The sequence below is a fragment of the Megascapheus bottae genome, chromosome 5, assembly GCF_031878675.1.
Source record: "Megascapheus bottae isolate mThoBot1 chromosome 5, mThoBot2.hap1, whole genome shotgun sequence".
Taxonomy (NCBI): Eukaryota; Metazoa; Chordata; class Mammalia; order Rodentia; family Geomyidae; genus Megascapheus; species Megascapheus bottae.
Window position 1 is genome coordinate 80,855,635 of NC_143513.1, and position 270,248 is coordinate 81,125,882.

A 270,248-nucleotide genomic window follows, 5' to 3' on the forward strand; every position below is an offset into this window, starting at 1 on the left:
CATATTGAATGAGACAAGTCAAGACCAAAGGAACAAAAGGCACATGGTATCCTTAATATGTGGCTATTAGATCTAAACAGTGCAAGAGCGAGGACTCAATATTTGCATACCCAATGGTATGGACATGGTATTGGAAATATCAACATAAGTACATAGACATAAAAACTTATGACTCTATAGACATAATATTTTATTACATAGATTAATATGTATCTATGACATGTAAACCCTCAGCCTAATTTTGATTATGTTCTGGAATCTAAGTGTCAGTGATTGTATATAGAGATTCCCTTCTTGAATACTTATTTATTGAACAAATATTCATTTGAAATATGATGTAAAAATCAATGTTAATAAATTATTTAATTTTAAAAAATGAGCTGAGAAACATTATGTATAATCAACAGATAACTTCTGAGTTACACTGGCCCCTTTCTAGTTACTAGTTATGTAAAAACAAATAAGACATAGAAATATTTTTCTACTGGGAAAGTAGTTGCCTGAATGTATTATTGGAAAATAGAAGATATGTAAGTGTCCTATAAGTATTAGTCATTTAAAAGACTGAAATCAGAAGCCTGATCCAAAGAACCTCCAATATCTATGTATCACTTTCAATTTAGGAATATTTAATTATCGAGGCCTCAATGCAATTTAACTTTCAACTTTTTGGTAGGAGGCTATTACCTATTGTCTCAAGTAGAAGAAGTGTTTTCTATAAAAAGGGCAAAAAGAAACTAACAAGACAGTGGTTAATCAAGCCATCCATCAAAAGATACCCATATTTGAGAAACGTATGCCCAAGGTCTACAGGGATTTCTAGATCCAAGAGCATCTCTTCAATTTGCAGTCTAGTAGTCAACATTTTCTACCAGTTAATACATAGCCAACAGGCTATGTTCTATTTTGCTTTTCATTTCGAAAGAATATTCTCTAGGCCTCTGGGGCGCTTCTTGATTTTAAATAGTTAGTCATATAATCTATTTTGTACTGAAAAAAGGGGACACAAAATAAAAGCAGTGGTTGACATTCAAAAATACTTTTTTTAATTTAGTTTTTTATTGTCGGGGTAATGTATAGAGGGGTTACAGTTTCATTTGCCAGATGGTAGGTGCATTACTTCTCACAAATTGATACCTCTTCTCTTGTTTTTGTTCCCCTTTCCTCTCCCCACCCCAGCCTGTTTATTAAATTGGAAAGAACCACAGGATTTTGTTGTTGTTGTTTGTTTTTTGTTTGGTCCATCATGGGGCTTAAACTCTAGGCCTGGGCACTGTCCCTGAGCTCTTCAGCTCCAGACTAGAGCTCTGCCACTTGAGTCATCTACATCACTTCCAGTTTTCTGGTGATTAATTAGAAATAAGAGTCTCACAGACTTTCATGCCCATTCTGGCTTTGAACAGTGATCCTCAGGTCTCAGCCTCCTGAGTAGCTACGATTACAGGCGTGAGCCACCACGCCCAACTACCACCACAGGATTCTTCTTCTCCTCTTACAAAGAAAAAAAAAGTCAAGTCAGTCAAAGTAGCTCATACCTGTAATCTCAGTTCCTTAGGAGAGAACTGAAATCTAAGGCCCTATGCAAACGTGTGAGGCCTTATCTCAAAAAATACAGCAAAAGCGGGGGATGGCTCAAGTGATGGAATAGGCCTTACGCTTACAAGGCCCTAATTTCAAGTCCTAGTAATACTACCCCCACCCCCCCCCAAAAAAAAAGGAAAAAAGGGAGGAATAAAAAGCATGTGAACTAGGATGTATGTGGTAGTGAGGATTGAACCAAGGGCCTCATGCTTGCTGGACAAGCATTCTACCACTGGAGCCATCCCCTCCAGCCTTCTCTTCTTTTTTCAAATAGATGATCCAATATTGCATCATTAAACATCACTAAATCTTGGACAATTAAAAACTGAGATAGGGTTGATCATGTATGCAATGGAACATGTGAGAATATGCTTGATAAAATTATAGAAACACAAGGAAATGGTACAAACATCATCAAATGACAGAAGAGAAGAAGACAGGAAGTAAGGAGTTTACTGTGCAGGTTCCTCTCAGGCTGTCTAGGGGATAAAATACTGGAGAGGGAAGATCATGGTTCAAAGCCTGACACCAGGGAAAAACAGTTTCTCAACCATAGCTGAGTATGGTAGCCTGTCATCAACGGAGCTACAAGGAAGGCTGATAGCTAAAAGATTGCACACTCAACATTACTGTTCAAAAGTGCATCTTTGGGTAAGGAAGTTTTGCTTTATTTAACCCACTCTAGTAGATACTTTTGCTTGTTTTCAAATAAAGAGAAACATTCAAAAATTTACTCTATCAGCCTGAAATTACGAGAGTAAAGCAATTTCAGCACAAAGCCACTAGATGGCAGATTCCCACAAGCTGAGGGACAAATGGTGACCACAAATTTTACTATCCACAAGAACACTTGGAAAACCTAAGTTGGTTGGATATGTCATCAAGAAAGGGTCCGTTATGCTATATCCTTTAAAAATACAATAGAATGGGATAGAACAAATCCACACTGTCTTCTAGCAATCGATAAACACAGCAGAACCTAAGAGGATTCAGAAGGCAAAGGAAAGGAGCCCGTGCTTCTTGCTCAGCCCTAAGTGCCAGCCCGTTAGACAGGAGACAATGAGCTGCACGACATGGGGGCAGCTCCCGTGGCTTTTCTCTCACAGACGCTGGCAGCCTGGGCATCTTTGGCATCCAGAAGCTGGTCCTTGGATCAAACTTTCACCACATGGTGGTGGTCAGCAGAGGTTCACTGGGGTTCAGTAGGGTTTGGATGGGGGTTCTTCAGTCGTCAACTGTAGGCTCAGGATCCTCATCTATATTGATAATCCATGATCACACAGCCTTCTGACTCTCCTGTGACTCTCCTTCTATGACACGTCACCAGACTGCAGGACTCACCCACAATCAGCACATACCCCCCCACTGAGCTCTAACCCCAGCTTAAATCTACATTTTACATATATATATATACATTATAAATGTGTAAATATATTGTATATACACACATATAAATTGTATTTTATAAATATATGCTTTTGGCCGGGAATTTGGCCTAGTGGTTAAAGTGCTTGCCTAGCATGCACGAAGACCCGGGTTCAATTCCTTGGTACCACATATATAGAAAAAGCCAGAAGTGGTGCTGAGGCTCAGGTGGTAGAGCTCTAGCCTTGAGAAAGTCCAAGGACAGTGCTCAGGCCCTGAGCTCAAGTCCAGGACTGGCAAAAAAAAAATGCTTTATACATATATAATTATGTATTTTATGTATACAATATAAACTTCTATATTTATAAGTGTATGTTTATTTTTATACGCTAGGGCCTTTCATTTTGATAGAATCAAATCTACTAGTCTTTTTTGTTGGAAAAGTTACATGTGCTTAGTAAGGCAAATATTTACACACAATCTTCATTCTCTACAAGTTTCACCACTTTTATCTCTTTAATCAAATATACTTTGTAGAGGTACAACTGAGTTGCTTCAGATACTAACATTTTTGCTAACATTATTATTTTCATCATATACATCTTGAAAAAAATTTTTACCATTGCAAGCAGCATTTTTGATTATTTGTACCATCTGGCCTTTTTCTAGAATATATATATATATATATATGTCATTAAGTTGGTAATAAGCAGCTCTACTAGCAAACTACTAATGTGCATAATTTGGGGGTGGGGAGTTTGGCCTAGTGGTAGAGTGCTTGCCTATCATGCACAAAGACCAGGGTTTGATTCCTGGGTACCACATACATAGAAAAAAGTCAGAAATGGTGCTGTGGCTCAAGTGGTAGAGCTCTAGCCTTGAGAAAGCCCAAGCACAATGCCCAGGCCCTGAGTTCAAGACCCAAGACTGGCCAAAAAAATAAATAAATAAAATAAAGTGCCTAGTTTTGAACTGTATTTGAGTAAGTTGCCTTTTTTTAGCTGTAAAATTGTTACAGAAAATGATTATTTTACTTTGTCTTTTCTGACAATTATGCAATCCCTTTTGCTTGTTTTATGCGCTCATTCAAACATTATTTAAGTGTTGTAATAGTTTCAGGGTCAAAGTGCACCCGCAGTCATCCCTTTAACAAATGTTTATTGAATGCCTATTGTCTGCCAAGTGTTGTTCTAGGGTCTGGAGACACAGCTGTGGATAAAACCCCCAAATGAATCCAAAAAGGTCCACTTTTCAAGTGTTGGCAATCCTAATAATATTGATTCTTAAGTTAGATCATTCTTTATAGGAAGAACTCTTAGGGCAATCTAGATGGTTCTCAAGTTGTAGGGCTTTCTGATAACTAGCTATATTCAGCCATAGACTGGACATCTGCACAGAAATGTCCTAGAGCCTCTTCTAGCCTTAGATGGACACTTGATGGGATTGGTCCATTTAACTAGCTCTTAATAAACACCTATTATGTGCTACCCACAACAGATAAACAGAATCTTCTCTGCCCTTCACAGCCTTAGAGAGATTATGTCATGTCATGGATATTTCATCACAATAAACCGTTCTGTGAAAGATAGTTCCAAAGAGAGCTAATAGGCTTCCATGAAAATAAAAATGAGTGTAGCCTCAAACAAGAAGGAAACTGAGTTAAAATAGAGAGCCCTTACTGCAGGCTCTAGGTACCCTTAGCATACTCAATCTCCTTTAGCCTCCTCACTTTCAAGAGGGGTCTGGCATCTAACACTTCTCATTGCTGCTTAGGCAGAGCACTTGCTGTGTTAGAATCAGTACCACTAAGCCTGCGTGCCACTCCACCGAATGAAGAATGCAGGCAGGGGACTCCCATGTAGAAAATGAACTATGCAACATGTGGGCCAAGACAGGAAGGGGAAAACGGGAAAGCAAAGAAAGGGATGACACAAAACGCAGGTGAGGTTTAGTGAAGCTTCCCATTAAAAGCAGAGACTCTTCACTTCAGGTCCTCGACTTTGCAAAAGAACAATTTCTGGAAAGGTCACAATAGTAAGAAAACTTGATAGAGCTTTATTAAGTAAGTAAGCAAGCAGGCAAGCAGACAAAAAGCAGAGACACTCACACAGAGTGTGGGTACTCTAGAGGGGAGAGACACACATAGCTCTTTAGCATTAAGGGTATTTATAAGTTAAGGCAGTGAGTCTGTCCTCAAAGTTATGCTAAGATACGTGCTGTGTCTTTGCTCTAATCACGCCTGGTGTTACATTTTCTGAGTTTCTGGATGTTTGGAGCTTTTCAGCCAGGTAAGAATGCATCCTGCCGTAAGACAGAAGATATCATCCTTGAGATGGAGAAAGCTTCCTGTTATCTGTCTTAGAAGCAAAGCTAGTATGTGTGCTTTTAACTACATTGTTTCTGAGTTGCCTTCACCAGACCTTATTTTCCTCAATTTATCCTATCTTATATTGACTTAAGAAACAGTAATCTGGCCGGGAGTTTGGCCTAGTGGTAGAGTGCTTGCCTAGCATGCACGAAGACCCGGGTTCGATTCCTCAGTACCCCACATACATAGCAAAAAGCCGGAAGTGGTGCTAAGGCTCAAGTGGTAGAGTGCTAGCCTTGAGAAATTCCAAGGACAGTGCTCAGGCTCTGAGCTCAAGCCCAGGACTGGCAAAAAAAAAAAGAAAGAAACAGTAATCTCTCTGTGCAGCACCTTAATAATATCATAACAGCAATATCATTATCATTGATCCATAAATATGTAGTTGCTTTTTCTGGACAGCTGAAACAAATGTACATATTTATGTACATATATATACATATGGTTATAACTCAGAATTAAATACTTTGTCCTAATGCTAAATTAAAAGCAGTCCTGGGTTGAAAATCCAGCACCATAAAAACAGGAAGAAAAAGAGCAGGGAGGGAAAGAGGGAAGAATATAGTTATATAAGTTTTATAGAAAAGCAAAATGAAATAGAGTATTTTCTAGAGTTTTGTGGCCAGAACCATGGTAAAATATTTCGTTAACGGGCTATGGTTTCATTTGGACATCACAGCAGTACTTCACAGGATCACAGTTCTATGTGCTTATAAAAATAAATCTTAAGACATGGGGTCCTAAAGGGTATCAATGTATGTGAATTAATGCACCTTCTATCTGGCAAATATCATGTAACCCTTTTATTAATTACAATAAAAAATATTTTTAAAAAAAGACATGGGGTCTTTTTTTATATCACAGTTTTTTTTAAATTAATGATGTCACCTAGATGACATAGGCAGTCTCATCTCTAAAACCTTTGCTTAAAAGTTATGATCATAATCCAGCTAAGTGCCGCCTACATCCACTGGTTTCTTCCTTGGAGAGCCCTGTTTTCAGGGTCTATTAAGTACAACAGGAACAGAATCTAACATTCATAAAGATTTCTACATTAGGACGAACCACTTTCAGTCACTGGCTTTGCACATTCACTAAGAGAGGGTTGTTGTGCCAAAAACTTTCTCCTCTCACAGGCAAAGTCACACCAATTTCAATCTCTACTATTTGTTTCAGCCCCGCGTAAACATGGCCCTCAGGTTCTGATTCAGTTCCCAGAATTAAAACATTTGAGCACATGAGGTCTTAATAATAATAAATTGACCTCTCTTTTGCATTACCAGACAAGTAGAATGCTCACATGTTAGTATTTTATGTCCTGTTAACTATCCTTCATAATTTTCAGTTATTAGTTCCTTGCAATGAGAAACATAAGGACAATATTACGATTTTTTTTTTTGCCAGTCCTGGGCTTGAGCTCTGAGTCTGAGCACTGTCCTTGGACTTTCTCAAGGCTAGAGCTCTACCACTTGAGCCTCAGCACCACTTCCGGCTTTTTTCTATGTATGTGGTACTGAGGAATCGAATCCGGGTCTTTGCGAATGCTAGGCAAGCACTTTAACCACTAGGCCAAACTCCCAGCTCCAAACATAGCAAACTAAACCAGGTGTTCACACCTGTAATCCTAGCTACTCAGGAGGCTGAGATCTGAGGACAAAGCCTGGACAGGAAAAGTTGGGACCACCAAAAAGCTAGAAAATGGAGCTGTGATAAAACACTAGCCTTGAGCAAAAAAGCTCAGGGACAGTGTCCCTGAATTCAAGCCCCAGGATGATGCGCATTCTCTCTCTCTCTCTCTCTCCCTCTCTCTCTCTCTCTCCCTGTCTCTCACATACACACACACACACACACACACACACACACACACACACACACACACACACACACTATAAACTATATACAGGGTATTATATAAAGGGTATATATACAGGGTATTATATAAACACATACAGGGTATATAGAGAGAGTATTAAACACATATAGTATTTAAGCAGAATGCTTGAGTCATACATAGTCCAATATATAGCTAAAATAATAATAAGGAAAACACCTATATGGCCCCTCCCCATCTTAGACAACACCCATCATCAGTGGCTACTTTATGGTACCCTGCCACCCACACACCCCCTAGCATTCACCATGTGTAGGAACTATCCTGATTGATTTTCATGTTGGTACTTTGTGACCAATGCAACATCTCTAAACAAGACCTGATTGTCCTCTCCCTGCTGTCCACCTTTGTATGAAGAGTCACAGTGAATCTACCCTTCCCTATCATGCTCCGTTGCTTCTAAGGGTTACTGATTCATCTGTTCACAAAACTAAGAGCATTTTCACTATGTGTATTCTGTTTTATAAGCATGCCAACATTTATGCAAGTTTGTTAGTGAACATTCTGAATTATTTGGAATTTGCGTGTGCGTACGTGCGTGCGTGCGTGTGTGTGTGTGTGTGTGTGTGTGTGTGTGTGTGTGTGTGTGTGTGTGTCCTCAGGCTGGAACTTAGAGCCTGAGCACTGTCTCTGAGCATTTTTGTTCTAAGCTAGCACTCTACCACTTGAGCCACAGCTCTACTTCCTGCTTTTTGGTTGGTTAATTGGAGATAGAATGTCCCAGACTTTCCTGCCTGGGTTGCTTAGGGCTGTGATTCTTATATCTCAGCCTCCTGGGTAGTTGGTATTAATGGCATGAGCCACCAGCAGCCAGGCAATTTCTTTTTCTATTTTATTTTTATTTTTTCCCCAGGCAATTTCTTTTAGTTAGAGGCATGCAAAGCTGACCTGGAGCTTGGAAATAGGGCTGAGCACTGTCTCTGAGCTTTTTTGTTCAAAGCTAGCCCTCTATCACTTGATAGAGCACAGCACCACTTCTGGTGGGGTTTTTTTTGTGTGATTTAATTGGACATAAGAATGTCACCGACCTTCCTGCCCAGACTGGCTTCACTGTGATCCTCAAATCTCAGCCAGGATTGCAAAGTGAGCCACCAGCACCGGGCCTGTCTATGTCTCTTTTTCATCAGAGATCAGAAGTAGACAAAATGGGTTCAAGCGGCTGAAAGGACTAGTTATTCTGTGTGTTTTTATGTGCCCCGTTTCAGGGGCACCTAAACAATGGATGAGAGGATAATGGAAGGAAGGGGGGGAAGAGAGAAAGGGGAGAAGAGAGGGAGGAAGGGGAACAGGGAGGGAGGGAGAGAAGGAAGGAGAGAGGAAGGGAATGCAACCCGTTTAGAAATGGAGGCAGAAGTGTGTAGTAACAACACTAGCTAGACTCCAATGCAGTGTGAAAATAGCCTGTCTGAACTCAGTCTCACCCACATTTCCTCTTCCCTGAGGCACCCACACCCAGGCCCGCAGGCCGGGCACTTAGACTTGCTGCTCCATGGCTCCACTCCAGTGGCTCTCACACCCCTCCTAAGTGCTTTCCACACAATGCAGGCGAAAGCGGAGCAGGCACTGGGGCTTCTAGCATGGAGGTGAAAGTGCTTAGCGTGCACACACAGCAATTTGCCCTCAGATCTGGCCTTGCTGTCCCCACAGTGAGTTCTGCAGAATAATAATACTAAAGGATGTTGACAGACAAAAGGGTTTTTTGATTCCCTAAACTGAGTGAACTATAGGGTTTCTCAGAGTTTTTTTGTTTGTTTTGTTTTTTGTTTTTTTTGCCAGTTCTGGGGCTTGAACTCAGGGCTTGAGCGCTGTCCGTGGGCTTTCTCAAGGCTAGAGCTCTACAGCTTGAGCCACAACACCATTTTTGGCTTTTTCTAAGTATGTGGTACCAGGTCTTCGTGTATGCTAGGTAAGCACTCTACCACTAGGCCAAACTCCCGGCTCCTCTCAGAGCTTTGAAGGTTGATAAATATGTGAATGTCCAAGCCAGGCAACAGTGACTCATGCCTGTAATCTACATATTTATAAGGCTGAAATCTGAAGATTGCAGTTCAAAGTGAACCCTGGCAAGAACGTCCATGAGATTCTTATCTCCAATGAATCAGCAAAAAGCTGGAAGGAGAGCTGTGACTCAAGTGATACAGCACCAGCTTTCAGCAAAAAAGCTAAGGGACAATGCTCAGGCCCTGAGTTTAGGCCCTAATACTAGTATACACACACACACACACACACACACACACACACACTCTCATACACACAAAATGCTGCGGCCAATCCATTCTATTTGTGCTCATTTTTACCACTATTAAAATGCTTAGAACCAAAAACTAAATAAGGAAATGGAGACACAGGTTTACAGGCTCTCAGAAACCTACATGACTGGACCCACCACGAATGAGAGAAAGTTGGAGTGCCAGCTCCTAGCTCCTTGGCAGAATCCTTCCAGCCTCACACAGGCTCACCACTCACTGCCACTGACTGACACGCATGCGTGATGGCGGATAGCACTTCCATGTGCTCTGGGGTTTGTGCCTGACAAAAATTACTTACATTTCCAACACAATGGTGACTGTTTCTACTCCACTGTCTTTTCTCAAAATAATCCAAACCAGCTAAAAGTACAGCTGGAAAATATTTCCGGGTGCCTCGCCATTTTGATGGAAGCTGACAGATTCAAATTCTTAACAAATACACCCACTGTAGAATGCTAAAGTACACTTGGAGGCAATTTTTTAGAGCAATGGATTCAATTTATTCTTGTCACCATGGCAACAAAAGGAAATCACTCTATTACTTCTGGCATAATGTTTCCAGTTGTTTTCTCTCGTAGTTAAGGCTAAAGACAAAACTGGAATGCACGGTGTTAACCACAACACAAACCAGAAACTGGTCATTTCCTCTTGGGGTCACAAATTTCCTTGGGCTGTGATAAATCTCTTGGGAAAGTCTCTGGATCTTTGTGGGATTTTTTTTTAACTTAAATATGTGTGACTCTATAGCCAAGCATTTGTGCCTTACACCCATAATCTTAGCTAATCAGGAGGCTGAGATCTGAGGATGTCAGCTCGAAGCCAAGCTGGGCAGAAAAGTCCAGTTAACCACCAAAAATCTGGCAATGGAGGCTGGGAGCATGGCTTAGTGGTAGAGTGCTTGTCTAGCATGCACAAAGCCTTGGATTCAAGTCCTTAATACCACATACACAGTAAAAGCTGGAAGAGGCTCTGTGGCTCAAGTGGTAGAGTGCTAGCCTTGAGAAAGCCCAAGGACAGTGCCCAGGTCCTGAGTTCAAGCCCCAGGACTGATTTAAAAAAAAAAAGTCTGGCAGTGGAACTGTGGTTCAAATGGTAGTGTACTAGCTTTGAGTAAAAAATAAAATAAAAGTCAATGCTGGGTGCAGTGGCTCAGGGACAGTATCCTTGAGCTGAAGAGCTCAGGGACAGTGCCTAGGCTGAGTTCAAGCCCCATTACCCACAAAGGAAGGAAAGAAAGAAAGAAAGAAAGAAAGAAAGAAAGAAAGAAAGAAAGAAAGCAAATAAGCAGCCAAGAGCTCAAAACCCCGTGTTTAGCCACAGCATGACAATATCACAAGGAAAAAAGAATTGAACTTAAGTAATAATGGTGTATCAGGTTTCATTAAGTGTGGCAAATGACCCATCCTGATATAAATAATACAGGGAAGTAGGCATGAGTCATGTGGAAACTCTAAACTATGTTCACAACCTTTACTCTGTAAATATAAAACAAAAATAATTGTTTTTAAAATGACTAAAGTAGGTTATAATTAGAGATGTAGATTACACAAAATGAGTTACTATCCAGCAAAGCAATAATAACTTTCCAGAATTATCATTTTACCCCTCTAGTTCATTCAATAAAAGAAAAAAAGAATCTCAAATTACTATTTATTTCCCCAGACTGTAATCCTTAACAGGTTGCAAGACGAACAAGTTCATTGTCCTAAATACTTAAATAATATTTCAGGCTGGGTGCAGGTGGTTTACACCTATAAGACCAACTACATTGGAGGCTGATAGCTGAGGATCACAGTTCAAAGCCAGCCCAGGCAGGGAAGTTGGTTAGACTTTTATCTCCAATTAACCTCTAAAATGTCAGAAATGGCACTGTGATTCACATGGTAGAATGTTAGCCATGAGCACAAGAGCTCAGTGACAGTGACCAGATCTGAGTTCAAGTCCTAAGACTGGCACCAAAATAGAAAAAAAACATATTTCAATTGACTCTTTATGCAATGCTCTAAAATGACAATGGAAGGTCTCACACTTCTCCTTGGCCTCATTTCTAAGTTTTTGAATACAAAGTTATCTTTTGTTCAATGATCCCTCATCTAAATACATTTTAAGATAGAACAACAGATAATAGACTTTTTAGCAGTGACCTGAGATTTTTCTGCAAAGTGAAATTTTACTGATGTCTGAGAAGATTTTAGAGTTGGGTTGTAAAGTTTAGGAAATACAGAGGCTAAATGAAATTTGAATTTCAGATAATCAACAAATAAATCCTAGGGGCTGGGAATGTGGCTTAGTGGTTAGAGTGCTTGATTAGCATGCATGAAGTCCTGGGTTCCTTTCCTCAATACCACATACACACACACACAAAAAAAAAGCCAGAAGTGATGCTGTGGCTCAAGTGGTAGAGTGCCAGCCTTGAGCAAAAGAAGCTTAGGGACAGTACCCAGGCCCTGAATTCAAGCCCCAGGACTGGGGGAAAAATTGTAATGAAATGAACACATAAACAATGAATCTTTAGGGTAAGTGAGTCTCAACCATTGCATGGCTAGGCAATACTGCTTTGGGATCTTTTCATTCTAATATTCTGTGAAAACATCCCCTTAGCAAGAACTCCTGACTAGAGCAGACACAAACTCTATAAATACAACCTGAATCCATTCATATTATCATTTCCTTGTCTCCTGCAACTAAGTACTCTCTGCTTTTGAATATTTGACTCCAGGTGGTTGGCACTAAAACTAGCCATTTAAAATGTCTCTGGTAAGCTGGGCACAGTGCTCAGGCCTGTAATCCTAGCTACTCAGGAGGCTGAGATCTGAGGATCTAGGTTCAAAGCCAGCCTGGGCACTAAAGACCGTGAGACTTTTTTCCATATATTTTTATTGTAAATAATAGAAGGGTAACATTATATTCACCAGATAGAAGGTGCATTACTTCACAAACATTGATACCCTTTCTCGTGTCTTGGTCCTCATTTCCCTCCTCCCACCCCCGCCCCTCATCTTGTTTTCCCCCATCCCTATCCTATTTCAAATAACCAAATATGCAAATATACAATATATCAGATAACAAGGTGAAATACTGTAACAATATGAGATAACAAGGGACAGCAAAAGAGACGAGAGATAACATATACATTAACGACAATAATCACTCATTATATGGCTTTTGGTTCTGTATCCTGGAGGTCCTTTCATTTAGCGTCATACTATATGGCCTTATGTATCTAGGTTTTGCTCTATTGTAAATCTCTTCTAGGAAAGCCCAAGGTTTCTACTGATTATTACAAATGAGGGAAACCATTGAGCCTAAGTTCTTTGAGTCTGGCTTACTTCACTTAATATGATTTTTTCTAAGTCTTTCCATTTCCTTACAAATGGGGCAACATCGTTCTTTCTGACAGCAGCATAGAATTCCATTGTGTACAAATACCACATCTTGTTGATCCACTCATCAACTGAGGGACATCTGGGTTGGTTCCATATCTTTGCTATGATAAATAGTGCTGCAATGAACATTGTTGTGCTAGTGGATTTAGTATGTCCTTGTTTCTGGACAACTGGGTAAATGCCAAGTAGTGGAATTTCTAGGACATAGGGGAGTTCTATATTCAGTCTTTTGAGGAACTGCCATACTGCTTTCCATAGTGATTGAATGAGTTTGCACTCCCACCAACAGTGTAGTAGTGATCCCTCCTGGCCACATCCCCTCCAGCATCTGTTGTTATTAGATTTCTTGATCATGGCCATTCTAATTGGAGTGAGGTGGAATCTTAGAGTTGTTTTGATTTGCATTTCTTTTATGACCAGAGATGTTGAGCATTTCTTCATGTGTCTACAGGCCATTCTTATTTCTTCTTTAGAGAAGACTCTCTTTAAGTCTTTGGCCCATCTTTTAATGGGATGGTTGTTTCTTTGGAGATTAGTTTTGGAGTGATTCAATTTTTTGAGCTGTTGATATATTTTAGATATGAGGCCTCTGTCTGTTGTATGGTTAGTGAAGATCTTCTCCCACTCTGTAGGCTTTCTAGTTAGTTGCTAGCTTTGCCTTTTGCCATACAGAAGCTCTGCAGTTTAAAGCAGTCCCACTTATCCAGACTTTCTCTGATTTGTTGTGTTTCTGGGTCCTTACTAAGAAAGTTTCAACCTGTGCCAAGGAGGCCTAGTGTATCTCCTATTTCTTCTTGTAAAGTTTTCAGTGTATCTGCTTTTACCTCCAGGTCTTTGATCCATTTGGAGTTAATTCTCATGCAGGGTGACAAACAAGAATCCAACTTTAGTTTTCTGCAAGTGCTTAACCATTCTGCCAGCACCACTGGTTGAAGAGGCTGTCTTTCTTCCATTCTATTTTTGGCTCCATTATCAAAGATTAGGTGGCTATAGGTCTGTGGGTTAATATCTGGGTCCTCAGTTCTATTCTGTTGGTCTTCAGGCCTGTTCTAGTGCCAATACCAAGTTGTTTTGGTCACTATAGCTCTGTAATAGAGTCTAAAGTTTGATATTGAAATTTCTCCTGCGCTGTTCTTTCTGCCAAGAATTGTTTTTGCTATACGGGGTCTTTTATTATTCCATATGAAATTTTGGATTGCCTCTTCTATTTCTTTAAAGAATAACATTGGGATATTGATGCGCATTGCATTGAATTTGTAGATAGCCCTTGGCAAGATTGCCATTTTCACAATGTTAATTCTTCCAATCCAGGAGCATGGGAGGTTTTTCCATTTCCTCAGTTCTGCTTTAATTTCCTTTTTCAGGGTTTTAATGTTTTCGTTAAAAAGGTCCTTTACATTCTTAGTTCATTCCTAGGTTCTTTATTTTCTTTGAGGCTATTGCAAAAAGAAGTTGCTTTCCTGACTGTTGCCTCGTTCCTCTCATTGTTGGCATAGAGGAAGGCAGTTGATTTTTGAGGGTTAATTTTATACCCTGCTACCTTGCCAAAGTTTTGAATCAGCTCAAGCAGCTTGGGCGTGGAGTCTATAGGGTTCTTTAAATACAGAATCATGTCATCTGCAAAAAGGGAGAGTTTTACTTCCTCTTTCCCTATTTGGATCCCCTTTATGCTTGCTTCTTGCCTTATTGCTCTGACTCAGAATTCTAATACTATGTTAAAGAGGAGTGGAGAGAGTGGGCAACCTTTTCTCATTCCTGATTTTAGAGGGAATGGCTTTAGCTTTTCGCCATTAAGTATAATGCTAGCCATGGGTTTGTCATACACAGCCTTTATTATATTGAGGAATGTTCCATGGATTCCTAATTTCCACAGAGCTTTTAGCATAAAGGGGTGTTGGATCTTGTCGAATGCCTTTTCTGCATCTATTGAGACAATCATGTGATTCTTGTCCTTGCTCCTGTTGATGTGTTGAATTATATTAATTGACTTGTGTATGTTGAACCAGCTTTGCATCGCTGTGATGAATCCTGTTTGATCACAGTGTATAATTTTTTTGATGAGTTGCTGAAGACGGTTGGCCAGGTTTTGTTGAGAAGTTTTGCATCAATATTCATCAAAGAAATGGGTCTATAATTCTCTTTCTTTGATGAGGGTTATAGTGGCTTTGTAGAATGAGTTTGGCAAAGAGCCTTCGTTTTCAATTTCGTTGAAGAGCTTGAGGAGTTTTGGTGTGAGCTCTGCTTTGAAGACTTTATAGAATTCAGCTGTGAATCCATCTGACCCTGGGCTTTTCTTGGATGGGAGGTCTTATTGCCATTTCTATTTCAGTGCTTGAAATAGGTCTGTTTAGTTGGATTAGGTCTTCTTGGTACGGTGTGGCTGTTATCTCCAATTAGCCACCAGAAAAACACGAAGTGGAACTGGGGCTCAAGGGGTACAGCAGTAGCCTTGAGCCAAAAGCTCAGGGACAGTGCCTAGGCCCAGAGTTCAAGCCCCACTACTAAATAAATCAATAAAATGTCTCTGACAATCCCAGGGTTAAGTGATGCAAGAAGACAATGGAATTACTTTGAAGCCTTACCTGTCCTGGCTCTGGCTCTGAGTGAGCCAGAGGTAATCATAAATACTGTGTTACAACCTTGCCATAGTAGACTTGATAACCCCCATTGTGTATGCTGACCTAATTCAAAGATGTCTGCCATCCATTTACATTAGGATGCTGGCTGACAAATGGCGATTTTCTAGAGGTTAATTGGAGATAAGAGTCTCACAGACTTTAGTGCCCAGGCTGGCTTTGAACCTTGATCCTCAGATCTCAGCCTTCTGAGTAGCTAGGATGACAGGCGTGAGCCTCCACATCCAGCAACAAGAGGCTTTTTTTTTTTTTTTTGGCTTCACTGAAACGAAACGTTGAATGTCTGTTCTATTCTGCAAAATCCAAGCACATCTCAGAAAGGAAGATTGAGACCATGACTACATTGACTTTCAACTGAACTCTAAAACCTTCTTAAGCAGAGGTGAAAGAAAACATGCTGTTGTTCAAACATGGATCCACCTCAGAGGAGGAGAAATGCACACCTTGCTCTTGAGTGCCTGCATTGCTGCGTTGTTCCCTGGGCACTGCTGGGCAAAGCTGGGCACTGCTCTCTACCATTCTGGGGAAATGCCAACTGTGGGTGCCATCATCTCTGTGGTGGGTGGAGTTGAAACTATTGCATCATGGGAAACTCAAGGCCCTTAGCCACTCTCTCATGTTCTAGTGGGTCACAATTAACTACCAGAATTTCTCTTTCCTCAGCATGGATTGTCTGAAGAGAAAGAAAGACAGACAGACAGACAGACTACACTGTAGCAAAATTGGTAATGACAATGTCTAGTGAAGTTGCTATAGAGACTTGAGGGAGGGCACCAGTGAATCGTGCCTGAAATTCGAGTTACTCTGAAAACTGATATGCAGAGGATCATGGTTTGAAGCCAGTCCAGGGAGAAATGTTCATGTGAGAGTGTCTCCAAAATAACCAGCAAAAAGCTGGCCAGCTGAGCAAGAGTGAGACCTTGAGTACAACCCTCTGCTCAGAAAAACAAAATAAAATAAAATAACATGTACAACATGTAAGAAGAGAAGGAAATCCTATCCATGAACATACAGAAAACATGCTGTACATATGTGTGTATACATGCAATAGAATATTATTCAGCCTTAAGAGAGAAGGAAATCCTGGTATTTGTAACAACGGTGAGCATGAATAATCATGTTAAGCAAAGTTAGCAATAGTTTATAGTTCTTGAACTGAAGAAAAAAATGTTTTGTGAAGTGTTTCACACATATCTTCATCTGTATGATTATATAAATTATAATTTGTAATTATAAGTATTTGTTTACCTGATCTATTTTTCCAATATTTCTCACTGATTATATAAAAATAATTTTATAGATATAATTCAAAAGGTTCAGTGTGGGGAAAAAAGTACTGTAAAGCTTGTTTCAAAAATCAACACTACAGTCAGGAGTTTGGCCTAGTGGTAGAGTACTTGCCTAGCATGCATAAAGACCAGAGTTCGATTCCTCGGTACTATATACATAGAAAAAAGCCAGAAGTGGTGCTGTGGCCCAAGTGGTAGAGCTCTAGCCTTGAGAAAACCCAAGGACAGTGCTCAGGCACTTATGGGCACCAGTGCTTCATACCTGTAATCCTAGCTACTCAGGAGGCTGAGATCTGAGGATCATGATTCAAAGCCAGCCCAAAATTTAGAAACAGCTCCCAGACCCTGAGTTCAAGCCCCATGGCTGACAAAAAATAAATAAATAAAATAAGAAAAAATATATATATATGCACTGGGAAACAAACTTGAATGCTTCCATTGGAGGGGGATTATTCTCTTTTGGGGGTGTCATGAGGCTTTAACTTGGCCTTGGTGCTGTCCCTGAGCTCTACAGCTCAAGGCTACCGCCCTACCCCAGGGCCTGGGTGCCATCCCTGAGCTCTACAGCTCAAGACTGCCACCCTACCCTTAAGCCACAGCCCCACTTCTCATTTTCTAGAGATTAATTGGAGATAAGAGTCTCTCTCACGGCTTTGTAGAGTCTAGGCTGGCTTTGAACCTCGATTCTCAGATCTCAGCCTCAAGAGCAGCTAGAAATACAGGCATGAGCCATTGCACCCAGCTGGAGGGGGATTATTCTTAATTGAAATAACTGTGAAATCATTTTAAATGCTTCTTGCTAAGTGGCTATGTCTCATGTTTGTAATCTTAGCTACTCAGGAGGCTGAGCTCTAGGATCACAGTTCAAAACCAGACTGAGCAGAAAAGTTCATGAGACTCTCATCTCCAATTAGCCACCAAGAAGCTAGAAGTGGAGCTGTGGCTCAAGATATTGTGCTAACCTTTAACAACAACAACAAAATGCTAAGGGACAGCATCCAGGCCTTGAGTTCAAACCCAGTGGTAGTGTGCACGTACACACACACACACACACACACACACACACACACACACACACACACACATTTTCTTCCCTGAATCTCTGTCTCCTTCAGCTCCCCAGGAAAAGGATACATTTTTACCCAGCCCCCACTTGATTAAAGCAGAAGCCTGAGTAAAGTGAACCTGACTGGTTCTGCCTTAAACTGGAGACAGCCGCCATCCTAACCAGATAGTAAAAGTAACTTACCAAAGATAAGCACTTAAACCTAAATTCTTATCAACTATTTGTGTGTCTCTTAAGGCACTAGATGTTCTACTCTATTTCATGTAATTTAGGAAAATGTAGACAAAATTTCTACTATGGGTTATTACAATAAAAATAACTACTAGTTCATTTCATTTTCTGAATTCAGTCTTCATTTACTCTGCACTAAGAAAAACAGACACAGCTGGAAATATATTCAGCTATATTCATACTACCTTTTAGTTTGAAGGTGAACTCTCAGATTTAAAAATCGTAGTTAGCACAAATGATTACCACGACAGAGTGTAATGATGTCGTGAATTTATGATTATTGATGCGTCTTTTTATAGATTCATTTTTATGTTGAGCTACCTATTTTATATGCATTGATAAGCATAATTATGATTAGTTGTCTACTTGGGTAAATGAGTGTCTGGGATAATTTGTGAGTGCTTCTAATTTTTAGTTCAGACTTCACATTTTGACTTGCTGGGTAGATTTGATAAGTCACAATGAAGAGCTATGCATACACACAGGTATGCCCAGAGAGGATTCATTTAATATTTATTTTCTTCAAAATAATGAGTGTCTGATGCCCAGGAAGGGTTCTCCTGACTAGAAAGAATTCCTAAAAATATTTTCACTTTCTTCAAGTCAAATGTATTAAAACTATGTGGAAAATGAAACTTATAGGCAGAGAAGGGAGGGGAAAACTTGGAAAAAGCAAAAGAAGGGGTGACATTGTCCAAAACACTAAAGTACTCAATACCTGATTTATGAAATGGTAACCATTCTACACAACACTTTAATAAGAATAACAATAAAATTATATTTAAGAATTAAATGTTACGAATTAGAAACTTAATAAATCTATTTTATTCATATGCTTAATAATTTTTGCATAAAAAGAGCACTTTTATTTGTCCCCTTATGAATATTCCAATGATTTGTCCCCTATTAATATTCCAATGAACTCTCACCTGCCCAAACCATCTTTCTATGTTTAACATTATTTAGAAAATTAATTAAATTCCCTCAGCCAGTTAACCTTTAATTACAAATTTAATATATCTGGCTCTCTTACTTGAGACTCCTAAGAAAACATCTTAGTTTGAATTCGCCGGCGCACTCTCAGACGTGAATTCAGATAAAAATGATCTATTAGGAGAAAAATGGATGGAATAAAAATGAAATTAGGAGGAAGCCAATTAGAAGTTAAATGGCAAATCAAACTCCACGCGGCATCACACAAAAGGGTTCTGGAAGCAACATAGATCACATTTTAGAACTTACTAATTAGCAAGAAGGAAGGAAGGATGGAAGAAAGGGAAGGAGGGGGAGGGAGGGAAGGAAGGAGGGAGGAAGGGAATATTGATGTCCCAATGTATATACATCAATCCTCGGCCAAAGGCTGCCAGAAAAATGAAACTTCTAAAGCACTTCTAGCAGTGACCACCTGAGGGCAGCACTCCAACCAAGAGATGGACATGGGATTACTGGGAGAGAACCAGCTGCAGCCTAGGGGCCCTACCAAGGCTCCAGGAAGCAAACCAGCCTGGTGTCCTGCCTCTTGCCCCATCCAGGTCCATCTGTGCCTCTCACACACTCACTCCAGTCCTTCAGGATTGGTTGGTCACAATCTCCAAAGACTTTGGGAAGAACTGTTCAGCGTACAAGCTTCATGGGCTGGGCCAGGTGGCTCACGCCTGTAATGCTAGCTACTCAGGAGGCTCAAATCTGAGGATCGGAGTTCAAAGCCAACCCGGCACTAAAGACCCTGAGAATCTTATTTCCAATTAACCATCAGAAAACCGGAAGTGGCACTGTGCCTCAAGGGGTAGGGCTGTAGTCTTGAGCTGAAGAGCTCAGGGACAATGCCCAGGCCCAGAGTTCAAGTTCCATGATGAGAGAGAGAGAGAGAGAGAGAGAGAGAGAGAGAGAGAGAGAGAGAGAGAGAGAGAGAGAGGGAGGGAGGGAGGGAGGGAGGGAGGGAGGGAGGGAGGGAGGGAGGGAGGGAGGGAGGGAGGGAGGGGGAGGGAGGGAGGGAGGGAGGGAGGGAGGGAGGGAGGGAGGGAGGGGGGAGGGAGGGAGGGAGGGAGGGAGAGGGAGGGAGGGAGGGAGGGAGGGAGAGGGAGGGAGGGAGGGAGGGAGGGAGAGAGGGAGAGAGGGAGAGAGGGAGAGAGGGAGAGGGAGAGAGGGAGAGAGGGAGAGAGGGAGAGGGAGAGAGGGAGAGAGGGAGAGAGGGAGAGAGGGAGGGAGGGAGGGAGGGAGGGAAGGAGGGAGAGGGAGGGAGGGAGGGAGGGAGGGAGGGGGGAGGGAGGGAGGGAGGGAGGGAGAGAGAGAGAGAGAGAGAGAGAGAGAGAGAGAGAGAGAGAGAGAGAGAGAGAGAACACAAGCTCCTGTGAAGAGTACAGTTCCTCGGGCTATAATTGCTTTTTCTCTCTATCTTCGCCTCCCTTTTCTAAATTTCCCTCATCTTTGGCCAGTATAGACGGCCACCTCTGAGGAGATAGCCCCTGCTATCTATCATGGCCTGCCCACAGTCTAAAATGCAGAATGCTGAGACACCCCAATGGATCTACACCGGCTCCTCTCTGCTCTCATGGTGTGATGGTCAGGACATCTCCTGATGTCCTGTCTGCCTGCAGATTCCTTTACCTGCTGGTCCACTGGCAGGAAACCAATATGGCCTGGCCAGGTGACATCCATAGCTTCAGGCACAAAGCCGGACAGAAGGGCCCTCCTTGCAGACACTGACCAGCTCAGACATGACTTGGGAAGGCCGAGGAAGAGAACAGAGCCTCTGCTTTACATGAAGAGAAGTATGGCCCAAAGAAAGTGCCTCAGGGATATGTTGGGCAGGCAAGGCCATGACGAGACTAAGGGTGGGTATTTAGGTTTGGGAAAGAGACTGGCAATGGGGTTCTGAGGCCAAATAGCCATTGTTGTACATAATTAGTTGTGAAGTGCACCCCTTTGTGCAAAACCATCTTTCCATCAATCATTTCCATCAGCTTCTTCAATCAATTATGTGCCGCCGGTGGTGGGAAACTTCAACTCCTTTGTGGAAGATACACCGGTCCTGGTCACAAAGAAATTACTGCCCTGTGTTCATACAATATTTGAGTATCTAATTATATAACTAACTTGTCACCCTTGGACTGGCCTGTTGGTTCTGGTCTCCTAGAGTCATCACAAGATCAGAAAGCTCCACATCATCTGTGTAAGCCAACAGGCCGAGCAGCCTAAATAAACCTGTGTGAGAGATCAAATTCTTATAGCCTCACTATCATTAAGCAGTTGTACTAAGATGTTCCAGTTCAACGTGTCAGTTCATGAGTACACTGCATCGTGTCCGGTGTCACCCTTCCATCATTCTCTCTCCCGTTGGTCCCAGCCTCACGCATTCCCTAAGCTCCTGGTTCTGTTTCCCATCTGTACATTGAATGTGACAATTACGTTCACACACCCTTCCTCTCTCCACCAGCCTAGCCCCTCCCTTGCACTCCACTCACCTCTGACAAAATATGTTTCAGCTTCCTGGTATTCATTTTGTTAAACTGTAAGTTGTTGTTATATCATTAGAATCCTCCCCTGCATACAACCACATATCACCCAATTCATTTCCATATGTATATATATATATACATATATATATACATATGGCCTGTCTATGTTTTCGTAGATCTAGAATTTAAATCTAACTTCCACCTGAGAGAAAGCATGTGCCTAAGCCTGACTTACTTCCCTTGACGTAATGTTTTCCACATCTGTCCACTGCCCTGCAAATGATATTTCCCAGATGAACAAATCCAATTCCATCTTACATATATAGTATACCACATCTTCCTGGTTCCTTCAAGAGGGATGCTTTTGAGTGCATGTATACACAGACTTCACCTCCCTCACCAGAGCCATTCCACTCCTCAGCCCATAGAGCAGACTCTGGGATGGCCAAAGAAAGAGGCTGGCTGGTAGCAGCCAGAAGCTTGGCACCCCTTTCACGGCAGGTGCGCTTGGATGAGTCCTAACTCATGGCAGCACAAGTCTCACTGTGGATCATTCTCCTAGGCCCATTTGCTCCTCACTCCCAGATCTCTCTACAAATAACTTCTTTCAGGGTCCTGACAAGCCAGGCAACGTTAGCCCCTGCTTGGTACCTAAGAGTTCTCTACTTGGGGCACTGCATCCTCCACGGAAAGCTGAAGTAACCCCCACACACACTCTCTCACACTCACAGCGGGGCTAATTCACAGATTATGCTGCAGTCAAAACAGCACAAGCCCAGATATGAAAACAATCTTCTATGAGTTGAGTCCACTGTCTTCCTCTACCAGCAGGCATTCTGGGGTGGCCACCGGTATAACCTTGGAGGAGAATGGATGCAAGGGTGACCACTGACATAGGGTCCGGACCACTTTTTTGGTGCAGCTGTACTGGGGTTTGAACTCAGGGTGTTGTGAGTGCTAGGCAGGCACTCTGCTCCCAGCCCTTTGGGGTTAGGTCTCCCACGCATCCTTGTGTAGTCGGGGTGACAGTGTGTATCATCACATCCAGCTTATTGGCTGGGATAGAATCAGCTAACTTTTGCCAGTGCGCTTCAGCATGCTTCTACTGAGTCCTGGACTGTGGCTGTCACTGCCCCAGGGTCCCCGCCATGGACATTGGGATGCCTCAGGACATCCGACCACAGTTCGCATCTGCCATCCAATCTCAGGGTTTTACAATAAGGCTTTTGTTGTTGTTGTTGTTGTTTTGCCAATCCTGGGCCTTGAGCACTGTGCTTGGGCTTTCTCAAGGCTAGAGCTCCACCACTTGTATCCCAGCACCACTTCCGACTTTTTTCTATGTATGTGGTACCATGGAATTGAATCTGGGTCTTGGTGAATGCTAGGCAAGCACTCCCCCACTAGGCCAAACTCCTGGCCCTACAATGAGGTTTTAACCTCAGGATGAACTGAAACCCAGGACCTTTAAAGGTCTGCCTTTATTTTCACAAATAGGTCAGTTGGGAAGAAATTGAGCTCCAAGAAACTGCAACTGACGTGACTGCTCTGTGGATTCCATGCCACTGCCTCTGGATACATTTTGCTAGGTCTGCTTTGCCCAAGATGTCTGGAGTTTCTTTGTCCTGAGTTGTCATTTATTTTGGGGGATAGTACAAGAATTTGAACCCTGTGTTTCCTAGGGTGCTCCACTGCAGAGTATGACCCCCAGCCCTCTTTTTCCCTGGCTTTTTTTTTTAATGATAGACTCAAATTTCCCATCTGGAGAAGTGTCTGAGCCACAGTCTGTTTCTTTTAGGCTTCCTGGAATCACAGGCACCAACCTCCACATCTAGCTGTCCTCTGCTGAGACAGCCACGGCTGGCCTAGAACTGCATGCCTCCTGTTTTCAGCATCTCAAATAACTCAGGTTACAGGCCTGAGCCACAAATGGCCTGCTCATAATTCACTTTTTTTTTTTTTTTAAATTTGGTCGTGGGGCTTCAACTCTGGACCTACGTGCTATTCCTGAGCTCTTCAGCTCAAGGCTAGCACTCTACCCACTTTGAGCCACAGCACCACTTCCATTTTGCTGGTAGTTAATTGGAGATAAGAGTCTCAGGGACTTTTATGCCCAGGCTGGTTTTGTCCTTTGGGGTTTTTTGTTTGTTTTTGTTTTTGTTTTTATTTTTTTTTTGCAAGTCCTGGGCTTGAACTCAAGGGCCCCAGCACTGTCCTTGGGCTTGCTCAAGGCTGGCACTCTACCATTGAGCCACAGCACCACTTTTAGCTTTTCTGTGTATGTGGTACTGACCAATGGACTCCAGGACTTCCTGCATACTTGGCAAGCACTCTACCACTAGGGCATACTCTGGGCCCCCAGGCTGACTTTGAACTGTCATCCTCAGATCTCAGCCTCCTGACTAGCTAGGATTGCAGCCATGAGCCACTGGCACCAGCTCATAATTCACATTTTTTTTCTGCCAGTCTTGGGGCTTGAACTCCAGGCCTGAGCACTGTCCTTGGGCTCTCTCAAGGCTAGTGGTCTGCCACTTGAGCCACAGCACCAATCTGGCTTTTTCTATGTATGCGGTACCAAGGAATTGAACCCAGGTCTTTGTGCATGCTAGGCAAGCACTCTACCATTAGGCAAAACTCTCAGCCTTGTCATAATGGACATTTTTAAGATGCATAAACACCAGTATGATAAAATCTTTAATTGTGATTTTTTTAAAGCAGTCTCTGATTTTTAGCAATCATCAAAACATTTAAGTCAATTTGTTCTACTAAATTTGGAAGTATGACTTCTCAGATTTACCAGGTTTTCTTAGGAGCTTGGGTGGATTTTGCCTTCTTCGGGTATCCTGACATTGCCGCCAGCATGACAAGGCATGCAGCTCCCACACTTCTTAATCTAGAAGCCAGGAGGCTGGACTGAGGGAGGTCAGACATTTTGAGTGGGTCCTGGCCGAGCCCTGGCTTTAGGGTCACACGACTCAGTGGTCTGTATTGCTAATAACAGCCATGATAAAGACATGGCCCCTGGAAATCTCCATCAAGGGAGCCTCAGGAATGCCGTAAGGTATATTCATGTTGTTATGAAACCAATTGCTAGAACTTTCTCATCTTGAAAAACGGAAACTCTGTACCCGAAACAATGACTTCCCCTTTTATCCCTGCCCTTGCCATTCCCAGGCTTTAGACGTTAGCATTCTAACTACTTTCTGTTTTGATGGATCTGATATATCTCTCATGAATAGGAATCATACAGAATGTTGGCTTCTTATAGCCAGCTTATTCCACTCAGCACAATGTCCTCAGTGTCATCCACGGTATAGAATGTGTTAGAGCAGCTTCCTTTTCTATGGCTGAATAATATTCCACTGAACGCTTACCATTCATGCGGCTGGCTACCTGGGCTGTTTCCACTTTTACTATTGTGACTAAAGTTGACAGGAAATGGTGGTACACATTGTTAATTCTTTTACTGTGTAGAGCCTATTATGAGATGATCTTCCCAGATAACTGTGAGACTCTTCTAAGAACAGAAACATCCTACACCTATCCCTGCACTGCGAAGCTCCATGCCTTCTCCAGCGATCTGGTCCTGGGTTATTGGTATCTTCCTCCTGAAGATCACTTCCTGTTCCTGTGGGGGCTGGAACAGCATCTGAAGCTGCCACTGGCTTCCTTGCTAAATCCTAAGGCTGGCTCTGATTGGTCCAGATGAGGTCATGTGCTCATTGTGGCTAGGGGTTTGCCTACCTCAGTGGCCACATGTCACATATGCACCACAAAACTATGGGATGGAGCAGCTCTGTCTGAAACCCATGGCACAGCTGGAGAAGCCACATATTGTAGAATCTAATGGTCCAGAGGAATGAAAAGTGACATTAGGGGAGTGCTGGTGGATCATGCCTGTAATCCTAGTTGACCAGCTACTTTGAGGTGTATAGCTAGCCCAGGCAGGAAAGTCCAAGAGACTCTTATCTCCAGTATGCCAGGAAGAAGAAGAAGAAGAAGAAGAAGAAGAAGGAGAAGAAGAAGAAGAAGAAGAAGAAGAAGAAGAAGAAGAAGAAGAAGAAGAAGAAGAAGAAGAAGAAGAAAAAGAAGAAGGAGGAGGAGGAGGAGGAGGAGGAAGAGGAAGAGGAGGAGGAAGAGGAGGAGGAGGAGGAGACCAGCAACAACAACAATGGCTCAAGTGGTAGAGTGCAGGCAGCCTTGAATAAAACAAAATCGTAAGGGATAGTTCCCAGGCCTTGTGTTCAAAGCCCAGTACTAGCATACACAGTAAAATACATTAAGGGTGCTATTATTAGAAAGGGCGTATTGGGAATGAGCACAAACAACAGACATCTACTTCCCCTGAGGACAACAGAGAAGAACCATGATACAGCAGTCCTCTAAAACTGAACTCTAGCCATGACAACTCTGAATTTAGAAGGCACACCCCAGTCCACGTGTGTGTGTGTGTGTGTGTGTGTGTGTGTGTGTGTGTGTGTGTGTGTGCATACAAGCCACCTCCACCCCCAACCCCCACCCCCACCCCGGCCTCCTCATCCATTAGGCCTAGAGCATCTCCACAGCCCCTCCAGCCCTCCCTGCCCCAGGATTTATCTACCCCTTCAATTCCTGCCAACAGTACTATGGTCTAGCCAGACATTCCTGGAGGTCATTCACAGCAACACATAGTAGTTACACACACACACACACACACACACAGTTCCAGACATTTGCATATTCAGTAACAACACAGTGGGCACAGTGGAGGGGACCAGCATGTAAGGCCCAAAAAGGTAGTACATGTGGCCAAGCCAAGCTCCGTTCCTTTTTCCAGAAAGGTCATATGATGTCCGTATGTCTGAGATTGCTCCAGGCCCTTCATGAAGAGCTATTTGAAAAAGAAACTACATGTCTAAGATCAAATAATCTATTGATCTGGTGATGTGGTTCGTTCACAGGGAGAGTTTCTTGGAGCTAAAGAAACATCAGATAGCAGTTGGTGTGTTTTCGTTTTGTTTTTAGTCACCAAGGCCAGACACCGTGGCTTGCCCCTACAACCCCAGCCCAACTCAGGAGAATCATGATGCAAAGCCAGCCCCAGACCAAAAAAGAAAAAAAGTGACCAAGATTCCTGTCTCTACAATCAAGCCAGTACAGGAGTGGTGGGGTGTTTCTGTGAGTCCAGCCACAGGGCAGCTCAGGGAGGGAGTCTCTGATCCTGGCTAGCCAAGGGCAAAGCTGGGGATACTTCCTGACAAGTACCTAAGGCAAACAAGGGCTGGGGGTATGGCTTAAGTGGCAAAGGACCTGTCTAGCAAGTATGAGACCTGAGGTCCAAGCTTCAGTATTGCCTAAGAGGAACCAACCATGAATGCATAGGTGCATAAATAAACAAACAAACCCCAGGGAGGGGTTGTCACTGCTTTGGTGGACAATGCCCACAAGGCAGACATAGAAACTCAAGGTCTCAAATAAAGGTATTAATCATCTCTTACATAGGATGAAAGCAAGAGAGGGAGGGGAAGGGGAAAGGGAGGAGGGGGAAGGGGAGGAGGAAGGGGAGAGAGAGAAGGAAGGAGCCTTCCCAGAATGGGCTAGAAAAAGATGGAGGGCAACAGCTGTTCTGATGGCCCTGGAGGGGCCACCCTGACATGCCCACAGCTGTCACCTACCCGAGGCTTGGGAAGGCCAGAGCCCGGAACAGAAGCCGGGCTGTAGGGGACTCTTTCAATCCACAGCCTCATTAGCCCCGGCCCAGGAATGCCTGCATTATCTCCCCATCACCATCCACCCCACAGCAGGTGGACAGGAGAAAGTAAAAAATAGCTCTTGTAGCTTTGCCTGCCCCTGGGGTGCGGGTGAGGGTTCTTCCGGGGTGGGGGTGGGGTGGTTAGGACATGGCTTTGGGCTTTGTTAGAGCAAGACAAAGATCAAAGACACACTGATGATAAAACCTACTGCCAGTGCTAAGGGCTCCCACTAATTCAGAAGTATATCTTGATTTCCATTGATTCATCCTTTTATTTTGGAATACTAGGATTTAAGCACAGCATTCCTGGCTTGCTAGATATATAGTCCACTACTTGAGCCACGCCTCCAGCATTCTATTTATGTGTGTCTGTGTCTGTGTGTATGTGTGTGGGGGGATATGGTAATAGTATGGTGTGTGTGGTGTGGTGTGTATGTGTGTATGTGGTATGGTGTGTGTGCAGTGTGGTGTGATGTGGTGTGTGTATGTGTGTGTATGTGGTGTGATGTGTATGTGGGAAGGTCTGTGTGTGTGGTATGTGTGTGGTGTATGTAATATGGTGTGTAGGTGTGTGTGGTGTGTGTGGCGTGATGTGGTGTGTGTGTATGGTGTAGTGTGATATATTTTGTATGTGTGTGTATGTGTGTGTGTGTACCCTCCTACTAGGGCTTAAACTCAAGGCCTTGCTTTCTCATTTGGCTTTTTCCTGCTCAAGGGTGGTACTGTACCACTTGAGCCATGCCTCCACTTCCAGCTTTTTGCTGGATAATTGAAGATAAGAGTCTCACAGACTTTTCTTCCTCAATCCTTAGATGCAGCCTCTGGAGTAATTACAGATGTGAGCCACCAGCACCAGAAAAGCTTAAACTTCTGAGGCAGAAATCATTTATTCTCTCCATCCCTGAGCTCCTTCTGTCTGCTGGGCTCCGGGAACTCCCTGAAAACTGCTCGAGCAGTCATTTCCTCCCTCGCCCTGGAACACACTTCATTAACAAGGCCCTTGGTGCCGGGTCTCTCCCAGGACTTCTGAGGGCAGGGCCGCTCAGGGTAGACCTCTCCCTGCCATTCGCAGTGCTATTGTTTAGATATTTAAATTTTGCACACAGACTCAATGACTGGCTGAGGGCATTGTCATGCTGGGCCCGGCCATCTGTCTCGATTCAACCCTGTCTTTCTTTAGGGGACGTTTTAGATAACAGGGTTGCAGGATTCATCTTTTCTTTGTTGTGGATTTGGAGCTGAAGTCCTTGAGTAGGGCTGTGTGACTGTCCCCAGATGGAGTGCTGAGAATCCTGCAGCCCTGAGCTCATATTCCACAGTGGGAAAACAAACCCAGAGCCCTGTTCTTGTTGGAGGGGGGCAGTACTGGGGCTTGGACTCAGGGCCTTGCATTCTTGCTTTGCTTTTTCACTCAAAGCTGGCATTCTTTTTTGAAAAAAAAAATTATTTATTTATTTGCCATTCATGGGGCTTGAACTCGGGGCCTGAGCACTGTCCTTGGACTTTTCTCAAGGCTAGAGCTCTACCTCTTGAGCCACAGTACCACTTCCAGCTTTATTCTATGTATGTGGTACCAAAGAATCGAGCCCTCTTCGTGCATGCTAGGCAAGCACTCTACCAGTAGGCCAAACTCGTGGCAAAATTTTATATTTTATTGTCAGGGTAATGTATAGAGGGGTTACAGTTATATTCACCAGATAGTAGGTACATACTTCTCATACATTGATACCCCTTCTCATATTTTTGTCCCCATTTCCTTCCCCCACCCCCTCCCAATCATCTTATTTCCCCCCTTCCCTTTCCTATTTCAAATAAACAAATAAACATATATACAATATACCAGGTAACAAAGTCAGCTACAGTAACGATATGAGATTAAACAAAATTTGCCCTTATTTTTATCTTGGCTTCCACAGTTTTCATGACTGTAAGTACATCAGAAAGTGGTGAAGAATGTGTTCTGAGCAGTGACACAAAGATCTTGTTCTGTTTCCTACGTTACACCAGTCTGAATGTTACTTACCAACTTTAATTGTGATCATAGATTCGTATTCTTTATATCAACTTATATAAGTTTATGGAGGACAAGAATACATATTCAAGACCTACTCTCAACAAAAATTATTAAAAATGAATTAGAAAACTGAAAGATGAAGTCAATGCTGGCATTCTGTAACACCTGAGCCACTTGTCTACTTCTAGCTTTTTGCTGGCTAATTGGAAATAAGAATCCTGGGTGTGGGGGGGGGTTGTTTTTCTGCTCAGGCTGGCTTCAAACCATGATCCTCAGGTCTCAGCTTCCACCAGTGACCATCTCTGAGCTCTGTTCTAGAGGCAGATCTCCATTTTCCTTAAGGGGTCACTTTCTCAGCAGCCTCCCTCTCTTCTATACTACGAGAAAATCCCAGGGTCATCTACTGATCGCAGGAAAGCAGAGTCCTGAGGACAAATAGCATCACTAATGCAGTGATTGGCTATGAGCATTTATATCTGGTGACCCATACAGGGACCAGCTGTCTCACCCACCTCCCCAGATCCAGGGATTTCTTATCAAGAAATAGTTCCCATCATGTGAATTCTCTTTTTTTATTAATTTCTCATCCAGGTCCAAAAGTCTTGGCCAATATGTTAGATGTCCCTGGAACTTCAAAGCTAAGTCCTTTATTGAGAAGCAGATCCGGAAATAATACTATAAATTTGCCTGGTGTTGGTATCATAGCTACTCAGGAAGCTGAGACCTGAGGATTTTTAGTTCAAGGCCAGCCTGGATAGGAAGGTCTGTGAGACTCTTGTCTCCAGTTAGCCACCAAAAAGCCAGATCAGAGCCATGGCTGAAGGGATAGAGTGGTAACATCAAGAATGTACACTTAAGGCATAATGCTCAAGCTCTGTACACAAGCCCCAATACCAACAAACACACACATACACACACACGACTATGGAGTTTGTTCATTTCTCTACAAATCAAAGACAGAGAAGCAAAAAGCTACAGGCTCACACTTCCAAATGTAAGATCAGCTCTCTCAGCTTTGCAGTGGATAATCATTATTCTTGATAGCCTCAGAAGTATTTGCAGAAAGAAAACCCCTAAAAACCACTCATCTTCCTCCTAGGATAATACTGATCCCATTGAACTTGTCCCCAGTACTGCACAGATCAAGGTAAACCTCTGGATTCTGATGCCAGAGCTGCCCCACATTCTGCCTCTTTATGCTTCTCCATCTGCATTCCCCAACCCGCAGAAAATATGCTAATCAAATACCAAAAACAGTCTTGGATACCTGCAACCATCTCTATTTTGTGACTCTGTCTTCCAGAGGAGTCTGCCTGATCTCAGCTTCTTTGTGATATTAACCTGTTCAGCTCAACCCAGTTAAGTCTCAGTCCTTCTGCCGTGTATACTCACCACCTGGGAGAGAAGTCCCACTGCACACTCTTGTAGCCAGCAAACATCATTTCAGCTTAGTCACTTATGAAAATGAGATTTCCCCAACAAAGGATTCAGGGTGATATCTTGATGTACACTTTCATCGATTCCTCACAATTCTAAAAGAGAGAGAGAAAAAAAAATACTGTCCAATCATTGGCAATTCCTATTTGCAAAACTTCCAGCTTTTTCACATTTGTGATAGGATTTTTACACTAAAAGCTTCTGCACCCAGTCTGAGAGTTGGGAAAAGGGAGATATTTAGTCAACTTACAGCTACTCCCTGTCTACCCCAAAAGAAAGGTTTCTCATTATGGTCTGAAGCATTTCATTGTGATCTTAGAGACTTTAGATGGTTTCTTCGAGGTGTTACTCAGTCCCGGCCATCTGGTGCTCACGGCTGAGGTGAAGCTGGGTTTTGACTTTACAATGGATGCCCTAATTACATTTGCAGTAGTAATATCAGGCCTTCTGTTTGAGTTTCTAGAAGCTTCCAGGCAACATGATCTGAATTGCACCAGGGACAAGCTGTAAACTCCTGTTAGAACTCCAAGTCTGAGAAATCAGAGGGACAGAGAGACTGCTCATTGAGCCCCTGACTGGCCCTTCACACCTTCAGGTCAGCTGTGACCTCTCAGGTGGGCAGTCACGAGAGTCTGGTGGTCAACAGCCAGGCATCTGCCTGCTTGGAGTCCTGCTGCTGCCTCTGGGGTGTAGAATTGATTTTATTTGCTGGTGGTGAATTGGTCCTCTCCCTCTCAGCACCAGGAAACGTTATCCCAAGTGGGGTCCACAGGCCTTGGCCTTGAAGGTCAATCTCCTGGAGAATGCACAGACTCTGAATGGAAAAAGCATGGGGGGGGGGAGGATATTGCATGGGAGGAAAAGGGTGGCATCATTTGGGTATACCATGGGCAATAAAGGTGATATCATAAGAAAGCATAAGGTAAGGGGGAAGGGAAATGGGGATATAAACATGAGAAGAGGTATTGGTGTGTGAGAACTAATGCACCTACTACCTAGAGAATGTAACTGTGACCTCTCTATACACTGACAATAAAAAAAATTTTTAATTAAATTATTTTCAAAAGAAAGCAAAAGATAAGTTAAAGATTTTTAGGGGGGCCGGGAGTTTGGCGTAGTGGTAGAGTGCCTGCCTAGCATGCATGAAGACCAGGGTTCTATTCTTTGATGCCACATACATAGAAAGAGCCAGAAATGGTGCTGTGGCTCAAGTGGTAAAGCTCTAGCCTTGAGAAAGCTCAAGGAAAGTGCTCAGGCCCTGAACTCAAGCCCCAGGACTGGCAAAATAATAATAATAATAATAATAATAATAATAATAAAGAGATATTTTTAAATAGATCAACTGACATTTTAGTAAACCAGTAGCTTTTGAGAACCTTTTTATTTATTCAATGAAGAAGTATTGGGATGGGGAAGATGCCAGTGCCAGAATTAGAACTCAAGGCCTCAAACTTGTTGTTCAGTTGGCACTCTACCACTTGAACCATGCCTCTAACATGGCTTTTTTGCTGGTTACTTTGGAGATAAGACTTTTCTTCCCCTGGCAGGCTTTGCACCTCAGTCCTCTGAATTTCAGCCTCCTGTGTAACTCTAGTGGCCCCTGACTTGAACAAATGATTTTTATCTGTCCACTGTGTCTTAACCTCTGTGATTAAGGACATTTAAGAGAAGAAAAAGACAGATGAAAACTGATCTGTGACCTCCACAAAGGACCAGGAATCTCCTCTGGGAGAAGCTGCTACTTGGGTATTCTCATGTTTAATCGCCTAGGAATTTTCCAGAATTAATATTGTATATGTTCATTCACTAAAGGGGAAGGAGTCGTCTTGTTCTGTGCTGTTCTCTAGGCAGGATCCCGGGCTTCGTTCCCAGGCTAACTCTTCCTCTGGAGATAAATCCATACATACGTTATTCCAGGCAGGCCTGGAATTTGTGCCCCCCAGCTTCACCGTCCCTAGATTGTTTTGCTCAAGGCTGACATGACACCCCTTGAGCCATAGCTCCACTTCTTGTTTTTTGCTAATTAACTGGTGAGTCTCACACTTTCCTGCCCTGGCTGGCTGCCTGAGTATCAAGGAGCATAGGTATATGCCACCAGCGCCTACATTATTTCCTGTTCCTAAAGACCCAGATAGTTGGGCCGGGAGTTTGACCTAGTGGTAGAGTGCTTGCCTAGCATGCAAGAAAACCCGGGTTCGATTCCTAGGTACCACCTACATAGAAAAAAGCCAGAAGTGGTGCTGAGGCTCAAGTGGTAGAACACTAGCCTTGAGAAAGTCCAAGGACCGTGCACAGGCCCTGAGTTCAAGCCCAGGCCTGGCCAAAAAAAAAAAAAGACCCAGAGAGTTAATTCATTGTCTGTCTTGGATCTTTGACACTTCCTTGCCTCTAATAGTTGCCTGGCCTGTCTACCCAGAGCCCTCCCTCTTGCTAGGCTCCAATTGCTGGTAAATTCTTGGACTCTGCCTCTGGTCTCCAGAGAGGCATGGGTTTACGCCTGGAGGGCTGTCAGTAATTTGCTCTCTTCCCATTGTGCAGCTCCCGGCTCCTTACAATCTGCCCACACCCAGATTGTGGCACAGATCCCCAAACTGCCACAGGCCACAGGCTCAGGTTCTCTTCCTTCCCACCAGTCATCTGAGGTCAGACCAAGGCTTCACAGCCTCTCTGTAGGAACAGCTGCAGGAACTGTAGGGTCAAGGGGAGGGTAAGGGAGAGGCTAAGGCTGGCTGCTGGCCAGGGCAGGCCCTGATCAGTCTGCCCATGTCAGGGAAAGCTACTCAGCACTCAGAGTATGTTGCCATATGATTAAGAATTATAACTCGTGACACATCTGTGTTTAAAAGATGAGGAAGACGGATCACTGTTTAATCTCAGCTTTTCCAAGTGGATGCATGGAATGCAAGGGCGGATACGATTTAAATCTAATTAAATAAATCCCTATCATCTACTTTAATGTCTGAACAATCAGGATGACACTATGAGCGCCATCTAATTTTTTATTTGTTTTGGTGCTGGGCATTGAACCCAGGGTTTTTTGCATTTTTTTTTTACTGGAGAATCTTATGTTCCTGATAGAAAAATGTCTGAGTTATTTTTATGTAAAGTGTTCATTGAAAACCAAAGTACTTTCCCTGTAGCTCACAGTCTAACCAATTGAGTATGGGCCCTGTTTAAAGGGGAGTGCAAAAAGGAAAGGCCCCTGATGGAGATAACTGGAAAGAGTTGGAGTCCACACAGAATGAAGTAAGAAGAAAAATAGTGCCAACTTATTGAGAAAAATGTTTGAGATGACACCTAAGAGGGCAAAAAAAAATCAAAGCTTGGCAGAAGGAAGGTGAGAGCTGTAGAGAGACATTTATAATCCAACCAAGTGGCTTGGGGAAATGCAATGGAATGTGGTGTGTTGGATATATCTCTAGACTAGTGTCACAGTCCGTTTTGTGTTGCTAGAACCAACTCCCCAGGGCTGCATAACTTAAAAAGTCAAGTTTATTTGGATCATGATTTTGATGGCACTGTCATCTGCTCAGCCCTGGTGAGGTGTCAGGCAAATGGTGACACTGTGATCAATGCACACACAGAAGAGATCATGCCAAATCTCTCAAGGAGAACTTCTGTCACAAGTAGAAGTCTCCTGTCACATAACTCCTCGGTCCAGAGAGATGAACAGGACGATGGAACCTCCTAGAATCTGCTACTTGAAGGAGAGACTCAGTTCATAGTTGAAAGGAAAGAAACCATGATACTAACATGAGCTAGGGTGGGGCCATTGGAAAGAAAAATAGACAAGACCACACATAGTCAACAGAGTGACTAGCTAACCACTGAGTGTGAGATTGGAGCTACAGAATCTAGAATCCCCAAACTTCCTCATTCCAGAGGAGGTGAGGAACCTATCATTTTCCTGGAGAAGAAAATAAAGAAAGACAACCCAATCTCAACGTGGAAAGGATTCAGTTAGCTTTGGATCTGAGGATTCATTGACATTTTGAACATCTGGTTTCTTCCACACAACTCATAGCACATTGTAATGTATGACTATTTTGTGAAGGAAAAACGAATGTCCCAATTCTTAACCAGAATACTTTCTGTCCTTCAGTATTCTACATCTATTTTAGATGTGTGTGTGTGTGTGTGTGTGTGTGTGTGTGTGTGTGTGTCTGTCTGTCTGTCTGTCTGTCTGTTCTGTATGTATGTCTGTTCTGTGTGTGTGTACGCGTGCTAGTACTACGGCTCAAGCCTAAGCACTGGCTCTTAGTTTATTTTTTTTTAACTACCATTTGAGCCACAGCTCCATTTCTAGATTTTTGCTGGTTAACTGAAAATAAGAGTCTCATAGACTTTTCTGCCTAAGCTGGCTTCAAACCACAATCCTCAGGTCTCAGTCAGGGATGACAGGCAAGAGCCACCAGCCCTTGGCCACTGACAGAGTTTTAAATCTTTTACGTGTAAATATGTTCTTAAGAAATATTTTATTTCCAGGACAGGAGTGTGGCCTAGCAGTAGAGTGCTTTCCTAACACACACAAAGCCTTGGATTGGATTCCTTGGTACCACATATACAGAAAAAGCCAGAAGTGGTTCTGTAGCTCAAGTGATAGAGTGCTAGCCTTGAGAAAGTCCAAGGACAGTGCTTAGGCCCCGAATTCAAGCCCCAGGACCAGCAAAAAAAAAAAGAAAAGAAAAGAAAAAAAAAGACTTTGTTTTTGAAGGGAAACAATCATTTTACTTTTTTCATAAACATAAACATAAATCAGTCACCCAAGTTTCAAAGTCCTCTTATGACTCAACACACAACTGGAAGCTAGCTCTGCCATTGAAAGGTTAACAATCAACAGGTATGTTGACAAACACCTGAGAATTCCTGGGAAAGGCAGTTTCTCAACCATAAATGACCTTTTTATTCTGTTTGGTAGCTCTTCAATTCCGAAGAACCCTGTCAAACAAACACAGCGTGTTCAGGGACGCCTCAATGAATATACTGCTCCAGACCCTGGTACATCATTCCAGACCCTGGTACATCATACCTGTCATCATAGCAGGTCAGGAAGCGGAGATCTCAGCATCGTGGTTCAAAGTTGGCCCAGGCAGAGAAGTCCATGAGACTTTTATCACCAATTAACTACCAAAAAAAGTTACAAGTAAAGCTGTGGCTCAAGTGGTAGAGCACTAGCCTTGAGCATAAAAGCTTAGGGACAGGCCCTGAGTTCAAGCCCCAGGATTGACAAAAGAATAAAATAATAATCATCATGATAATGATAGTAGTAGTAAACTAACGGGATACACTGCATTTTAGATTATGGCATTCCATAGCAGAATTACACATTCCTAAACTGCTCCTACACACTCAGGACTGTGCACACACGTAGAGCAAGCCATCATCAGGGACCCCCCCCTCCACCCCAGCCACATGGCACCCCCACTGCTCAATTACACTCCTAACAGAAGCCATCCCACTTTACCCCAAAGGACAGACACAGGCACCAGAGGATGTCCTTCTTTGGCTTAGCCAGGGAGGGTGATACAGTTCCACACGTAGCTAGGACACGTATGGGAAGAATTTGCTGAGCCCAAGGGAAGCAGACAGCATCACCCAGGCATCATTCAGCAATCTCCTCATCATGCAAACATCACAGAGGCCATCACACAAACCTCAGTGGTACACGTCAGTCACCGAACATGGCCTCCGGGCACAAGAGAGCAATGCAATAAACAAGTCGTCAGCATGCAGCACTGCCTCTCAGAAAGCTTTTCTTTATGAGCAGCGGCATGCACCAAGACAACAACAGAAGACCCAGTAAGCGCAGACACTAGTGACACAGTCACTTATTACCATCAAGTATTTATTAGATGCTACGGAATTGTATGTGCTTTACTTTATGAGAGTGGCGGCAAGGTGGTTGTATTTACACCAGCCTTGGCATAGTCACTTGAATGATTCATGGCACCCTGGCATCATGGCACACTGGCCATGATGTCACCAGCTGAGGAACATTTCAGCTCCGTGTTATCATCTTTTTGTTTGTGCCAGTACTGGGGCTTGAAGACAGGGCTTCATGTACTTGTTTAGCTTTTTCTTCTCGAGACTGATGCTCTACCATTTCAGCAACACCACCAGTCCTGACTTGTTGGTGATGAATTGGAGATAAAAGTCTCAGATTTGTCTGCCCAGCCTGGCTTTGATTCTCAGATCTCAGCCTCCTGAGGAGCTAGGGTTACAGGAATGACCCACTAGCACCTGGCTTTCCATTATAATCTTACGGAACCATCATTACCTCTGCTATGCATCACTAACCAAAATAGCCTGCCATGGCACAACACTGAATATGCCCAAAAGAACTACAGTTGGGAACTTAAATAAATTGTGTCACATGCAAGGAGGTAACAACTTCATTTTCTGTAAGCAAAAAGTGGAGAGCACTCATTTCTACCTTTCATTTATTCTTGAACAATAAACTAAGTGTGGTATAGCCTTATAATAGAATGTCATTTAGCCACAAGACAGGGATGAAGGAGAGAGACACACTACAATGCAGATAAACCTCAAAAGCATCATGCTAAACGACGGGTGCCAGTCGTGAAGGGTCCCACAATGTATGGGGTTTTTTCTGTGAAAATATACGGAGTAGGCAAACTGGCAGGCACAGAATTTAGACAGATAGACAGAGGGGTGCTGGGAGCTGAGAGGATGGAAGAGCTGGGGAAAAAGTTTATTTCTGGAGTAAAGGAAATGTGTGGAACCAGACAGAGATGTGGTTACTCCACATTATGATTTGTTCGCTTAATGTGGTTCATCTTACAATATGTAAATATCATCCTGGATAAAAAGATCATTTTTAGAGGGGTGGAAGTATGGTTCAAGTGGTAAAGCAATTACCTAGCAAACACAGAGCCCTGAGTGCTAACCCCAGTACTACCAAAAAAAGATAAAATAAAATGTAAGTAAATGCAGGTTGAAGGAACTCTCTGGTGATAGCAACTGAGTATCGGGGTACATGAATAGAGCCTCCTAAACTGGTGTGCCATATATCAGCCCAGTCTACTTTTTAAAATAGCCGTTGTAAGTGGAGCACGGTGGCTCACACCGTTATTCCCAGTTTCTTGGAAGGCTGAGATCTGAGGATCACTGCTCAAAACTAGCCTGAACAGGGAGTTTGGTCTAGTGGTAGAGTGCTTGCCTAGCATGAATGGAGACCCGGGTTCAATTCCTCGGTACCACATACATAGAAAAAAAAACTAGAAGTGGTGCTGTGGCTCAGGGTAGAGCTCTGGCCTTGAGGCCCTGAGCTCAAGCCCAGGACTGGCAAAAAAAAAAAAAAAAACTAGCCTGAACAGAAAAGCCCTTGAGACTCTTATTGCCCATTAACTACCAAAAAAAGCCAGAAGTGGAGTTGTAGTTCAAGTAGTGGAATGCTAGCCTTGATCACAAAAGCTCAGGGACAACTGTCTAGGCCCTCAGTTAAAGCCCCTGGATACACGGACGGACACACACACACACACACACACACACACACACACACTGTGAGCGTGATCCTAAAGGTTGTTCATCATGCTATCCCATGGAGGGGTATTTTTTTGCCTTTTGTTTTCCCCCTCATGGTTTGGACAACACATTTCTTGGAATGATTTGAATTAATAGATCTTTTCCCCGCTACTCCTACTCTTAGAAACTCATAGACTCAACAGAATAGATTTGTCTTATGCTTCTTCTTGTTGAACTGCTCATGTCCTGCTTGCATAGAGAATAACTCCAACAGAGACCCTGGAGCCAACAGAGACCCTGGGCTGGGAGATCCTGCTATCAGCCAGACCAGGGTTGTGCGATCCGACATCTTTCTGGCCACGGTCACTTCCTTTCTGGACTGCCCACCTCCCTTCTCCTCCCAACATCTCCTAGTCCTCACACAGCTGTGTGGGCTCTAGCAAATGATGCATGGCGGCTCTCCTCTCCCTGGCCTTGGCAAACTTTCTCATAAATAGCCTTAAGTTTTAAACCTACAGAAAAATTCCAAGAATACTACCACACACTCCAGTCAACCCATCAATAGATACAAGACAAAGCTGTGCAAAACTCTTCCGAGGCAGGGATGCCAGGGAAACTGGCAAGAATGGAAAGTCCCAGAATGCTGGGTTCTGAGGCTCAAGGGCTCATTAGCAGCGTATATCCGAGAAATAACAGCTTTCCCTTAGAATCAGGGGAATTAACGAGGATGTGGCTTTCAAGGACACTGGAGGCTAGGGGCGGGGAGCAGAGGGGCTCTGGCACAATGCACATGCCATCTGGGGCTTGAGGTCCTAGGGTCCGGGAGATGAGTTAACATGAATTCTCAAGTTCCTTCAATGTCAAGGGCCCCTTCTGGTTTTGTTGGTGTGTTCTTTTTGAGGTATGATCTCATTATGCAGCCCAGGAGAGGGAGGGGTTCTAGACATTAAATTGGGGCCTGGGAGCTGTCCCTTAGCTCCTTACACTCAAGGCTAGCACTCTACCACTTGAGCTACAACACGGGCTTTATTTCCCAGGCTGGCTTTCAACTGCGATCCTCAGATCTCAGCCTCCTGAGTAGCTAGGATTATAGGTATAAGTCAGCACCCAACAGCATGCTTTTTTTTTTTTTTTTTTTGCTAGTCTTGGGCTTGAGCTCAGGGCCTGAGCACTGTTCTTGTACTTTCTCAAGGCTAGAGCTCTACCACTTGAGCCTCAGCACCACTTCCAGATTTTTTTTTTCTATGTATGTGGTACCGAGGAATCGAACCTGGGTATTCGTGCATGCTAGGCAAGTACTCTACCACTAGGCCAAACTCCTGGCCCAACAGCATGCTTCTTTTTGGGCAAAATGGGTTGCAGTTGAATATCTGACTAGCTGGCCCTCTTCCCAGCAAGGTGGCTTTAGGTAGCACTGGGAATCAATTCTCTAAGCCATAGTCATCCTCTGCAGACTTCACCTGCTGTTGAAGAGACCCTAACTGAGAACGCCTGCAGTTAAGATAAGCAGTGTCGGGCCGTGAGTTTGGCCTAGTGGTAGAGTGCTTGCCTAGCATGCACAAAGACCTAGGTTCGATTCCTCGGTACCACATACATAGAAAAAAGCCAGAAATGGTGCTGTGGCTCAAGTGGTAGAGCTCTACCCTTGAGAAAGCCCAAAGACAGTGCCCAGGCCCTGAGTTCAAGGCCCAGGACCGGTTTAAAAAAAAAAAAAGATAAGCAGTGTCTCTTCTCCCACAACACTCCAGTTTCTTCCCTGGGTACCTCTCCAAGAAACCCTCCCCTTCCCTCCTATCTTCCCTCTCTGCCTCTCTACCTCTTCACATGAGTGATTACATATCTCTTTCTTCCCATCCCCAGATTTCACCTACCAGATTAGCCAGAATCAAAACATTTGGGGGTACAATCTCTCAGTAAGACTATCAGAAAGCAGAACCTCCTGTTCATTGTTCACAATTTAATAAAGCCCCATGGAAGGCAATTTCACAGCATCTATCACACTTGGGATGCATTAACAATTTGTTGCAGGAGCTTCACGTCTATGAATTTACTCTGCTGATGTCCCTTATGAGTGTGAAATGAGTGGGAATAAATTGGTTTATCCCAATCAATAACATTGGTCATAGGAGATTCTGAATATATCCAATATGTAATAAAAAATAACACATAATACAATATTAAAAATTGAAAGGGCTACTTTGTTTTATTTTGGTCAGAACCCTTCACAGGAGACCTTGTTTCTACAGGAAGACTTTAAGTTTCAAATAATAAAAATCCACAGCAAAACCTAAGAGAAGGAATCTGAGTAGAAAACCTCAAAATTATACAATGTTGTAAAGGCTTTGCATCCGAGTCTGCAGAGTCTGGAGTGCATTCCTCCACAGCCTGAGAGCCGAGCAGACCCATTCCTGTGCCCAGAGCTCACTGTCTGGACAAACCAGCTCTTGCCTGGCAAAGCAGGGGATGGCCTTTACTGGGTGTGTGGAGCCATTGCTGAACAGAACCACACAGAGAGAAATAAAAATCTAGGAAAAGGAAGACTCTAACACTCTCTCCAGAAAGGCTGTTTATGTGCTAACAAACATGATGTCAGGATTTTCTAATTTAAAAACCATATAAACAAAGCATCTATAGTCAGTGTGTTTTGTCTAAGGGGCTTTGGGGATTTTTGTTTTGTTTAACCAGAACTGGCTGTAACTGTAATGAAAAATATTTTGTAGGCTGTGTACTTATAAAAGCTGGTCATCTCAATCTTAGAGGAATTAGTAAGAAAAAGCCTCTATGTGTGTGTGTATGTGTGTGTGTGTGTGGGGAGAGAGAGAAAGAGAGAGAGAGAGAGAGAGAGAGAGAGAGAGAGAGAGAGAGAGAGAGAGAGAGAGAGAGAGAGACTGGGGCTGGAACTCACCATCTGGTTTATGTCACTGATCATTTTGCTCAAGACTAGTGCTCTACCATTTGAGCCACAACTCCATTTCTGGCCTTTTTGGGTAGGTTAGTAGAGATAAGTCTCACAAACTTTGCCCAGATCTCAGATCTCAGCCTCCTCAGTAGCTAGGATTACAGGCCTGAGCCACCATACCCAGCAAGTTTTCCGCTTTAAATAGGAAGTTGGAAAAGAAACCAAAAGTAAAGCATAGCTTTAGTTACTGACAGATAGCTTTTTCTGGAATGTTCCAGTCAAGTCAATATGGTAAAATGAATATTTTATAACAGAAGCGGAAGAGAAAGGATCAAACTGTTCCCTTCAAAAACACAATGTGGAGCTGGTAGTATGGCCTCGTGGTAGAGTGCTGGCCTAGCACGCATAAAGCCCTGGGTTTGATTCCTCCATATCACATACATAGAAAAAGCCAGAAGTGGTACTGTGGATCAAGTGGTAGAGCATTAGCCTTGTGAAAGCTCAAGGACAGTGCCCAGGCCCTCAGTTCAAGTCCCAAGACTGGCAAAAAAAAAAGGAAGGTAAAACCACAATGTGTCAGGTACCAGTGACTCAAACCTGTAAAGCCTAGCTTCTCAGGAGTCTGAAATGTGGGGATTGTGGTTCAAAGCAAGCCCATACAGAAAAGTCTATGAGACTTTTATCTCCATCTGGAGATAAAAGATAATTAGTACACACACGCGCGCACACACACACACACACACACACACACACACACACAGAGCCAATTTATTTCCTGCTACAATGCTCTCATTCAGGCAAGCCATACTCTGTCTCTGTAGAGAACTAGATAACTTTATGGTGTCCTATCTGGCTAGAAAAATGGAAGAAAGAGAAGGTTGAGCTGAGGTCAAGTACTTGATGATGATAACACCTCATAAAAAAGAAGAAAAGTAGATTTAAGGATGGGCAGAGGACAGAAATATGAATATCCAGGTACATCAAGTTCAAAACAAGACAAGCCTAAAAGAAAGCAACTGGGTCTCCCCTGGAGGGAAAGGGCAGCCAACGTCTACACAACCAAGTAAGCCAGGCAACCTCCACAAGGGACCATCAGATGTCACTTTGGGGTAAACCCATGGATCCCGCAAACTTCGTCCCTGTGAAAGGATGGGGGGGTGGATGTCTCCCCAGTGTGACAAGCCAACATCACACGAGGCAGTCTTGAACTCCCCACAGACTGCAACAAGGATGTGCCTGCCATCTTGTGCCTCCTGCTGGCGACTGGACTAGGCACCAGATCAAATCACTTAACTGTGTGCACATAATCCATTGCATTCAACTGCACCCAATTGCAACCCAGGTAACTCTGAATCAGCCCCCCACAGCATTCACAGAACAGACTCTCACCAGAGGTAGATGTAGATCAGAAGAGGATTTTTCCTTAGAGACAAACTGAGAGCTCACAGTCGGAGCTTGGGAAGAAAATACACAACCTCCATACCGAAAGCACAAACGAAAGAGCTTCTGGAGTTACCTGATCACTGTTGCTGTCCAGAGGAGGGTATGGGATACATTCATAGAATGAAATATCATAATAAATAGGAATAAAATAAACAGCAAAAGAAATAAACTCTCAAATCACATCCAACTACATCATGCGTCACTCACTCTCCAAAGCTCTTCTCGCGATACTGCCACTGCCAAATATCCAAACCTCCAGCCACAGGTGGCACTGTCCTCTGGGGAGAGCAACCAGTCCAGAGCAGGTTGAGTCATTTCTATCTTGGAAGAGACAGAAACTCATCTGGCTGGGATGCCATGGATGTTGAATATACATTTTCCTTCCCAGATCTCTATTCAAGCTCTAAAGGATTCTAGCTACTAAAATAAAATCTCTTGAAACACATGGGAGCCAAAGGATTCACTGTTTTAGCTACAGCCATTATAGCTATTGTACACCATAGCACCAAAAGGCCAGAGGCCTGATGAGAAATGGAAAGTCATTTTAAAAAAGTGGCAGAAGTGGCTGTGGTGGGTGGGTGGGAGAACCAGTTTACAATAACACCCTCTGGACAGACCATCATCTAACAGCATCATATAACAGCACAGTTATTATGTGCCGCCATGCTATATGTTACTATGTTTCCACCTAGGAGTGGAAATTGGAATGATTCCATCACCACCACCTCCTCCCCTTACTTGGGGGATAAACACTTTCTACCCTACAGCACACTGAGCACTGAGAAGATGCAGGTCTGTCTGCCCAGTGCTGGTGGCCTCTCTATATGTGGATGCAGTAGAAATCTCATTGAGCTTTAAGCCACGGCTATCACCGGTCATGTGAAAAACCCTTTTACCAGCCAGCCAGGCCCGGTGGCTCATGCCTGTAATCCTAGCTACTCAGGAGGCTGAAATCTGAGGATCAGGGTTCAAAGTCAGCCTGGGCACTAAAGAACTCAAAACTCTTATCTCCAAGTAACCCGCCCCCCCCCCCCCAGAAATGGTACTGTGGCTCAAGTGGTAGGGCTCTGGGCCTGAGCTGAAGAGCTCAGGGACAGTGCTCAGGCCCAGAGTTCAAGCCCCATAACCTACAGAAAAGAAAATCCTTTTACCAAGAGTCAAGAAGGCCAGAGGAAGATGCTACACTTAGGCACCAAATATTTGAGACATCTCTTATCACACATATGCCAAGTTTTAAAGGTAAATGTAAACACGTACAGGTGTCTGTCCATCTCCTCCCAGGGACCAACCCAGGCCAAAGTGCTATTGGCTTATGACTTTTTTTTTTTGGTAGGTCCTGTGGCTTGAACTCAGGACTTGGCATTGTTCTTGAGCTGTATTTGCTCATGGCCAGTGCTCTACCACTTTGAGCCACAGCTCTCCCCCCACTTTTTTGATGGTTAATTGGAGATAAAGAATCTCATGGATTTCCCTGCCCTACCTGGCTTCAAACCACAATCCTCAGATTTCGGCCTTCTGAGTAGGTAGGACTAGAGGCGTGAGCCAATAGCACCCTAGCTCTGTCTTTTTCAAAACTGAAAATGTGACTTTTCAGCGAATTGAAAGAGCCCTATGTTCAACTCTATTTCTGGGTAGACAGTCTCAGGTTTACCAAAGTAGACAAATTATGGTGGGGTATGTGGAGGTAAGTGGTTAGCTCCATACTCAAACTTGAATCAGAAAGCCAGATGGGTCAGTATGGCCAGCTTTGTAACATTTTCTTCTCCATTCACCTCTGCAGTCCTCTCCATCTCTGTTGAATCCCTCTTCCTTTCCTCAGACCCAAATCCTGGCTTTGAGAGGCTCAACCTTGACAACTTGTTTGATCTTCTTCCTTATCTATAAACCTCACAATTTCTGAAGTAGGAAACTTGCCATCTCTTATTTGTTGTCCAATCCTCTCAAAGACTTTCTTCCCAAGGGTTAACCGTCAAATGGCTCCTAACTCCACCTGGAGTGTAGAGACTTCCCGCCCTCCCTGGCTGGTTTTAGATGACAAGGATAAGAGGCAGGGCATGGCTTCCAGCTGTCTGGGGCCTCTTTACAAGGCCTGTGTGTGGTCTGGTTCCCACAGGTGCATGCTCGTGGGTCTTAAAGCCACAGTGCTCCTACCCCAGTGTCTGAGAAGAACTGACAGCCCTAGAACTGCCTAAATGCCTTTCCTTTCCCTGAAAGCAGCCCTTAAGATTCAATCTACTGGAACAACACGGGAAACTGAACAACTCCAGTCTCAGAGAGATCATTATTTAAAAGCTAAAACATATCATTCTTTCCTTAGTGTATGTTATGAGTCCCTTATCTGTGAGTAATTTGATTAGCTGGAAGCGAATGAACCTAATTGGGGTATTAGACACAGAAAAACAATCATTAATATGATTGCTTAGACCCTGAATTGAAAGCCTAACTTTCTTCCTTTTGAACTATAATTAATATGTGGTGGTTGTGAAATGAGTGCATTTTGAGTACATCAAAACACATTAAACATCTGAAGACTCTTAAGGTGTTTGCAAGGTGCCATTGACTCCAGGTTTATATCTTATTTTTCAATTCTGGTTTGGACAAAATACTGAATGGAAGTGTGATGACCTGAGTTCAAATTCTATCACTGGCAAAAAAAAAATCTTAGTAGAGTTAGCGTGGATTTTTTTCCTATCATAAAATATATTTTAAGAATTTTCTGGGACTGGGAGTTTAGCCTAGTGGTAGAGTGCTCGCCTAGCATGCACAAAGACCCGGGTTCGATTCTTCAGTACCACATACATAGAAAAAAGCAGGAAGTGGTGCTGTGGCTCAAGTAGTAGAGTTCTAGCCTTGAGAAAAGTCCAAGGACAGTGCTCAGGCCCCACAACTGGCCCAATTTTTTTTTCTATTTTCTTCTCACACTCTCATTTCTTCTCATCTTTTCACCATTGTTCCATCTTCCCCATCCTTCTTTTCATTTTACAATACCGTTTTTACAAAGCTGTTCCCCCCTTTAGTTATCCATTTGTTTCTCTGAATCCACATAGAAACTTTTCCTTTTCAAAACAATATTTAGCTGGGCACTGGTAGCTCACACCTATAATCCTAGCTACTCAAGAGACTGAGCTCTGAAGATTTCGGTTTGAAGCCAACTGGGCGGAAAAGTCCATAAGACTTATCTCCAATTAGCCAGAAAAAAAAAGCCATAAGTAGAGGCATAGCTCAAGTGGTAGAACACTAAATTTGAGCAAAAAGCCAAGTGAAAACTCAAGGCCCTGAGTTCAAATCCCAGTACCCACATGCCTGTGTGCATGCACACATCCACATGCCCACACACACAAAGCTAATTACTAGAAGTTGGGGACTGTTCAAGGTGTTAAGAGAGCACACAATTGGAAATGTCATTAGTTAGCAACTTGTGTGAAGATGGTACTAGGGTTTGAACTCAGTACATCATGCTTTCTAATTAGGTGTTCTTACACTGACTCATGCCTCCAACCCTTTTTGTGCTGGTTATTTTTTGAGGTAGGGTCTGCCTGGGCCACAATTCTCCTATTTTAGGCTTCCTGTCCTCAGCTAGGATGACAGACACACACTACACCATGGTGAGAAGTAATCCTGCAAACATTTCTGTCTAGGCTGTCCTTGAACTACAGTCTTCCCAATCTCAGCCTCCAGAGTGGGTATGATGACATAAGTGAGCCCTCAGTACCTGGTTGAAAATGGCATTTTATAAGTCAAAAATCAATAACACATCGCATCCTATATCTACTTTAGATAGCTTAGAGATAGCTTTCGCCACTTCTCATTCTTTTACCCACACATCCAAGCACTTAGCCAACTTTGTATATGCTATGGCTTATTGCTTAAAGAGATGGGATGGAGTATAAAAAGTTGGAAGTGGCTCTGTGGCACAAGTGGTAGAGTGCTAGCCTTGAGCACAAAAGCTCAGAGACAGTGCCCAGGCCCTGAATTCAAACCCCACTAATGACCCATCTTCCCACACTAGAGGGTTTCTAGGGTTAAGAGCTTAGATGGAAAGGCAGAAACAAATACAGACAGGGAAGTGTCACTTGGTCCCAGAAGGATGAGAGTTGATCCTGGATCCCAGATAGAATGTCCAGATGGTAACAAGACTTCATAAAGAAAATGGATGGGGAGCCAGGAGTATGGCCTAGTGATAGAGTGCTTGCCTAGCATTCACAAAGCCCTGGGTTCAGTTCCTCAGTACCACATACTCAGAAAAAGCCAGAAGTGGCACTATGGTTCAAGTGGTAGAGCACCATCCTCAAGAAAACTCAAAGACAGTGCTCAGGCCCTGAGTTCAAGCCCCATGAATGGCAAAAAAGAAAGAAAGAAAGAGAGAAAGAAATAGAGAGAGAAAGAAAATGGATGGGGGCTGGGATGTGCCTTAGTGATAGAGTGCTCACCAAGCATGCATGAAGCCCTGGGTCTGATTCCTCAGTACCACATACACAGAAAAAGAAAAAGAAAAAAAAATGGCGCTGTGGCTCCCAGAGTGCTATTCTTTTTTTTTTTTTTTTTTTTTTTTTTTTTTTTTTTTTTTTTTTTTGCCAGTCCTGGGCTTGAGCTCAGGGCCTGAGCCTGTCCTTGGACTTTCTCAAGGCCAGCACTCTACCACTTGAGCCTCAGCACCACTTCCAGCTTTTTGCTATGTATGTGGGGTACCGAGGAATCGAACCTGGGTCTTCGTGCATGCTAGGCAAGCACTCTACCACTAGGCCAAACTCCCGGCCCCCAGAGTGCTATTCTTGAACAAAAGAAGCTCAGAGACATTGACCAAGCTCTGAGTTCAAGCCCCAGGACTGGCAAAGCAAAACAAAACAGAAAGCAAGAAGGAGGGAAAGAAGGAAGGAAAGGAAAATGGATGGGTATATGTTTAAGCTTAGTAGAAATAGGCATACTGATAACCATACAAGCCAGAAAGGCTAGAAGTAGCAGACAAAATCAAAAGACAGTTCTGAAGGGCCTCGCAACAAGATGTTCTTCTGGCTGCCTGAACACACAGATAACACAAAATCACAGGAAAGAGGGTTGAGTTGGGGAGCAGTGATGCCTCCAAAGAAAGTGCTGACACACAAAATTCAGAACTAGACAGGCACCCCCTCCTGATGCTTCAGATTATGTAAACCCCTAGAAGTAGTAATGACCTAAAAACCAGTGGGGACCCCAGCTGAGTTTATTCCAACTTGGTAACAAGTAGAACTCCAAACAGACATTAAGCTGTTAAAAGAAATATACAGAAAGAAAAGATATGTACCTAGGTTGAATGCTAATATCTATATCTTAGACATATTTATTTCTGTATGTGCTTTATTCTTCCTGCAAGCAATGCTGATCTCCTGTTTTTATATATCCTACCACGACCAGGACAGTAATTTTGCAAAGCAGCTTATTTCATAATTATGTTGTTTCTTTTTGTGCTGGAGCTGGGACTGGGACTAAACTCATGGCCTGGGCACTGTCCCTAAGCTATTTTACTCAAAGCTGGCACTCCACCACTTAATTCACAGCTCCACTTCTGGCTTTTTGGTGGTTAATTGGAGATAAAAGTCTCGTGGACTTTTCTACCTGGTTGGGCTTGAAACTGAGACCCTTAGATTTCAGCCTCTTGAGTAGCTAGGATTATTAAACTGAGCCACCAACAGCTACATAAAAATCATGTTTTTAAATTGGGTTGAATTGAATTAAATGCAGACTGACATTTTTATGACAGTCTTGGAATACTAACAGCAACAAGATATTTGCTGTTGTTGTTAATGGGAAAAGCTCTGAATATTTTGCATACTTTCATGAGAAAATGAGAATGTTGCATCAATGGGCTGGAAAGGTCAATGGAATTTTCTTCTGCAGCATAGTGAGGGTTGTTTGACCCCAACAATTAAAAGAAGTTGGTAGAGGGTCCAGGAGTTTGGTCTAGTGATAGAGTGTTTGCCTAGCACTCATGAAGACCTGGGTTCGATTCCTCGGACCACATACATAGAAAATGCTGGAAGTGGTGCAGTGGCTCAAGCTCTAGCCTTAAGAAAGCCCAGGAACAGTGCCCAGGCCCTGAGTTCCAGGACTGGCAAAAAAAAAAAAAAAAAGAAGAAGTTGGCAAAGCCATCTGTAGTCAGAGAGCACATACACACTTCCAAATTAAATCACAGAGCCTGGGAAATGGAAGGGATGTTAGCCATCAGATAACCAATAAATAAGTAGTGGAAACCTGAAGTCTAGAGACATTTGAAAATGTGCCCAAAGTAACACTGAGAAATCCACATCATGAAGCTTTGCCCTTTCTGTTCATATCAGCAGAGGATTTATGACCCTTCTGTAAACACTGAATGCCTTTTTTTTTTGGGGGGGGGTCAGTTGTGGGACTTAAACTCTGGGCCTGGGCATTGTCCCTGAGCTCTTCAGCTCAAGGCTACCGCCCTACTCCTTGAGCCACACCACCACTTCTGGTTTTCTGGTGGTTAATTAGAGTTAGGATTCTCACAGACTTTAGTTCCTGGGCTGGCTTTGAACCAAGATCCTCAGATTTCAGCCACCCTGTGTAGCTAGGATTACAGGTGTGAACCACTGCGCCTGGCATAAACCCTTAATTCTTGTTCCAGTGTCTCCATTACCACCCTCCCCAGCCACGAGGTGGGACTCAACATGGATCAAGCCAAGATTTCCATTTCTGTTCTTCCCTTTCCTTTTCTTTTGCAGTACTGGACTTTGAACTGAGGGCTTGCCGGTTGAGCCATACTTCTTCTTGCCCTGTTATTTACTGAGACAGGGTCACACTTCCCTCTGAGGAATATGCCTAAGCTTCCTTTAGACTTCTCCTGGTTGCTGGGATTAAGGGCATGCCGCTGCATCCAGCTTCCCTTCCATGGAGACAGAAACTCACATTTCTGCCTGTTCTGGCCTGGATCCACAATGCTCCTATGAAGCACAGCCGTATGCTGCTGTGCCCAGCTATGTGTTGAGAAAAGCTCTCTTGTGTATGTCTGGGCTGGCCTAGAATCATCATCCCCCTGTTCTCAGCCTTCTAAGTAGCTGCAATTATAAGCGAGAGCAGCTAACGTCTATCTATGCCAAGGTTTCCAATGGAGGGCCAAGAACCTGTCAGACTGCCTCATAGACTGGGGCCACACGAGCCCATGATTGCTGGACTGGACAGCCCCAAGAGGGCCCTGTCCCCCTCACTGGGTCTTCAACCCTCATCACTTGTAAGTCTATCTGCTCTCCAACTAATGCCCTAATGCTTCCCCTTCTCAGCGTCCTACTGAAGTGAAGTCCTCAGATGAGAAAGAGGCAGAATCCCCACTGCAGTGCCTCTAAAGGCCACCTCCACACACAGTGGTCAGGCTCCCCCTCCCTTCCTGGGCCCTGTCCTCCCTCCGTGTTCCCAATTCTATCTCCTCTCCAAGGAACTCCTGCTCTGTTTATACTCTCGGCTCCAGCTTTCACATATCCTAAAGGACTGTGTATTATAAGCACTTGCAGAGCTGTAGCTTATGGCTCATATATTTAAAAATCAAACCTCCCTGTGTTTTCTTCCCCAAGTCACCTCTTAGCTTCTCCTCACACAAGCCACCAAGGACTCACCCCAACCTGTCTGCTCTCCCAGGACTATTGCTAAAGGAGTGTATTAGTCCTCTTGCCAGAAAGTACTGCTCCCTGACCAGCAGAATCTCTTCTTGGAAACACTCTGTTGCTTGATCTCTGGAGTCCACAGTCCTCTGATTTTCTCAAGCTTCTCTAGCTTGAGAATCCTGTCAGATTCACTTTCAAGATTCATTGTCTCAAGCCAGGCGTGGTGGCTCACACCACACCTGTAATCCTAGCATCTCAGGAGGCTGAGATCTGAGGATCAAGGTTCAAAGCCACCCTGGGCACAAAAAGACCTGAGACTCTTATTTCCAATTAACCTCTAGAAAACAGAAAGTGGGGCTTGGCTCAAGGGTAGGGTGGTAGCCTTGAGCTGAAGAGCTCAGGGACAGCATCAAGCCCCATGACCCACAAGAAAAAAAAAAAAAGACAATCATGCAGTTAAATATCTTCTACTTAGAAACTAGAGTTTGTAAAGTAACTTATCTTACTCTGGAAGTAACAAGATGTCTGTAACACCCCCCCTTTTCTGGAACAGACTTTGATTGTTCTGACAGGTATAACAAAAAACCACTGAGAGAAATTAGGAAAGATGAATTATAGAAGACTCAACCCCGTAGCCACTTATTATATTTAGCTTACTGAAGATTTGTACAGAGGGGGAAAGGTTAAGTAAAATTAGTGAAAAGTAGAATTAACCACACGAATATTTTTTTTTAGTTCCTAAAGGGTTTATTTGCTCAGCAAAAAATCTCTGGCATAGTCCTCTTCCCTTCCCACCATCCACCAAAAGAGAGAGCACTTACAGTGAAGTGTTATTTAGCAAAAGTTCACAGCCTATCCCACTGTGCCAAGAGAGAGAAAAGACACAATTATTTCCCCGGGGAATGCTCTCAGCATCAAAAACCTCTTTGGAACATTTGGAAAACAATGTTATCTTACCAAGGTCAGACAAGAGAGGAGTTTTTGCTTAAGCAAAATAAGAACCAGTAGATTGAAAAAACACCACTAAGTAGTCTAATAAAAAAAAATCACTAACAGCCAGGAGTTTGGCCTAATGGTTAGAGTGCTTGCCTAGCATGCACGGAGCCCTGGGTTAGATTCTTTGGTGCCATATACATAGAAAAGCCCGAAGTGGTGGTGTGGCACAAGTGGTAGAGCACTAGCCCTGAGGGAGGAAAAAAAGGCAAAGGATAGTGCTCAGGCCTGGAGTTTAGTCCCCAGGACTGGCAAAAAAAAAAAACAAAACAATCACTAACCAAGCCGGGCACAGTGGCTCACGCCTGTAATTTTAGCTACTCAGGAGGCTGAGATCTGAGGATCAAAGTTCAAAGCCAGCGGGGCACTGTGAGACTCTTATCTCCAACTTTTTAATCACTAGAAAACGGAAGTGGGGCTTGGCTCATAGGTAGGGTGGTAGCTTTGAGCTGAAGAACTCAGAGACAGCACCCAGACCTAAGTTCAAGCCCCATGACTCACCAAAAAAAAAAAAAGTCACTAAGTAGTCTTTCAAAAAAAGCCTTCAACAAAGGTACCTACCCCTATCATTTTACAAATTACAATTTACTAATTATTGGAAATTTTACTTCCAACTAACTGTAATAAGGGTTAGTGTTTTTATTATCTGCTGAAGCAGAAACTACCAGTTACTGGTTTTACCCATTTTCTTCTGTTTTATAATTTGAATGTACAAACATATAGTCTATCATGTGATAATACATGATCATTATTAATTAATACATGATCATTATTAATACATTATCATGTGATAATTCAGTATATAATGATCAAATAAGGTGGCTTTAAATATGGATTGTCGCAGTACAACAGGGATGGAAACTTTCTACATGCCCATCAGTAGGTAAACAGGGAAAATACTATGTTTTACTCATCTTCTATACTAGAAGCCACTCTGTGAACCAACTTCAGCCTGGCACCTATTTTTTTTTTTCATCAGTCCTGGCTTGAACTCAGGGCCTACGTACTGTCTTTGGGCTTTCTCAAAGCTAGTGCTCTACACTTGAGCAACAGCACCACTTCTGGCTTTTTCTATGGTGTAGTAACTGAGGAATCAAACAAACCAGGTCTTTGTACATGCTAGGCAAGCACTCTACCACTAAGCCAAACTCCCAGCCCCCCTATTTTTTTTAATAAATAAAGTTTTATTGTAACAGAGCTACAGAAAGTCTAAAATATTTACTCTTTCTAACTCCATCTCTTCTCTCACTTCCTCTACACCTACTAGCTTCTAATCCCAATTGTGCTCTACAAAAATACTGCCTCAGTTCAGTGCTGGCTTGATTGATTGGGTAGATAAAGCTACCAAAGCTACCGCACTATACATAATTAATGTATTGGGTTTTGAATTGAGAAACTTTTTACTTTTAGGGCTGAGAAATGGTTTGTCAACCCAGATAACTGTCCAATGAGAATATAGAAAATAATCCAATCAGAAAACTTTAGGCAGCCAGGTGCAGTGGGCGTGGTGGCTCACACCTGTAACCCTAGCTACTCAGGAGGCTGAGATCTGAGGATCAAAGTTCAAAGCCAGCCCAGACACAAAAGAACCTGAGACTCTTATCCCCAATTAACCTCTAGAAAAATGGGAAGTGGTAGGGCTCAAGGGTAGGGCAGTAGCCTTGAGCTGAAGAGCTCAGGGACAATGCATAGGCCCAGAGGTAGGGTGGTAGCTTTGAGCTGAAGAGCTCAGGAACAGCACCCAGGCTGAGTTCAAGCCCCATGACCCACAAAAAAAAAAAAAAAAAAAAGAAAAAGAAAAAGAAAACTTTAGGTAACTAAAAGCCCAAACCACACAGGTGTAAAATTCAACATAGAAATAAAATGTATATATATATATATTAAAAAACAAGAAAATAGGGAAATATAACAACTCCAGAAATCAGCAATTATATAAGAATAAGAATGATAATGAAGTACAGAAAACCCCATATACTGAGCTCAAAGGCCTGTTAAGAATGTTCAGTGAAATGGAAGAAAATCTATACAAGCAAATACCTGAACACAAACAAAGGAATTTAATAAGAATATAGACAAAAATCTAAATAAACTTTTGATAAATACAAATACAAATAAACTGAAATGAACTAAAGACACAAAATTCCTGAAAAACAGAAATGGAGGGACTGAGAGTAACTAAGTGCAGTAACGATGCTCACTGATCATTGTTGAAAATGAACTATAAGGGCCGGGAGTTTGGCCTAGTGGTAGAGTGCTTGCCTAGCATGCATGAAGACCTGGGTTCAATTCCTCGGTACCACATACATAGAAAAAAGCTGGAAGTGGTGCTGAGGCTCAAGTGGTAGAGCTCTAACCTTGAGAAAGTCCAAGGACAGTGCTCAGGCCCTGAGCTCAAGGCCAGGACTGGCAAAAAAAAAAAAAACAAAACAAAACTTAGGAGTGGAGGGCCAGGAGTTTGGCCTAGTGGTAGAATGCTTGCCTAGCATTCCTGAAGATCTGGGTTCAATTCCTTTGTTCCACATATACAGAAAAAGCCAGAAGTAGTGCTGGGGCTCAAGTGGCAGAGCTCTAGCCTTGAGCAAAGTCCAAGGATAGTGCCCAGGCCCTGAGTTAAAGCCCCAGAACTGAAAAAGAAAGAAAGAAAGAAAGAAAGAAAGAAAGAAAGAAAGAAAGAAAGAAAGAAAGAAAGAAAGAGAAAGAGAGAAACTCCACCTTACTTACATAGCTATAACCCCTCTGTACATTTACCTTTGTAAGGATAATGTAAAATTTTTAAATAATAAATTAAAAATCCTGAAAAAAATAAAACTGAAGGCCAAGAGATAACAATAAATAAATAAATGAAATGGAAAGCTTCTCCAGTAATGTAAATGATATGGAAGATAGAATTACAGGGCTTACAGATAAAATAGATATAGTTTAAAAAAAAAAGTAGACCAAGGAACTGTGATACTTCAGAGCACAAGTAAAAGACCAAATTTTCATGTATGGTTTCTGACGAAGGGGAAAAATGGATAATGGTGTAGGAAATATATTCAACAGAGCAATAGCAGAAAACTTCCCAAATCTTGAAAAAGAGAAGTCCATCCAGAAACAAGAGGCTTTTAGAACATCCAACAAACCAGACCACAATATATTATAGTTAAAGCAACAACTGCAAGAACAAGGAAAGAATAATAAAAGCTGTTAAGAGTGAGAAAACCCATCATTTACTGGGGAAACCCATCCAAATAATAAGCTGATATCTGAATAGAAACCTTAGAAGCACGAGGGGCTTGGAATGATGCCTTTCAAGTAAGGAAAGTGAACAATTGCCAACAAAGAATATTCTGCCCAAGGAAGCTATGATTCACAGCAGAAGGGCAAATAAAAACATTCCATGTCATACAAAAATATATAACAATTTATTTCCATGAAATCAGCACTGCAGAAAACTCTTAAAGATAACGCACAAAGATCAACATACACATTTAAAAAAAAAAGCGAGGAAAATAGCTGAGCACTGGTGTTTCACACCTGTAATCCTAGCTACTCGGGAGCCTGAGATGTGAAGATAGTGGTTCAAAGTCAACTGGGGCAATCCTTGAGATTCTTATCTCCAATTAACTACCAGAAAACCAGAAGTGGCAATGTGGCTCAAGTGATAGAGTGATAGCCTTGAACTGAAGAACTCAGGGACAGCACCTAGGCCCAAAGTCCAAGCCCCACTAGGTGAAAAAAAAAAAAAAAGGAAAATGAACATATCTTACCAGAAGATTAGATAAACATAGCAGGAACAGAAGAGAATACAAGACTAAAATTTGGAGGAAAAATGTCAGGAGCTACAACATACCTTTCCATTTAAACACTCAATACCATTATCAATGGACTTAATTTTCCAATCAAAAGATATTGAATAGAGAGTTGGATCAAAAGGCAAGAGCCAAATGTTGTCTACAAAGATCACATATATCTGATAGAAAAGTGATCACATATATCTGATAGGAAAGTAAAAAGTTGAAGAAAAGTCTTCCAAGCAAATGAACCCTGAAGGCAGGCAGTAGCCCCACGCACAATCAACAAAGTAAGTTTCAAATCAAAATTACAAAGACAATCACTAGAGGAAATGGTAGGTCTAAAAGGCATAGCAATTCTTAACATCGATGTACCAAACATTAGGGCATCCAACATTTTAAACAAACACTATTGAATTTAAAAACCCCACTCTTGCCTGTGAGACCCAAAAGAATTAAGAGTTTGAAACACCTTCTCCAACATACTCTCAGAACACGGAGAGTTTTCTGGAAAGGTGGATCTGACTTGGCTCAACAGGAATTCAGTTCTATCCTTGGTTTGGGCTAATTGTACCCTAAACTACCCGAGAATCTGGGAGTAGACTAAGGTTTATGCAACTTGTAAACTGTTTACAGTTTAGCTCTCACTCCCCAAATAAGGAAGTCCTCTACCATTTCTATACAAAATATTGCCTCCCTCGTGTTGCTGTTTATTCCTTATTTTCTGCACATATTTCCCTATATGAAATCACCACCACCAACAACAAAACCTCAGTTAATGGAACCTTGGTATCTGAATCTGGGAGAAGGCTACAGGTCCCCTGGTACCCCAAATGTCAGTTTCACGATCCAGTCTCCATCACTGCCTTGCTCCTGGGCATGGCAAGTTAAGGGTACACTGCCTTGCAACACTCACCAATAGAGATGATCCAGGCAAAAACCCAAAAAGGAAACATCAGGATTTATGAGTAAAATTTGGTATACACAGGAGTAAAACCCCTTTGAACAAATAACAGACAGAACAAGACGAATACAAGGAAGCTGAAGCACGTCTTGACTGGCGGGATTGGGACTAAAAGGATAGGAATGGACAAATAGAAAAAAAAAAAGGATGACAGGTAAACACAGTTGTGATAAAGTGTCCACAGATGAAATGGAAGTAGGAAAATTGGTGAGACTGGAGAGGTGGAGAGGGGAGGATAATTGAAAGGATGAAAATGTCTTGGTAGCCAGGAGTTTGGCCTAGTGGTAAAGTGTGCATGCACGAAGACCCAGGTTAGATTCCTCGGTGCCACATATACATAGAAAAACCTAGAAATGGTGCTGTGGCTCAAGTGGTAGAGCTTAGCCTTGAGAAAGCCCAAGGACAGTGCTCAGGCCTTGAGTTCAAGGCTCAGACCTGGCAAAGAAAGAAAGAAAGAAAGAAAGAAAGAAAGAAAGAAAGAAAGAAAGAAAGAAAGAAAGAAAGAAAGAAAGAAAGAAAGAAAGAAAGAGAGAGAGAGAGAGAGAAAGAAAGAAAGAAAGAGAGAGAGAGAGAGAAAGAAAGAAAGAGAGAAAGAAAGAAAGAGAGAAAGAAAGAAAGAGAGAAAGAAAGAAAGAGAGAAAGAAAGAGAGAAAGAAAGAAAGAGAGAAAGAAAGAGAGAGAGAAAGAAAGAAAGAGAGAAAGAAAGAAAAGAGTACTGGTAAAGATGCACTGTAGACAAAATTGATAGGGTAAATTGAAACCTTTTTGTGCAACTATTTGGAGATAATAATTTTATTTTAAGTAAAAAAAAAAAGGGAGTGGGGACAGACTCAGACATTGAAATCAGGAAGTAAAAACTGAAAATCCAAAACTAGCTCCCCTCCCACCATACCTACTTTTAGCTGTTAGGTTTACAAGAATAGGAGTCATAAAGGGGCTATCTATATCTGCCTTCTCTGAAACATAAAAAATAGGCAAAGAGAGAATTGGAAGGCATTCCTGACGAATAGAAGTTCTAACATCACCTATTGTTCCAGTGTAAATGAGCCCAGTTCATATAGCAGCATTCACCTTTCCCACCCAGAACCATTGTCTAAGAATTAAGAGTCACTAAACCACACAACCATATGCAAAGTCAACTCAGAATAAAGGTTATACACTATTTTAAGTCTGTAAGTCCTATCTCCTGTCCTGGGAGTCAAGAAGGTTCTTCCCCCTTCCCCTACCCATTTCTACTTTATCCTGTTACACAAAAATAAATCTTTCTTAAAACTTTACCTTATGACTTTTACAAGTGGATCTCAAGGACCATTTTTGTTTTGCCAGGCCTAGGGCTTGAGCTCAGGGCCTGAGCACTGTCCTTGGGCTTTCTCAAGGCTAGAGCTCTACCACTTGAACTACAGCACCAGTTCTGGCCTTTTCTATGTATGTAGTACTGAGGAATAGAACCTGGGTCTTCGTGCATGTTAGGCAAGCACTTTACCACAAGGCCAAACTCTCTGCCGAACACCTAGTTTTAAAAGATTTTTTTTAATGTTTCTTTTTTAGTCAAGAACGAATTGTAAGGGCCAGGCGTTTGGCCTAGTGATAGAGTGCTTGCCTAGCATGCCGGAAAACCGGGTTTAATTCTTCAGTACCACATGCATAGGAAAAAGATGTAAGTGGTACTGTGGCTCAAATGGTAGAGTGCTAGCCTTGAGGAAAGCCCAAGGACAGTACTTAGGTCCTGAGTTCAAGGCCCAGGACTGGGGGGGGGGGAAGAATACATTGTATTTGTAGTCAAGTTAAAGAAGAGATTCTACCACAGCTACTAAACATATTTCAAAATGTGACCTCCTGGAACACTAAGCACAAGTATTATTATGAAGCCATAAATGTGTTCTTTGTATCTAAAACTTTCTTTTATTCTTTCTTTCTTTCTTTCTTTCTTTCTTTCTTTCTTTCCTTCTTTCTTATTTGCTAGTCCTGGGGCTTGAACTCAGGGCCTGAGCACTGTCCTTGGATTTTCTCAAGGTTAGAGCTCTACCACTTGAGCCACAGCACCATTTCTGGCTTTTTCTATGTATGTGGTACAGAGGAATCGAACCCTCTGTGCACATACTCAGCTATTAGATCATACTCTACGACTAGGTCAAATTCCTGGCTAGGGACTTTTTAAATTTATTTTGTCGGTCATGGGGCTTGAACTCTGGGCCTCAACGCTCTCCCTGAGCTCTTCATCTCAAGGCTAACAGCTCTACCCCTTGAGTCTCAGCCCCACTTCCCATTTTCTAGTGGTTAATTGGAGATAAGAATTTCACAGACTTTAGTGCCTGGGCTGGCTTTGAACTCCATCTTCAGATCTCAGCCTCCTGAGTAGCTAGGATTACAGGCGTGAGCCACCATGCCCAGCTTAAAGCCTTTTTTTTTTTTTGCCAGTCCTGGATCTTGAACTCAGGGCCTGAGCACTGCCCTTGGACTATTTCCTCAAAGCTAGCACTCTGCCACTTGAGCCACAGCACCACTTCTGGCTTTTTCTATGTATGTGGTACTGAGGAATCAAACCCGGGTCTTTGTGCATGCTAGGCAAGCACTCTACCACTAGGCAAACTCCTGGCCCAAAGCTTTATTTTTTATAAGCTAAAACTTCTCAACTCATCATCCTTGTTCTTAATTGGATGTGGACAGGATGCTATTTATTGTAATTATAACAACTCTTAAGCAACTGTTGTCATGTCCTAAGTAATTGAGAATGGAGGATCCCAAACCTGTGTTTTCCTAATGTGTCATCATAAATGAACAAGCATTTGTGGAGGGGAAATTGGGGACATATTGGTTACAATTTGACTTTTCCCTCAAGCTGTTTTTTTTTTCCTTTCTGCCTTCATTGTTTAGTTATAAAACTGTTCCATTACTACAGAAACCTGCACCTAGTAACACAACAGGTGTGGGGTATACGTTTAACAAAATATTTTTTTATTAATTTAATTAGCACCTGTGATCTCAGACTGATGATGTGAGGGCAAAAAGCCAAAGCTAAATTCTGTGCAATTTTCTCTCCCCACAGTACATATCCTGCAGAGCTTATTTTCCTCCATCTTCTGCAGGGTGAAGACATTTGCCATATATTCTGGTTGTCACTCTTGGTTTACTACCTTCTCCAGGACTAAAAATGTGAAAATGAGTCTTTCTAGAAATGTGTCAGCTTTGCCATTCTGGTGGTTCATGCCTAGAATCCTAGCTACTTAGGAGGCTGAGATCAGAGGATCATGGTTCAAAGCCAGCCCAGGCACAAAAGTACATGAGACTCTTATCTTTGATTAACCACCAGAAAACCAGAAGTGGCACTGTGGCCCAAGTGGTAGAGCATTAGCCTTAAGCTGAAGAGCTCAGGGACAGCACCCAAGCCCAGAGTTCAAGCAACTGACCAAAAAAAAAAAAAAGAAGGAAGAAAGGAAGGAAAGGCGGAAAGGAGGGAGGAAGAAAAGGAAGGAAGGAAGGAGAGAGGGAGGGAGGGAGAGAGGAAGGAAGGAAGGAAAGAAGGAAGATGGTTTGAGAAATTGGGAGTATGTAATATATATATAGTCAGTCCTGGGACTTGAACTCAGGGCCTAGGTACTGTCCCTGAGCTTCTTTTTCTTTTGCTCAAGGCTAGCATTCTATCACTTGAGCCACAGCACCACTTCCAGATTTTTCTGTTTACGTGGAATTGAACCCAGGGCTGCATGTATGCTAGCACTCTACCACTAAGCCACATTCCCAGCCCAATATCAATATTTCTAGTAGAAAAATAGAATTTGGAACAGCGAAAAGACATTCTTGACATCAGCTAACGTCATTAGCTCACTCTAAAAAGCTGAGGCCCAGAGAAGTAAGATGTTTTGTCTGAAGCCATGGGAAAATCTGGGTTAGAATACAAGTCTTTACACTCTAAGGATACTTCCACCTATGAGGTATTTTTTCAGCTACACGACATAATTTTTAAGGAAATGTGGCACTAAGCTAGAACTGGTTGTTCACAGCTTGTGCCCCACAAGTAGTATTCCCTAAGTAACCTAGATTTCTTCTTTCCTGCCCCCAGCTGACAGATTTAGGATGAAGACCGACAAATCACAGTTGTCAATGAACAAATCAGAGATTAAGTCATGCAAAGGCAATCAAAAATCATCATGAATTTAGTAAACCTGTTAACACATGAATTTGGTTCTGCCAGGAAATTCTCTTAGAATATCAAATGTGCCTTTGTTATTCTCTTATTATGACCGAGTAGTCAATACAACCCTCCACTGATATTTTTTTCCAGCTTTATTTCCTTCAGTGAAATGCTGCCTTATTTGCACTGTGATTGTAGAAAGTCTTCTTGTAGAAAAATATATCGTCAACCTCTGTTGATAGCCTTGGAGCTCCAGTTCTGCTTTTGGTTCATGGCTACACAGGGAAGAGGTGTCTTTCAGCAACCTGCCATCTTGCCCCTACATCCTTCCAACTGTAAAAGTCAATATTAATATTGAAATAAAATTCAGAAAAGCCAGGTGTTAGTGGCTCCTGTCTGTAATCCTAGCTACTCAGGAGGCTGAAATCTTAAGATCATACTTCATAGCTAACCCAGACAGAAAAGTCCATGAGACTTATCCCCAGCTAACCATCAATAAGGCAGAAGTGGAGCTGTGACTCAAGTGGTGGAACTTTAGCCTTAAGTGAAAAAGCTAAAGAATAGTATCCAGGCCCTGAGTTCAAACTCTAGCGCTGATATGCATGAGTGCACACATGTGCTTATGAATGCGTGCACACGCGTGCGCGTACACACACATATACACACACACACACATATATATACATACAAAAAAGTGAAGAAAAAATCCTTTATAAACTGATGAAAGTCAGGATCACTTCTTTTAGAAAGAAGTGAAGTTGCATTTTGATTTGTTATTTGTTAATACTCTAAATTTTTTCATGGAAACAGCTTAAAGAAGGCAGGATTTTCTTCAGATCATGATTTTGGTCCATAACCACTTGACTCTACTATTTTATTTGGCCTTGTATGTGGTGAGGCTGGATTTCATGGTGGGCTCAGTACAGGTAGAGAGGAGGTAGAGAATGGGGCCAAGGAAAAGACATACTCTAAACTCATGTGTCCAGAAACCTTTCTCTAACCAGGCTCCACCTCTTGTTTCCACACCTTCCAATACTGCCATAAACTTAAGAATTGATTAATATGTTAATCCATTGATTAGGTCAGAATCCTCATGATCTAATTGTTTAATAATGCAAAGCTCTACCACTGAAGGTTGCATTGGGCACAAAACCTTCTTTTTTTTTTGCCAATCCTGGGGACTGAACTCAGGGCCTGAGCACTGTCTTGGGCTTTCCTCAAGCTCTACCACTTGAACCACAGCACCGCTTCCGGCTTTTCTATATATGTGGTACCGAGGAATTGAACCCGGAACTTGGTGCATGCTAGGCAAGCACTCAACTGCTAGGCCAAACTCCTGGCCCCAACAATGAACCTTTTAGGAACATTTCATATCAAACCACAACTCTCATGTGCCCACCCCCCCAAAAAAAGCAAAACAACTCATGTATGAAGTCTATCCTCACTAACTCAGAATGTATGAGGTCTTGCCTCTCTGGATCTCTATAATATTTAATCATGGCATAGATTATGCTACTCTACACTCTCATTATAAAAATATCTGTGGGTGAGATTTTTATTCTGCTAAGTATCCTATTGGCTTCTGAATGTTTATCTTTATCCTCAATAGTACAAAGCACAGTATTAACTACATAGACCAGATTCCATAAAAAGTATATTGGTATGAAACTGAAATAAGGTAACTGGCTTTATGAAAGGACAATGATAATCTGATAACTGGAAAAGTAAATTACACTTAAATGCTACATCTAAATCTTTATGAGCGCCTGGAAAACATTTATTTTCTTTGAAACCTTATCAATAAGGAATGTAAATTTGCTCTTTCAAATGGTTTCACAAAGAGAGTATCATATTGTAACTGTAAGTTAAATTAACATCTATTTAAATTACATTTTTCTCAGGGCCAACTACAGGAGATTTCACTGTAAATAAAAATTCACAGCATCCATTGTCTCTTTGTTGATCCTTTAGGGCCACTGATAAGAAAGCTGGTTGAGGGGTGGGGAGTTTGGCCTAGTGGTTAAAGTGCTTGCCTAGCATGCATGAAGACCCGGGTTTGATTCCTCGGTACCACATACATAGAAAAAAGCTGGAAGTGGTGCTGAGGCTCAAGTGGTAGAGCTCTAGCCTTGAGAAAGTCCAAGGACAGTGCTCAGGCCCTGAGCTCAATCCCAGGACTGGCAAAAAAAAGAAAAAGAAAGCTGGTTGATCATCTTGGACAAAATACCCAGAATTATGAAAAGAGGGCCAGGACACCAAAGTCTTATGCTGGCTATTAGAAAACAGGTCACCTGTTCCTTAGGATGGAATCTAAGGTTAGACTTTAATTCCAAATGGAAATTCCAAGTGAAATGTGGGACTCGGTCCTAGAATAGTACACAATCATTTTACTTCCCTTTGGAGGCAAGATCATTTTTCTCGTAAGAAAATTGAAACAATTACCACTTAATCATCTTAATTGTGCATACCACACATTAGACTCAGCCGCAGAGTCTCCAGTGCTTCATTACTGAGTCTTATTCTGTCTCTGTGGTACAGCTGTTCCCTGGACACGCCCCTTCCCCCAACTCCTCTTGCTAAAATAGTTTCTGGCCAGAATTTCCCAGTTTAAAGGAGATTTATACCATGTCTCTGAAGTCCTGTTCTTTCCCTTTTCTTTTTTTTCTCAGCCTTGTTGGGCCAGCTGCCTTCAGCAGATGGAAATTTTGTCCCACTAATAGGCAACGTCTGTTGTGGTACCTGCTGGCATCCATTCTTCCCATTCATGTTAAATCGCATATGATTCTGTCTATGGGCTTTCCTAACTATGCTTTAAATTTTAGCTAAATTCAATTTTAATTCTAAACACAACATATCAGAACAGCAAATAAAAACAGGTAATTAGAAACTGGTAAATTTCTGATCTAACAACAATATGAAGGGTACAGAAAATTGTATAAATGTGGAATTTATTTGTGCCAAACTCACAAAGATTGCTCAATCTCTCCTTCCCTCTCTCCATGTACGGGGGAAACATACTAGTATACTATTTTTTTTATCTTTTTTTTTTTTTTTTTTGCCAAACCTGAGCCTTGAGCTCAGGGCCTGAGCACTGTCCTTGGGCTTTCTCAAGGCTAGAGCCCTACCACTTGAGCCACAGCACCACTTTCAGCTTTATATGTATGTGTGTGTGTGTGTGTGTATGTATGTATATATATATATATATATATATATGTATATATGGTACCAAGGAATAGAATCCGGGTCTTCGTGAATTCTAGGCAAGCATTCTACCACTAGGCCAAACTCCCGGCCCCCATACTATTTTTCAAACTGTCACCAAATTTTTCTGATATCCTCAGGATTTATAGAATATGATTTTAGCATAGCTGGTTCTCTCAAGCAGTTCAATAACTCCATGTTTGAGAACCAATAGTTGGGCTGGGAATGTGGCTTAGTGATATAGTGCTTACCTAGCATTCATGAAGCCTCAGGTTCGATTATTCAGTACATAGTAAAAGCCAGAAGTGGTGCTATGGTTCAAGTGGTAGAGCACTGGCCCTTAACAAAAAAGAATGAATGAATGAATTCAGGCCCTAAAAGAAAATCAATCCTTTAATCATTCTTTTTTTTTTACCAGTCCTGGGCTTGAGCTCCGGGCCTGAGCACTGTCCTTGGACTTTCTCAAGGCTAGAGCTCTACCACTTGAGCCTCAGCACCACTTCCGGCTTTTTTCTATGTATGTGGTGCCGAGGAATCGAACCGGGGTCTTCATGCGTGCTAGGCAAGCACTTTAACCACTAGGCCAAACTCCCGGCCCTCTTTAATCATTCTTAATCGACTACTTTTCAAAAGTTATCCATATAATCACTTCTTAATGACCTGCGATTATCATTATGAACATTGCTCTTTGTACTGCATTGTGGTAACAGGTAACAGGAAGACAGAAATAATTCCTGCTCATTTCAATACCACAAACATTTGTTTGCCCTCCCAGTACCACACATGATGTTGGACTCTAAGAATAGAGATGAGTGAAGCTTGGGCTCGAGTTGCTTATTCTTGTTGATGGTACATGAGAACACAGGAAATGTACAGTGAGAAGTCCAAGACAACTGGCATTTGACAGGTAGGCGAGAACCATTGGGGCTTTTGGACTTGACTTTGAAGTGTTCCTTCATGAGCAGTAACATGATCATGTTCACAGGATCGTGCAAAGGGCAGTGCAAGTGAACTGGGTAGAAGAAAAACCACAGCCACTTAGAGAAGTGGAGAGAAGCTTTTTCTAGCCCAAACAAGAAACGATGCCAATGTGAGTTAAGGCAGTAGTGAATTTAGGACTCAGTGTTCATCTTAATGAAGAAATAGAGAAGTAATAATCTTGGATGATTTCTAAGGCTCTTATTAGGACCAGTAGATAAATGATGCCTTTAACCAAGATGGGGAATTCAGAAAGAATGGGCTTGACAGGAAAGGTACTGAGGTATGTGCTTGTTTGTTTGTTTTTTGAGAAGAATCTTCTATTTAAGGAAGCTTTCACTGCCTCCCAAGTGCTGGGCTTATGTGCTAGGGTGTCACCAGCAGCCTGCCTGGGTTTGTATGTTTATTTTTTGCCTGTCCTAAAGCATGAACTCAGGGCCTGAGCACTGTCCTTGGACTTTCTCAAGGTTAGAGCTCTACCATTTGAGCCACAGCACCATTTCCAGCTTTTTCTATGTATGTGATAGTGAGGAATTGAACCCAGGTCTTTGTGCATGCTAGGCAAGCACTCTACCACTAGGCCAAACTCCCAGTCCTGGGTTTTGGTTTTCATTCCTTTATCCAGCCAATGTTTATCAGCCATTTATATACCAGACTGCCACTGTGAATAGAATAAACAAAAATAGACAAGATCCTTGACCTGCTGAGGATACAAAAGAGGACAGATTCATCACATGTGTAGATACATCAACTGTCAGGATTGCCAGAAAAGACCACGGTCAATCATTGGGAATTTTTTTTTGTCTCCTCAGTGGGTCAAGTGAACTTCCTGAGGAGTTAATCTTGGAGGTAAAGGATGAGTGAGAGCTGGCCAAGTAATGGAGGCAAGAAAGAGTCTCTAAGGATTCTGTAGAAGAAATGAGGTAGAGCTGAGAGGGGAGGAGATGAAGGTAAAAACATGGACAGATGCCAGCTTACAGACAGCCATGGAAGCAGCTGATGCACTGCCAAGTTATCCCCAATGTGGCCACGCTGCCATTAAGACATTACGTATTTCAAAAGAAAAAAAAAATACACTGGGAGGGCCGAGAGTTTGGCCTAGTGGTAGAGTGTTTGCCTAGCATACAACAAGACCTGGGTTCAATTCCTTGATACCACATACACAGAAAAAGCTGGAAGTGGTGCTGTGGCTCAAATGGTAGAGCTCCAGCATTGAGAAAGCCCAAGGACAGTGTTCAGGCCCTGAGTTCAAGCCCCAGGACTGGCAAAAAACAACAACAAAGAAAACATAAATAAAATACAATGGGACATGATAAATTATATAGGTCTCTAGGCATTCACAAATAATGAGACCAAAGGAAAATATTGTTATAATAGGATCACCTAGGCACAAAAGCTGTGTACATCAGATCATATAAATAATATTTATTCAGTTCCAGGAAGTGGAAACAAGAGGTCTTTTTTTTCTTTGTTGCTGTTTTATTGTTTTCTTTTGGTCTCGTTTGTTCATTTACCTTCCTTCCTTCCTTCCTTCCTTCCTTCCTTCCTTCCTTCCTTCCTTTCTTTCCTTTTTTTCTCTGGGTCATGGGACTTGAACTCAGCCTGGGAGTTGTCCCTGAACTCTTTAGCTCAAGGCTACTGCCCTACCCTTGAGCCAAGCCCTACTTCATGTTTTCTCGAGATTAACTAGAGATAAGAGTCTCAGGTCCTTTTGTGCCCAGGTTGGCTTTGAACCTTGATCCTCAGATCTCAGCCTTCTGTGTAGCTAGGATTACAGGCGTGAGCTACTGCAGCTTTCATTTATCTTTCTTTAGGAAGGTAATGAGGGCACAGAAATGGAGAGACAAAGGGTGAACAAATGCAGCAGTGGGACTCACTAGATACTATGTTGAAAATGAATATACAGCTTATGGGTAGGGGCAGGAAGGAAAACTTGGAGGGTATGAGGAAAGGGTGCCATTATTCAAAAAGAAATGTACTGTTTACCCAGCTTATGTAACTGTAACCCCTCACCTTTACAATAATAAATAAATTAAAATAAATACATGCAAAGGCAAATCAAATTACACAAAAAATGATATAAAAAGAGGAAGAATAGTACAATGAAATTAAAACAACCAGGAAACAAAAACAGGCATTACATATTTCCATACCAAGTGATAAATAGCTGTTGTACTAAGTTACCTTAGTGTTCTTGTTATCCCACAGACATTATTCTGTACTTCTCCAAACCTAGCAAGCAAAAGAGAGATGTCTGGTCTGCTCTGATGAGTCAGTACCTGTGCCATGATGGATGTTAAATATTATGATAGGAATAAGGAAACACTTGAAATATGTGACATAATCCCATATGTATTTTGAAAATGTGCATGGGGGGGAAATCAAACTAAAGGTAGATAGACCATCATTTAGTAAGTTGTTATCTATTGATTTCTATTTGGGTGGAGATGGAGAAAAAGAAACAGACTCAAGTGAAAAAAAGGAAAATTCAATCAAAATCCTTGCAGAACCAGACACAATATGCCTGCAAGCCCAGCTACTATCGCAGAGATGGAGAAATCACATTTTGAGGAGGTAAAGGTAGGAATGGACTAGGCAGGGAAATGAACCCCAATGCTCTGGACAAATGGAATGGGGATCAAACTCAGATCCTTGTACCTTTTGGGCAACTGTGTAACCTCTTAGTTACGTGGTAGCCCTTGGCATCTTGAGATAGAGTCTTCTTACTGTATACTTAAGGCTGGCCTTGAATTTCCTACGTGGCCCAATTGGCCTCAAACATGAGACCAAGGCTTCCATCTCCTGATTAGGAGGATTTCAGGCTTTTGACAGCATGCCCAACTTTTAGTCACGGTTAATAAGATTGACCAGGCATGTAAGCTCTGTAAATATATTGCATAGAACCATATTCAAGCACACTGACAATGTGTCCCTGTCAGAATGCCCTCCTTGACTTCTGCAAGGTCATGTTGACCTTGGTGAATGAGATGGCCTTTATCTGATCTTGAGCAACATATGTGACCTCCTGAGCCTTTGTTTTGCCATCTGAAATGCTGAAAATTTTTATTATGGTAAAACATACATGACATAAAACCATTTTAAATGTGTGGTTCAGTGGCATTTAATGCATTCCTATTGTTGTTCATCCATGGTTACTACCCATGCCTCATACTTTTGCTTCCTCCAAAAATGAAACTCTGTACCCATTAAGTAATAACTTCACATTTCTTCCTCCTCCCCCGTGATAATTTATAACCTGCCTTCTGTTACTATGAACTTGACTACTTTAGCTATCTCATATAAGTAGAACCTTCTGACATTTTGGATATGGATTATTTCACTTAGCATAATCTCTTCAAGGTTCATTTCTGTTATTATATATTATGTGAGAATGCCCTTCCATACTTTTCTGCAGTAATGTCAGTTGAACCTAGAGTCTCATGCAAGGCATGCAAGATGCTCTATCCTTTCAATCACGCCTTAAGAACAGAATGTTCTTCCTTTCTAAGACTGAATAATACCCATAATGGGGAGAGACCACATTGTTATCTACTCACTGGTTGATGGATTCTTGGGTTTCTCCTTGTTAGTTGAACATGAACAAGAATGGACAAGTGTCACGGGGCACTGGTGGCTCACATTTATAACCTAGCTACTCAGGAGGCTGAGATCTGAGGATCACAGTTCAAACCCAGGCTGGGCACAAAAGTGTGTGAGACTCTTACTTCCAAATAACCACCAGAAACCTAGAAGTGGTACTGTGGCTTAACATGCTAGAGAAGTATCTGTGAGCAGAAGAGCTCAAGGACAATGCCCAGGCCTGGAGTTTAAGTCCCATGACTTACACACACACACACACACACACACACACACACACACACACAAAGAGAAATTCTCAGCTTAGGAGAATGAATAAATGTTAAATAACAGCTATGATTGATAAATGCCAGTGACAAGCAAGGAAGGGAGTGTGATTCTGAAGTGGAAAAGACATTGAGTGACAGGCAGGGGAAAATGATTTAGTGATTCATTGTACCCAAAGCTGGTACAACACAAAGATACTTCTCCCATACTGTGGTCAATATAAGACAGGAGATGGAAAGCCTGAGGAAAAGCAATTATCTTGGGGGGAAAAAACCCTCAGGCTTCCATCAAATTCAGGCAGTATAAAGGGGCTTCTCCAAACAGTATGGTCCTGTGGGAAAAGAGGGGATCTGAAGGCCCTCAGATAGAGTGAAGAGAGAAGGATTGCTGCTCAGCAAATGAGTGAGGCCAGAATGCCAGCTGAACCTGCACTTTGAACTAAAGGCAATGGTGGGTGTGGTAGGCAGATGATGGGATACCTTTGGGTCCAGGCCTGGTCCTTGGAACCTGGAAATACATTACCTTACAGGGCAAAAAAAAAAAATCATTTTGCAAGTGATTAAGTCAAGGAACTTTACCCTCGGGAGATGACCCTAGGTTATCTAGGTGGCCCCATGTAATCACAAAGTCCTTATAAGGGGAAGGCAGGGAAGTTAGAGCCAAAGAAGGAGACATCATGATATGAAGCAGAGGTTGGAGTTCCATAGAGCTGTGAGTTAAAGATTGTGAGCTGCTTCCAGAGGCAAGAAAAGACAAAGAAGTCTGGGGTCCTCTCCTATCACGCCCAGAAAGAGGGGAGACATGCCAATCCCATTAGGACTTCTAATCTCCAGAACAATAAGGTATACAAATTGGTGATCTAAAACTCCACTACATTTATGTCACTCTGTTAGAGTAACAATAGGGAACTGGTCGGTGGGAGAGAAATGAGAGCCAATTTTGGGTTGACAGGCCGAGAGAGCTCCCTGTAGACTTGCTAAAGTCCTATCTGGCATTTTAGTCTTGTCAGAGATTGAGTAGTATATTCATAGAAAGTTACCTTATCTCAGGCGATAGTTCCTGGTAGAGAGGAAAGGTGAATTTGTTACTTGTAGGAATGTAGTACTCAGCCATTGCTGTGTAACAAATTATCTTCCAATAAAGATATTTATTTATGTAGCCATTCCTGGGGCTTGAACTCCGAGCCTGAGAGCTGTCCTTGGGCTATCCTCAAGACCAGTGCTCTACCACTTGAGCCACAGCATCCCTTCTGGCTTTTTCTATGTATGTGGTACTGAGGAATTGAACTTGGATCTTTGTGCATCCTAGGCAAATACTCTACCACTAGGCCACACTCCCAACCCCAACAGCAAATATTTTAAATCTCACATTTTCTGTGGTTGTTTTTGCTTTCGTTTTTTGTGGCTGTTATTGTTTTGTTTTTGTTTTGTGTGTCATGGGGCTTGAATTCTGGGCCTGGGCACAGTCCCTAAGCTCTTCAGCTCAAGGCTACCGCCCTACCCCTTGAGCCATAGCCCTACTTCCCATTTTCAAGTGATTAATTAGAGATAAGAGTCTCAAAGCCTTTAGTCGCCAGGCTGGCTTTGAACCTTGATCCTCAGATCTCAGCTTCCTGAGTAGCTAGAGTTAAAGGCATGAGCCACTGTACCCAGCTTGCTTTTGTTTTTGCCAATCCTGGGGCTTGAACTCAGGGCCTGGGCACTGTCCTTGGGCTTTCTCAAGGACACTACCACTTGAGTCACAGCATCACTTCTGGCTTTTTCTATGTGTGTGGTACCTAGGAATTAAACCCAGGTCTTCATGCATGCTAGGCAAGTGTGGGGAGCCGGAGCAGCCGAGACGGCGCCTGTCCCCTGTCTCGCTCATTGTATACAAACTTCTTAGTTCCCCTTATCTGGTGTGTGAGTGGGAGCCTTTGCTCGCTCCGCTGAGTCTGCGCGTATGACGTCAGAGGCCTGACCAATCCCGAGTTTTAAAATGACCTTAGCAATGGAGCAGCCAATGGAAAAAGTCCCGCGTTCTTTGATTGTTTATAAGCAGCTGCATTTCCCTGCCCCGTGCCCCTCCGCTTCAGCTTTCCCTTTAAACGAGTTGCTCTTCATTAAAAGCGTGATCCAAGAAGGATCCTCGGGTGGTGTCCGTTCTTCCCTGCTGGTCAGGGGTGCCGGGCGCCGCAGGCAAGCACTCTACCACTAGGCCAAATTCATGGCTAATTAACATTTTGAATGTACTACTTATTAAATATGTATGTGAATTCTAAGTACTAGAAGTCAGACTAAAATTGTGTCATAAATTCTGAATTTTTTTGAGAAATCATCACTGTAACTTTTCTTTTTGTTATTTTTCTGCTTCTTTTAATTTGACAAGATCTTTTCTTACAATAATTATTCTATACTTAGGTTTTGGCCAACTGCAGAAATCAGCATGAGGCTCCTTAATAGCTAGAATTAGAGCTACCCCTGTGATCCTACTATGCCATTTCTGGTCAGATATCCAAAAGGAGATAGGTCAATACACAGTCAAGAGACCTGCACATTGATGTTTATAACTGCATTGGTCATAATAGACAAATATGAATCAGCCTAGGTGTCCACCAATCACGAATGTATAATAAAAATATGGCATAAATACACAATGGGGTATTATTCAGCCATACAGAATGAAATTATGCTTGCAGAAATAGGAATGGAACTAGAAATCACCATGTTAATAAAAATAAATCAGATTGTCCTCTTTCCTGTGCAGAATGTAACCCTTAAAAATGAGGAACAAGGGGGGGCCGAGATTTTGGCCTAGTGGTAGAGTGCCTGCCTAGCATGCACAAAGACCCGGGTTCAATTCCTCGGCACCACATACATAGGAAAAAGCTGGAAGTGGTGCTGAGGCTCACGTGGTAGAGCTCTAGCCTTGAGAAATCCCAAGGACAGAGCTCAGTCCCTGAGCTCAAGCCCAGGACAGGCAAAAAAAAAAAAAAATGAGGGACAAGGGGCAGGGAGTTTGGCCTAGTGGTAGTGTGCTTACCTAGCATGCACGAAGACCCAGGTTTAATTCCTCAGTACCACATACATAGAAGAAAGCCAGAAATGGTGCTGAGGCTCAAGTGGTAGAGCTATAGCCTTGAGAAAGTCCAAGGACAGTGCTCAGGCCCTGAGCTCAAGCCCAGGACTGGCCAAAAAAAATGAGGGACAAAGCCGGACACAGTGGCTCATGTCTATAATCCTAGTTACTCAGGAGGCTGAGATCCAAGGATCCAGGTTCAAAGCCAGCCCTAGCACTAAAGAACATGAGACTCTTATCTCCAATTAATCACCAGAAAACCAGAAGTGGGGCTATGGCTCAAGGCATAGGGCGGTAGCCTTGAGCTGAAAAGCTTAGGGACAGTGACCAGGCCCAGAGTTCGAGCCCCATGACAGACCAAAAAAAAAAAAAAGAGTGACAGGTTCTTGGGGTATGCCAAGAAGGGGGTTCTGTCCTGTGAGAAGGAGAAGAGCAAAAGGACAGGTGAAGGAGGTGGTTGAAGTATTGTATACATACATATGAAAACAGAACAGTAAAATCTGTTTTAGGAAGAAGGGAAGGGCGATTAGGATGATGGTGAAGGGAGGAATTCAGGCTACATTGTGTGGAAATATCACAATGAAGCCTTTGTACAAAATGTCTATGCTAATGAAAATGTAAAAAAAAAAAGACTTATAAAATCACACACACACACACACACACACACACAAATGCTTTGGCAGTGGCAAGGCACGGCACGATGGCTCAAGCCTGTAATCCTAGCTACTCAAGAGGCTGAGATTTGAGGATCAAGGTTCAAAGCCAGCCCCGGCACTAAAGACCATGAGACTCTTATCTCCAATTAATCTCTAGAAAAGGGGAAGTGGAACTGTGGCTCCAGGGATAGGGTGATAGCCTTGAGCTAAAGAGCTTAGGGACTGTGCCCAGGCCCAGAGTTCAAGCCCTATAACCCACCAAAAAAAAAAAACAAAAAAACTTTGGCTAGCTACACAGTATAATCCTAGCTACTCAAGAGTCTGAGCTCAGAGGATCATAATTTGAAGCCAGGCAGAAAAGTCCATGAGACTCTTACCTCAAATTAATCTCAAAGTGTCACTATGGCTCAAATGATAGAGCAGTACGGACAGCTCTCAGGCCCAGAGTTCAAGACCCAGGATCAGCATCAAAAACAAACAACAACAAAAAAAGTGTTCCCTAAAACACATAATGATTTCACTATAATTCACTTCTGCTCTTTTTCTAAAAAGAAGAAACAAAAGACAAGAATCTTTATTGAATCTGCTATTATTCTACCAGGCAGGTGTTTGTAGGAGGATGAAGCCATACAGCTAGATGTGCCGGGATCTAGTGTTACTCCACATTATGGCTTCCATCATATAATACCAGAGGAAAATCTCCACTGTTTCCGCTGATTCCAGGGTTTGGAAGGTTCTCAGCAGGAGTCGTGGTCTCTCTTACAACATGTTTTAAGATTAAGACTGACTGTTCTTGATTTGGAACAAACCACGGGCCAAGACTTGGTTCAAGCATCTTCCCCCGTGGCCAGCACGTGAAACAGGAGCGTCACACCTACTCCCCTTTTAAGACTCGATAGATGAAAGTAACTTGGTCAACAAGAACTGAGAGTTGTAGAATCTCACTCAACTCATAACTAGTTGGGGCCAAATTTAAACTCTTAGGCTTGTCATTCCCAAGTCCTGAGTCTTTCCACTATACCAAGTAAATTCAATTCATACCAATGTCAGACATGTGCTCTGGGGTGTTGCTACAGAGGTAGAGAGAAAGGATCACAGAGATGCTAACTGGTAAATGAAGTGGGTAACTGAGTGTAGCTGTCTGGATCTATGCAAGAAGTAGAAGCCACAGGGCAGAAATAGACCAGGAAGATAAAATGTAAAGACGTATTCATTAGCAAGTATGGTGGCTCAGGCCTGTCATCCAAGCCACATGGGAGGCAGAGATCGTAAGGAACATGGTTGCAGGCCACCCCAGGAAGAACGTCTGAGACTCCCATCTCAACCAATTAAATCTGGGTGTAGTTATATGTGCCTGGGAAGCATAAATAGAACCACAGTGCTGGTAGGTCTAGGCATAAATGCAAGACCCTATGTGAAAAATTAGCTAAAGCACAAAAGGACTGAGGGTGGCACTAGCTCAAGTGATAGAGTACCTGCCTAGCGAGCATGAGACTGCTGAATTCAGCCCCGCAGCACCACAACAAGAAAGAGGAAAAAGAAGTATTCATTATGATGAACGATTGACAATAAAAGGAAACCCTACTCTGGAATCTAAGGTGAGAGAGGACAAAATCAGGAGGGGTTTAGATCTCATGGGAGAAAGGACAGCTTGGCCTACGAGACATCTGAGGTGGATCAGCCAGGTAGAGCTGGTCTGGTGTGGTTGGACAGGCAATAACCACCCTTGGGGGTATAAGTGGAGCTACAGAATAGGTGCAATCAGCAACCAGCAGTGTGGCAGCCAGTGGGCTAGGCTGAAAACTGTGTGAGAGGAGGCAGACGTGGGAGGGGGCAGACATGGGAGGGCACAGATGGCACAGCTGGTGACTTGCTCTCTTGTATGGGCAAGACATCACTGGAGTTCTCTGTGGAGGCTCTGGTTTCTATGTCCTGAGAAAAGCCAGGGACAGGTGGCTCATACCTGTAACCCTAGCTACTCAGGAGACTGAGCTTTGTGGATCATGGTAACAAAGCAACCCAAACAGGGAAGTCTGTGACACTCTTAGCTCCAATAAACTACCGAAAAGCTGGAAGTGGAGCTCTGGCTCAAGTGGAAGAGTGCTAGCCTTGAGTCAAAAAAGGACTACCAGGCTCAGGCAACAAGAGTACAAGAGTATGCTTCGCAGAGTCCTAATTCAGACATTTATTATTGCCTCCTTCTATACAAGCTTATTAAATACTTACTGTGAGTTATCTGCAAAGCAATACAGCAAAGGCAGTATAAAAATGAAGGCATGTTCTAGGAGCTTGGCCTAGTGGTAGAGTGCTTGCCTAACATGCATGGAAACTCAGGTTTGATTCCTCGGTACCACATACATAGAAAAAGCTGGAAGTGGTTCTGTGGCTCAAGTGGTAGAGCTTTAGCCTTGAGAAAGCTCAAGGACAGTGCTCCAGCCCTGAGTTCAAGCCAGGACTGGCAAAAAAAAACCAACCAAACAACAAAAAAAAAAAACCTGGTCCTCGAAACCAGAAATATATATTTCACTATTTTTTGACAGTTAAAAAGCAATCCTATGGAGGAAAGATAGCTTTTTCAGAAATTCAGTTGGAGCAATCAGATCTCCACAGGTGAACAATCTAACCTTCTAAACCGTACACCTTACCAAAAATGAGCTCAAAACGTGTCCCACAGTTAAGTGCAAAACTCCAAAGTATAACGTGCTTTAAAAAAAAAAAAGTCTTCCAAGAAAAATTGCAGACCCTAACGTCCAGTGTGGATTTCTCACACTTGACAGCCAAAGCATGATGCAGAAGAAAATAGATGACTCTGACATTATTAAAATGAAAACCTTTTATATTAATTGGAGGAACTGCCAGATGCTGGTGGCTTACACTTGTAATTCTGGCAACCTAGGCAGAAGATTACAATCTGAGGATCTAGGTTTAAAGCCTACCTGGGTAAACAAAGTCAAGAGATTCTTATGTCTAGTTAACCAGCAAGTTAATGCCAGAAGTGGAGGTGTGGCTCAGGTAGTAGAGCAAAAACCTTTCGGAAAAGAACCTTGAGTTCAAGCCCCAGTACTACACGTGCCCCCCCACCACCACCACCAATAAAAAAGGACAAGGGGCAGACCCAGGAGCCTAGAAACTGATGAGAGAGAATCATAAACACCATAGCTGTCATAGAGATCTAGACAAAGTACCCCAAAGGACAAAATAGAGGGCAAGGCAACTCAGAGACTCTCTGAAGTCCAATGAGATGGGACGGAGGCGGAGTAACAAAAGCTAGAAGGAAGAAAGTACCAAGTCCGGGGAGGCAGTGCTCAGCCCAGTGTAGGTTAAGCAATGAGGGAGGTCAGAGAGCCAAGACAGCTGGGACACATTGTGTAAGGACATACCATGCTCATAGCTCCAAAGTGCTTATAGCTAGACTCTGATAAACACAAGGAGAGATGCAGACAACCCCAGCAGGAGGGAACTCTGGAAGGTCAGAAGGATGAGATGATTTGGCCAGGGTCACTCTAAAGATATCCATCCGCTTCGAGCAGAGCCTGAGAGCTGGGACAGGAAAGGGAGGTTGTGCTACCTTCTAACCCATGCCTTCTCTCAGCTGCCTCCTGCCGTGGGTGAAGGCTGGGGTACTGAGTTTGTGTTTGTCCCTGGAAGCGCCTTACCTTTTCAGATTATGGAGAAAGCTGGAAAACAGCTGGCTCATTGCACAATCCCAGTGGGAGCTCATCTGGGCTCTGTAAGGGAAAAGCCACCCCCTACTGCCTGAGCAACAGTGTAGTTCTCTGGATGCAGGGAAGAAAAAAGAAAAGTAGGTCACTTAGGAAGTGGTTCAAAAGTGCTTACTCAAGAAACACATCTCAGTAAATGTTTCACTCTTATTTTTCAAACCTGTGCCCACGCTGTGATAAAAGATCACTTTATTTTGACCATTACACGTTTATAACCACCTTTATAGCCACACTCCTAATTCTGCCAGGGGAAGTTATTCCCTAAGTGTCTGTGGCCTGAGGTAAATGTTATTCTACTACCAGTTTCTTCCAGGTATTCTTGCTGGTACCTTCACAATAGAAGCCCTTTTGCACCATTTAAGGAACGTGTTCTAACTTAAAGGTAATTCAATTCAATTAAATCTAGATGGCTGAATATTTACCAGAGAAATATCCAGAGCACCTGGTTAACATATAGAGGTCATGGCTTTGATCCCCAGGATTAAAGAAGAAAAACCAAACAAACCAAATCCAGGCCCTAGCAACTCATATTTATAATATTAGCTACTCAGGAGACTGAAATCTAAAGATCAAGGTTCAAAGCCAGCCTATACAGACAAAGGCTAGCTCAGAGTACGTGTCCTTTCCTCTACCAGGTAAAGAATTAAGAGCAAGAGGAATAGGAAGTACAGAAAAGCATCAAGTTCACTGAAAGTGAACCCAGAGCCAGGTGTACAACAGAGTACTCTCAGAAGGTGGTTTTTATAGGATACGCTTCTCCCGAACCTCCTCCTATGGTTGTTGTGCTGATGGCCTGATGGCTTATGTACCACCTCAGCTCTTCTTGTTGATTGGAAGAGAACCCAGGAAATTACATGGAAAAGCATTTGAGCAGGAACCCAAGGCATTATGGGAGTAGTATTGAAGAGGAGGTCCCAGGGCTTTATGGAAAAAAAGCACCATGATGGGCCACATCTGTAACATATTATGTCTGCCATTTTTTTTTCTTAAATGAATCTACCTATCCAAGGAAGCCTAACTCTCCCTCACAAGTAGGAGAGTTTCTTTCTTCTTTGTCTTCCTCTTCATCTTGTTTTGCCAGTCCTGGGGCTTAAACTCAGGGCCTTTCCCTGAGCTTCTTTTGCTCAAGGCTAGCACTACCACTTGAGCCACGACACCACTTCTGGCTTTTTTTGCTTATGTGGTACTGAGGAATCAAACCCAGCGCTTCATGAATGCTAAGCAAGCACTCTACCACTAAGCCACATTCCCAGCCCTAGGAGAGATTCTTATCTCAATTAAACAGCAAAAAGCCAGTAGTGGAATTGGGACTCAAGTGGTACCAGCCTTGTGTAAAAAAGCTAAGGGAGAGGCCAGGCACCTGTGGTTTCTGCCTGTACTTCTAGCTACTTAAGAAGCTGAGATCTGAGGATCATGGTTCAAAGCCAGTCTGATCTCCAACTAACCACCAAAAAGTGATTGTATCTCATGATACAATGAGAGTTTGGTTTCTAAACTAATTCAGTCAGTCGAATTAGCCAGAGCAATTAATCCAGAATCCAGCTCTGAAATGAACACATGGTCATTAAAAATTGGTTGGAGGGCCAGGAGTTTGTCCTAGTGGTAGAATGCTTGCCTAGCATGCACAAAGGCCTGCGTTCAATTCCTCGGAACCACATACATAGAAAAAAAGTCAGAAGTCATGATGTGACTCAAGTGGTAGAGCTCTAGTCTTGAGAAAGTCCAAGGACAGTGCTCAGGCCCTGAGCTCAAGTCCAAGACTGGCAAAAAAAAAAAAAAAGAAATTGGTTGGAGTATTATGTAAATCCCCCTTTTTTTTTTTTGGCCAGTCCTGGGTCTGAGCACTGTCCTTGGACTTTGGACTTTCTCAAGGCTAGAGCTCTACCACTTGAGCCTTAGCACCACTTCCAGCTTTGTTTCTATGTATGTGGTACCTAGGAATTGAACCAGGTCTTCATGCATGCTAGGCAAGCACTCTACCACTAGGCGAAACTCCTGGCCCATATATTATGTAAATTCTAAAGAGGGATCTTCATTTGCTTTCCCACAAAAAATAAATTGGAGAAAAAGCAATTTTCCCAACAGAATAGTAGTATAATTGCTTTTTCATTATTCTTTGTTAATCAATGACTACAGTCTATAGGCTCCTTCTACTCCATTTTTTTCTACTTCTAAAGTAAATATAGACTCAAAAGCAATCACTTTATGATAAAGAAAAACAAACTCTAAGGTCATTGAAATTTCTCGAATTTTCTGTGTATAATTTCCTAAATATGTTAGCGGTTCTTTAAAATATATCACACTAGCTTGGTGCCAGCAGCTCATGCTTGTAATCCTAGCCACTCAACAGTCTGAGATCTGAGGATTGTAGTTCAAAGCCAGCCTGGGCAGGGAAGTCCATCTTTTATCTCCAATGAATCACCAGAGAACTGAAAATGGTGCTGTGGTTCAAGGTGGTAGAGCGCTACCCCTGAGCAAATAAAGCTTAGGGACAGCGCCTGGGTCCTGGGTTCAAGCTCCATGACTGACTAAATAAATAAAGATCATATAAACGGATAGGTTGTTAGATGTTCCTAGCATAATACTGAACCTTTTAGCTATCAGCCAACTGAGATCTGAGGGTCAAAGTTTGAAGCCAGCCCAGGCAGGAAAGTCCAGGAGACTATTATCTGCTATTAATCAGCAAAAAAGCCAGAAATGACTTAATTGATAGCCAGCCTTGAACAAAGAAAAGGCCTTCCCTGGCATGAAATACTGTAACCTGGAAAACCCACTTCATCATTTATGCCCAGAATGTTCAACACTCCAGTTTATGCCAAGAGAAACTTAGAATAATCCAAGATATATTTTACACGTTACATAAGTACATTCAATATACAGTAGTGGCTCCAAGCTTAGACTCCATTTTTGGCAATGCACAGGGAAAGTTTGGGGTGAAGAAATTTCTCAGGTATTTGGGAACAGTGCTGAGGATCCAGTGAGGAGAGAGGAGAGAGAGAGAGAGAGAGAGAGAGAGAGAGAGAGAGAGAGAGAGAGAGAGAGAGAGAGAGAGAGAGAGAGAGAGGAGGCTGAGGAAACTGATGTTGAATCAGGTTCTAGAAAATGATTAATATTTCTTCAGAGAAAAAATATTTCTTTCTGAGAAAAGAAGCTACCAAATGAATCCATATGGTCTGAGAGCATTTGCCTTAGCTTGTAACAGCCCACTGTCTGGGTGAAGTTGTGTCCAGAAAGAGAGAATGAGGTCTCACTGTGGAATTCACTATTGAAGGGCTTATTTCAGGATGTGAAGTCATTGTAGCACCACTCAACAGTGAGAGTAAATGCTAATACTTCCTGTGTATCAAATATCCCAGAACACGAAATATCCCACTTACATCCTACACTTCTTTTTGTTTTGGTGTTGGGTTTTTCTTTCTTTCTTGGCTCTCGGACTTGAACTCGGCCTGGGTGTTGTCCCTGAGCTTTTCAGCCCAAGGCTACCACTCTATCACTTGGAGCCACAGCACCACTCCTGTTTTCTTGGTGGTTAATTGGAGATAAGAGTCTCACGGACTTCCATGCCCCAACTGGCTTTGAATCATGATCCTCAGATCTCAACCTCCTGAGTAGCTGGGATTACAGGCCATGAGCCACTGTGCCCAGCTCACATTTGTTCTTAAAAGCTCCCCTGTGAAGCTGAGCATTGCTGGGGAGGACAAGTTTGTAATTTTAGCTACTTGGGAGGCTGAGATCTGAGGATTGTGACAGGGAATATCTGAGACTCTTTATTATCTACATTTAACCAGCAAAAGCCAGAAGTGGAGCTGGGACTCAAATGGTAGAGCTCCAAACTTGAGCAAAAAAAAAAAAGCTAAGCAAGAGTGCAGGATCCTGAGTTCAAGCCCCAGTATGGCGCGCACATACCCACAAAACAATAAAAAAAACTCTCTGTAAATTATGTGCCCATGAGTTTGTACAAAGGTATAGATCGATGAGAAGACTTTCCCAAAATGAAACAGTTAATCGTTACAGCTAAGAGTTTCGGATGGGAGATTTAGTCAGAGCCCCTACTGTCTCGCTTCTTGAGGAAATCTGACTTCAGGGCTAATAATGGTGAATCAGGGGAAAGGTAGCTGGTGAGTCAGAAGAGAGGCCAGAGATTTTCCCAGCATCCAGTGCAATTCTCCAAATGAAAGCTAATACGGGTCTGAACATGACAGGATTTAGTAAGGGTTAAAAAGAGAAAATTTCACTTCCTGAGATTTCTACCTTGAATGATTGAGCAGAGAGTAATAACAGTTTGAAAGACAACAACCACCACCAAAGGAGAAAGTATGAGTTGGGGAGAAGAGACAGTCATCTTTGGGACCAAATGGCTTGAATTACTAGGGCCACACAAGCAGAGGGTGGCAAGTAGCTAGAAAATCAGACCTGGGTTTATGGTAGTGGACAAGTTGAATTAAAGACAGAGAAAATTTTAACTATTGCATTGCTGTTTTGTATATGGTCTTCTAAGCTCCTGGCAGGAGCCCTAGGAGTGTGTGTATGTGTGTGTGTGTGTGTGTAAAAAGTTCAAAAATTGCTAAAGAGAAAATCTCTTTCCAGCCCCCCCCCCCCAATCTTACTTTCTGGTAGAAGGCATGAACAATCCAGGTATTTAGGGGAACTTTAGAAAGAAATTAGAGATGTAGTATAGTGTGGGTTTCTGGGATACATCTTGAAGGTTTTCATGTGTCATTGCTATGCTACCAACCTAGTTTTAAAGAAATTATCCTAAAGAATGCCTTCCCAAAGGGTGAAAAAGTACAGCAGTTGTACTTAGTCGACACTGTTGAAAATGAACTATTCAACATAGCTGAGAAAGGGAAGGGGTGACATTGTAAAAAAAAAAAAATACCCTGCACCTGACTTATTTAACTGCAAACCCTCTGTATATCACCATTATAATAGCAGTTTTTTAAAAATTACAAAAAAAGAGTATCTTTCCAACTTGTATAAAATTCAGGTACCACAAAACCTAGGTAATGCCCTTAGATAGAACTGTAAATAATAATTTGACATAGGTATGATTTGATATTGAGGAAGTTTCATACTAAGAAAAGGTAGCATGAAGAATGCCCAAGAATGAACCTGGAGGAACCTATTACCAGACTGGTGGTGGGAGGTGTTCCCCGGAGGCCTCTGCCTGCCCCTTGGGTACCACGTTTTTGGTGTTGTCGCAGAAAAAAAATTGGAGAGCCAGACACTTCTTTTTGTCAGTCGTACAGCTTAAACTCTGGACCTGGGCACTGTGCTTGAGCTTGTCAGCTAAAGGCTACTGTTCTGCCCCTGGAGCCACAGCGCCACTTCTGGTTTTCTAGTGGTTAATTGGAGATAAGAGTCCCTCGGACTTTAGTGCCCAGGCTGGCTTTGAACCCTGATTCTCAGATCTCAACCACCACACCTGTCTAAGACACTTCTTTAAAATGTATCACTAGCTGGGCACCAGTGGCTCATACCTATAATCCCAGCTCGTCAGGAGGCTGAGATCTGAGGATCATGGTTCAAAGCCAGCCCAGGCAGAAAGTCCATGAGACTCTTATCTCAAACTAACAAGTGGAGTTGTGGCTCAAAATGTTAGAGTGGTCACCTTGAGTAAAAGAGCTCCGGGACAGCATCCAGGCTCAGAATTCAAGCCGTACAAACTGAAAAGAAAGAAAGAAAAAAAACAGAATTTGAGGACACATCAAAGTGGAGACCAAGAAAGCCTGGTAGTAAAGCAAAGTGAAGGACACCATCTGGACATGGGTGCAGGCACATCTGATAACAGGTGCAAGGAGTGCTTTAACGTTTATGTGAAAAGAAGATTGGGGTTTGGCTTGAATTTACCTTAGGAAAAAATGTTCTCCTCTGTTCTCACACTTGGTATATTTAATCACCCTTGTATATTTTTATCAATTGGTTCAGAGACTTTAAGACCGACCTGCTCTTTAAACTTTGGTCACTGATACCTAGGCATTCCTTTAAAGAAAGGGCAGATTCTGTCACATACTCCCTGTCCTTGAAATAAGTAAAACTTCTATGTACCTTTCCCAAGTGTTTGTGTTCCCAGGGTAAGTATCTTTAAGATATCCTTGATCAGTTTCCAGACTTACTTTAGGGCAGCAGGCAAGGTCAGGAGGAAAGAGCTGCTCTTTTAACACAGCTTTTGAGGGAGTATAAAGTTTAAAGCAAAGAAGACAGTCCTGTATTTCCTCAAGAGCTACTCACTAACCTAGTAGCTGTCTCTTATTGCTAGCCACAACCCGAGGCAGCAGGACAGGCCAAAGAAAATTAGAAAAGGCAAAGGAAGACAGTGAGGTAAGAGATAAGCCTCAGCGGGGTCCAGAGGTCCCAGGGTTCTCTGGCACTTAGCCCCCCAGCTCCCACAAGTAAGCATATTTATTTGAGTTTACACAAAGAAGGTTACCATGGATACACACAAAAAGTAAAGCATCTATATTAATATTACAATCAGAGCTAAAACAGAGTTTGTGAGAGACACTGGTTCCTTTATTCTCGTGAGACAGGAGACTGCAACCCAGGGGAAATCCTTAGTCAAGGTTAAGTTGTCAAGGTCCCTGGCACAACTGCCAGCCCAAGAATGGAGGGCTGGGAGCAATACCCCAGTCTCCTCTCCCTCTCTAGAGCTATTTTGGCCCTTCCATGGCCAGCTCTCAGTGTCCTGCATGCTGTCAAACAGGTGTTCCAACCTCTCAAACTTGTCCAGGCTTCACAAACCAGCTTCAGAGTTCCCTACAGTCTCTGAAATGTTGCATTCTATTTCCTTGATCTACCTTGCCTCAAACCCATATTTAGGAGATGGATGAAAGAGAGCCAAATGGAAAGTTACCTTTAAAAAAAAGAAAAAGAAATCATAAGCACCAAGTGTGATTGCACCTATAATGCTAGCCACTCAAGAGGCTGATATGTGAGGATCACAGTTCAAAGTCAGCCTAGACAGAAAAGTCCATGAGACTCTTATTTCTAATTACCCAGCAAAAAGGCAGAAGCAGAAATAGTGTTGTGGCTCAAGCGGTAGAGCACTAGCCTTGAGCTGAAGAGTTCAGGGACAGCACCCAGGCCCTGAGTTCAAGCCCCATGACCGACCAAAACAAAAGACAGAAGCAGAATTGTGACTTAAGCATGGCAGCCTTGAGCAGAAAAAGACAGGCAAGGCTATGAGGCCCTGAGCTCAAGACCCCAATACTTAAACAATGAATAATATATCAATAAGCTATGAGAATGAAGGAGCTTAGGTATCGAAAGGTAAGTACCTTCCAGGTGGAGAAGCACTATATCAAAGAAAGAGGAGAAATTCCAGGTAGACAGGGCTGGAGTACTCCAATGAAAGAAACGAACCATTCTATTGGTGGATAATATTATGTGTCAACTTACTAGGCTGTGGTGCCTGGACACGTGATCAAACATTTCTGAATGGTTCTGAGAGGACATTTTAACACTCTACTGATAATCTTTGTCATCCATAATATGAGAATGGGCCTCATCTACTTACCTGAAGGCCATGTTAGAACAAAAATTTCTGTGTTTCCCTAAGCAAAGAAGGAATGCTGCCAGACTTGAATTGCAACGTCAGTTCTTCCCTGGGTGTCCTGTCTGCCAACTCACCAAGCAGAATTTGGATTTGCTGGCCTCCATAATCATACAGGTAATGAGCCTATTCTTTAAAATAAATATCCATGCTAAAAATAAATATCTGCCCATCCTTCCATCCATCTGTCCGTCCATCCATCCCTATTGTTTTTCTCTGGAAAACCCTAATATGGTTCTATAGAGATATAAACCCTATTTTAGAATGTCTTCAAGCCAGGGATCTGTGGCTCATGCCCATAATCCTAGCTACTCAGGAGACTGAGATCTGAGGATCATGGTTCAAAGCCAGATGGGCAGGAAAGTCCATGAGCTGCTTATCTCCAATAAACTGCCAAAAAGCCAGAAGTAGAACTGTAGCTCAAGTGTTGGAGCGCTAGCCCTGAACACAAAAGCTCAGGGAAAGTGCCCAGGCTTTGAGTTCAAACCCCAGGACCAGAAATAGAAAAAGAATGTCTTCAAGAAACTTATCCAGTGCAAGAAAGGAGAGGACTTCACACCCAGTAGAGGAGCCAGAAAGGTTCCACTAGGGAGATTGCACTTGAGGTAGCCCACGTTAGATTCTGTCAGGATGAATAGCAGTTGGTAAAGAGCAACTTATATGGAAGAAATCGTTGGATGAGAACATACAAAGGCCTGTACTTGTACATTTACAAGCATCAGGAATCCAGTTTAGACCTCGTGTGGGACATACAAGAAACCAATGAGGACAAGCCAGAGGGGATGATCCATCGGCAGCAAAGTGTTTTGGTCTCCAGGACAGACCTCAAAAGATGGCTCCATTCGTGACTACCTTAAGGCATTATTCTCTGGATTCTGAAACAGGTCTAGGACTGGCAACACACAAAATCTCAGTTTCAATATTTCCATTTCCTATCCTGTACTCCCTTCTTCTGCTTTAAGATTCCTCTTCCCAAGCCCTTCATCCTGCCCAAGGTCCTCAATGTTTCTGCCAAAGCTGATTTGCCCAAAGTATTCCCATTTGTGTTAGGAAATAGGCGGTCAATTTGATCCAACTGGCTAACACAAATGTGTGAATGATGATCAAGTCATCTTGCCCTCTCAGAGTTATTCTAGTCTTCTAAGAAATAGTACTTGATTATCTTTGCTGCAAATCTAGGTAGTAAAAGTAAGGCCTTTATGGATTCTGAATACATAACTTAGAAGTCAAATGGGAAGGGAGAAGTGGCCTGCTGTAGTCTCATGTATATGGGAGGCTAAAGCATGAGGATCCCTGCATCTGTTAAGTTCAAGGCCATTCTTGTTTCAAAATTAATAAAACAAAAAACTCCTCCCCAACAACAATAAAAACAAAGATTGGCAAGAGTTCAATTCTAAAGGTGAAAGGAGAGGATGAAGGGAAGGTGATTATGATTAAAGTACTTTACATATGAAAATAGAATTATGAAGCCTGTTAAAATTTATGTAAGACAGGTACAGGTGGCTCATACCTTGTTTCCTAACTACTCAGGAAGCTGAGATCTGAGGATCACAGTTCAAACCAGCCAGAACAGACTAATCTGCAAGACACTTAGAATTACCGAAACAGTCTGAAGAAGAGATGTAGCTCAAGTGGTAAAGAACTAGCCTTGAGCAAAAAATACTAACAGAGAACACTTTAGGCCTGAGTTCAAACCCAGCACCAGTACCTTCTTATAGTTTCAGCTACTTAAAAGACTAAGGCAGGAGAGTTGTTTGAGCCCAGTTCTTCCAGCTGCATATACTGAGACCCTGTCTCAAAAACAAAGAAAAAAATAAAATGTGATTTGGCTCATCTTTTTTTTTTTTTCAATAATAACTACACTGCTTCCAAACATTTTTTTTTTAAGGACATCTGGTAACACTGGAAAATTTTAAAATTAGAAATGGGAAGACAGGAAGTAGTGAGAATGGGTCATTAAATCAAGAGTTCAAAGATTATGGTGGGTCACAATGCAAGTAGAAGGAAAGGAACCAGGACCTAGAAAACCAGTTAGAAGGTTCAGGGAACAATATGAGTCTAGGTAACACTGGATATACATGAATTTGTTTATGCCCATGGCCAACCTCAGTAACTTGGAGTCAAGTTGTAATGGCTATGGGCTGTGGGCTTTTTCACTGACAATGGCAACTACCCCTGAAGACTTAATCATAGTAAGGGTTTCTCTAGGGCACTGGTAGCTTTAGGATGCTAGGTAATGGGTGTCTTTGAATTTTCCAAGCTTCTATCATTTAGGCAAATTAGTGAGCCTCCATTTTGTGGAAGATGAGAAATAATCCAGATCAATGAATGATCCAGAAAATACTTATTACACACATGCACTCATGAGCTGCATAGTTTCATTCCCAATTAACAGCTGACCTAACTAAAAATATAGTCTTTTGAAGGTGAGGTTGGGAGAGAGAGATGGGGGTGAGCAATGGAAAGAGTGACTTTGATCAAGATGCATTGTCCTGATAAACTGACTTCAACTGAAATACATTTTTTTTTGTGGGTCATGGAGCTTGCACTCAGCCTGGGCACTGTTCCTGAGCTCTTCATCTCAAGGCTACCACCCTACCCTTGAGCCAAGCCCCACTTCCCATTTTCTAGAGGTTAATTGGAGCTAAAGAGTCTCAGGTCCTTTTGTGTCTGGGCTGGCTTTGAACCCTGATTCTCAGATCTCAGCCTCTTGAGTAGCTAGGGTTACAGGCGTGAGCCACCACGCCAGCTTACCTTATATCTTGTCTACACACACACACACACACACACACACACACACGTGAGCCAGGTATTAAAGCGACCCCGGGCCAGGTGTGGGGTTCGACCCAGGCTTTCTCCAGACTCTCACCATCCACTTGGTGGCTTGTGGAACTAAAATTTACCTTAGTGTGACTATTCCAAATCCCCCAGTGTGACAACTAATTTCAAACAAACTCAAAGACTCCACAAATTCTGCTGCTTTATCAGCACATTCCTGCCATCCATTCCCCCGCCTGTGATCTTATTCATCTAAACTTACACACACTGAGGATAGCGTCATTTGGGGGGGGGTTGGAGAAGCCTAGACGCAGACCCCCACCCATCCTTGCACACCCGTGCTGACCCCACTCTTCCTCACCCACCCGTGCTGCCCCCCCCACGCCCTCGGGAGCTCTCGGGCCCCGCCCGCCCCTGGCTCCCGTCGGGCCCACCTGCCCGGCCGCGGCAGCCTTTCCCGGCCCGGGCCCCGAGCAGCTCCCCGCGTGTCCGGGCGGCGGGAACCCCGGCCCGGAGCAGCTCCCCGCGTGTCCGGGCGGCGGGAACCCGGGCCCCGAGCAGCTCCCCGCGTGTCCGGGGCGGCGGGAACCCGGGCCCCGAGCAGCTCCCCGCGTGTCCGGGGCGGCGGGAACCCGGGCCCCGAGCAGCTCCCCGCGTGTCCGGGCGGCGGGAACCCGGGCCCGGGGCGCGGCGGCGGGAGACCCCGGGCAGGAGCGGGCGCTGCGGGCCGGGCCCGGGTCATGGCCGGCAGGTCGGCGGCGTCCCGGGCCGCGCGCCGGCGCGGGCCGGGGCCTGGGCGTCGGGTCGCAGCCCCTCCCGCGGCGCGGCCGGCGCGGCCATGGCGGTTTCCCGGCTCCCCCGCCCCGGACGCCCATGGCGCGGCGTTCCGGCCCTCCCCCACCCCGCCCCCCGCGTCTCCCCGCGGCCGCCGGAGCCGGTGAGGCCGGGAGGGGCGGGGAGCGGCGCTGGGCCGGCGGGAGGGCGGCGGCTGCGTGGTGTCGGCGGCCGCGCGGGAGGAGGAGGAGGAGGAGGAGGAGGAGGAGGAGGAGGAGGAGGGGGAGGAAGAACCGGAGGAGGAGCGCGGCCGGCGGCGGGCGAGCGGGCAGGGGAGGCGCAGGCGAGCGCCGTGTCGCACGCAGCTCCAGGCGGGGCACCGGGTGGCTGAGGGACGCGGCGGGACGGGGGTTTCTCGGGGCCCGGGCCCAGCGAGCAGGCGGCCAGGTCGGCGGAGCCTCCGGAGCGGCTGGGAGATGCGGGTGAGTGGCGGCGGCGCAGGCCGGGCCCGAGCCGCGGTGTCGCAGTGACGGGGGCCGCGGCGAGCGAGGCCTCGGCCGCCGGGCGTGGGCCGGGCGGAATGGCGGCTGGGCCGGGGGCGCTCGTGGGCGGTGGGGAGCGGCGGGGAGCTCGAGCGGCCGGGGGCCTGAGTCACCTCAGGGCCTGGCGGGGCCGCGCGGCCTCGGCGCTGACGCGGCCACGCACCGGGAAAGGGAGCACACAAAAACCCGCCGACTGCCCGCGCTCGGAGGCGGCGGCCTGGCGGCGCCGGCCTGGGTCGCGGCGAGCCGGCTCGGCCCCGGGCGTCCGCGCCGCGCCTCGTGCGGCGGCGACCCCCGCGGGGCGCGCTCGGCCCCCACCCCGGGCCGCCGCCGGCCGCCGCGCTGCTGCGCCGCTCGCCCGGAGCTCGGACCCCGGCGCCTCGGCGCTCCGGCTCCCGCCTCCACCGCCACCCCGCAGCCGCCCGTATTGTCGCGGGGCCCTCGGCCACGGCCGCCCTCTCGCTCGGTTCACCGGCCCGGCCGGACCCCCCTCCCCCGTCCCCACCCCGGGGAGGGGGGGCGATGCGAGGGTGGCGGCCCGACTGGCCCGACTTCCCCGGCGCGGGGCGGCTTAGGCCGGGCCCGGCGCTCGGGCCTCGTCTGCGGGGCGGCCCCGGCCCCGGCCCGGCCCCGGCCCCGGCGGGAGCGCGCGCCCTGACCCCGGGAGGGAGCCGGGCGGCCCCGCCAGGCCGCGGAGGGGGCGGTGGGGGTCCCTCCCCGCTCAGGGCACGTGTGGAGCCCCCTCTCCCTGTCACCCGAGTGGGCCCTGACTGACCGTGGAGAAAGGCAGGAACGCGCACACACGCACCCCCATTCCCTAAGACTCCCCCAAAGCGAAGGCCCCCCCGACCCCTTCTCCCCAGCGAGGGTCTGCCGGAAAGCGAGGGTCCCGTCGCCCCGCCGTGACTGTGGGGCCGGGGTTGGTGGGGAGGGCGCACGGCGGGGCGGCACTGGCTTCCTCCGGAGTTGATTGGCTCTGGGTAGGTGCTGCTTCCTGGTTAAAACAGGCTGAGAGGGCTGGGACCACGCTTTCTGCCATGGACACACACTCAGACACAGACACACACACTCACGCACACACACGCACACTCACACACGGGTAGCAGAGGCGGAGCTGGAGGACCCTGGACCCCGCAGAAGCAAGCCTGCCTGCTGTAAAGTTTAGTGCTGCTTGGGCTCAGCCCTGAGCATGTAGCGGGTTTTCAGAAAAACCCAGGAAACCTGAAGACGTTGATGTGTTTTCTGGTAGCCAGGTTAAGTGAGGACGCTGAAACAAGTCGGTCGTGTCAGGAGAATAGGCTGTGACATTTCTCTTTGTTTGAACGGTTTGGGGTGTGTGTGGGGGGGAATATTGGGATTATTATGTTGTTGTTTTTTTAATTTGAAGGTTGTGTTTGTTGCTTTTCATGGTTGCATCGCAGCTTTCAAATTCCAAAGCATGCAAACACCAGGCCGGCTCTGGCTTTAACTTCTATTATGCCCATTTTTGGAGGTTTCAGGAGAGTGCTCATTAAGCTGGAAGAGGAGGGCTGTGTTGCTTTTTTTTTTTTAATGCTAACCTTTTTGTTGTTGTTTCATTGTTATCTTAAAACAAAACTTGTGTGCCTCCCCCCCCAGACTAACCAATTATAAATATGCTGGGGGTTTCCACTAGTCTGCCCAGCCCAGGAGGCTTCCCCAGTCCTAATGTGCCACATCCCAGTTCTGAGACACTTGCCTGAGCTGGCTCTCTGAGGGGCCCTTATTATGCATGAACTCCTTTGCCTTTTGTGGAATATTTCATTCCCAAAGTAACAGTTTGCTTAGATTACCTTGTGAGTGAGTGAATTTTTGCCCCAATGTCAGTGTCCTTTAACAATGCAAGCTTTATTATGCTGTGGGGTGCTTTTTGAGAGTAGAACGTGTTGTTTTGTCTCTCCTCTTCCTCACCTCCTCTCACCAGTGTATGGTTATAGTATCCCGTCAGAGATTCCTTAAAGAACAAGTGAGAAACTTCTAACAAATCTAGTTTTAAGGTACAGGTTTAAAAAACAAACAACTTTTTGTGTTCATTTTGTTAATTTGAAATAAAATTGATTTTCTCCAAGGCTGAAATGCCACTTTGAATGGAAGCAGTTTGGGGGGGGCACTCCCTTGTGGCAAGATACTCTTATATAGGATTTAAGCAGCCTCTTTATTCGCAAGGTACTAGGGGGTGTAACATTTTGTGCTGAAAGATGTGCCAACCTTTAAGCATAAAACGTTGAAATGAACAGACTTTAAGTTTTATAATCCTATTGTTACTTGCTGTTTTTCAAATTAAAACAAAAACATCGAGACCAAAAACTTTATGAGCCTGTTATAGGTCTCAAAGCACAGCCTTTTTAGAGACCCCTAGTAGTTGAGTCAGTCTATGAGACCTGTGGTTGGTTTCCTTTTGAACTTATCTTTTAGATATGTCTGGAGAAAAAGCTGCTCACTTTTTAAGGGCAATTCAAAATCTACCTGGCATTTAAAAAATTACCTGGCGGTCACCAGTGGCTCACACCTGTTATCAAGAGGGTGAGATCTGAAGATCACAGTTCAAAGCCAGACAGAAAAGTCCCCGTAAGATTTCTTAATCCACTAACTGCTCAAACACTGGAAGTGGCGTTGCAGCTCAAATTGGTAGAGTACTAGCCTTGAACAAAAGACCTTAGGGACACTGCCCAGGCGCCAAGTTCAAGCCTCATGACTGGGGGAAAAATATCTGGTAAGTTTATCAGTAGGCTTCTCCCCCACCCTTTCAAAACCTAAAATGAGTATTGGATAGTGAATCATTTTGATAAAACACTTACATTTAAGCTGGGCCTGGTGGCTTACACCTGTAATCCTAGCTACTCAGGAGACTGAGATCTGAGGGTCAAGGTTCAAAGCCAGCCCGGGCACAAAAGGACCTGAGACTCCAGTTAACCTCTAGAAAACTGGAAGTGGGGCTTGGCTCATGGGTAGGGTATTAAGTAGTCTTGAGCTGAAGAGCTCAGGGACAGTGGCCAGGCCAAGTTCAAGCCCCATGACCCACAAAAAACAAACACCCCTTAAGTTTATTCTGTTTCTAAGGATTGTACACTTAAGTATGTGCATTTATTAATGTGCATAAGAACAATTATAATTTATGATTTAATTTTTTAAATTTAATTTATTTTTGTCATCATGGGGCTTGAACTCTGAGCCTGGGCACTGTCCCTGAGCTCTTCAGCTCAAGGCTACTGTCCTACCCCTTGAGCTACAGTGCCACTTCTAGTTTTCTCGTGGTTAATTGGAGGTTAGTCTCTCTGTCTTTTTTTTTTATTAAAGAATTTATTAATGTTGATTTTTTTACATCATATTTTAAATGACAAGTATAACAAACAAGTGTTCAAGGAGGGAATCTCTCTTTACAATCACTGGGACTTAGTATTAAGTCTCTCTGTCTTTAGTGCCTGGACTGGCTTTGAACTGCAATCCTCAGATCTCAGCTTCCTGAGTAGCTAGGATTACAGGCATGAGCCACTGGCCAGGCTAAGTCCTAGAGACTCTTCTCTTCAATTAATCACTAAAAAGCTGGAAGTATAAGTGGCACTGTGGCTGAAGCCTTGACCTAAACCCCACAACCACCACCAACAAAAAAAGAGTTTAGCCCTGTATTTCCACATCTAGAAAAATGGGATTTTCCTCCCTTCCAGTGGTGCTAGACATTGCACCCAACAAAAAAGAGCTTAGCCCTGTATTTCCACATCTAGAAAAATGGGATTTTCCCCCCCTTCCAGTGGTGCTAGGCATTGAACCCAACAAAAAAAGAGAGCTTAGCCCTGTATTTCCACATCTAGAAAAATGGGATTTTCCCCCCCTTCCAGTGGTACTAAGGCATTGAACCCAAGACCTCAATCCTGCTGTGCATTTGCTCTGCCACTGTGCTACACTCTCAGCCTGAGATGTTTTTGTTGTTGCTTTTTGCTTGTTTGTATTTTTTGTAGCTCAAGGTATCTAGCCTCCAATTCTAGATCCTCTCGCTTGAGCCTCCGGCGTGTTACCGCTGTGCACTCTCACACCCAGCCCCAACCTGGGCAATTACTATTTCAAGATTTTTTTTTTTTTAAAGATTTCTTTAGGCCTTAAAGCTTGAGGATTTTACAGGAATACCATAACTTTTAAACACAAACAATGAGGCATTGGAAAAACTTAACTTCTAGAACATAATGTGTTTGTGTTTGAAAAGCAAAGTTATCAAGTGCAAGTTGGATAATCACTTTAATATTTCCTTGGGAAACTTGGACCAAGTAAGCACTTCCATGGCTTCCATGCTGCTGCAACCTAATTGCAGCTGTTTACCCCAAATTTTTGTCTCCTCCCTTCCCTTCCTACCACCTGACAGTTCAAGCATTGCCATCTCCTGACAAGCTGGCCTACCACCCAGCCTTCCCTGGATTCCTGAGATACTCTGCTGGGGTTACTACCTTAGTGCCCAACCTTCTGATGGTAGGTGGTAGGTTCTCTCCCTAGACTGACCTTTAGGTCAGGGACAGTTGGTACCTATCTGGCCCTAGTGCCTAGCACACTTCTGTGTCAGCAATTCATGTACCTCTTTACATTTTTTTTGTGGGGGGCGGATGCGGCCCTGGGGCTTGAACTGAGGGCCCTGGCACAGCCCCTGAGCCTCAAGCCTCTTTATGCTCAAGGCTAGAGCTCTACCACTTGAGCCATAGCCAGCTTCCAGCTTTTTCTGTGTATGGTACTAAGGAATCTAACCCAGAGCTTCAAGCATGCTAGGCAAACACTCTCCACTAAGCTACATTCCCAGCCCTCTTGAAATCTTTACGAAGTGCTATGAAATGTACATGCTATGGTTGAACCCTCTTTGTCGAATATAGAAAGTTGCTTAGGTTTTGCAATCATTGAGGTCCAGGCTAGAAAGGCTTTAGAGCCCACATGAGAACAGAAGAGTAACCCCAGAGCTTGAGCTTTCAACCAGATGTTCTGCCTAAGTGTTCAACTGATTACTAAAACGGCGGGAGAAAACTGGGCAAGAATACAAGATGTGTTTTAAGGATGAATGTCTGATAGTCTCAACAGATCTCATCAAGCAGCACTATTGTTGACTACTAGAAGTAGCATATTCCTCCTAGTCTTCAGTAAACGCTGAAGGAGAATAACTGGGCACTGATGCCATAGATGTGAACCGCTCTGGAACTTTGGGGCTATTGTTAACTTGGGTGTGATGTTATGACTCATTGGCCTTGCAAAAACTTGTGCATCCATTTAAGACCACTCAAATCTTTAGCTGCGATTTTTTTAAAAAAGGAAACATGAAAGAGTACAACCATTTAAGACGTGTTGTGTATGAACTAGTGAAAGTTAAGTATAAAATGGTTGTAATTTTAAGGTAAGCATATGTAATTGCTGTTTGTTTGTTTTTTAACTGTTTGTTTTTGGCCATTGTGGGACTTCAACTCAGGGTCGAGGAGCTGTCCCTGAGCTCTTTTTGCTCAAGGCTAGTTTTCTAGCATATGTTACTTCTGGTTTCTGAGTGGCTAATTCTGGGCTGGCTTCAAACTGTGATCCTGAGGTCTCAGCCTCCCGTTCTACCCAGGGTTACACCAGCACCTGGCTGTGTGATTGTTTTGTTTTGTGGGGGGCTTTTTGTTGTTGTTTGTTGTTGTTTTTTGTTGTTGTTGTTGTTGTTTGCCAGTCTTGGGCCTTGAACTCAGGGCTTGGTCACTGTCCTTGGGCTCTTAGGCTCTCTCAAGGCTAGAGCTCTACCACTTGAGCCACAGCACCACTTCTGGCTTTTCTCTATGTATGTGGTACCTAGGAATTAAACCCAGGTCTTTGTGCATGCTAGGCAAGCACTCTACCACAAGGCCAAATTCCCAGCCCTGTAATACTTTTTAGAAAAAGATTAAGAACCAAAAGAGTAAGATGGAGAAAATCAAAGCATCCCCAAAGTAGAAGCTGTAAAGGAGGATCCATTTGATTATTGTACATAATAATAAAAGAAATATGTCCTTGCTTATGGGGAAAAATGAACAATTAACTTAAACTAGGATCATGAAACATGGAAAATTTTCAGCTTTACTCACAATATTCCCCAAAATGCAAATCTGTGAGTTCTTTTTTTTAAGAAAAATTAACATAGATTAAAAAACTACTTCTGTTGAGAATATGGAGAACTGAGCCCACTTATTGCTAGAAAGACTGATTTAATATGACTTGAAGAGCAAAGTGTGTAACAAAAACTCATGAATGAGATATGTATGTCTTCTGAAATAGCTAATCTGCTTCTAGGAATTCAGTTAACAGTATAAAAAAGTAATGGACTAATTGTCCTGGTTATATTGCTTAATGCCCTTGTTTTTGTGCATTTGTTTCCAGTGTGGGACTATTGAATATTTATTATAACAATAATTGGGAAAAACTGCATTTTGATAGTGGTATATTTGAGTATTAAATACAGACCAGAAACACCATAAAACAACATAAACATATAATACATACATAATTGGGGGGGGGTGAGTATATGCATCTTTTTTTTTTTTTTTGCCAGTTTTGGGCTTGAGCTCAGGGTCTGAGCACTGTCCTTGGACTTTCTCAAGGCTAGAGCTCTACCACTTGAGCCTCAGCACCACTTCTGGCCTTTTTCTATATATGTGGTACCGAGGAATTGAACCTGGGTTTTTGTGCATGATAGGCAAGCACTCTACCCCTAGGCCAAACTCCTGGCCGGAAGTTTCCTTTTTTTAACTGATAACTGTGAGCATCCTATTCTGTTTTGTTTAGTTCCTAACTCCTAGTGATAGTTTAGATAGATGCAATTATTTTTTTGGGGCGGGGGCAGTCCTGGGGAACTCAGGGCCTGAACACTGTTCTTGGGTTTTCCCAAAGCTAGAGCTCTACCACTTGAGCCACAACACCACTTTCAGCCTTTTCTATGTATGTTGTACCAAGGAATTAAACCTAAGTCTTTGTGCATGCTAGGCAAGTATGCTACCGCTAAGCCAAACACCCCCAGCCCCAGATAGATGCAATTCTGATAGAATATTTGAACTTAATGCCATTATGTTAGAGTTTAAATTTGCTAAAACATTAGAAAAAAATAAATCTGTAAGATAGCTTGGAAAAATTGAAAGGTTATTGTGGCTTCTTTTAAGAAAGATTCTCTAAATGGTTTGACATAGGAATACTGATGTATTATGAAGAAACAGCTGCACAGCTATGGGTCACCAAATACCCTCACTAAGAAATTACTACTAAGTAAAATACTTGTATATGTTTGATAATCATTTGAGAAAAGCAAGAGGGCTCAGCCCTCCTTTCCTGAGGGATGAAAGGAGGCCAACTGTGGATAGAATGGAAGGAAAAGTATGGAACCACACAGCAGGCTCATCTTTCCTTAGGAGTTTCCTGAGTGGACTCAGAGATAGGCATTTCTCCCTTCCCAGACCCATCCTGTAATGCATCCCATCATCTTTGGGAACTTAGGAGGCTTATTTTGGGAGTAAGGTGAAGAAGGAAAAAAGTGCAATGATTTCTGACTTAAAAATCTTGACCTCAGCAGGTGGCACCCAGCTGCAATCTCAGCTAGTTGGGAGGCAAGAGGTAAAATTGTCAGAGGTGACCCAGGCAAAAGCCTAAGGCCCTATCTGCAAACAGTAAAAGTAAAAGATCTTAGGCTCTGCTCAAGTGTTAGTCCAACAAATACAAGTCTTGGGTCTGTCCCCACTACCACCAAAAACAAAGGAAGAAGAAAGGATCAAATCTTTGAGTTAGTTGTAGATTTCTCTCACATGTAATGATAGCACCTAGTGCTTTGCATGGAGTACATGCCGAAGACCTGCTGAACATGTTTTCTGACTTGATGGCTGTTGGTCCTCAGCTTGCAAATGCCTCACATGTCTGTCTCCACTGCCCTGGTTCAAGTACTTGAATGTTAAAGCCTGTATAAAAGCTTGTATGACATCAGTCCTCTTAGACTCCTGAAATTCAGCTCACCTTATATAAACATTCATTATTAACAGAGGACCCAAATGTTAACAAAGGATGACCTGGGGGATGGCGAAGTTCACTTGTCTGAGTGCTTTTGCACAGTTTTTTTCTTTGTAACACATGTTATTGCTTGTGCTTGGGACATTATAAAGCTTTATTGGTTTTTTGTTTTTATGGGTCATGGGGCTTGAACTCTGGGCCTGGGTGCTGTCCCTGAGCTCTTCAGCTCAAGGCTACCACCCTACCCTTGAGCCAAGTCCCACTTCCCATTTTCTAGAGGTTAATTGGATATAAGAGTCTCAGGTCCTTTTGTGCCCAGGCTGGCTTTGAATCTTGATCCTCAATCTCAGCCTCCTGAGTAGCTAGGATTACAGGTGTGAGCCACCATGCCCAGCTGCTTTTGTTAGTTTTGATCACTATTTTTATGATAAAAGGATGCTATCATTACCTATTATTATTGCATGTTCAGAATTTTTGTATTTGTTTAAGCCAGGCTTTTGTTCTTCTTTTGCCCCATATATGTTCTGTAACATGAGGTATAGAAATGGGAGAGAAGATTTGTTAATAAATTTCGGAAATATTGCTTTATGTATTGGAGGGCCTTTAAGATGCTTAGAGATTGTATGTGTCTGTGGGGGTGGGCGCCTTTAACTGAATCACATGGCCACACCAAAGAACATTCTGAAGAATGTATACAGACTTTTAAGAATCGAGGATGTGGAAAATGATGTCTTCCAGAAGCAGTGTGATATGAAATAAATCCATATGTTCCTTCTTTTCTGTCAGTGGAGAGTATGGTTGGCTTCTGGAAGTACTTAGTGTTCATTCTTTAGAACATAGTGTGGGATGAGTCAGAGAGGCCAAGATCCTAATGAATTCAGTTGCAGGTTGTCTAGAAAGGATTTTAAATTTTTTCTTCATTGTATATGTTGGGATTAGGGTGGTATGAGTGTTGAATCCAGCACTTGCTACATGCTAAACATAGAAATTTCTCCCCTCACTTGAATCCTCCTTATATGCATTATGTATTTTCTCTCTCTCTTTTTTTCCTGGTCCAAGTCCAGGACTCTCAGACTGGATACCTGTGGCCATTTTCGCTCATTGGCTAGAATTTTACCAACTAAGCTGTGCCTCCAGTCTGCATCCTGTGTTCCAAGTGCTGTTATAGAAAATATCTCAATTAGCATTTCTTCTCCACATGTATAGATTACAATAATTACTACTGAAACAAAACAAAGCATGATTCATTCACATTTTATTGGTGGTATCAAGTACAGTACTTGTTAAACATAGATAATACTACTTTGAAACATTAGCCACAAAGATTTTTTTTTTGCCAGTCCTGAGGCTTGAACTCAGTGCCTGGGCACTGTCATTGGTCTTTGTGTGTGTGTGTGTGTGTGTGTGTGTGTGTGTATCATGGGGCTTGAACTCTGGGCCTGGGCATTGTCCCTGAACTTTTCAGCTCAAGGCTACTGCCCTACCCCTGGAGCCACAGTGCCACTTCCACTTTTCTGGTAGTTAGTGCTTGGGCTGCCTTTGAACCTTGATCCTCAGATCTTAGCCTCCTGAGTAGCTAGGATTACAGGTGTGAGCCACTGTGCCTGGCTTAATTGTTTTTCTGTTGGTGGAACTCAGGTTTGAATTCAGGGTTCAGATTGCTAGGTAGGCACTCTACCACTTGAGCCATGTCTTTTGGGATTTTAACATTCCTTACTTTTGTTGCTATTTTTTGTGTGATGTTTTTGTGAGATATTATTTCATTTTATTAAGATAACTTATTTTCACCTAAGAACATGGATGACGGTTTTCAGAGTAGGTTACCTGATAAGTAGAAAGCCTCCCTTGAGTAGTTAATGAAATAAATTATGTGAAATGAAGAATACCGATGGCTTTTTTCTGATTAGATTCAAGTGCAGCCATGAAGACAGTGGTGCCGCTTCCATCAGCCAGTGAGTATGGACAGAGAGATAGAAGCCTTAGCGTCTCCACTTGTGGGCAGGGTGTGCCTTATGCTAACTAAACACAAACCTCAGGCATGGATGGGATGCAGAACGAGTGGCTTTCCCTTCTCTGCCCCTAATCAGTAATCTGGGGGTCAGAGGCGCCTGTACTGTCACTCCTGAGGAGGCATAGATGAGAAGGCACCTGGAGTCCTGGAGTGCAAGGACAGCCTGGACATATCTCACAGAAACAAAGTAGTAAATCTACCCGCCCCCCAGTAGCCTGTATTCTGACAAGTCTGAAAGGCTTCTGCAGCTTAGTGCAGTGGAAGGATAGTGGCACACAGTGAGCCGCGCCCTTGCTTTGAAAGCATGCTATTCACAAAAGTCCATCCATCATTTGCATACTGACAGATAAAAACAAGCGCAGAAGCTGGGTGCCTGTGGCTCACACCTGTAATCCCAGCTGCTTTGGGAGGCTGAGATATAAGGATTGGGATTAGAAGCCATTCCTGGCAGGGAAGCCAGTGAGAATCTTATCTCCAATAAACGCATAAAAAGCTGGAAGTGGTGCTGTGGCTTAAGTGGTAGAGTGCTATCCTTGAGCAAAAGAAGCTCAGGGACAGTGCCCAGGCCCAGGGTTCAAGTCCCAGGACTGGGAAAAAGAATCAATGCAGGCTGTGAGAAAGAAGTTCATTAGAAAGGCATATCTAAGCTGGGCGCAGTCGCTCACACCTGTAATTCTAGCTACTAAGAGGCTGAGATCTGAGGATTATGGTTTAAAGCCAGCCCAGGCACTAAAGACCTTGAGACTCTTATCTCCAATTACTCTCTAGAAAACGGGAAGGGGGGCTGTGGCTCAAGGGGTAGGGTGGTAGCCTTGAGCTGAAGAGCTCAGGGACAGTGCCCAGGCCCAAAAGTTCAAGCCCTAAGACCAACAGAGAAGAAAAAAGAAAGGCACATCTAGAGAAGGAGCAGTTCAATTAATAATCTTAAGCAAGTATAAAATGCTGGAGATGTACCTGTTCCAAACCTTCTAAAGGGTAGTTAATGTTACAGGTTTACTAGATTTCCTCCATTGTAATACAGCCAGTTTGTTTCTGGGAAGCAGTGTTGTTTTTCAGAAGTTTATTTCCTCTTATTGAAGATTATTGGTATGTTTTCATGACCTCAAAAGACATAGAGCAATAATTGATTCAAAGATTGTGTTTAGGAGCTGGGACTGTGGCCTAGTGGTAGAGTGCTTGCTTAGCATGCTTGAAGACTCAGTTTCTATTCCTTGGCACAAAAAAAAAAAAAAGCCAGAAGTGGTGCTGTGGCTCAAGTGGTAGAGCACTAGCCTTGAGAAATGTCCATGTACAGTGGTCAGGCCTCAAGTCCAAACCCCAGGACTGGCAAAAAAAAGAAAGAAAGAAAGAAAAAAGATTGTGTTTAATCCTTTAATGATTTAAAGCTCCCCGCCTCCCCTTTTTCTTTCTTTTGGTGGATCATGGGGCTTGAACTCTGGGCCTGGATGCTGTCCCTGAGCTCTTCAACTGAAGGCTACCACCCTGCCCCCTGGAGCCACAGCCCCACTTCCAGTTTTCTGATGGCCAATTGGAGATAAGAGGCTCTCTGGCACTCAAGTCCCGGGGCTGGGTTGGACTGGCTTTGAGATCCTTAGATCTCAGCCTCCTGAGTAGCTAGGATTATAGCAAAGCCCATATTTAAATGCACATTTTTGTGTATATAGATATATATGTGTCTGTATGTATATATACATAAATGTGTGTATCCATATTCTTAGACTCTTTCCCCAATATTATAATTTCTGAAGACAGTATTTTTAAGTATTAGCTGTTTGATGGCCTGGGATGGAGATCAAGATGGTTTTGGCAAATAACAGTAAGACCGTGTTGGGGGAAGGTGTAGATCTGCATGGTGGAAGCCCAGGTTCAAGAGACATGAAGCTCATTGTGAGCCTTGAAGCATTGCCCATGCTTCAGGAACATCTCACCTAAGGAGGTATGCTGGTCATTTCTTCTCAAGGGTAGACACAGTAGCAAATTATCTTTGGATGAGAACTGCAGAAGCTCCAATCAGAAAGAATGGTGGGCATGTATAATCTTTTAAGCCAGTTGGTAATGATATGGGGAATGTGTTTGAACCTTATAATTAACTAGAGAAAGTTGCTAATTAGCATTTTTAATAAAGGGGAGTTATTAAAATAGTGATCTTAGTGGAAAAACAAGAAATGGAAACGGGTTTTATTGAAAACTTTGATAGTGTTCACTTCATGGTATACTAGCTTTCTAAATCTTACTAAGCAGCTAAGATTTGCCAGACCTTACACTAACCAACTACAAGGCAAATTGGTCACTGCACATGGGACATCTGGAGATTGACTCAATAGCACTGAGTTCATTTAACTGGTAAAGTGGTAGCTACAGCATTTGTGAGGGAGATAACGGAAAAGACCTGCTGTGTGGTACGTGAACATCTGGATTCCCTGTCTCCAAGGCCTGGCACTGTTCTCTGGACCCCTGCTTCCCATGTGTCTTGAGAGTACAGGACCAGGTTCTTTCTGTTTGTGCATTTGTGTTAGGCTGGGTTGCAACACAAGCCTGCAAAGCTTCCGCAGCTTAGCACAGCCACAGCAACTATGGAAGATTGATTGTAATTTTTATTTTTATTTTTTGCCAGTCCTGGGGCTTGAACTCAGCGCCTAAGCACTGTCCATTGTAGAAATGTGCCAGAGTTCATTCGTGTCCCTGCAATGGATTTTTGAGTTGATTTCTAGTCTTCTGAAGTGACTAACCTTGAGTTTACAACTTCTTGTGGTTTTTCCCTGTTTATTTGGGGAAAGATTCCTAGAAGTGGATTACTAGGTCAAAAGGTAAAATATATCTGGCATGTTATTTTAAAAAAGCCAAATTCCTGTTTGAATCATTGAACATTTCGAGCAGCAGTAGCTAAGTTGTTTTAAATTATTAATCTATTATTTTTCAAGGTTTGTAGCTGGTAGTTTAGAGTACATTGTTGGAGGTTTGGAAGCACAAATGTTAATCCATTTTTATTACCTTTAATTTTTTTTTTTTTTTGGACCAGTCCTGGGCTTGAGCTTTCTCAAGGCTAGTGCTCTACCACCTTATCCACAGCACCACTTCTGGCTTTTTTCTGTGTATGTGGTACTGAGGAATCAAATCCAGGGCTTCATGCATGCTAGGCAAGCATTCTACCACTAGGCTAAATTCCCAGCCCCATCTTGAATTTTTTTTTTCCCAGGGCCTGGGCACTATCTATCCTTTGGCTTTCTCAAGGCTAGAGCTCTACCACTTGAGCCACAGCACCACTTCCAGCTTTTTCTGTGTATGTGGTAGTGAGGAATTGAACCCAGGGCTTCATGCATGCTAGGCCAACACTGTACCACTAGGCCACACTCCTGGCCCCTCTGTCTTTGTTTTTGAAACGGCGTCTCACTATATAATCCAGGATGACTCTCCCTTCTGTTTCATCCTTCTAATTTTGGAATTAAAGGTATGTGCTACTTTTGCTCAGTCAGCCTTGATTTTTTTTTTTTTACATACTTGTGCTGGTCCTAATGCTAAGTGGCACTGTCTTTCACATCTGGGCTCTCTTTCCTTGACTGTGGGTCTAAGTTGAGTTATTAATCTGAGTTCTCTTGTGTCTTGATTAGTTTCATTGCCTGTATCCTTTCTCATGCAAATTCCACCCCATAACACACCCACACAGAGTAAAGGCCTGTGTTCACCGACCACAGACCCAACCATCCTACCTCTGAGAATCTCTTACCCAGATTCTTCATTTAGCTTCATGTTATTTTCTTCCTGCCCACAGCTTTTATACGGTACTCTGCCTGTTCCTTTGAGAAGTGGTCAGACGCTGTCATTTTAAAATCTTCATCACTAGACAGAAGGACTTCTTTCCCCTCAGATGTAGTGCCGTGTGTGTGTGTGTGTGTGTGTGTGTGTGTGTGTGTGTGTGTGTGTGTGTGTACGTGTACGTGTACGTGTACGTGTTTACTGTGGTAGTGAATCATGTATGACATGGGACACCTAGTACCTTCAGGCAAATCTTTTAAATTGCATTTTCACCTGGTAGCAGCCATATAGTGTAAGCCTTTCGGTGGGTAATTTCAGCTTTGCTGGTGGTAGAATACGCAGTGGTATTGCCTTTATTGCTACGCTATGACCCACATGTACACCATCATTTCTGGGAATGAACAGGGTTTGCAGATCATGAGCTTTCAGTTTGTTTTGTCTTAACAGCTTTATGGAGATAGAATTCAAATGCCTTAGAATTCACTTGTTTTAAATGTAAAATTCAGTGATTTATTATTTTTTTTAAAGGGAAGATACAGAGTTGTGCAGTCATCATCACAATCCAGTTTTGGAATATTTCCTTTACTCCAAAAGACTCCTGGGCCTATTTACATTACCTCCATCCCCATCCCTACTCCAGGACACCATTATTCTCTTATCTAAATGTACTTGTAGCCACCGCTGCTTCCTCCTCCCTCTCTTCTACCCTTCTTCCTCTTCCACCCTCTTCCTGTTCCCCCCTCCTTTTTGTGCCAGTTCTGGGGCTTGAACTCAAGGCCTGGTCACTGTCTTTGGGCTTTCTCAAGTCTAGCACTCGACCACTTGAGCCACAGCACCACTTTCAGCATTTTCTGTGTGTGTGGTACCAAGGAATGGAAGCCAAGGCTTTGTGCATGCTAGGCAAGCACCCTACCACTAGGCCGTACTCTCAGCCTGACTTGCCTATTCTTGATGAGACATTTCACGTCTGAAGTGGGATCATATGATAATGATTTTTGGCATAATGGTCTTTTGCCCGCTTGGATTGTGGCTCTTCCAGAGTGGTGTTCTCAACTTTGCCTGCCAGTCACAGCCTCCTGTTCTGACCCCTGTCTATATCTAGCTTCCTTTGCTCCTTGATACAGACTGTCTACTTTTCTGACCCTAGCCTGTTCCAGTTTGATTTTAGTCTTAAAACTACATCATATAGCCAGGTGCCAGTGGCTCGTGCCTGTAGCCCTAGCTGCTCAGGAGGCTGAGATCTGAGGATCACAGTTTGAAGCCAGCCCTGGCAGCAAAGTCCCTGAGACTCTTATCTCCCATAAACCACTCAAACACTGGAAGTGGAGCTGCGGCACAAAGTGGTAGATCAATAGCCTTGAGCTGAAGAGCTTAGGGACAGCACCCAGAGCCTGAGTTCAAGCCCCATGTAGTTGCCCTTTCTTTGCAAATGACCAGTAATGTAACACAAAACCAAGGTACATCTAGAAGGTGTGTTTGTTTATTTAATAACATAATTGCAAACTCACAACCATGAAGTAGGTTTAGAGACATGAAGGAGTTTGTCCTACAAGGTCATATAAAAAGATAGCACTTTTTCCTGCCTTTATTAGTTCAAGATTATCACTGCCTTTTGTTTCCCCAGCCTCAGAATTGGACTCCCCATTGCTTTTGGCTATGACTTCACATCTACTATGGAAACTGTGGGTTTCTTGTCAGTTAGTTGTTAACTTTACCCAGAACTCAGACTGAGCCCATTGCTTTTCTGGAATGTCTCTGAATGGTTAAAAGTACCAAATGGTGTTTGTCAGAGATGAGCCTAGAGCCCAGTCTTTTCCACCATTTTCTGTCCTAGTAGGTGATGTTATGGTCCAAATTATAGTTATTATGTAGATACATGTAGGTGTTTATCATATGTATTCACTCAAACAAAAAATAAGCACAAGACTGCTTATTACTGTATAATTGTTCAAGAGGAAACACCTGGAATCTTTGTTATCAGGTAGTTAGTTTGATAAGTATAGAATATTATATATTGTATAAAAATAAGGAGAAGTAGTATATTGATTTTTAGTTTAGTGTGTTTATGTCTGTCTGTGTGTCTGTCCACATGTGCACATATATCTGTACTGGTGCTTGAACTCAAGACCTCCTGCTCCTGTGCTTGTTCACTCAAAGCTGGCCACATCTTTCACTTTCAGCTTTTTGCTGTTTAATTGGAGATAAGAGTCTCTAGGATCTGTCTATCTTTGCTGGCTGTGAACTACGATTCTCAGATCTCAGCCTCCTGAATAGCTAAGATAATATGTCTAAGCCACCTTCTTTCTTTATTTGTCATATTCTAAATAGTCTGTGGCCAAATAAATTGGAGGAAGAATGCTTTGTACTGTTTTGTCACTGGAAGTTCATAAGACTTGTTCACTTATACCTCCGACATCTTGCAGCAAAATATTTTATTTACAAGTAAATATTTACAAGAACCTTTAATGTTCTCATTAGAGTCTCATAGAAGACTTGCAAATGCCTCCCCCCTCCATCCCTAATTCCTGGGGCTTGAACTTGGGGTCTGGGCACTGTCCCTGAGCTTCTTTTGCTCAAGGCTAGCACTTTCCCACTGAGCCACCTCCCCAGCCTGCAAATGCTCTTTTTAAAATCCCCTTCCATGGCTGGGAGCGTGGCCTAGTGGTAGAGTGCTCGCCTAACACAAAGTCCTGGATTCAATTCCTCTGTACTACATACACAGAAATAAAAGCTGAAAGTGATGCTGTGGCTCAGGTGGTAGAACTCTAGCCTTGAGAAAGCCCAAAGACAATGCCTAGACCCTGAGTTCAAGCCCTGTGACTGGAAAAAAAAATTACCACGATCTTGGCCAGGAGTATGGCCTAGTAGAAGAGTGCTTGCCTAGCATGCATGAAGATCCAGGTCCCATTCCTCGGAACCACATACATAGAAAAGCTGGAAATGGTACTGTGGCTCAAGTGGTAGAGTGCTAGCCTTGAGGAAAGCCCAAGCAGAGTGCTCAGGCCCTGAGATAAAGTCCAGGACTGGCAAAAAAGAAAAGAAAAGGAAAGAAAGAAAGAAAAGAAAAAAGAAAAAAAAAGAAAAACTTCTGTCATAGTTTAAGTGGTAATTTCCTGTCAGAAGAAAGTTAAGTGGAAAGGGAAGGGTAGGTTTTAAAGTTTCTGTCAAGTGGCAACTCTAGATCAGACCCACTGACTGTTCCAAATGGGATTTTTTGACATTGCACAGAGAATATTTGCAGAGTGATTGCTGAGTTTGTTTGGTTTTTTAAACATGTGTGACCATCATTGTGTTCAGATATTTCTGTATTTAATGAATGTACCTACCTATTTGAAATACAGTATACTTCCATGACCAGGAATGATGATTTGATTACATAAAATACTGAGTGTATTGGCTCATTATAAATGTCCCATTCACTCCTTAAAGGTGCCGGGATTTCAAGGAAGGAGTTCTAGGGTGCAGTCAAGGAGATGAGATATGCAGAGTTACTGCGCAAAGTGTCTGGAGTTGCATTTGCAGAGTTGAATAAAATATGCTTGAAGTGATATTTTTCAATTTATATATGGTAGTATTGAGGATTTAACTCAGTGATTTGGTCTTGCTAAGCAGCTACTCTTACTATTTGAGCCATTTATTTCTCCAGCACTTTTTTTTTTGCTAGCCCTGGGACTTGAACTGAGTGCCTGTGCACTGTCCTTGGGCTTACTCAGGGCTAGAGTTCTTCCACTTGAGCCACAGAACCACTTCCAACTTTTTCTATGTAAGCCACTGGTGCTCAACTATATTGACTGGTCTCACTTTATGCCCTGGCCTGCCTAGGTTCTGCTCCTCTTACAGGCATACACTTCCCCCCATCTGTTGGTTGAGATGGAGTTTCCCAAACGTGCCTGAGGAGCAAGTCTGCAGCACCCTGCCTTCTGTTCTCCACCTCCTAAGTACTTAGAATTACAGGACTGAACCTCTGCATTTTGGTGTGATGTACATAGATAATCCTTAGAGTAGATCTGGAATGTTGCACATTGAGAAGTACTAACTTTTTAATAGACTACTAAGCACATAGGGGTCTTTTATTTATGCGTTCTATACTGTGTCTCATAGTAGCTTCATTCACAGGCATAATAGCTGCCACCATTGGTCAAACAGGTCTTATGTCTTAAATGTTTTACATATCTTACCTAAGCTTTACAGTTGTCATTAGAGGAAATAATTGTTCCCATTTTGCAGACTTGGAAGTGGACGCCTAGAGAAGTTAAGCAGTTTAGCCATCTATCCCTGCCTCTCAGAATCATTATTGTCAAATTCTCTTCCAAAAAGAGAATGCAATCTCTTTTCATCTTCAATTTCCCCAACATTTACTTTCTTGCCAACTGCTAAGTTAAAGTTAACTAAGGACCGGGAGTTTAGCCTAGTGGTAGAGTGCTTGCTTAGCATGCACAAAGACCTTGGTTCGGTTCCTCGGTACCACATACATAGAAAAAAGCTGGAAGAGGTGTTGTGGCTCAAGTGGTAGTGCTCTAGCTTTGAGAAAAGTCCAAGGACAGTGCTCAGGCCCTGAGATCAAGCCCCACTCCAAGGACAGTGCTCAGGCCCTGAGATCAAGCCCCACAACTGACAAAAAAAAAAAATTAACAAAAATTTAGAGGTTATTTGTAAGATTGGGCTTCTATTTATTAGGTGTTTCCATTTTCTACTGGGCATTTCCCGGGCATATCCTCGGATATGTCTTTTCCTTTTGAGATTGTCTACCTAACTGTTACATTGACCAATTGATTTAGAAGGTAAAAAATGTTTGAACATCTTAGGTAAAATGTTCTAAGTAAGGGCATTTGTATACAGATTGTAAAGTGAGTGTACTTCCATATTGAAAGAGAAGTACCCACAAATGCTTAGAGATTATTCCTGTCAGTGTGTGACACCTAGTATTTACTTGACTAAGGGTTTTAGAATGAATCCATCAGGTTCTCTTTGTTTTCTCTAGGTTTGCCTGCAATGAATTTCACTCTTTACACTTAAAGGACATCCTTTCTGAACTGCTGTGAATAAATTTGGAATGATACTCTATATTTTCAACTAATGGAGAATTAGCTGTGTCTTGAACAAGGATTACTGCACTGGACAACTTCAGAACATTATTCACAATGTCATCAAACAGGAGTCAGAATCCCCACGGACTGAAGCAGATTGGCCTTGACCAGATTTGGGATGACCTCAGAGCCGGAATCCAGCAAGTATATACCAGACAAAGTATGGCGAAGTCTAGATACATGGAACTTTACACGTATCCTCCTGCTTGAGCTATGATTAATTTGTTTAGAATTTTGATTATGTTCTAATACAGATCTTTTAGTTATGTTTTTTCTCCCCACTTGATCCTGTGATAGAATCAACAAGTTCATTTTTAGCTTTATGTTTTTTTAGCAGAGGTAAAATTGGCTGGTTAATAGTCCAAGGCAGGACTGGTCAGTAGTGGGCATTAATAACGTGGGTGTTTACATTTAAATAGCTTTGTCTTTATATCCATGGGTTCTGTGCTCACATATTCAACAACCAGAGAGTGAAGATACTTGGGGAAAAAATTGATCTCTTCACTGACCTGAGTACTTCCTAAACAATGCAGTATAACAACTGTTACATAGCATTTATATTAGACATTTTTAGTAATTTAGAGATATGTGTATATTGCATGCAGATAATGTGGGTCTTTTGTGATAAATTAGAGAATCAGTGGATTTCTGTATTGAGGGAAACTCCCTCAATCCCCCTTGTACACTGAGAAATGACCGATTCAACTCAGTTCCTTAAGTGAGCTACATTTTAAGTGCTCAGGAGTCAGATAATAGGCCATTTCTATCATTATAGAAGTTCTGTAGGTAGGGCCGGGAGTTTGGCCTAGTGGTTAAAGTGCTTGCTTAGCATGCATGAAGACCCGGGTTCGATTCCTCGGTACCACATACATAGAAAAAAGCCAGAAGTGGTGCTGAGGCTCAAGTGGTAGAGCTCTAGCCTTGAGAAAGTCCAAGGACAGTGCTCAGGCCCTGAGCTCAAGCCCAGGACTGGCAAAAAAAAAAAAAAAAAAAGAAGTTCTGTAGGTAGTAGTAAATGAAATTTCTGGCTGCATTCATGTTACAGGAAAGTGTTTTAAGTTGTATCAGAAACAATCTGGTCCACAAAGCCTAAAATATTTATTAGGCCCTTAACAGAAAAGTTTGTTGACCTACAGCAAAAGTTTTTACTCCTAGGGTCCTTTTTTACAAATACTGTATAAATACACAGTTTCTGTCCTTATTTGGTGTGCCATGGTCTATTGTGTACTTCAAAGCCTGGGAAGGAGTAAATGATGTAGTTCCTGCTGTTACATACTCAGAGGTAGACTATTTTTTTTTTCTTCTTTTTCTTTTGTGGGTCTTGGGGCTTGAACTCTGGGCCTGGTGTTGTTCCTGAGCTCTTCAGCTCAAGGCTACTGCCCTACCTCTTGAGCCAAGCCCCAAATTTTCTAGTGGTTAGAGATCAGAGTCTCATGTTCTTTGTTCTTTAGTGCGGGGCTGGCTTTGAACCAAAATCCTTAGACCTCGACCTCCTGAGTAGCTAGGATTACAGGTGTGAGCCACCACGCCCAGCCAGAAGCACACTATTTTAAGTTGTAGAGTTTCTTGGTTCCACACAAACATAAAACTGATATTAAGCTTGAGCTATAGAGCTCAAGTGGCAAAGCAGCAGCCATGAGTGAAAAAGCTGAGCAAAAGTTTGAGGCTCTGAGTTAAGCTCCAGTACCAGCACAAATAGTAATAAAATAAAACTGAAATCACAGCTAAGCTAACTTAGTAGAGAACAGCTTACAGCTAAGATAACTCCATAGAGAAGAGATTTTGGGGGCTTGGAATGTGGCTTAGCAGTAGAGTGCTTGTCTTGCATACATGAAGCCCTGGACTTGATTCCTTAGTACAGCATAAACAGAAAAGGTCAGAAGTGACTCAGTGGTTCAAGTGGTACAATGCCAACCTTGAGCAAAAAGAAAAAAAAAAAGCTCAGGGACAGTGCCTAAGCCCTGAGTTCAAGCCCTAGGGCTGGCAAAGGGAGGGAGGGGAGAGAGAGACAGACAGACAAATTCTAGGACTTTAAAATCTACTGTTTAATGGAGATTTAAGTTGAAAGACAGTAGTGGTGATGATCAAATAAGGTTACATCATAATCCATCATGCACTCAAACTTGTAAATATTTTGTTATTGACTATTAGTAGCTTTTTTATTTATAAGGTATTTATAATTATTATTAACAATTTATATGGATTATAATTATAGATTATATGAATTGATCTATAGATTATACATTCTAATTTATATTAACATTTATACCTATTTATAGGAATAAATGCTTTTTACTATAGGATACTTAAAAATAACAGCTTTTTTGCTTTTGTTTTTGTGGATCATGGGGCTTGAATTTGGCCTGGGTGCTATCCCTGAGCTCTTCAGCTCAAGACTACTGCCCTACCCTTGAGCCAAGCCCCACTTCCAGTTTTCTAGAGGTTAATTGGAGATAAGAGGCTCAGGTCCTTCTGAGCCTGGGCTGGCTTTGAACCTTGATCCTCAGATCTTGGCCTCCTGAGTAGCTAAATTATAGGTGTGAGCCACTGCGCCCAGCAATAATAACAGCTTTATTAAGCGAAGATTCATAAATGATAAAGTTTATCCACTTCAAAAAGTGTACAGTACAGCCAGGCACCAGTGGCTCATTCCTTTAATCCTAGATACTCAGGAGGCTGAGATCAGAGAGTTGCAGTTCAAAGCCAGTCCAAGCAGAAAAGTCCCGAGATGCTTCAGAGGACTAACCACCAAAAAAGCCAGAAGTGGAGCTGTGGCTCAGGTGATATAGTGCAATAATTTTCAGAGTACTTAAAGTTAAACAGTCATTGCTGTCCAACTTTAGAACATTTTTATTACCCCTGAAAGGATACTTTGTACCAATTAGCAAGAGGAATTTCCATGCTCATTTCCCTCACCTCAACCCCTGGCAACCACTAATCTAGTTTCTTTATGAATTATTCTATTTTGGATATTTCATGTAGACAGAATTATAAAATAGGAAATTTTCATATCAGTTACTTTCATTTATTGTGTTCTGATGATTCCTCATTGAAAAGTGTATCAAAACTTGGTTGTGGCTATGTTGTGTGGGCGTTTTACATTTTGTTTATGCATCCCTCTGTGATGGCTCTGAATTGTTTTCACTTATTGGCTGTTAAAAATTCTGTTTAAAAAAGAAAGTCCCAGGGTAGGAATATTGTTACGAAAAAAAAGTACTGTTATGAGGCCATGTGCTGGTGACTCATGCCTCTTAAACCCTAGCTTTTCAGGAGACAGAGATCTGAAGATCATGGTTTGAAGCCAGCTGAGACAGGAAAGTTCATTGGACTATTAATTCCAGATAACCACCAGGAAAAAAAAAAGCCAGAAGTAGAGCTGGGGCTCACGTGGTAGAGCACTAGCCTTGAACATGAACATTCAGAGACAGTGTCCAGGCCCTGAGTTAAAGCCTAAGGACTGGTACCCCCACTTCCTCCCCCCTCCCCCACCCACAAAAGGGGATATTGTTACGTAATAGTACCCTAGTTGAATGGCTGGAAAATTCTCCATTCTCTTGGATAAATGCCTGAGATTGGGACTTGAACTCAGGGCCTGGACACTGTCCTTGAGCTTTCTCAGGGCTAGGGCTCTACCACTTGAGCCACTTCTGGCCTTTTCTGTGTATGTGGAAGGACTCAGCCCAGGGCTTCGTGCCTGCTAGGCAAGCGCTCTTATCACTAGGCCATGCTCCCAGCCCAGGGCCAGCTTTTTTTTCTTTGCCAGTCCTGGGGCTTGTACTCAGGGCCTAGGCACTGTCCTTAAACACTTTTTGCTCAAGGCTAGCGCTCTGTCACTTGAGCCACAGCACCACTTATGGCTTTTTTTCCCTATGTATGAGGTACCAAGGAATTGAACCCAGGGTTTCATGCATGCTAGGCAAGCACTCTACCATTAGGCTCCACTCCCGGCCAGGGCCAACTTTTAATAAAGATGAAGTCAGCCGAGTGAGGGTGCTCTTCCCCACAGTGCTCTGGCCCACTGGATACGACTTGGTTGTTGTTGTTGTTGTCAGCAAGTAGACTTGAAGGTTGTGATTCCAGTGGTGAGGCTGGACACTTGTTGGGCCCATGAGAAACTTCATTGCTGATGAATCTGAACAATTTTTGTTTAGAGATAGTGTCAGGATCTCATTGTGTGGCACAGGCGGACCTGCCACTCCCTGTCCTACTGCCTCAACCTCCTGAATGCTAGGATTATAGGCACGGGCACTGCTCCTGGCCCTGGGAAATTTGCTAATGTGTAATTTCTCACTAAATCAGGTTGGTCCTTTTTCTGTTTTTGCTTGAAGAGATTTGTGTTCTTGTAGATACTACTTAGTTCTTTTATTCTACAAGTAACTATGCTTTGTGTCTACTCATATATACAACTACAGTGTTTCAATACTGCCACTCAAATTGAGTATTCTTTTTTTCTTTCCATTTTTATCTGAGAAGGCAACAATTTCTTGTATTAAAATCGGAGAATCTAATCAAGTCGAAAATAATTCTAATTCTTCAGTACTTCTAAAACAATAGCTACTCTTTGAATTCTGTATGTCAGGCACTGTGCCAGAAACCATGCAACTCTCACATAGGCTTATTAGTGTTGAGAGTTGGTAGTGTAGCCTTCCTCTGTTGATGTTGGAGAATCTCTAGTAATGGTCTTTGTCCCTCCTTCCTGGAAACACGTATATGAGTATTTTCTAGAAAAACAACATATTTCTGCATGCAAAACAAATGTTTCTAGAACATTTAGGAACTTCTCATAGGAAACCTCTTCAGTGTTCAGCTGTTCCTGTCAGTACATCAGTTCTGTTTTCCAGACAGGCTTCAGACACTACTTCAGAGGTCATGTAAGAGGGAAGTAGAAATTATAGCTGCACAAAGAGATAAATAAGGTAGAGAAATGAAAGCCTTTTCCCAGACTTGTCTATTGCATCTCCCTATAGAACATCTTTGTATCTACTTGGTCAAAGTCTCACTAAGGAATTTTTTTTTTTTGCTAGTCTGGGACTTGAACTCAGGGCCTGAGCATTGTCCTTGGGCTTTCTCAAGGCTAGAGCCCTGCCACTTGAGCTGCAGCACCACTTCTGGCTTTTTCTGTGTATGTGGTACCGAGAAATCGAATCCAAGGCTTCATGCATGCTAGGCAAGCACTCTACCACTAGGCCAAACTCCTGGCCTAGGATTATTATTTATTTTTCTTTATGTGAACCTGTGGTAATGGACATTCTCTTCCATGAATTTCTCTTCAATAGAGTAGGCATAGACAGACCAAACTTGATCACCTGAGGCTCCCCACTCCATGCCTGTATTAATGTCTTTTCTTTCTCCTGAATATATTATCATATATTTTGAAGTTTTCCCTCCATACAGTGCTATGAATGAAAATAGTTTCTTTCCCCCTTTTCCCCATCCATACTATAATAATCTCATTCTTCTTTCCTAGCCTTGCCTGCTTGTCTCTCAGTAAATGGAAGCACAGCATATTCCACACGCAATCCTGTGTTCTGATATGCTATGGTTTGCGATGACTTAAGAGATGCAGGCACTTTTTACCTGGAGTCAGTGGGCTGAGCTCTTAGCACACACTGTGCAGAGACAGCATGTCAGGACACAGTGATGCCAGCTGTTGCTGAACACCTGCCAGGTTCAGTCACATCACAGCTGTTGTTCTTCCCCTCTGTGGGTTCCCTTGGCCTTCTCATCTGTGTGCACTCTAGGTGACAGATTTCCTACTTCTGCCTGCCTGCTGCCAACCTCTCTCTTCCCTTTTTAGAAAACCAGACCTTGTAGAAAAGTAGATCAAGCAGAAGGAATAACAGATGATTATCCTTTTTGGAATAGCATCTAACCCAACAAATGTATTTGAATCTTAGATCTTTTACTTTTTGACTTCGCTCATCTATGCAAACCACCATTTTCATATGTATGTGAACGTAACTAGTTTACAGAAAGAACAAATGCAAATAATATGGAGCAAAACACTGAGCCTCGTAGCTATTAAGGTTAAAATGAGATTTTTTTTTTTAAGCAGCAAAGAAAAATGATTTTAAAGAAATGGTTATAGCCAATGTTGGTGAGAAGGAGTGCAAGCTTCTGAAGCACAGGTGCCAGTGCTAGCCTGCTAGCTTTCTGGAGAGAACTGAGAAATATATTCCCCCCACCCACTGATTTTTTTGGTGGGAGGGGGTCAATCATAGGGCTTGAACTTTGCACCTGGGCACTGTCCCTGAGCTCTTCAGTTCAAGGCTACTGCTCTACCCACTTGAGCCACAGGGCCACTTTGGTTTTCTGGTAGTTAATTAGAGATGAGAGATAAGATTCTCAGACTTTTGTGCCAGACTGGCCTTGAACCACAAGCCTCAGATCTCAGCCTCCTAAACAGCTAGGATTACAGGCATAAGCCACCCATGCCAGGCAGATATATTTCCTTTTTAAAATATGTTCCTTCCCCTCCCTCCCTCCCCCCCCCCCCCTCTCTCTCTCTCTTTTCTTTCTTTCTTTCTTTCTTTCTTTCTTTCTTTCTTTCTTTCTTTCTTTGTCAAAGATCTGGGCTTGAACTTGGTTTCTTACACTTTTGCTCATTGGCTAGTATTCTACCAACTAAGCTATGCCTCCAATCTCAAGAAATATATTCCTAAGGACATAAAAATAATCATGCTACAGTAATTCAAATGTATAATTCTAGCCACTTGGGAGGCTGAGATGTCAAGGAATGAGGTTCAAGGCCAACCTGGTCAGAATAGTTTATTAGACTCCCAACTCTAAAATACTCAGCATGAAAAGAAAACTGGGGGCATGGCTCAAATGGTAAAGTGCTACATTAGTAAGCATAAGCCCTAAATTCAAATCCCAGTACCACCAGAAAGGGGAAACACACATACACAAATACACTTTATTTTATACAAATATACTTGATTTATTTTTACTTTTGTTCAGTCTCAAGCATGCCTCTTCACACACAAAAAAAGACTGAGAAGTTGTGTATCCGTTTGGAACAGGAGCCCACAGAAGTGACTGTGACAGTTATATGCTGTTTCTCTTTTGACTCTTCCTCAGTATCTTCAGTGCCTACTGCAGGACACCTCCGACAGGACCCTGTCACAGCAATTGTCCTGACCTAGCACAAAAACTATGGCATTTCCAGTATAACAGGAAAGTTTTGGGGTCGCTCCAAAGGTTTGGCTCTGTAACACGATCCACCATCTTAAAGCATCCAACCTTCCTGTGCTACCTGACCCTGACAGGCCTCTAGACACCTCTGTCACTACTTGGGTTCTCAAGTTGACTTTCCCTTGCCTAAGTATTCAAGAAGTATGATGAACTCCATTCCAGTTGTAGAAAAAAGGGGAAGAAACAAGCATAGAAAAAGAATTAAAATATAAAATACAAAGTATGGTATTACAAAATAGCTTAATTATAGATTATCCCATCAAAGACCATAACATTCAATTTTATTTTATTTTTTTTTTGCCAGTTGGGGCAAAAAACTCAGGGCCTGAACAGTGTTCTTGGAGTTTTCTCAAGGCTAGAGCTCTACCACCTGAGCCACAGCACCACTTCCACTTTTTTCTATGTATGCAGTATTGAGGAATTGAACCCGGTCTTCGTGCATGCTAGGCAAGCACTCTACCACTAGGCCAAACTCCCAGCCCCACACATTCAATTTTTTAAATGTTAATTATGCTCTAGTAGTCTTTAGTATACTTACCAGAACGTAGAACTATGGTTAAAAAGACCAAAGATGTTTGAGGAAAATTCTAACCAAAAGTTAGATATAACCATATCAATGAAATACAATCCCTTCCTTCCTTTCTTCCTACCTTTTTTCCTTCCTCCCTCCCTCCCTCCCTCCCTTCCTTCTTTTTGCCAGTCCTTGAGCTTTCTCAAGGCTAGCATTCTACCACTTGAGCCACAGCACCACTTCTGGCTCTTCTTGGGTAGGATAAAAAGCCTTCAAGTTCCTTCTCTACTCATTTTTCCTTCTTCCCTACCTTCTTCTTTCCTAGTCTGTCATTTTAATTACTTTATTTTTTTCAGGTGAGATTGCAATGAAATTATTCAGCTGTGAGCAGAAATTTATTTCCTGTGTAGATTGCCAAGAATTAAGAAGAGGGCCCATTTGTATCTCCTTAAATTGTTCAGTTATCTGCTTCTTTGCTCCATGTGGAAAACCTAACATTGTTGAGTTATGCATTACTGTATGTGGACTTGTTGCTTAATTTCTACATGTTTATTTTCAGAAATGGCTGAAAGTGTTCATTATTCCATATTTTAGCACAATGTGCTGGATACTCTTCTCAAATAGCAAATAAGGTTACATGTATACAGGATTTCACTTTTCATTAAATATTGCCTAGTTTTAGTCTCTACCCATCCACTTCCAATCTGAAATGCTTCCTTTTTACTGTTTGAAATGGAAAATAAACAATTATTGAACCATTAAAAAAAAAAAAGCCTTCAAGTTTCAAAATCACACTGGAAAGAAGGAGGATATCATAAAGGCGGTTTTTCTTTTTCCATGAAAAAAAATAGACATGCAATGCAGAACTTTTGTTTTTGGTCAGTCATGGGGCTTAAACTGGGCCTGGGTGCTGTCCCTGAGCTCTTCAGCTCAAGGCTGCCACCCTACCGCTAGAGCCATAGGGTTTTTTAGTGGGTAATTGGAGATAAGAGCCTTACGGTCTTTAGTGCCTGGGCTGGCTCTGAACCAGATCCTTAGATCTCAGCCTCCTGAGTAGCTAGGATTACAGGCGTGAGCCACCTTGCCTGGGTCCTCTGCTCTTAAATAGTTGACCTTACATATAGAGAATGGAAGGCATGACTGGCAAAAGGAAGTCCTGCAGGTCATCTATATTTGGATAGGCCTCACCCATCTCTCCCACCCAGAACCAGTGTCTCAGGAAATGGAAAATGGAGTTACTAGACTGACAAGACCATATCAGTCTCCCAGATCAAAAGTATAAAAACTAGACAGGTGCCACCATTTTGAGTCTTCAATTCCTATGCAGGTGGCGTTTGGTTTCTTACCTATTTCTCCATACTTCTACCCTGTGATATACTAAAATAAATCTTTGCCTGTGACTTTCTTTTTTTTTTTGGCCAGTCCTGCATTTGTACTCAGGGCCTGAGCACTGCCCTTAGGCTTTCTCAAGGCTAGTGCTCTACCATTGCAGCCACAGCACCACTTCTGGCTTTCTGTATGTGGGTGGTACCGAGGAATCAAACCTAGGTCTTCGTGCATGCTAGGCAAGCACTCTACCACCAGACCAAACTCCTGGCCCAGCATTAGAGAATTTTTTAAAGAGAAGGGTAAACATTAAGGCAGTACATGTGCACAGTTTGAAATGGATAGTGTTTTACAAGAGCTTACAGTGAGGAAAATGTGGAGAAGCTAATTAACTCAAAATTTATATGCTACTGGTCATCTGAGCAGAAAGAAGTAGAATGCAAACCTTATTGAGAAAGCTAGCTTTAAATGAACAGATAGTTCATTGACAAAGGGAAGGATCTAAAGCTGACATGAAGCAGCACAAGCTATCAAGGAAAATTAAGAATTTTCTCTCCCTATGGTTTCCACCAGAACAGGTTATGTCACAAGCAAGAAGACATTTGGGGTGTCTCATTAATAGACAGATGTTCCTAATTAACTTCAGGTCCAAAAGAGAACTCTGTTATTCACAGATAGCAGTCTGTGGGATTTTTTTTTTTTAATGAAAAGTAACATTGTGAAATGTCCAGATCTTCAAGGTATGATTTGAGTATATGGGGAGGCAGCGAGAGAACTGGGGAATGAAGGCAAGATCTCACATTCAGAAGCCTGGGCACGAAAGGACCTGTGACTTATCTCCAATTAACCTCTGTATAACGGGAAGTGGGACTTGGCTCAAGGGTAGGATGGTAGCCTTGAGCTGAAGAGCTCAGGGACAGCACCCAGGCAGAATTCAAGCCCCAAGCCCCACAAAGAAAAAGTCTCAGGTCCTTTTGTGCCCAGGCAGGCTTTGAACCTTGATCCTCATCTCAGCCTCCTCCTGAGTAGCTAGGATGACAGGCTTGAGTCACCGGGCCCGGCTCAGCTCACTTTTTTTTTTTTTTTGCCAGTCCTGGGGACTGAACTCAGGGCCTGAGCACTGTCCTTGGGCTTTTCCTCAAGGCTAGTGCTCTACCGCTTGAACCACACCACTCCTTCCGGCTTTTCTATATATGTGGTATCAAGAAATTGAAGCCAGGTCTTCGTGCATGCTAGGCAAGCACTCTAACCACTAGGCAAAACGCCCCTGCCTCAGCTCACTTTTTAAAAATACTTTTTAATTTCTGCGCAGGGTTTTGTTAATTGTGCAGGATATGAGCAGACAGTGATCCAAACAATTGAAGTTACATGGAAAGCATGATAAATCACACCACATAGTGCAAGAGGTCAAAGGCAATGGGCGCATTGGCACCCTGTCACCAGCAGTGCAGCCTCTGCAAAATGAATCTGACATGTAATAAAGATATGCTGGTAATTCTGTATCCATGAAACTCACACATATGTTGCAAGAGAATATGTTGATAATGGGTGCGTCTTTCTGGAAAAAGACCCCAAATTAGTACCTGCTAAAATAATGTCTTGCAACACCCATCATCAAGAGAATAGATACATTATTGTAAATATTGCTGTACAGCATGCTACGTATGGCTGTAGTTCTCTAGGCACTAGGACAGTTACAGAAAATTTGTTAATCTGATAATATAAAATGTGCAGGACAGTATATTTCACATAAAGGTGTCCAGTAAGTTTGATATTTTATTAGATTTGGACCACTAACATATCTTTACATGTTGGGTTATCTGTTGGTATGTTTTGGTCATATTTCCATAGAGATTTTGAAATTGCCTTCATTTGTCTGATATGTAAAGATTTTAATAACCAACTACAGTACTTCCAGCCCAAATGGCCTTAATTTATTAAAGATAGTAAGATAGTTTTTACTTTTTTAACATAGCCAGAATTTCAAATTAAGTATTTCTGTGATTTTTCCTTAACAGGGTTTCACTAGCCCGAAAATAAGAACTCCTTCCTGGTTTTATAATTTCTATTGTATCTTCATCTGTAATCACTCATAATTATGGTTTGAAATACATTTTGAAAAATCTTTAATACCATTTATTAACGTATTGGTTTGAAGTGCCTTTATATAGTGCATTTTAAGTACAGAGAATAATTTGGTACATGTTTATTGCTTTTTCTGAACATCATTTCTTCCTACTGAATTTCTCCAAGTATAATAATAATGCATGCAGACGAGTTAATATTTAAAGCTAATGGGCACAGAAAGTGAAGGAGGAAGGGTAAACAAATGCAGTTATTTGGTATATACTATGTGGGAACTTGTGGACAAAGATGGGAGAGGGAAATGGGGAAAGAGAAGGAAGGATTGTCTGAAAAAGGAAATGTACTTATGAAATCATAATCAGTGCAACACATTAATAATAATACAATTATATATATTTTTTTAACATTTGGCAATTTTTTTTATTGTAATGTATAGAGGAGTTACAGTTACATTTGCCAGATAGTAGGTGCATTACTTCTCACACATTATTACCTCTTGTCCTTTTTTTTTTTTTTGCCAGTCCTGGGCTTGAGCTCGGGGTCTGAGCACTGTCCTTGGACTTTCTCAAGGCTAGAGCTCTACCACTTGAGGCTCAGCACTACTTCCGGCTTTTTTTCTATGTATGTGGTACCGAGGAATCGAACCCAGGTCTTCATGCATGCTAGGCAAGCACTTTAACCACTAGGCCAAACTCCCAGCCCTACAATTATATTTTTAAAAAGGTTGTAACAGGGTATAAAGTAGAGATGTTACACAGCATGTAAAAGGCCCTGGGTTGCATCCAAGCTCTGCAAGAAAAAAAATCTCTAATGATGATGACAATGAGGTTTGCTGCCTTTCCTGTTCCATCCCCCACTCCATCCTGAGCCCTGGAGAAAAGCATTTGGCTATCACTGTGGGCCTGAGCATTGACCCTAAGCTCTTCAGCTCAAGGCTACCACCCTACCCTTGAGCCAAGCCCCACTTCCCATTTTCTAGAGGTTAAATGGAGATAAGAGTGTCAAGTCCTTTTGTGCCCCAGGCTAGCTTTGAACCTTGATCCTCAGATCTCAGCCTCCTGAGTAACTAGTATTACAGGCATGATGTTTTTTTGTTTTTGTTTTGTTTTGTTTTTTGCCAGTCCTGGGCCTTGAACTCAGGGCCTAAGCACTATCCTTGGACTTTCTCAAGGCTAGCGCTCTACCACTTGAGCCACAGCACCACTTCCAGCATTTTTCTATGTATGTGGTACTGAGGAATCGAACCCGGTCTTTGTGCATGCTAGGCAAGCACTCTACCACTAGGCCAAACCCCTGGCCCAGGTATGATGTTTTAAACATCTGTGACTATTACAATCTAGCTTGCATGTTCTTCATCCTCAAAATGGAAAGCCATTTACAAATCATTTAAAACTAAAATATTTAGTTTTATCTGTGTATCCTGAAAAACTCATACTGTTTATCATTATGTACTGTTTATTAGCTTTGTTGTTGGTTATGGGGCTTGAACTCAAAGCCTGGGCGCTGTCCCTGAACTCTCTTGCACAAGGCTAGTGCTCTACCTCTGACCCACAGCACCACTTCCAGTTTTCCTGTGGTTTGTTGGAGATGAGTCTCATGGACTTTCCTTCCTGTGCTAGGTTTGAACCAGGATCCTCAGATCTCAGCCTCCTGAGTAGCTAGGATTACTGTGAGCTACCAACACCTGGCAGTTTTTGTGTGTGTGTGTGTGTGTGTGATGTAACTATAATTGCTTTTTTGTTTTTCATTTATAAGCTTTCTTGAAGTTCCCAGATGGTCAGTCAAAATCCAGGTGTTCTTGTGCTCCTCCTCCTGAAACGTTCTTTTCCAGGCTTGCTGACATACTTGTAAATGAGTTGCTACCTTTCAGCTTTATTGCAGGGTCTTTTTTCCATTCTGTTTTTGACAGATTCTGCCCAATATATTTGGAGTGTATTGACATAGAAAGAAATAGGCTCATGTTGATCCATGTTGCCGTTTCTGTTTTACATCAATTTCTTTAACTTCTCCAAGTCATGTTTATAACTACTGTACTAGTGTACACCAGTCCAATCAAGCACGGGGGGCTGGAGTCCCTCCCTCCAAGTCAAAAAAGGGGCAGACACCTGGAGGAGCTCAGTTTGTTGGCTTGGAACTGTACAAACGACTTAAGGAATTTTTGAAGAATTACTTGACAAATCTTCTTAAGGTAAGATGATTTATAGCTCTGTTACACATGGGGTAGAATCTACCTTCAAAGCTAACCCTTGCATTTGATTTGATCACTGCTTCCCTTGAACATTTGCTTCGAGATCATTGAATATTGCTTTGTATTTCACCTATTATGAAGAAAAACCATATACTATATTCTTAGTGAAATTAGATGCTTGATAACTATATCCTAACGTTTTTTTTATTCTTAGCTCACTTATATCTGATGTTAAGGCTGGTGAGTCTTTCCTTTTATAGCATACAATTATATATATTTGGTTGACTTATTTTGAGTCTAATGTAGTATTTGTTCTTCAAGATGCATAAATAAGATTATGGCTCAATTGTAGAGCACTTAGAAGGTTCAAGGTCCTAGGTCCATCCATCCCTAGCACTGCCCTCTCTCAAAAAATAAGTGTAAAAAATGCTGAGGTTATATAGCTCTGGCCATCATGTTGTCATATGTAATATAGCTACTTTACAAAAATCATGATGATGTTTCAAACTGTTACCATAGGCTAGTCTGGATGTCACTACAAATATGCATGTCCTTTGAGTAGGGAGTTCTTCTACTCTGAGCCTTTGTTTGGTCAGCAGGAAGGGGTCTTTTCCCTTTCACTTTTGCCCTTTTCTTCAGTCTCCATGCTCTGTAGCAAAGGCAGTGTGATACTTGACATCAGCCACTGGTGGGCAGCCACTGGTGGGCAGGCTGTTGTCTGTGCATGTTGAGCCCTGAGTCTCTGACATTCTCAGAGACTTCCTGAATATGGCCAGAGTTTCAAAGTTTTGGTTTTTCTTCTGTTTTTGCCAGTCTTGGGGCTTGATCTCTGGGCCTAGACACTGATCTTTTTGCTAAAGGCTAATGCTCTAGCACTTGAGCCACAGCACCACTTCCAGCTTTTTCTGAGTAGTTTATAGGAAATAAATATCTCACAAACTTTCCTGTCCAGGCCGGCTTTGAACCATGATCCTCAGATCTCAGACTCTTCTGAGTAGCAAGGATTATAGGCATGAGCCACCAGCACACAGCATGACAGACATTTTTTACACAAATAACATGCAAAAATGTCATCGTGCTGCAGATTGCTTTCTTTCATTATTTTACAAGCCAAATAGGAACACATCATTCTAATAATGGATTGGCACAAATTGTGAGTAGTGTAGTATAACTTCCATGTTAATGAGGCAGCCGTTGTATTCAGGATGTCCTTAGTATTTATAACACTTCATAAATAACACATTGTATTTATTGTTAGATACCAAAGTGAAGGAAAAGTGTATTGTGCTGCTTAAAAAATAGGATTGCTGGAGCTGGGTGCCAGTGGCTGGTGCCTGTAATCCAAGCTACTCAGGAAATTGAGATCTGAAGATCAGGAAGTAGAGTTATGGCTCAAAGTGGTAGAGTGCCAGCCATGAGCTGAAGAGCTCAAGGACAGTGCCCAAGCCCAGAGTTCAAGCCCCACAGCCGACACAAAATATAAAAAGAGAGAGATCTTAGGAAAATTTGTAAGCCTTACCTCCAATCAGCCACCACAAAAGCTGGTAGTTAGCGGGGTGCTGATGGCTCACCCCTGTAATCCTAGCTACTCAAGAGGCTGAGATCCGAGAATCGGTTGTGAGACTTATCTCCAGTTAACCACCAGAAACTGGAAGTGGCGCTGTGGCTCAAATGGTAGAGTGCTAGCCCTGAACACAAAGAAGCTCAGAACAACACCCAGACCCTGAATTCAAGCCTCAGGTCCAGCAGAAAAAAAGAGAGGGAGGGAGGAAGGAAGTTTAAAATTGGGATATATTTAGTTGTAAATTATTAATAATCTTTTGAGCTGGGAAATAACCAAAAGTAGAGATGATTTTTGGAGTGAATTTTTTTTTCTTTTTTTTTTTTTTTTTTTTTTTTGCCAGTCCTGGGACTTGAACTCAGGGCCTGGGCACTGTCCTTGGGCTTTCTCAAGGCTAGTGCTCTACCACCACTTGAGCTACAGCACCACTTCCAGCCTTTTCTAAGTATGTGGTACCGAGGAATCGAACTCAGGGCTTTGTGAATGCTAGGCAAGCATTCTACCACTAGACCACATTCCTGGCCTGGTGAATTTTTTAATAAAAAGAAACTGACCTTTAGTCTAAAAGTACAGGGTATGTTTCAGGAGTGTATATGCCATGAAAGGATTGTTTAACTTGCTTTGTTGTGAGATTGTGACTAACGTGTTTCTTCATCGTAAGTTGAAGGAGCCATCTGTGCTCATTTACGTCAGTGACTTTGGTTTAGTAGATTTGTTGTTAACTTTTATCTTGAATATATTATATGACGGCATCATTACAGCTTCAGTGGCCTTGTTTTTAGGATGGAGAGGATTTGATGGATGAGAGTGTCCTGAAGTTCTACACCCAGCAGTGGGAAGACTACCGATTCTCCAGCAAAGTGCTGAATGGAATCTGTGCCTACCTCAACAGACATTGGGTCCGCCGTGAATGTGATGAAGGACGGAAAGGAATATATGAAATCTATTCAGTAAGCTTTTTGAAAAATAGTTCAAATATGAATTTTTATTGACATATCTTTTAGTAGTTTTCATAGTAATAAGCTATAAACAACCATTAACCAATTTCAGGCTAGGAAAGTACAAGAGAGGAACATTGGAGCTCTAAAATACTCTTGCACTTTCCCATTTCTGCTTTTAATATTCATGATTGACCTGGAACTGCCTAAGTTTTACTGCTAGAATAGTGAATCCTGGTAGTGATTGGCAAATTAGTTCCCTTGCCTGAGGCTTCACTAAGGCTTTCAGAAATATGGTAGCATCAACATGGAACTTTCTAGAAATACACATTCTCAGATTTCACTCAAGACTAAATTAGAGAGAGGGTAGAGACGTCTATTTTGTCTGCTTGTTCTGTTCCGCACTAGGAGTTGAACTGCCTCAGGCTTGCTGGTGCTCTGTCACTTGGACCACATCTGCAGCCCAGCTTTTTGCGGGTTATTTTGGAAATGTCCTCAGACATTTCTACCCAGATGGGCTTCGAACATCAGTCTTCTGGCCTTCACCTACTCCATTAACTAGGATTACAGGCATGAGCCACTGACATTTGGCTCCAGAAACCTGTTTTTAAAGTTTCTAAATGATTCCCAGATACATGCAAGTCTAAGAAGCATGGTGGTAGAGCACGCATGAGCTGTCAGAGAAACAGGTAGTGTTTGGGTGCTGGTGTTCTTAGAATGCCAGAATCTACATAATGAAACCTTTTCCTTATCCAAGATTGTTCTTGCAATGACACTGTTGCCATAATAGTACTACTTCCAGTTTTCTGAAGGTTATTTGGAGATAAGACTCCTGATTGTCCTGCCCAGGCTGGCTTTGACCCACAGTACTCTGATCTCAGCTTCCCTAGTAGCTAGGATTACAAGGGTAAGCCACTGGGGCCCTTTACCTCCCTCCTCAAAATGGAGTTTGAATTCAGGGCCTTGTGCTTACCAAGCAGTTTCTCTGCCACTTGAGCCACACGCTAGCCCTTTTCATTTTTTGTTTTGTTTTCTTTCTTTCTTTCTTTTTTCTTTTTTTTTTTTTTTGCCAGTCCTATGGCTTGAACTCAGGGCCTGGGCACTGACCTTGGGCTTTCTCAAGACTAGAGCTCTACCACTTGAGCCACAGCCTTACTTTTGCCCTTTTCTGTGTATGTGGTACTGAGGAATCAAACCCGAGTCTTCATGCATGCTAGGCAAGCACTGTACCACTAGGCCAAACTACCAGCCCCCTTTTCACTTTTGATATGTTTTAAATGGGGTGTTCACTTTTTGACCTAGCCTATCAGCCTCCTGAGTAGCTAGGATTACAAGGGTAAGCCACCACACCCAGCTCTTTATTTGAAGTTTTTATGTTTTCCATTAATTTTTTTTTTTTCCTGCCAGTCCTGGGCTTGAGCTCAGGGCCTGAGCACTGTCCTTGGACTTTCTCAAGGCTAGAGCTCTACCGCTTGAGCCTCAGCACCACTTCCGGCTTTTTTCTATGTATATGGTACCGAGGAATTGAACCCAGGTGTTCGTGCATGCTAGGCAAGTACTCAACCACTAGGCCAAACTCCCGGCACCTCCATTTTTAAAAATGTTTAAAGTTGACAAAAAAGCAATGTATATTTTCATGTACAACATGTTTTGAAACGTTTGTTGTGGAATGTCAGGCATGCTTCTGCTTGGCTTTTCCATGTACACATGCTCTCTTGAGGCTGAGTCGGCAAGTCAGCATGGTTCAGCTGGTTTCCTTTGAGACCTCATTTTTGACCCAGAGTGCTGTCTGTACCCAACAGCAGCACTGTAGACTCCTGAAGTTGTTTATCTTCTTTTGTAGACTTCATCCAACCAAAAAAAATTTATTTTATTTTATTTATTTATTTTTTTGTGCCAGTTCTGGGCCTTTAGTTCAGGGCCTGAGCACTGTCCTTGGGCTTCCTCAAAGCTAGAGCTCTACCCTTGAACCACAGCACCACTTCCAGCTTTTTCTATGTATATGGCACTGAATCAAACCCAGGTTTTTGTGCAGGCTAGGCAAGCACTCTACCACTGGCCAAATTCCTGGCTCCCCAACCAGCTAAGATTTAAATGGTTTACTTGTAAAACACATGTTGTCTATTCCTTAAATGCTGTAGCTACTATTTAGAAATACCACCTAAGGTCTAGCAAAGGCCAGTCAGGCCTCTGCCTAGAACATGTTCCGGGGGGTCTGCTGAGCGGCACAGTGTGGGCAGCACTTGGGACAGTGCCAGAGGCCACAGAATAGGTACTACAAATTAGGAAATACTTCTCCCTTCCCCCCAAGAGAAGCTATAGCTTTCTAGCTCTAGAAAATTACTGGTTTCCTCTTACTAACCAGCGAACATAAGCTAAATTTCATTTTTTTATATATTAAAGGCTTTCAGCAAGATTTCCTCTCTTCCCCCTCCCCCCAAAACTGGGTATGACATTTCTTTGGTTTACTCTTAGTCCCGTTTCCTTACTTTGCCATACTCTTCTGACATGCTTCTTTGAAGGTGACAGATAATCCAGAGTCTTTAAGTTTGTGGAAAGTGATTATGATTTCGGAAGAAAGTTATTTTTTACACATACTGGTTCTTTGTTAGAAGTCACTGCCTCCTGTCTGAGGAGGCTAAAGAGTCCAGGCATAGCAGCTGAGACTGTATAGGGAAGGAGGGGACTGTCAGAGCCCTCTCTCCCCGGTGGCTTTGTGCTCTCCTACAACACCTTCCAAAAATCATAGCACAGAATCTGTCATAATAAAATCTTATTTTGGGTTCTGATTAGCCTTGAACTATATGTGGTTTTATGCTAAAATTCTGCATCCATGCTGTTTTGATGGACATACCACTTCAAAAGTTCTTTATAGATATTAAATATATTAAATACAATCTTTTCAGAAAGTTGTATACCATGTAAACCCAGTTTTAACTCTAGTTAAATTTAGGTATTATAAGACTGGAGACACTTGGGCTTAAATGATTTTATCAAGGGTTGGGTGTTTTGTTTTTGCCAGTCCTGGGGCTTTGACCTCAGGGCTGGGTACTGTCCTAGAGCTTCTTTTGCTCAAGAGTAGCACTTCCCCATTCGAGCCACAGTGCCACTTTCTGTGTATGTGATACGGAGGAATCAAACCCAGGCTTCATGCACGCTGGACTAGCACTCTACCAGTAAGTCACATTCCCAGACCCCTAGATATTTTTTGTTAAATTTTAAAGCTTGAATATTATTTGAATTGACAGATTCTTTTCTGAACTGTTTCAAAGTCATGTTTAAACTAAGCATGGTGATATACTTCTGTAATTCTGTACCCCATAAACTGAGGGAGAAATCATGATTATGAGGCCAACTTGAGCTACACAGCAAGCCCCTGCCTGTCACAAAGCAATTTCCTAATTAATTAATGGGGAAGTAGTGTATGCATTCTGACACTTTCCCCCTCCCCTCCTTCTGTCAGTCCTGGGGCTTGAACTCAGGGCCTGAGCACTGTCCTTGGGCTTTCTCAAGACTAGAGCTCTACCACTTTAGCCACAGCACCACTTTTGGCTTTTTCTTTTTCTTTTTTTTCTCCAGTCTCTGGGGCTTGAACTGAGGGCCTGAGCATTGTCCTTGGACTTTCTCAGGGCTAGAGCTCTACCACTTGAGCCACAGCACCACTTCTTACTTTTGGCTTTTTCTAAGTATGTGGTACTGAGGAATCAACCTCGGGACTGCGTGCAGCCTAGGCAAGCACTCTACCACTAGGCCAAACTCCCAGCCCTGATTTCCTCAGTTTTAAGAAACTAATAATAAATGAAATTAGTTATCAATTGTGTTATCTCCAAAAATTAAATTTTAGCTGGTCTCTGGTGGCCCATGCCTGTAATCCTAGCTATACAAGAGGCTGAGATCTAAGGATCATGATTCAAAGCCAGCCTGGGCACGAAAGTCTGTGAGACTTTATCTCTAGTTAACCACCAGAAAACCAGAAGTGGTGCTATGACTCAAAGTGGTAGAGTGCCAGCCTTGAGCTGAGGAGCTCAGAGACAGTGCCCAGACCCAGAGTTCAAGCCTCAAGATCCACCCCCCAGAAAAAAAAAATTTAATTTGGTCCAGAGAACAAATTTATAGATGAATCTATAAATTTATAAATGAATCTATTGTCCTTTAAGCTGGTAGGAAAGTTCTTAAATCAAAGGGTTTTTGTTTTTTAATCTTAACTGTTAAAAGTGTGAGCAGATAAACCTGGTGCTTCTGTACTACTTGAACTAGTCAGCCTCAAGATTGACACTCTGATTTCATTCAGATGATACTTTTTTACTAAGTTATAATCTATAAATTTTATAAAATTTGGGATTTGAGTCAGGCGCAGGTGGCTCATGCCTATAATCCTACGTACTCAGGAGGCTGAGATCTGAGGATAATGGTTTAAAGCCAGGTCGGGAAACTTGTGAAACTCTTTATGTCCAGTAAACCACTCAATTAAAAAAAAAAAAAGAGCCAGAAGTGGCTCAAATCATTTCCTGTTTGTCTTGGGAAAAGCATAGATTTTAAAATATTTTTTTCTCTTTTCATCCAGCTTGCATTGGTGACCTGGAGAGATTGTCTGTTCAGGCCATTGAATAAACAGGTACGTGTGTGTGTGTGTGTGTGTGTGTGTGTGTGTGTGTGTGTGTGTGTGTGTGTGTGTGTGTGTGTGTGTGTGTGTGTGTGTGTGTGTGTGTGTGTGTGTGTGTGTGTGTGTGTGTGTGTGTGTGTGTGTGTGTGTGTGTGTGCGCACGCGCATTCATGTGGGGGGGGGTATAATCACCTATGCTCTTGTCCATGCCTGCCTGCCTCTGTGCATACATGCTTGTGTGTGTGTGAGCGTATTTTTCTTTTAGAATCCTTCCCCACTTTTCATCACACATTCTTTATCTCCCTCCAGTCTTTGAAATGTTTAAGGTCTATGTAGCCATTATGTTCTGCAATCTTTATATATTAAGTTTTCCTATGTTCTTTTCTAAAGGTAACAAATGCTGTTTTAAAACTGATTGAAAAGGAAAGAAATGGTGAAACCATCAATACAAGATTGATTAGTGGAGTTGTACAATCTTACGGTAAATAATTTCCCTTTAATTTCCTCCGTTTTCATATTACCTGGAAGTTGTAACAGTGTTGTGACATATTTATGTTAAGACATTTTACTAGTATTTACAAAGGTACCTATCATTTCTTAGGTCAGTGATTTTATTACATTTTTGTCCATCATAAGTTGTTTTAACCTTATGCTTTAAGAACATTTTTAGTGAAAAAAATTTGAATTTTCTTTTCTGATCTCAAAATATGATAGAGTTGTTGAGCTACTGTTAACCAGAAATCTATATCAGCTTGAAAAATTGAGATTGTATTTCTTTGAAAGCTTAAAATTTACGATTTTTAACTAGTTTTGGAAATGTGTAAGTTCTCTGAATGAACTTCATGATAATTTGGAAGATGCCTGACTATAAGTCAGATTTGTGTTTAATACATCTTGAATTATTTTCTTTTACAAGTGTACCTTAATACTAGTGACTGAGTGACTTTGTACCCTCCATTTCACATTTATCTTTTACATATAACTAACTGAATGCTACACCTAAGTATTTTCTGTGAAATATAAGAAAAAATAGGGTAATTGAAATATAGCTCATATTTATTTCTAGTGGAATTGGGGCTGAATGAAGATGATGCATTTGCAAAGGGCCCTACGTTAACAGTGTATAAAGAATCCTTTGAATCTCAATTTTTGGCTGACACAGAGAGATTTTATACCAGAGAAAGTACTGAATTCTTGCAGCAGAACCCAGTTACTGAATATATGAAAAAGGTAAGTGTAACTATAGTACATAAAGTAGACTTAAGTTAAATAGTCATTGCTTCTCAGTAAGTTCTTGGACGCAAGGCCATGTGTGGGCGCCTGTCAGGACGCAGGGTTAGCAAGCACCAGCAGTTCTCTTCTTCATTGGTCTGGTAATCACAACCGAGTGTTCCTTTGGCTGTCCATCCTAACAGTAAACGCTTGATAACTGCATGCTTTGTGTATTTTGAAGTGTCTCTTCTGGAATGTGGATCTCTGTGCCTAATGGGAGGGTGTCAGTCTTATATGTTACTGAGAACTTTAAGTGACAAAGTTTGTAGGAAGGGAAAGGTCCTTTGGTAACAGAAGGACCTAGATGCTGATCTGGGAGAAAAAAAAATATCCAAGATGGAGCATGCGTCACACATTTCCTTTTGTACTGAGTGATGTTCCCCTGAAGTTCTAGAAAGAGTCCCTTTTTTGTGGGGGGAGGGTTCGTCATGGGGCTTGAACTCTGGGCCTGGACGCTGTCTCTAAGCTCTTCAGCTAAAGGCTACCGACCCTACTACCCTTTGAGCTACAGCTCCATTTCCCAATTTCTAGTAGTTAACTGTCTTTTAGTGCCTGTGCTGGCTTTGAACTGTGATCCTCAGGTCTCAGCCTCCTGAGTAGCTAGGATTGGAAGGATTCTTCTTCTGTCCTAAAAACTGGAGTGTTTTGGGGAATGACCAGAAGTCAGCAAACTTCCTTTCCCACGGAGTCAGGTAGTAAACATGTCAGGCTTTGCAGGCTGTGTTTGCTTTCTGCTACTGCTCTTCTACTCTACCATAAGATAAAAATTTATTTTCAAAATAAATATTACAAAAATAGGCAGTAGCAGAATTTGACCTACAGGCTATAGTTTACTGACCCCTGACCTAGAAGTACCAGATATCTAGGTAATCTGAGTCATGTTAAGGCTGAAATCTGTTTTTCCCTTTCTTTCCTAATCCTTTGTAGATCTAGTGAATAAACTGCAGAGCTAGAAAGTAAAAGCACCTGATCTGCTCCTGGTGCATAAAATCTACTCAGTTTGTGATATGAGGGACAGTGTTTGTAAGTAGAGCTTCCAAGTTTAAAGTGAAAGTCCTCTGCAAATTTCAATACCTCATAACAAAAATGGAATTAGACTAGTTTAATATACTTAGACTTAGTAATAGTTCTTTGTGTATATTTTGGCTTGATTTTATATGCTGTCTGAAGCCTGAGAAGTTCATTGGGAGTTTCAGATAGCTGCCTCACAAGTGGACTTTGAAACATGATCTATAGATTGGCAACATAGGTTACTATCAGTGATGATTCTGTTAACCTTGTGATTTTAAAGTAGAACTTCTGTCAGGGCCCACCCCTCTAGTACTGGGGCAGCCTGCCTGTCTGTAGACTTATCCTCTTCTTCTGTGGCCTTCATTCTCTCTCATCCATGCTGTGAAAAGAAGGGATAGCTCACTGCTGTACGGAGCCTAGCTTGTTAGATGGAGCAGTGTGATTACTCCTGAGGCAGGGAAGGCGGATTGGGAGCAGCAGTGTCCAGTGGCCTTTGTATTTTCCGTTGAGGGAGTCCTAAGGAATGCTTCCTACATTGTGGTTCCCATCAGATACATTTCTTATTCTTTTTTTCCCCACTTTGGTCATGGGGCTTGAACTCTGAGCCTGGGCATTGTCCTTGAGCATTTCAGGTCAAGACCTACCTCTTGAGCCACAGCACCACTTCCAGTTTTCTAGTGCTTAATTAGAGATAAGAATCTCAGGTCTTTTTGTTCCCAGGCTGGCTTTGAACCTTGATCCTCAGATCTCAGCCTCCTGAGTAGCTAGGATTACATTTCTTCTTTTTTTTTTTTTTTTACCTTCCAGTCCTGTGGCTTGAACTCAAGGCCTGGGCACTGTCCCTAAACTTCTTTTGCCCCTAAACTTCTATGCTAAGCAAGCACTCTACCACTACGCCACCTTCCTGGCCCCAGTTATATTTCTTATTAGAGGAGTTTTAGGTTTGTCCCATATCCACTTAGTTCATACCAAACATGACTTCCATCATATTGTAGAAACGTGTAATACAGAGAAACTACAAGCATTAGACCAAAATTTAAGCGCAGAAACATCTCTTGTATTTTTCAGTCGTGAATCTCAAAGCTAGATTGTAGACCTAGTTTTAATTCCTCATCTCATCATTCATTCTTTTCTTCAATTTTCTCATTTGTAAAGAAGGAATAGTACAAGATAATAGTGAAAATTGGGGGGCCGGGAGTTTGGCCTAGTGGTACAGTGCTTGCCTAGCATGCATGAAGACCCAGGTTCGATTCCTCGGTACCACATACATAGCAAAAAGCCGGAAGTGGTGCTGAGGCTCAAGTGGTAGAGTGCTAGCCCTGAGAAAATCCAAGGACAGTGCTCAAGCCCTGAGCCCAAGCCCAGGACTGGCAAAAAAAAAATAATAATAATGAAAATTGGATAAACTTTAATTTTTAAATAACATGAAATGTAAAGGGTGTGTGTGTGTGTGTGTGTGTGTGTGTGTGTGTGTGTGTGTGTGTGTGTGTGTGTGTGTGTGCGCGCGCGAGCATGGGCATGTATCACCAAAAAAAATAATGGGAGGGTTTGGTCTTAGGCATACCCACCTCACAGAACCTCCAGTATGGTGCCAACTTTCAATTCAGTACCTTAAGGGAAAATTATGCCTGTCAAAACAGACAAATAGAAAGCCAAACCCATGAGCAGTGCTGGGATAGTAAACCTTTCAAGAAAGCGTCTTGCTTTCTTTCCACAGCAGTGTGGCTGATACTCATATTTCCTAGGATCTCGATTCACTTGGCTATTGTTGGAAACATTTCAGTGGAAGCATAAGAGCCTTTGGCCCATCTCTGTGAGGATGGATTTGGTGACTGGACACTGCCAGTCATGTTAGTGTTATTAAAATGTACTATTTATGTGATTGAGATTAATCTGAGCTCTAAAAATCTATATGATTATTCTAAGTTCCTAGAGTTTTGTTGGGTTTTTTTAACTTCAGAAATAAAATGCCAGCTGGGTGTTAGTGCCTCATACCTGTAATCCTAGCTACTCAGGTCAGGGTTTGAAGCCAGCCCAGGCAGTATACACTGAGACTCTCTCTCTTTTTTTTTTTTTTTTTTGGCCAGTCCTGTGCTTCAGCTCAGGGCCTGAGCACTGTTCTTGGCCATTCTCAAGGCTAGAGCTCTTCCACTTGAGCCACAGCACCACTTCCAGCTTTTTTCTATGTATGTGGTACCGAGGAATCGAACCCGGGTCTTCATGCATGGTAGCCAAGCACTCTACCACTAAGCCAAACTCCCGGCCCACCCTGAGACTCTCATGTCCATTTAACCACTAGAAATCTAGAAGTGGGGCTGTGGCTCATAGTGATAGCCTACCCTTGAGCACAAAAGCTCAGGGTCGGTTCCCAGGCCCTGAGTTCAAGCCCCATGATGACCAAATAAATAATAAAATACTGACCCTTTGGGGACCTGATCTTTTACTTTTGGTTTTATTGATAACTGATCCAAATGGAATTTATTAGGGTAGTCCTTAGTAGCTTAATTTTAATTTAGTTATTTGAGTTGGTCTTGATGTTCTGATACTTTATTTACCCAGTACAGTGTTGAACAAGAGCTTGTTTGTCTTGGAATCAATGAAGACCATAAATGGCTATCCTTTCAAAAACCTAATGACAACACTCAGGACTTCAGTTTCTTTACCAGTCAGTATATGGATAAGTTACGTTGGAGGCCCTTCTGGCCTGGTCCCTAATCACATAGGTACCTGCTGCTTCTTTCCTGCTGCTCGTTCCCTACAGGGAAGATCTGGAGAAAGCAACTACTTTTCCTAGCTAAAAAGGAAGAAAGCTAGTTACACTCAGTGAATCAGCAGTAACATCAATGTGCTAATCTTTCCTCTTGGGAAGGGGTAAAATTTTGTGCTGCTCAGTGATACTCTTCCAAAACATAAATGTAACATGAAACTGAAAAAGTAATGAGATTTGGTCTTGTGTTCCATCTTATCAGCTTCTGCTCTTGAGGTGCCAGGTTGAATGAAACACAGGAATGAGCAGCAGACATTAAGTTAGGACTTCTGGGTTCATGCTCATAGGGTTCTTGGAAGAGAAGCAAAATTAGCACATTAATTGTAGACATTCTGAAAAATACAAGTGATAGATATGCATGTTTTAGGGCACTATTAGAGGTTATGGTATAATTGCTAACATATCTTTAAATACTTTAGCTTAGTGGATAGTGACATTTCACTTCCCAAATACATTATAACATACGTCAGCATATTTTATGTTTCATGTTTCATTTTCACTACTAGAGTGTGAACTCAGGACCTCGTTCTTACCAGGCAGACACTGCTACTTGGGTCAGGCCCTCAACCCAGCACATTTTAATTTTGTAAATGGTCCTAATTATACTGGAAATGTAATAATTTCAAGCTTTTTATTACGTGTTTGTGAACTCTTCCTTTCTCTTGTTTTCACTTGGATCTATGTATATTGACTTGTTGAGACCATTGCACAGTGAGGGTCCTGACATATACTGCGCTGTTGTCCAGGTTTATGGTTACTCCTTTCTGCAGGGTGTGTAATGAGACCGTAGCCTATCTATGGTGCAGCAACTGACCACGGTTCTTACTTTTTTTCTTCCCAGTTGTGGGCTCGACCTCAGGGCCTGGACACTGTCCCTGGGCTCTTACGCCATAGCACCACTCCCCAACCAGTTTCTTTTGATGATACAAACACTACTTCATTAGTTGCTTATGTTTTCTTGGCTATCAAGTATAAATTTGTTTACCGTTGAATTTTTCAGATCTATCTAAAATTGTACCAAATCTGAAAATCATTTTGGTGAGTTTTTTACAATCCAAAATATAATTTTCCTCTAGCTTCAGATCACCTGCATAATTAAGCTTACAAGTGAAATTGCTGTCTTGCTTTGTGATTTAGTGGTTAAGTGACTCTTCACACTACACGAATTTATATTTGTGGTGGATTCTAACACATATTGACACTTCGTTTTGCTGCTGTATTAAAATTATTGCCTATTTTTCTGTCTTCCGTGGAGGGAAACTCAAGAAGTTGAGATGTATAAATAACCCAGTAGATTTCGGATGTACATAGTCAGTGATAGGTAATAGTTTTGTTGTTGTTTAATGTTTAAAGTCTTATCTAAGGGCTCTTCCCTCGCAGTCATTTCCAGGATTATGTTCATGCGATCTTTGACTTGAGGCTTGTTCCAGTCAGCGCATGTAACGTGGTGCCCCTGTGTAGAAGAGAACTTACAGGTTTTTCAGGGGGTCGAGTGGTATGTTGTCCTCTGAGGGTGAAGCGTACACTTATGTGAAAGAAAAAGAATTAATGTTAAAGATGTTTGAACTGGTTACCATAGCATTTTAAGGAAGAATTGAAGCATCCACATTGCAGAGAGACAGTGGCTATTTAAATATGGTTAGCATTTACACTTGCCCTTTTTTATCCTGAATTATGTTTTATTGGAGCAGATTTTTTAACTGAATTTGCTATTATTCACATAATTTTCTGCAGGCAGAGGCTCGTCTGCTGGAGGAGCAGCGGAGAGTTCAGGTTTATCTTCATGAGAGCACACAGGATGAACTAGCAAGGAAATGTGAGCAGGTCCTCATTGAAAAACACTTGGAGATTTTCCACACAGAGTTCCAGAATTTGCTGGATGCTGACAAGAATGAAGGTAAGCCACTGAGACTCCTCTTGTGTGCTTTTTACAACCTAAAACATGGGGATCCTATGGAATTCTTGTCTCTGAGTTAGCATTTTTTGTAAAAATGCTTTGTATGAGCCTTGTTACATATTTATTTCAGATTTCTGGGGAGTGGGTTTTCTATCTTGTCTTTTGTAAGTTGTGGGGCTTAAACTCTGTGTCTCTAAGGTTTTTTTTCCTCAAGGTTAGCACTCTGTCATTTTGAGCCAAAGCTCCCCTAACAGTTTTTTTAGGTGGTTAATTGGACATCAGTCTCACAGACTTTACTGCCTGGGCTGGCTTCAGAACTGTGATCATCAGATCTCAGCCTCCTGAGTAGCTAGGATTATAGGCATGAGCCATCAGTGCCCCTGGCGGAAGGGTTTTATGAATGAGGGGAAAGCATCTCTCTGATTTAATTTGGATTATAATCTGTTCCATACACTTTAGTGTTACGTGATTTTTTACCCATAACATTTCTCTGAGTATTCTTCCTTTGAAAGCTCTCATGAGATATAAGAACATTTCTGATTTACAGAATGTCTCCTGGTGGTAGAGCACTTGCCTAGCATGCACAAAGACCTGGGTTCACTTCCTTGGTACCACATACACAAGAAAGACCAGAAGTGGTGCTGTGGCTCAAGTGGTAGAGTGCTAGCCCTGAGGAACCTCAAGGACAGTGCCCTAAGTTCAAACCCCAGGACTAGCATCCCTCCCAAAAATAATGAATAAAATGAAAAATGGTGTCCTGGAGTAGGAATGGGGATGGAGATAAGGTAAATAGGCCCAGGAATCTTTTGGAGTAAAGGAAATATTCCAAAACTGGATTGTGGTGATGACTGCACAACTCTGTACTTTCCCTTAAAAAAAAAAAATCACTAAATTTTACATTTAAAACAAGTAAATTCTAAGGTATTTGAATTCTATCTCCATAAAGCTGTTAGGACAAAAATAACAAACTGAAAGCTCATCTCCAATTCCAGTTCATTCCCCAAAACAATTGTCTACATGTGGGTCATAGCATAGCAATAAAGGTAATACCACTGACTATTCTCTTAAAGAAAATAGAGGGTCTTTTGTTTGTTTGTTTTTGTTTTTTGCCAGTCGTTGGGCTTGAGCTCAGCTTGAACACAGAATTGAACCTGGGTCTTCATGCATGTTAGGCTAGCACTCTACCACTGGGCCGCTGCCTATTAGAGGGCCCTTTTATGACTCATTTGGAATAGTTGAAGAAATGGGCTATAGTCACCTTAAGTGTATTCCTTTTTTAATGTAAATATTTGAGTACTTGTTTATCAGATATGTTACAGCTCAATCTTGAAGATTTTAAGAAGCATTAAATGTAGCTTCTGCCAAAAAAAAAAAAAATGTTTTATTTCCTGGCACTGGTGGTTTATATCTATAATCCTAACTACTCAGGAGGCTAAGGTCTGGCAGAGAAATTTCAAGGACTCCAGTTAACCAGCAAAAACTGGAGATGTGGCTCAAGAGTTGCAGCCGTTTATATATGAGAATGTGAGGCCATGAGTTCAAACTCTTAACACTGCCCAAGAAAATACCTCCCACCCCCCCAACCCCCCAAAAAAATTTATCTAAGCCAGGCACTGGTGATTCACCTATAATCCTGGCTACTCAGGAGGCTGAGATCTGAGAATCACAGTTCAAAGCCAGCCCAGGCAGGAAAGTCTGTAAGACTTTTTTGGGGGAGGAGGGTTGGTCATAGATCTTGAACTCTAGCCAAAGGCACTGTCCCTGAGCTCTGAAGCTCAAGACTAGTTTTCTACCACTTTGAGCCACAGCTTCACTTCCAATTGTGTCCAGCCTGGCTTTGAACTGTGTTTAAGTGATATACTTTTGATTATTAATTATTATTATTATTATTATTGTTGTTGTTGTTGCTGTTTTGACATTCCTGGGGCTTGAACTCAGGACCTGAGCATTGTCCTTGGGCTTTCCTTAAGATGTAGCACTCTACCACTTGAGCCCACGGTACCACTTCTGGTTTTTCTATGTATGTGTTACCATGGAATCAAACCTGGGTCTTCCTGGGTCTTCCAGTCTTCGTGCATGCTAGGCAAGCACTCTACCACTAGGGCAATCTCCCGGCCCCTATCCGTTTGATTATTAAAAGCTAATATCACTCATCTTATTTGACAGTTAGCTCTTATCCCCTTACAAGTACATAATTAGCAGAATACATATGTATAGTTTGTTTCCATGCATAAAGATGACTGTCTCTTCCAGATTTGGGCCGTATGTATAATCTTGTATCTAGAATCCAGGATGGTCTGGGAGAATTGAAAAAACTGTTGGAAACACACATTCATAATCAGGGTCTTGCAGCAATCGAGAAGTGTGGTGAAGCTGCTTTAAATGTAAGTAATCTTTGATTGGATAACATGCAACTGTTTTCGTGCACAATGCCAGGCATGTGTTATGCTTACCTACATGAGAACCCAAGCAGTTAAGATATTGCTAAGGCTAAGGAAGTGGTGCTGTGGCTCAAAATGGTCGTGCACTCTCTGAGCAAAAAAACATACTGATAGGACTCAGAACTTGAGTTCAATTCAAGTTCCACTACCAACAACAACGAAAAAGATGCTGTTAAAATTCCTATAGAATTGGGGTTTGGAAGTGTAGTGAGTTCACTGCCAGTCCTGGGGCTTAACGTCAGAGCCTGAGCACTGTCCTTGGGCCTTTCCTCAAGGCTAGTGCTCTACCACTCGAGCCACAGCGGCACTTCCAGCTTTTTCTGTGTATGTGGTACGAAGGACTCAAACCCAGGGATTCGTGCATGTGAGTCAAGCATTCTGCCACTAGCCCATGCTCTGACCCCACCAACATTTGTTTAGCGAGTATCTCTAAATCATTCTCTGACATCTTCTGGTCATTGGTGATGTCAGCCTTTCCCATTTATCTCTTTTCCCTATTACCACTTGCTTGCATAGAGAGCTATGAGCCAGTAGCTTACACCTGTAATTCTAGCTAGTCAGGTGGTTGAAATCTGAGGATCATGATTTGAAGTCGGCTCAAGAAGAAAAGTCCATGAGACTTTCATTTCCATTTAACTACCAAAAAACAGGTGGAGCTATGGCTCACGTGCTACTGTGCTAGCCCTGAGCAAAAGAAGCCTAGGGACAGACTCCAGGCCCTGCATTTAAGCCCCAGGCCTGTCTCCATTGTAAATGCATGTGCTCAGAACTCCCTGCTCCATTCAGACTCACTGACGGGGAGTCTTGCTAGCTAATCGATTCTCCAGTCAGAACCAAGTCCCGTATTTGAATTTTTAAAACTTTTTATTGCTACTATAAGGTGATATACAGAGGGAAACAGTTATATGAGTTAGAGAACATTTCTTTTTACACGATGTCACCCCTTCTCTCCGGTTTTCCCCTCCTATCCCCACCCATAAGTTGTGTAGTTTATTTTCAACACAGATCCAATGAGTACCATTGCTGCATTTGTTACCTTTTGTCCCTCCAGTTCTGTGCTCCCCCTACCCTACCTGAGACATTAAACAGAACAAAAAGAAGACAAAAATAGCAAAAAATGGGGGGAGGGAAAAACTCTTATTTAGCACTTGAATTTTTTAACAACAAAAGAATTGGTTAGCAAAGTGGTCAGTTAGCATTTTATATTTGTTTGATCCCTTTGAGTTTTTGCTGTTTTCAATAGAGACATGAAATCAGTATTTAGTTTTGGTTTTTTGTTTTTTTTCCTGTGGGTCATGGGGCTTAAACTTGGCCTAGGTGCTGTCCTTTAAGCTCTTCAGCTCAAGGCTACCACCTTGCCCTTGAGCCAAGCCCCGCTTCCCGTTTTCTAGAGGTTAATTGGAGTCTCAGGTCCTTTTGTGCCTGGGCTGGCTTTGAAGCTTGATCCTCAGATCTCAGCCTCCTGAGTAGCTAGGATGACATTGGTGAGCCACCTCGCCAGCTTTCAGTATTTACTTTTGAACCTGAAGAATATCTTTTATCTTATAAATAATGTCCTGTGTATTTCAGTGGTAGAACCAGAAGTATTTCTGATTGTGTTCACTAACTTCTTTGAGGTTATATTTAATCCTTTAACAACAATTAGAGAATTTGTAAAAGACATTAATGTACACAATTTAGTTCCCAGTTTGAGTTTCTGTTTTTTCCACTAAGGACCCTAAAATGTATGTACAGACAGTTTTGGATGTTCATAAAAAATACAACGCCCTGGTGATGTCAGCATTCAATAATGACGCTGGCTTTGTGGCTGCACTTGATAAGGTAGGTGTGTTTGTTATAACTTTCCTCCAGCCTGTGTGGATTGGACATGTTCTCTAACTGTGTTTCCTGTGACACAGGCTTGTGGTCGCTTCATAAACAACAATGCAGTTACCAAAATGGCCCAGTCATCCAGCAAATCCCCAGAGTTGCTGGCTCGATACTGTGACTCCCTGCTGAAGAAAAGGTATCAGACGTTTTTTTGTTTGTTTGTTTGTTTGTTTGTTTATTTGCTAGTCCTGGAGCTTGAACTCGGGGCCTCTGCATTGTCCTTGGGCTTTTTCCTCAAGACTAGCACTTGCACTCTCACTTGAGCCACAACACCACTTCTGACTTTGCTGTGTAGATGGTAGCAAGGAATGGAACCTGGGTCTCCATTGCATGCTAGGCAAGCACTCTATCACTAGGCCAAACTCCTGGCCCCATTTTACTCTTAATATAACTATCAAATCTCAGCTTTTATATGACAAACTACTGTTTATGTTCTACTTCCATTAAATTGTAGTTTTTGTATCTTCTGAGAAAAGAAAATAAGCCATATTTCCAGTCAGAAATCTGTACCAGCTCATACTCGTTAAATGTAAAAATAAGACCCTGGATCAGGAATAGTGGTTCCTCCCTGTAAGCCTAGCTACTCAGAAGGTAGAGATCGGGATCATGGTTCAAGGCTGGTGGGGCAGAAAAATTCATGAGACTCCTTCAACAGTAAAAGCTGGACAGGGCACTGCGTGCCTGTCAAATGAGCTGCTGGGTGGGTAGCATAAATAGGATTACAGTCCAGGCAGGTTCTCCCTAAACTGGAGACTGTTCATAAAATACCAAAAGCAGAAAGCACTGGGTGGCTCAGGCATGGAAGAATTCGTGTCTGGAAAGCGCTGCCTTCCATCTTCTCTTCCTCGCAAAGAGGACTTTCTGTGTATTGCAGAACTTTCTTACAATTGGTTTTTTTTTTGTTTGTTTTTTTTTTTTTTGGAGGGGCGGGGGGTTCCATGGAGCTTGAACTGGGCCTGGGTGCTTTCCCTGAGCTCTTCAACTCAAGGCTACCACCCTACCCTTGAGCCAAGCCCCACTTCCCATTTTCTAGAGGTTAATTGGAGAAAAGAGTCTCTGGTCCTTTTGTGCCTGGACTGGCTTTGAACCTTGTTCCTCAGATCTCAGCCTCCTGATTAGCTAGGATTACAGGCATCAGCCACCACACCCGGCTACCCTACAAATTTTTATTTGTTGAGTTTGTTGAGTTGACTGTTTCATATTCTTCATTTTTTAATTTCTTTCAGATGGGATTCCTCAGTACCACATACATAGAAAAGTCGGAAATGGTGCTATGGTTTAAATGGTAGACCACTAGCCTTGAGAAAGTTCAAGGACAATGCCCAAGCCCTAAGTTTATGTTCTAGCACTAGCAAAAAAAAAAAAAGTCTCTTGGGCTTTCCTGCCTGGGCTGGCTTTGAACTTTGATCCTCAGATCTCAGCAGTCAGGATTACAGGAGTGAGCTGCCAGCACCCAGCTTATAGCCATCTCTTAAGTTTGCCATTCCCAAAGCCCAGTGAGTGAGTGGGGCTAGGAGTTTGGCCTAGTGGTAGAGTGCCTACCTACCATGCACAAAGACTGGGGTTCGATTCCTCACTCGGTTCCACATACCTAGAAAACCCAAGGACAGTCATCAGGCCCTGAGCTCAAGCCCAGGACTGGGGGATAGGGGGGAAGAAGCCCAGTGAAAATTAGAGTTATTTGATTGAGAATTTGATTATCTGTTTATTGCCATACTTGTTTTTTGTAATTTTTGGTGGGGAGTGGGGTCATGAGGCTTCAACTCTTGGCCCGGACATTGTCTCTTGAGCTCAAGGTTAGTACTCTACACTTTGAGCCACAGTACCACTTCTGGTTTTCTGGTAGTTAATTGGACATAAAAGTCTCACAAACTGGGCTGGGAGTTTGGCCTAGTGATAGAGTGCTTACCTAGCATGCACGAAGACTAGTTCGATTCCACGGTACCACATACATAGAAAAAAGCTGGAAGTGGTGCTGAGGCTCAAGTGGTAGAGCTCTAGCCTTGAGAAAGTCCAAGGACAGTGGTCAGGCCCTGAGCTCAAGCCCAGGACTAGCAAAAAAAAAAGTCTCACAAACTTTCCTACCTGGACTGGCTTTGAACTGTGATCCTTAAATCTCACCTTCAGTATCTAGAATTACCAGTGTGAGCCACTGGCGCCGAGCTTTTTGTAATATTTAAGGATTGTTCTAATCAGATGCACTGATATATTCTAAGAATGAACAAAAATGTCTCATGACAACACGTTTTCAAGCTGTTGTAATATCTCAGTAATTTAAATACAGAGATTGTCTATGAGGTCTTCAGTTGGTTTAACAGAATACTTTTTTTACCCATTACCTTTTCATAAATGGTCCCAGTCAAATCTGGTGTATCAGCTAAAGCTGCTGAGAGAGGCCTCCCAGGAATTCTTTGGCAGGTACATGTGGGTAAACGGTGGGCAAAGAGAGAGCCACTGCTGGCCTGCTACTGAGGAATGGAGAACTGCTCTCAAGTTCAGAATACCTCCTCTTCAGATTTTGTTTAGTGGCTCATTCATTTTATATTAATTAAGGAGTTTTATTTATTAAAAAAAAAAAACTTCCAGCAAGATCCTTAAAAAATTGATTCACCCTTAATTCATCTTTGATTACTATTTGTTCATAGACTGAATAAATGAGTTGTTAAAGGACAGTCGTCTGAGCTGGGCACTAGTGGCCTGTGATCCTAGCTGAACAGCTCTCAGGAGTTAAGACAGGGAGTTTCACTCCCTATACAGGAAACCCAGCCAGCCCTGTGCTTCCCCCAGCCCCAGAGCTTTCCACTCACTTGTCCATCTTGTGATTAGGCTTTGTCCAGTCATAGTGGTCTGCAGCTAAGAAAGAACACACTTTCAATGGTTAGACTAGGGTACAGGTTTTTTGTGTTTGTTTTTTGCCAGACCTGGAACTTGAACTCAGGGCCTGGGACTGTCCTTGAGCTTTCTCGAGGCTACTGTTCTACCACTTGAGCCATAGCACCACTTCTGACTTTTTCTATGTATGTGGTACTAGGAATCAAACCAGGGTCTTTGTGCATGCTAGGTAAGCACTGAGCTACTAGGCCAAACTCCCAGCCCCTAAAGTTAATTCTAATGGGGTCTACAAAGGAGGTAAGAAAAATAAAGGTTATTTAATATTTAAATGGATTATCTTAAAGGAAAATACCATCCATAATTCAGGAGATTCAAAAATATCTTCACTGGTTTTCATCATCCGCCCTCCCCCTTCCTTCTTCCCACTGCTTCCCCCTCTTTCCCTGCAGTTCTCCTTCTCTTCCTCTCTCTCTACTCCCTCTTCCATTCCTTTCCTAAATCCCTCTTTTCCTCCCCCTCTCTCACTCCCTCCATTCCCCTTCCTCCCGCCAGCTGCAGAGTTTGGACTTAGGACCAGGTATTTGCCAGGCAAGCCCCCTGCCATGGAAGTCACACTCGCAGCTTTCACCTTATGTGCTGAGTGTCTCATAGTGTGTTCTTGCCTGCTAGTGTAAGCTTGCTAAATTGCCATGGTAAGGAAAGTCACCCTCTTGGACTAGTCTGAGGAGAACCGATCATTTGATTGTATAAGTATCTGCTCATTTGTTTTAAAACAGTATCTTTAAATTTCAGTTCCAAGAACCCAGAAGAGGCAGAATTAGAAGACACGCTGAATCAAGTGGTAAGGTGCTCCCTGACTTTGCATGTGCTCGTGGGGGTCCATGCCATGCACTCCTTTGAGGCTGGGTAGCCAGGCATCTGAAATGGGAAGTAATCACAATGTTGAATCTGTGATTTAGTCCTTAAAATGAGTTATTGCTTTTAGTATTGGTTCTGCCATCCTTAATCCATGTTTAGGCCAATTTAGCATGGCTCCAGGAATGGATGGCAATTGTGTACTATAAACTCTTTGGGCGGGATGTGTGCCTTCATATGCAGTGGCCCACAAACCCAGTCAGAGCCAGGCGTGCCTTGGCTTCAGGTGTGCGCCTGTGACAGTTGGCCCACACGTGCTTCATTTGTGTGTCTTCTTGATGACTTTGCCAGATGGTCGTGTTCAAGTACATCGAGGACAAGGATGTGTTCCAGAAGTTCTATGCAAAGATGCTGGCCAAGAGGCTTGTGCATCAGAACAGTGCGAGTGACGATGCTGAAGCGAGCATGATCTCCAAGTTAAAGGTGAGCGTCCACCTCTGGAAAACTGCGGCCTGTGAGTGGGGTTGCTGGTGTCCTCGGGTTGTCGGTGGACAGAGGAGTTTGTGCAGCACGTACTCCCCTGCTGGAAACCACACCAAGCAGCTCCTCTGCGGGGCCTTCGGGCCGTCCACCTGGCCGCTCTCTTCAGGCCATGTGTTGTGCCCAGTCCTGCTGCGGCCTGCTCCCCCTGCCCCTCTCCTGCAGAGGGACACACCTGGGCTGTGTGGCCTGGAGTGGGCTAGAAGTTGTTCTGCAGAGTTTGGTTGCCTGTGAGTGGAGCAGAGGCCCCGGTGTTCCTCTGGGCTACTGTCCTTCTTTATCTGCCTCCTTCGTTTGTCCCGTGTGTTTCTGTGTTGTCGTATTTGCCTCAGAGCATATTTCTGCTTTCACCGAGACTCCGTGCTATCTTAGCCAGCTCAGACTGCCAAAGCAAAATGCCATGGGCTCGATGGCTCACCTGGTTCTAGCGAGAGCTTTCTCACAGACACAGAGAGTGCTGGTGGAGCTGTCTTCTGTCTCCTCTTAAGCCCATTCTGTGCTCATCCTCCTGAGCGCTCCATGAGGAGTGCTCACTCTTGAAGGGTGGAGGAGTTCAGTCTATAATCTTGGGATCAGAGACAATTACTTTTTAGTATTCTACCACAGTAACAGAATGCCTTACTCTTAAGATACCTAAATCATGATTATTATGTTGAGACTTAGCTGTTCAGATTTTAATGATTTTATTTTCAATAATGTTCATTTTAATCAATACATGTATATAGCATAAACATCACTTTTATTTAGTCCTACACAATTAAGAATATATGCTATAATGTGATTTCTCTAAGATTCCCTTGGACACATGTGTATGCTGTAAAATTAGTAAGAGTTCTCTGGTTTATTTCAGCAAGCTTGTGGTTTTGAGTATACCTCCAAACTTCAGCGAATGTTTCAAGACATTGGTGTAAGCAAAGATTTGAATGAACAGTTCAAAAAGCACCTAACAAATTCAGAACCTCTGGACTGTGAGTATCAAGTGTCTGTAGCTCCTTCAGATGAAAGACAATAGAATTTGAAGTCAGTGGTCTGTCAAGCAGTGGGAAATTCCTCCTAAATGCCCCGCTCCCTTCTCCAGATAAGGGTGAGGGGGGGGTGGAGGATGAGAGTTCCTATGGCTGGGAGCAGAGGCCAGCAGGTCACATGCCTCTGGATCCCCAGTTCAGGCTTCCTGCTGCTCACTCCACACACACAATGCATGCATGGCTTATTTTGCTTTTCCTTGTTTTGATCCTTCGTTTGTGTCCACTCTGGATTTTTTTTGTTTCTTTTCTTTTTTTTGCCAGTCCTGAGCTTTGAGCTCAGGACCTGAGCCTTGTCCTTGGACTTTCTCAAGGATAGAGCTCTACCACTTGAGCTTTACCACCACTTCCGGCTTTTTTCTATGTATGTGGTACATACATAGAATCGAACCTAGGTGTTTGTGCAAACACTCTACCACTAGACCAAACTCCCGGCCTGGATTTTTTTTGTTTCGGTGCTGGTACTGGCACTTGGCCCTGGGCTCTGTCACTGAGCTTTTTTTTCCCTGAAGACTAGAGCTCTACCACTTGAGCCACAGCACCACTTCTGGCTTTTTTTCTATGTATGTGGTACCAAGGAATCGAAGCCAGGTCTTTGAGCACACTAGGCAAGCACTCTACCACTAGGCCAAACTCCCGGCCCTAAACCTCTTGGCCTGTATAGATACAAACCAAAAACTAAATTTGGACTTGAGTTAGATGAGAACAGACTGGGTCCTGATGATGAACTCTGCAGAGAGGTGACCGAATGGGTATTTTAAGGTCAGGCTGTAGTCATGGAATGGCAAGTTTATGCTGATATCATCATGTGGTGAATTGTTGTCTTTTGTATGAAAAACAAAGCTTTACATTTCATAATGTCTCCTTGCTAAGCTTCACCGCTTTGCCAGTGGGCTTTCTGGCCATCTGCTGAGATGAAGTGATAGTTTTCATTCACAGGCTGTAAATGTCTGTATCTTATGTGTGTGTGTGCCCTTTTTTTTGCGGGGCGGGGCTGGAGCAGTGAGGGGGTGCTGGGGTTTAGCTCGAGTGTTCTGCTTATGCTTTTGATCCTGTATATCTTCTCAGGATAGTAGAACACAAACGGTACTTTTGAGCTTTTGGGTCCTGAATTATCCATTACAGAAAAACCACAGCAGTAACACAAAGCAGCACAGGCTTCGTGGTTCTGCTTTGGCCATGCAGTGGAATACTCACTCTGAAGGAAGTAATTTCTAGCTCTTTTACTAACTTGGGGAGTGGTTGTGTTTATGGAGCAGGGGCTTGGCCTGGCCTGGAGCTTGGTCCCCTGTCCCACCCCACCTCCCCAGGGGTGGCCAGTGCCCCCCACACGGCTAAACTGCTCCGTGCTGACTCTTCCATTCAAGCAAGATTTTTAATTCCATATATTTTCTTTTAATAAATAACACTAGTCTGCATGTCACTGGAATGGCAGAATTTTTCAGTTTATAAGACTAATTAAATATGTTCTGGAATTTTCTCCCAACACCTGCACCCTGCCCTCCAGTGGATTTCAGTATTCAAGTCCTGAGCTCCGGGTCGTGGCCCTTTCAGCAGTCTTGCACGTTCGCCTTGCCATCCGAGGTAAGGATGAGAAAGGAAGGGACAGCCTATCCACTGGTGGCTGTAGCCTCTGTGTAACCCTTGTCACTGCTAAGCAGAGGGCCACCCGTATCCCTGGAGAGTGGTGCTGGGGCAGCTGGACAGCGAAGGTGCATTCTGCCCCCGTCAGCAGAGAATGTCTTTACTCTAAAAAGAATCTGATTTGTTCTGTGGTGAGCGCAGATAGCCTCTGCTGGGCCCCAAGTAGACACCTGTCTCCATTCACCTCGTCGCTCGTGAAAGACATTCACTTGGTACTGTAAACTCAGGGCAGGCGTTTTATTTAGCACTGCTGGTCGTGGAATAAATGTCAGGGTCTGTGGAGTCCACATCACCCTGTCCTTTTTCTAGTTGGAGCGCAGTTACCAGCGATTCACAGCTTTCTACGCCAGCCGGCACAGTGGCAGAAAATTGACATGGTTGTATCAGTTATCTAAAGGAGAGTTGGTAACAAACTGCTTCAAAAACAGATACACTTTGCAGGTAAGATACTCTTTTTTATTTTCTTGTCGGTTGTGGGGCTTGAACTCTTGGCCTGGGTGTTGTCCCTGAGCTCTTCAGTTCCTTTTCTTTTTGAAAAGAAAAAAGTAATTCTACGTTTCTAATAACCAGATGATTCCCTCCCCCCATTACAGAGAAGTTTTTCCCCCTGGTTCGTCTTTCCCGTATCAGAATGATGACAGGCTGGGCTTTGCTGGGAGGCTTACATTGCTCCCAGAGCGCTAGGGACAGCTTCACACATGGACCCACAGGTTGACAGTGCTCTTGTGTAGTGCCCGCTTATCTACAAGACAGGCTGACAGTGCACAGTGTCCTCCAGTCTACAGGACGGGTGTAAGAACTCCACCACCAAGCTACTTTATTTATTTATTTTTGCCAGTCCTGGGCTTGAGCTCAGGGCCTGAGCACTGTCCTAGGACTTTCTCAAGGCTAGAGCTCTACCACTTGAGCCTCAGCACCACTTTCGGCTTTTTTTTTTTCTATGTATGTGTTATCGAGGGATCGAACCCAGGTCTTCATGCATGCTAGGCGAGCACTCTACCACTAGGCTAAACTGGCCCTCCTCTTCCTATATTTTAACTTATTTAATGTGTTCGCAGTAAAGGACTAACGTAGATATGTTGATGCATAATAACATTCTACATGCTGATTGTTCATTTCAATAACTTTGTTCTCTTACAAGAACCGTTGTGGGTTTGTTGGTAGTGGGGGGTGTTTGCCTGCTTGAAGAATGTGATTCGTAAGTGTGAGTTCTGTGCCCTTGCGGCACTTCCCCGTGTATGAACTGCTTCTCTTCCTTCTCCGTGGGGGCCGCCAAGGCATCCACATTCCAGATGGCGATCCTGCTCCAGTACAACACGGAGGACGCCTACTCCGTGCAGCAGCTCACCGACAGCACGCAGATTAAGATGGTACGCCGCGCGCTTCACCGTCTCTGCAGCCACGCCGTTCCCCGGTTCTTGTGGGTGTGGTAGCTGAGATGTAGTGTTTATGTCAGGAATAGGAGTTTGTTCAGTTTTGGAGGGAGTACATCGCAGTATCCAGCCGGGCAAGCCGGTGTCCTAGGGACCCGGGGACAGAAACACACTCTGACCCAGAAACAAGATCAACAGGAGACAGACAGGGAGCTGGACCAGATGGAGTGAGGTCGATTGGAATACACTGCACACATGTGCAAATGAAACAATAAAGTCCCTCCTGTATAGCTAACGGAAGCTAATCAAAAGGAGCAAACAAAAGATGAATACATTTTATGAATATAAATATGAAAGCTCTCAACCAAATATGGATTGACTTCCTCTTTCTGAAATGCTTGGGACCAGAAATAAATTGCAGTATTTCTAATTTTGAAAAATTTGAACTTTTGGAATAATTGCATAACCTTTACCAGTTGAACATCCATAATCCAAAAGTTTTAAATCTGAAATTTTGCATTTATAGATATGATTGTGTTAAGAAATTGTAAATATTTTCTTGACGCCATTGGAGCTAATAAGTGAAGGTTATAGGATTCAAGAAAGACTCAAGTTGACTTTTTTGTAACAGCGGACAAGAAAATCCTGAATTTGTATGGCAATATAAGGGAACCAGAATAGCTCAAACAATATATGCGTGTGTGTGTGTGTCTCTGTCTGTCTGTCTGTGTCATGGAGCTTGAACTTGGCCTGCGCACTGTCCCTGAGCTCTTCAGCTCAAGGCTATTGCTCCCAGAGTGTTAGGGACAGCTTCACACATGGGCCCACAGGTTGACGATGCTCTTGTGCAGTGCCCGCTTGTCTACAGCACAGACTGACAGTGCACAGTGTCTACCTGTCCACAGGATGGGTGTAAAGCACACGCTTGTGTGTTTGCTGGGGGTGTGGACTGAATTGCAGGTGGTCACTGCAGAGAAGACGCGATATTCCTGTAACGCACTCTCTCTTTCTCTCCAATTGCAGGACATTTTGGCACAAGTCCTACAGATATTATTGAAGTCTAAGTTACTGGTATGTTAGTGCATTTTGTATACTAAGCCAGAAGAAAGCCTCTGCCTGCAGTTTATCTAACAGCAGCTATTTGCTTCTAGGTCTTGGAAGATGAAAATGCAAATGTTGATGAGGTGGACTTGAAGCCAGATACCTTAATAAAGCTATTTCTTGGTTATAAAAAGTAAGAAAAAAATAATAAACAGATGGGCCTAGCCATAGACTTAACCCCTAAACCCTGGGCACAAGTCAAACCAAAGGGTACCTTGTGCGATTCTAGATGCTTCTTTATTTGATGCTTGAGTTTTGTTTTTTTTTTTCTTTATTTAGGAACCAGGGGTTTATAAATAGTTAACTTCGTGGCAGTCGTGGGGCTTGAACTCAGGGCCTGAGCACTGGCCTTGGACTTTTCTCAAGGTTAGAGCTCTGCCTCTTGAGCCTCAGCACCACTTCCAGCTTTTTTCTATGTATGTGGTACCAAGGAATTGAACCTGGGGCTTTGTGCATGCTAGGCAAGCACTCTACCACTAGGCCAAACTCCCGGCCCCAAAAGTTTGGACCTTTATATCTTGGGTTGGGGGGTTTTGGGGGGAAGGGGTAGGGAGTCAGTCATAGGACTTGAACTCTGGGTGTGGGCACTGTCCCTAAGCTCTTCAGCTCAAGGCTACTGCCCCACCCCTTGAGCCACAGCCCCCCTTCTGTTTTTATAGTAGTTAATTGGAAATAAGAGTCACAGACTTTTGTGCCTGGGCTGGCTTTGAACTGCGATCCTCAGATCTCAGCCTCCTGAGTAGCTAGGATTACAGGCGTGAGCCACTGGTACCCAGCCGAGTGTCTGGTTTTCTTGCACATGACACGTGCCACAGGTTGATTAGGACAGATCTGCTGTGATGCCCATGCTGCTCCTGTTGTGCCGCCAGCATAGGCCGTTCCCAGTGACAGCTCAGGCTGCGTGGAGATGGAAGAAATGAGGCCTTGCACCTCCCGCCCTGTCCAGCAGGGCCAGGCCCTTCGGGATGTGGAGGGGTGGCAGTGCCTTTTGACGTCACAGTGACTTCCTCCCTCCATTTTCTCGACAGTAAGAAATTAAGGGTTAACATCAATGTGCCAATGAAAACTGAACAGAAGCAGGAACAAGAAACCACACACAAGAACATTGAGGAAGACCGCAAGCTCCTGATTCAGGTGACTGGGCGCCTGTGCTGTGCAGGCCTGCGCAGTGTCCCGGGACAGCGCATGGCCTCGGGGAGGGCTTGAGAGGAGGCCCTCGTGGCCAAGACAGACATGAGCCATTTGCCCCAAAGAAGGCCGGAGGGGTGGGGATGAGGTGGACATTTGTTCCGGTAGAGTTGAGATGCGGGTCACTGTGCCCCGCTTACCTGGAGCGGCTGCCTTGAGGCCCGGGAGCCCTGCCTTTCCTCAGTGCTCACTGGTGAGCACCCGTTCTCGGTTGGTTGCTAGGCAGCCATCGTAAGAATCATGAAGATGAGGAAGGTCCTGAAACACCAGCAGTTACTTGGTGAAGTCCTCACTCAGCTGTCATCCAGATTCAAGCCTCGGGTCCCTGTGATCAAGGTAAGAAATCACACGGCAATAATGTTGAGTTCTCAAGTTAGAAGAGAAAAGGTGGACTCACTGTGTTTCATGAAGGAAATTGTTTCATGGATAGTATAGTAGATTTCCTACATAATAGACTTCTAAAACAGAAAATATGCTTCATTTTCACTTTTTATTGAAGTCTATGTAGAAAGGTTCACTAATCCAAAGTATTGATTTTCACAAAGTAAATATACTTGGGTACTGGGTGGGTGCACGAGGTAACAGGGTCACCAGCATCCCAGAAAACTCTACCCTTCTCCACCCCTCCCTCCCATCCTCTCTCCTCCCCACCCCACCCCCCTTCCTTGTGGCTTGGGAGGCAGGCCGTCTGCTTTGGCATGCTTTGTCAGGAGTGTAAAATGCTCTCCTGTGCCTGGTAAGAGCTGGCTCCGCACTGTGGTGGGAGCTGTATCTGCACGACAGGGTCTAGCCATGGCGAGCCATGTCGCTCGCCTCTCTGTGTTCTATATCACCTAGTCGGCTGCTGGCTTGCTTCCAGTAATAGCACCAGAAGTTCTACTTGGTCGAGGTGGAGCTGGGAGAGAGCCTCAGGGCAGCCATGGACAGGCAGGAATCCCTGAGACCCTGATGCTGGATTTAAGGGGTTCTGAGCCCCTGGTCCTTCCTGGGGCCACCAGACTCTGGTAGCCTGGGAGATTGCACCCCGGTGGGGTGGTAGCCCGAGCCCTGCTCTGGGTACCTGCTGGGGCATGTCTCAAGAAACTTCATCGAGAAGGCAGCATCTACATGGCCAGTAGACTCCAGGAGAAGCAGAAGTGGGGTGCACAGCTCCTGCCAAGAGCAGAGGGTCACCATGGTAACGGTGAGCCTCTGATCTCATGGCTGTTCTGATTTTCTTCCCTCCCCACCCCTTCCTTTCCCAACCTAATGCCCAGAAATGCATTGACATTCTCATCGAGAAAGAATATCTGGAGCGCGTGGATGGCGAGAAGGACACCTACAGTTACTTGGCTTAACGCTTCTAGAAGGGTCTGTGGGACCCGCAGAATCTAGTTCCAGTGGCGAGGATGAGAGCAACGCACGTTCCTCGCGGCCAGCCTGCTGCCATGTGGACCTCCCTTTTTAAACCAAGTCCCGGACACCCATCCACTGGTCGGGGGCTTTCAGCAGAACTGCTCAGGACTGATACATTTCAAGTCTGTAAATATGACACCAACGCCATTTAACCTAATTTAAGAAGCGAGGGGAAGTGACTCCATGCTGAGGGCTGCATGCTTCTGCATTTAAATCAATACGTTGGCTCCCTGGTCACCAGCTGTCGTGTGAGGCGGCGCCTTGAGAGCGGGTCTGGAAGGACCCACCTGTAATCGGCTATGAAAACCCATTTGTATAGTGTGTTTCATTTTTTAATGTGTGAAAATAAAGAAAATTAAAGGATTTCTGTACAAGTTGCATTTGGTTTTGTTTTATGTTTTGCTAATTTCTATATGTAAATAAAAGATTTAATGATTGTGCAACTTTACATTCCCAGTGTCTTCCTATAGCTTTAAAAGAGCTGCGTTTTTTTATTGAAAATTTAAATGTTTTTTGCCAGTCCTGGGCTTGGGCTCAGGGCCTGAGCACTGTCCTTGGGCTTTCTCAAGGCCAGAACACTACCACTTGAGCCACAACACCACGTCTGGCTTTTTTTATTTATGTGGTACCAAGGAATCGAACCCAGGTCTTGGTGCATGTGAGGCAAGCCCTCTCCCATTACTGGTTTTTGTTTTTTAAGACAGTACTGCTGTGTGGCCTAGGCTGGACTAAGCTCCAGTCCTCCTGCCATGGACTGCTCAGTGCCGGGATTGCAGCCCTCCGTCTCGTCTCACATCCTTGAGCGAGCACAAGCAGGCGCTGTCTGATGAGTTCATCCTGTGACAGTGCCAGATCGACACACGGGAAGCAGGGCCCCTACTTCACCCTGACAGGTGAAGGCTGAGGCCAAGTGAAAGGCCGAAAGGGGAGCTCGACTGTGCCAGTGGAGCCTTCTGAGACAGTCTGAGGAGTCCTGAGTGGGACTCCAGCTTCCTGTCCTGTTCTCACCATTGTGGGAGCAGCATCAGTGATTCCCAAGCAGAGGACCAACGGCCCTCCTTGACCCCACGCTGCCCCGGACTCGGCACTACTGCTGGCCAGCTGGACGGTGTTCCTTGCTGCTAGATGTGAGTCCCTGAAGAAGGCGCAGGCCAGGGGGTCATGTCGCACACCTCCTAAATCTAGACACATGCCAGGAACCAGGATTCCGCGCTGCTGGTCCACCCGTTACAGCTGTGATGCCAAGCCCCACCATTTCCTGGCCAAAAGTGAGATCCAGCGGGGTGGGAATTCTCTCAGCTTCTCCATCTCAAGATGTCTCACGGGCTTCTCAATACTTCAGTGTCCAAAACCGAAGGCAGGCCTTCAGGAACTCACAGATACGACTGCCCCACTCGTGTGCAAGTAACACTGCTTTCCCTGGTTAACGTTCACTTCTCTATCCCTGGAACAAGTGATGCTAAAGTGTGAAACACCATGAGGCCAGGTGCTGGTGGCTCCCTCCTGTAATCCTGGCAACATAGGAAGCTGAGATCTGAGGATCATAGGCGTGCCAGGACAAAAGTCCAGGAGACTGACTAACCAGCAAAAGTGCCAAACTTCTTTAGGTGTGGCTTCTGTGAAAGCACCAGCCATGAGCAAGAAAGCTAAACAAGGACTATAGGTGCTAAATCCAAGCCTTGTACCAGCGCGCATGCACACACACACAGACACACCAGACCCTGGTTCTCCTGCCAGTCAATGCAATTTTTTATTTTTATTTTTTATTTATTTTTTTGTGTGTGTGGGTCATGGTGCTTGATTTTGGCCTGGGCACTGTCCCTGAGCTCTTCAGCTCAAGGCTACTGCCCAACCCTTGGGCCAAGTTCCACTTTGTTTTCTAGAGGTTCATTGGAGCTAAGAGTCTCAGGTCTTTTTGTGCTCAGGTTGGCTTTGAACCTTGATCCTCAGATCTCAGCCTCCTGAGTAGCGAGGGTTATAGGTGTGAAACCACAAAATTAGGAGGTTTGTTTTTAACAAACCACTGGTTCTCTGATCCTCCAAGCCTCCAGACTAGCTAGGATTTAAATAGACTGCCCATCTCTAGCATGAAAATGGTAGCTTTTTCCTGAAGTACACGGGTACATCCAGTGACTTCGGTGGGCCATACAGGCTTTAAATTCTCTACATTTCCCCGGGACTAGCTGCTACCTATCAGGCCCACTGTCAGAACCTGCGTGCAGCCATAGAGAAGAGAAAAATCCCATAACGAAAGCTCTCAATTGCTCCAGAATCCAGAAGGCTCTTGGATAAGTGCTGCACACGCCTGCCAGGAAGCCACGGCCTGCAGGACAGGCCAGCTAAGAACTGATCACACATCATTCTCAGAGTCCACACCTGCACCTGCCGCCCCCCCCTTAGGTCAATACAACTCACCATCTCATCCTAGCCACTGGGAGGGGCTTTCAAATGTAGGCCTAAAGCATTCAGTTCCAGAGGTCCATATAGATGCTTGCATTCAAAGAATATAGAACATAGAGGGGGAAACGCTGTTTTCCAGGATAACCTAGAGAATAGCAACCTTTTGTAGCTGCCAGAAGAGACGTTGCCTGGAGAGATTTTAGCAGACTGAAGCCTCTGCCCAGTTTCTAGAATTCAGAGATGAAAGCACAGAATCGGAAGTTTTGTTTTGTAGCTACGTAGGGATTGCAGGCGTCTCTCGGGACCCAGGACTCTAGATTCAGGGTAGGATGGCAATTCCAGGAATGGATCAGGATTTCCCCAGAATAGGGTCTGCATCCCTTTTGTCCTTTCAGTGTCAAGTCAGATCCATGATGGGAGCAGGCAGTTTTGCAAAGATGTCATATAATGAAGCAAGGGGTCGTCAGGCGTTAGTCCCAGATTTCTGGAGTGATCTTGTTTTAGCGTGAGCATAGTATGGTTCTGCAATGGACCCAGCCTCATTCAGTCTGCTCCTGTTCCCTATGCTTCTCTATGCTTTCCTAGCCTGCCCTGTTACTTCTGCTAGCTACACTACTAGTAAAGGGAGAGGGGGAGCTTTACATACACATGAATCCAAGACCGTTTGAAATGGGGCCCCTTTAATAAAAGCCCCAGAAGTCCTTGGGCAAACATGATCATGCTATAATGCTGCTACCGGAATCGTGGCCAAAAAGACTGGAAAGCAAGTGCTGCTGTCCAGTGCACCTCCTGGTGGCCTAGCTGGAAGAAACGGCCCGTGCTGACTGTCTCAGAGGCCAGGAGCTCCTCAAGGGGAGAAGCCCAAACTGGTTGGGTATGACTGCCAGTGACTGCCAACCTTCAGCTTCATTCCTGTGCATGCTCAGTGGTATGGTCCAGTGTCCTAACAAGGGACAACAGCCATGGTCATGACTGGAAGGAACCATCAATGGCAACGCGCCAATTCCAGAATATACAGCTATGTCTTCCCTTTATTGGCTTGACCTCCCAACCCTCGTGTTAAGCAGTTGACCTAGACACCCCCCCCCACCCGCACCCCCTCCCGCCCCGTTGTGGGACCCACAAGTGTTGAGCAGTAGATCCGGCTACCTTGTTATTGGTTCCGCCACCCAACAAGGAAAAAAGACCCAGTTGGGAACAAAAAATACAAAAATATAGTAAGGAAACTTGTACTTCTCATCTATCAATAACTTCTACCTCCTTAAAAAGATTCTTCAGCTGGGCGTGGGGGCTCCCACCTACAATCCTAGCTACTTAGGAGGGGGTTCAAAGCCAGTCCGGGAGACTCCCTCCACTCTACCCAAGAGACTCTTCTCTCCAATTAATCAGCAGAAAACCGGAAGTGATGCTGTAGCTCAAAGGGTAGGGCGGTGGCCCTGAGCTGAAAAGCTGAGGGACAACACCCAGGACCAGAGTTCAATTCCAAAAAAAAAGAAAAAAGCAGGTGGTCTCATCCTGGCCCTTGGGTGCCACCTTCACCAAGTCCCAGAAACCTCTGGACACATTGACGTAGAGCTCAAGAAAGTTTGTTAGTAAAGCAAAGACTGAAAGACAAGCCAGTGGTTTATAGACAGGGGTTTGTGGTGAAGCAGGTGAGGGCCTCTGCTGCCTTTTGTTCTGCCTGGCACTTGGCACACTCCAGAGTTCTTGCTGACTACTATTCTCAGTCTGGCCTGATTTCTAGGTTGATCTGTTAGGGTCATTTCAATACAGAAATGTGAGCATACCTTTAGATGAAAGACAGGTTTCTCCAGGACAAGAGTCCATTCTTTACAAACTCTAGTGTACCTGAGGTCACTTCCCCAGGACAAGAGTCTAAGCTCTCCCTGCTGGAGAGCTTCTTCCTCTCCCAGAGGAAACCAACATCTTTATCCTTTCACCTATTTAACCGCAGTTTATTGGGGCAGTATAAGGCTTCCCGCAAATAGTGTTTGTGTAATTTTAATCATTAATAGTGTTTATCTCTCTACTTCTGGCTATAATGATGTGACGAATACAGGTAGGTCAGTGCCAGCGCCTATGTGGGCAGCAACCATACGAGCAGTAATCAGAAGACCAGCCTTCCAACATGGCAACTACAGGGCCAACCAACAGACCCCTGAAGCTTAAACTACTTGGGACATTTTGTTTGTTCCTTACTGAAAATCAGTATCTAATTTTCCTTTGATTTTGCTATACTTAGGTGGAAAAGAAAAAAATATCAAACATTGAGCCTGGCGTGGTGGCTCACACCTGTAATCTTAGCTACTCAGGAAGCTGAGATCTGAGGATCAAGGTTCAAAGCCAGCCTGGGCACAAAAGGACCTGAGACTCTTATCTCCAATTAACCTCTAGAAAATGGGAAGTAGCTCAAGGGTTGGAAGAGCTCAGGGACAGCACCCATGCCAAGTTCAAGCCCTATAACCCACCAAAAAAAAATTAAACATTATGCCTTAACTTGGCTGTCTAGGTCAATTCATTTTTTTTCAATTCATGTACCTAACTAGTGTCACCAAATAAAGCTGCACTGAATGGGAATTGAGTGGGACCACTTCTCATTCCTTTATAATAGCAGCAGATAACCGTCCTCGCGAGGATCCCTCTAAGCTGTCCCTGAGCTCTTCAGCTCAAGGCTACCGACCTACCCCTGAGCCACAGCACCACTTCTGGTTTTCTAGTGGTTAATTAGAGGTAAGAGTCTGTCATGCCCGGTCTTCAGTGCCCAGGCTTTGACATAGGATCCCCTGATGTCAGCCTCCTGAGTAGCTAGGATTACAGGTGTGAGCCACCGCGCCAGCCACCAGGATCATTTCTAATAGCTGAAGGTACAGTCAAGTCTTGAGGAACTACTTCCCAGTTGGTTGCATCTGGGAAACGGTCAGAAGTCATGGCCAGAACAAACTGTGTCTGTAGATACTGAGACCAAGGAATCTTTGGATGTCCTGAATAGGCCAAGCCCACTTTATGACAAGAAACAGATGGGCCCCATTTTGCCTGTGTCTGAACAAGGGTATTCAACTATCCCCCCTCTACCCGCTTCCCCCCTCCAAAAGGCCTCAACTATGAAAAACTACCTCCTCAAGGGCTAACTGGCTACATATTCAGCTCAGGTCACAGGGATGGCAAGGCTAGCAGACATCCAGAGGTGAGAACTGGAGCCTCTGCTCTGCATGACCCAGAGTCCAATGGCGTGTATGTGTGTGCGCACGCGTGCATCACCAAGCTCAGAGACCTTTCAACCTCTCTACGCAGGTTGGGAATTCCTATTCACACTCTTCTATTTCTGAGGAGTAAATCTAGACTGGTGGACTTCAGAGCTAGACAGACAGGGTCTTAGAAACAACCTAGCTCAGTTCTGTCACTTTTCATGTGGAAGTTGATGACAGCTCAGCCTGGCCTGGCCCTGGCCTGCAAGACGGAGCCCTCTCCTCCCCACCCAGGGGAGACAGGCCTTCTACATATGGACAGGCAATACAACATTAGCTATATGCTTTTACATTACATATTTAGATGAAATGTATGAAAACATCGTTTATAAATTAGGCAAATTAATCCTGCCTATAGGCAGGATTTGTCGGCTAAATCACAATTTGGAAAAAGAAAACCAAAAAACTCAAGGAGTTAAGTCTATCTACAGTCAATGAACCTCTGGTGGTTAATGCACAACAAGGAGAAATTCAAGTATTCTTTATTCAAAGTTGAAAAATGTACCATACTGCATTATTGCAAAAATTCACTGGTACAAAACACTTTGCAGCTGGTGAGAAGGCAATAATAAAAAGTTGATTTTTAAACTCATTACTATAAATTATCATTACAGTACTTTGCAAATTCAGACTTTCACACTGCACGTTCTCTTCCTACATTGCCCACAGTCCTGGAGGTTCCTGAAGCTAAGGCAGCTGTTTCCGGGAGGAGGGGGGAGGTAGCGGATGTCAAGGAATTTCCATTTCTCGTTCGATGCCCACATACTTCAGGGCATCAGCCTGGCTGTATCTGAAACACAAGAAAAGGCAGGTGCACGCACCCGGTATGCAGCGACGTTAGCACCACCCCATCCGCGCAGTTCCCCAAAACATTACAGTGTCTTTTTAAAAGCCCCTCCCCCACTGCACAATGACCCCATACAGGCCCAGATGGGGATGGCAAGGGAGGGCACGCATAGGTGCCAGTGCCCACCTCCCCTGAGAAGCTGCCCAGCTCTGAACTGAGCAAATCCAGGCAGAAAGCGCCCGGAGCTTCTGCCCCGCCAGGCCGCCCCAGGCCTCTGTGCTCCCATCCACCACCCTGCGCTGGGAAGGATGGGCACCCTGGTACACAGGCCAGAGCGCGGCCCAGGAGGCAAAGCAGGAACAGGAAAGGTATGTGAGGATCCTGCTCCTGGAGCCTTCCAGTGAGGAGGGATCTGACAGAGGACTTCCCAGGACGACACCTGGGATTCTGGTGGTTTCACTTCAGTCTCCTTCAACCCTGCAGATGGTATCAGAGCTGGCTGTACACAGGCTCGTGCCAAGAACTCAGCTCTCAAGAAGCATTTCTGGGTAGGATGCCGATTCACTACAAAAACTGTCCCATCTGATCATAAACCTTCATTAGCTCACAAAAGTCAGTGTACGGTAAGTTTAAACTGCCAGGCAGATGCCAGCCCAGCGTCCCACAGTGCCAGTGGCCGGGTAGCTCTTTCCCCCAAAAGAATACACAACCCAAGTGGAGGGATACTAGCCAACAGAGCTTGAAGACGGCCAGCAGGCACCAGTGGTTCACACCTATAACCCACTCACTCAAGAAGCTGACATCTGAGAACACAGTTCAAAGCCAGCCCAAGCAGGGCTTGTCTGTGGGACTCAATCTCCAATAAGCACCAAAAAAAAAGAAGAAAAGCTGCAAGTGAAACTGTGGCTCACATGGCAGAGTGCTAGACTTGAACAAAGAAGCTGAGGGACAGTATCCAGGTCCTGAGTTCAAGCCTTAGGACTGGGATGTGCACGCGCGCGCGCACACACACACACGCATGCACGCACGCACGCACGCACGCACGCACACACACACACACACACACACACACACACTCTAATGATGTGCTGGTGAGGAGTTCCGTAGAGGTGGGGCACAGGCTTAGCACCTACAGGGACCTATGTTCAATCCAGGGCACTGAAATACATACATAAAGACTCACACCCTACACACGCGGCACACATGCACATGCATACACAAAGAATTCCTACATAATGATGCAACAAATACGCTAGCAATCAAAAAAAAGAGGTAAGTGTACTCCCGTAATGCGATCAGGGAAAAGCGTGGCACTCTTAGCACAATCTACATAAAAACAGTAGTCCCATTTCCTCCAGAAAAGGCATCGCACCCAGTAACGCCAGGCGCCTCTGAGGTGATGCGAGAAGGCTGCCAACAGCAGGGAAGACACAGCGCTCACCGCGTAAGTCTCATTAAAAAACTAAAACTGGCTGAAATTGAGGCTGTGGCTCCCGGGGTAGGGCGGCAGCCTTGAGCTGAAGAGCTCAGGGACAGTGCCCAGGCCCAGAGTTCAAGCCCCACAACCCACAAAAACAAGGAAAAGAAAAAAAGGGGGGAAAAAGAAAAAGGAAGGGAGGGAGGGAGGGAAGGAGGGAGGGAGGGAAAAGAAATCTTATCTTTGCCAGGTGTGGTGACTCATGCTTATAATCCTAGCTACTAGGAGGCTGAGATCTGAGGATCAAGGTTCAAAGCCAGCCTGGGTACAAAAGGACCTGAGACTCTATCTCCAATTAACCTCTAGAAAACAAGAAGCTGGGCTTGGCTCAAGGGTAGGGTAGTAGCCTTGAGCTGAAGAGCTCGGGACAGCACCCAAGTCAAGTTCAAACCCCATGACCCACAAGAATGAATGAATGAATGAATGAATGAATCTGACTGAGCGCAAGGGGTAGCACTGTCCAAAAAGAAATGAACTTTTTTTTTTTTAGCCAGTCCTGGGCCTTGAGCTCAGGGCCTGAGCACTGTCCTTGGACTTTCTCAAGGCTAGAGCTCTACCACTTGAGTCTCAGCACCACTTCCGGCTTTTTTCTATGTATGTGGAAGTGAGGAATCGAACCCGAGTATTCGTGCATGCTAGGCAAGCACTCTACCACGAGGCCACACTCCTGGCCCCCAAAAAGAAATGAACTCTTTACCTGCCTTATGTAACTGTTAGCCCCTCCACCAATAACACCAATAACATTAAATTAAAATTAAAAAAAAAAAAAAAAGATTCTTGGGTTAGGGTTCAGATAGTGGAGTGCTTGCCTGTTGAGCTGCAAGGCCCTGGGTGCAATCTCCAGGACCACACTCGAACAAGAAAGCACTACTGCATGCCAAGGCGATGAGTAGCTACATTAAGAGGGCTGCAGATGCTGCCCGTGTGTTGGCCCCGCGGTGTCAGAACGACCCCTCCTGGGGCAGCAGATCCAGCACAAGACCTGCCCAATCGCACAGTGAGGAAGAAAAGCCCTCAGACTGCATTGACATACATGTTCTTTACCAACCTGTAGTCAAAGAAGAGCTCTTCACCAGTCTGGATTGCTCTCTTGGCAAAGATTCCTATCCTGTGATCACCATTGACCATCATCACTGGAAGGAGACAGCGAGGGGTCAGAGGGCAGGGAGCTCGGGAGGGACGCCCGTCAGCGCTGCCGGAGGGGGAGAGGCCAACACGGATCCTCACCTCCAAGAACCTACCTTTTGCATAGCAGTTTGGATTTACTGAATGATTGGCAAAACGAATTTTGTTACCCTTGCGAGTTGCATCCACCACAAAATCTAAAGAGAAAAAAGAAAATGCAGCAAGTACAACCCAGTGAGGACCTGCAGTTTTAGACAATCAAACACAGGATTCTGGAAACAGCCAATCATAATTCTTCAAGGCTTGAATTCAAAAGCAAATCACTCAATATAAAATCACATTTGGAAGAAAATGCTGCTGTTCTGGGTTAAAATTAATCCTTAATGATTAACAACAGCTATCTTAACAGCTAACAATTATCAGTTGTAAATGTAGATACATACATATACACACACACACACACACACACACACACACACACACACACACACACTCACTGCTGAGCAAATTATAGCTTTAAAAACATAACTTCCCCCGGTATCAAGAATGGCGCCTGAGCTGACTGCAGTGGCTTACCTTGTACTCCTAGCTAATCAGGAGACTGAGATCTGAGGATTAAGGCTCAAAACCAGCCTAGCTACAAAAGGACCTGAGACTCTCGTCTTCAATTAATCAACAGGAAATGGGAAGTTGGGCTTGGCTTAAGGGTAGGGAGGGAAGTAGTCTTGAGCTGAAGAGCTCAGGGACAGCGCCCAGGCTGAGTTCAAGCCCCGTGACCCACGAAAAAGAAAAAAAAGAAAAGAAAAATTCTGCCAGAAAACCCGTTCTCTTGATGCCACTGTTTCTGAGACTCTATCCTATTTTCAGCACAATTCTGCTTCACCTAGTCATCATCCTGCTGGGCCAGAGGCGCTAATGGACTAGGGAGCTATGCTTCTCCACTGCCCATGTTGTTAGGAACAGGAGATAAGAAGACTAGAGCCGGGGACAGGAAGACTGCGCATGGCCCCTCAGCACGGCAGCCCCATCACAACGGCCTGCAGGTCTGTCCCAGCGGGCAGCCAGCACTGAGGCTGTGAGAAGCAATGAGAAGCAGCAGGGCTGCTGCTGTAGACAGCACAGCGTCTTCTGGTCAGCGGCTGGCCTCTATCTAAATCCTCTGCCAAGGAGAGTCTCAAACAACTTCGAACTAAGTGCCTGCAGGCTCAGAGACACATACCATTGTTCAAGTTGAACAGAAAGCTGCACATGTACTTATCATAGACTTTCCCTCTTCTGTCTGCTTCATCTTGAGAAATAATCTAAAAAGAAACAAAGGAAGAGAATGTCTTGAAGTGAGGCACGGAGTCTGTGAGGACACACAAGCGCCCGTCGAGAGAATTTTGGTCCTTCCTGAGAATCCTCAACAAAGGGCCCACCACAGCCAAATCCTCAGCCACTGGTTTGCACACTATAAAGGTATCTTAAGGCTTCTGAGGCAAAGATTTATCTATCTCAATAACAAGCTGAGAGAAAATGATCAAGAAAAGTATCTTGGCTAAATAAAAAACAAACAGGCTGGAAGTGTGGCCTAGTGGAAGAGCGCTCACCCAGCATGCACAAAGCCCTGGGTTTGATTCCTTGGTACCTCCTCCCCTTTCCCCCTCCCCACACACAAACTGTAGCTTCAATCCACTGGAAGCTAGCCCCCCACTATGGTCCCAAACCCGACCTCTAAAAAGCCAGGCTATCATGACACTGTTTCCAAGTCATTGTCGCCTAGGCTATGGATTAATCAGAGCAGTCTCTACAGAGTAAAGTGGTCTCCATCCCTGCTGCCTCGGCCCCAGGTGATAAGAGCAGCTTGGCAAGAACTAAAGCAATCCAGTCACTGAGCAAATCAAACCTACAAGCATGATTTACTGACTTATTAAATCACAGGCAAAAATCCTAGGATTTTTATGTGAATTCATTCTAATCAAACCTAATGATTTCACTAATGAAGTCATTTCAAAACAAAGGCGGCTATTATAAATAATAGCACTTTAATAGTGAGTGTTGCCTTACCTCTCCACAGTATTCTGAGATGAATTCATTTTTCTGTACAGGATCTTTGATAAAAATCCCCCAGCCTGCCACATCAGATGGTGCCAGCAGTAAGTGCTACAGAGTAAAGCACAACCACGTATCAGAAAAGGACGAGCGTAGACCAGTGACAAGTCACCTCCCATTGAAACCCAAGGTGCACCACGGCTAGATCCAAACTGCACAAGCAACTGAGCAGAACTGCAACCTGCAAAACAAAGTTGTCAATAAAATGCATAGGGAGAGCACCGAGGGAACCCAGCCCGGGGTGTCATGACTCCCCTACAACCAGAGGTGAGACAGCTTCTCAGGACTGCTGCGTAGTTATGTCCCCTCCGGCCTCGACTCTGCTGCTTTAGATGATGAGGTGTCCCCGAAAATCTTGAATATGATGGATCTAATTTTATCACTATATGAACCCACTGATGGCACTGTTGGGGGGCGCACTGTAGAAGTGGGTGACTGAATGGTGGATCCCCCGCCCCCGGGCTCTCAGGCTCAGGTCTACCACCCCTTGCTCTCTCCATTCTGCTCCCTCACCACACATGGCTTGGCGACCATGCACCGAAACCATCCGCCAAGCAAATCTTTTCTCCTGGGAGATGCTTTCCTGTCACAGCACCCCAAATAGCACACATTTCTGAGATGGGACCTCCCAGACTGCCCTGGCCTTCACACTCCCCTGCCTCAGTCTCCCAAGCACTAGAAGACAGGGGTGAACCACCATGTCTGGCTAACACAAATCTTACATATGAAAACACCAACCACTCTCTGCCTCTTCCCCCATTCTTCTACTACCAGCTCAGTCTGGCTCTTTAAGGGAATGTATTCCTGGGGGGAGGGGGAGAGCTGCTGCCATTTTAACCATGGTAGCTTGCTTTCTTTCAGAGTCTTCTCCCTAGCACTTTCCAAGTCACCATGGAGGCTACAGTTGGGGGGCTCATCTCAGCAGGCCCACATTCGTTTCAGCACAGAACCCCAACCAAGGTCATCATTGCTGTAAAGTGCTCAGTTAGTGCTAATGCTTCTTCATGGCCTGTTACTGTTTGCATCTAGAATCTTCCTGGGGCCTTGAAAATGGCTCCAAGATCAACCAGCAACTGAATGCCAATTCTGGTCCACCCTATAGTTTTCCATCAGGATGACTTCCCAAACACTCCTGATCATAAACAAGACTAAATACGTGTAATTAAATGAAACCCCGTTGGTACACCAGGCTTACTCTGAGAAGTAAAAATGTCAACAAAGAGCACGCGTCAGCACAAACTCTCCCCGGTTTTGTGGGAGACACCACCTAACCAGCAGCGGCAAGTCTGAACGGGATACCTCAGGACGCTGAGCACGACCGCCCCAGTCCAGAGGCCTACATGGACAGTAAGCCACCTAGAATGAACTGATACCACCAAGCCAGCCCACTCCACCCAAGGTGAAATTACAGGTACTGCTGGCTCAGAGCCACAGGGAAGGAAATCAAGAGAAGGTAAATGTTTCGCATAGGGCAGGATTTTTGGCCTTAAGGGGCTCTTATTGGTGGGGCAGCCTCAGACCTAAGCTGTGCATGCACTGCACACCCACAGAGGAACACTGGATAGGAAAGACACAGCTCGTGTACCACCACAGACAGCCTGACAAAAACACATCTACTAAACCTTGCCACGTGAAATTTTACCTTTCACTCTGAAAAGAAAAGAACCAAAAGATTCCACTTCATGAGAACAGATCTATTTATTGTGATAAAAATCTGTGGACCAGGGCTGGGAGTTTGGTCTAGTGGTTAAAGTGCTTGCCTAGGATGCATGAAGACCCGGGTTCGATTCCTCGGTACCACATACATAGAAAAAAGCCGGAAGTGGTGCTGTGCTGAGGCTCAAGTGGTAGAGCTCTAGCCTTGAGAAAACCCAAGGACAGTGCTCAGGCCCTGAGCTCAAGCCCAGGACTGGCATGCAGAAAGAAAGAAAGAAAGAAAGAAAGAAAGAAAGAAAGAAAGAAAGAAAGAAAGAAAGAAAGAGAGAGAGAGAGAGAGAGAGAGAGAGAGAGAGAGAGAGAGAGAGAGAGAGAGAGAGAGAGAGAGAGAGAGAAAGCAAGCAAGCAAGCAAGCAAGCAAGCAAGCCTATTTAAAAAAAAAAAAAAATCTGTGGACCAGGAAGGAGTTTGGTCTAGTGGTAGAATACTTGCCTAGCATGCATGAAGACCCAGGCTCAATTCTGTGGTACCATATACATTAAAAAAAAAAAAAAAAAGACTGGAAGTGGCCATGTGGCAGCTCAAGTGGCAGAGCTCTAGACTTGAGAAAGCCCAAGGACAGTGTGCTCAGGCCCTGAGTTCAGCCCCAGAACAAGCCAAAAAAAAAAAAAAAAAAAAAACCTGCTTGGATTGAAGAAAGAAGAAGACATAATGGGCCGGGGTTATGGCCTCGTGGTAGACTGCTTGCCTAGCATTCATGAAGACTGGGGTTCAATTCCTTGGTACCACATACATAAAATAGGCCAGAAGTGGTGCTGTGGCTCAAGTGGTAGAGCTCTAGCCTTGAGAAAACCCCAAAGACAGTACTCAGGACTGGCCAAAGGGAGGGGGGGGAGGAAGAAGAGTAAGAAAAAGAGGAAGAAGATGACATATTAACTTAATGAGAAATTTAAATCATCTATTAAACAGTTAGAAAATAAATTTTATAACAAGCCCGATACTTCTAAGGCCTAGTCTAACCCCACCAAGTGGGGCATTCCCTGAGAAATGTAAAAGACAACAGTCACCCACAGAAAACCCCACCGTCTTCTCCCCGCATCCCCCACACCTTTACTTCTGTCTGTCTAAAGCCAGGTGCCAACAGAGGAGACAATGACCGCTGCTTACCTTCTTGGAACCCCGCTGAATACTGCAGTTTTTGCAGGACACGTTTTTACTATCCCAGTGGTCAGCAGCTCCACAGGTGAGGCAGAGGTCAGGGTCACACTCTCGGACAGCCAGGTAGCACGGGCACTGCTTGGTGTTGCACTGTGCTTTGCACCGGCATCCGGGAAAGCGGTTCTGACCTTCAGAGACAAATTCATCATCGTCACCACCATCACTCCCATTCAGCACCATGCAAACACTGGCATAAAGGCAGTGCAAGCACTGCCCAGAGCACCTGAAGCTCTCAGTTCCCCCTTCACAACCATCTCATCCTCCTCTGTACAGAAGAGGAAGGAACGGAACCAACCGCAAATGCAGAACTGTTAGGACCAAGGAAGACGACTGGTGAGTGTTTCCAATTTCATAGTTATTAAATGGTATATGGAGCCAGGTAACGGTGGCTCACGCCTGTAATCCTTGCAACACAGGAGGCAGAGATCAAAGGATCCCACTTAGAGGTCAGCCCCGAAGGAAAGTCTATGAGACTCTTACATCGACTGACCACCAAAGAGCTGGAGGTGTGGCTCAGGGGTAGAATGCCAGCCTTGAGCACAAAAGGCGAGGGGACAGCACCCAGGCCTGAAGTTCAAGCCCCAGTACCAGCAAAAAAAAAAAAAAAAAAAAGTATATGAATTTCCTTCAACTTTGAACTAAACAGCATCCATGGTCCTTGACCAGTCTAACAGCCCTGACAGTTCAAGCCTGTTCCTTAGAATGCAAGCTTCTTTAAACAACTGCAAAAATCTATTACCCTTACACTACTTTCTCTTCATTCTGAACACTAAAACCCTAGTGCCCCAAAATGTTTGAGCAGCCACTTCTAGATCTCCCCTTATAGTGTATATCAACTATACTATCATTTAATTTAAATCATCAAAGAATAATCTTTTAAAAAAGAAAGAAAAATCAAATATTTCAACACCCTGCCTAACTTGCTTAACAAATACACACACGCACGCACACACGCACGCACAGGCACAAACACACACATTACCCAGGAGGCGGACCGGACACTAGGACAGGGCAGTTAAGGGCTCAATAAACACTTGTAGAACAAAAAAAGGTTTCCTCACGTGAGTGGCAAGGGAGTATGTCCTGTCCCTATGCTTTGGTGTAAGTTGCTATGTTAATTTGCCAACCAAAGGCCTATTCGGTTCTCATGCAATTGCATCAAAGCAACAAATACTTACACTCTGAACTACATTGACAAAACTTTTCACAAAAATTTTGTGCTATCACACAAGGGCACGAACTGTCACAAGGCTGCCGCGGATGGTCACAGGGTTGATAGTTGTAAACATGGTTAGAGGAGCCGTCTGAGTAAAGACAACAGCACGCAGCCAATGAATCCAGGGAGATGGGAAACAGTCGCACAGTTAACAAGAGTACACCCTTCCCCAAGCCTCTGGAGCTCCCTTCCTGGGTTCCAGCTACCGTACTTACAGTGCTGCATACATTCCGGGACAAAAGGCAAGAATCACCTCCCCTGCTCCCGCCCACCCCCCCCCCAAGTGCTGCACAGCCCGGCCTCTGGTCCATTTCCAAAGTGCTTCTCACTGCCTCACTTGGTCCAGTCAGCTTTCATTTTCCAAAAGATAACTGAGTGGAGACTCCTCAACAGGTTATCTTTTATTTAAATTAAGTTGTTGCATAGGAAAGAATTAAATTAGAATAACCCAATTCCAATCCAGTTACTATTCTAAAACATGAGAACGAAGTAGACACTGTTACAAACAATAACTAAGTTGAATGGAAAGCTACTCACCCTTTTTCAGCTGTATCTTTCTACAGTGGGCAGCCCACAACCTGCAAAAACAAGAGAAAAGACAACATCAACCCCTGGAGAAAGCTCAAGTATGGTCACAGCTGTAAATCCAGCCAAACAGCTAACTGGACCTAGCAGACAGCATGTTAACAAGAAGCGTCCTACGCGACCCAAAGGTTAGCTCAGTGACTTGAACAGCCAGCCACTCTGAGGCTGCTGGGCCAGACAGGAACCACTTCCTGTGCTCGTCCATGCTAGCTGGGCAGGGCTGAGAACCTCACTGACAAGAGTGTGCCTTCAATGACCAACTTAAGAGTCCAACTGTATGCATGCTCATATTTTGTCAATTTCTAGTATTATTAACCATCCAATCAAGCTATACTGTCACAAACATTTCAACCAAACAATGAGAAACTACTAAAGCCTGATGTCCTGGGGTCAAAGGTCCTAATATCTCAAAAGCGCTACATTACTTCGTAAACGAATACAATAACTGAGGCTACACAGTAAGTTTTTGAAGTGTAATCTAATTGTTTTCTAATGCATCCAAATAGGATTCTCATTTTAAGAGAGTTAGGTTAGGAACCCAGGCACCATTTTAGGGGGCTCTACATTTACCAATCACATCAAGCTAATAACATTCACTACACTTTATCATCATGCACAGAAGCTTCTGTGGAATAGAATGTTTAGAAGAGCGTGCTCAAGAGCAGCAGAAAGCAAGGGCATTCAAGGAAACCCAGGCAGTGCTAGATGACAATTCAGTTCTAAAACCTGACTAAGACCTCAAAGCAAAAAACCTATTTTCAAACATTTCTTTTTTCTGCCAGTCCCAGGCCTGAGCTCAGGGCCTGAGCACTGTCCTTGGGCTTTCTCAAGGCTAGAGCTCTACCACTTGACCCTCAGCACCACTTCCAGCTTTTTTCTATGTATGTGGTACCGAGGAACTGAACCTGGGTCTTCCTGCATGCTAGGCAAGCACTCTACCACTAGGCCAAACTCCCGGCCCCCAAACATTTCTTAACCAACAGCTAAAGTCATTGTTATGTGGCTTTTACTACAAAGCTAAGTATGTTTTCTAATCCAAGATGTAGTTTGGTAAAACGTGTGTAACTTCTAGCAGGCCTGCTGTCTATTCAGAGCACACCAGCGACCTTGCACAGGCCTCGCGCTCTCAGATGGCAGTTTACAGTTGCTATTTCTATCGTGCAAGTGGGCTGCAGCCTCCGCTGCTGGGACACAGCCCGCTTCTGTGTGCTTATCTGGAAGCTCGGCCACACACTCACCGGTGCTTTCTCTTCTTCTTCCTCGGGGGAGTGTCCACGTCCTCGGCGGGGGCCGGCGCTATGATACTGGATTCCTTGACTCTAAATTCATACACCTGAGGAGCGTCACAGACACAGGGCGGTGAGGACAGTCCATAGGATAGTCGACGACAGGGAACCACCCCATGCTCCCGTGCGCGAGGGAAATGCTTCTTTCCAATGACTGCGGCCAGCTGGGGCCCCGTGGATGCCAGGGGCCTCCATCACATGGGGAGAATGGCAGCAATTACATTCTGGTCACAAGTAGAGATGTCAGATTTCAACTTACTTGCTTTTAGCCCAACCTTAAATATCTAAAATGAGGAAATCCTGTAATTCAACTAAAGAATTATGTTTATTTCTTTTCCTCTTGGTAAAAAAAGAAATAGGAGGGCTGGAAATGTAGCCTAGTGATAGAGTGCTCGCCTAGCATGCACAAAGCCCTGGGTTCAAATCCTCAGTACCACAAATACAAGTTAGAAGTGGTCTATGGCTCAAGTGGTAAAGTGCTAGCCTTGAGAAAGCCCAAGGACATTGCCCAGGCTCTGAATCCAGGCCCCAGGATGAGAGGAGAGAGATGGCTGGAGAGAGGGCTGAAGAGAGGGTGGGAGAGAGAGGGTGGGAGAGACAGGGAGAGAGAGGGAGGGAGAGAGAGAAAGAGGGAGAGAGGGAGAGAGGGAGAGAGGGAGAGAGGGAGAGGGAGGGAGAGGGAGGGAGAGGGAGGGAGAGGGGAGGAGAGGAGAGATTCTTTTAAGAAGAGGAAGACTGTGTATGTTTGGACAAAGAATACATATTATTCCTATATTTTAATCAGGGATACCTACCTGTCTGCATGTTTTGGTCCCGATGAGCCTTGCAATGGCACAGAAATTATCATAGTAAGTACCGATGAGGACTCTAAACATGGATGCCTCAGCACCGCTCCACTCCACGTTCTCAGGAGGTTCAATATTTGGCTTCATCTTTATTGGGGTTTGACACCGAGAATTTGCTTCTACAAAACCAAATGTTAGCACAAGTCAAGAAGTAAAACTCAGGACATGCTTGAAAATTCAGGATATGCTTAAGAACACAGAAGGAAATTAATCGTATCTGAGGATAAAATGAAGCTAGAAACAATTCCAGAAAGGTTCTTCTCCAATCCCAACCATGAAGTTGCCCTTTCTTTAATATTTTAGGAAAATGAATACAAATGGGGTCATCAGACTATGGCCAGAAGTGGTGTAACTCCTTAAGGTGAAAAGATAACTAAAACTCAATCGGTAAAATACTCATTCGTGTTCTCTAGCTTTCTCTCTAACCAAATCTGCTCATATGACATCAACAACATTAAAAGCATGTGATCAGAATTTCATATTAACCTGAGAAGAGAAAGCACCGGGAGGGTGAGAGTAGTTTGGACTGACCTTTCTGGAAAACTGAAGGGCAAACATCGTGGGGTAGGAAAATCTGTAACAATTCAGCTACATTCATGAAAGCATTCTTTGATCTTAGACTATTTATTCAAGAGAACAAAGCCAAAGAAGTATTGCTTGTATTCCATATCCTTAATCTCCACAATATGAACCTGTGAAGCAATGGTAAAACAGCCCAGAGATGCCTCACCAGAGGAGCTGGAGGTTTCGTCCTTTTTCTCCTCCTCCTCCTTGTCATTGCTTTCTCCTCCAGTGTCAGCCCCAGCTTCCCGGTCGCTGTCTGTGTCTTTAGACTCCAGCACATTGATGGTGGGCGTGCTGGGTCTGCTGCTGTTGGTGGGAAGCCGGCCTCTCCGGCGGCCCCCAGGCCGCTTCGGTGGAGTCTTAATCCTCTCCGCAGTCAGGGCAGCAGCAAACTCCTTTGCTCCCTCCTGAAACACGAAAGTGGTTCCCATCAGTGTAAAGATCTCAGCCTCATTTTGGTAAAAGAGAATACAAAGATATTGCATAAGGCAAACAGGCCCACAGATTTATCACAATTATTGAATATCTAAATATACTCACTTTTGATGATCTGAAAACTTCAGAAACATAAATGAGCTTAATATCTTACTAGAGTGGCATGAAATCAAGCAAGGCAATTCTGCATGGTGAGTTTGTGGAACTATATTAACATTAAAATATAATTCATTTAAAAGTGAATCTCTGGCAAAAGAATCATCTATCTAATAGCATCAAGTCAGATGCCTATGTAGAGTAACAAATACCTCTTTAAAGGTACTAGTTAAAGTACACAAGAAAAATACAAAACACAAACATGCATACTTTGTCACTTTCTGTCTTACTATTAAACCATCCAATATTTTTTCCTGTGAAGGAGGCGCAGCCACAGGAAGACATGAAAGGAACTTCAGGATCAGAGTCCAAGGCTTACGTTTTGCATTGTGAAGTAATCCAGTCTCAGAAAGTATAAAACAATGGTAAGAGCATCGTTTATAGAGAGACCACAGAAACATTTTAGATGAGCCAAATAAAAGTTCTGCCTTTAAAGAATACTATACAACAGTGCTCAAGAATTCCATTTTTTAGTGGAAATAGAAGGGAAAAGTTTGAGAGCAGCTAACAGTTTTATACTTCAGACTACAAAACCAAATTGCTTAAAAATAGGATACCTTCTGCAGGTGCCATTCACTGAATCTTCTCTCCAAAATCCAACAGGCAATATATACCCATTTAGTTCCTAGGTAGGAGTGGCTTGGTTCAAAGAGGGGAAATGGTAAACAATAAGATAGTACCCGTAAAAACAAGTTTCCTACCTTATATTTCCCTAATCCCTTACCTTTTCTCCATCACTTAAAAAAAAATCTGTAGATTCTACAGTACAGCTTTAACTACCTAGGGCCTAGCACTCACGGAAGGGATATGGTCATGAGAACAGTTAGGAGCTACTGAGCGCGACTGCGGAGATTCTAGTGTTCAAGGGGCCGAGCCTCATGCTGTCATTAGCTTTGCGTTTTTGATCCTATGTACTCTCCAGAGGTTGCTAAAGAGATAACAGATACACAACAAAAATTCCTGAAGAACTAAATTGTGCAGTACGTGAGCTAGGAAAGAACATGGGTGAGAGCACTGCCTGTCTCTTAACCAACAGTGGTGCAGGGATGGACAATATGAACGCTGGCTTTACCACCTCCACCAGAGCTCAGCATTAAACTCCATAAGCCCTCCAGAATACAAAAGCACATCTTACCAGATGCTGGTAACACTGTGGTCCGCAGGGTTTGTTGTCCAGAGCTGTTTCAGTGTTCTTCCGCTTATATGTATTAGGTGTTGCATGAAAAGCTACAAAGTAAGTTTAACACAAAGCATCTGAATGTAAGGAGAAAAGACTGACTGCTTCCCCAGACCCCCTGGATCATGACTGCAATATTACTAATGGATGGTTTACATTACTTTACATCATTTCCCTCCAAATTCTTACTGAACTGTCAACGTTTCCTCTAAGCAAAGTAGAAACACAGTGTACTATGGAGTGATCAGTTTGTTATATTCTTTTTGCATTAATAACTGACATACAGAAACTATAACTATAAATATTTAAATCTTTATAATTTGGCTTCCTATTTTATCAAGTAAATTCTGAGATCTACAGTTTCTTCATTTCTAAAGAATGGTCAAGACACAGGAAGAGAAGGAAATCCTACTTGTTAAAACTCAATTACAAAAAGGACAATTCTTGGGGCCGGCAGTTTGGCCTAGTGGTGGAGTGCTTGCCTAGCATGCACGAAGATCCGGGTTCGATTCCTCAATACCACATATATTGAAAAAAGCCAGAAGTGGTGCTGAGGCTCAAGTGGTAGAGCTCTAGCCTTGAGAAAAAAAATCCAAGGACAGTGCTCAGGCCCTGAGCTTAAGCCCAGGACTGGGGGGGAGGACAATTCTAAATTACCAACATTGAATTCTTTTTGAGAATCACAGCCAATGAAGAACCTAATGAGAACCAGCGCCTGTCCACAGGGCAATAGTCAGAAATGAAAGATTAAAAAAAAAAAAATTCTGAAACAAAACTTCCAAGTAATATGACAATAGATACATGGAATATAGGGAAACAATGCCAACACACTAGTATGAACTTCAGAGGAATTCTCAGGAACTAGCTTCTTCACATATAAAAGCAAATGCTTCAAATCACCCATTCAGAATTACTAATTTGGATTTTTTTTTTGGGGGGGGGGAGGGGATGGCCGGTCCTAAGGCTTGAACTCAGGACCTGGGCACTATCTTTGAGCTTTCTCAAGGCTAGTGTTCCACCTCTTGAGCCACAGCACCACTTCCAACTTTTTCTATGTATGTGGTACTGAGGAATCGAATCCAGGGTTTGGTTTATGCTAGGCAAGCAATCTACCACTAGGTCAAACTCCAGGACCTGGATTCTGAAAAAATGATTTATTCAGAAAACCCTTTTTTTTCTTTTTGGTCAGTCTTGAGGCTTGAACTTTGGGCCTAGGCTCTGTCCCTGAGCTCTTCAGCTCAAGGCTAGTGCTCTACCACTTGTGCCACAGTGCCACTTCCGGTTTTCCAATGATGAGTTGGAGATAAGAGTCTGGTGGACTTCCATGCCTGGGCTGGCTTTGAACCTTGATCCTCAGATCTCAGCCTCCTAAGTAGCTCAAATTACAGGTGTGAGTTACCAGGGCCTGGCTTCAGAAAACATTTTCGTGGGTATTTTGTTGTTGTTGTTCTAAGTTTTATGAGGCAGAGTCCTAGTATATTGGCCAAGCTAGTCTTGAACTTATAGCCCTCCTGAGCCACTCAGCCAGCCCAATGACAGAATTGCAAGTGTGTTCACACACATTTTGGTGTCTTCTGGATTTGCCCAGGGCTCAAAACAAATTTAAACACGAGAAGAGGTATCAATGTGCAAGAAGTAATGTACCTACTAGCTGATAAATTTAACTATAACCTTTCTATACATTATTCCGACAATTAAAAAAAAGAACTCCTGAAGAAAAATGGCTTCGAAAATTTTTTTTTACCATACATCAATGTAAACTTACATTTAAAAGGAAATGGGATCCAGGAAACATTTTATTTTAAGTGGTGTTGAGGATGAATCAATTTCACTTGTTTTCTGTTTTACTTTTTTGTTTTTTTTGGGGGGGTGAGTAGTGCGGCTTAAACTCTGGGCCTGGGCACTATCCCTAAGCTCTTCAGCTCAAGGCTACTGCCCGACCCCTGGAGATACAGTGCCACTTGCAGTTTTCTAGTGGTTAACTGGAAACAAGAATCTCACAGCCTTTAGTGCCCGGGCTGGCTTTGAACCGTGATCCTCAGAACTCAGCCTCCTGAGTAGCTAGGATTACAGGTGTGAGCCACTTCCTCCAGCTTTGGTTTTGTATGTTATGACCTACTTTCTTCCAGAATGAGAACCCAGTACCATATGGCTAATTGGCAGTCGGTTACGCAGCACAAACACTGGGTATATAGAAGTTGAAAAGTCAAATCAAGAGCAAGGAAACGTACTCATCTAAAGATCCAGATCTTCATCAGCTAGAAGACTATTTTGGTCTGGTCACCTTCTCTAGCGTCTCTATTTAGAGCATACACAGACAGATGGGCACAACTAAGGCACTGAAGCCTCTGCTCATCCTGCAGTAGACATCTCATCAGATCCCAACCAGAAAGTACAGCATTCATACAACTATTCAGTCTAATACATAAAGTCAAGCTATAAAGGAGAAATTAACATGGTAACGGTTGAAAGATACAGTAAACAATTTTAAAGCATCAGCCAGGGACCGGTGGCTCAGGACTGTAATCTTAGATCTGAGACTGGGTGTGGTACAAAGCTAGCCCAGGGAAAAAAAGTCTGTGACACACTCACCTCCAATTAACTACTAAAAAGCCTAAAGGAAAAGTATGGCTCAAGTGGTACAGTGCTGGCCCTGAGCAAAAAAATCTCAGAGTTCAAGCCCCAGAACCCATACAAAACAAAAACAAAAAGGAAAGAAAATGTTTAATTTTTTAAAATTAGACATTTTAAAATACGTTTAACATTGTACTCAGCTAAAATAGGAGAATCTTTGCGACTAGATTTTTATTGAAAGAATCCCAAACAGAACTACTTACATCAAGTAAAGAACTCCTTGGGTTTGATCCCCAGTTTAAAATAATAATAATAATAATAATAATAATAATAATAACACTATAATAATAATTCAAACTACCCAGGCACTGACCAAGGTTTCTCTAACTGTAAAACTATATATAACATAGGAAAATGGGGGGGGTGTGATTGTGCTAGATTCATTTTTTTTTCTATGGTAGAACTGAATCCTGAATTTGCATATGGCAGGCAAGTGCCCTACCACTAAGCCACACTCCTAGCCCTTGCTTTATTTTATTTTATTTTTTTTTTTTTTGAGATAGGGTCTCTGTATGCAGCTCAACTAGCCTGGAATTTCCCTTTTGCTTCCACCTCCTGAGTGCTGAGATTATAGGCTATCAACAAAATCTAAAGTTTTCTTTTGTTTGTTTGCTTGTTTGTTTTCTTTGGGGGGGCTGGTTCCAAGGTTAACACAGAGTCTCGCACATGCTCACTTAGTTTTCTTGCTCCCACAGCTGGCATTCTACCAGTTGAGCCATGCCTCTAGCCCAATTTTTTGCTGGTTATTTTAGAGATGGAATCCAGTGGAGTTTTCTGTATGGGTTGGCTTTGAATCATAATCCTCAAATCTCTGGCTCGTAAGTAACTAGGATTAAGGGCCTAAGTCACCAGTGCACAGCTAGACACGTTTAAAATTGTACAAAACAGCAAAAACATGAATGCTGAAGGCTTTTTTTTTTTTTTTTTTTTGCCAGTCCTGGACTTGAGCTGAGGGCCTGAGCACTGTCTTTGGGCTTTCTCAAGGCTACAGCTCTACCACTTGAGCCATAGCACCAACCACTTCCGTCTCTTTTCTATGTATGTGATACCAAGGAATCAAACCTGGGTCTTCATGCATGCTAAAAGCAAGTACTCCTAACACTAGGCCAAACTCCCGGCCACTGGAGGCATTTTTATATTAGAATTAATATATAAATCCTTGATAAAGTCTTAAATGTTTTCAAACCAAGAAAACTTTGAAACCACAATATACAATTTCATCTGCTCTTTATCCTTTAATATGGGATTCAACTGACAGCTCTAGAAAATGGTTCTACAATAACCACAATAACTCGCTACTACCTTCAAATACTTCACCAAGTAAGTGATACCTTAAATACAGAATAGCAAGATCAAAGAACATAGAGCTGGAACAAACTTGACTCACTACCAGTCTCAAGTGGTGATTTTTCAAATTACAAAAAAGGAACAAAGAGCTCATTTGTCTAAGTGCCCCACACGCTCGGTACTTGTTTTACGATGCTGAAGAAACAGGGAATATCTGGCCTTGGGCCTTAAATAATTTCGTCCATGACAGGGCAGATACAAGTGCTTCTTGTCAGCTCCCTCAGGCCCACGGTGTTAATGTTGTATGGCCTGTAAATGATGCTACAATATCCAAATAGCTTTTGGCAGAAAAAGGGCTCCCCATCCCTGGGAAAACAGATTTCTCTAATCAGTCTTTGTCATCATATTACTGTCATATCCCAAGTCTTCTGAGCACTTCTTAAGCTTGGTGTCATGTGAAAACAATCATAGATCAACACCAACTGTTGGTTTTAAGAACTTTTGGTTAAATTACTGATCTCAAGCACTCTTCAATAAAATTTGGTGGTAAAAATAAATGCAATCCTAGCTACTCAGGAGGCTGAGATCTGAGGATAATCATTTGAAATCAGACCAGAGAAGAGAAGTCCATGAAACTCTTAACTCCAGTAAACTATTTAAAAAGACAGACATGAAGCTGTGGCGTAAGGGGTACATGTTCAGGGATAGTGTCCATGCCCTGAGTTCAAGCCCCAGGACCAGCACAAATAAAAAATGAAATTACAGAATACCTCACAAAAGAGCACAAACACAAGAGCCTAGATAACCACAGTACAACTGCAGTGATGAGAAGCTAGTAATAACTTCTAGATTTGAATCAGCAAACACGGAGGCTGGAGGCACCATCTCATCTAATCTCCATACGCATGCATGCATGCATGCATACATAGATACATACATGAAAAACCCACACAAAACCACAGTATCATTCCCATGCAGTTGTGGGGATGGGGAATGTGTGTATGTATGTGCATGTGTGAAGATAGCCTGCTAATTATGACAATTATGCCTACATGTTAAACAATTTCATATTTTTAAAAAATATTTCTTAAAAATGTTAATCACTGATCACAAACTTTGAAATCTTTACTTTGAAGTTCGAACCATTTCAGAAATTATATGTTTCTTTTTCTTCTTTTTTTTTGGCCAGTCCTGGGGCTTGAACTCAGGGCCTGGGCATTGTTCTTTGACACGTTTTGCTGAAGACTAGCACTCTGCTACTTGAGTCACAGCACCACATTCTAGCTTTTTCTGTGTATGTGCTAGTGAGGAATCAAACTCAGGGCTTCATGCATACTAGGCAAACACTCTATCATGAGGCCACACTCCCAGCCTGGAAATTGTATTTTCTTTCTTTCTTTCTTTTTTTTTTTTTTTTTGGCCAGTCCTGGGCTTGAGCTCAGGGCCTGAGCACTGTCCTTGGACTTTCTCAAGGCTAGAGCTCTTCCACTTGAGCCTCAGCACCACTTCCGGCTTTTTTCTATGTATGTGGTACCGAGGAATCGAACCCGGGTCTTCTGCATGCTAGGCAAGCACTTTAAGCTCTAGGCCAAACTCCCAGCCGGAAATTGTATTTTCTACAAGCAACATCAACATACATTCTGAAAGAATATTAAGAATAAGATTTTCACATTAACACCTGAAGGGACAAAATGACACAGCTTCAGACTTAAATTTGATTTTTCCCAAAGGATGTAGAAATACTAGAAAGCACAACAGAACATTTTTCTATGATAAGTTCTAATCTGGGTCCTGTTCCAGCAGCTTCAGATACCCAGCCTGGTTTGTCACACCTCATTCTTCCTCCTACTAGAGATGCTGTTATCTCTGTATACCCAAGTCAGTCCAGTAGTGAACACTGATTCCTCTAGGTTAAAACTTTGATAAAGAATTTCCATGGCTCAAAATCAGAACAGTCAGCCCCAACCTACCCAAAAAAAACCCTGCTATCTAAAAGTGATTTTGGAATACAAAGTGTGATTAGTTGCTGACTAAAACCACTTTGCCCTCAAGCTAATTAGAATATTTACATTCCCTGGACAGATTGCATCTGCTATGCCAGGCCTGTAGTTTGGCTGGATTACCAATCCTCTACCATCCAAACAACTTCCTTATTAATGAAAAAAGAACAAGGCATTCCTAGCATATAAATATCAGTTAAACTACAAACACAAAAATTTAAAAGGGGGGGAAAAACAGATGTTTCTTCTATAAATATGTTCTTACTTAATGTTAAACCTTTTTACTTTTTAATTCCTCTGGGTAAGAGGTTTTTTAAATACTTTCATTTAAAGTCAAACAAAAGATAATGTGTTCTTAATGCGATATAACTATGGCACACATACTGTATTATTTTTAAAAGTAGAAATAACAATATTCAGAATCCTAACTTTTGTCTAAATTATGAAACTAAATGGAAAGTTTGAATTCTAACAGTAAGACATTATCGCATTTTTCAAAGTACTTTACACATAATTCCACAACAAAGATAGAAAATGAAAACGTACAATAATTGCACTTACGATGTAGGAAGCAGTCATACTTAAAACATCGTCGACAAAAAAGTGTATGAAATGAATGTAAGCTTTGCTCCCTCTGAACAGACTTGGCATTTGGTCCGTCTATGTTGGGGGTACACTCGGGGGGAAGAGCACCTGGGAGCTGCTGCTCCGTGAGTTCTTTATATCTAATATTAACCGAGAAAAGTAACAGGAGTCAATCAGAAAAAAAAAAAATTTTTAAGCTTTTGACAATAGCTTTCCATATTTTTTTAAAAGTTTACTCTGACTGAAATACACACACACACATACACACACACATCTTCTGGAAGTCTTTAATTCAGGAAGTAATTAAGCATTATACATAAGCATTCTGCATGCTCTATGAAGAATTAAGATATTGGGAGTGGTGCTGTGGCTCAAGGACTAAGGACAGGAGCCTGGAGCTGAAGAGCTCAGGGACAATGCCCAGGTCCAGAGTTCAAGCCACACAACCAGACCCCCTCCCCAACCCCTCAAAAAAGAAATAGATATTATGTTTGGCATAACAATGTACCTAATGGTTTGGATATATCCTGGACTTTATATTAGCTTTAATTAAGCATCAACTATTCTGAAATTTCTACCAGTATTCAGAAAATTTTTCTATAATAGTACTACTGTGAATTATGCATGTGTGTGTGTGTGTGTGTGTGTGTGTGTGTGTGTGTATTCATTCCACCTACAATAAACATTCTGTAGTACAGAATACTACAAATAAATATCCTACTTCAAGTATCATGCGAACATTACAAAGAAACTGAGTGGCTCATCAGCTGGAATAGTTCCATTTGCAATAACCTAGACCAAAAGTCACATGCCACACAAGGCGAGACTACCTCAAAAGAACAAAATTTACTTACTTTTCCTTTAATTCTTCTGCTGTGCCCTTATCTGGAAACATTGAAGAAATAGCCTCAAAAATTTTATCAGAAGGAAATTTCCGAGGTGGGCGGCTTTCTTTTTCTTCATAGAGAATTATGAAAAGGGGGGAGAAAGAATGGAAATAAGTTTTCAACCTTTCAGTTTTTTCATATAGTAGTATCTCAGTAACTTGAGTCTTTTGTGGCACAAGTAGGAAAATACTTAAATTCAAAGCTCAGTATTAGAGTTGGGGAAGCTATTTCTAAGACATCATCAACTAGGTAGTTCACTTACTTTTAATTTAAGTCTGCAGAACACTTGCAGATCAAACACAAAAGTCATTTCTGCAGGACTCAAGAGTACTAAGATATACAGAAACCCCAGATTCCAATTCTCTGTTACTCCTGAGCCACTTAGATCTGTTTCCTCATCTTTAATATGAAGAAAGTGAAGTAGATTATTATCATTATCATGTTATTCTAAAAAAATGCTTCTTTGAATCTCTAATTCTATGCCTGATTTCATCCATAGTGCCTTAACAGGAGCTTGCTGAGTACAGAACAGCACTACGGGCTGAGTTTGAGAGCAACAGTTTTACAGGAAGACATTAACAATGCAGGGGGAAAATGCACAGCTCTGGAGGCAAGTTAGGCCGAGGTTAACATTTCAGGGGATCTAATAATAACATTTACCTTTTGAAGCTGTGAGGGCTAAATGAGTGGACGTCTCCGAGGTGATAAACATACAACTTGTAGATGCCAATGCAAGATTACCATTATAATAATGATTATGCAAATTGCTCAGTGACGTCCAAAGTAAGGACTGTGTTCTTTTATTAGCCAAAGGAAAGAAAAAATGCTCAAGCGAAATACTGTAATGCTCTTATCTAATATTAAGGATGTAATAGTTAACAAAAGAGAAAGAAGGAACTATGTTCTCCTTTGCACTACTTTTGTTTTTTGGTGGGTTGTTTTTGTTTCTGTTTTCTGTGCCAGTGCTAGGGCTCTCAAGATACTGTCTCTGAGCTCTTTTTGCTCATGGCTAAGCTACTATTTGAGCCACAGCTCTGCTTCCAGTTTCTTGTGGTTAACTAGAGATCAGACTCCCTAGGACTCTTTCTGCCCAGACTGGCTTTGATGCTCAGATGTCAGCTTCCGGAGTATCTGGGATTACAGGCCAGTCATGAGCCACTGGTACCTGTCTTGGACTTCTGTTTGTTTGTTTTGAAAGAATGTCATTGCTGCACAAAAATCTGCTATCAGACATACCATCTCGGCTATCCTCCAGATCCTTCTGTTTTTCTTCTCTTTCGTCAGGATCGTCTCCATCCTCTTCATCGTCTTCATCATTGTACTGACCGAGAGCATTCACCAACTCCACAAAAATTTCATCATTTATAAACCCACATTCTGAAATTCATCAAGGCAAACGTCAGAAACACACCAAAGACAGTGGTAACAACAAGGCTGATTTATGACTTTATAAAAGACGTTTATAGTCCTTTTCTAATTTGGAGGAAACACCTGGGTCTATGAGAAATATAATAGTAGTATTGCACGGAGAGGGCTGACAAGACCATTTTCAGGATTGGCCTTTAGAACCACAATTTATCTTCTACTCTAGCTTTCTCTAGAGCCAGTCCCTGCCAAAAGTCACAAAGTTGGTACTGTCCTAATTCTCCAAGAACCATCTACCTTTTCGGTCTCCTCCCAAAAAATCTGTGTCCCTGAGCTGAATGGCTTCAGATCCTGTTCTCCACAAACGGTGGCCATGGATGATAAGAATATGACCTCACACTCAGACATTTTAACAGAGCCTCCTGGACACAGAAGGTGTAAGGCCAGGATTCTGGTGACTGAGCCTCAGACATCCCATCCCAGCCGTGAGCCTGTTTGACCCTGGAATGTGGGGTGGACATGAGGAGGGCAGGGAGCCCGCAGGAAGGGACTCGAATGTGGTCACTGTCGCAGCCCAGCTTGTGTCTGACCCTCAGCAGTCCTGCTAGGAGTGGCTTTCCTTAAGGGCAGGTGTTTCAAGCAGGGAGGGGCTTTTTTTTTTTTGAGCCCAGGAGGCCACATGAATAGAGCCCTAATTCTCAATATTTTACTACTAATCAATTTTTAAATATGCACAGTTTCTCTGACATTTACACTATTACTACTGTTAATTTATCCCATAACCAAGTGCAAATTATTACTAGATATCAAGAAGAAGCCTCCGATTAAAAAAAAAAAAATCACTGAAAATTTTAGGCTTGTGAATCCAGGCCAGTCAAACACAAAGCTTAATTTTAATTTTTATTTTTTTGTCAGTCATGGGGCTTGAACTCAGGGCCTGAACACTGTTGTTGGGCTTTCTCCTCAAGGCTAGTGCCCTGCCACTTGAGCCATAGCACCACTTCTGGCTTTTCTATGTATGTGGTACCCAGGAATCGAACCTGGGTCTTCGTGCATGCTAGGTAAGCACTCTACCACTAGGCCAAATCCCTGGGCTGGTAATTTTTATTACTAAAAACTTGTCTTTTGGCTGTACACGGTGGCTCACGCCTATAATCCTAGCTACTCAGGAGGCAGAGGATCATGGTTCAAAGCTAGCCCTGGCACAAAACTCTATGAGACTCTTATCTCCAATTAACCACCAGAAAACCAGAAGTGGCGCTGTGGCTCAAGGGGTAGGGCAGTAGCCTTGAGCTGAAGACCTCAGAGAAAATGCCCAAGCCCAGAGTTCAAGGCCCAGGACCGACCCCAAAAAAAAAAAAAAAAAAAAAAAATGTCTTTTGCCAGGCATTGGTGGCTCACACCAATAATCCTTCCTACTCAGGAGCTGAGATCTGAGGATTGAGGTTCAAAGGCAGCTCTGGCACAAAAGAGACTCTCATCTCCAATAAACCATTAGAAAACCGTAAGTGGTAGTGTGGCTCAGGTGGTAAGGTTCTAGCCTAGAGCTGAAGAGTTCAGGGTAGCAGCAAGGCCCAGAGTTCAAGCCCCATGACAACCACCCCCGCCCCACAAAAGTGTCTCTTATATGATAAAATTTTGTCAATTCTTTAGCCTTTTCTTTCTCAAAACAGGAAACATGTGGCTCACCTCTATCACCATGTACTTTCCCATCATAATTCTTTATTAGTTCTTCAATGAAAGTACCATCCTGGTCTAGCACCTCATCCCCCATATAAGGAATGTTATGTAAAACAGTTTCATCTTCCACCTAAAAGTGAAACAAAACAACAATATTATTTAAGAACCAGGCGTACCTGGGCAGGCCCTGGTGGCTCACACCTATAATCTACTCAGAGGCCGAGAACTATGTAAGGATCCCAGTTCAATTAAGCACAAAAAGCCAGTAGTAAAGCTATGGCTCAAACAATAAAGCGAAGAACAAAGCCAGGCCCCAAGCCCAAGCATCAGCATCAAAACAAAAACAGATGATTGTTGACTTTATTTTTTTCCCGTCCTGGGCCTTGAACTCAGGGCCCGGTCACTGTCCTTGGGCTTTCTCTATGCTAGAGCTCTACCACTTGAGCCACAGCATCACTTCTGGCTTTTTTCTATGTATGTGGTACCGAGGAATCGAACCCGGGTCTTCCTGCATGCTAGGCAAGCACTCTACCACTAGGCCAAACTCCCGGCCCCACTGACTATATTTTTTAATTCAACGTGAAAGGTACTACAGATGTTGTTTGGTATTGGTGTCTGCCTAACACGCACTAGACCCTGGGCTTAATCACCAGCCACCACCAAACACAGGGAGATAACTAGAAGCAAACAACTGTTCTCCGTGAGTCTTCACTCAATTCTCTAGACTTAAATATAAGTCAATGAGCAAATGCTTGACGAGGGAGAAAATGATTGTACTTTATTTTTCATCAACCTTTAAGTATGTCTAACAAAAGAAAAAAGCTGACAGATCCAAGTGTCACACTTCTGCAATTCGAGCTACTCAGACAGTTGAGACACCAAGAATTTATGTTCCAGACCAGTCCAGGCAGAAAAATGTGTGACTCCATCTCCAATTAACAAGAAAAATGCCAAATAAAAGGCGTGGCAGAGCACCAGTCACCAGTAAGAAGGACAGGGAAAGCTCAAAGCCCAGGTTAAAGCCTTGTTACCTACCCTCCCGCCAATGGCAGGGACTGTAATTCTAGCTACTCAGGAGGCGGAGATATGAGGATTTGTCTTGAAGCCAGCACAGGCAAGGCAAATCCAAGAGACTGTTATTTCTAGTTAACCAGAAAATAGCCAAATGTGGAAAAGTAGCTCAAATGGTAGACTGCCAGCCTTGGGAGAAACAGCCAGGCAAGAAGGGAGTCCCTGAGTTCAAGCCCCACAAGAAATAAAGGAAAACATGCTGTGGATTATGATGAAACATTAATTTTAAGCCATTCTATTTCATTTGTTAAAATGGGAAGTATGTGTCTTAGAATTCATGGCTTCATTTGTCAAAAACCAACAATAAATGTCCAAATGAAAACCATAATGAGCAAAGATTCCTAAACTTCACTTACTATCAATTTAAGGTACTTGGTATAATAAAACTGTGTGGATGTAAAGTAGGGTACTACATGCTTCTTTGAACTCTTTTGGGTTTTCTTTGGTTTTGTTTTTTCTGGTCAGTCATGGGACTTGACCACTTCTGGTTTTCTGATGGTTCGTTGGAACCATCAGAAGTCTCATGGACTTCAGAAGCCGGGCTGGATTTGAACCGCAGTCCTCAGATCTCAGCCTTCTGAGTAGCTTGGATTACAGGCACTGTGCCCAGATGCTTCTTTAAATTTTATACCAAAAAGGATTTCGCCTTGTAAAATAAGAACACTGAATAATAAGCTATTTTGATACTCTGCTAAACAAAATGTATGTCAAAGTTCATTATGCCAGTAAAGATGGTGAGTGAGTTGACATCAAGGTTTATAAGACAGGGAAAGAAAAGCATGCTAGCTTTTCTGCCAATCTGCCAAAGAAGATTTCACAGAGCTGTGGAAGAGCATCTGCCTATAAGTGCAAGGCCCTGAGTTCAGCCCTCAACTGCAGGTGGGGGAGAGGGAATGGGGGGATACACAGAACAGGAAGCTGACAAAGGAGAAACAGAATTCTCAAATGAACAAAAGCAACCGTAATTATAGATGAAGATGGACAGTTCTGAAACATGGTTAAAGAGGTGAATGCAGAGTCAGACTAGGTCTAACCCAAAAGGCTTTTGAACAGGATATTGGTTAAAAATGGAATCTTAGGAAGAAAACGCTAAACTGAATGAACTAACTAGGACCACAGAGGGGACACAACGTAAGAAGAGATAGGCTGGAACCACACTGTGGTCACAATTGATAGGGAAGAACACAATGGGAAAAGCCAGGACACACAGCAATCGTCAGGCAGCAGCATATAGCAAAAAAGTTATTCAAAGAATCACTACGTAACAAATTCTGGACAACTTAGACCATCATTTATCAGTACCTTATAGAATGAAAAGGAAAAGTGAGGCAAAAGAATATGAAATTCAAAATGAAAATTTAGACTTTAATGTATCCATCTGTTCAGATTAAAGTCCTGGTTTGATTACATCTTGCTTGCACTAATTCCATTTAAACCAAGAGTTCATTTGTTTGGATCCAGGCCAAAACTGTAAATGACCCTTGCTTATTCTGTTTCTCAACTGTATCCTCTTACATTTGTTCCCAAAACATGTCCCAGCCATAACACTGATAGACTACCAAATCTGCTTGGACTGTGACCAGAGAAATACAGGGATAGTTCATAAATATTTAATGATAAATTTAAACATATCTTTCAGAACTCCAGTCTGAAATATTAAACCTTCTTTGAAGTTTTACAAAACAAACTTTTAATAAAGCCTTAAATGCAAATGTATATACCCAGATAACTCCTTTACCTTTAACCCTCCACTATAAGAAGTATAAGAGAGCTGGGCACGTCACCTGTAATCCTAGATACTCAGGAGGCTGAGATCTGAGGATCAAGGTTCAAAGCCTGTAAGGGCAGAAAAGAACCTGAGATTCTTATCTCCAATTAATCTCTAGAAAAGGGGAAGTGGGGCTTGGCTCAAGGGTAGGGTGGTACCCTTGAGTTGAAGAGCTCAGAGACAGCGCCCAGGCAGAGTTCAAGCCCCATAACCCACAAGAAAAAAAAAAAAAAAGAAAAGAAAAAAGTATAAGAGAAAAGTCATTAAGAACATTAAAAATCTCTCTGTCTCTGTCTCTCTCTCTCTCTCCTCCACCCCTCCAAGGGGGAAGGGGTTGTGGTTGTGGGGCTTGAACTCTGGGTCTAGGCTCTGGCCCTGAGTTTATCAGCTCAAAAGATGGGTTCTAGTAGCCTTGAGCTAAAGAGCTCAGAGACAGCACCCAGGCCCAGAGTTCAAGCCCCATGACCAACAACAACAAAATCGATGTTCTACCACTTGACCCACAGTGCCACTTCCCCTGCTGTTTGTCTGTTTTTGTTGTTGTTGTTTTTTAAATCTCTAGCAAGAAACTCTGTAAAGCAATTTTCTAAATTTACCAAGGATAGTCCTCGGCATTTTATTTACCTTCTCCTTTCATGTGCCAGCTTAGTGGGGAAACCATGTTTATTTAACAGTACAAGTCAAGGATGCACATCTGAATTTCTTTTCTGTTCTGCACTCCTTTCGTCTACTTCTATAAAGAATTAAATATAAGCATTTATTATCAAAGCTACTAAGACCCCTGTTAGCTAGATGTGTCTGAGCTTGTGTTGTATAAATCCTGATAATATTTCCTACTAGCAAGGTATATAGTAATCCTAGCTACTCAGGAGGCTGAGATCTGAAGATGGTGATTCAGAGCCAGCTCGGGCACTACTAAAGTCCATGAGACTCTTATCTCCCATTAACCATCAAAAAACCACAGTAGCACTGTGGCTCAATGTATTTTTACTAGGCACGTGTACTAAGAGGTTTCAATTTCAGAAGTCAGGTCCTAAGTCCAATACATCTTGATCAATGTCACCCCTTTCTTAACTCTCCCCCATCTCTTCCAACCATCTATCATTTGGAAAGATGTTTTTATTCACACTGTCTTGGTTCATTATGACAAGTAATCTATGATTTCTTGTATCAAGTAAGTTATTTTCTAATAAGCAGGAGACAGGCTACTTACATACCATAAAATTCTGCTGTAGGGGAGACCATGAATACATTATAGGTACTGACGCAACTGCATTCAGGGTCTTTAATGGGATGATTTGTGCTGGGAAATCCAAGTCACTGGTCACGGAACACTAAAATAGAAAAATAAATAGATTTGTTTTCTCCTAAGAATAGAAGGAAAATCTTAAGCTGTAGCCACTATAGTGTAAAGAGATGTCTAAACAAACAGGTGGAAGAGAATTTTTCTTTACCTAGAACAGGAACGTTCATCAAAAACAAAGAGATTTATCGTCTCTTGTTTTTGCTTATTAACTAAGTATGAAAAAGTTCACTAGAGTTTGCAAATTTTCAAAACACTCCAAATCTTTTCCTACTTACCAACTACACTTAAGAACCAAGACTTGATGTGTATGCTAGCTTCAGGAGCCTCACGCTCCCCTCCACGTGTGCACTGTGAATCTCGGAGCTCCATTTCAGTGCTCTGACCTCACAATACACAACAACTCCACACGTTAGGAGTAAGAACACCGGTGAATATCAGCCTTTTCTGTTTACTTTGGGGGTTTGTAGGAAGGTTTGCTTTGTTTTGTTGCTGTGACAGGGTCATACTACACAGCCCAGAATGGCCTCGACTCATCTGGCCTCTAGCTTAGACTATTAGGATGTGCTGAAAGTATAGACATTAACCATCGTGGCCCGGTACATTTTTTTAATCTTCATCTACTCTTTAAAAACACTGTCATATTAAAAGTATTACTTTGGGGTTTCAATTACAATCGTTGAGAATTCCAACTGATTTTGTGTTGTTTGCTAGTCCTGCCACTTGATGAACTCAGGGCCTGGGTGCTGTCCCTGAGCTTCTTTTTGCTCAAGGCTAGCACTCTACCACTTAAGCCAGAGAACCACTTCAGCTTTTTCAGTGTATGCAGTACTGAGGAATCAAGCCCAAGGCAAGCATTCTACCACTAAGCCACATTCCCAGCCCCTCCACCCGATTTTGTAAAACTAATTTCCTAGCACATTTCCTACAGTAGGCACTACTAGTTCAGACATTACACTCTTTATCATAGTATTTACTGCAACGTTATAAGATAGGGACCATTCTTAGCTCCTGTTTTGTAAGTAAAACTAAGGTAAACAAAGAATGAGTAGTTTGTTCAAGGTCCACTGCATGGGGCCAAAACTTAAATCCCAGAACTCTGACTTAAGATTCTTCTTGGCCCACAACCATGGCACTCTACTTCATCCCTTGAAATATCACATTTTATACAATCTAGGTTGACGCAACTATTTCTTCTATATCACTAAGAAAACAATGTCAATTTAACTATGATGTAATGCTATCTTATCATAGTTAACTAAAGTACACTGCTGTAAGTGTTTAAGAGTTAAATTTAGCCAGGCGCAGTGGCTCCTGTCATCCTAGCTACTCAGGAGGCTGAGATCTGAGGATCAAGGTTCAAAGCCAGCCTGGGCACAAAAGGACCTGAGATTCTTATCTCCAATTAACCTCTAAAAGACGAGATGTAGGGGGCTTGGCTCAAGGGCAGAGCAGAAGCCTTGAGCTGAAAACCTCAGGGACAGCGCCCAGGCCTAGTTCAATCCCCATGACCTACCAAAAAAAAATTTTTTTTTAATTTTTGCATCCTGACTCTTACGAAATATAATAAAATTTTATTCCCAAATAACTACAGTTCTTCTATCCCGTCTAGGAATCCAGGTTTTAGAAAGTATTATGACCCAGGGCCGGGAGTTTGGCCTAGTGGTAGAGTGCTTGCCTAGCATGGACGAAGACCCAGGTTCGATTCCTCGGTACCACATACATAGAAAAAAAAGCCAGAAATGGTGCTGGGGCTCAAGTGGTAGAGCTCTAACCTTGAGAAAGTCCAAGGACAGTGCTCAGGCCCTGAGCTCAAACCCAGGACTGGCAAAGAAAAAAAGAAAGGAAAGTATTATGACCCAGTTACTAGGCCTTTACACCTTCTCACATCCCCTAACCATGTATCCATAATCTACAACCAGTGAAAATACAGGGGAGGGGGAAGAGAAAGAATAAGGTGAAGCCTAAATAATCAATCATATCTACACCAGTGTTTAGTTTCTATTTAAGATGCCTTACATATAATAAGACTAGACCCAGTGAGATCAGATTAGAAACCTTTAAGAACAAGGGCCACACCATGCCCTGAACATCAGGCTCATTAACTAATCTCACTCCCCTAAACAATCCCTTCCTTCATGAAAGTAAAGGATATAGGATATTCAGAAAGAACTGTGACCATGATTCAGTCATTAATTGGCTTTCAAAAACCGAACAATAGAGGTCATAATAGAGAACTGACAGAATAAATAACAAGGTACACCAGTTTTCTAACTCCAAATCCATAATCTTTTCTTTTTGGCTATTTGGCCTCTGGTACAATCCTTCATCTATGCATCCAAAGATCCAATAATTACAGCAATGAACATTTCTTAAGCACATACTATTTTTCTAGCACTGTGCTAATATATGTTTGATGTTAAACATTTCCTATTTTAATTTTATCACGCAATTTCAACATCAATATCCCAACAGTGAGAAAACAGAGGTTCAGAGTAACTAAATTTACCTAGCGAGAAAAGTAAACTACAAAACCCACATTAAAACCTAAGTCTGACTTGCAATATCAAAAAGCTGTTTACTGTGCAATAATTCTTGCTCTTCAGCAGATAGGGGAAAAGCACCATCATAACCCTAAAATATATGCTATACAAACACAGGCATGACAACATCACAGAATGTTCCTCTACCAGCTTCCTCTCTACCTCCTTACCTCCATGCCTTTTTTCCTTCTCTTAGTAATTAGGATTACAATTAGTAAATAAAATACTCTACACTGTCTAGTGACACTGTATCTAAAATATTTTTCATTTCAATTAGTAAATAAAGTACTTTACACTGTCTAGTGACACTGTATCTAAAATATTTTTCATTTCAATTAGTAAATAAAGTACTCTACACTGTTTAGTGACACTGTATCTAGAATATTTTTCATTTCTTAAAAACAAACTTGCCAGGGTTTGTTTACATGTATAGGGATAAATTATTTCTATGTCTTTAATTCTGAAGAGAAGCTGTCTTTGAACCTTAGAGAGCTTGGCACTTATGGCTCTCACCTATACCCCTAGCTACCCAGAAGCCTGCCCAAGCAGAAAAATCTGTGAGACTCTTATCCCCAACTAACCAGCAAAAAGCCAGAAATAGAGGTGTGGCTCAAGTGGCAGAACACCAACCTTGAACATTTATGGCTAAGAAACAGCACCCAGATCCTGAACTCAATACTAGCCTAGCATTAAAGGGGAAAAAATGCTTGAGTAGTTGCTTCATCAACTCAAGGTTCCCACTTGTGTAAACATCCTCTGACTCTGAGCTGTCACACATCGGTTAAATGGTTGAATATTCAAAACTAGGAAGGATGTTGGCTTTCCTTCACATCATATATATTTGCTCTGGGCATACCAAATGAAAGCTGGGTCCCTCCGTGAACAGTAAGCACAGAAAGTAAGAAGGCACCAGCTCCAGTGCTAAATATTACTTCTAATCCCATCCGTCCATCATAATCTCAAATCTGAATCACAGAAGAATGACCAAGGGTTCTTTCCTAGGGCAAAAGTAACTGAGGCAAAGTGTGGGTTTTACCTCTCTGTCTGGTAACAACACTCAGGGTCAACAAAAAGAAAGGGGGGAGGGACACTCAAAAAAGTATTTCTGAAATCAACATACTGCTGATTCTGGCTAATGGAGAATACAAGCCTTTCAAACTTCAGCAAGCACCTAACTAAAACACTGAGTCTGTCCCCCCCTCATCAGCTCTGCAATGCCTCTGCAAACCACCCCACTCGAATCCACTGACCACTAATAACTGGATCCTCCTCCCTTATGACGTAGTGATCCAATGCACCACTCTTGGCTGGTAAAGCAAGTTTGGGAACTCTTACAGAATGGCTTAACAAGAAAATTACTCAAAAATGCCAGTTACTTACCAGCAACTTTTTTTTTGGGGGGGGGGGGAATGTGTCATCCTTGACAGTTTACATAACTCCCTATCACTTGGAGCAGTGGCACTTCACCTGATCACATACATGTTCTCACCTCAGGAGACCAGCACAGCAAGTTCTCTAATTCTAGTTCCAGAAAATGATTACAGACGATTTGTCAACAATAACGAAGCAAGAGAAGACCCAGGTGTCAAGGATGCTACACTTGCAGAGAGGCACAGCTTACTGCTAAGTAACCAGGTTCCTCTGAGGATGGATAGACTTACATCAACCAGCTGGTACCATAGACGACTGTGTGGCAGGACCACTGGGAGCTGGAGAGGGAAGTCAAGCCAAAAATAGTAGCTGTAGGAGTACACAACCAAACTGAGACTCTTGGCAGAAGACTGGTTCCAAGGAAAAACAGTGTTATGGAAAATCGTAGAGGGAAGAGCAGGTGAATGGCCTGCAGGGAAGGGAAAGAAATTAACACACCTACTATGTGCCAAGCACTACGCTAGAGACTTACCAAAGATAACGTCTTTAAATTCACAACTTCCCTGTGAGGTAGATAGGACTTTCCACTTTAAGACAAGACTTTGAAAAGGACAATAGTAATAGCCATCCTGTCTCTGAATAATTTTTAACGTTGGTGAGATGAAGCCAACATCCGTAAAAGGGGCGGAGGCAAGCAGCTAATCAGGTAAGCAGCCTGATTAGATATTTTAATAGATTCTAGTTGGTCCACTTCATTCATACAGAGACACATGAACTGTGCTATTGTCTAATATCCTTTAAGCTTTTCCACATGAAAGCAATGAGCACAGGAGCTCAGTGCAGGAAGATGGTCACGTCTTAGGGAAGGCTCAGAAGTGACCATCAACTACAGAAGAGCTGAAGACCGTCACAGGAACTATTCTTTCTTCAGAATTTGAGGGAGAAAAGGGAACACACACCCAGGTTTTAAATTAATCATTCTGGGGCGGGGAGTTTGGCCTAGTGGTAGAGTGCTTTGCCTAGCATGCACGAAGACCCAGGTTCAATTCCTCAGTACCACATACATAGAAAAAAGCCGGAAGTGGTGGTAAGGCTCAAGTGGTGGAGCTCTAGCCTTGAGAAAGTCCAAGGACAGTGCTCAGGCCCTGAGCCCAAGCCCAGGACTGGCAAAAAAAAAAATAGTCAATCTGGTGGAAATAACAGTACATTTCATTTTAATTCAGACTACTTTAGGTGAAGAAAAAACTGGAATGAGATAAATACCATGTTTGGGTAAAGAAGCTCAATAACAGCCGTGAATTTCTTAACCAGCTTGAGAAAGGAAAAGAGGAAGGGGATTGAAGGAGGCATTCTTAAATGAGTGTCCCAAACAAGAGAAGAGCAGAAATAAAATAAGAGGAATGAAATCCAGCTGAAATCTTGATGTAAATAATCAAGAGTGTTGGTGCTAAGGAATAAAATATATGGCTCATCTCAGACTGTAAATTATTTCCATTTTTGCTATCAAATGTTTTAACAGTCTTTCCAGATTGGGAAAAGAACCTCCATTTTCACTGTAAGGTTAATTATTTCCAATTTTGCTTTGTTTTGTGTCAGCCCTACTTCTTCCTGCAGGGATAATACGAACATTTAACAGAAAACACAGACCATCTGGAATACAATTCCAGGAAATTTAGATCCCTTAACACTCCTCCCTGAACCCCAGCTTCAGAAGACTGACCCTGAAGGACAGGGATCAGAAGAACACAATAATCTCAGGGTAAAAACCAAGACAGCGGGACGGGAGTTTGGCCTAGTGGTAGGGTGCTTGCCTAGCATGCATGAAGCCCTGGGTTAGATTCCTTCTTACCACATACACAGAAAAGGCCAGAAATGTTGCTGTGACTCAAGTGGTAGAGCTCTAGCCTTGAAAAAAATCTCAGGAATAGTGCTCATGCACTAAATTCAAGCCCCAGGACTGGCCAAAAAAAAAACAAAAACAGGCATGCCTGAATGAGGCTGTTAAGGTGAATTGCCCCTTTGCCATTATCTGTAACTCTCAGAATAGCACAGTCACAAAATAAAAGTTACTAAACTCTGTGTGTGTGTGCGTGTGTGTGTATATATATATATATATTTATATATACATATAATTCAATATGTAAGTATCATATTTATATAAAATATATATGTGTATGTATATATGTATGTATATATATATATATATATATAATAGGAAACCAGAGCAAAGCTCATCTGTTACAAGCAAACTAATATCCAACCCCAAAAATGGCCCTACATAGACAAAATAAAACAATTTCTATCTCTGAAAGAGAAAATTCTAAACAAAAATCTTAAGAGTGGAACAGAGCATTATGTGAGTTCATGGTTTTCCACAAGTGAGGGCAGCACACTAGTGTCAAAGCCTTACTGAAACAGAGTATCAGAATCCCCACTGGAAATGAACAGAGAAGACCTCAGGACTGTCCCAGTCCTAGGACAGAAATCCACCTACAGATTGATAACTGTTCTTCACTGTTCACTGATTAGTCAATAAGGAGTGCAGAGACAACTAGACAGCTCAACAGAAGAAAAGGCCACTCACTTTTTTTTTTTTGGTTGGTTGGTTGGTTGGTTGGTTGGTTGGTTGTGGGGCTTGAACTCTGGGCCTGGGTGCTATCTCTGAGCTCTTTCTTTCAAGGCTAGTGCTTTACCACTTGAGCCACAGCAACACTTCAGATTTTCTGGTGGTTAACTGGAGATAAGAGTCCCAAGGACTTTTGTGCCCAGGCTGGCTTTGAACCTTGATCCTCAGATCTCAGCTTCCTGAGTAACTGATTACAGGCTTGAGCCACAGGTGCCCGGCTGCCATTCATTTTTTTGTCAAAGAATATTCCTGGGCTGTATGACATTAGAACACCAAACTGAAAACACACAACTAAAAGATGGGATGATATGCAATCTTTTAAGTAGAGAAAAACTCTTAAGAAACATAAAACTCAAAATGGTAGGAGAAGGAAGGAGAGAGTGCTATATGACCAAACAGCAGAATAACAAAATGGAATCTTTTTTTTTTTTCTCCCCAGTCCTGGGTCTTGAATTCAGGGCCTGGGCACTGTCCTTGGACTTTATTTTGCTCAAGGCTAGCACTCTGCCACTGGAGCCACAGCACCACTTCTGGCTTTTTATCTCTAAGTGATACTGGGAATCGAACCAAGGGCTTCAAGCATGCTAGGCGAACACTCCACCAATAGGCCAAACTCCTGGCCAGGAAAAAAAAAAATGTAAACTAGTATTTCCAACTAAAGTCTTACAAATCCAAAGCAAGGCCCCAATCAAACTTGTAAAAGGTGATTTGTTTCCTGGCAGTACTAGAGCTTGAGCTCAGGTCTGACACATGTTAAGCAGGTGAACCACCACAGGGGCCATTCTCCTACCCTTTCTGCTTGATTTTGTTTTTGTTTTTTCATTATTTTTGTCAGTTCTGGACCTGAACTCAGGGCGTGGGCACTGTCCTTGGCTATTCTCAAGGCTAGAGCCACTTGCGCCACTGCACCACTTTTGGCTTTTTCTACATATGTAGTGTTGAGGAATCAAACCTGGATCTTAGTGCCTGCAAGGCAAGCACTCTACCACTAGGCCACACTCCTGTCCCTCTCATCATTTTTAACAGTTTCTCCGTTTGCCAATTAACCTGCACCATGATCCTCCCATCTATGTTTTCAGCATCCAGGAAAAAATAGCTTGCAATTTCTAGCAAGAAATGATGAAGACACTGGTGTGTGAACGGGGGAGGGGAGGAAGAGACCTAATGAAAATACAAGAGAATCTCCAATGACAACTGTTTTTAAAAAACTAGAAAAAGACACCGAAAAGCGGGAAAATTATAATAGAAAGCTTTACAGAAAATGATTTTTACTGGCTAAGACAAGGTAATAACCATGACATAGAAACCACTATCTTACAAACAGGCCACATATTAGCGTGTATTTACTGCTGAATGCATTTTCTGTTTGGTTTGGGTTTTTGGTACCAGTGCTGAGGCTTGAATTCAGTCTGGGTGCTGTCCCTGAGCGTTTTTCGTCAAGGCTAACATCCACCACGTGAGCCACAGCTTCACTTCTGACGTTTCGGTGACTAATTGGTGATGATGGTCTCGTGGACTTTCCTGCCTGGGCTGACTCTGAACCACATCCTCAGGTTTCAGCCTCCTGATTAGCTAGGATTACAGGTGTGAGCCACCAGTACCTGGCTAAATGACATTTTCAAACTGGATACTCCTTAAAAAGAATAGGGACTTTACCCGCGGAGGCGACACGCCATGGAGCTGGAGAACATCATGGCCAACACGCTGCTGCTGAAGGCGCGGCAAGGAGGATTTGGCAAAAAACATGGTCGTAGTAGGAAATGGAGGGAAATGTTGAAGTCACCCCCTGTGAGCCAGTGTAGTGAACTGAGACACTCATTGGAAAGGATTTGAGCAGTCTTTGTGAAAAGCAGCCAATAGGAAGACTTCTCTTCAGGCAATTCTGTAATACAATTCCAAATCTAAAGCTATAGGTTGAATTCTTGGATGCAGTGGCAGATTATGAAGTTGCCATTGATGTGGAACAAAGAGATTATGGACTATCAATCTTAGATAGATTCTTCAATAAGGAGAACTCAACACCCACTTTATCAGAAATATCTCCAGATATTGTGAAATGCTGTAGATTAAATCTGAAACAGAACTCCTCTGAAAACATCTTTGAGGAATGCACTAGGGCTGTTCGTAACTAGTTGAGTTCAAAACCATTTGAAGAATACCAAGAAAGCCCATATTTTTCTCAATTTTTACAATGGAAATGGCTGGAAAGGCGGCCAGTAACAAAGCATAATTTAGATATTACAGCATTCTAGGAAAAGCGGACTTGGAGAGGTTTGTGCCTGTCAAGTGGGAGCTACAGGAAAAATGTATGCCTGCAAAAAGCTTAAAAAAAAAAAAAGAATAAAGAAGAAGAAAGGTGAAGCTATGGCACTGAATGAAAAAATTATACTAGAAAAAGTGCACAGTCGATTTGTGGTTAGCCTATGCTTTTGAAACCAGGGATGCTTTGTGTTTGGTGCTGACCATTATGAATGGAGGTGATTTCAAGTTTCACATTTACAATCTGGGCAGCCCTGGTTTGGAAGAGCAAAGAGCAATTTTCTATGCTGCTGAACTGTGCTGCGGCCTGGAAGCTTTACAGAGGGAAAGGATTGCGTACAGAGACTTAAAACCTGAGAATATCCTCCTGGATAGCCATGGACACATTCGGATTTCAGATCTTGGTCTGGCCCTGGAAGTCCCTGAAGGAGAGACAGTTCGAGGAAGAGTCAGAACCGTCAGCTACATGGGCCTGGAAACCACAAATTACATCTAGTCTCCTGTGGATTTGAGGATTGCATCTACTTTCGAAAATAGAATGATGGTACTTGGTTTTATGTCGCCTTTTTTCACTTAATATATTTTTCAGGTCATAGTATAACACACATGAAGTGTATAATGAATTATTTGTAATTAAGCGAAAAAATAGAACAATATTTAATATAAAAAAATAGGTACTTTGAAGACATGGCTTGGGTAGAATAACTGCCTAGCAAGTACAAGGCCTTGAGTTCAAATTTCAGTATCAGAGGAAATAAATGTCAAACATAGTCACAATTTTCAAGTCAGAAGTATGAAAGAAGAGAATAGAAATAGAATAAATGAACAAACAAACCAGGACAACATTGATTCTACCAATAATCAAAGTTTCTACATCTAAGTCAATGCCTACAGCAGTACTGCAGGAAGACAGAAAGTCAACTCCGGTTAGACATTCTCACCAAAACAACCTAAAATAAACTGCAAAATTTAGTATCTTCTTCTACAACTAGAAAATAAGTGGCATAAATCTTGTATTGAAGGCTAGAAAAACACTGTTCATCTGTCAGGCTTTAAAGAATCTCAACTGAAGGTAACAGCACTTACATAAAAACAAGCAGATAACTAAAACAATTCTATCATGCCACTCCAAATGGCTTATGAACTTCACATGTTTGGATTCATCACTGCAGTCTAAAAGTTCTGCCAAATATCTCCATAAAACAGGCTTTGCTTTTACTTTCCTCTTCCTAGTTAACCTATTTGGTACTCTAACTTCTAAAATATTTAAAGGAGATGGATGGATTGGTGAGTGGGTGGGTGGATGGATGGACAGATGGATATGCTCGAACACAAAAAAACAATCACAGAAATATTCTCATCCAAGAAGTCAGGAGGCAATTAGACTACAGTATCAATAAAGTCCTTTTTGGTTAGAGTCATGAAACCATGACTTACTGTGGCAACAACAAGAAGCCTATAAATCTTCACAAACTACAAATCTTCCTTTTCCAAAAGTTAGTTACAATAGATTGGGAAGGAGGGATTTATTTAGCTTTGGGGTCAGAGTAGATAGGATAAAAGAAGAATCATTTGAAACAGAAGCAGCAGCAACATGGGCTCAAGAAAAAAAAAAACTAATGACCTTCATCAGGTCAGAGTTTTAGGCAACAAAATTAAATTCTTAAGGCCAGGGACTATTTTCCTCTTTTTATCCCAGTATTTTGTAAAAATGTTTTCTTGGGTGTTTTGTTTTTTTTGTTGTTGTTTTTTTTGTTTTGTTTTTTGTTTTTTGCCAGTCCTGGGCTTGGGCTCAGGGCCTGAGCACTGTCCTTGGACTTTCTCAAGGCTAGAGCTCTACCACTTGAGCCTCAGCACCACTTCCGGCTTTTTTCTATGTATGTGGTACCGAGGAATCGAACCCGGGTATTCATGCATGCTAGGCAAGCACTTTAACCACTAGGCCAAACTCCCGGCCCCAGTGTTTTGTTTTTGTTTTTTAATTTCCTCAGCTTTTCTGAGGTATATAGGATATAGGAGTATTCAATTTTGAAGCCATCTTGGTTCATTAAAATGCTAATCTCTTCACAGTATCTCATAAACTCCCACATCCAAAAAATGGTATGTTTACATTCAATAACTTATCTCCATTTGACAAACTAAAAACAGAATTTAACCAGTAAATAAATATCTTCTTGAGTACTTGGTACTGTTAAATTTAATACCAAATATTTTATCAGGAACAATTTAAGCTGCACATAAATAATGTACTTTCCTACTTCATTCTATGTAAAATGTATTCTGAGACATTAGATGGTCAGAGAAAGCTAAGTGACTTTTATTGCACTAAGGCTGTTTCCACACCCAGGATAACAGGTATAATCACTATAAAGATGAAAAGAAGTTATATACAAAGGACCTAGCACAGTGTTAGAAACAGTGTTGCTGTTAGCTTTTATTACACATCTAAGTAAGGCTGTCTGTAGCTGTTTGATATTTAAAAGCCACCAGATCAAACTTTCAAAAATAAGCTCTACTCATACCTATTTTGGGACTGTTACCCTTAGGGTTAACGAAGAGCTATTTACTTAATAACTAGACTCTGCTTTGAATCAGATCATGAGAAAGCTGTTAACACAAAACACATATTCATCAACTACAAGTCAGCCTTTAAGGAGTTGTCACCTAGCTGGGCAGTGATGCCTCACATCTATAATCCTAGCTACTCAGGAAGCTGAAATATGAGGATGTGGTTTGACACCAGCCCAGGCAAATCCATTACTCTTATCTCCAATTAACCAACAAAAAGCTGGAACTGGAGGTCTGGCTTAAGTGGTAGAGCACCAGCTGTGAGGAAAAAAAGCAAAACAAAAGTACAATAAGATCCTAAATTCAATCCCCTACACCAATACATACCAGAAAAAGACTGTCACGTGGTAAGATGAATAGCAACTAGGACCCATTCCTACTCATCTCTCACCACCAAGATGACCAAAGTTAACATTAGCATCACGACTGCCACTACTGTGGTATCATCTAAGTGTTTAAAGCCTGTATGTCCAATCAGCATGATAAACCCAGCAGTTAATTATTGAGTATTTATTACCAGAAAATTGAATTTTTAAAGTGATTGCTCATTGAAAATTACTTTTAAAACCCAGTTATTTGTATGCTTTTCATGTTTAGATATGCAGATGAATATTTACTAATCTTGATTTTAATCTGCACCCCTCCTTTTCCTAAAGCTCTCATTTGACTGATACCATGTCTTTCTTTCAAAACACAGACATCTTAAACAAGTACGTAAACCAGAATCCCACTAACTACTTCAATCCTGTTCAGGATCTGCCATTTTCCCCTCATCTTCCTGGCAGGTTCATTGCTTTCTTTGAAAATAGAAGATGTCTCAAGTTTATTAAGATCTACCTCTGTCTAGAAATGCTATAGAAAAGTAAATTCCCATCGCAAAGTGAATTTTAAAATTCTGATTAAAAGCCTTAGATTTTAAATAAAATGTAACCTTCTTATTAACCCCATGCATATGAAAAGAAAATTTTTTACCATATGGGATAATTCATGTTGGGGGAAAGGGGAATGAAGACAACTGTGAGTCAGAAAGCTTTGCTCTAATACCGATCTGAAAGCACATAAGGAATATCTGGCGTAAGAGTTAATCTTTCTTGTTATTTTTAATCAAGTCTTCAAAAACTAGGGCTATACCTACTAACAAAATATATTCTAAATGCTTAGAACTCTAAGAAAATTGTTACTAGTAAAATCTAAGGCAGCCACTAACAATTTTACATTAAAAAAGCAATAGCACTAAAAAATGACATCCTGAGGTCAATAACCAACATTCCAATAAGCAAAAAACCAAAACGTGCTGGTAATTACAACACATTGTGTTAACCAACCTCCCTAGTCCCGCGCAATGAGCTCACAGAAGTCATGATGTGCACAGGTTGTATCCTTCGCTGTTTCCATTCTTGGTTCAAGATTTCTGTTCTTTCCAAAATTTTCTGGCGATTGGAACTAAACATACTCTTTAAGGCAGGGGGGGGAGAGGGAGAGGGAGAGAGGAAGAGTAATTGTTCATTGTTAGAATATGTAATACCTCTAACAGGTTAAAAATCTAGTAATTCCTCAAACACATCAGGACCATTTTCTTAAATGCATATAAAATCAGGCTATCATTTTCTACATTCAAATAATACAAAAATACCACATGTATTGTTTTATTCCAAGTGAAAAAGCAACAGGAAATTATTCCCATCCTTTCTTTGTTAACTATGTTTAAAAAAAATAAGAATGATATTAGAACAGTTATGAAATACATTCTTTTGTATTAGGGCCCAGAGTCTCCAAATGAAAGGGAAGGTTATACTAAAAAAAAAAAAAAAAAAAAGACCTGACTTCCAAATAGTACTTCTATTATCATTGTGACAATAAAATGTTAATTAAGACAGATCAAGAACCTCAACTTCCAAATCCCCAGTAACTTTACTGTAAACATGACCTTGGCTGAAATGTACTGTCCCACATTATAATTTATTTAACTTGAGGCAAAGGGAACTTGCCTTAATTATATATGCATTTGTACAAAAGATAAGATTATACCTTTACTTCATCAGCTCGTCTGAACCTCTTGAGCTGCCTCAGCCGCATGTATTCAGATTTTACACGTTTCCGCCAACACACTGGTCCCTTCTCAGATTTCTTCCCAGTCTGGCCCATGGTTATTCTAAAAGCAAAGGTTTCACATTAAATTAACTAATTAATCAGCCTGAATGTCTTTTCATCCCCAGTAAACTAACAACAAACAAATAACACATACTGTTGAGATTTATAGAAAGGTGCTGATTTGTTTTATACAGTTAAATCCTTAAACTATCCTAAGGCCCTGACTGTGGTGACTCACACCTGTAATCCTAGCTACTCAGGAGGCTGAGATCTGAGGATTGCTGTTCCAAAGCCAGCCCAGGCACTTAAAAAGTCAGTGAGACTCTTATCTCCAATTAATCACAAGAAAACTGGAAGTGAGGCTTGCCTCAAGGGGTAGGGTGGTAGAGCCTTAACCTGAAGAGCTCAGAGACAGCACCCAGGCCCAGAGTTCAAGTCCCATGACTTACAAAAAGAAAGGTACAAAAAACCAGAAGTTGAGTTTGTTGTATGACAAGCACTCCAATGAATGGATCAAGGAAGTCTCCAGCCATTTCACAGAGGTTCAATCTCTCAACATGTGTTCTTTGGGCACTGTTCACCTCACATCTCATTTGGCTTTATATAATAACTAGGTGGTCCACAGTGCTTGTCTTTGTACTGAACATGTACAGACTTCTTATCTTTATTTACTAAGCAATATTATACAAGTCTCCCAACTACTTGCATAGCACTTACATAGTATTACTCACTAGAAGTAGGCTAGAAAGGCAGGCACTGGTGGCTCATGCCTATGATCCTAGCTACTCAGGAAACTGAGATTGAGGATCAAGATTTTAAGCTAGCAGGAGTAGGAAAGCTATGTATCTTCCATTAACCACCCAAAAAACAGAAGTGGAGCTGTGGCTCAAAGTGGTACAAAAAAAAAAAAAAAACATCACGAGACACCTGAGTTCAAGCACCAAGACCCATCCTCCCCCCTAAAAAAATGGCCTAGTGGTAGACTGCTTGCCTAGTATGCACAAAGCCATGGGTTTGATTCCTCAGTAACACATACACAGAAAAGGCCAAAGTAGTGCTGTGGCTCAAGTAGTAGAGGGCTAGCCTTCACTAAAAAGTGCTCAAGGACAGTGCCCAGGCCCTGTCTGGCCAAATAAAAAATAAAAAAAAAAAGCCCCAGGACTGACAAAAAATTCTCTCTCACAGACTCTCACACACACACATTTTTAACCACACTTCATACTTTTTTAAAGTTTTGTCAAGGATTTATTTTTGTATAAGTGTTAAAAAGAAAAAAAATTTTAAAGGGAACATTTCCTGCTCTCCATGCAAGAAATAGGATTTAAAAACTCCCATGTTTCCTATTTAAACACTGTGATAGTCTGTTTTTCTGCTTCTTATGCCACTTCTATGCACACAAGGTATACCTGCTAGCAAGGGGAGGAGGAATGCATCAACTGATTACAAAGTAAATTTTAAGCCTTATCTTTAGTTTCAGGCTCTAAGAACCAATTATGGTTAAGTGGGAAGACAGCCTATATATTTCACCCATGTTTACTGTATACTACACTTTACCTTAAGTCTAAGCAAGCATCCTTTTCTAGAAGTTTCTCCTAAAATTATTTAAATCACACTATCTACAAGGGATTCGAAAAACAATTTACTGTTGAGCAGTGGAAACTGTAATAAGCCATGTTAATGATTTTTAATTTACCTTAAGAGCAACAGGAAGCCAGTGTGTTAAGTAAAAGGGGAGGTAAGTTTATTAATTCACATTTGAAAAGACCAAGCGGACAGCATGCAGGAACAGGACAGGCTACTGCCTTGTCTTTAACCAGGAGGTGACAATAAGCTGTAAATAACACAGGCAAGGAAAGAAAAGTGAACTAAAGTTACCGAGGCACTAAGGGCATGGCTCAAGTGATAGAGTACCTGCCTTAAAAAAGGTCCAAGGTCCTCAGTTCAATCTCCAGTACCACAAAATAAAACCTTTGGGCCTGCGAATGTGGCTTAGTGGTAGGTGAGTGTTTGCCTAGCATGCATGAAGCCATGGGTTCAACACCTCTGTACCACATCAACAGAAAAATATTGGAAGTAGTGCTGGGGCTCACGTGATAGAGCACTAGCCTTGAGCAAAATAAACTCACAGACAGTGCCCACACCCTGAGTTCAAGCCCCAGGACTGGATAAATATAAGTAAATGGTTTAGGACATTTTCTCACCATGATTTAAATATGGCAAACAAAGAAGAAAACAGCTTCCCAAAATGAATATCTGAGTTAACTAAGTAGAACTTTTTTTGGGCCAGTCCTGGGGCTTGAACTCAGGGCCTGGGCACTGTCCTTAGACACTTTTTGCTCAAGGCTAGCGCTCTGCCACTTGAGCCACAGCGCCACTTTCGGCTTTCTCCCATTTATGTGGTTCCAAGGCACTGAATCTTAGTCGAGCACTCTACCACTAGGCTATGCTCCTGGCCCAGTAGAGCTTCATTTATATCTGTTTACATAAAACCCTCAGGAATAAAGAAAACTTCTGTGGAGATTTAGAGGGAATGAAAAGGCCCCGAGGCTGACAGGTATTTTGGTTTGGATATTAAATGTCATCCAGACTCCTTTGTTGAACACCTGGGTCTCCAGCTGGTGGCACTAAGTTGAGAGGTGACAGAAACTGGCAGGTAGGGTGTAGATAAAGCAGACCCCTGGATGGAGAAAAGGCATGCCTTTGAAGGTTGCACCTGGGCTGGATCTTCTTCATGCTTCCTGATTGCCGTGAAATCAATTAGTCCCTACCACACAGGATACTCTGCCCAAACTCATGTGACAAAGCAATAACCAAGTCTTGAGTCAAAATAAGTCCTTTCTCCTGAGTTGTTCTCTCAAGTACTTTAGTAAATAAAGCTATACTAAGTAAGATATCCTGGGTATCATTACTAGCCACAATAGGTATCTTTCTTCAGAATACTCAACCACCAATGGGAGAATTGAAGAAATTCATTTTCTGTGAGTGTGTGTGTGTGTGTGTGTGTGTGTGTGTGTGTGTGTGTGTTCTGGGGCTTGAACTCAGGGCCTGAGCACTGTCTTTGGGCTTTTCTCAAGGTCAGAGCTCTACTACGTGAGCCACAGATTTGAAGACTTTTCATTAACATTAAGACTGGCACACAAAGGGGCTAGCTGGCACCGTTCTGCTTAGTAGTAAGTCCCAATTATCCTGAAAAAAGAGGATTAAAAGTTGAGGCTATATTATAAAACATTTATGTGAATACTATTTCTCTGCATTATTATTAGGACAAAATTAAGATGCCAACTTATAAAACTAGTCTCAAGGCTATAGCATTCTATTAGAAACTCTAAAACCAGCCATTTGGCCTTCTTAACAAATGGAATTGTTAAAATGTATAGCTAATTTAATAGTATTTTAAAAATATTCTTTGGTTTTACCACATGGAATTTGTAAAAATCTGCACATCTTTAGGCATGTTAATAAAATTAAAAGCAAGTCAATTCTAAAATTCTATTCAAAACAAGTGCTGGAAAATGCCACATTAGCACCAAGCATGTTGGCAAATACCTGTAATTCCAGCACTCAAAGGTTCCAGAATGTCCTAGGCTATCTAGTGAGTTCTAGGTCAGCCTGGGAGATTATGTACATAGAATCTGAATACTGAAGAACATAAAGCCTCTCATCTTCCTGTAAAAATTACTAAGTGGTACTATTTTACTTTGTTCCCAATTTCTTTAGTACCTGTTTACAATGATTAGGATATAAAATAGTCCGAAAGGCTAAGATTTGGTCCCCGGCTGGTGTTCTACTAAGTGACTAGATCATGGAGACAGTCACCAATGAATTAATCAGTGGATAAATTCATAACTGGGTGACTGGTAGGCCCTATTAGGTGGGGTCTAGTTGGAGGAAGTAACTCCCTAGGGGCATTGCTTTGAAGGGTGAATCTTTTTTTGTCTCTAGCCTCTTCCAGTCTCTCTGCCTCCTAGCTGCCGTAAGGTGAGCAGTTTGCCATCTGTGCCCTTCTGCCAAGATGTTCCTGCCTGGTAATGGGCCTACTAGTTATGAAGCCAGACAATCATGGACCAAAAAATCTCTGAAACCAGGAGCCAAAATAAACCTTTCCTGTTTTAAGTTGTATATCTGAGGACACAAAGTATTATCACAGTGACAAAAAGTTATCTAGCATACTAACAAAAAACTGGTGGGCCAGGTGCCTGTGGCTCACGCCTATAATCCTTGCTACTGAGGAAGCTGAGATTTGAAGATCATCGTTCAAAGCTAGCCTAGGCAGGAAAGTCCATGAGACTCTTATCTCCAACTAACCACCAGAAAATTGGAAGTGGCACTGTGCCTCAAGTGGTAGAGGCTTGAGCTGAAGAGCTCAGGGACAGCACCCAGGCCCAGAGTTCAAGCCCCATCACACACACACACACACACACACACACACAGGGAGTTCTCATACTTGCTTTTGCATCCAATCTATTTCAGGATACTTTGGTTAAATTAAGAAAATTCCATCACAAAAGTAGCCAGAAAAGGGGAAAGTATTTAAAGAGCCATTTGAGATAACGTAGACCTCATGCTTTGGTAGTAGGCTGAAACTTCTCTTAGAAAAAAAGTGGCTATTTCTGCCACCTCATCCCTCAAGGCAACTATAAGTGGAGGTAGTTTCTCTCAAAATTAGATTTAAGGGGCCGGGAGTTTAGCCTAGTGGTAGAGTGTTTGCCAGCATGCACGAAAACCCAGGTTCGATTCCTCGGTACCACATACAGAGAAAAAAGCTGAAAGTGGTGCTGTGGCTCAAGTGGTAGAGCACTAACCTTGAGAAAATCCAAGGACAGTGCTCAGGCCCTGAGTTCAAGCCCCACGACTGGCAAGAAAAAAAAATTAGGTTTAAGGTGATATCTGAAATGTGATCAATTAACTTTTCCTCCTCTGCACATGAACATTAATTGGCCTATACACTTTGATCTTTAACCCATTTATAACATCATCAACCTTTATTTGAAAATTACTGGTTCACTAAGCAATGCAGATTTTCAGATGTTGATATTTCTCAAAACATCATGTTTGTTAATTATGCTTAACGATCTGAACAAGAGATGTGTAAGTAGCAGGAAGCTATTAAGCTCACAGTAACAGATACACGTTTCTAAAACTTGGAATTTTTATTTGAAAGCTGCAAAGTTCTGATTGCCAACAAATATAATTGGTTGTTTTTCATGAGTAACAGGCTCACTTCGCTGACACGAGAAAAATGTTGGACAAACATCCAAGTCTAAGTTATCATAGCTCACGAGCTCCTCTTTTAAGTAAAACATTTTCCATGAGAAAAACAGCTAGTGACACTCATACTCAAACCTCTCCTACTTCAGCATGCAGAAGCTCTTCATGCACATTCGTCTTGTAACCCAGAATAGTAGAAGTGTTTGCATTCACCAGATTCCACCGGCTCACGTCTATAAACCTAGCTACCCAGGAGACTGAGTTCTAAGGATCACAGTTCAAAGCCAACCAGGGCATGAAAGTCTTTAAAATCTCTGATCTCCAAATAACCACCAGAAAACCAGAAGTGGTGCTATGACTCAAAGTAGTAGAGCATTAACTCAGAAACAGTGCGAATGACCTGAGTTCAAGTCCCACAACTGACAAAAAAAAAAAAAGAGTATGTGCACTGAAAGATCATGGTTTAGTTTAAAAAAGAAAATCAATACCTTTTACTACTTCATTAAAAACACTGCTTTTTTTTTGGGGGGGGGGGGTCACGGGGCTTGAACTCTGAGCCTAAGTGCTGTCCCTGAGCTCTTCAGCTCAAGGCTACCACCCTCCTCCTTGAGCCACAGCCCTATTTCCCAATAAAAGCCTCACAGTCATTAGTGCCAGGGATGGCTTTGCACTGAGATCCTCAGATCTTAGCCTCCTGAGTGGCTAGGATTACAGGCATGAGCCACCACACCTCGCTCAGAACATAGCTATTTTATCAAAAACAAAACTTGCTAGGGCCGGGAGTTTGGCCTAGTGGTTAAAGTGCTTGTCTAGCATGCATGAAGACCCGGGTTCGATTCCTCGGTACCACATACATAGAAAAAAGCCAGAAGTGGTGCTGAGGCTCAAGTGGTAGAGCTCTAGCCTTGAGAAAGTCCAAGGACAGTGCTCAGGCCCTGAGCTCAAGCCCAGGACTGGCAAAAAAAAACAAAAAAACTTGCTTTTAAGCTGGAAGCTTGACCTAGTGGTAGAGTGCTTGCCTAACATGCACGAAGACCTGGGTTTGATTCCTTGGTACCACATACATAAAAAAAGAAGAAAAAAAAAAGCCAGAAATGGTGCTATGATTCAACTGATAGAGCTCTAGCTTTGAGAAAGCCCAAGGACAGTGAGCAGGCCCTGAATTCAAGGTCCAGGACTGGCAAAACAAAACAAAACTTTCCTAAGCATTTAAGTGCCCACAATTTTACACATCATTGCTTTTTTACTATACATACAAATGCCTGCGTAATGTTTGCTTTTTTAAAATTTATTTTATTTATTATTTGTTTTTTTATTTGGTGGTTCATGGGCCTAGAACCTCGTCTGGGCACTGTCCCTGAGCTCTTCAGCTCAAGGCTACCACCCCACCCCTAGAGCCAAGCCCCACTTATCCTTTTCTGAGATAAGAGTCTCAGGTCCTTTTGTGCCTAGGCTGGCTTTGAACCTTGATCCTCAGATCTCAGCCTCCTGCGTAGCTAAGATTACAGAAGTGGGCCACCACAACCCTCTTGCTTTTGTTTTATTTTAACCAGCTTGCTTTTATTTTAAAATAGTGCCTTAACAAGGAATAGACTACTAGTACAAGGAACTACAGATGACAAAGTATAATGTATAGCATTTGTGTTCACAAAATCTTATTTTTTTCCCTCACGTCCAAGACCAGGACTCAAACTCAGCACCAGTTCATGCTAGTACTCTACCAACTAAGCCACACCTCCAACAGCAATAAATGTTTTTAAATTTTGTGCCAGTACAGGGCCTGGCACTCCTCAGCTCAAGGTCACTGCCCTACTCTTTGAGCCACAGCACCACTTCTGGTTTTTCTGGTAATTAATTGGAGATAAGAGGCTCTCTGAGCTAGCAAAGTGGCTCATGCCTGTAATCCTGGCTACTCAGGACTCTGAGATCTGAGGATCTCCATTCAAAGTCAACCACACACTAAAGACCTTAAGGCTCTCACCTCCTGTTAATCACTAGAAAAGGGGAAATGGGGCTGTGGCTCAAGGGGTAGGGAGGTAGCCTTGAGCTTAAGAGCTCCAGGTCAACGCCCAGGCCCAGGGCCCAGAGTTCAAGCCCCATGATGACCCTCCTCCCCGCCCAAAAAAGTAATGAAGGAAAAGTAAGAAAAAAATATATAAGGGTTGTTGATGTAGCTGCTCTAGTGGTACTTAACTAGCAAGGACCCAGTACCATCAAAAAGAAAAACGTTAAGCCAGGAATACTGAGACACACCTGTAATCAAGAAACATAAGAGTCAAGAGAAACATAGTTCAAGGCTAGCTCAGCAAAAAGTTAGGAAGATCTCATCTCAATAAATCTCATCAACAACAAAAAGAACAAGGTACACTTTTGTAATTCCAGCTGTACGGGAATCATAGGTGCAAGATTTGCAGTCCAAGGCATGGCCTTTTTCCTACTGAAAAATATCTGAGAAGAAAAAGGTCTAGTTGTGGCTCAAGTGGTAGAACACCTGCTTTGCAAGCATACGGCCCTGAGTCCCAGCCCCAGTATCAGAAGACAGAAAGGGGTAGAGAGAAAATGACAAAAAAGGAAAGATGGTAAAAGCAGACATATTCATAGCTCTGGATTCAGTAGTGCTAAAAAGTAAAAAGGTACTGGGAATGATCCCACATGCCTGCAACCCAGAGCTCAGATAGGAGGATGGCTTGTTCAAGGACAGCCTGGACTAAATAAAGAGCAAGACCTAGTATCAAAAATCCCAAAAGCTGGACTGGGATGGTGGCCTGGTGGTAGAGTGCTTGCCTAGCATACTCAAACCCTGCGGTCTGAGTCCCAGGTACTACATACATAGAAAAAGCCAGAAGTGGCGCTGTGTCTCAAGTGGCAAAGCACTAGCCGTGAGCAAAGTGTCCAAAGACAGTGCTCTGAGTTGAAGCCCCAGGACTGGCCAAAAAAACAAAGCTCACTATGGGACCATTTTAAGGGTGCTGATCAGTAGGTACAATATTGATAGTTTAAAAAACAAAACCAAAAAAAAAAAAACAACAACAAAACACCAAAAGCTGGGAATATAGTTCACTGTAGAAGGCATTCCTAGCATGCACAAAACCCTGGATTAGTTCATCATAAAATGTGTGTGTGAATATGTATGTGTATGTGTGTATGTATGTATGTATTTGCCAGGTGCATTGACTCACGCCTGTAATCCTTAGCTACTCAGGAGGTTGAAATATGAGGATCGCAGTTCAAAGCCAGCCTGGCTACTAAAGAATGTAAGACTCTTATCTCCAGTTAATCACTAGAAAATGGGAAGTGAGTTGTGGCTCAGGGTAGGGCAGTAACCTTGAGCTGAAGAGCACAAGGACAATGCCTGCCCAGCCCCAGGGGGTAGGGTGGTAGCCTTGAACTGAAGAGCTCAGGGATGCAGTGCCCAGGCCCAGAGATCAAGCCCCATGATCCACAAAATGAATAAGTACAGGCGCTGAGAATGTTGGCTTAGTGCTAGAGTGTTTGACTAGCATGCATGAAGCCCTGGGCTTGATTCCTCAGTACCACATAGGCAGAAAAAGTTGGAAGTGGTTCTGTGGCACAAGTGCTAGAGTGTTAGCCTTGAGCAAAAAAGCTCAGAGACAGTACCCAGGCCTTGAGTTCAAGCCCCAAGACTAGCAAAAAAAAAAAAAGTACACAAAATGTATAGTTAAATAATAAATATAAACTTGACTGTTACAGAACTTAGTAGATTCTTCAGTAATTTTTCACCAAAAAAAAAAAATAATAATAAGATCACTTTGTTCCTACAATAAAAGTTATTTGGAGTTTCACAAGGCCAGTATTCTTGTTTGTTTGAAAAGTACTAACAGTTGATAGTAAGTTAGTTGAAAAGAAACCAACTGGGGCAATGAATTACCATGACTGCTTTAAAGAATGTGCTTAACAATAGATAAACAGCTCACTACACTGACATCTAAAGGATTTACTATATTTGTACAAAGGTATTTCAATTCAACAAGTCAGTTTATAACTAAAATTCTCCTAGATTAATGTCACCTCTTCCATCATTCTCCCCATCTTTCCCAACACCACCCACACCCTCAAGTTACATGGTTCCATTTGCACATGTGTACACTGAATATAATGACTGTATTTGACCTCTCCATTCATCTTACAAAATTTTAACAGATAGAGCAAAATTTTAAAGGAAGTGCAATTTAGGGGAGTACAGGGATCTATCACTGTTCTAGCCAATTAAGTGTATTCCTATCTAAGCAGGAGATGATGACAAGAATCTGCTGCTCATTACCTGCTGTCTGCTGGTATGTCTTACCAAGGACTCTTAGCCATTCAGAGTGATTCTATTGTTTACTGATAAGACCTAGAACTGTTGGCTAAATCCTGTAATCCTATCTACCTAGAAGACAGAGATCTAAAGGGTAACAGCAGTTCACAGCCAGCCCAGGCGTAAAGGTTCAGGAAGCTTCATCTCACCAATCAATGGCTGAAAGCAGCAGCACAAGCCTGTTATCCCACAACAGCCAGGTGCAGTGCATGCACCTGTCACCGCAGCAACACAGGAAAGCCTAAGAAGGAAGATCAAAGTTCAGCCTAGCCTAATTCACACACACACACACACACACACACACACACAGAGATTGGAAGCATGGAACTGGCAAGCATGAGGATGAGTTCAATTCAAGCTTCATATATCAATGACCCTTAAGTCTATACCAAAAACTCTCACAAAGTAATGCTCTTATTCTACAGGGGAAATGGGTGCTTACAAGGAACCAGTCATAACTCCTGAGAGGTTACCACTCAGGATTTCTACACTGAAGCTAGAACGTGGAGTGGTGGACACATTGCTAGACCCATAATTCCATACAGGAAATGAACAAAGGGAGAGGACTAAGGCGAGTGGCTAACATTCAAGCAACCCAAGGTAGGAAAAGACTTGCCTTTTTCTTTTTCAGTAGTCTAGATCTGAAAGTTGGTATTTTCTCTCTAGAGTATTTCACCTTTTATTTGAGTAGTTCTAGTAGAATATTTTATAACGTCATCTGAGGGCCATACAAAATTACCAGTACAGACTATGGGCAGCCAAGAATAATGCAAGAAGCACACATGTTTGTCTGACATTCCCCCATCCTACATGGATAGAAATTGAGGCACCCCAACCAAAAAGTAGTCTGAAGACATTTTCTTTTCTAGAAATGACGTGAACTGCAACGGTCATCACTTGCACCTACTGAGCATAGCAGTATCATCAAACAAAGGTAAAGGAAACTTTTATTTCTTTAACTACAATTTAAAGTTCTATAAGAATAAGTTATTAATTAATAAGAATTAATTAGTTATTAATAATTAATTAGTTCTGCAGGAACTAATAAGTTTGAACAGGACAGCTTAGATTTGGGTATTTATAAAGCTAGTTCACGCAAACTCATTGTCTATCCTTTGTGGTAAAAACTTTTAGGTTCTATTACATCCATAATGCAGACACAAAAGAAAAAACAGGCCTATAACCAGCATTAGATGTTTTATGACTTGATTAATTTATAAGGACTTTGTGAGAAATACACATAATATATATAACCACAGTGGCCAGGAGTTTGGCCTAGTGGTTAAAGTGCTTGCCTAGCATTCACGAAGACCCGGGTTCGATTCCTTGGTGCCACATACATAGAAAAAAGCTGGAAGTGGTGCTGAGGCTCAAGTGGTAGAGCTCTAGCCTTGAGAAAGTCCAAGGACAGTGCTCAGGCCCTGAGCTCAAGCCCAGGACTGGCAAAAAAAAAAAAAAATTTATATATATATAACCACAATTAAGTGCTAGCTAGGGAGAATCACACAATCACCTCTTGATGGTAATATGAACCTAAGCCAGTATTTCCCCAACTCTCCAGAGAAGAAATTTTAATTGGGTGACAGAAATCAAGCCCTTAGAGTCCCAGGATTAGAGCTTGTAAAGGACCCTTGAGGCAACAAAAGCTTGTTGATACAACTCTTGAAGGCTGTGGGAACCTAAGCAAGTTATTGAACATTAGCATGCCTCAATTTCACCAGCTTCAACATGAAGACTCATTTTCTGCAGGAGGATTCTTTATATGCTCATCTCATTCATTTCACAATGAAGAAGAAATCCACAAAGTATACATACCACAGATACAGTACTAATTTATTGGCAGAACCACACAGCTCTGTGTGTGTGTGTGTGTGTGTGTGTGTGTGTGTGTGTGTGTGTGTGTAAATAACATCACGCTGTTGATGGGAAAGAAAACAGTCTACCTTTGTTATAGCAATTAAAGTAGAGCTCCCTACTTCAAAAAGACATTCTCCAAAGAGACACATGGGGTAGGGGAAGCAGGACAGGCTAAGCTGTGAGAAAAACCATCTTTTCTATCAAAGTGGGTTGCGTAAAAGTTCTTGCTTTTTGGCATGGTGGTGCAGCTCTTGATTATTCTGCCAAGACAATATCAACAAGGACAGGAAAGAGGAAATGCTTTAGGATAAGGAATGTAAAGTTTTTGTCTTAACTGGTAGTTCCAAAGGAAAAGAGTAATAAAGACACACCCTAGATTATTCAAGAAGATAGCAAAGAGTGTTAGTAATTAATCCTATCATATGGGCAGTTTTATGAAAATACATCCTACTCTCTTAAAACTAACCAATCATGAACATTATGAACCTTGATCCTCAGATCTCAGCCTCCTGAGTAGCTAGGGTAACAGGCGTGAGCCACCATGCAGCACCAGCCTAAAAGTATTTTTTAAATATAATTCTTATGTGTGTGGTACCAAGGAATTGAATCCAGGGCCTCATGCATGCTAGGCAAGCACTCTACCACTAAACCATATTCCCAGCCTTTAAAAAGCTTTTAAAATTCATCAAGATAGGAGCCGAGAGTTTGGTCTAGTGGTAGAGTGCTTGCCTAGCATGCAGGAATACCCGGGTTCGGTTCCTCGGAACCACATACATAGAAAAAAGCCAGAAGTGGTGCTGAGGCTCAACTGGTTGAGCTCTAGCCTTGAGAAAGTCCAAGGACAGTGCTCAGGCTCTGAGCCCAAGCCCAAGACTGGCAAAAAAAAAAAAAAAAAATTCATTAAGATACATTTTTATCATACTCATAAGAACAACAGCTATTTCTAAAAGAATGCATATTAGATGGTGGTGACTCACACATGTAATCCTAGCTACTGTGGAGGCTGAGATCTGAGGATCAAGGTTCAAAGCCGATTCAGGCACAAAAGGACTCTTATCTCCAATTAACCTCTACAAAACAAGTAGAGCTTGGCTCAAGGGTAAGATGGTAGCCTTGAGCTGAAGAGCTCAAGGACAGTGCCCAAGCCCAGGGGTAGGGAGGTAGCCTTGAGCTGCAGATCCCAGGCCCTGAGTTCAAGCCCCAAGGACTGGCCAAACAAACACACACACACACACACACACACACACACACACACACACACACACACACACACACGTTCCCAGGATCACAGTTCAAAGTCAGGTTGGGCAAAAAAAAAGTCTTTGAGACTCCATCTCCAGTTAACCTTCCAAAATGTTAACCTTCAAAACTCCTGGGCCAGGAGTTTGGCCTAGTGGTAGACTGCTTGCCTAGTGTGCATGAAGACCAGGGTTTGATTCCTCAGTATCACATACACAGAAAAAGCCAGAAGTGGTGTTGTGGCTCAAGTGGTGCTATGGCTCAATTGCTGTGACCTTGAGAAAGTTCAAGGACAGTGCTCAGGCCCTAAGTTCAAGTCCCAGGACTGACAAAAAAATCATTAGACTGGAAGCATGGCTCACGGGATAAGCATACCAGATATACCACGTTGGCTCACACCTGTAATTCTAGCAACTCAGGAGGCTGAGATCTGAAGACTGCAGTTCAAAGCCAGCCTGGGCAGTAATGACTGTGAGACTCTTACCCCAATTAACTACTAGGAAATGTGAAGTAGGGCTGTGGCTCAAGGGGTAGGGTGGTAGCCTTGAACTGAAGAGCTCAGGGACAACACCCAGGTCCTAGTGTAGAGCGGGTAGCCTACCGGCTCAGGGACAGCACAGCACCCAGGCCCAGATTCAACCCCGACCCACCAAAAAAAAAAAAAAAATACCAGCTATATGCAAGCAAGCTAAGCCAGATGAAGGCCTTGAATTCAAGCCCAGTACTTGCATAATCAATCATCTATTAAGGACACAAAATTCTGCAACAATCAATAAAATTGACAACAGTTAGCAGAGTTCATTAAGTGATAAGAGTACAGTAAACATGACTTATTTGAGGGCTTATCATACTGTTTTGACAAAGCACAGTCAAAAAGAAAAGTCATAAATCTTGCGCACCTTACATCCACAGCTTAGCTGACTGATGTGGACAGGCTCAGTCTAGTGTTGTCTGTTGTGTTGAAAATATTGTATAATCTGTGAAAACATACCTCCAAGGAAAGTCAGGAAGTACCACAAAAACAAGATAGAAATTAGCAAGTTTAACTTAAATGAAAAATATGTTGAAAGGTGGCATATATTTGGCTAAAGTTAAGTTTCAGTGTTATGGCAAAAATGAATCAAGCATCCACAGTCCAGCTGAACTCCACGCTCCTGGAACACTCTGGTTTTTCCTCAACTATGCTCTCCTTGAAACCATAAGCCTGCGGATAGATACTACTGTACAGCCAAGCAAATTTCATTTGATATACTCCTACAGGTTCTACTTTAAAAAGGAGGAGTGATACTAAAACAATTATTCTTGAATTTCTACTGGAGAGGTCTCCCACATTTCAGGTCTCTGGCCCAAAAGAACTTGGCAAGCATTTTATTAGGCTAGCGATGTACAAAGGTCTTTTCCAAGGAAGTTCTGGATAAAAATGAGTAAAAAAGAGCTTATACCAGGCACAGATGGCTCCGATCTCTAATCCTAGCTAGTGAGGAGGCTGAGATCTGAGGATTACAGTTCAAAGCCAACCAGGGAAAGAAAGATAGTGAGATTCCAATTAATGAGTAAAAAGCTGGAAGTGAAGTTGTGGCTCAAGTGAGAGTACTAGCCTTGAGCACAAAAGCTAAGCAGTAGTGTCCAGGCCCTGGGGGGGGGGGGGAGGGAGGGAGGGAGGGAGGGAAGGGGACCAGGCAAGTGGCTCATACCTGTAATCCTAGCTACTCAGGAGGCTGAGATCTGCGGATTGCTGTTCAAAGCCAGCCCCAGGCACTAACACTAAAGAGTGTGAAACTCTTATCTCCAATTAATCACTAGAAAAGGGAGGTAGGGTTGTGACTCCTAGGGTAAGGCGCCTTGAGCTGAAGAGCTCATGGACAGCGACCAAGACCAAGTCCAGAGTTTAAGCCTCATGACTCAGAGAGAGAGAGAAGGGAGGGAGGGAGGGAGGGAGAGAGGAAGAGAGGAAGAGAGGGAGAGAGGGAGAGAGGGAGAGAGGGAGAGAGGGAGAGAGGGAGAGAGGGAGAGAGAAGGATGGGGGAGAGAGAGGAAGGGAGAGAGGGAAGGGGAAGGCATAAGGAAAGGGGAAAGGAAAGGGGAAGGGGAAGGGACAGGCAGGCAAGGAAGCAAACAAGCAAGCTTAAAATAAAGGGTTCTGGGGGGCTGGGAGTTTGGCCTAGTGGTAAAGTGCTTGCCCAGCATGCATGAAGACCGGGGTTCGATACCTTGGTACCACATACTCAGAAAAAGCCAGAAGTGGTGCTGAGGCTCAAGTGGTAGAGTTCTAGCCTTGAGAAAAATCCAAGGACAGGCCCTGAGCTTAAGCCCAAGACTGGCAAAAAAAAAATAAAAAATAAAAAAATAAAGGGTTCTGGGGAAAGAAACAAGTACCTGGACATGAGTATCATGGCACTACTTTTAAAGGAGAAAAGCTATCTAGTTCAGTTTGGAACCACAGGCTAAATAGCATCTTGAGGTGCCAAGATGGTAAGAAAAACATTCCAGACAGAGGAGAGATGATTCTGCCATATTTCCCAATAATCTTTCATCCCTCAGATATACTTTTAAAAAAAATAAATTTCCTATAGTCTAGTTAGAAGACCAAGTGATATCAACAGGGCAATGATACAAGAAAACTACTTAGAATGAGTAGCTCATCAGAGTAGACTTGGGCTATTTTGTAGACCATGCCAAATACTGGCTTCAGAAGTTATTTACAAGGCACCTGGGTGGTTGACAACTGTCAACCTACCTACGCAGGAGACTAAGATCAGAGGATCACAGTTCAAAGTCAGCCAGGATAGGAAAGCCCATGAATCTCATCACCAATTAATCAGAGAAAAAGCCACAAGTGGAGCCATGGCTCAAAGTGGTACACACTGGTCTTGAGCAAAAAAGAGCTCAAGGATAGTGCCCACACCCAGAGTTCATGCCCCAGGAACCCCCCCACACACACAAAAAAAATCCAAAGGCTTCCCCCACCTCATTGTTTAACAAGGAAAGGAAGGGGTATGCATTACTTGAAGGAAGCTAAAGATTATTGCAGTAACAAATTCATTGCTGAGCAAATTGTATGTAATCATCAAGTATACATGTTCTAAAAAACTACACTTTTATAAGAAATTACTTAACTATCACAAATGAGTAAACTAAGCTTGGCAATCTAGTCTTCATTTCTACATATGATAGTCTAACATAAAAATTACTTTTGCCAGGCACAGTGGCTCACACCTGTAATCCTAGCTACTCAGGAGGCTGATATCTGAGGATCAAGGTTCAAAGCCAGCCTGCAACTAAAATCCATGATACTCTTATCTCTAACCTCTAGAAAACAGGAGTGGGGCTTGGCTCAAGGGTAGGGCAGTAGCCTTGAGCTGAAGAGCTCGGGGATAGTGCCCTGGCCCAGAGTTCAAGCCCCATGAGCCAAAAAAAAAAAACCCTTAACAGCCAAAAGCTGAATACAGCCCAGGTCTTGGGTCTCGGGTCTCAGCCTTCCGAGTAGCTCAGATTACAGGCATGAGCCACTGGCAAGTCGAGTCCAGTGCTGGCCAGACTCTTATCTCCAATTAACCATCAGAAAACCAGAAGGGATCCTCCACCGGAGACCACACGCTACTGCCTGGGCTAACTCCATGTCTTGAGTGATCCCCGAGAGGGTCTTGCACATTTTGCAAGTACTCAACATCAACATCGATGGGTGGCTGTGTGGGGCAGAGTTAAACTCATGTAGTGTGGAGGAAAGCAGACGTTGATTTCACTGAGAGGAGGCGAGGAGACCGCACAGAGGATGACGCAGAACCTGCAATCACCATTATGCAGAGTCCATGTCAGTACAAGATCCCACACTGGTTCTTAAACCGACAGAAGGATGCAAAGTGTGGAAAAGGCAGCCAACTTCTGGCCAATGGTCTGGATAATAAGCTCCATGAAGATGTGGAGCGGCTGAGGAAAATTCTAGCCCATAGAGGGATGTACCACTTCTAGGGCTTTTGAGTCAAAGGCCAGTACACCAAGACCACTGGACGCCATGGTTGCACTACAGGTGTGTCCAAGAAATAATGATTCTGTAGGCCTTTTCTGTTAATAAACAGTTCATATACTAACAAAAAAATAATAAAAGAAAAAAGATAACCAGAAGTGCTACTGTGGCTCAAATTGGTAGAGCCCTAGCCTTGAGCTCAGGGACAGCACTCAGGCCTGGAGTTCAAGCCCCATGATAGACCAAAAAAGCTACCACATATTACACAGGACCAAGAATGTGGCCTAATAGTAGAGTGCTTGCCTCACATGCATGAAGCCCTGGGCTGGATTCCTTGGTACCACATACACAGAAAAAGAAATGGTGCTGTAGTTCAAGTGGTAGAGCCCTAGCCTTGAGAAAGCTCCAGGACAGTGCCCAAGTTCAAACCTCACAACAGGGGGTAAAAAAAAAAAAAAAAAAAAAACAGAAATTGTGATGAAAATGCAGTCAATAACCCAAAACCAGGAAAAGTGAGGCAAGTGGGAGGTTGGAAGAGATGGGTGAGAATGCTGAAAGGGATGATATCGATCAAGATGTATTGCATGCATAAACTGCTTTGTTGAGTGTCAATTCCTTTGTACAACTTCTTAAAGCTAATAACAAACATATTTTTAAAAAACTTATTAAATTACCTTTCTTCATTTCATATCAATACAAGTTGCCAGAATGTGTTAAGTATTGTATTCTGGTAAAATACATATTTGCCACGCTAATAATTTTTAAATGTCCAATTCCATGGCTTTAGGTAGTTCTGTCCCTCTCTATCCAAAAACAGTAAGTTCCATACCCTTCCTTAGATATCAAAATTTGAGAACAGATTTGAGACAGTCTTGCCATTTTCCCAGGCTCATCTCAAACTCCTGAGCCTTAAGCTATACTCCCCTGCATCAGCCTCCTATGCAGATGTGCAGTAGCCAAGCGATGTCACACAATGTACTTCATGTCCTTTAACTCCTATCTGGACTACTTCTAACATCTAAGTCACATGCTATGTAAACAGTTGTTATACAATTGTATTGTACAAGGGAAAATAGCAAGAAAATATGCCTCCCTATGTTCAATACAAATACAATTTATTTGGTTTCTGTGCTAGTACTAGGGCTTGAACTCAGGGTGTGGGTGCTGTCTGTCCCTGAGCTTTTCTGCTCAAGACTAGTGCTCTACTACTTGAGCCACAGTTTCATGTCTGGTGTTTTGGTAGTTAATTGGAGAAAAGTCTCACAGAGTTTCTTGACCAAGCTTGGCTTTGAACTATGACCCTCAATCTCAACCTCCTGAATAGATAGAATTACAGTGTGAGCCATCAGCACCCTGCCAAATACAACTTATTTTTAGTAATATTTCAACCAGCAGTTGGCTAGGTCTAGATATGAAATGATATTGTACATAGAGTACATTTTTCAACCATCATCACCACCCATCTCCGGAGTTATTTCATCATTCTAAGCAAAATCTCTCTGTCCATTAAAATAACTCCCCATTTACCTTTCTGGTCACTTTCTTGATAACTTGTACTTTGTGCTTCTATGAAGTTACCTAATCTAGCTACATCATACAAACAATCTTTCACTTTTTAATGCTTACATATAAAAAGTGGTGACTGAGTGCTCGCTTCGGCAGCACATATACTAAAAAGTGGTGACTGAGGGGGGAAGCCAAGACGGGTGAGGGGGGGAGGGTAATGGGTACCAAGACATGTGAAAGGGCATCAATGTATGTGAATTAATGCACCTTCTATCTGGCAAATATCATGTAACCCTTTTATTAATTACAATAAAAAATAAAAAAATAAAATAAAAAATAAAAAGTGGTGACTGGCATATTCATTCTACTTAACACATGTCCTCTGGGCCCATCCAAGTTGTACAGCAGGTATCAGAATTTTACTCCTTTATATCAAGTATTGTACTGCATGTACATACCATATTTTGTTCCTTCATCTGTTGATAACAAGTAGTTTACAATAGTCAAAAATAAAGTGTCTGATACAAATATTAGAGTAAAACAAAGTGGCTGGGCCCTAGCAGTTCATATATCTCAAGAGGCTAAGATCTAAGGATCTCAATTTAAAGCCAGCCCAGGGAATAAAGTCTGTAAGACTCTTAAAGTGTCTGGCAAATGGTAGAAACTATTAGTATTAGCCATCTATTGGATGATGACAAGGACTGGTAAATGATTTTACTGTTGTATTAACAGCCTGAATAGAATGTACTTACACAAACTCAGATGGCAATTATCTTAGGGAACCCTCCTCAACATACATGGTCCTTCACTGACCAAGCTGTTAAGCAGTGCTCATTTTCATCATGCAGTGATGCCCTTCTTCGTTTTCTTTTGGTCTTATTTTTATCCCAAGTAGTGTTTCAATGACAAGAAATGTAACTATACAACCGTTTTAGAACCTTTAACAGCTATAACTTTTTTTAATTGTAATGTATAGAGGGTTATTTTTGCCAGACAGTAGATGCATTATTTCTCACACACTGATACCCCTTTCTCATGTTTTTGTCCCCATTTTCCTCCCCCCAGCTATAACTTTTAAGATAGCACTGTGTATAAATAATTTTAAAAGAATTAAGAACATCCCAATAAGTGGCCCCCAATTAACATTACCAAGCTTCCTCTTCAGTTTTGGCTTCAAATTCTACTTGAAAACATTCCAATAAGGAACTTAAATGCAACAATGCGTCCTCCAGTTAAAAGACATGCCACTCTCAAGCCAGACACAGTGGGTGCATGCCTGAAATTTCAGCTACTAGAGAGACTGAGGTAGGAGGATCACTTCAGCCCCAAAGTTTGAAGCTAACCTAGATCATATTTCTCTTAATTGAAAACAAACACAAACACACACACACACACACACACACACCCAAAAAAGCAAAGGCACACATATCAGTAATACTGGTGCACAGGACAGCTTGAGCTAGACATTCTGATACCCGATTCAAGAGAAGTAGAGAGAGGGAAAGGGAGGGGGAGGGGCATACATTTGATCACCTATCACATATACAAAAGCATCAGTATCAACAACAAATACACACAACCTTCTTTACCTTGTTTATTTTTTTGTTTTGTTTTTGCTAGTCCCGGGGCTTGGACTCAGCACCTGAGCACTGTCCTTGGGCATTTCTCAAGGATAGCGCTCTGCTACTTGAGCTATAGCACCACTTCTGGCTTTTTCTGTGTATGTGGTATCAAGGAATCAAGCCCAGGTCTTCGTGCATGCTAGGCAAGCACTCTACCACTAAGCCACGCTCTCAGCCCCTTTACCTTGTATTTTTGTGCAAGGATCAATATCAACTACAAACAAAACATTTTTATAATGAACATCCAGATGACTCATCTAGCCTTTTCCCGTTACCTGAAATATCAGACATGAATATCAACAGTTGAACCTAGAGAATTTCCCATTTTCAGCCAGGCATCATGGCTCATGCTACCACAGGCTGCAATTCAAAGCCAGCCATGGTAAAAAGTTAATTAGACTCACTTTCAGTCAATAAAAACTAGGTGCAGTAATGTTCACTTGCCGTTCCAGCTATATGAGAATCATCCCTGGCAAAAAGCAAAATCCTACTAAAAAATAACAAAAGTAAGGATGGATAGATGGATGGATATATATATATATATATCCGACTTATAATATCAGAGAATATTATAACTAAGAAAGACATTGAAACTTATTTTCCTTGACAATTATTTTTCTTTGTAACCCCTGTTTGAAAAGGAATGGAAAACACCTTCCAAAATTCTTTAAGACATAAATACTAATATACCTGTTTGCTTTTCATGGTTCTTTGCTAGATTATTTCATTATATTTTATACTTCCTTGATTCAGTTATTTAGTATAGTTGCTACAATTGTAATTTGGCACATTCTATATAATAAAACTTCCTATGAGAACCAAGAGTGCCAGAGGATTTGGGGGCAGCCTCTAGAAGGGAAAGCAGATCATCTAATGAACTTTTCCCTGAACTTAATGAAATCATTTCTCCCCATCTATGCTCCCCCTTAAAGTTTAAGACCCCACATAGCTGCTTCATAATTTACAGAACATTTTTCAGTTATCTACACAGACACACAAAACTTCAAAGCTAATTCATAAATCCTTTCAAATTTACCCATAAATTCCTGTTGATTTTTAAATGCTGATCAACCTTCTTAATCATAGTTTATTTAAAGATTAAAAGTAAAACTTACACTTCTTGAGCATGCCTCTTAAAACATAGAAGATATCCTGAAAAAAAAAAAAAAACCTCCTATGTGACCTGGAGAAATCTGCCTGAAAGTTTTAAAAGGCCAACACAAAGATGAGCATTTTGGGTACTATGGGAAAATAATGCCAGTACCAAAAGGCTAACTTTTCCCCCGCTAACTACATTAAATCAACAGGTGTTTTTCTTTTCTATCACTGATATTTAGGCTGCCTAAACAGATTTCCAATCTAACCAGGAAAAGAATTTAAAACAAAATTTCCCACCAATTCCAAAAAAAGTGTTCTTAAATTACCTCGTGCCAAGTACAAGACCACGTACAAAATGGACTATACTAAAGATAAAACTGCAGTTCTTTTAAATCCTAAAATACCCAAGTTTCAACCAAATTTTGCACAACTAACTCATCTCTTATAATGGATGACATTATTAATAGTATTTTTAAATACATAATTAGTTACTAGAATAAATGACTGTGGACCACTTAGACAGCACCTGGAATGCCTGTTCAGTGATGCTCCACACTCTGCCAAACAAACGGCAATACAGAATATTACATTGTATTTCTTTGTCTCCACTTCTATGAAGCCTTAAGTTGGCAGATGCACCATGTCCTCATCAGAGGGAACAATGTAATCAGAAAAGAGCCTATGTCTTTCCAATTTATTTTCTTGGAATATATTCACTTCCCACAAAAATGAGGATTCAAGATGAAATTTTTCTGTTTCTGGGACTTTACACATCCCATTCTCCAACCCCATCTTCAGAAAGGGAGAACGGGATTCTTTGTGTCCAAGACTAAAATCCAATCTATTACTAATTTTAAAGACCACGAACAGGAAATTAACATATAGCATAAATACTTTCGGATTTTTTTTGCAAATAATATGAGTAATCCAGTTAGAATTGCATGCTTCTGCATTTCACTGTGAAATATTAATGTGTGGTTAAGTGTTTATCAATACTGAAAATTAAACTCGAAAAACCCTCCAAAGTACATTCAAGGGTGCCGCCGCCACTATTCGTGACCTTAAAGGTGTATTTTTTTTAACGTTTTAAGCAATAGTCAGATTAAACTGATAAAGACCTCCAGAATTCTAAAATGCCTTTTGATAAAAAAATGTTTGAAATACCAAAGGCAGATTTTTTTTTTTTTTAGTTCCAAACCAATGTAAATGTTAAAGCTAGGGTGCGATAAACAAAGGAAGTTTAGTTCAACTGTGGGCAGAGCACACACATTCGATTTCTTCAGCAACGAACGTGTCCGCATCCAGTCTTTTCTGACTCACTTACGCTATTGTTCGCGGAAAACAAGTCCAATGAACCAGAACTGCCTACCCTCGGGTCTCCGGCCCCTCTCCCGCAGCCATCGCCTCCTCCTTCATCCCCCCCGCCCCGGGCTCGGGCAGTGCTCGCTGGCCAGGGACCGGGGAGCTCGTTAGCACCTGTCGCCGTTCACTAATGTATCACACAAGTTGGTCAAAACAGCCCCAATATTTTCTTATTTTTAAAAAAAGACTACAATTCTTTAGCAAGTGGGAACTCGGGAGGCTTTTTCACCAAGTTTGCCGAAAGCCCCCGTGCAGAATTCTCCATCTCTCCCGCGGTACAAAGTATCCCTCCGGCACACACGGGTCGCTGAGCGGAGACGGGGCGATCACAAAGACGCCGGGGAAGGCGGGGGACGACTCCGGGAGGAGGTCCCCACTCCGGCCCACCACGGCGACCCCCGGAGAGGCGGACGGGTCGACTCTCCCCCTCCAACTTAGCAACAAAGCCCGCCGCCGGGAGGCAAGGCTCGGCGGGGCTGCTCTCGGGGGCGGGAGGGCGGGGGAGGAAATGTCACCGCCGGGCAGTCCCCGTCCCCGGGGCAGCCCGGCCGGACGCGCGACCCGCCGCCCCGAGGCGGGAGGCGGGAGGGGTCTCGGGGACCGGCCCTGCCCACCCCGCGCCGCCGCCCCACGCCCCCCTGGCCGCCTCCGCGGGGACCCCCGGGTGTCGTGCCCTCCCCTCGCGCCGAGCCCTTCCGAGACTCGGTGTTGTCCTTTGTCTTGAGTGTGGACCCCGCCGCACGGTCCCACCAACTTGTGTCCGTCCCCGTCCCACCCGGGCGCTCGGCCACACAAAGGAGACTTGAGACCCGGGACTGCCGGGCTCGGCCCGGCCCCGCGGAACGCCGCCCCCCCCTGCCCCGGCCCCGGCCCCGGCCCCGGCGGAGTCCGCCGCCGGAACGGGAGCCCCCCTGCCCCGCGCCCGGGCTCCAGCCCCAACCCTCGGGAATCGGCGCGGTCCACTCGCGGGGTCCGGGCCCCTCCGAGTGGGGGGGTCTCCCTCACCCGCCGCCCGCCCCCCCACGCGCCTACAAAAGCGGCGCCGGGGTCAAGCCCCCGCTCGGGAGATTCCCGGGACCGGCCGGGCACCCACTGGGAGGACCCCGCGTCGCCGCCGCTCCGGGTGGCACTCAGCGGTCGGCCACCGACAGCGCGCGTTACCTTCGTCCCGCGCGCCAGCCCGCGCCTCTCCCGCGCGCCGCCCCCGCGCGCCGCCGCCGCCGCCGCCGCCGCCGCCGCCGCCGCCGCCGCTCGGGATCCACAGCCTTGTGTGTCCCACTGGGTGTCGGACGCGACCGGACCGAGCGCCAAACGCAGCAGCCCAATCGCCATCGCTTTTATTTGCCCCCCCCTCGTCAAATCAAGCGCCTCTCTGATTGGTGGAAGGAGAGCGGGCGCCCAACCAATCACAGGGCCCGTCGGACTCGGAGGCGTCGAGCGCGCCCCACGCCGAGGGCGCTCGGGACTCGCGGGCGGCGGCGCGTGCGCGGGCGGAGGCTCGGGCTGAGGGAGCGCGACTGGCGGTGTGGAAGCGCCGCCGTGGCCATCGTCTTTGTTCTTTTGCCGAACGCGCGACGCTCCCTCCGGAAGGCGGCGGGCAGCCAGGCAGGCGGGGACGGGGGGGACGCGGCGGCGCTCCGAGCCCGCCTCCTGCGGGGAGGCGGGGTGGCGGGAACCGGCCGGGGGGCGGGACTGCGCGCTCGCGGCTCTTGGCGGGAATCGGCGGCGCGGAGTTCCCGGGAGGAGGGGGGGAGCGCGGGGCGGGCGTTTTGCCCAAGTTTGAACCAGTTCAAAAACTGGCGGCGGTAACGGTTTTGCAACCGCCGCGCTCGGGCCGCCCCGCCCCGCCCCGGCGCCGACTGCCGAGACCCAGCGGCTCGGCGCTCCGCGTGCGGAGCCGGCGCCCGCCCCGAGGGTGGCGAGCGGGGCCTGGGCCTGGGTCCGGCGCCTGGGTCCGGCGCGGCCCGCGGGCCCCAGGCTCTCGGCCAGCGCGCTGACTTTGGACCGGCCTGAGCTCGCGGAGCCCACGTCGCCCTAGAAAATTCTAGGGAGGAGCCGCGCGACCGCGATGTCAGGTTTCCCGGAAGGTTGTTTCTGGAGCCCTTGGCGGTCCGCATGGCTGCCGACACGTGTGGCGGTAGGACGTGCGTCCGGCGGGCTGGGCGTCTCCGCGGGACGCGGCCTCCTTCAGTCTTTGGCATCCGCCGGTGAAGTCAAGGGCGCTCCGCAAAGGCCCAGTCGCCCATCAACATTGATAAAACTCTATTGGAAATTCAACCTGAGAAGTTTGTTTTTCGTTGTTTTTTTAAACTGGATTGTGGGGCTCGATGTCCGAGGAGATTTTTTTTTTCTTCTATCAGTGACTTAAGTGACTGAAATTTTGAGTGATTTAATGAGTGATTTAATTTTAATTGGATTTAACTCATGGTGTTCCCATCCTTTATCCAATTCCTTGTATGTTCTTGAACAAATTCAATGACAAGTATACGTGGAGGAGATCTAAAAAGAGAAGAAAAGCAGCCATGAGCCTAAATTAAACGTATGAATAAATCCGTGCAAAAGTAGAGGTTACACAACTCAAGACATTGAGATAGGTACATCTCCACGGTAAACTGCTTCTCAGAACAGTAGTGTAACTTCAAAGTTAACTTCTTATCCAAAAGTTAACTACTTATCCAGAAGTTGTTACAAAGTTGTCGATTTTATCTGTCCCCTATTAAATATTAACGCCGTTTGTTTTTTGTTGTTGGTTGTGGGGCTTGAACTCAGACTGGGCACTGAGATCCTTGAGCTCTTTAGCTCAAGGCTATTGCTGTACCATGAGCTCAGGGCCACTTCTGGTTTTCTGGTTGTTAAGTGGAGATGAGTCTCATGGACTTTTGTGCCTGGGCTGGTTTTGAACCGCGATGCTCAGATTTCAGCTTCCTGAGTAGCTAGGATTACAGGCATGAGCCACCAGCGCCCCGCAAGCAATTTTTCTTTTTAAGAAAAATTCAAGGAGACTACATTAGAAAGTGTCAGCAGGTAAATGAAATGTAACAAAATGTGTAATATGAATTGTTGAGGTGTTTAGAATCAAGAAATGATGATGCAAGATTTTCCTAAAAATAAAAAAGGAAAAAAAGTCCGCGCCGGGAGCCTTAGCCTAGTGGTAGCATGCATGAAGCCTGCATTTGATTCCTTGGTACCACATAATCAGAAAACTCTGGAAGTGGTGCCGTGGCTCAAGTGACAGGATGCTAGATAGGGGAAAAAGTGTCCAAAGACAGTGCCCAAACCCAGAGTTCAAGCCCCAGGACTGGCAAAAAAAAAAAAAGTTCCACTTCTGAAGAAAGCACAAATAAAATCTAGATGAATGGAGAAGGGAGGGCATTTGAAATGAATGTGAACATTTTCTCTGAGTGTTGATACAGAATATAACTCCTGCTGAGAGTTTTTATTAAGAGTGAGGGGGGGAAAAAAGTGAGTGGAGAGCTAGCTGGCACTATATTAAACGCAGTGTACATATTTACATACAAAGACTAGATTGGAACCTGGAGGGATATTAGGGAGTCAGAACATTTGTCTTAATTTACTGAAGACATTAACCAGTTAAACCAGATAGTTTAGACCACAGTGATAGGGCAGTAGAAATCAGTAATTAGAAACATTGTAAAATGACTTCATTGTATATATTGAGCATATGATATGCTACACCTGATTTTTGCATATTAACAAGTTCTGGAAAGTTAAGAGGAAGCATTTCCTTATTGCTACATTAAAAAAAATAACTGAAGATTTCAAATCCAGAAGAAAATAGCTACATTCTTTTGGTATCATTTCACTGGGGAAAAGGATTTACTAAATGTGAACATGTGTAGGTGTTAACACCAGTTCCTAAAGAGGCATAGGTGCAGCTGAAAGCTAGGAAGAATAAGTGGATGGGAAGAATCAAGCTTTTTCATTTTTGTCTAAAGATGGTCACATTACCAGACATCACTAATAAGTCATGATGTATTCTGTGAAAAACAAGGAGATAACCAAAACTAGGAAAGTTAAACCGTAAAGTTAGGTAGTAGTTGTACCTTGCTTGCTTTTGTACTCCTAGGGTTTTGCTTTACTGAAACCTATTAGGTCTTCAGGATTTACTAGAAATACCAGAGAAGTTAGGTTCAAAGTTCAGGCTGTGAACATTACAGACCTTCCCTTACATCCCATGAAAAGGATATGTTTCTTGCCCTTTATTTGCTTAGTATTCAAAAATATTTATGAAAGGCCTACTTTAAATGATACTGCCTTGACACTAGGAATACAATGTGGGCCCACAGAACCCTTGAGTAATACAGTCAGCTGCTGCTGGAGAGAAGCAGGCACTAAGAAATAAGTTGCAAGGTTCCAGTCATACCCACCTGTAATACTAGCTACTCAGGATGCTGAAATCTGAGCATGGTGATTCAAAGCCAGTCCAAGCAAGAGTCTGTGAGACTCTGATCTCCAATTAACAAAAAAATAAAAAGTAGAGCTACGGCTCAAGAGGTAGAGCAACTAACCTTAAGCAAAAACAAAACAAAAAAAAACCTCAGAGATAGAACCTACACCCTGAATTCAAGCCCCAGGAATGGAACCAAAATAATAATGGTAAGGGCCGGGAGTTTGGCCTACTGGTAGAGTGCTTACCTATGCATGAAGACCCGGGTTCGATTCCTCAGTATCACATACATAGCAAAAAGCCAGAAGTGGTGCTGTGGCTCAAGTGGTCGAGCTCTAGCCTTGAGAAAATCCAGGGACAGTGCTCAGGCCCTGAGCCCAAGCCCAGGACTGGCAAAAAATAATAATAATGGTAATAAGTTGGGTTAAGGGTAACATGGTAGTGGGTCTGCCTATCAAGCATGAGTTCCTGAGTTCAAACTCAAGTACAGCAAAAATAAGAATAAAAATCTGCAGCCACAAATAGTGATATATAAAATGGAGAAAAATATAGAAGAGGGAATAACCACGTGATTGGGGAAGTCATCATTGTCTATAGAAGTGACAAGATTTTGAGCAAAAAGGTAATATTCACCATTTGTACAGAATCATCCCATTTCCTGTGTTGACCCAGAATGGAGCGTTGATGGATCAGAGAGAAGGTGCCAAGTCTTGTAATGACCTAGATAAGCAATGATTATAGGGTCAACTAACGTGGAACCAGTGAGTCAGTGGCTATATTTTGAAAGCAAAGACAGGATTTGCTGACAGACTGTATTTAAGAAGCAAAATATCAAGGTTGAATATAAGCCTGTGAAGTTCTCAGGAGCAGCAAGGACTGTAGGATATTTGGAAATGCAAGTATAGACTGGGATATGATAAGGTTTGAGATGCCTATTTCCAACCAAGTACAGATGTCAACTCTACACTATCCTAAGTCATTACAGGAAGGAAAACCTTTCCTCTACCAGTTTAAGACCTCAGCCTACTTAACCTAACAACCTGTGAATTTATAACAAAAGGAAAAGTTGGATATGAATACTAAAGTACTCAACAGTATATTAGCTTGATAAAGGAAGTGGTTTAGAACATCAAAAGGTAAAAAGTCTGGGCCAGGAGTTTGGCCTAGTGGTAGAGTGCTTGCTTAGCATGCCTGAAGCCCTGGGTTCAATTCCTTGGTACCACATACACAGAAGAAGCTGAAAGTGGTGCCATGGCTCAAGTAGCAGAGTGCTAGCCTTGAGCAAAAGTGTACAAGGACAGTACTCATGCCAGTTCAGTCCCCAGAACTGGCAAAAAAAAAAAAATTTAAAAAGTCCTGATGAGATTTGGTTTTGTTTTTAATGTATCACCAGTACCCAAGATCACTAGGATTTGGGAAACTAGCACTGGGGACTCCACTTTAGTCAGATAAAAGAAGTTCATATATTTATAGATGTTTTCCCTTTGAACCCATACTTGGTCTCCCTGTCACAACTTTTGATCCCTTTGTTATACAAGTTTGGAATTAGGGAAAGATTGTGACTAGAATTATATAGTTGGAATCATTAGCATATGAATGGCCCCTAAAATCAAGGAAGTATACCTTGAAAAAGGAGAGGAGTTGTGGAGGTGAAAAGCCAGTTAAGGCAGAGAAGAAGCAGTCAGTAAAATGGGAGAAGTAGCAAAGCATTCTGTCCTGGAAGCCAAGAAAGAAAGTGACTCAGAGCAATCAGTCAGCCACATAGCACTACAAGTGAAGTAAGATTTGACTCTTGGGTTTAGCAACATGGAAGTTATTAGTGACCTTGATAAGAACAATTTCAGTGGACAGTGGCTAGGAGAGCTAGTGGGAGTAGATTACACAGTGAATCAGAGAAGATAAAGACACCAGTTACAGAGAGTCTCTGTCAGAATAGCTTGACTTTGTAATGATACGAAAGCAGCACTGGACTAAAAACCCTTTGAAGTTTGAGTTTTGACCTTTTCCCAGACTGGTGAAATGCTAAAAAAGCTACACAGCCGGGCGTTGGACCTAGTGGTAGAGTGCTTGCCTAGCATGCACGAAGACCCGGGTTCATATACATAGAAAAAAGCCAGAAGGGGGCCACAAGTTTGGCCGAGTGGTAGAGTGCTTGCCTAGCATGCACGAAGACCTGGGTTCGATTCCTTGGTACCACATACATAGAAAAAAGACAGAAATGGTGCTGAGGCTCAAGTGGTAGAGCTTCTAGCCTTGAGAAAGTCCAAGCACAGTGCTCAGGCCCTGAGCTCAAGCCCACAACTGGCAAAAATAAAAAAATAAAAAAGCCAGAAGTAGTACTGTGGGTCAAGTGGCAAAGCACTAGCCTTGAGAAAGCCTAAGGACAGTGCTCAGGTGCTGAGTTCAAGCCAGTACTGGCAACAAAAAAAAAAAGAGACAACACACATTATCAGATTTCAAAACAAGAACTTTTGAAGTGTTAAGGATTAAGAAAAAATGAATGAATGAGATAGGTTAAGAGCAAGTGTCTGCTAAATAAAGACAGTGGAATTCTTTGGGCTGAAAGATGAAAAGTGAATTAGTGATCCAAGTTTCTGAAAGCATGCAACCTGAATAAAGGAACCTTGGGGATTTTTTTTCCCACTGAACCCCAAAATATTTTAACATTCCTTTCATTCTCTTCAAGGTATTCAAAACAAAAATCCCTTAGAGGATAAGAGGAACCATAGAAGGGGGTGAATATCAAGATATATGCACATATAGAAACATCACAACGAAACCCTTCTGTTATATAATTACTATATGTGAGCCATATAAAAATAATCTCTTTGTAAGTAACAAAGCTAAATAACATTACTCAGGCCGGGAGTTTGGACTAGTGGTTAAAGTGCTTGCCTAGCATGCATGAAGACCCGGGTTCGATTCCTTGGTACCGCATACATAGGAAAAAAAAAAAGCCTGAAGTGGTGCTGAGGCTCAAGTGGTAGAGCTCTAACCTTGAGAAAGTCCAAGGACAGTGCTCAGGCCCTGAGCTCAAGCCCAGGACTGGCATAAAAAAAAAAAAAAAAAAAAAAAACATTACTCAGCACTACAGTATAATCAGGCAACACATAATTCAAAATTGTTCACACTTGTACGCTCTGGGTACAGTATATATGACAGTCTTCCAACTCATGAATGTCCATAATTGGTTGGAGCTCCATGGTTCTGTCACCACTTGTCCTCCAAGGCTGCCAACTAGTGGGTGGACTGACCTGACACACACTCATTATTGACACCTGTGCACAGGACACCTGGTTGGATAAACAAATGTAGACCAATTTGGCATGTTTCTTTCTAATAACTAAAGATTTATCTCGATGAAAGGAGAGGATGGATAATTGTTAAGTACAGTTCCACTATACAAACAGCATAAAGCACCCAATAAAAGCTGTTGATCAGGGCCAGGAGTGTGGCTTAGTGGTAGTGCTTCCTAGAATGCACAAAGCCCTGGGTTTGATTCCTTGATACCACATACACAAAAAGGCCAGAAGTGGTGCTGTAGTATGCTGCCTTGAGAAAGCTCAAGGAACAGTGCCCAGGCCCTGGGTTCAAGCCCCAGGATTGGCAAAACAGGAAGAGGAAGAAGGAAAGAAAGAGAAAGAAAGCTATTGATTAATAGGGGTTTGAGGAGTGGTAAAAGGGAATGTTGAAGAGTAAGTGCAAGTGGGAGGGGTTTGGCCTAACAAGAAGGATGAACGAACGTGGTTAAATTGTGTATATGAGAGTACAATACTAATGAAATTGTGTATATAAGAGTAGAATACTAATGAAATCTGTTAAAATTCTTTCAGGAAGGGAGTTAGAGTAGAAAGATGGACTAAGATTCGGAAACATTGTAAACATTTGTGGAAATGTCTCAAAAATCCCCCAATCCCCACCCTGCGGACAACCAATGTGTGCTAATAGAAAATGCAAATTAAGTGGGGATGGGGGGGAGGAAAATGGGGACCAAGACATGAGAAAGGGTATCAATGTATGTGAATTAATGCACCTTCTATCTGGCGAATGTAATGTAACCCTTCTATTAATTACAATAAAAAATATATGAAAAAAAAGAAAGTGCAAATTAAAAAGATTTATTGCTACTATTAGCCGAGCCAGTAGCTCACCCCTATAATCCCAGCTACTCAGGAGGCTGAGATCTGAGGATCAAGGTTCAAAGCCAGCCTGGGCACAAAAGAACCTAAGACTCTCCAATTAACCTCTAGAAAACAGGAAGTGGGGCTTGGCTCAAGGGTAGGACTGTAACCTTGAGCTAAAGAGCTCAGGGACAGTACATTGGTCAAGTTCAAGCCCCATTACCTACACACACAAAAAAAATTATTGCTACTATTAAAAGAACATGCTTCACTTCCATATTTTAAATGTAGGAAATGTTTCCAACTGCAGAAACTCATTCCCAATTTGAGGAGAAAGTTTTTTTCCTGCTGATGAAAGTTATCAAACTGGTATATAATCTGTTGGGAAGGAAACAGTAGCAGTGATGAGACTTCAGTTGGGAGCCACATGTTTTTAAAAACATCACTTGCAGTATATCAAGTGATAAAGCTGAATCATGTTACAATATACTCACATAACTTACCTATAAATTTTATGGAGAAAAGAATCCCTGAACTTAGAGTTTTGCACTGGAAATTAAGCTTGTATACTCACTTTGAATGATCGCATACAAAGACTAACAGAGTACTCTTAAAAGGATTATGTGACTCAAGAAGTTATATCTATTTTATTAAAGAATTTATTAACATTGATTTTTACATCATATTTCAAATGACATGTTTAACAAGTATTCAAGAAGGGAATCTCTATATACAGTCACTGGCACTTAGTTTTTAGAACATCATTAAAATTAGGCTAAGGGTTTGTATATCATAGATACATATTAATTTATGAAATAAAGCATGTCTATGGAGTCATAGGGTTTTTTTTGTTGTTGTTGTTGTTTTTTTTTTTTTTTTTTGCCAGTCCTGGGCTTGAGCTCAGGGCCTGAGCACTATCCTTGGACTTTCTCAAGGCTAGAGCTCTACCACTTGAGCCTCAGCACCACTTCCGGCTTTTTTCTATGTATGTGGTACCGAGGAATCGAACCTGGGTCTTCATGCATGCTAGGCAAGCACTTTAACCACTAGGCCAAACTCCCGGTCCCGAGTCATAGGTTTTTATGTCTATGTAGTTGTGTTTATATTTCCAATACCATGTCCATAGCATTGGGTATGCAAATATTGAGTCCTCACTCTTGTACTGTTTGGATCTAATAGCCACATATTAAGGATACCATGCGCCTTTTGTTCCTTTGGTCTTGACTTGTCTCACTCAACATGATTCACTCTAGATTCATCCACTTCCCTGCGAATGCCATTATTTTATCTTGTCTGTTGGCTACGTAGAATTCCATTGTGTATATATACCACATTTTCTGTATCCATCTGCAGTAGGGCATCTAGATTGTTTCCATCCCCTGGCTATTGTGAATAGTGCAGAGATAAACATACCTGAGCAGGTGTCCTTATCATATCTTGGCTTATGATGTTCAGGATAGATGCCCAGAGTGGTATGGTGGGATTGTAGGGAAGGTCTATTTTCAGTTCTTTAAGAAACCTCCACAGGGCCGGGAATTTGGCCGAGTGGTTAAAGTGCTTGCCTAGCATGCACGAAGACCCGGGTTCGATTCCTTGGTACCACATATATAGAAAAAGCCAGAAGTGGTGCTGAGGCTCAAGTGGTAGAGTTCTAGCCTTGAGAAAGTCCAAGGACAGTGCTCAGGCCCTGAGCTCAAGCCCAGGACTGACAAAAAAAAAAAAAGAAAGAAACCTCCACACTGCTTTCCAGAGTGGCTGAACTAGTTTACACTCCCACCAGCAGTGTAGTAGGGTTCCTTTTTCTCCACAACCCTGCCAGCAACTGTCATTGTCTGAGTTCAAAATCTTGGCCATTCTTGTTGGGGTAAGGTGGTATCTTAGGGTTGTTTTTATTTGCATTTCCTTTATGACCATGGATGATGAACATTTCCTCATATGCTTTTCTGCCATTTTAATCTCTTCTTCTGATAAATCTCTTTAGTTCTCTTGCCCATTTAGTGAATGGTTTGTTGGGTTTGGGGGGGATTAGTTTCTTGAGTTCCCTGTAGATACTGGATATTAAGCATTTGTCAGATGTATTATTGGTAAATATCTTTTCCCAGTTGGTTGGCTGTCTCTCTACTTTTGCGACTATGCTTTTTATCTGTGCAGAAACTTTTTATTTTTAGGTAGTCCCATTTATCGAGTCTCTCTCCAATCTGTTGTGACCCTGGGATTCTGTTCAGGAATCTTTTGCCTGTGCCTATGAGTTCCAGTGTCTCTCCTACTTTATTATGTAGCAGTTTCACGGTTTCTGGTCTGACATTGAGAAGTTATATCTTTTGACAGCAAAAGTGTGTTAAATGAACACTAGCCAAACCTCAGTAAAAAGATTTATTCATTTTTGCTCCTAAATTCATTATATAGCGTTCCTTCTATTGCTTTATACATCAGTGAAGGTCCTCTTTCTTTCTTTCTTTATTTCTTTATTTCTTTATTTATTTTGTGAGTCGTGGAGCTTGAACTTTGGGCATGGGTGCTGTCCCTGAGCTCTTCAGTTCAAGGCTACCTCCCTACTCCTGGAACCACAGCACCACTTCTGGTTTTCTGGTGGTTAATTGGAAATAAGAGTGTCATGGACTTTAGTGCCCAGGCTGGCTTTGACCTTTGATCCTCAGATCTCAGCCTCCTGAGTAGGTAGGATTACAGTGTGAGCCACCACACCCAGCTAAACATCAAGTAACTTTTTTTTTCCAAGTCCTGGGGACTGAACTCAGGGCCTGAGCACTGTCTTTGTGGGCTTTCCTACAGGCTAGTGATCTACCACTTGAGCCATAACACCACTTTCGGCTTTTCTATATATGCAGTACCAAGAAATCAAACCCAGGTCTTCATGCATGCTAAGCAAGCACTCTACCACTAGACCAAACTCCCTGCCTGGACACTCTTTTTTTTTTTTTTTTTGCCAGTTCTGGGCTTGAGCTCAGGGCCTGAGCACTGTCCTTGGACTCTCTCAAGGCTAGAGCTCTACCACTTGAGCCTCAGCACCACTTCCGGCTTTTTTTTTTTTTCTATGTATGTGGTACCGAGGAATCGAACCCGGGTCTTCATGCATGCTAGGCAAGCACTTTAACCACTAGGCCAAACTCCCAGCCCCCCGCCTGGACACTCTTATCTCTAAAAATTCAGAAATGGAGCTGTGCTTCAAATGGTAGAGTGCCAGCCTGGACCAAAAAAAAAAGCTAAGGAAAAGCCTGTGGCACTGAGTTAAAGCCCCAGTACAAAGGGAGGGGCAAGAAACATTTCACTGTAATTTTGTGTCTGTCCCTGTGTGTGTGTGTGTGTGTGTGTGTGTGTTTGTAGTTTGATTCCTCACTACTTGAGCCACACCTACAGTCCAGGTCACTGTGATTTTACAGCATCTCGGCTCATTATAAAAGGCAAATAAAAGGAAAACATACACATTCAAGAAATCAGTCCAATGTTCTTTTTTTTTTTGGTGGGGGGGTCAGGATACTCATATATCTAAGACAGAAAAGAGATTAATTGGGTAGCCAGATAACCACCTGCATATTACCTAAACTGCCCTTCAATAACTGTTCTTCTCAAGAGGAAACAGCACATGGAATATAATTTTACCCCTATTAGAAAATGGGGACATCTAAATTGAGAGCCCTTAGTAAGCTATTGATACCACCCTAACTTCCCAAATGGGTTTTGGGGGCCTTTCCAGAGCCCTCAAGCCCACCCATTCAGGGTCACATGAAGGCAGCCAGTAAAGCCCACAGTCCAACTCCTGCCCCACTGCGCACAGCTTTGTTCTGCCTCCCACAGTCGCAGATGCTGTGTATCTGGCAGTGGTGGTGCATCTTTCCTCTTCTCTGACTGAGATTTCACTTGAAGAAGTTTGATAGGATCTACGATATTATAACAAAAACTGTCATTTTCATTTTGTTAGGTTAAAAATTAAAAGACCAGAAATTGAAAACTTAAAAACTTGAGTTTCCATTTTAAAGCATTTCTGATGCCAAGTCTCTAGTTGCAAAACCACTGTCCCCAAGTGTCCTGAGCAGGTGAAGTAATTCACCAGTAGGCAGATAATATGGTGCAACATAGTTTATTGATTTCACATAGCTTAGCAGAGTTGACACTATATTCTAGTTTTTATCTTCTAGTCCTAACTCGCCTAATCCTAATCTACCTATCCAGCCCACCTCTGAACTCACCTCTCCCACATCTCTTAGTCACAAAGTCAAACTGGGCCTGCCCGTCAGATGTTAGACGCAGCTCCCAGTCCTGCCGTGGTGTGAGCTCCGGGGCTGCATGACCCGTCTCGGTCCTCATCGGTCTTCTCTCCGACCAAGGAGCAGCTTGTGCATGGCCAAAGGTCCTTGAACCACAGTCTCGGTTAAGGCCAGCAGAAATGCCGTCCTTCATTCTGGGTCCTTTATATTGGTCCTTGGCTTGCTCCTCTCTGGCCCAAACTCCTAGGCACAAAAGGACCTGAGACTCTTATCTCCTATTAACCTCTTGAAAGTGGAAATGAGGTTTGGCTCAAAGGTAGGGCAGTAAGTAGCCTTGAGCTGTAGAGCTCAGGACCAATGCTCAGGCCCAGGGCTAGGGCGATAGCCTTGAGCTGAAGAGCTCAGAGACAGTGCCTTGGCCTGAAACCCCATGACCCCCCCCCCAAAAAAAAAAGACTCATGAATTATAGTGCCCAGGCTGGCTTTGAACAGTGATCCTCAGATCTCAGTCTCCTGAGTAGCTAGGATTTTAGGCATGAACCATGGCACCTAGCAGTTTCTGTTTTGTTTTGTTTGCTAGTCTGGGGCTTGAGCTCTAGGCCTGAGCACTGCCCTTGGGCTTTCGCTAGGATAGAGCTCTACCACTTGAGCCACAGCACCATTTCTAGCATTTTTCTATGTGTGTGGTACTGAGGAATCTAACCCGGGTCTTCATGCATGCTAGGCAAGCACTCCACCACTAAGCCAAACTGCTGGCCCCAACCTAGCAGTTCTATAATACATCTTGATGAGTATCACCCCTGAGTATCATTCACTGTTCTTTTTTCTTTCTTTCTTTCTTCCTTCTTTTTTTTTTTTTGTAGGTCATGGGGCTGGAACTTGGCCTGGGTGCTGTCCCTGAGCTCTTCAGTTCAAGGCTACCATCCTACCCTTGTGCCAAGCCTCACTTCCCATTTTCTAGAGGCTAATTGGAAAAAGTTTCAGATCCTTTTGTGCCCGAGCTGGCTTTGAACCTTGATCCTTAGATCTCAGCCTCCGGAGTAGCTAGGATTACAGACATGAGCCAGTGGGCCAGCCTGGCTCATTATTCATTTATTTTCATATATGCAAATAAGCTGTGTGGCATATATTCATCTTCTACCTAAGAATTTATCACTCAAAAAATTTACTAAAGGGAGAAGGAAGATAATATTATTAAGCAATATATGGTTGCTTTTATAAATGTTGCTTATTTTGAAAATACAAAATTATAAAATCAATTAATTCCAGATTCCAGATTTTAAGAGGTAAAATCTGGATATGGTAGAATGCTTCCTCCCATGTACAAAGCCCTAGCTTTGATACCTTGGTACCACATACACAGAAAAAGCCAGAAGTAGTGCTGTGGCTCAAGTGGTAGAGCCCCTAGCCTTGACAAAACTCAAAAGCAGTGCCCAGGTCCTGAGCTCAAGCCCCAGGACTGGCCAAAAAAAAAAAAAAAAAGCAGAACATGCCAATAATATCTCAAATCATAACTGCTAAGCAGAATTCTATACCTACTTTTGATTATGAAATGATACTGACTTTCATCCATGATTTTCAGAAGTCCCTTTCCTAACTTCGTTAACAGTGTAAAACAAGTTCCTCGTGACCAAATGATGATTCCAAAGTAATTCCTGTCAGAGAAAAAGGCATATACGGAGAAAAGACAAGAAATGGGGCAGGGGGGACAGAATACAAATAAAGTTCTTCTTATGACTAGAGTAGAAATAATTTGTCAGGTTTTATTTCTTTGTTCAATAGTTATGGAACTATATATATATAGTTTTTTTTAAACCTAAGTTTGTAGGGCCAGGTGTTTGGCCTAGTGGTAGAGTGTTGCCAGTATGCCCGTGAAGCCGGGTTCGATTGCTCTGTACCACATACGTAGAATAAAGCTGGAAGTGGTGCTGAGGCTCAAGTGGTAGAGCTCTAGCCTTGAGAAAGTCCAAGGACAGTGCTCAGGCCCTGAGTTCAAGCCCAGGACTGGCAAAAAAAAAACCCTAAGTTTGTGATTCAACTCACCCCATTTCTTCTCTAACAAGACATTCTCCACAGCTCCTTCTCTTCGTCTGCAGGATTTTGCACTGATTTTGATTTCATAAAGACTTGAATCATTCTAGAAGCAGTTATGAAACATCTCCTGTAAAATAACAGCCTAAGGAATAACAGCCCAAGGCAGATGGGGGAATAAACTTAGAATAGGCCCCTGAGCTGTCTTAGGCACAGCCATCCTGTTGAAGTGACTTCCATGAAACCCACAGACCTGAATGCCTCCAACTGTGGTCCACACATGGGTGGCAAGGCCTCTGCAAGTGTAGGAAGGATGGGGCTAAGGTTTCATCCCAATGGCTGTGAGATCCTATTTCCTTCTGTCTCAGACCAAGCAGCTAAACTCTGTGTTCGTTAGACACTGCCTACAATTACACCCCTTACTTCTGGCCTTATCATTTCCTTCTAGCTTAGCCTCCCAACTCAAGTCCAGCAGTTGTAAACTGCTCTGAGCACCACTAGATTGACATAAATAACTCCAACCTTTCCTGAGCTTCATAGCAGATGGGAAAAACAGGTTATACATTTCTCTGTGAATGTAATCAAAAGAACAGCTGGGACTGGAGGCTCACGCCTGTAATCCTAACTACTCAGGAGGCTGAGATCTGAGGATCAAGGTTCAAAGCCAGCCCAGGCACAGAAGGATCTGAGACTCTTATCTCCAGTTAACATCTAGAAAACAGGAAATGGGCTTGGCTCAAGGGTAAGGGGATAGCCTTGAGCTAAAGAGCTCAGGGACAGCGCCCAGGCTGAATTCAAGCCCCATCACACACACACACACACACACACACACACACACACACACACACACACACACACACACACACACACACACACACACACACACACACACACACACACACACACACACACACACACACACACACACACACACACACACACACACACACAGTGACTTCACCCCTGCTTTCCTTTTTTGTACTAAATCAGCTTTACTATTGTTTGTTCTTTGCTGCATGAATTTATTGTAGAAACATGACATTCTAGTAATCTAAAAGCCATTTTACTCTAGTATTAAAGATGTTCTGTATAATAGAACTCATAGTTCATTTGGATATATATATAGAAATATATATGAACTAACAATTTCAAAGACTCCAGTGCATTTTGGAGTAAACCCAACCACTACTAACTAGCACAACCATAATGAAATCTACAAACTGAAAGTATTGTTGCAACCCAAAAATATTCACATGTGAAAGCCAAATGTGTGTGTATTTTTTTTTTTTTTTTTTGTCCTATAGTGAGACACTTCGTTCAAAGGAAGGGAACGCCTCAAGGATTAGCTCAGATGCTCTCAAGCCTCCTGGGGGAAAGAGTATCAGGTCAAAGGTGGGGTTCATGGAACTAGCCTAGCAGGACAGACTAGTCTGAGCAAGACTTGGAATATTTTTCAATGGCCCAGGCAGGCAAAAGGCCCCCAGATTAGAAAAGAGTGTGCAAGGGAGAAAGAACTAATGAGCACCTAATACATGCCAGAGGACTAGGACTTGCTTCCACATACCAGTTCATTGATGTCGTGGTAACTGTAAGCATCCAGGAAGGTTGCCCTCTTACAGGTGGATAAACTGATTTTTTTTTTTTGGTGGGGGGAGCCTGGTCCTGAGGCTTGAACTTCAAGTCTGGACTCTGTCCCTTTGCTCCTTTTGTTCAAGGCTAGTGCTCTACCCCTTGAGCAACAGCTCCATTTCCCATTTTTCTGAGTCCTTTACTGGAGATAAGAGTCTCAGGGACTTTCCTGTCTGGCTGGCTTTGAAGCATGATCCTCAGATCTAAGTCTCCTGAGTTGCTAGTATTACAGGCATGAGCTAGCAGCACCCAGTGAGAAACTGAATTTTATGTCAACTTGTTGGTTCAGAGTTTGGAGTCTCTTCTTAGCCTGACACAGTCTCTGTCTTATTTCCCTTTAAATTTCCACTATTTTGCATTGTGCCTTATACACAGAAGACATTTAATAAATAGTTGTTACATAAACAGCTCTCCCTTGTTTTCCTGATGAGGCCCACTGGGAGCAGATGGTACGGGACTTTAATAAGATGTTAACTGATTAAGGGTGTTTTTCTATTTCCTTTTAGGCAGAGGATCACCCATGAGCCTCCAGTTCTCTGATATAAATCAGAGCCACATGCTCCAGGCACATCTGTGTCTCATTCCTTGTAGTCAGGGAGAAGAGGCTCTGGGGCTCAGGTCCCTCAGTTTACAGACCAAGCCCTATAGTTGGTATCTTGAGCTATCATCAGTTTTCTCAAAGCAAGGCTAACATGTGACAGCTACTATCATTCTTCCATCTGTCTTACTGCCCTCTCCCTGTAGCTATCTTAAAACTAATACCATCCTGTGTCCTCACAAACATTTGATAAGGGCATTTGGAACAAATGTACATCCCCAGGAGGATTATAGTCCCACTGATTCTAATTATACCACTACATTAGTCAAATGAGTGCCTGCTTGCCTGAAATGTATGTGTACTTCACAACTGCTGTAACAATTTTTTGTTCTCTGTTCTCATTTATTCAACTATATTTCTTTGTCAATGGAGAAGGCAAAAAGCTTATTTCTTCAAACATTTGGGAAGTTTACTGTACAGAATTACATTGTCTCATTACCAAAATTTTGGAATTCACATCATCTCTAATACCTACCCACCCACCCACATACTCCACTCCTTCTACCATCCCTCCTCAGTCATTAAAGTGTTGAATGGTTTATATTAAGCTAATTTTGTGTTTTGCTTTTTGAAAAAGAAAAAAACCTTTGAAAAAACTTAGACTGAGAACAAAAGGGAGACATAACTCAATCCATTAAGGTAATATCTGTTGTCCTTTCATTTTATAGAAGTTTTCTATGAAGCAGTACAATCTGGGGACCATAGCTGACATTCCTTTGTGGCATTTTTGGTTATAAGCGAAACATACAAGGGAAGGGAGTCAGTCCATGATTAAAAAGTGGACACAGATCTGGGCTCAGTGGCATACACTTAAAATCCTAGCTTCTCAGGAGGCTGAAATCTGGTGGACTGCAATCCAAGGTCAGCTAGGAGGAGAAAAGTGTGCAAGTCCACATCTCACCTAATTTAAAAAAAAAAAAGCCTGGAGATGATAAGTACACCATTAAAAAAAGAAGAAGAAGAAAAAGAAAGCTGGACACAGCACATGCCTGTCAACCCAGCTATGTAAGAACCATAAACAGGGGGGCCGGGAGTTTGGCCTAATGACCTAATGATAGAGTGCTTGCGTAGCATGCATGAAGACCAGGGTTCAATTCCTTGGTACCAGATACATAGAGAAAAGCTGGAAATGATGCTGAGACTCAAATGGTAGACCTCTATCCTTGAGAAAGTCCAAGGACAGTGCTCAGGCCCTGAACTCAAGCCCAGGACTGGCAAAAAAAAAAAAAAAAAACCTTGGCAAAAAGCAAAGACATTTGGGAATGTAGCCCAACTGGTAGAGCACCAGTCTCACTGGTATGAAACTGCATTTCAACTCCAGCACTATCAAAAGGAAAAAAAAAAAAAAGAGAAAGAAATGCGTTCCTTTAAAGTTTGACTTGATTTTAATACCATTTTATTTTTTATTTTTTTGTATTTTTTGTATTTTTGCTAGTCCTGGGCTTGAGCTCAGGTCCTGAGCACTGTCCTTGGACTTTCTCAAAGCTAGAGCTCTACCACTTGAGCCACAGCACCACTTCTGGCGTTTTTCTATGTATGTGGTACCGAGGAATCAAACCCGGGTCTTCATGCATGCTAGGCAAGCACTCTACCACTAGGCCAAACTCCCGGCCCCTTTAATACCATTTTTAAAAGTATTCTGATTATTCATTTCTTTGGTTTTTTGTGGGTTTTTGTTTTTGTCTTTGTTTTTGTTTTTGCCAGTCCTGGGCTTGAGCTCAGGACCTGAGCTCTGTCTTGTACTTTCTCAAGGCTAGAGCTCTACCACCTGAGCCTCAGCACCACTTCCGTCTTTTTTCTATGTATGTGGTACCAAGGAATCAAACCCGGGTCTTCCTGCATGCTAGGCAAGCACTCTACCACTAGGCCAAACTCCTGGTCCCATTTCTAGGGTTTTTAGTCAGAATCTTTATTTGGTCAAGTCAAATCAAAATTTTGAAACCTGTAGAAAGCAAAGGCTGTAATATAATTTGTTCTGTTTCTAACCAACTGTAAAGTCTCTGGTAAGGGCCAGTCTAGTGGAAGTTTGGTCTAGTGTTAGAGTACTTGTCTAGCATGCACAAACACCTGGGATTAATTCCTCGGTACCACATACATAGAAAAAGCTAAAAGTGGTGCTGTGGCTCAAGTAGTAGAGCCCTAGCCTTGAGAAAGCCCAGGACTGGCAAAAAAAAAAATGTAGACAATAACTTTCATATTTAAATAATTTTATTTTTTTTTAAAAAAAGAAAACCTCAGGCAGGTATGGTGGCTCACACCTGTAATCCCAGGAAGCTGAGGTCTGATCTGTGTTCAAAGCCAGCCCAGCACTAAAGTTCAGGTGGTAGCTTTGAGCTGAAGAGCTCAGGAAAAATGCCCAGGTCCAGAGGTCAAGCCCCGCGACTGACAAAAAAAAAAAATCTCTGGCAAGTCATTCTAGGCATTCTCTTCATTCATTCAACAACATTTACTAGAATCTTACAGTATGTTTGAGATGGAAAGGATTCAAGGGTTTGTATTCCCAGACGTTCCTTTTATAGCCCAGGAAGCTGAGCCCTGGATGGTTCAGGAACCTACACAGTCATAGCTTATTGCATTCCAATCATATCTATCTATAAACTGAAGCATTTGGAACCTGTTTTCTCATGGAGTATCCAAGTGTCTGGGTTAGGGGCCCACAGGCAGCATAAAGACCTCATCTTTGTTCTCCAGTATGACCCCATTCCAGATCTCTGTTAACTACCGTTGTATTGCCCTTGGGCTCTTTTTTTTTGTTTTTTGTAGATCTAGGGGCTTGAATTCTGGGCCTGGGTATACGTCCCTGAGCTCTTCATCTCAAGGCTACCACCCTATCCCTTGAGCCCCAATTCCCGTTTTCTAGCAATTAATTAGTCTCATGGTCTTTTGTGCCTGAGCTGGCTTTGAACCTTCATCCTCAGATCTCAGTCTCCTGTGTAGCTAGGATTACAGACGTAAGCCACTGCATCCAGCTGCCCTGGCCTCTCTATAGAAATTATGTGCTTATGGTTCATCTCTCTCTCCTAGCTAGGAGTCTTTAGGAGAGAAGTTGTTTCATTCTTTTCATTTACCTGAGGTCTGACAATCCCTTGCCTGTAGCTGGGAAAACGATGATCTCTGTCCAGACACCAGGCCCTCTGCTGGTAGTTGTGGGAGACATGGGGGTAGCTAAAATCATTCAATGTTCTTCCAGAAATCTACCAGGAGTTAGCCCGCATTTTGCTTTCTCCCCATTCTCCTCTTCCCTTTCTCCCCTGCCTCCTGTGACAAATTACAGCTTGGACCTCAGCCTCCAGGCAGCTGGGGCCCTATACCACCTGCCTCTTACTCAGAATGCAAGAGATGGCCCCTCACAGTTCACTTCAGTCCCTGAATCACTCAGCACCGCATCAAGATAACCAGTATGACTCACACATACCATACCAGTAAAAGAGATTGGAGGCAGCCTCAAGAACTCTGAAAGCAGAGCCCTTCCTGGGCCTTCTCGTGGGTGTAGGGTTCACGTGGCCCCTCAGATGCCACCTGGCCAGATCCTTGTTTGCCTAGATGGCTGGATCTGAGCCAGTGTGGTGCCCACTAAGCAGTTTGTTTTACTGTGGTACTCAACTTTGACGGGCCATGTCCCTCACAGGAGTTCCTGCCAAAGCCCAAGCTGCTTGCTTGGTATTCACCATTTTTAGTGATAATAGGGACTTTCAGCTGTACTACCCTTTGGACATTGCCTCCAGCATTTTGCTTGTTATTTTAGAGATGGAGTCTAGTGGATTTTCCTGCCTATGGTAGCTTCAAACTGCAATTCTCCAGGTCTCATCCTCTTAAGTAGCTAGCATTATAGACATGGGCCACCAGTACCCAACTCATCTTTTATTATTTTTATCTGTGAATTAGTGGGAGCCTAATTCTACTTTTCTTTTCTTTCTTTCTTTTTTTTCCAGTCCTGGGCTTGAGCTCAGGGCCTGAGCGCTGTCCTTGGACTTTCTCAAAGCTAGAGCTCTACCGCTTGAGCCTCAGCACCACTTCCGGCTTTTTTCTATGTATGTGGTACTGAGGAATCGAACCTGGGTCTTCACGCATGCTAGGCAAGCACTTTAACCTCTAGGCCAAACTCCCGGCCCCCTAATTCTACTTTTCAAACATTTTGGGTTCCACAAAATACACAGCTTACTCCCAGGAAATAGCATGCCCAGTTGTGTGGGGGTCTTTTTTTTTTTTCTATTTGCTTTCTCTGTACTAAGGTCATCTAAGGGCCCTGTACACATTGGCTGAAGTGACAAGTTCCTGAGACTCAGAGCACCTCCCATCTTCCACCTTCCAAAGGGCCATCTTAGGAGACATCTGCCTTGTTGACATCTGACACCCTGACTCCGTCTAGTAGAGAAGTAAACGGGAAGGAACCAGGACTATCTCCATACCCTGTGGTTCTCAGCCAGCCAGAGTCAAGTCCAGCCAGAGTGAATTCAAGTGAATTCACTGTGTGGTGATACTCACCACAGAGATTCAGGGGCCTCTGCATTTTTCCTGTCAGTTATTCACACTTGTGCCTCACAATAGCCTTCTGAAGAAGCCATTGTTCCCACTCCCTAGATGAGGAAATGGTGGTCCCAAGAAATCAAAGAGAGACACTGCATTTATTGTTTCATTTGATGACATCACAGGGCTTCATTCCTATGTTCCATCTAGTGTACTGTTTTTGCAGAAGCCTCAGAAATGTAAAGCAGAGAAAATCTGGTTGCATTTTGCCCAGCAACCTCACTGGGTCAGAGATCAAGTTACCTTGTGAGGTTGGTCTTCCTCGATATAGTCCATGGATCTGGCAAAATGTTCTGACTGCCTATCATCCCAGCTACTCAGGAGGCAGAGACAGGAGAATCAAGACCTGAGACTGGCCAGGGGAAACCACAAGACCCTACCTGAGAAACAAATGAAAAGCAAAATGATAGCCAGGCGTGGTGGCTCACGCCTGTCATCCTAGCTACTCAGCAGGCTGAGATCTGAGGATGGAGGTTCAAAGCCAGCCAGGCACTATCACTAGAGTGTGAAATCCTTATCTCCAATTAATCACTAAAAAGGGGAAGTGGGGCTATGGCTCAAGGGGTAAGATAAGGTGGTAACTGTGAGCTGCTCAATGACAATGCCCAGGCCCAGGGGTAAGGCCATAGCCTTGAGCTGAAGAGCTCAGGGACAGTGCCCAGCCCCAGAGTTCAAGCTCCACAACCCACCAAAAGAAAAAACAAAAAAGCAAAAGGATTGGGAATGGCAGGTACTAGTAGCTCCTGCCTACAATCTTAGCTACTCAGAAGGCCAAGAAACTGAAGCCAGCCTAGACAGGAAAGCTGGTGAGACATCTTCACTCCAGTTTCCCAGTAAAACCTAAAAGTAGAAGTGTGGCTCAAGTGGCAGATGCTTGTCTAACAAGCATTAGTCTCTGAATTCGAACCTTGGTACTGCCAAGGGGAAAACAATATCTTAAAAAGACCATGCCTTGGTAATGGAAATACAAACATAACTATATAGACAAAAAAACCTATGACTCTATAATTATAATGTTTTATTTCATAAACTGATATGTTTCTATGACATACAAACCGTTAGCCTAATTTTGATTAAGTTCTAAAGACTAAGTCCCAGAGAATGTAATTAGAGATTCCCTCCTTGAACAATTGTTTGTTAAACTTGTCATTTAAAATATGATGTAAACATAAGCCATATAATTAATGATTGTTGTTCTTAAGGTACTGTGTTATCTCTCATCACTTCTACTGTCCCTTGGTTATCTCATATTGTTACACTATTTCACTTTGTTACCTGATATATCGGATATATTTGTATTTGATTATCTGAAATTGGATAGGGAACGGGGAAAACAAGGTGAGGGGTGGGGGAGGGGGGAAGGGAAATGGGGACCATGACATGTGAAAGGGTATCAATGTGTAGGAATTAATGCACCGTTTATCTGGCAAATATCATGTAACCCTTCTATTAATTACAATAAAAAATATATTTAAAAAAAGACCATGTCTTTTAGTATTGACCAGAAGTCATGATTTATGAATCTAAACATTCCCCTTTTCACTTGTGTATGTGTGGTCACTCTGAAGCCCCAGCCTCATGCTTGCTAAACTCTTTAAGTTAATCTCTCTTTGCTATAGTTCTAGAGTTTAATCTTAGAGTTTTGTGCCTACTAGACAAGTGCTCTAAAATGTGAGCCATGCCACCAGCCTAATTAATTTTTTCCACAAGGCCCAGGCCCCATGGTCCAAAACTGAAAAATCTCAATTCCTACCTGCGTGGGCATCACGCGTCCTCTTCAAGATGTTCCTTGTCTATGTGGACACGTGTCTCCATCCTCTCCCTCCCTCTGCGGATAGATTTGAGGGGACAGACCTTGTGCTTCTTCAAGCCAGGCTGAAGCACATGCCTTCATACATGCAAGCAAGAATCAGCTGTAAACAAGTCTGTAGCTAGATCACTGGTAAGCTCTTTGCAATACTATTTTCTGGTCATTGTCATCAACTTAAGCTCTGCATATTAATACATCTCTTAGTACACCAAAGCAATATGTGCTTATTGTAAAAATTCAAATATCACAGTATATTTTTACTCTAAAGCTGTACTCTATGCTGTCATTCTACCCTGCTGTGTACTATAATGATAATGAAATCTGGCCTTTAATACTTCAGAGAGGGGCCAGGAGTTTGGCCTAGTGGTAGAGTGCTTGGGTAGCATGCATCAAGACCTGGGTTCAATTCCTCGGTACCACATACACAGAAAAAGCTGGAAGTGATGCTATGGCTCAAGTGGTAGAGCTCTAGCCTTGAGAAAAAAAAAAGTCCAAGGACAGTGCTCAGGCTCTGAGTTCAAGTTCCATGACTGGCCAAAAAAAAAAAAAAATATATATATATATATATATATATATATATATATTTCAGAGAGTTTTTGTGTACACGTATAGACTATTGAAACAGTGACATCAAAGTGTATGTTCTGTTCTACCACTATCATCCATAGATATTAAAAGTAGCATACAAAATGCCAGGCAAAGATTTCTGATATTAAAGCAAATGTAATTCCAAAGATGCCATTTGCAAAGCAAAGAATCACATCTTTGCAGATGTAGCCATAGGGTAGTTGGTTTGTTTCCATGAAGTTCACTCAAAAGATTGTTCTTAGCTTGGTACAGTGGCCCATGCCTGTAATCTAGCTACTCTGGAGGCTGAGATCTGAGGATCTCAGTTCAAAGCCAGCCCGGGCACTGAAGAACCTGAGACTCTTATCTCCAGTTAACCACTAGAAAACTGAAAGTGGGGCTGTGGCTCAAGGGGTAGGGTGGTAGCCTTGAGCTGAAGAGCTCAGGAGCAGAGTCCAGGCCCAGAGTCCAAGCCCCATGACCGACCCCCCAAAAAAAAAGATTGATTTTCATGCAGTATTTATTAAAATGTATGCTTTCTGTGTCTAACGCTATTGAAGAAAATATTTCTGAGGACCTACCTATCTTCTTAATTGTAAATTACTTTATCTGAAATGAAGTCAATATTCTGGTATACAATGCTCCTAACATCAAATTCTAAGCCACATGCATAGTAAGAAAAGCCTGCATATGAGTTAACAGGCTTTGTCTTGTCTAGCTGTTGTTCAGATTTCTTTGTCTAATCCAAGCTGTCTGAAGAGAGCATTAATTACCACCAAAGACAGGAAAAAAACGTCATTTAGAAAAAGTAAAGGCTGGGCTGGGAATGTGGCTTAGTGGTAGAGTGCTTGCCTAGCATTCGTGAAGCCTTGGGTTCCATTCCTTAGTACCATATACACAGAAAAAGCCACAAGTGGCACTGTGGGTCTGACTCAAGTGGAGCCTTAAGCAGAAGCAGCTCAGGGACAAGGCCTAGGCCCTGAGTTCAAGCCCCAGGACCGGCAAAAGAAAAAGAAAAAAATAAATGCTGTTGGGTGCTGATAGTCCTAGCTTCCCAGAAAGCTGAGATCTGAGGATTGTGGTTTGAAGACATACTGGACAGGAAAGTTGGTTAGACTCTTACCTCCAATTTAAAAAAAGCTGGAAGCAGAGCTGTGGCTCAAGTGGTAGAACACTATCCTTGAACAAGGACAGCACCCAGGCCTTGAATTCAAGCACCAGAACTGGTGGACCACACCTGTAATCTAGCTACTCAGGAGACTAAGATAGGATTATGGTTCAAAGCTAGCCTGAGCAGGAAAACGTGAGATTCTCATTTCCAGTTAACCACCACAAAGCCAAAAGTGGAGCTGGCTCAAATGGTAGAGTACCGCCTTTGAATGAAAAAGTCAAGTGAGTGCAGTAAGTCCCAAGTTCAAGCCCCATAATATTACAGGGTAGCAAAATCTATAGATGAAAAGTCTGAACAGGAGCCAGCAGGCTATCCTTCACCTTCCTGTCAGATGTTTCCCAAATAGTGTATATCTTTGCATGTAATTATTTACAATTAATCTCCAACTAGAAGCTCCTGCCAGCTCAGAACTTGCTGGTACACCCAATGCCATTACTTATCTAGGTAAGTAATTATTTTTAAACAATGGAGGGTTAGGAAATAAATCCTTCCAAATTTGGTTGGTGAAAAGGAAAGGTGGGGTCAGGTGCCTTACGCCCGTAATCCTTACCACTTGGGAGGCTGAGAATTGTGTGAGGATCATGGTTGAAGCCAGCCCAGACAAAAAATATCCATGAATCTCTTTTAACCACCAGAAAGCTGGAAGTGGTGCCATGGCTCAGTGTTAGAGGACTGTCTGGTGGTGATGGCTCATGCCTATAATCCTGGCTACTCTCATGAGATTCTGAGAATCACAATTCAAAGCCAGCCTGGGCAGGAAAATCTGAGACTAATTTTCAGTTAACCACCAAGTTGAGGTGTGGCTCAAAAGGAAGAGTGCCACCCAGGAGCAAAAAGGCAAAGAGAGTGCCCAGGCACTGAGTTCACGCCCCGATTCTGGCACACACACATGCACGCGCATGCACACACATACACACACACACACACACACACAGGTACATTTGTATATATATGCAGTGAAATCTTAACTAGTAACTACGAATGAGACCTAGATATAAATAGGGTTTTTGTACATGAAATTAGTTAAGATGAGGTCATCTAGGAGTTAGCGTGCCCCTAATCAAGTATGACTGCAGCCTTTACAGGAATTAAAAGACCAAAATATGAACACACACACACACAGGTCCTGTGATGGCAGATAGATGAACTGGAGGGCTGCGTCTGTAAGGCACTGATCCCCAAGGATTGCTGGCCACACGGGAAGCTGCAGAGAGACAAGGAGAATTCTATCAAAGTCTCACAGACAACATGGCCCTTGACGTTGGACTTCTGGCCTCCAGAACCGTGAGAAAGTGCCTCTTGGTTGCTTTAAGCCACCCAACCTAGTTGCTCTAAGTGACTAATCCACACGTAGAAGGTGACATGGGACATGTCCCTTCACCTTATTGAGTTGCTGTCACTCTACCACATGTGAAGCAAGCTTCACAGGACACTGGGGAAGACTGATGATGTAACTTTTGTAAAATAATAATAAACCTATAAAACTCAGTCTGTCATGCCTATGCAATCTTATTATGAAACAAGCTAAGGAAGAACTACATGGTAATTATGTCATTTGGCACTTAGAATTTTGCGCTTAGGACAAATTTGTACACAGTGAGAAGAACAAGACATTGAAATTATTGCTCACACCCTGTGGAAAATTCTGGTCTGTGCAAAAGCCCCACCTGCCTGCCCTGACTGGCCCAGCACTGCCCATGAGCCAACAAGAAGTTTTCAAAGCAACACTTTCCTCTCAGAATTGAAGAGTTATTTATTTTTGCCAGTCCTGGCTTAAACTCAACACCTGAGCACTGTCCTGGGCTTTCTTTCAAGGCTAGAGCTCTACCACTTGAGCCACAGCACCATTTTCGGCCTTTTCTATATATATGGTACCGAGGAATTGAACCCTAGCCTTTGAACATGCTAGACAGGCACTCTACCACTAGGCCAAACTCCCAGCCCTAGAAGAGGATTTTTTTTAAAGGCCTATCTATTTATTTTTTTTTTCAGTCCTTGGGCTTGAACTCAGGGCCTGGGGACAGTCCTTGGACACATTTTGCTCAAGGCTAGCACCCTGCCATTTGAGCCACAGCGCCACTCCTGGTTTTTCAAGCCTTGAGGAAAAAGCCCAAAGACAGTGCTCAGGCCCTGAATTCAAGCCCCAGGACTGGCAAAAAAAAAAAAAAAAAGATGGACAAGCTTTGTTATTTTCTGTTAGGATTCGTCCATCCTTGATCTGTTTGTCCATTATACTGGCAGTGGTATTTTGCCTCCATCGGTCTTCGTTGTTTCAGTACTGGGGCTTGAACACAGGGCCTTACACCCTCACTTGGTTTATTTCACTCAGGACTGGAGCTCTACTCCTTGAACCAGACCTTCACTTTGCAGCCCAGTCTTCTCTGCTCCCTGAACCCGGTGAGCAGCAAGCCCCTGGAATGTGTCTGCCATCAGCTGCCCAGAACCTCTGCCCAGCCCTTGTCCTCATCTAAGCCTTCTGGCAGTCTGGGCACTTTCAAACTTTGAATCCAATCTTCCTTCCTGTCCTGCCCCATGAGAAGAAGTGATATTCTACTCAGTTTCCATAGGAAAATGGGGTCATGCTTCCTGCTCTATGGCTAACTTTCTTTAAAGCTGGTTGACTCTTACTCCATCAATACATCTTTTGTTTTGTTTTTGGGTTTGTTTGGGGGTTTTTTTTTGGCCAGTCCTGGGGCTTGAACTCAGGGCTTAGACACTGTCTTTGGGCTTTCTCAAGGCTAGCGCTCTACTACTTGAGCCACAGTACCACTTCTGGCTTTTTCTGTCGATATGGTAATGAGGAATCAAACCCAGGGCTTTGTGCTTGCTAGGCAAGCAGTCTACCACTAGGCCAGTACAGCTTTATGAATTGTACACAATGTAAAGTGCAGCCAAGTGCTGGGAGCTCATGCCTGTAATCCTAGCTACTTAGATGGCTGAGATCTGAAGACCACAGTTCAAAGCTAGCCCGAGCAGAGCAGAAAAGTTTGTGAGATGCTTATCTCCAATTCTGTGGATCTCATAAGTTGCTGCCAGCTGAGCCGGGACTAGTCCAAGACACAGGGGGCTCCAGACTCGGACAAGAGACACAAGACATGCTAATCACAAAACTGACAAGCCCCAAAGACAAACAATTGAAGCCTTAGCCCAGAAATCTGAAATGTTTTCTTCTTATTGTTACACTGAATCCGAGTTTAGAATGATTGCTGCATGCTGATTCCCGCCCTACCTTTGTGTGTGGGTGTGGGTGTGGGTCAAGGGGTTTGAACTCCACCTGGGCACTGTCCCTGAGTAATTCAACTCAAGGCTACCGCCCTTCCCCACTTCCAGTTTTCTAGAGGTTAATTGGAGATAAGAGTCTCAAGTTCTTTTGTGCCCAGCTGGCTTTGAACCTTCATCTTCAGATCTCAGCCTCCTAAATAGCTAGGATTACAGGCGTGAGCCACCTCATCACTCCCATTCTTTTTATTTTATTTTTTTTGCTTTTCTGGGGATCAAACCTAGAATGTTACACTTGCTAGGCAAGCACTTTGCAACTGAGCTATATCCCATCCTCACTTTTAATAGTAGCATGGACATTTTGCTTTACAATTCAATAAACCATGAAAAACTAAAAAGCAAATCTTCGTTGGATGAGAAATGAAATTGAGTTTTTAAAGGCATTTGGATTCTCCAGAAACAACTGCCTTTTTAGCACTTGTCTAAGCTCCTATCTAATTGTTTTGTTTTGTTTTGGGGTGGTTAGGCTTTGGGCTAGAAAGCAGACTGCAGTATGTTCTTCTAAAAGTCTATACTTAAAGGCTGGCACTGGTAGCTCAGGCCTGTAATCCTTCCTACTTAGGAAGCTGACATCTGAGAATTGGGGTGCAAAACCAGCCGGGCAGTTGGTGAAACTCTTTAATAAACTACTGAGAAAAATCCAGAAGTGGTATTGTGGTTCACAGAACAGAGGGGTTCAGGGATAGAGCCCAGGTCCTGAATTCAAGCCCCAGGACCCTCAAAAAAAAAGTCTGTACTTAGAGAACCATCTATATTATCTATAATCATCTATAATCCCTTGCAACCCCTCTGCAATCACCTCTAAAATATCTAATGTTATAAATGCTATTAGGTCACCAAGTCCCAGGGCAGAATATAAGCTGCTAAACAAGACCCTAGCCCTTTAGCCTCCTGTCTTCAAAACCACATCTAAGCTGGGTGGTGGTGGCTCACACCTATAATCCTACCTACCTAGGAGATTGAGATCATAGGACAACAATTTGATTTCTATCCCAGGCAGAAAAGTTCATAGGCCTCTTACTTCTTATTAATTACAAAATGCTAGAAGTGGATGTGGCCAGAAGGGATCACTACTACACTGCTGGTAGGAGTGTAAACTCGTTCAACCACTATGGAAAGCAGTAGGGAGGTTCCTCAAAAGACTAAACATAGAGCTCCCCTATCACCCAGCAATTCCACTACTTGGCATTTACCCAGTCGTCTAGAAACAAGGACATACTAAATCCACTAGCACAATGATGTTCATTGCAGCACTATTTACCATAGCAAAGATATGGAACCAACCCAGATGCCCCTCAGTTGATGAGTGGATCGACAAAATGTGGTATTTGTACACAATGGAATTCTATGCTGCTGTCAGAAAGAACGACATCGCCCCATTTGTAAGGAAATGGAAAGACTTAGAAAAAATCATATTAAGTGAAGTAAGCCAGACTCAAAGGAACATAGGCTCAATGGTTTCCCTCATTTGTCATAATCAGTAGAAACCTTGGGCTCTACTAGCAGAGGTTACAATACGGCAAAACTTAGATACATAAGGCCATGTAGACTGAGGCTAAATGAAAGGACCTCCAAGGTATAGAAACAAGAGTCATATAATACGATTATTTTCTTAATGTACTATGTTATTTCTCATCTCCTGTTGTCCCTTGGCTATCTCATATTGTTACAGTATCTTACCTTGTTATCTGATATATTGTATATATGTTTCTTTGTTTATTTGAAATAGGATAGGGAAGAGGGGAAAACAAGATGAGGGGAGGGGGTAGGGAAGGGAAATGGGGCCAAAAACATGAGAAGGGGTAACAATGTTTGTGAAGTAATGTACCTTCTATCTGGTGAGTATAATGTAACCCTTTTATTAATTACAATTAAAAAAATGCTAGAAGTGGAGCTCTGGCTCAAGTGGTAGAGTGGCATCCTTGAATGAAAAAGCTAAGGGACACAGCCTAAACACTGAGTTCAAGCTCCAGTACACACACACACACACACACACACACACACACCCCTTTAACAGGCCAGAAAACAAATGACCAAATGTCAGTTCTTCCAGTGAGTTCCTGCCTCCACCTATCAACCCTTAAATTTCATGTCAAATCCCTACATTTGAATTTGCAAGGGGAGTGGAGAAGTGCTTTCTAATCTTAGGACCCATGATTATTTTTATTTCTTTTCCTTTTTTTTCTTTGCTTTTTTTTTTTTTTTTTTTTTTTGCCAGTCCGGGGCTTGAGCTCAGGGCCTTAAGCACTGTCCTTGGGCTTTCTCAAGGCTACAGCTCTACCACTTGAGCTCCAGTACCTCTTCCAGCTTTTTTCTGTATATATGGTACCAAGTAATTGCTAGACAAGCACTCTACCACCAGGCCAAACTCCCGGTCCCACGATAATTTCTTACAAGGAACAGCTGCAGGAGTTACCCCTAAATCCTCCAAGACAGTCTCACCCCTTGTCAGTGGGATAGCTGACCTAGTTAGCCACCAGGTGCCAAAGCTAATCCAACCCAATTGAAGGAGCTGGCAGAAAGGGAAAAAAAGGCAGACATGGTATGAAAACACTTGTGGATGTTCACATGGGATAGGATGAGGTGATCTTGATCCCCTGATCTCCGACCATCTCGGCCTGTCCATAACTGGGACCACTGTGTCTAAGGAGCATTTTTTTTCACAGGGTCAAACCAAGTCACGTCCTGTCCTAAAATGTAAACCCATGTCTCCTAGTGCTGCCATGCTCACACCTACCCCCATTTCTCTTCCATTCAGACCCCACAGTCAAGCAACCCGTGAGCACTTTCTCTGAGCAGTCTCCTCTCTTCGTGCCAGATACCACAGGCTGAATGAGCAAGCATGAAAGATGCATGGGCTAAGAACTAGGTTTTCTTTTCTTCTTTGAAACCAAGGCTGGCTATGCCTTGAACTCATCCTCCTCTGCCTCAGACCCTAGAATGCTTGAAATAAAAGTATAAACCTCCAGGCCTGGCTTCCTTCCTTCCTTTTTGTCATTTTATGACTCCCATAAAAATAGTTTTGCTTGTGTTGCTGTTTTATACAAACAGAAGCCAGGCACCAGTGGTTCACATCTATAATCCTAGCTACTCAGGAGGCTGACATCTGAGGACCACAGCTCAGTGCCACCAGGGCAGGAAAGTTCATGAGACTCATCTCCAATTAACCACCAAAACAGCTGGAAGGAGAGCAAAAAAGCTTAGGGACAGTACTCAGGCACTGAATTCAAGCCCCAGGACTGGCGCATGTGCGCGCACGCGCGCACGCACACACACACACACACACACACACACACACACACACACACACACGCGCGCGCGCACACACACACACACACACAGTAAGGCTAATTTCCCTATCTGCCCTCTTTGGTTAGTTCATGAGTTTGGGGGGAATTCATATCATTTCCTTTAGTTCAGTAGGAAATGGGGGAGAAACTCACTTTGCCTCTACCCTCTCATATTGTATGCTTGGGGGCCTGCAAATTAAACTGACAAAAGAGATTTGTGAAAGGAAAAAACAGGGCCAGGAGCACGGCCTAGTGGTAGTGCTTGCCTTGCATGCAGGGAGCCCTGGGCTCTGTACCTTGGAACCACATACACAGAAAAGGCTGGGAGTGGTGCTGTGGCTCAATGGTTCTAGCCTTGAGAAAGCCCAAGGACAGAACTCAGGCCCTAAGTTCAAGCACCAGGACTTGCAAAAAAAGGAAAAACCAGTTGTCGTGTGAATGTGTGTGTGTGTGTGTGTGTGTGTTCTGAATACCGAAGTGCTTAGTAATTAGAACTTGGGGTTGAAAGACTTAGCTTAGTAAGGAGAATCAGGAAAGACTACTTAGGAACAGACAGGTGGGTTTTCACAACACAGGAAATAGGTGTGTGGTAATTCTGGTCTCAAGAATAGGGCAAGCCTTCTGTCTTCTCTATTTTTTAGTGTGTGTGTGTCTGTACTGAGACTGAAACTCAGGGCCTTACCACTGTCCCTTATTTTTTTTTTTCTTTTCTTTTCCTTTTTTTTTTTTTTTTGCCAGTTCTGGGTCTTGAACTCAGAGCCTGAGCACTGTCCTTGGGCTTTCTCAGGCTAGAGCTCTACCACTTGAGCCACAGCACCACTTCCAGCTTTTTTTTTCCTATGTATGTGTTACCAAGGAATCAAACCTGGGTCTTCGTGCATGCTAGGCAAGCACTCTACCACCAGGCCAAACTCCTGGCCCTGGCCCTTATATTTTTCACTGAAGACTAACAGTAGCACTTGAGTCAGAACTCCAATTCCAGCTTTTTTGTTGGTTTGGAGATAAGAATCTCACAACCTTTTCTCTCCCCCTGGCTTCAAATTTAAGATCCTCAGACTTCTGCCTTCTGTGTTGCTAGAATTACAGACAGCAATACCCAGCATCAACTCTTTTTTTTTTGATTAGTCATGGGGCTTGAACTGGGCCTGAGTGCTGTCCCTGAGCTCTTCAACTCAAGGCTAGCTCCAATGCCACTTCTGGTTTTCTGGTGGCTAATTGGGGATAAGAATCTCATGGTCTTGGGCTGGGAGTTTGGCCTAGTGGTAGAGTGCTTGCCTAGCATGCACAAAGACCCAGGTTCGATTCCTCAGTACCACATACATAGAAAAAAAAAAAAAAAAAGAATCTCATGGTCTTTAGTGCACGGGCTCGGTTTGAACCTCCATCCTCAGATCTCAGCCTCCTGAGTAGCTAGGATTACAGGCGTGAGCCACCATGCCTGGCTCAAGTCAATCCTTAATATCCTCAACTTCCAAAGTTTTCTCATTAATCACAACTGATAACTAGGAAGTAATCTGAGCCTTTTTCTGAGCAACTTCCTGGGTTTTTGTCTTCATAGGAAAAACAATTTACTAGGAAATTTTGAAATATATTTGTCATAAAGTACTATATTCAGAATAACAAATCTACCAAGGTTCCCCAAAGGGAAATTTTTTTAAACAAGGAAAGGGAAAAATAAAAAATCCAGGAATAGTGGTTCACCCCTGTAATCCTAGCTACTCGGGAGTATCCCCCGAAGCTGGCACATTTGTTTTTAGTTGATATTTAAATCTGCCATACTTTTGTTCTCAGGGTTGGCTATATACCTAACCAAGATTTCGGCTGCAGCCTGCTCAGGAGGGGACAAGACCTCCTGCTTCCACGGACCTCCCAGGTGTCCCCAGAGGGGAGGGGACCGCCAGGTCACCCCCCCCACCCTACCACCCCCTCCCCACCCTCCCCACGCAGACCTGCAGCAGACCCGGAGGTCTCCTCACTTAGAAAAGGGTCACCTGCGAGGTGTAAATGCTCACAGCTGTTAAGCTGCTCCACATCTGTCTCCCCCACAGCCCCACTTGACTAACTTCACGTTTTGTGGCCTACTGGGTATTCACGACGTTTATACAAGTTACAGAGAATATACAGTTGTGTGGGCCCAATGATTGATTGGGATAGAAGGTCTTCAAAATAACCTGTTTGGTAATAAACATGATGAAATTAACTTTCCAGCAATAGTTATGTACTAACTTTCCAAGTAGCTGGGTGGAAGTATGCAAAAAGAATTGTGCACCGGCACTGTGGAAAATGAACTATACAACTGGTGGGTGAGGGAGGAAGGGGGGACATTGTCCCAAAAGGAATGTACTCTCTACCTGACTTATTTAACTGTATAACCCCTCTGTACATCACCTTTTTAAAATTAAAAAAAAAGGAATTGTTATGCTTTCATTGCCTTTGCCTTAGTAAAGAGTATATCCCTGTAATTCTAGCCCTTGGGGGACTGAAGCAGGAAGATTTCAAGTTAGAAGCCAGCCGGGGCTCTACAGCAAAACCCCCAAAACAAAAACAATAACAAAAAAAGACTATTCAGTTTTAAGAGGGTGATCTCATGTACTTATATGAAATATTTAAATTCATCCTTAGGTATATTTGTTTCTGGATGGAAAAAATCTGAAGATAATAAGATAATAATTGCTATTCTTAACAGTATCTAAACAACTCTGCCTTTTTTTTTTTTCTAGCTGTGGGTCTTGAACTCAGGGCCTGAGCACTGTACTTGGGCTTTCTCTCTAAAGGACTCTGAACAATGAGATTGCAAAGGTTTTTGAAGGAACTACTCAGAAGTTTTTTAAGTTGCTATAAATTCATTAATTGTGTAGAAACCTACAAATGAATAGTGTGTGTTTTTGCCTGGACTTTGTCTGTTTTACATGGAAGGATGTAGGCTTACGAGTCAGCGTTATTGTCCAGTTTACAACTAGGTACAAGAGGAAGTGACCATGGTTTCTACCCTCTGGCAAAGAGGCCTTCCTTTCCACCCAGCCATCCCATCTATGGCTGACTTTGCAAGCAGCAGCAGCTCTTTGGTTCAGTTGCTATAACTGGGTAGAGTTTATACTCAGGCTCAATCTCCAAGGCCTGACAAAGTGGATTTTTCCTTAGAGATAGTAAACCTGAACACATGGTTAAGAGATATGGCCCTCTGTTGTAACAATTAAAAATAAGCTATTGCTGGTGGCTCACTCCTATAGTCCTAGCTACTCAGGAAGCCGAAAGCTGAACACTTCAGTTCAAAGCCAGCCTGGGCAGAAAAGCCATGAGACTTACCTCCGATTAACCAGCAAAACGCCTAGAGTGGAGCTGTGGCTCAAGTGGTAGACAGCTAGTCTAAAAAGGAGAATAAGGCCCTGAGTCACTCCTCAGTACCAGCACAAAAAAATAAACAAGAAAAAAACTAGTTACAGCCTTGAAAAGCTTGGAAAGAGGGGCCCCTCCTGGCATCCTTTGTTATGAAGAAACTTTCTTAGCAAGATGAAAAGAGAAGCTTTGTATCTGTCAACTTTGTTGACTGTAAATACCTAACTTAAATCCTAAATTGAAAGTATTGAGAGACAGTCTCCAAACTCAAGAATGGTTGGTACGATAGAAGCCATGCTAGAATCTTGTCCAGTGTTACAAACCTGACAGGCACTTTAGGGCTGGGAGTTTGGCCTAGTGTGCTTGCCTAGCATGCACGAAGACCCGGGTTCAATTCCTCGGTACCACATACATAGAAAAAAGCCAGAAGTGGTGCTGTGGCTCAAGTGGTAGAGCTCTAGCCTTGAGAAAGACCAAGGACAGTGCTCAGTCCCCGAGCTCAAGCGCAGGACTGGCAAAAAAAACTGACAGGCACTTTAGTGTCTGCACTCAGATGCCAAAACGTCTAGCAGAGATGAGGTCAAATGAGGGAGAACATGGACCAGAATTGAGCTTTGCATTTATGACTTCCACCTATGAATCAAAGCCAAGAGCGCCAATCACTAAGTCTGTGTCACAGACAATGAGAAGTTTAAAGGCAAGTATGGATATGCATGTATGGCTATGTATGCATACATATATGTACTGTATGCACAGGTATATACATAAGAGGAGAGGAGGAGAGAGGAAGGGAGAGGAGGGGAGGGGAGGAGGAGATCTAGATGAGATGAACGTTGTCATCAACTTTGTCACTGGAATTCCACTATGATCTGGCCTCTTGGTCTTCATTATTCCAGCCCTGTGTAATCACCTCTCCTTGAGTGTGGCGGCCTGAATTTATTGCCTTATTTTAAGGAACAAATAAAGGAAAAGTAAAGCTTCTCCTTTCCTTTGCTCTGGGAGAAGCCAGCTGCCACGTAAGTGAACAGCTCTCGAGAGAAGCAGGAACGGTGTGTGCAGCCAGCAGCCAGCAAGGCCCTGAGCCTGCCAGGGGCCTTGCAAGTGAACTTGTCAGCAGATCTTAACCCACTTGAGCCTCAATGTGACCACAGATGACACTTTCACTGCAGCCTCTGAGAAGCTCCCTGTGTCTGTGTGCCCTGCCTGGACGCTCCAGATCCCTGACCCACAGCAACTGGGAAAAAACAAACACTCATGGCCTTAAGATGTTGGTGATGGGTTAAGGTGGTTCACGGCCTTTGATAACTACTTACAAGTATTTTTTTGTTTAAGCACAGCCAAAACACTTCTGTTTTGTGGCTCTTTAAATACTTTTTTTCTTTTTGGGAGGGGGCCAAGACTGTACCTCCATGCCCGTTGTCCTCAGCTCTAGCATCCTTCACTTCTAAAAGCCTATGGGCTGCAAGGGAAGAAAATCTACCTTCAATGAGGAAGATTCACAGAGGGAACACTACAAAAGAGTATTCCAGCCCCCATGGCTTCCACCCGTAATCCTAGCTGCCAAGGAGGCTGAAATCTGACTGCAATTCAAAGGCAGCCAGGGCAGGAAAGTTCATGAGATTCTTTTTTTTTTTTTTTTTTTTTTTTTTTTTTGCCAATCCTGGGGCTTGAGCTCAGGGCCTGAGCACTGTCTTGGGTTTTCTCAAGGCTAGAACTCTACCACTTGAGCCACAGCATCACTTTCAGCTTTTTCTAGGTATGTGATACTGAGGAATCAAACCTAGTCTTCCTGCATGCTAGGCAAACACTTTGCCACTAGGCCATACTCCCAGCCCCTAGAAATAGTTTTAACCAAGTCATTCAGGCATCAGAAGATGCTCAGTCTGCTATATACAAGCTGTCTGGCTAACCTTTGGAAAATTTCAGCAGCAGCAGAACTAAGTATTTAATGTTCTTTAATGTTCTCAAAGTACTATATTTCAGGATACCATTATTTTTAAATAGTTATATGATTGCACTTTGGGACTTTTTATTTCTTTTTGTGCCCATACAATGGCTTAAACTCAAGGCCTCCTACTCTAGTTTGCCTTTTAGTAAACTCAAGGTAAACACTACTGTTTGAGCTGCAACTCCACTTCCAGCATTTTTTTTTTTTTTTTTTGGTCAGTCATGGGACTTGAACCCTGGGCATGGGTGCTGTCCCTGAGCTCTTCAGCTCAAGGCTACTGCTTTACCCCTTCAGCCACAGCCCCACTTCCAGTTTACTGGTGGTTAATTGGAGATAAGAGTCGCAGGTCCTTTTGTGCCTGGGCTGGCTTTGAATCTCAATCCTCAGATCTCAGCCTCCTGAGTAGCTAGGATCACAGGTGTGAGCCACTGGAACCTGGCATGCATTTTTCTGATTAATTGGAGATGAGCATTTCTCAGATTTGTGTGATGAAGCTGGCTTCAAATCATGAGTTTCAGATCTCAGCTTCCTGAGTACCCAAGATTACAGACTTGAGCTACCAGTGCCCAGATAACTGGAACTTGTTGAATTAATTGCACATTATTCACTCTCTCAGGACCTGAGTTCAAAAGGGACTCTAGGCTTCTCTTCTTCTTCTCCTTCTCCTTCTCCTTCTCCTTCTCCTCCTCCTCCTCCTTCACCTCCTTCCTCCTCCTCCTCCTCCTCCTCCTCCTCCTCCTCTTCCTCCTCCTCCTCCTCCTCCTCCTCTTCTTCTTCTTCTTCTTCTTCTTCTTCTTCTTCTTCTTCTTCTTCTTCTTCTTCTTCTTCTTCTTCTTCCCTTCTTCTTTTTTAATACAGGAACATAAATACCAATGGTCTTAACCAAGAGATGGTCAACAAATATTCACTGGCTGCTACGAGCAAGTACTTTGGCAAGGAATACACAAAAGAAACAACTCTGTCCTCAAGTAACCCAGTATATAATATAGTTTTCCTGCCACTGTGTTTCTCTCTCAGGTGCTAAAAGGGAACTAGTCAAGGGTGTACAAGTCTGTGGGAGGACTTGGGAGGTTGCTTCTGCCCATGAGTTCAAAGCCAGCGTGGGCACATAATGCTGTCTTTGTCTCTTAAAAGAGAAGCAACCACTGTCTGATGTGGTAGTGCACACATGTGATTCCAGCACTTGGGAGACCAGGCCAGCTGGGACAACACAGAGAGGCCCTTTCTGCGCACAAGCGCAGTGGCTAGGACTGCATACTTAGCGAGGGGTGGAACTCCATGTTACCACGCGAGAGACCCTGGTTCGGAGCCAAACACCTTCAAGATGGAAACACAAATGAACAAAGGAAACCATGGGAAGGACCACAAAGCCAGGGCAGGCAGGTGGCGGAGGCCAGGCGAGGCGGCAGGGCCCCGGCGGGATGCTGAGGCCCCGAGTTCAAGACCCAGTACCGACCGCAAGAGGAGAGGGGGGGCGGGCGCCGAGCGTCCGCGCGCGGGGAGGAGGTGGAGGAGGACCCCGCGGGGTCCCCCTGCGCCCCCGGCTCACCGCGGCTCCGGGCCCCCGGGGTCCCCCTGCCCCCCCCCCGGCTCACCGCGGCTCCGGGCCCCGGGGTCCCCCTGCCCCCCCCCCGGCTCACCGCGGCTCCGGGCCCCGGGGTCCCCATGCTCCACCCCCCCCCGGCTCACCGCGGCTCCGGGCCCCGGGGTCCCCCTGCGCCCCCCCCCCGGCTCACCGCGGCTCCGGGCCCCGGGGTCCCCCTGCGCCCCCCCCCGGCTCACCGCGGCTCCGGGCCCCGGGGTCCCCCTGCGCCCCCCCCGGCTCACCGCGGCTCCGGCCCCCGGGGTCCCCCTGCGCCCCCCCCGGCTCACCGCGGCTCCGGGCCCCGGGGTCCCCCTGCCCACCCCCGGCTCACCGCGGCTCCGGCCCCCGGGGTCCCCCTGCCCACCCCCGGCTCACCGCGGCTCCGGGCCCCGGGGTCCCCCTGCCCACCCCCGGCTCACCGCGGCTCCGGGCCCCGGGGTCCCCCTGCGCCCCCGGCTGACCCCCTCGGGGTCGGCCGAGCCCAGCGGCCGGCGCGTCCCAGGAGATTCGCCCGCAGACAACGCCAGAGAACCCGGGTGTGGGAGCGAAGTCCCCGCGCCTCGACGCGCCGCCGGCCAAAGCGCGCACAGCGCCCTCGTTCCGGAGAGCCAAGCGGCGGCGGCGGCGGGCCGGGGGTCCCCGGTCTCCCCGGTGTGGGGTGCGGGGTGCGGGGCCGCGGAGGCGGGCTGGGCTGGGCGTCTCCGGGCTGGCGCAGGGCTCCCCGGCGAGGGGCTCTGGGGCCCGCGGGACGGACGCGCTCTCCAGCTTCACCAGGAGCCCGGCGAATCCCGCAGACCCCGTCCAGTCCCGGGACTGGAGCGCAGGTCCCGGCGCGCTCACGTGGGCCCTCCACCCCCTGACCACCCCGCTTCAAACTGGAGCTGCCATCGGAGGACCGCGGTTCAAAGCCAGCCAGGCACAGACGGAGCCGAGCCTCCCATCTCCAGGGAACCCCTAGAAACCGGAGCGGGGCTCGGCGGAAGCCCGGAGCTGACAACGCCCGCCACATTCCCCATCCTTTCCCCCCTCTGACTACCTGGTCTCGAAGCGGCTGCTTTGGACATTTCGGTGTTTTCACTGTACAGCAGCAGCGTTAATGACCCACAACTCGTGCCTCACCGCATCCAAAGATTTTTAGTAACTTTTCAGAGTTGGACAAACATCATCATCCTACTCTAGCCTAAGAACATGTTGACCAGGCTCCACCACATTTACTGGGCTGGAACTCGGTCTGGGTGCTGTCCCCTGGCTTTTTCACTCTGGTACTCCACCCCTTCAGCCACAGCCTCATTGTTACTTTTGTCATGTTGATGGTTAATGGGAAGTAAGAGTCTCACTTTCTTGCTCCGCTTGTTTTGAACTGAGATCCTCAGAGCTCAGCCTCTTAAGGAGCTAGGGTTTCAGGCATGAGTCACCAGTGCCCAGCTTACCTTTTTTTTTTTTTTGCCAGTCCTGGGCCTTGAACTCAGGGCCTGAGCACTGTCCTTGGATTTTCTCAAGGCTAGAGCTCTCCCACTTGAGCCTCAGCACCACTTCCAGCTTTTTCTATGTATGTGGTACTGAGGAATCAAATCCCGTGTCTTTGTGCATGCTAAGCAAGCATTCTGCCACTAGGACAAAGAAAGAGCTACCTGCCGAGTGTTGCCCTTTGTTTAAAGTTTAGGTCATATTTCTTTGAGCTCTTTGCCCAAAGGCAAAGCATTTTGATCATCTCAGCTCTTGTTACATGTCTGTTACATGCTTGTCTATCTTTGAAGAGGCATCGGTGTGTTTACCCCATACAAGGAGACTTGTAAAGGGAGAGAGAAATCCCACTGGAGGCAGGCATGGTGGCTCTCGCCTGTAATCCTAGCTACTCAGGGGACTGAGAGCTGAGGATCAAGATTCAAAGCCCCCCTGAGACGCTTATCTCTAATTAACCTCTAGAAAATGGGAACTGGGGCTCTTATCTCTAATTAACCTCTAGAAAACGGGAAATAGGGCTTGGCTCAAGGGTAGCAGTAAGTAGCCTTGAGCTGATGAGCTCAGGGACAGTGCCCAGGCCAAGTTCAAGTCCCATGACCCACAAATAAATAAATAAATCGCACTGGAGACAGAGACTTATAAAAGGAGAAATCCCACTGGAGACTGCCTCACAGCCCACCCGGGAGCCTTGTATCCTCAGACGTGAGGATCCGTTTAGAGTCTTTCCTCTGCCCCCACCCCCGGCCCCCTCATCCTCCTCTTCTCCTTCCTCCCTTCTCTCTTCTGCTTTGCTCTTCCTTCCCCTTCTTCCCTCTTATTTTTCCCTTCCTTCCTCCTTCCCACTCCCCCCCCCTTCTTTCTACTTTGCTTTCCCCTTCCTTCCTCCCAGTTTCTGAGCCTGGCTGGAAAGTCAGTGTCTTTTGCAGGGAGCCCAGAAGGACAGACTACAGAGTGAGATCCCATGAAATCCAGGAAAGGCAGACATGAAATTAACACCATTTGAAGGCAGCAGATGATGGAAAAGAAGGGTTTCTAGCAGGTTCTGAAGAAAAGCCCACATTAGCACCTGTGGTGCATTCTTTTGTGACTGGACCACAACGAGTTGAGGGCCTTGCAGGGAAAGCACTATTTCCCAATCTTCCCACCACTTCCCGGCCGACCTCCTTTCTCTGTCTCCAGAGCTCTCCAGCTTCTCCTCTGTAAGCTTTCTGGATGTGAAATTCAGCTCTGTTAAATTTCTAGTGGGTTCACTCCCCAGCTTCAGCCACTTACTCTTCCTGTTCCTCTCCCCACCTCCCCCACCTTTGTGTGTGTGTGTGTGTGTGTGTGTGTGTGTTGGGGCTTGAACTTTGGCATGGGCGATGTCCCTGAACTCTTCAGCTCAAGGCTACTGCCCTACCCTTGAGCCAAGCCCCACTTTCCATTTTTCTAGAGGTTAACTGGAGACAAGGGTTTCAGGTCCTCTAATGCCCCGGTTGGCTTTGAACCTTGATCCTCAGAGCTCAGCCTCCTGAGTAGCTAGGATTACAGGCATCAGCCGCTGTGCCAGCTCCAAGTTGGTTTTTAACACAGCCTTTTATTTTTATGATCCAGAAAGTTTTGGAATTAATGAGATTTTGTGGGAGAAAAGAGTCAGCTAAGAAAATCCTTTGATGGTCAGGTGCTGGTAGCTCATTCCTGTAATCCTCGGACCCCTGGATCTCAGCCTCCTCCGTAGCTAGAAGTACAGGAGTTGCTTACTTAGGCTTTCAGTGAGAGATAACCTGAGAGTAGAGTGTCCTAGTGAAGGGATTCTCCAGTAGAAGCTGTGTTGATTCTCTGGGTATTACTGCCATCTGCTGTCGCCCTGCTGTCGGTATGGTATTTTTCAGATCGTAGGCAGGAAGACGGTTAAGAGGGGTGGGGGTTGGAGTGTGGGAGGGGGAAGCAAAACTCATTTTGTTGACAAAAAAATGTTTAGTATTTCTGTCGCTGAACACTTAGTACAAACTCTGATTTTCTAGCATGGAATTTATGGTTGTCTTTGAAGATTTTCTGAAGGACAACAGACTCCAGTTAGTAATTTCTACTTCCCATCATGCAACTACATTTATTTTGAATATCATTTTGTGTTAAGCTACTTAAAAATCTAAAAAAAAGAATCTGGAACCCTATTACTTTTTGTTAAAATTATATTATAAGAATCACAAAGCCTCAAATAGGTCTGAACACTTATTAAAAGAACTCATCCTAAGTTATTTAGAGGAGCTATTTTGGTGATTTATATAATGCAAATGAAAGCATCCACCCTGGCTGGTCCGATGGTAGTGGGTTATCAGAACTTATTAACATTAGTATCACTAAAGTTGATATACAACCCCCCCACTGCTAAACTTGACTGGCTTTTTAACAAATCTAATTTGTAACATGAGGAGATGTTTTTCTACAAGCCAGTTAATTCAATGACAAAGTGGAAGATGGGTAATGAAGTTTTCATATAAGAGAAGTTGAATGCTACAGATGTGACCCTTTCAACTTGCATTTACCTTAAATGGTAGTCTGTGCTTACCTAGGAGTCATAGGATCTGGAACAGAGGGTCGGAGGTACAGGGGGAAATGCCGGATAATCTGCGCCAGCCACACATACTGGGGAGTTTCCCCTGTCCCCGCTTGCCGGGGCCAACCGGCAGCAAACCAGGGTTCGCAGATTGGGGTTCCTGAAATAGGGGACAAGGACTAGGAAGAAAAAGAAGAGAGACAGACACACCGGGTCCGGGATGTCCGCAGTCCAGGCAAAGACTGCCGAGACTGCCGCGTTTATTTTCCACTCCCCCTTCTTCCCTCCTCCTGACCCAGGGAACCTCCAGGTGTTACATTCATATGGTAATTCTCAGGTCATTTACATAGAATAGGGCCAGAAAGCAATAAGACAATATAGCCATCGTCTGATGCAAGTCAAGGTACAGTTTGATTCCACTCTGGCTCCCAACATGTCCCCCGTTTTTTATTTTAAAAGAAACACAAGTGCAATTTTTACTCTTTTCTCTACCCCTAATTTATCCTGTCACATTTTCCAAAAATGACTTTGGTCCCTTGGTCCAACGGGGATTGATGGGCGGAGATTCAACTTCCGTGACTTCTTCAAGCTGACTCAGGAGCGCCGTCTCCGCGCTTGACCAGGGACCTTAAGAAGCCCAGCCTGTTTTATCAAGGGGTTGCAAGGATTAGACACCAGGAACAACAATCTACTCCAAACTAGAGATCATACTTGACATTCAACAACTGCACAAACCATCCTTGGCTACAATAGTGTAGCTTACCTAGCACCCATTTGCAAAGGCTTTTTCTTGATTGTCTGGGGAACTAAATTTCTGCAACCTTAACAATGCTTCAGTTGTCAGATCTAAACAGATTAATAGAGACACAAGCCTCAGATCCACAAACTTTTCCTGAATTTGTGGCTGGTGTCAAAAATAAAAAATAAAAATTTTACTCAATTAGGACTTTAAACTACCCACTATCACAGAAGATTGACAAGTTCCTGCCCAGTTATGAAAGGCACGGGCATTAGTAAGGCATGCTTACAAACTATTCTATGACCTCCTGGCCAAGCACAAGTGACTAAGATCTGACACCATCTCTGCCATCCAAGCAGAGGCTTTCGTGTCCCAGTAGTGTCTCTCCACACAGGGATAAACATGCCATTGGCATTTCACTTTGTTGGTTGCTGTACTTGAACTCGGGGCCTGGGTACTATCTCTCAGCTCTCCAGCTCAAGGCTAGCACCCTACCACTATGAGTCCCGAGCTTGGTGCTTGAGTGCTTCCCCCCAGCTTTTCAGCTCAGAGCTAGCACTCTGCCACTTCAAGCTCCAAAACAACTCTGTCATAGCATCCTGCTGGCAGATTAGACACCATAGTCTCACAGGGACTTTGCTTTGCCCGGCAGGCTCAAAGCTGTGGCTTTCAGATCAATGAGTCTTACAAAAGGCCACGTTACTCCAATTAAAGCAACAAGGTGGTCAACACAGAAATAGTCTCTAAGCATGAGCTTACCTAGAACCTGGTAAAAGCCAAAGTTACATCTGAATAAGGATTGCTGTCCTTCTCCATGGGCTAGCTGGAAGTTGCTATAAGGTAACTTACAAGAGCAAGCTGAAATAGCAATTAAGCAATTACTTTGGTAGTCCTAATTTTCCTTTTTTCTCTTTCTTTAAACATTTAAGACAACTTCACTTTCAAATATTGTTTAGAAACCCATTTCCAATGTTCTTAATAACTTTTACTGATACTGGCTTAAACAATTAACACCTTAGCCTTTATTTGCAATTGAAAAACCTTTAAGGGCACAAAGAACTCCTTCTGCCTTCAGGCCCCCTAAGGCTCAAGGCACTCCTCTTGCCTTTTAGAAAAAAGGGCTCTTTTGCAGTTTAGATTACTGTCTAGAACTCCAACAACAGTTTAAACTCAAATAACAGTTTTTCCCTAATTCAAGAACTATAGACATCAGTGCACCAAAAGTCTAAGTCTGGACTTAGTTTCCTCTCCTTTTTTAAAATACACCCAATAGCATGGAGATAAACCTTTAAACATTCCTTTAAAATACTAATCACATTATCCACTTTTTACCATCAGATTTCTAGTGTCAGTTTGCAAGAAAGGACAGGCAAAATTTCTGACGTTAATGAACAATTTTACATTTAAATCTCTAATACATGTTTCCAAACTTTAACTTAAAGTAATAAATCCCAAATTCCCTAACACCTCTGTGCTGAACAGGATACAATGTTTACAATGTAAACAGCTGTATGTATTGCAATACCAGATTTTTTAAAATGCAGATTTCAGGATCTTTAGAAAAATACTTTTTACCAGTTTTTCTTTAAAACAATGCAATAATACTTTTAAGACATAGGAAACATTCAAGCATAATAATTTTCTTGAAGTTTAGACTTAGATTTACCCAATTGCCTTTGTTTCAAATGAGCTCAACCATTGTTTTATACAGCATGCTGACAATTTAACCTTGAACATGTTCACTCACTCATTCACACACATTCATACTCAAAGATCATAAAGCGCGCAAAATTAATATCGGCCGTTCGTTTTCCGGAAGTTTGTGTCAAGAGAGTTTTACCAATTTTACTCTTACAGGTGAGAACCAGGTTCAAAACAAAACTTTTTGCAAGGCAACTTAGCTGGAATTTATTTTTCCAGGGCTTGTCACAACTGCAGACATGGGGGAGCAGCCATGCTAGGCCCAGAAATGTTCAAATAAATAACAAGGATGTGTGCTTGAGTACGCACAGAAAAACCATAAGGATCCATACTTAGAAATGGTACCAATTTTAAAGACAAAACTGGACAAGAAAAAATATGTAACACGAACAAGACAGAGAAACGGAGACTTTTAAATAATCAGACATTGACATATAACAAGAAAATTGGACTCAATCAGATACACTTAACACAAAAAACATGAGCTCAAATGAATGTTTTCACCAAACAGTTATTTTTAGATTTAGACATGTCTTGCTGGTGGGACTCTCAGGTATGCCTTGTTATCGACAAGAAACTCAGAAGGGGAGGGGGGGTCAAGGCGTCCCTTGACCACCCAGGCCTCTGTTTTAGGCCCACAGTGCACCTTTTCAAACAAACAAACAAAAATAAAATAAAATAAAATAAAATAAAACGCAGACATACAAGGGGGTCGGCCGACTTCTACTTACCTCTGGAGGCCTTTGCTTTTCACCTGGGCATCTTTTACAAAAAAGGTTATTAAGAAGAGGGCTGGTAAAGACAAAATAATGTCACATATTAAATTGTGTAGAGTCAATAAATATGTTAAAAGGTCCCTACATAATAGTAAAAGGAGGAGAAACACAGCTCATATGAATGTGTGGAACAAGTGGATCAGTAGCAGTCCCGATTGACATGCACAAATAACTCAGGTCCTTCCCACGTCACAGGATGCACCACTGGAGGGTTGGGGGTGTAGGCCCAGTGAGTTGCTGCTTGGATGGCCACTGTCACTCTCCACGATCCAAACGCAGCGTTCAGGCAGCCAGCGGGCGTCATTTTCTCCTTGTGAAAAAACACATACATGCCCTCGACCCCAGGTTAGAACAGGATTGGGTCCATGCCAAGCACCAGTTAGGGGATCCTTCCACTTTACTAAGGCAAAAGGACACTGCGCTCTTTTTTCCCAGAATCGCTGAGCAGCAGATAAATTATTTGAATCCAAATTCAAAAACTTTAAAACAAATAAGGCATGATTAAGTATATTCACAGGGGTAGCAGGATATGACTCTCCTTTCTGTATTTTAGCAATTTGATGTTTTAATAATCCATTAGCTCTCTCCACGATGCCTTGACCTTGAGGATTGTAAGGAATGCCTGTAATATGAGTGATATTATAGGAATGGCAGAAGGATTGAAATGCTCGGCTTGCATAGCCAGGGCCATTATCTGTTTTTATTTGTGAGGGAATCCCCATCTCAGCAAAGCATCGAATGCAGTGAGAGATACAATGTTTAGTGGCTTCCCCAGCAAGGGGGGTGGCCAAGATAAAATTAGAATAAGTATCTACAGTAACATGAACATATTTTAATCGGCCAAATGATGGAACATGTGTGACATCCATCTGCCAAATGTGATTAGAAAGCAGTCCTCGTGGATTTATGCCTAAATGGGGGGCTGGTGAAAAAGGGACACAGTTGGAGCAAGTCTTAACTATTTGTCGTGCTGCTTCTCTAGATAATTTAAACTGTCGGCGCAAGGCTCGACTGTTTTGATGATGGATGGCATGTGACTGCTTAGCAAGTTCAACCTGAGTTAAGTAAACTCTGGTGGCGGAGTCAGTAACCGCATTGCCCTCACTTAAAGGGCCAGGAAGATTAGTGTGAGCTCGAACAAAGCCAAAAAAACAGGGGTGGTTGCGAGAACAAAGCAAAGTTTGTACTTGGCGAAATTGGGTCTGAATATTGGAGTTAGTAGTTCCAATAAAGGGAACAGTTTCTATGACTTGAAGAGCACGAATTACATATTGACTGTCTGAGTATAAGTTAAAGGGCTCGTCTTGTAACAGGACGAGTGCTTGTAAAACAGCCTCTAATTCCACCTCTTGGGCGGAGGAAAAACCCGTAACCCAAGATTGAGTTTTCCCATTAATGGTCAAAGCAGCCGTTCCATTAGAGGATCCATCTGTAAATACCAAAGCAGCAGAAGATAAAGGTGAGGCCTGTACTATGGAAGGAAATAGAAACGTATGACACGCAGCAAATTGGAGAAGTTTGTTAGACGGGTAGTGATGCAAAATTTTCCCCGTATAATTGGCCCAAGCAATGGCCCAAGAATCGCAATGGGCGAATAGCCAATCTTGCTGTTGTAGATTATATGGGACACAGATAAAATGAGGTTCCTGACCTAAATATTTACGGGAATCCACTCGGCACATATGTATCAGATTAGCTACCAATTCGTAGTAGGGGGTCAGCACTTTGCCGGGTGTTGATGGTAGATAAAGCCATAAAAGTGGGCCATCCTGCCACAATGCAGCAGTTGGGGAGTGAGAAGTAGCTAAAATGTAAACTCCCCATGGTTTAGAATAGTCACAATAGGTCATTGTTGCTGGGAAATTGCCTTTTCTACAATTTGGATGGCCCTCCTGGCGTCAGGATTTAATTCGCGCAAGGATGTAGGGTTGGTATCTCCTTTTAAGAGATCAAAGAGGGGTTTTAACTCTCCTGTGGAGAGCTTTAGATAAGGCCGAAGCCAATTTATATCTCCTAAGAATTGCTGAAAATCATGAAGAGTTCTTAAGTGTGAAGTTTTTAATTGTATTTTTTGGCTTTTAAAATAGTGTGGGCCTAATATATGGCCTAGATATGTAAAAGGGGGGTGTTCCTGAACCTTTTCAGCTGCTATTATAAGGCCAAAGAGGCTCAGATCTTGCTTTAGTTGTCCAAAGGCTTGTCGTACGACGATAGGGTCAGAACAAGCCAACAAGATGTCATCCATATAATGAACAATATAAACAGAAGAAAATTTTTCACGAGTGGAAGAAATGGCTCTAGCTACAAAACTTTGACATAAAGTTGGGCTATTTGCCATGCCCTGTGGGAGCACAAGCCAGTGATATCGCTTCATGGGTTCTTTAAAATTAACAGAGGGGACGCTGAAGGCAAAGCGCTTACAGTCTTGAGGCGCCAGGGGTATAGTATAGAAACAATCCTTCAAATCTATAATTATCTTATAAGTATCCTTTGGGATTGCCATGGGTGAAGGCAAGCCAGGCTGTAGGGCCCCCATCAGTTCCATAGTGGCGTTGACTTTTCTCAAATCCTGTAACAGCCTCCATTTACCTGATTTTTTCTTTATAACAAAAATTGGAGAATTCCATGGAGAGTTAGAAGGGGCCACATGTCCCAAGTCCAGCTGTTCCTGTACCAGCTGCTGTACTGCAATGATCTTTTCTAGTGAAAGAGGCCACTGTTCGACCCATACCGGTTGTTCAGAGAGCCAATTTATGGGATCAGCATGAGGGGCAGGACAAACTACAGCCCCCGTTAGAGAATACCCTAATCCTTGTCTCGTAGGGTGAGACTGGGGTTGGAGTGGCTCTAGCTCCCCCTGTGCTGCTCGGCCTAGTCCCCTAAAGGGGAGGAGGCCTTGGTCAAGTAACTGCTTAGTGACCGCAGCACTAGGACTAAACATATACACTCCCATTTTTCCATGAAATCATGACCCCATAAATTAATTGGCAGATGATCCAAGACAAATGGCTGAAAATGACCAGAGTGCCCTTCCTCATCTCTCCAAACAAGGATCGCACTGCTTTGCTGTGGGTCAGTTGCTTGCCCAACCCCCTGTAGGGAAGTAATAGAGGTTGTCAGGGGCCATTGGGCTGGCCAATGTTTTTTAGATATCACAGACACATCTGCTCCAGTGTCTAATATTCCTTTAAAGGGCTTTTCTTGTATACATATAGTCATCTCAGGCCTCTCTTGTTTTATGCTTTGTACCCAATAGATATCAGAAGATCTAAATCCTCTCTGTCCACATGGGGAATTAGCAGTCTCCCCGGGAGGTAAAGGCACAAGTATTAATTGTGCTAATTTTTGACCGGCTGGGATCGATACCACGTGTTTCGGGGCAGAGGCCATAACTTTGATTTCTCCAGTAAAATCCTGGTCAATTTTGCCAGGTGTAATCTGTATCCCTTTAAGGGCTGAGCTACTTCGCCCTAACAGCAATCCAGCCACTCCCGGGGGAAGGGGGCCGAAGACCCCCGTGGGGAGAGCTTGTGTCCCCATCTCTGGGGTCAATACTGAGCAGGTGGAGGAACAGAGGTCCAATCCTGCACTGCCTGGGGTGGCACGGAAGAGGCCGGAGACTGATCTTGGGGGGTTGTTAGAAGATGCACTTGTGGCCGAGAAGAGGGAGAGACTGCCCCATGGTTTTGCGGGGCCAGGGGCTGGCCCCTTCTCCAGTTTCCCAAATACGGACGGCCATTGCGATTTGTTGCTGACTTGCAATCTTTAGCCCAGTGCTTCCCTTTACCACAGCGTGGACATGTGCCAGGTGATTTTTCTCTCTTTTGCCTGGCCTGGCGTGGGCATTGCGTCATCCAATGTCCTATTTGTCCACAAGAAAAGCAACGCCCTGGGGGTCTAGCATCCCGAGAATGCCGCTGACCTCTATATTTTAGAAACTCAGTAACAGTCTTTCCTTGAGGAGCGGCGGCTAAAGTAAGGCCTTGTACATGGGAGGGTCCAATATCAGCACACAGTGAAATAAAGTCCGTGATTCCTCCCTTATTCCTATGGGGTCTGATAGCCGCCTGACAGGCGGCGTTGGCATTTTCATAGGCTATGTGTCTAACTATACTCTTCCTTGCATTCTCATCTTGTACTAGGCAGTCTGCAGTCTCCATTAATCAAGACAAAAATTCTAGATAAGGTTCATTCGGTCCCTGTTTAACTTCTACTAGATTTTTTGTACGATTGGAATTGCGTAACTTTTTCCAAGCCTCTCTCGCCTCAGCATTTATTTGTAAATAGGCCTCCTTTGCATAACCCAATTGATCTTCGGTGTTTTTATAGGTTCCCTCTCCTAACAACTGATCAACAGTGTAAGGCAGGTTCTTAGACCTATTTGTTTCAATTTTAGCCCGACACTGTGCAGTGAACTCTGTCTCCCATAATAAGTACTCTCCTGCACTAAGGCATGCTCTGGCAAGCCGCTTCCAGTCATTTGGGCATGCA

The 270,248-nt window shown here is 43.2% G+C and overlaps 2 protein-coding genes and 2 pseudogenes across 19 annotated transcripts; 3 read left to right on the forward strand and 1 right to left on the reverse strand.

Moving 5' to 3' along the window:
* Positions 1-86,701: 86,701 nt before the first annotated feature.
* Positions 86,702-149,923, forward strand: Cul1 (cullin 1). Of its 2 annotated transcripts, none has more exons than XM_090333462.1 (22): positions 86,702-86,720; positions 105,825-106,124; positions 119,060-119,234; positions 121,578-121,745; positions 126,298-126,348; positions 126,727-126,817; positions 127,403-127,566; positions 133,121-133,283; positions 135,537-135,667; positions 137,438-137,545; positions 137,623-137,729; positions 141,218-141,266; positions 141,632-141,763; positions 142,671-142,788; positions 144,350-144,426; positions 144,796-144,927; positions 145,764-145,856; positions 146,883-146,930; positions 147,011-147,093; positions 147,989-148,094; positions 148,371-148,484; positions 149,405-149,923. In XM_090333462.1, the coding sequence occupies exons 2-22, from the start codon at positions 105,985-105,987 to the stop codon at positions 149,483-149,485; spliced, it is 2,331 nt and encodes a 776-aa protein (XP_090189588.1). In that variant the 5' UTR covers positions 86,702-86,720; positions 105,825-105,984; the 3' UTR covers positions 149,486-149,923. The 2 variants fall into 2 exon arrangements, with proteins under 2 accessions (XP_090189588.1, XP_090189587.1); XM_090333461.1 differs by lacking the exon at positions 86,702-86,720 and adding an exon at positions 86,904-87,039.
* Positions 149,924-155,653: 5,730 nt separating this feature from the next.
* Ezh2 (enhancer of zeste 2 polycomb repressive complex 2 subunit) lies at positions 155,654-221,248 on the reverse strand. Of its 17 annotated transcripts, none has more exons than XM_090333464.1 (21): positions 221,180-221,236; positions 218,674-218,710; positions 197,782-197,905; positions 197,079-197,207; positions 184,301-184,417; positions 180,254-180,374; positions 178,436-178,576; positions 177,167-177,269; positions 176,274-176,452; positions 169,765-169,856; positions 168,205-168,445; positions 167,424-167,593; positions 166,582-166,676; positions 165,296-165,336; positions 164,721-164,846; positions 163,492-163,670; positions 160,624-160,719; positions 159,797-159,878; positions 158,694-158,774; positions 158,501-158,585; positions 155,654-155,978 (listed from the first exon to the last, which is right to left on the reverse strand). In XM_090333464.1, the coding sequence occupies exons 3-21, from the start codon at positions 197,896-197,898 to the stop codon at positions 155,918-155,920; spliced, it is 2,256 nt and encodes a 751-aa protein (XP_090189590.1). In that variant the 5' UTR covers positions 197,899-197,905; positions 218,674-218,710; positions 221,180-221,236; the 3' UTR covers positions 155,654-155,917. The 17 variants fall into 17 exon arrangements, with proteins under 17 accessions (XP_090189590.1, XP_090189591.1, XP_090189593.1 ...); XM_090333465.1 differs by lacking the exon at positions 221,180-221,236 and adding an exon at positions 221,112-221,159; XM_090333467.1 differs by lacking the exon at positions 221,180-221,236 and adding an exon at positions 221,051-221,084.
* Positions 192,588-193,681, forward strand: LOC150063750 (G protein-coupled receptor kinase 4-like; annotated as a pseudogene).
* Positions 214,084-214,510, forward strand: LOC150063751 (small ribosomal subunit protein uS13 pseudogene; annotated as a pseudogene).
* Positions 221,249-270,248: the final 49,000 nt, after the last annotated feature.

What these genes read in the sequence shown, in the direction of transcription:
- Cul1 (XM_090333462.1), top strand. Translation starts at nt 105,985, where the DNA reads ATGTCATCAAACAGGAGTCAGAATCCCCACGGACTGAAGCAGATTGGC. An exon ending in TCAGGCCATTGAATAAACAG is followed by an intron (nt 126,349 to 126,726) that starts GTACGTGTGTGT and finishes TCTTTTCTAAAG; the next exon opens with GTAACAAATGCTGTTTTAAA. An exon ending in AAGACACGCTGAATCAAGTG is followed by an intron (nt 141,267 to 141,631) that starts GTAAGGTGCTCC and finishes TGACTTTGCCAG; the next exon opens with ATGGTCGTGTTCAAGTACAT.
- Ezh2 (XM_090333470.1), bottom strand. Translation starts at nt 197,898, where the DNA reads ATGGGCCAGACTGGGAAGAAATCTGAGAAGGGACCAGTGTGTTGGCGG. An exon ending in CATTGCGCGGGACTAGGGAG is followed by an intron (nt 184,418 to 197,078) that starts GTTGGTTAACAC and finishes TTTCTATTTTAG; the next exon opens with TGTTCCGTGACCAGTGACTT. An exon ending in TCTGTTCAACTTGAACAATG is followed by an intron (nt 158,775 to 159,796) that starts GTATGTGTCTCT and finishes TTTTCTCTTTAG; the next exon opens with ATTTTGTGGTGGATGCAACT.